Source organism: Narcine bancroftii, chromosome 6 (assembly GCF_036971445.1).
Source record: "Narcine bancroftii isolate sNarBan1 chromosome 6, sNarBan1.hap1, whole genome shotgun sequence".
NCBI lineage: Eukaryota > Metazoa > Chordata > Chondrichthyes > Torpediniformes > Narcinidae > Narcine > Narcine bancroftii.
The window spans coordinates 206,835,207-207,088,364 of NC_091474.1; the positions used below are offsets into that span (position 1 = coordinate 206,835,207).

A 253,158-nucleotide genomic window follows, 5' to 3' on the forward strand; every position below is an offset into this window, starting at 1 on the left:
GTATCTGAATTTTGTCTTGGTCTTTCTGCATGCAAGTGTGGAGTGCTTCTTTTGCTGAGTATGGAATTGAAAATGGTACTGTACTGAATCAAACTCACCCACCTGAGCTCAAGATGGTGGGGGGCGGGGAGGTGGAGGCCTTGGTTACAACGCTGAGGAACTCTTGCAGTGATGGCCAGGGGCTAGGCTGATTGACTGTAACATCCACATCCTTTTTCCTTGAATTATGTTTTTACTTTGATGCCTTTTTTTAAGCTTTTAGCCAAGATCAAATTCACACTGTCAGATGTTGACTGCCTTTTTACCTAGGACAATCACTGTCAACCCACTTCTGAAATTCACTTTGTTTGTCCATATTTGAACTGAGAAATCAAATGAAACACAACCTGGGAATTGGTAAGTACCACTGGATAGCATTGTTGAAGAGTAGACTGTCCAGTAATTAGCCAGATTGGACTTTGAATACCTGTTTGAACAGGAATTACCGGGGCAATGTTGGTTGAGATCTCAGGAGGAAGCCTAGCTGAATCATCTAGTCAACACTTGAGGCTCAACATGGTTGTGAATGATGCAACCTTTTCTTTAACGTTCTATATGTGCTGGGACCTGCCATCATTGAGGAAGGGGAATGGTTTTGAAGCTTTTTTTTCCCCCCATGAGTAGTCTAATTGTCTTCCACCATGAACAGCCATTATACAATGGTGAAACTCAAGATCCAGCAGAAAGTGAATCTAACTTTTGAAACTTTTTTTGTGCAAAGAATATTTGTTTTCCACAATTGTAGAACATTTGCCTGTTAATTTTCATACTCTGCTTTGTTTCAGCTCCCGGAGTATTCTTGATCCATTCACTCTTCATAGCCGTCTTTGGGTTAAAAACTTTTCTGACTTACCCTCACGTCCACCAACGCCAGGTTTCGGACATAAACAACAGCACCCAATCCCTTATCACTCTGCAGCTTTGTGAGCATTGCCACAACTCTTCCAGCCTTCATCTTATACATTCTTATTTGCTTTGCATTCTTTCCGATTCCAGACATGCTGAGAATTCCATCTTTAAACTCTCCCCATTTCCAGCAGTAAAACATTACGTTTGAATTTTTATTCCTCTTACATGGGATGTGAAAGTCATTGTACAAAATACTTCAAGACAAAAGAGTAACTATGGAAAAAGGGTCTCTTAAAGATCCACAAAGTTGTTTGTGTATGGAGCCACAGGAGAAGGATGAGACCTTTAATGAATATTTTTCATCCATATTTACCATAGAGAAAGACATGGAAGAGACACAGTACAGAAGAGGACATATTGAAGGCCATGAAATGCATAAAGATACATAACTCCCTGGGGTCTGATCAAGTGTACCCTCCGAAATTCTGACAGAGACATTTCATCACCACTGAGCACAGGTGAGGTGCTGGGAAACTGGTGGCTAATGTTGTGCCTTTATTTTAAAAAAGCTATAAGAATAAGCCAGGGAACTGCAGATTGGTGAGCTTAATGTTAGTAGTGGGTAAATTAATGATTGTGATTCTGAGAGACAGCATCAACTTGCATTTGGAAAGCGCTGATTTAAGGTGAGAGGAGAAAGATTTAAAAGGGACCTGAGGGGCACCTTCTTCATACAGAAGGTGATGAGTATACAGAACAAGCCACCTGAGCTTGTGGTAAAACTGGAACCATTTAAACATTAAAATGACATTTGTACAGGTATGTAGATAGTAAAGATTTAGAAATGCATTCAAATGGGTCTAGGTGGTTAAAATGGATACATTGGGCTGAAGCACCAATTTTTATAACTAATTCATGTGTGGTGGATTTGCCAGTGTCTAAAAGATTTTTAATACTTCTATTTTCATGTACAGATACCTTTTTTGTTTCTTGTGACCAAAAACAGTACAACTCCAATAAACCTGTATAGAGTTGTTCAGAAATCATGCTTCTTTAGAATCTGGTAAAATTGTTTATCTAGAGTGGAGCCAGCAATTTGGAGTGCTGGTGTATTTACTGTTTTATTATATGATTGTGTAACATTTGGGCAACACGGTTGACATAACGGTTAGTGTTATCCCCTTACACTGGCAATTTGGACTGGGATTCAAATCCCGCACTCTCTGTAAGGAGTTTGTACTCCCGGTTTCTGCGTGGTTTACCCTGGGGGTTCCAGTTTCCTCCAATCATTCAAAACATACCAGGGGTTGTAGGTTAATTGGGTGGCATGGACCAAAATGGTCTGTTACTGTGCTATATGTCTAAATTTTTTTAAAATTAAAGGATGTGGAAAAATAAACAAAGTCTAGACAGCAGACATGGTGGAATAAGACACAAAGCATTTCTCTGCTTGGAGTAAACAATTGGGATTAGGTTAAGCAGTTGTATCTGTGTAATGTTCATCAGAGAAAAAAGACAAGAAAGGACAGATGGCAGGAAAAATAGCCAGTTAACTAAAGATGGAGTGTTTTTGATTTGGAGTAAAAACAATAGTCTGACACCACCAAATTGAGGATGTTGGATCATTGTAGTTTTACTGCAATGTTTGCACTAAAGAGAATGATTTCCATTTTTTCATTTCCTGGGATTACACACACTTCTTCACTCTCCAACAGTAACAATTTACTCTATTCAGAGCCTTAAATCTTTCATCAGGGACTTAATATTGTGCATCATTTCAATATAGTACAAGGAAGCCTTGAAATATAATAATGTTAAATCAAAGTCAATTTTAATCTGAAATTACGACAAAATATTTTAATGCAAACTTTGAACTCAGTGTAAATCTATGTAATTGTATTAGATGGGAGGAATGCTAATGAGATCTTCACTGTTGGTATTCTTTCATATTCCGAAAATGTCTTTTATTTTCAGCTGCTAGCTTTCCTTTTGCATTTTAGTCCTCAGTTTCTGTAGCTCTTCTTCCAAACTTTTAATTTGTTCCAACAAAGCAACTTTATCTTGATTAGCTTTCTGATCAGCTTGAACTCTTGCTTCCTCAATCTTCCTTTCATACCACTTTTCCATGTGTGTGGAAACTGCCTCAAAAAAACACTGTGTGATTTCAAGAACTGGTGAGCTGTCCTTGATTTGTGGGTTGGGGTGGCCCATATGATGAGCAGCAGAAACTTGTTTTTGCCTGTGCCTTGAACTCAGAGATTTTTTAGTCTGAGTGCTTTTGTTTTGATTGCATCCACCAGGAGGTTGACCACTTGTTGCTTGGTCAGTTAAAACTGTATGTTCATGTGAAATCTGAAACTTTACATGCCCAGACTTGAGCAAAGGCTGCTCCAAAGGTGGAAACTCCTGGGGCGTTTTAACAGCAAGAGAGGAGTAACAGGCTCTTTCCTTCGGTCTAACCACTGGAGAAGTTGCCTGAGGCATATTTGGGGAAGAGTTGGAAACCGTCATAATATGCTGCATTGTTCCTGTAGAAAGAAAATGGTAAGTGACATGATATGAAAAATAAGACTGATATATATTTTTTTTAATTTCCAAAGCAATTCATACAAGTTTATAACACTAATATATTTTCATTGATGATTATTTACTGAAGATTGTCATTTCTGCTTGCACATCTCATTATTGTAGTGAAATACAGTAGAAGTCCAAAAATCTGGACTTTTCGAAAATTCTTAAACCTTTTTAATTTGCAGGTTTTTGTGTGCGTGCATGCATTCGCAAGTGCCCACATTTTTATCAAATGTTGACTTTATTATTTCTTTAAAACTGCTCATTTTAATAAATGAAGCATTTTGTATTTGCTGATGAATAAACAATCAAAATTTACCTGTTCATCTCTTCTTTATTCCTCCTTAAATTTCATTTGTAAAAGTACTGCCCAAGAATCTGGACCGACCCAACCCCTGAGCAGTTTGTATTTTCGGACTTCTACTGTACTTTTAATTTTAGTTTGAAAAATATTTTAACATTATTGTTCTCTCCTGGACTCCCTAAATTGTGGAGTGTTGTCATTTAAAATTCAATCATTGTTCCTTGAGCCTTGTTTATGTTCAAATGAGGAAGTATACCTCAAAGGACGTTGATCTCCACTATTCCTCCAAAAAGGCCCCTTCCTTATACAGAAGAAAAGAACATTTTTAAGCTGATGCATGAATTACACTGGAATCTTTAAAGGAAAGACAGCTGTTTTTTTTCACGGGTGAGAAATTTGTCCTTGTGCTAACAAAGGGGCCGAGATGGGGTCTGTTGGAAATCACTCTTCATCCAAATGATAATGTGGTGAATCTAGAGTACTGCAGAAATTCTGCCAGGCAATGTTTGATGGGCAAGAGTACCTATTGCACCTAGGATCATTCTGGAAGCCAGAAAGAATCAAGAACCATGTGACAGGAATTCTGCTCCGATGTACTGTAAATCCCACTGCACCCATATCTTTCCTGTCTCAGTCAATCTGTGGTATCAAACTATCCATCATTGGAATGTCCAATTTACGAATGGCTTCCATAATTAACATTTACAATTAAACTCAAATATTAGTTGGCGGAATTGAAAAGTTTAAAGTGAAGACCTAAATGGATTTTTAACTTAATTGACTGTTTCAAAAAGTTCCCGGCCATTTACCCCTTACTGAAAGTGGACATAAGAAGGGTGGAAGTTACTGTAATTCCCTTCCACACTGTGAAGGTAGCAATCCTCTTCCATTGTCCTCGGAACATGCTCCAACTTGTGAATGGGTTTCATGTTGTAAGCTAGACTTGTGCCAGGGAATTCCTCAAAACAGTTCAGCATCCCACACACCTTTTCGATTAATTTACTGAACCTGTCCTGCTACACTTAAGGATCTGTAAACATGCACTGTAAATTACCTTTGTTCTTGCACATCAATCTACATTCTCCCATTTATTCTGTGTTTCCTTGTTGCATCTCCTGGGAGCATTAAATTTAATTTTTGTCCCTAATCAGCTCCACAATTTATATTTTTAAGCAGCTAATTTTTGCTTCATTCACAGACTTCTTTTCTATGCTTCCCCTATGTTTTTAGTATAAATCACAAATACAGACACACAAGAATAAGTGAAGAATACTGAGCCCCTTGTTACCTTACTGGAAACAGGCTTCCAATCACAAAAACATTTATCAAAAATTACCTTTTGCTTCCTGCCTCTGAACCATTATCAATTCCAATTTGCAACTCATCATAGACTTTAACTTTATGACCACATGGGACCTTTGCAAAAGCCCTGCCAAAATCTGCATATGTTACATCAAACACTCTGCCCTTAGACCTTCAAAACTTTTAGTCAATTTAGTCATTACTTTCCCATGCTGCCTTTCCCAGATTAATCTGCATTTTCCTGACTAAAGCTTGTTACTATTCCGTAGTCTGGATTCCAGTAATGTATTCTTTACCAGTTAAACCAACCAGCTTGTAATTGCAATACACAAAATTGCTGGAGAAAATCCATAGGAAGCAAAGGGATATAACCGACATTTTGTTCCTGAGCCCTTTGTCAATGAATGAGCAAAAAGCAGACGTGGATCTGAATGAAAAGGTTGGGAAGTAAGTGGTTATTTGGTGGGGGGGGGGGGGTGGCAAGAGAAAAAAATCTGAGGTGATGGGGAGGGATTTATCATTCTGAAAGGAGAGAGAGATAGTGGGGAACTAAAGGTAAAGAGAGATACAGGGGAGGGGCCTAATGGAAACTGGAGAGGATGATGTTAATGCCTTCCAGTTGGAGAGTGCCCAGATAGAATATTAGGTGTAATTCCTCCAATTTACAGGTGGCTTCTGTTTGGCGGAGCATGAGGCTATGGATAGACATGGTGTGGGAATAGGGAGTGGAACTGAACTGGTTGGCCCAGTTATTGCATTGCCAAACCAAGGCCACATGAAAATTGGAGGAATCATGCCTCATGCTGGTTGGCCTGTGCTACTCTCCTTTCCTCCACCCACCTTTTTATTCAGGTGCCTGAAACATTATATGTGCCTTTCTTTCCTACTGACACTGCATGATCTGCTGACTTCTGCAGCACTTTTGTGTTTTGCATTCCAATGATAGCATTTGCAGACTTGCCTGTTTAACTGGCCTGTAATTACTTGGTTTCAACTCTTCCTACTTTCTTAAACAGTACAATGTGAGCAGTCCTTCACTCCTCTGATACCACACTAATGACCAGAGAGGATTTAGTAAAAACACAATTTCCTTCTTTCTTTTAATAGCATTTCACCTGGACCACTCAGATTAAGGTTCATTTTCATCTATTCTGTGCATCCCTTTTGGGGCTGTAACTTTGTACCTGATGGAATATCATGTTGATTGAGAAAGAATTGCCTACCTGATGCCTCATCAGAGGATTGGACTTTGGCACTTCCTGATTCATCTGACGAAGTATGGTGCAGATTAATGGAGGGCTGTTGTGATTGTTCTCCAGGTTGAGGCGTGACGGGATATGCCTGGAAACTCCTATGATCCCTGTTGATTTGCACAGTATCGATCGATGGCAGCGTCTCCCCATCTGGCCTTGTAGCTTTTGTCATCAGTTCTCCTGACAACATCAGCTCAAGATTTTGGAGCTTGGACAAACACCAAGATTTGACATCATCCACTGTTAAAGCCTACAGAGAAGTATAATTAAGCAGATAAAATGTTATACTAAATTTAAGAATAATTTGTTCAACTTGAGTGACAATTGCATAACATAAATGTGGACTGCCCTAGAATTTCTTGACTGTTTAAAAAGAAAATCACCTGTGCTCACTATTCAATTCATATTGAGTACAAGCCCTGCAATGTACAGAGGACATAAATGCGGTCATTGACAGCATGAGGCCAAGCTCCTCTCTCAGCATACAAAATGAGCTGGTTTAAACTCAGTCAAAATCTCCAAAAATAAAATTCATGATATTCAGCAGATTGATTTCCCAAGTAGGTGTTCTTCATCAAGTCTTGGGATAAAACATAACCAGTAACTACTCGTCAACAAGTTCAGGGTTGTACTTCTATGCATATCTTGAAACTTATTGTTCGGAATGGAAAATACCAGTTTCATATTGGATGATATTTTAACCATATAACAATTACAGCACGGAAATAAATAGGCTATCATGGCCCTTCTTGTCTGTGCCGAAAGACTGACCTGCATTCTGCCCATAACCCTCCACACCTTTTACATCCATATACCTATTCAAATTTTTCTTATAAGATTATATTGTACCTGCCTCCATCAGAAGTTCATTCCACACAGACCCCGCTCCCTTGTGTTGCACCTAAATTTTTGCCCCCTAACTCTCAGGATAAATCTCTCTGTCCTCAAATGGAAAAAAGTCTATCCACATCTACACTATCTATCCCCCTCAAAATGTTAAAGACCTCTATCATTTCCCCCCCCCTCCCCCATCTACACTGTAAGGAATAAAGACCTAACTTGTTTAACCTTTCTCTATAACTTAGGTGCTGAAACCCAGCGATCATTCTGGTGAATCTTCTCTGTGCTCTCTCTATTTTGTTCACATCCTTCCTATAATTTGGTGACTGAGCACAATACTCTAAATTTGGCCTCACCATACCTTGTACAATTTTAACATTATCTCCCAACTATTATACTCTATGCCACACATGTCAAACTCAGGCCCGCGGGCCAAATTTGGCCTGTGATATAATTATATTTGGCCCGCAAGATCATATCAAATATGTATTAGAGTTGGCCACCGCGCCAGTATAGCCCAAGCACAGCTAATACTACAAATCCCAGAATGCTTTGCAAATTAATTGGTGCCAGCCCGTCAGCCCGCTAATCGCCCCCACCTCCTCTCTTTACTTTCATTAGCATCTGCGACCTGTCGCCCAACTCACATGTAATAAACCCCTTACGAAAAATGGCCAAACGAAAGACAGAAAACGGGACCTTTCAAGACAGGTGGGAGGAAAACTATATGTTCATCATTTTAAAAGACAAACCTGTTTGTCATTGAAGCAAGTTGTCATTTTTTTGACTTGTTGGCTTGTGAAAAAAAATACTTTTAAAAGGAGCTTAAAGGCTATAGAGAAATATTATTTATTGAATTTGTTAATGCTTCTTCTGGAAAGAGTTTAACCAAAACTATTAATAAATATTTATTTTAATAAGAAAAAGTTTAACATTACATATGTTGAAAGAAGAGATGTTGTTGAAAATTTTCAATAAATATTTAGTTTGGCCCACGACTTAGTCCAAGTTTTTAATTTTGGCCCTCTGTGAATTTGAGTTTGACACCCCTGCTCTATGCTCTGATTTATAATGCCTTCTTCACTACCCTATCCAGCTGAGATTCCACTTTTAGGGAACTGAGTACCATTATACCTAGATCTCTCTGTTCATTCACCATGTATGTCCTATTTTGATTAGACCTACCAAAATGTAATACCTCACATTTGTCAGCATTAAACTCCATTTGCCAACTTTCAGCCCACTCTTCTAACTTGCCCAAATCTCTCTGCATCATTTGAAAACCTTCCTCACTATCCATAACCTATCTTCATATCATCTGCATACTTACTAATCTAATTTATCACCCCATCATCCAGATCATTAATGTATATTACAAACAACAATTGACCTAGTACATTTCCTTAGTAAATACTGAAGTAATAGTTCAAAATCTTCCCCATGTCTTTTGGTTCCACACATAGCTGACCACTCTGATTCTCTAAGGGACCAATTTTATCCCTCACTATCCTCTTGCTGTTAATATAACTGCAGGACCCCTTTGGATTTATATAACATTTTACAGTACGGAAGCAGGCGATATTGGCCCTTCTAGTCCGTACCGATTTATGTGAAAACTCCACTAGAAGGTTGAGATGGGATTTGATAGAGTAGATGTGAATAGGCTCTTTCCCATGAGGGTAGGGGAGATTGGTGCAAAACCTTAGGAGTAATATAAGGGGATGCTTCTTCACTCAGAGAGTGGTGGCTGAGTGGAATGATCTACTGGAAGAAGTAGTTGCGTCAGGGTCAGTTCTGTCATTTAAGAGGAGGCTCGATGAGTACATGGATGTGAGGAGATTGGAGGATTATTGGCAGGAAGTGGGTAGGTGGATCTAGTGGAGTTTCATGTAAATTAGTGTGGACTAGAAGGGCCGATATGGCCTGTTTCCATGCTGTAAAGTGTTATATGGTTTCAGATCTATAGCCCCTGAGAGGTTTTAGCAAAATCTCATGAGGCTGGTATTACATACGTATCCAACACCTATGAACGCATTAATAACTACACTGATTGATCTAAGTTTCTTTAAATGGAAATGATGACTGTAGAGTTTGATGCTTCTGAGGAATTGTACCCAGAAAGTGGGGCAAATTGAAGGTCCTCAGATAGTAAATGTCACCCTTGAATTTAAATGGAACAGACTTGCAGATACCACCCTCTTCCACATTAGATACAAGTATGTAATGAACTCCAAATAACCCTGTTTTTCAATTTTGGGGAGCATTGCTATTGGAAATCAGATGTTGTGATTCTACCTGCCGTTTGTCTCCTTCGAGTCGCTCCAGTACTGCACGTTGGTCGATACGATGTAGGCATTCCATCCGCTCTGCTGAAATCCGTTCAGATGTCAACTTTTTCAAGACTCTAATCTGAGGTTGAAATGCAAAACATGGAATAAAGCATCTGTACCTATCACTTTGCTAAATCCTACTGATTTGTTAATTCAGGAATGCTGGATAAATCTTCTTTTTTATCCGCTGTGATTGTTGAGATAGACTGAAAACTCGCCATCAATTTTGGTAACAAATATAGTATTGCCAATATGGTGCCATTCAACATTTATTGGGGCAACATGGTTAATGTAGCGGTCAGCACATTGATCGGGACCAGATTTTGAATCCTGCGCTGTCTGTCAGGAGTTTATATGTTCTCCCTTCCTGTGTGGGTTTCCTCCCACTGTTCAAAATGTACTGGGGTTGTAGATGAATTGGGTGTAATCGGGCAGCATGAGCTCTTGGGCCAAAATGGCTATATGTCAAAATTTTAAAACACAGGAAAAGACTTTTGACCAGTCAAATGAGAAAAGCTTTACAAACAAATTTTATTGAACTGAATGGGTTCTACCATTGGATCTCAATCTAATGTATTTTTATAATACCTAGTGGCCATAGTGCATTCTCTTAATCTTCGTAAATGTGAGTTCCAATTTCACTATGAATCCTGGGGATCTAAGCAGTGCATGCTAATTCTGAAGCTGTCGTCAAAGTACACAGATTGTCAAGGGCTTGATCTTATTTCACATAGGATCAGATACTAGTTTTAAACTGCAACATTACAAAAATAATGGAAATTCTCTGAACCAACAGGTTTACAGAAAACAAAATCTGGATACCAAACACCCCTCTTACCTCATGTTTATTCCTTCCTTCCAGTTCTTCAAGTTTTGTATTTAATTTTCCTTGCACAATCTCCAGTTCAGCTTTTATTTCTTCTTTTGTAGCTTCAAGACGATTTTCTAATTTGTTGATCAGTGGCTCACAACGGCAACCATTTATGGGGGCCTGAACAATGATAGTGTTATTAATGCAGCAAAAGGAAAAGAAAGGGCAGAAGGCAACTAAATAATGAGATGTTAGGATATTGCCAAAAGTTTGGTCAAGGAGGTAGATTTTAAGTAAGCACCTTGCAGCACTGGAGAGAGACCAGCAATACAATACTGTAAAGTCCTTCATCCATGGACAAGCAAAGCAATATCATGGGATTTTTTTTAAACTCAGCCCAATGACTCCATCACTGGTTCCTGATGCACTGCCATATTCCAGAAACAGAAGCAATTCAAGACTAGTGTCAAAACATCCTTCAAAATGTAGGAATATTTAACTGGCCCATGTCTGCTCAAAATGAAGTAACATTCAGAATGGCATCAACGATCTCCAATCCATTTGATGGGAGGACAAGGAATCCCAGCATAAACAGTGTAAGGAACATATACACCCTCCTCCCATCAATCAGCTCCTGCCCCACCTGAAGCAGAGTCTACAGATGCTGTCATCACCCTCACCAGCTACGTCACAACTGGAGGGAAAGGAGGAGTCACGTGATGGAGTAGTGGCCGGACGGTGAACTCCAGCCCTCTCCAGAAAAGTCGGGAAAAACAAAGGAAAACACAAAGGCACAGAAATAAAAGTTACAGAAAAGTGAGTATAAAGGTGGAAAGAAGATGGCGACAAAAAAAGAAAAATCGAAAGCAAGGGTAAGAAGAGAGGAAGAGAAGACAAAGGAGGAAAAAGGTGAAGGCCTTACCTGTCCGAAGAGGCCCGCTGCGGAGAGAGAAACCCGCTCCCTCAGGTCGGTAAATAATGGACTACAAAAATGGCTCACAGAGCCAAGTAAAAGTGCGCAACCGCGCATGAAAAAAAACACACCGACGGGAGGGGGGACCAGCTGGGGAGTCGATCTCCACAGCCGGCAACGACAGCTGCAGAACACCTGCAGCAAGAAGAGACCACAGAAGAATAGAAACAAGAAAGAAGAGGAGGAAAGGGCACCAAAGAAACAACAGATGGTCAACCCAGAGGAAGAAGAAGAGGAAGAGGAAGAGTACAGTGAAATAGAAGAAAAGAAAGGCAAGATAAAGGATATACTTGCTCTTATTAAAGGATACATGGAGTCATTTAAAGAATGGCAAACACAGGAATTTAAGGATTTAAGAAAAAGAATAAACAACACAGAAGAGAAAATAAATAAAATGGATATGACCTTAACAGAAATGGGAAAGAAAATGGACAAGATGGAAGAGCGGGCAGTAGCAGCAGAAATGGAGGTAGAAGACTTAAAAAAGAAATTGGAGAAATCTAATAAAAAAACTAAAGAAACACAAGAACTACTAGCTCAATAAATAGATACAATGGAAAACCATAACAGAAGAAATAACATAAAGATAGTGGGCCTTAAGGAAGATGAAGAAGGCAAGAATATGAGGGAGTTTATAAAAGAGTGGATCCCTAGGATGTCCAGAACTACAGCAAGAAATGGAAATAGAAAGGGCACATAGAGTATTGGCCTCTAAACCACAACCACAACAAAAACCAAGATCTATTGTAGTAAAATTCCTAAGATATACTACAAGAGAAAAGGTACTGGAGAAGACAATGGAAAAAGTAAGAGAGGGCAACAAACCACTGGAGTACAAAGGGCAAAAAATCTTCATTTATCCAGATATAAGTTTTGAACTCCTAAAGAAGAGAAAAGAGTTCAATACAGCAAAGGCGATTTTATGGAAGAAAGGGTATAAATTTATACTAAAGCATCCAGCGGTATTGAAAATATTTATTCCAGGACAACAAAACAGACTATTCTCGGATCCAGAAGAAGCACGAAAATTTGCAGAACAATTACAAAAATAGACTGAGGGAGGAAGACGGGTAATGAGAGTTAAAATGATCACGATTGATATGTATGTGGGTAAAGACAAAAATAGACTGAGGGAGGAAGACGGGTAATGAGAGTAAAAATGATCACGATTGATATGTATGCGGGTAAAGAGGTATAAGAGTGAATAGAGACAATGAGCATACATGAATGTATCTGTACTTAGAGGAAAATATAGATAGTATAGACAAGAATTAATAAGGGAAGGTAATGGAATAGAGAGAATAAGGAGGGAACTAAAAGAGTGACCTTTGTGACATATGAAAAGTGAAATCTTTTCTGGGGGAGGTGGGGTAGGGGGAAATAGCGGTCACTGCAAAATCAGTTGACGCTTGCGAGTGGATTCGCAAATCCAAATGGAGAGGGGAGATGTGGTTGTCCGACAAGGGATAAAGGACAACTCAGGAGGTGAAGGGGAGATTGGGGATAAATAAGATAGAAATAGGAGAATAAGGAAAATGTTGGATGTTGTAGGAATGTTGTCTTATAAAGAGTTGAAAATAAGAAAACAGAAATGGAAAAGGAGGAAAGGTAATGATGGAAAAACGGAAAGAGAAGATAAACAAAATATAAAAGGGCTACGCTGAACTATATGTCTTTAAATATTAATGGAATACATAACCAAATTAAAAGGAAGAAACTACTAAATTTAAATGAATAAATGTATTCCATTAGAAAAAATAACATATAGGTTAAGAAATAATATTGAAATATTCGAACAAGTATAGGAGCCTTACATTAAATACAATAGCGAAAACCTACTGGGGACAAACATTACCTAAGTTGATGGAAGGAGAAGGAAAGAAAAGAATGGACTCAGTAGAATTTCTGGTGTAATTTTGTTGAAGGACAACATTGTCTGACTGGCTTAATGCAACCTAGATTGTATACCTAAAATGGATGAGAGGGGGGGTGGGGGGGTGCTTTGGGAGGAAAGGGGGGGGGGAGAAAAAGTCACTGTATATGTGTGAAAAAGAAATAGTGTATATCATGGCTAATGTGATTTATGGTGTGAAAAATAAAAAATAAAAAAAAAAACAACTGGAGGGAAAGCAAGTTATCCTGAACTTCAAGGAGCTGAGTCAGTGCCACTTTTTTGGGAAAATTTTATTTACTTATTTGTATCATTACAAAATAAATGAATAAAACATCCATATCCAATGATACAAAAAATACTTATTCTCCCCAACCCCCTCCCACCCTTTAATATACAATAATACTAGCATATACAATCATTAATTATTATTAAAATTACTGATTAAGAGGAGTGGATATGGTAGAAAAGCTGGAGAGAAAATTATTAATAAAATCCATATATGGATTTCAAATACTATAAAAATTTTCAACTAGATTCCTTAAACTATATGTAATTATTTTCAAAGAAATACAATTTTGCATCTCATTATATCATCTTTCAATGATGTTTATTCAATATTATATCCTTTTCATAAATATCCCCAAATAAAAATATTCTTGAATCCTTTGGTATCTTTATCTTCAGAATTTGTCCTAATAATAAACTCAGTTAATTCCAAAACTTTCCACTTTTTCACAAGACCATACTGAATGCAAAGAAGTCCCTATTTCTTTCACACATTGAAAACGTTTATTTGAATAATTGGAATTGTCCATTGAACTTGTATGAAATATAATTGATGAAGAAAATTATTGAACCATTTGATAGCTAACATTTACTGTATTCGAAACAATTTCATGAAACAATTTTGACCAAATCTCCTCCTGAATTAGTATATTTAAATCTTGTTTCTTGTAATTTTATATACATGTTCATAATAAATTTCTTAACCACAAATGTATCTGTTATTTTATATCTTCAAATTGACTTTGTTTAGGGAGTCTCAAATCTGCTCCCAGTCTCTTTTTCAAATACATTTTTAATTGATAATATGCAAAAATTGTATTATTATATTTATCTTTTAATTGATCAAAAGTTTTTTTTTTAAATCCTAAAAAAACAATCTTTTATTCTCTGTATACCTTTACTATACCAATTGTCAAATAAAGAATTATTCAAAGTAAAATGAAGAAGTTGATTTTGTTTTAACCACATTTTTGGTAATTGATCATTTTTAATTCCTCTCTCAATGTGAATTCTATTCCATATTTTTAATATATGCTTTAATACTGAGAAATCTTTAGTTCCTTTAAACAACTCAAAATTTGCTCTGGAATAGTTTCACCAATTTTGTTCATTTCTATTTGAACCCATGCTGGTTTTTCACCCCTTTTGATAACAGGAGGACAAAAACATCAATTGAGCTGCTTTAAAATAATTGTTAAAGTAGTCTTAGTCCACCCTGATCAAATTTACATATTCATTTTTCTAAAACAATTCTCAACATCTTACCTTTCCAAAGAAACTCATATTATTTTATTCAAATATTGAAACAAGTATTCTGGTACATGAATGGTCAATGATTGAAACAAATATTGCATGCACTCTTGGAAAAATATTCATTTTAATATAACTCACTCAACCTATAAACATTATTGGTAAATCTTTCTATCTTTTCAAATCCTCTTCCAATTTTAACAATGGTAAATAATTTAACTTAAACAAATTATTTATATTAATTCCTAAAAATTTAATTGCTTCATTTTGCCATTTAAATTTTGTCAACCTTTTACATTGAGAATAATCCATATTCACCATGGGCATTATTTAATTTTTATCAACATTAACTTTATAACCCGATACCAACCCATATTCTTTTAATCTTTCATTCAACTTATTTAAAGGTATTTCTGGTCTCATTAAATATACTATAACATCATCAGCCAAATAAACTAATTTTATGTTCCTTATTACCTACTTCAAATCCTTTAATTTCATTCTCAGTTCTAATTACTTCTGCCAATGGCTCAATCACTAACGCAAATAAAAAGGGTGATAATGGACAACCTTGTCTAGAAGACCTTTCAAGCAAAAAGGGTTGTGAGATTTGTTTCTTCGTAATCACTTTTGTTTTTGGAATCCCCAAAGCATTAAGTGCATCAAATAAAAAATCCCATTCCATTCGATCTTTCTCTGCATCTAATGCTGCTACTGCAGGAGTCTTCTTATTTTGTGCTATATTTATAAAACTTAAAAAATTTAGCTATATTATCTGCTACTTTTCTATTTTTAATAAAACTAGTTTGGCAAAAATTCAGCTAATCTATTAGTTGACAATTTCGATACAATTTTCTAGCCTGTATTCAATAATGATATAGATCTATATGATGAAGGCTGTAACCAATCTTTTCCTTTTTTTCAGAATTACAATTATTAATGCTGTTTTGAAAGATTCTGGCAAATCATGAACTTCTTTCATTTGATTAAATACCTCCATTAATACAGATATTAATAACTCCTTAAACTCTTTATAAAATACTGGTGGAAAATCATCTTCACCTGGCACCTTATTCTGAAAAGACATTAGGGTCTCATAAAATTCTATTTCTGAAAAATTCTTGGACAGTCTTAACTTTTCATCCTCCTTTAACACTGGTAATTTAACTTGTCTCAAATAATCTCTTATTTTATTAACTTTCATCGATTCTGAATGATCAAGTTTAGCATAAAAGTCTTTAAAATTATCATTTATTTCCTGCATTTTATGTTATCTGTCCTGATAATTTCTTAGTTGCAATTGTTGTTCTAGAAATTTGTTCCTTTTTAATTGCCATGCTAAAACTTTATGAGCCCTTTTACCCAACTCATAATATTTTCATCGTGTTCTCATTATATCTCTCTCCACTATATAGGTCTGCTCAGCATTAAGTCTCAATTTCTTCAACTCTAACAATTTTCTCTTCTCCTCATCTTTAAGTACTTGAATTTCCTTCTCCAATGTCATTATTTATTTATCTAACTGAATTACTTCTTTCATATTCTTTATTTATTTTTGGTATAACTTATTATTTGACCTCTCAAATATGCCTTCATAGAATCCCGTAATACAAACTTACTTGCAACTGAATCTTTATTAGTATCTAGAAAAAAATTATCTGTTGCCTCATATACCCTTTCTTCAACAAAGTTATATTTAACCTCCATCTATAACCTACCTTTTGTTCTTCCAATATAGACAAAATTAAAGGTGAATTATCTGATAAAACCCGCGCTTGATATTCCACTCTTCATACTCTGTATTGAAATTGTACAGAAATTAAAAACATATCTATCGTGAATATGTTTTAAATCGAAAAGAATAATCTCTTTCATTTGGGTGAGTTTTTCTCCAAATCTGTTACCATTTTTGCTAACATTCTATCTCCCGATCTATCTAATCTAGGGTCCAAAGCAAAATTAAAGTCTCCTCCCAATGTAACTTCTCCCTTGGCATTTGATAAATTCATGAAGACATCATCTATATTTGGTGCATATACATTCATTAAGGTCCACTGATCTGAATAAATCTGGCAATTTACCATAACATATCTACCCACTACATCTATACTAATATCCGATATTTTAACTGGTAATTTTTTATTAAATAATATTACTGTACCTCTAGCCTTAGAATTAAAAGATGATGCTATTACTGTCCCTACCCAATCTATTGTTAATGTTTCTTTTCCATCAAATGTGTTTCCTGTAAAAAAAAACTTTTTTATATAAACTAATAATTTTTTCCATTTTATTTGATTCTGAATCCCATTAATATTAATACTAATAAAATTCAATTTATCAGCCATCTAATCTTTCATAAAGTCCAATAACTGTCCAACTTTCCACCCAACTCCTCTCACATCCAAAATACTAACTAAATATTTCATAATACAATTGTTAAATTCAGATGCATTAAAGAGAAAAAAGAAAGGAAACAAAGAAAAGGACAGAAACCTTAACCCTCCCCCCCCCCACAAAAGCGTTCATTAATAACAATATGTCTTTACACCCCTGATCTGTAGGAGTTGCGATCAAAAACCACACCTGCTCACTAGATTCCGTAGCGGCCAGGCTCATACTCCCACTTAACTCCCCCAAAATATTATACAATCTCATGCCTCAAATCTACTCAAACTTACAGTGATCAATTCATTTTTTACACAGATCTATCGGGTAAAACTGTCCTCCCTAATATTCTCTCTCCTCCTAAACTTTTTTCATTATATATCCCCAACTGCAATCTTTCTGCTTCCTCCCTCTCTTCAGATATCTATCAGTTCTCGTCTCATTTTCTCAGGCAGCAACTCTGCAAACACTTTCGCTTCATTGGGTTCCATAAAAAAATCTTTAAGACTGCTGGGTACCTTAAAACAAAAGTGTAACCTTTTTTCCATAGCACATTTTTAACAGCATTGAATTCTTTTCTTTTTTTCAACAAACCAAAACTTATATCAGAGTAAAAGAAAATTTTATTATCATTATAAATCAATGGCGATTCACTTGCTTCACAGCCAGCTCCGAGGTCTTCTCCCTCACTTCATAACGAAGCAATTTGACCAGAATTGAACGTGGCTTCTGATCCAGCTGTGGCTTAGGTCATAATGCTCGATGTGCTCTTTCAATCTCAACATCTCCTTGAAATTCAGTTACCCCCCAAAGTTTGCGGAATCCAACATTGTAAAAAATCTCTTCATATCTTGTCCTTTGTCACCTTCTTTAACGTTAAGTCTATCAATTTTTTGAGTTCATTGTTCTTTAGTTTGTATTGGAGGATTTAAACCATGCTTTTTGCCTCAGCTTTAAACCATGTTTTTTTTTTAAATTTTGCAGCCTTTGCTTCTGCACGGCTGAGAACCTGCTTGTTTTTTTAAGAATCAGCAGACATAAGCTAAATTCCACCGAGGGGCCAGAGATGCAGTTATCTGACGAAAGGACATCTGTGTACCAAGAACATTTTGTGTTTTGGTGACAGACTGTCAGAGGCCTAGCCTTGATGCATTTATTCAAAGTGATAAGCTATGAGTAAGCAATTTTTGGGTAATATAAGCCATGGTCCCGCTGCTGAAGAGAGAGACTCTCTGAGGGGTGGCAACACCTCTCAGCAAGAAGAAGAACTTCGAGAGTCCAGACAACATCCCGGTCAGGGGAGGTGGAGAAGCTGCTACTGGCGTCCTGACAACCTACTACAAGTGTGCAGTCGTTGCCTCACTTCGGCAGTTGGGACCAGTCCAAGTGTTGATAAGTATAGTTGGGAAGGGCTTGCATATTGTAGTTTGAAATCAGCTTTTGAATTTGTAATAAACATTTGTATAAACTGAACTGCTCTCGGTGTGTGTGTCTATTTTCTTTCGGTAGCTCAAACACTGTGACCAATCTAAAATGAACAAAATGAGAGGTATAAGTTTACCCAAGACATAGTTACAGCTGCTTCAGCTTGAACTTTCATTTGCTCTTGAACATGCTGAATTTCAAATTCATTACCTTTAATTTTTCATCCATCACTTCAAATTTTTGTTCCATTTGCGACAGTATTCTCTCCACCTTCTTTGTAGTACCCTTATTTTCAATTATACCCTCATTATATTTTTTAACTTCCATTGTTAACTGTAGCAAAGTTTGCTGGAAAGAATTCATAAACTACTTTACAGTGGTAGATACGTAAGACTCTTTTATTGTCTCCTCTCTTTTTTTGCCAAATGTTTAACACACATTTCTTCTTCTTCCTCCTCTTCTTGATCACTGGAGCTGGAGGCTTCTTGAGCTTTTCTTAAAAATTGCCTCCTTTTTTTGTGCTCTGTGCATGTGTGACTCCTCGCGTAGTCGCAGTGTCACTTTGGCAGACGGCCATTGTCGGGGGAGACCTTGGACAGTGATGTCCAAGGTCTGCCCAGCTCCAGGCTTATCTCCAGGATCCTTCTTCAAGTTCTTGAAAATAACAGTCGTTTTATCTTTCTTAGGTGGCATTGTATATTGTTCTGTGGGCCTTCTGATAGCTCCCTCTTCTATTTTCTTTCAATCAATTCAGGCTTCTTGACTCTTTTTATTTTAAACTTTTTTGGAGAGAGTAGAAAATTCCAGTCCAGCCCCACATCACCACGTGGCACGCCGCCCGAGTCAGTGCCACTTGTGCCCAAATTTGTAAAAATAGAAGTGAGCCCATTAAAAGTTTTACAACAAACTGCCAGGTCTTTGAATTTGTAATATTTTTCTTTGAGGTGCATGGTTATAATATGGTGTAACTATGAGGCACTGTGGCACACTGCTGCTCTCGTAGCTCTAGTGATTTGGTGCCTGCACATTCTCTTTGGTATCATGTGGGCATTAGCTTGCTCTCACATCCCAAATATGTGTTGCTTAAGTTATACGGAGAAATTGGCTAGGCTGGGTCTATTTTCTTTGGAGTGAAGGAGACTGAAAGATAGAGGTATACAGAATAAAGGGGCAACGGTAGAGTAGATACCCAGAGTCCTTTTCCCTCGGTAGGGTTATCCAAAGCTAGAGGGCATGTTTAAAGTGAGGTTTTAAGGGACCCTTGAGTCTTTCTGGCTATCCAGACTACGCGAGGAGTCGCACATGCACAGAGCACAAAAAATGGAGGCAATTTTTAAGAAAAGCTCAAGAAGCCTCCAGCTCCAGTGATCAAGAAGAGGAGGAGGAGGAAGAAGAAGAAGAAATGTGTGTTAGACATTTGGCCAAAAGACAGGAGACAATAAAAGAGTCTTATGTATCCACCACTGTAAAGTAGTTTATGGATTCTTTCCAGCAAACTTTGCTACAGTTAACAATGGAAGTTAAAAAAATATAATGAGGGTATAATTGAAAATAAGGGTACTACAAAGAAGGTGGAGAGAATGCTGTCGCAAATGGAACAAAAATTTGAAGTGATGGATGAAAAATTAAAGGTAATGAATTTGAAATTCAGCATGTTAAAGATGATGGTTCCTTTCAGTCAGTTTGTGGGGTTTATACCCCACTCCTCAGAAAGAGCAATGTGTGTGTGAATGGATTTAGATGAGCAGCGGTTGCAACAGGTCCACACCTACCCTCTCAACATCCCCTCCTAGATCCATCCTGGCTGGGGACGGTTCTGTTGCAATGAATGATCAGAACAAGCTTCGATGCAAGAGATGCCCTTTCTGCGCTTCACGACACGCGTTTGCTACATGGCCACTGACCCTACGAGATGGTTTTTCCGCCATTTGACAGGTTTTGTTTTTCATCCTGCAGTGTTTCTAGCCACCCTCTGCACCAGGCAAGCCGATTTTGTCAGCGACTACCCATGGGTTACATGGTGCCAGAAGCACTCAGACGAATGATCTGACACCAGGGAATCTGAGTAGTTGGTATCTGGAATGAGTTGCCACGGGAAGTTTGAAAAAAGAACACACAACAAAAATGCTTGTATGTAATTATGCTGGAACTCTGGGAAAGAGCAGCGAGCAACTCTGCCATGGGCACAGCTCGTTAACATGGTAGAAGGAAAAGTGGGATGCATCCAATTCTGGGAACAAATACCCCTGCAGTGACTCCCAATCTATGAAACATCACATTATGTTCAATTCTATTTATTTGTCTTCAATTTAAATAAACAAACACGACCTTTCAGCATGAGCCAAAGCACTTCACAGACTTGATCAGACACAGTTGCACCTCATTTCTCCCATTTTAGCAGCCATTGACTAGATAAGACAGACTGCCATAAAGTGAGGTTTTCATGTTACTCTCAAGGAAACGACGGCAAACAGTACAGAAATGTACATTTACCTGCATGATTTTTCCATCTTTGTTCCTATACAATGTGTAGAGCTGGTAGGCACGGAGATTATTAGGGAGGATGCCATGCTGTGTTGAGGAACAGCAGCAGTGTTTACTTCTCCTTTTCCTGGCATGTCTGTTGTCTTGCTGAGGTTGCTGGATAATCATTGGAAGGTCAGAAAGAGTGGAACTCTGCACAATAAATACACAGAGAGAAGCATTTTGTTCAAAGCCTAGAATCCATTAAATATCTAACTTGTTCAACACATTCACCCTGGAATATACACGACAATGTTAAGTTTCACTATGCACAAATTCTAAAAGAACAAAGGGACTCAATAAGAGGTGAATTTAGGTAAATCAAGAAGCAGAATTACATGTGAGAGGTAACTTATGGAGGAAATCGGCTCGGAGATCCTATGGCTGTCGTGGAAGGCTAATCCAAGTGACTCAAGTCGAATCACATTTTGAATGAATGAAAGTTTATCGTCATATGCACAAATACAATATACAGATTCCATGAAAATCCGACTTGCGGCAGCTTCCAAGTTAACTAATGATACTGACAGCAGCAATGCCGCTGGTGCAGACCTGGGAAAGTGGGGAGCGGAGACACAACGCTGCTCTGCATGGTCCCACTGCCCAGTCCTAAAGCCAATGGTGCCATACATGCTTTAAATAGCCTGGTAAAGGAGCCAACTGTTTTTTTTTTCTTAAAATCCTGCAACCACAGGGCTCTATGCCCAAGATGGCAGCATCTGTCCTGGCCAGTGCACCACAAGGGGTTGCAGACCCTGGAGGAGCAGCAGATACGCTGGGCACCAGAAATGGGAGAACACCCCCTATTGAGAAAGAGAAGCATGCGAGATGACCACAGCAGTGGATGAGCTAGGTGCTCGGTGCCTGAAGGACCCACACAGGCTGCGGGCGTTTGGCAACATACAAGTGAATGATTCACACAGGCTGCAGGCAAATGGCTGATGGGAACTAGGTATCGGAGCTGGGATTCAAGAGGGTGCTAAGAGCAAGAAGGAATCCCGAAAGGCCTCTGGCTCTGAAGGCTTCCTGATCATACCTAGAGCTCAGGTTGCCAATGGATTGATCAGTAGTCTGTGGAGCTGCTAGAGGGAATCCACAGACACTCGGTGTATCTCTTATTTTAAGGGCCATTAGACAGTGCTCATGACCATTGCCTTTCGGCAGACAGAAGTTGAAGTATCCGGCGCTGTTTGTAAGGGGTTTGTGTGTTCTGGCCATGTCTGTGTGGGTTTCCTCCCACCCTTCAAAACATTCGGGGGTTGTAGGTTAATTTGGTTTAATTGGGCTGCATGGGCTCGTGGGCTGTTACAGTGCTGCATGACTACATGTAGTATATGTACTCGTGTAATCGTTGATGCTACGTAATAGTCAACCCTTCTCCCCACCATCCCCTTCTTAGGCCAAAAATCAGGTGTTTTTGTATGACCTGTGTAAAAGTTGCACCTCACCCCTCCCCCCCCAATTTTTCAGCTCCAACCGCCCGCCCATCCAAGCTCCCGATGCCCTGACAACGGACCCATGCCCCAGTGCCAACCCATCCAAGCTCCAGCTGTGGATCTTTGCCACGGACACCCATCCATCTGAAACCCCAACGCCCAAGTCACTTGCTCCTCTGAACTCCCAACCACGGATCGTCGCCCTGGCTGCCAGCCCATCTGAATGCCCAATGCCCCAGCCGGCTGTCCATCCGAACTCCCAAGTGCAGATCCTCCGCTAACCTATCGCTAATCCGAGCTCCTGACTGTGGACTTAGCACCCGGCCATCTGAGATCCCAAGGGCAGTACTTTATGAAGTCAAAGGTTTGACTAGTATATTGGCCCAAAAATGTGGTCCTGTGGCAATACGCCATTAGGTAGGTGAACCAGCCCCACTTGTCACGCACGTGGCGGGGCACCATCGGGGGTTTCCTCCCGCACTTGGCGACCCACCTGACACCCCGGTGACATTGGGGGGTCCCCAGCATGGTTCTCAGCCAGGTCCGGGCTGGGAGTATAAGACCAGCCAGGAAGCCCACAATAAATCAGTTTTGCTCACTGAACTCAACCCGTCTGGTTGTGCGATCCTTCAGTTAGCAGTGTAGCCACTGCTACAATCGGTGACCCCAACAGGTTCAAACGTCTTTGAACCCGATATGAACGACTCTTCGATCAACGCTATAGCCATCAAGCTTCCTGATTTCTGGGTTCAGGAACTGGAGACCTGGTTCAGCCACGCAGAGGCTCAGTTTCACCTCCTCCAGATTTCATCAGATTCGACCAAGTTTTACCATGTGGTCGCTGCCCTGGACCAGGCCACCACCAAATGAGTGCTGCACCTCGTTCAGCACCCACCTGCGAAAGATAAGTACGGGCTCACTGGCTCCCTCGACCTCTCCAGGTGCCAGCGTGCCGCTCGGATGCTGTGTCTCGATGCCTTGGGGGACAGAACTCCAATCGAGTTAATGGACAAGATGCTCGCACTCATGGGTGATCACACCAACTGCCCACTCTTCGAATACATCTTCTTGACCATCTGCCCGAAGAGATTAGGCCATTGCTGTCCCAGGAGAGGTTCAGCGACACTAGGAAGGTCACTCAAAAGGCTCAGGAGCTATGGCTTGAACGATTCCCGGAGGGCTCAGCAGGTTATGAGTCATGGTTATGATCACGCTAAGCCTTCTTCTAGCGCTACGGTGGAACACCCGGCCCCTGCAGGGGCCTCAAAGAGCATATCCAGAAGCAAGCCATCCACTTCAGGCCTCTACTTTTTCCACCAGGGCTTGGGGACCCAAGGCTCGGAAGTGTCGTCAGCCTTGCTTGTTCCAGGGAAATGAGCAGGCTGGCCTCTGTTAATGGCTGTGGTGGCTGGCCAAGAACACAGCCTTCTCTACCTGTAGGATTCAGTCAGCGGCCGACGATTCCTCATCGACACCGGAGCCCAGATCAGCGTCATCCCGGCCACAGCCATCGAGTCCCGGAATCGGCCTCAAGGACCTTCCCTCCATGCAGCCAATTCGATGGAGATCCAAACGTATGGAGACAAGACCGTCCACTTCCAGATTGGCCAGCGGAAGTTTTCATGGAGTTCACCGTTTCGTCCCTCTCAACCACCATCCTGGGTGTCGACTTCCTCCTCGCCCACGGACTCCTGGTCAATATTCGAGGTAGGCGACTAGTAGATGCCCGTACCTTTCAATCCGTTCGCCTCAACGCCTCCTGCACAGAGCAGCCGCAGATGGCCACGGTCAGCACACCCAAGGATGAGTTTCAGCGTATCCTGGACGAGTTCCCATCCCTCCTCAAGCCACAGTTCTCTGCCGCCTCACCATGCCACAGGGTGTTTCATTACATCCCCGACCCAACGCCCGCCAGTCCATGCCAAGGCACGCCGGCTCCCACCGGATAAGCTCCAGATAGCTAAGAAGAATTCTTGCATCTGCAAGAGCTGGGGATCATTCAATGCTCTGGCCTCACCACTCCACCTGGTCCCAAAAGCCTCCAGCGGCTGACGCCCATGCGGAGATTATCTGACCGTTACCCGATCCCTCACATCCAGGACTTTATGGCCAACCTGCATGGTGCGAGAGTATTCTCCAAGGTCGACCTGGTGCACAGGTATTATCAAATCCCAGTGCACCCCAAGGACATAGCCAAAACGGCCATCATCACCCCCTCCAGCTTGTTCGAGTTCCTACGCATGCCATTCGGGCTCAAGAACGCCGCCCAGACCTTCCAGCGCCTTATGGACATAGTGGGCAGGGATTTGAATTTCGTGTTCATTTACCTGGACAACATCCTTGTTGCCAGCAGAGACCAGGCACAACACAAATCTCACCTGCGCACCCTCTTCTCCCAACTGGCTGACTTCGGCTTAATGATCAATCCAGCCAAATGCCAGTTCGGGAATGAGTCCATGCAGTTCCTGGGCCATACCATCACAGCCGAAGGAGCTATACCTGCCGCTACAAAGGTCGCTGTAGTCAGGGAGTTCCCACGCCTGGACAACCTCAAGGGCCTACAGGAGTTCACAGACATGGTCAATTTCTATAACCGCTTCATTCCAGGCGCTGCACACATCATGCAGCCGCTCTTCGCCCTCATCGTGGCCAAAGACAAGATGCTCGCCTGGACTCCAGAGGCCAGCAAGGCATTCGAAGCCACGAAAGATGCCCTCACGAAGGCTACCCTGCTCGTCCACCCATGCATCAATCTGCATATGGCGCTCTCCGTCTATGCCTCTACTACAGCCGCCGGAGCCATCCTGGAGCAGCAGGTGAATGGACAGTGGAAACCACTGGCATTCTTTAGCCGACTTCTTCGCCCACAGGAGCGCAAGTATAGCGCTTTCGATCGTGAGCTGCTGGGCATGTACCTGGCACTGCGCCATTTCCACTATTTTATTTCTCAGAGGGGAGGCCTTTCACCATTTTTACCAACCACAAACCCCTCACTCGGGCGCTCGCTATGGTAAGAGATCCCTGGTCAGCCCGTCAACAGCGTCACCTCACCTTCGTGTCGGAGTTCACCACCGACATTCGGCACAAAGCAGGGAAAGACAACGTGATCATCGACGCATTCCCATGACCGGCCTCAACTTCAACCAGCTCGCCCGGGACCAGAAGTTCGATGAGGAGACATGGGCCTTCAGGACTGCCATCACGAGCCTGCGGTTCCAGGACCTCCCGACTCCTCATGGTGAGGGCACCGTCCTGTGCGATGTCTCCGTGGGCACCCCGCATCCAGTGGTTCCCCAGCAGTGGCACAGGCAAGTCTTCCACCATATCCATGATCTTTCCCACCCTTCCATCAGGACCACGGTCCATAAGGTGGCAGAATGTTTTGTCTGGCATGGGCTTTGGAAGCAGATTGCGGACTGGGCCAGAACCTGCACCCATTGCCAGCTTTCCAAGGTACACAGTCACACCAGAGTGCCCGTACAAGATTTCGAACACATCCGAGAACGGTTCAGCCACATACATGTGGACATTGTTGGACCCTTACCTGTTTCCCGAGGTAACCGTTACCTTTTCAGTGGTAGACCGCACCACTCGTTGGCCTGAGGCAATCCCGATGCCAGATGCCTCCACAGACTCCTGCTCACGAGCATTCTTGAACAGTTGGGTTGCCCGGTTTGGCACCCCGAACCACCTCACCAGTGATCGGGGCGCCCAGTTCACCTCTGCGCTCTGGGCACAGCTCGCCAATAGCTGCGGATCGAGCTACATCACACCACAGCCTATCACCCACAGGCCGATGGGCTAGTCGAGAGATTGCATTGCAACTTTAAGTCGGCACTAATGGTCTGCCTCACCGGCCCTGACTGGATGGACAAGCTGCCTTGGGTGCTCCTGGGCATCTGCTCGACACCCAAAGAAGACCTACAGGCGTCATCAGCCGAGCTGGTCTACGGTTCACCGCTAGGCCTACCCGGTGAGTTCATCAACGCACCTCACAACCCCCAGCAGTCACCGCACGGTCTACTTGCCCGCCTCCGGGCCCAGTTGGACTTCTTCACAGCCCCACTGCCGCCCAGACACGGCACATGGGCCTCTTACGTCCCCAGCGAGCTGTACTCCGTAGAGTACGTTTTTAATCAGGCAGAGCCCGTCCACAGCACCTCTACAAAGACCATACGAAGGCCCGTACAAAGTCATCCAGCATTCAGGATCCACTTTCATACTGGACATCGATGGTAAGAGGGAACTATTTACGGAGGACAGGTTAAAGCCAGCCCACCTCGACCCCACCGAGCCAGTAGTTGTGGCCCAACCCAAGAAGCGAGGCCACCCGGCAAAAAAGGGCACCAGTTCTGGGGAGGGGTGTGTGGCGGTATGCCATTAGGAAGGCGAACCAGCCCCACTTGTCATGAACGTGGGGGGGCAACTGGCCAAAATGGTGCTGTTGGGGGTTTCCTCCCGATTGCGGCACCAGGCTCAGAAGCCCGTGCTTGGCGACCCACCTGACGTCCCGGTGACGTCAGTGGTCCCCCAGCAAGGTTCTCAGCCAGGTCCGGGCTGGGAGTATAAGACCAGCCAGGAAGCCTGCAATAAATCAGTTTTGCTCACTGAATTCAACCTGTCTGTTGTGCGATCCTTCAGTTAGCAGTGTAGCCGCCGCTACAGTCCAACAAATTTGATGATTACACAAGTATATATGGTAAATACAGGTAGTAAATTCTAAAGTTGGGTAATGCCAAAATTAGATTTCTGTAAATATTTTTTCCCCAATCTAGGATTCTTGTTTTGCCAGATATACGAGGACAATTTAGAATCGACCTTATCAAAAAAAGACTTAGGAACAAAAATAGGTATAGCTTGGAATATATATAAAAATTTAGGTAAGATCATCATCTTAATAGCATTAATTCGGCCTATCATGGATAGGGATAATGGTGACCAATTGGTAAGTAAACTGTCGATCAGGTCCAATAGAGGGAAAAAATTAGTCCTAAACAAATCTTTATGTTTTTTAGTAATCTTAATCCCTAAATATATAAAATGGTCTCTAGCTATTTTAAAAGGTAAACTATCATAAATAGGGACCCATCCATTAAAAGGGAATAATTCACTTTTATTTAAATTCAGTTTATATCCCGAAAAATTACTAAATTGGGCTAATAAAGATAAAACTGCAGGAATAGAATTTTCAGGATTGGAAATATATAACAATATATCATCTGCATATAGTGATACTTTATGAATATCCCTGCAACGAATAATACCAGTAATATTGGGTGCTTCTCTGATAGCAATTGCCAAAGGTTCTAAAGCTAAGTTAAATAATAAAGGGCTAAGGGGGCACCCTTGCCTGGTGCCCCGAAATAATTGAAAATATGGTGATCTTTGGGTATTAGTAAAAACCGAGGCAACTGGGGAATTATAAAGAAGTTTAATCCAAGATATAAATATCGGACTAAAATTAAATTTTTCAAGAACTGTAAATAAATAAGGCCATTCTACTCTATCGAAGGCCTTCTCAGCATCTAGTGAAATAACACATTCTGAAGACTTATGTGAAGGAGTGTAAATAATATTCATCAATCTTCTAATATTAAAGGAGGAATAACGATTTTTAATGAATCCAGTCTGGTCTTCAGAGATAATATATGGTAATATCTTCTCTAGCCTTGTCGCTAGAATTTTAGAGAAGATCTTAGAATCAACATTCAACAAAGAAATAGGTCTATAAGAAGAACATTCGGTCGGGTCTTTATTTTTTTTCAAGATTAGAGAAATCGTAGCTCTGTAAAATGATTGTGGTAGTTTACCCAATGTGATAGATTCATCAAACATCTTAATCAGCCAGGGAGAGAGAGTAGAAGAAAAAGCTTTATAAAATTCCACAGAATATCCATCGGGACCTGGTGCTTTCCCCGAGTTCAGTGAGAAAATAGTATTATTGATCTCCGAATCTGTAATGGGTTTACTTAATTCTAAGTTATCTTGAGGTAATACTTTTGGGAATTTCAAATGTTCTAAAAAATTAAACATATTACTAAGGTCTTGAGGGGATTCTGTACTATATAAGGATGTATAAAAATTTTGGAAAGATTGATTTATCTCTTCCTGGTTAACAGTCAGTTCTCCATTCTGTTTGCGAATCTCCACAATTTGGCGTCTAGCTGAAATATTCTTCAGATGATTAGCCAACAGTTTACCCGATTTCTCACTATGCACATAAAAATCAGATTTAGATCTAATTAGCTGGTTTTCAATCGAAGATGTAAGTAACAAATTATATTCCATCTGCAGTTCAATTCTTTGTTTGTAAAGTTCTTCAGTAGGATCAGTCACATATTTCTTGTCAATGTCTTTAATCTTCTCAACCAATAGATGAATCTTGTTTTTGATGCATTTCTTCAAAGCAAAGAAATAATTTGACCACGAATATAAGCCTTGAATGTATCCCACAATATTCCATAAGAAATTTCCGTAGTGTAATTTGTTGAAAAGAAAAAGTTAATTTGTTCTTTCATAAATTTAACAAAGTCTAAATCTTGCAATAATGTAACATCAAAACGCCAGTGCTTAATAGTAGAAACAGAGTCTTTGAATTTAAGAGAGAGTTGTAATGGAGAGTGATCCGAAATGGCTATAATGTCATACTTACAAGCAGTTACAAGTGAAATAAAACGTGAATCAATAAAAAAGTGATCAATTCTCGAGTATGAATGGTATACATGAGAAAAAAAGGAAAACTCTTTATCTGTCGGGTGAAGAAATCTCCAAATATCAACAGCTCCGGAGTTAGTAAGGAAAGAGTTAATATATGTAGCCGATTTATTCGGTAGGAGCTGTGAAGGTTTCGACCTATCTAGCAGGGGATTCAGACAACAGTTAGAATCCCCACCCATTATTAAATGATATTCATTTAGATTGGGTAAAATAGTAAACAAAGATCTAAAAAACTCAGGGTGATCTACATTCGGGGCATAAACATTAACCATGACAACCTTAATATTAAATAATAACCCACTAACCAATAAAAATCTGCCGTTAGGGTCTACAGTGATGTCATGTTGAACAAATGTAATAGAGGGATCAATAAAAATAGATACACCTCGAGTCTTAGAGCATGAGTTGGCATGAAATTGTGGGCCTTTCCAAGATTTAAAAAAACGCAGATTATCCTCCTTCCTCACATGAGTCTCCTGTAAAAAAATATATTTTGTGCCAATTTACTTTCATAATCCTTTTTCCCATTTCTTATTACCCGCTTTGTAACCCCTTGTTGTCTCTTAAAGTTATCCCAATCTTCCAGTTTCCCACTGCTCTTTGCAGCTTTGTACACCTGCGCCTTCAATTTTATACTCTCCTTTATTTCCTTTGTTAACCACGGTTGATTTTTCCCTCCCTTGCTGCCCTTTTTCCTGACCGGAATATATTTTTGTTGAGCATTACAAAATATTTCTTTGAAAATCTTCCACTGTTCCTCAACTGTTTCATCAATGAGCCTGTGCTCCCAGTCCACTCTGCCCAATTCCTCCCTCATCCTATGGTAGTCACCCCTGTTTAAACATAATATATTAGTTTTAGATCTAACTATTTCCCCTTCCATCTGAATGAGAAATTCAATCATACTATGATCGCTATTTCCCAGATGGTCTCTGACTATTACATTATTTACTCTACCTATCTCATTGCACAACTCTAGATCCAGGAGAGCATTTTCTCTTGTGGGTTCCTTAACATGCTGCTCAAGAAAGCTATCGCGGATGCATTCTATGAAGTCCTCTTCCAGACTCCCACAACCAACTTGATTTTCCCAATCTATGTGGAAGTTAAAGTCCCCCATGACGACTGCCGTATCATTATTACATGCCTCACTTATCTCTCTATTTATTTCCTGTGCCACTAAACTATTGTTATATCATGGGCGATAGATAACACCCACCAATAATTTTTTTCCCTTTGTTATTCTTTATCTCTACCCAAATGGACTCAACATTATGCTCTTTAGATCTTATATCATTCCTCACTACTGCCTGGAGCTCATCTTTGATTAAGAGTGCAACTCCACCTCCTTTACCATCCTGTCTATCTCTTTGCACCACCTGATACCCTTGAAAGTTTCATTCCCATTTAGGGTCACCTTGTAGCCATATTTCCTTGATGGCTACCAAATCATAGGCATGGGTACCGATTTGCACCTCAAGTTCACTAACCTTATTTCTAATACTGCGGGCATTCAGATAAAGTGCCCTTATGCTCTTTGTCCTTTTAACCATATAACCATATGACCATTTACGGAGCGGAAACAGGCCATGTTGGCCTTTCGAGTCCGCACCAGTTCACTGATTTTGTGCGCCCTCTTCAGGCATTGGTCCCGGTAGATCTTCATCAAAATTCAATTATCATGTTATAAAGTTCAATATTACACAAAATTCACTTCATTCAGACATAAAACAGAGATACATTAGCAGAAAGTTAAATGTTAATCTCTAGTGACTTCTGTAACCTTTCTTTTGATTTTTCTGCTCACTATTTTTCTTTGTAATTTTCTTAACACTATCATTTACCCGAAAACTCACTGCACCATCTGATTTTTTTACTTTCTCCTCCCAACATTACTTTTCCTATTTTACTTTTCCTTGCCATTACTTTATCTTCTTTACCCTTTTCCCTATCACTCTGGTTCCCATACCCCTGCCAAATTAGTTTAAAGCTTGCCCCACTGCTGTACCAAACATACTTGCCAAAATGTTGACACCTTTTGGATTTAGGTGCAACCCGTCCCTCTTGTAAAGATCATGCCTTCCCCAAAAGAGATCCCAATGATCCAAGAATCATTTCCCTGCCTCCCCTCTCCTCCTCAGCTCCCCACTCTTCACTCAGGAACTGATGTAGAACATAGAACAATACAAAACAGGCTCTTCGGCCCTCAATGTTGTGCTGATCCATTTATCCTTTCCTTAAAAAAAGTACTAAACCCTCCCTACCCCATAACCCTCTATTTTTTTCTTCCATCCAGTGTCTGCCTAAGATTCTCTTAAATGCCCCCAATGTTTCAGCTTCCACCACCATCCCTGGCAAGGCATTCTAGATACCCACAACTCTCTGCTTAAAAAAAACCTACCCCTGATGTCTCCCCTAAACTTCCCTCCCTTAACTTTGTACATATGTCCTCTAGTGTTTGCTGATCCTGCCCTAGGAAACAGGTGTTGTTCAAGAAAACCTGGATGCCATTTTATTTTCATCACTTTAACAGGATTGCTCAAAAATCTGGGCATGTAGAGAGACCATTCATTAACCAAATACAGCACTATTAAAAGTGAATTACATCAAGCATGATTTTAAAAAATGCTCATTTAGCAGAAACATTATCTTTATTTGAATAACTGAATTCTCAAAAATAGCTCGAGTTAATAGGGTGCACAAATTGATAAATTCCAATAGTTCACAATGTATTCTTTTTTAATTTTAGAAAATAATTTAACAAAATAAATAGAATAATACTATCAAACCTTTAATACAGTTCTAGCATAACTCCTCTACTATACTGATAAAAGCAAAAAACATCTTGTGTACTTTATCCCTCTTCCTTCTTGTGTTTATTAATTTGCACTCAGTACTCCCTTCCACCCTCCTCAGCATTCAATCAGGGTGGATCAGATCGACTACAAGCATTCTCCTTACTCTCATCCTCTATCCCTCTCATAATCTTGTAGACCTCTTTCAAGTCTCCTCTCATCCTTCTATTCTCCAAAAAGTCCCAGATCTGTTAATCTTGCCTCATAAGACTTGTTTCCCAATCCAAGCAACATCCTGGTAAATCTCTTCTGCACCCTCTCTATTGCTTCCATTGGTCATTACTGTGGGCATCATAATGAGGTGAGCAGAACTGAACGCAATACTCTAAGTGTGGTCCTACAAAGATTTGTAGAGTTGTAATGTGACCTCTCTACTCCTGAATTCAATCCCCCATTAATGAATCTCAGCATCCCATAGGCCCTCTTAACTATCCTATCAACCTGTGTGGTGATCTTGAGGGATGTTTGGATTTGCTCCCCAAGGCCCCTCTGTTCATCTGAATTGAAACTTTTTCAATGTCAGTGAGGTCTGGTCTATAAAAGAAAGCATCGAGTTCAATTTTAAGCACCGAAAGTTATTGCATAAAACATATTAATCCTTTCAATTGTACATTTTGGTTCTGCAATTTGATGCACTTTGAAAACTGAAATTCAAATTCAGAAAGTAAGCAGTGCCTGTTTCTAAAGATTTTTTTTTTAAATCTGGGAATTGGAAATTTTCAAAACCTTGATGAAAGGCTTGAGTCAGGCCCAAAACATTGGTTACCATTTACTTCCTAAAGATGTTGCATAACCTGCTGAGTTTCTCCAGTACTTTTGTGTATCCCACTACAATCCCAGCATTTGCGACTTACTTGCTTAACTCCATAATTACCTTTTTTTTCTGCTTTTTCTTTTTGTTCCACTTTCTTTTCTGTTCTGGTGTTGCCATTCTGATGAATTCATCCCCATTTCTTTTCTTCTTATGTCCTTGATCACTGCTGTGGACATCATCCACTGAAACACTTCCCTGTTACATTCCAGAAAAATAATCAATCAATTCAATTCTAGAACCACAGAACGCAGAAACAAGCCCATCTAGCCCACGCCAAACTATTTTTCTACCTAGTCCCATATCCTGCATCCAGGCCATAGCCCTTCATTCCCCTTGCATCCACCTGTCTATTAGAATTTCTCTTAAATGTTGAAATCAACTCATTCCACATTCTCTCCACCATGTCCTCTCATTCTTGTCTCACCCAAAAACACCCTATCTAGATTCCTTAAAATCCCTCTGTCAAATCTCCTCTCATTTTCTGATGCTCCAGGGAATAAAGTCTTCACCCATTCAATTTTTCTCTATAGCTCAGCTCCTAAGTCTCAGAAATAACCTTATAATTTTTCTCTGCAATTTTTCAATCTCATTGATATCCATCCTGCAGGTAGGTGACCATAACTGAATGCAATACTCAAATTTCAAATAATATCCCAACTCCTGTACTCAATACTTTGATTTATTAAGGCTATTGTGCCAAAAGCTCTCTTTACAAACCTTACCTATCTATGATGCCACATCTGTATTCCCAGATCCCTCTGTTTTACCAAAATTTGCAGTTCCTTACTGTTTACCACACAAGCTGTACCCTGGTTTGTCTTCCCAACGTGCAATAGCTCTGCATAAAATTCCACCTGATGCTTTCAGTTCATTTTTTTCTAACTGTCCACTACACCTGCAATGGATATTTCATCTTCAAATTTACTAATCCAAATTTACCACATTAAACCACCATGGACCCAGGACAATCGCTGAGACACATCACTAGTCACAGGCCTCCATCAAAGAGCCAATCTTCTACTCCCACTCTCCGGCTTCTCCTGCAAAGCCAATGTCTAATCCAATTTGCTTTCATATACTAGATGAGTGACTGAACTTTCTTGACCAACCTCCCTTGCAGGAGGCCTTATAAAGTTCATGTAGACAACATCCACTGCCTTTCCTTCATCAACTTTCCTGGTAACCTCTGAAAACTCTACAAGATCATTTAGACATGACTTACCATGCACAAAGGCATGTTAGCTATCAATCAGTTCCTGTCAATTTTTAAAAACTTTATTTATATCATATAAAGTACAAAATTATATATAAAAACCCCATATTACAATTCATTGTTTGTAAAATACATAGTAATAGTTTAGTAACCTACCCCTCCCCCCTCATCTAGCCACCCAATTACAAAGAAAAAAACCCCACCTACCCCTACCCCCACATAATAACAGAGCCTTTTACAAATTTCAGTTATTTACATACCATGGTCTGTGTCTCTTTTAAAAAAATAATTGAAGTATATTCAAACACATATGTTTTAAATATGGGTCCCACATTTTAGTTTAAAAAAAGTTATTATGTAAATTATATGTTATTTTTTTCTAAATACATGATTTCAACTCATTATGCCATCTTTGAATATTTATCTCTACATCATCTTTCCATATTACCGCAATACATTTTCTAGCCACCGCTAGAACCAAGCAAATGAATATACTTTGAAACTTAACCAATTTTAAACCCACTTTTAAGTTCATCATATATCCCATTAAAAAAGTAATGGATCAAACAATAACTGAATGTTGTACGTACATTCCAAAAATTCCCTAATCTTCATCCACAAACTTTTCACAAGACCAAACCGAATGTAAAAATGTCCCTTTCTGTATTCCACATCGAAAACATAAATCTGAGTCCCTAAAACGATATTGTTTTCATTTCTCCAATGTCAAATATAGCTGATGCAAAACATTATAGTTAAATAAACTATATCTCACATTAATCAACCTGGTTACACCTTCTTCGCACATCTTTATTCAATCTTCCTCCAAAATAAAGAGCTGTAGCTCCTTCTCCCATTTATCCTTTATTTTAAAAATACCAGGTTTATCCATCTTCTCTTGCAATAACGCATACATTTTTGATATAAAACCTCTTTTTAAACTTTCTGTAATCAACTTCTCAAATCTAGTCAAACTCAGAAGCTTGAACTCCTGTCCAAAATTTTCCTTTATCAAAGCTCGCACTTGATAGTAAGCAAATAGTGAGTTCGCTGATATCCCAAATTTATCTTGAAGTTGAAAAAAGAAGAAAAACACCCTTCTCAAAATAATCTCCCACCAATCAGTTCCCGTCTATCTAAATACAGTAAAACCCCCTGGTATCCAGAATTCAAGCAACTGGCAAAAAAAAAATCAAGGAAAATAAATTTTTAAAAAATTTAAATCAATTTAAGAATAGAGTAATAGGTAAAAAATACACAAGTTTAAAATTGTAAAAGTAAATGTTCGCTGAAGTAACACACAAACATTTGGTGAAGATGGAAGCAAATATTCAGCTAGTGGAGTGCCTTGGTCATGCTTTGCTCATAGAAGCTGTTTGAATAAAGTTGGGTGAAACTGCAATGGCATCGCCCAGGATTAAAAAAACTGGTTGATGCCACTTGGCATTGGGCTAACTCTCAAAGTGTCTCCTTATTCTTGCTTAGTAAGAGGCTTTATCTGAAAATTTGGAAGGTGGGGTTTAATTATCTATTATGTTATTGTTCGTCTTTCGGTCTGTTCCATGGAGAGGGATGAACCTGCAAGTGCAGCAATGGTAAATGTTTTCAAAGAACATGACTGAAAATAAAGTAAAATGCTTTAGGGTTATTATATTTATGCAAGTGAAGTTTGTTCAGTGCAAGTACAGTACAGAATTTTTCTCTTTTAAACTGTTTATTCTTAATGCAGGTATATTAATTATGGATCGTAAGTCTTAAGCAACTGGAAAATACACCAATCCCTATAGGTGCTGGATACCAGGGTTTTCACTGTACTTGTATATTAATGTTTTAAGAAACGTTCCATACTAAAGCATATACTTCAGATATGGCAAAGAATAAATCAATGTATTGGTTGGAAGGTGGAGTATTTTCTAGAATGCCTTTGACCCAGAACAAGTTAATACCCTTGACTCTGGGTAATAAGATCCTGGATACCTGATGCTAGAAAGTGATCAGGCTTTTCGAGGACTGTTACAAACAAAGGCACCTCATGTCATTTGAGCAGTTGAGGAACAAATATGGTTTGTCTAATAGAGCATTTTATTGCTGTTTGCAAATAAGATCTTATTTAAGGGATAATTAGGACCATCTATGACTCTACCTAGATGTAGTAATATGGAGATCTAATTTGACAGGGGAATGTGTGTAAGTTTATTTCTCGAATGTATTACATATCCCAAAGTGAAGGCCTGAAGCTGGGTTTACACAGGTCGAGGGCGAGATGGGAGTCAGACTTAGGCACAACAATTGATGAAGAGTAGTGGCAAGACCTGTGTCGGGAGAGTGAGAATGGAGTCTCAAGTTGGTGCATACAAATTCTTGCACCAGCTGTATCTCACACCACAAAAATTACAAAAATCAATGCCAGAAATTTCAGAAATGTGCTTTAGGTATGGTGTGGGGATTGGAACCTTTGTCCACTCCACATGGCTATGTATGAAGGTGAGACCCTTCTGGTGGACCTGGGGAAACAATAAAATTACAAAGGTGGATTTTCCACAAGATCTGGAGTTGTACCTTCTGGGAGATATTGGGGACGCGAATTCCCGACTGTCCAAATATCAAATTCAGTTTGTGAAGGTCACCAAGAAGTGTGTAACAGTTACATGGAAGTCCAACTCCCAATTAAATACCACACGATGGAATATGGAAATGCAGAGTTGCATTCCCTTGGAGAAAATTACTTACAATCTAAGGGGGAAACATGACACATTCATTAAAGTGTGGTAACCCTCTATGAAATACATGGGTGTGCAGATTGACTAGTTCCCCCTCCCTTCGAAATATGGACACTATAAAAATCTGTCCCAGCAGAGAAAGGAATGGAGTTAAGGAAGTGGGACATGGTGCAGGCGATGTGCATTTTTAAAGTTTTTTTCAGTCCTTTTTATTCCTTATCTTTGTTATTTAGTTAGCTAGATTGTTTTTCCTTCGGTTTCAGTGGGGGCTGTGAACCCCGCGAGAATTTGCATAATTTGTATGATTAAATGTTTGGGGGCAAGGGGGGGGGGGAATAAATACAGACTCTGTACATTATATGAATGTTGAAAAAGATGGTATTGATTGTTTGAATTGCTTTATGAGTCTATCAAAACCAAAATAAAATATTGAAAAAAACACTAACTCATGGCTCTTGAGACGATGGTTTGATCCTGACCTCGGGTGAAACTGTGTGGCGTTGGCATGTGCTCCCTGTAACTTGTTGGGTTTCCTCCCATGTGCTCCAGGTTGATTCCAAGTGCCAAAGCCATGTCGGCGGTAGGTTGCGTAGGTAGCAGTGGAATAAGGTTGAGGATGTAAGAGTGAAATGTTCATCCCATTGTTCCATAGACTACCCAGGCAGAAATCGAAATGTTGTTCGTCTAGTTTGCATTAGGCCTATCCAGACAGCGGAGAAGGAGGCAACAGGAGCAGCACAGGATCATGTGGACCCCAAGTCACTAGATGGTGCTTAGGTGTAGGTTCTGCATGTCTTTCTGGATCAACTAAACTCCAATTACTTAGCACAGATCAAGGAACAGAAATATTTTCATAGGTCGGCACGGTTAGTGCAACGCTGTTACAGGGCCAGTGTTCAGGACTTGGGTTCGAATCCCGCAGAGTCCGTATGGAGTTTGTACTTTCTCCCAAGTCTATGTAGGTCTTCCGCAGGGGCTCCAGTTTCCTCCCACCATTTGAAACTTACTGGGGTTTTAGGTTAATTGGATGTAATTGGGCTGAAATGGCCCGTTGCCATGCTGTATGTCTGAATTAAAATTTAAAAGAAATTAAAATTAAAAATAATATTCTTTGCAGTTAACCATAATAAAAATCCCAGTTGTTGAAGATATTTTCAATGGGTTACTATTTCTTTACCTTACACTGGATTAATTCATCTCGAGGCACTGACTGGGCTCTACGTTCTTCCTTTAGTTTCTCTCTTTTTTTCCTCAGGCTTCTCCCACGACAGAAACTGAGAACCTAGTAAAATAAAAGCAACTTATCTCAAGGTAAACAAGAACATTTGCAGGTGTAGGGTTCAGGTATAGTGCTAGAGATGTGCTAGAGAAACTCAGCAGGTCATGCAGCATCCATAGGAAAGCAAAAAACGGTCAACCTTTCGGGCGTGTCAAAAATCAGGCAGATTCCCGAATAAGAAAATTGGGGGGTGGGGTGATGAGATGAAGGAGCGCAGGCTAGTAGGGGATACAGGTGCGAAGATTAAGGGAGAGGGTTAACAGAAATTGGAGAAGTCGATATTGAAGGCGTCTCATTGGCGACTGCCGGGATGGAATACAAAGCGTTTCTCCAATTTACGATTTATCTAGAATTGTCACAGTCATGGTAATCGTCGCACAGGTTCAGTTACATCAACCAACATTCACAGGGGAAAACACCAGCTGTCATCTGGATTAGAATATGGCAGCCCAGCCTGAAAAGTCAATAGCCTTCGTCACCCACCCAAGCTCATGTCAACATCATCAAATCATGGCTACCCAGTTAACTTTCATGCACACACACACAAACTAAATGCATCACCACATACAGACAAAGTGCATTTATACACGTAATAACTTTCACAAACATCCAAATGCTTACATAAGTTTATTTGAAAAAGACACAAGTCCCTTTAACTGGTTAAATGGTAACTTCTGCATAACTACTTTCCAGCTAGAAAAGATAATGCAAAAAGGTAATTCTCCCCCATTTTAACCATGGCAGAATGCTTCTCAAGTGTACTTACCTACATTGATCAGAAATGAGCCCTTACCTGTGGTGCCTTGGTGAGAAGAAGGGCCACTTCAGGGCTGTTGCTCTCTCTCGCTGCCTCCAGCGGGGTCAGACCTGCCTGCAGAAAGAATTCAAGAGTCATTTCCTGATACCAGAGTCCTCAAAATGATTGGTGCTGGATTTTTCGGTGCAGTATTTTAGTGAAACAATAAGATTGAATAACTGGATTATAACAAGCCATTTATTATATCTTATGCAAAATGTGTCTGAATGCCATCGACTGAAAAAATGAAATCCAATATTTGTCATAAAATAAATACCAGTATTCAAAATGACAGAGCGATGCTGAATAAAGGTAGGAGCTCAAAAAAGTTACTGGTAGAAAATGCTTTTGTCAGTAACATGAGAGAGGACATTTTTTTCAACAACATACGAGAACCTGTATAATTGGGGTTACAAAAGTAGCCAGAGATGGGCCTTGAAGAAAACAAGGAGTAAAATTGCCATAGGAGTCGGTGAAACATGGGTAGGGGAATGGACAGGGTGTCATAGAATTGCAATGGTGTCACCAAAGATTGAAGGCATTAAAGATGAGGGGTCATCCAATGTGGAGGATGAGAACAGAAATGAAAGAGCATCTCAGCAAAAGATTAGGTATAGTGTAGTTTCATTAATCTGCAATAATCTTGAAAGAGAGTAAAGTGGGATGGAACAGAATGAGGTAGAGCAAGGAGGATAAAGTTCCAGAGAGCCAGGACAGGGTTTATCAGCACAGAAACAGGCCCTTTTGCCCATATACATTAATCCCAATTACCCACATCTTATTCGCCTTTCCAATTTAAGTGCTTCTCTACATGTTTCTTAGACATAATAATTATATCTGATTCTACAACCTCCTTTGATAGTTTGCTATCAACCGTTCTTTGTGGGGGAAAAAAAATCTTTCCTTTCAAATCCCCATTAAAACTCTTTCCTCTCACCCTTGATCTTAAAACCAGTATTGAAAGGAGAAGACATTCTAATCTTGTGAATTTCTCACAGGTCACCCTTCAGCCTCCTTCACTCCAGGAAAAACAAGCCTAGCCAGTCTCTCCCGTAACCAAAATCCTCCACACTCAGTAACATCCTGGTGAATGTTTTCAGTGCATCACATCCTTCCTGTCACGTGCCAAGAAGAACGGCCCACACAGGGCCAAGTGTGGCCCAACCTGTGCTTTGTAAAGTTGCAGTATGACATCCCAACTCCTTTATTCTAGGAGAAGACTGCCAGTCTGATTTGATGACAGTGCAGCTGTTTGTGAGAAGCCAAGCAAGTTGGCTTCAACACGTTTCCTGTATTACTACCAGAAAATAATTTCAGTCAGTCAGGATGCGAGTCCAGTCCTGTTCTGATTGGCAATGTGGCATGGAAAGGTCAGCTCAAGAATTTGGGAATGGTGCTGATACAAAGGTCTCAAAATAAATTCCACGAAAATTCCAAACCTGAAACAGTAAGATGAGATCAGAAAAGAAAAAGAAAGCACAGAACTTGAGCAGGGGAAAAAGACAAATGAATACAAACAAGTGATGGCACAGGAGCATGGGAGGGATAAGGGCAGGAGATAGAGGAATAAAAAGAGAGCTTGAATTAATTGGAAAGCAGATAGACATATTGCAGATCTGAGAAAGCTCTCAAAATGAATCTTAAGCTCAACTCTTCAACATTTATTTAGTCTATTCAAAAATAGCAGTGCTTTAGAACTAGATTTTGTACTGTAAGCATATAAATTCTATAGCAGCCAATCTCAACAGAGGGCCATATGCACCCACCCCCCCCCCCACCCCGACAGGGGCCACAACACATTTAAAGGGGGCCATGGACTGATACCATAAAAAATGTTATGTAGTCAGAAGAAGTACGTAAGAAACCAACTAAACAACTGTTTAGTCACATAAACTTTGAGGAGATTCCACAGGGGCCAGAGCCAAAAAATGGTTGAGAATGGCTGTTCTATCGGAAAACAAACCAAAACCTTTTCCTTAATTCCAGTTTACTGGCATCACTGCAGATTCCTCATTAGTTACAGCATTGATAACAACTTACATTGTTAACAATGCTTCCATCTGCACCCGCTTCTAGTAAGAGTCTGGCAATTTTCTTGTGGTTGAGGGCAGCAGCAACATGGAGTGGCGTATCTCCAGCCTACAATAAGAGATTCATTTAGACATTTTCATGGACTTTTCTTACAGTTGTAAGATTGAAATGACAAAGGTCGAATTCAGCAACTTATTTGTCCAGTTAGTTCGCCAGAACAAACATTTAGAACCATGGGTTTCAAACTGTCCCACAAACATGCATTCTGCCTTAAGTAATCCCTGTGCCAAATTTAGTGGAAAGAAAACCACTTTTAATTGTACCTAATTGAGTCGTTATGTGCACGGTTTCATATCTCCAAAGGAAATGGGCCAATGACAATTTTTCTCAAGCAAAATATTTCAGTAACAATTGGGTCTGGAGCAGTGGTTCTTTACCTTCCCTTAAGAAATCCCTTACTAATCATAGAGTACTTATGGCATAGGGATTACTTAAACGTGAGTTTTGGGGGGCGGGGGACAGTTTAAAAACCACTGATTTAGAACATAGAACAATGCAGCACAGTACTGGACCTTTGGTCCTTGATGTTGTGCCAAATCATGTATTTCTTCCTAAAAAAAAAGTACTAAACCCTCCCTAACACATAACCCTCTACTTTTCTTTCATCCATGTATCCACCTAAGAGTCGCTTAATTACCCCCAATGTTTCAGCCTCCACCATCATCTCCAGCAAGGCATTCCAGGCACCCACAACTCTGTTAAAAAAACTTAAAAAAACAACACCCCTGATGTCTCCCCTAAACTTCCCTCCCTCAACTTTGTACATATGTCCTCTGGTGTTTGCTGATTTTGCCATGGGAAACAAATGCACCCAATCTATGCCTCTCAATCTTCTGGACCTCTATCAAGTCTACTCTCATCCTTCTACACCCCAAAGAGAAAAGTCCAAGCCCTGCTAACCTTGCCTCATAAAACTTGTTTCCCAATCCAGGCAACATCCTGGTAAGTCTCCTCTGCACCCTCTCCATAGCTTCCACATCCTTCCTCTAATGCAGTGACCAGAACTGAACACAATACTCCAAGTGTGGTCTTAAAAATTTGTAGAGTTGCAACATCACCTCCTTGCTCCTGAATTCAATCCTCCTATTAATAAATCCCAGCATCCCATCGGCTCTTAAATATCCTATCAACCTTAAGGGATGTATGGATTTGAACCCCAAGGTCCCTCTGTTCATCCATACTCTTAAGTAACCGACCATTAACCGTGTACTCAGCCTTCTGGTTTGTCCTTCCAAAATGCATCACCTCACAGTTATCCGGATTGAAAACTATCTGCCACTTTTCTGTCCAACTCTGCATCCTGTCTATATCATCTTGTAACCTTCAACAATCTTCAGCTACATACACAACTCCTCCAACCTTGGTGTCATCCACAAATTTACAGACCCATCCTTTAGCTTCTTTATCCAGGTCATTTATTTAAAAAAAATCACAAAGAGCAAGGGTTCCAGATCAGATCCTAGCAGCACTCCACTAGTCACCGACCTCCACTACTACTCTCTGCTTTCTTCCTACAAGCCAATTTTTAAAAATATCCATATAGCCAAGGTTCCATTGATCCCATGCCTCATGACTTTCTGGATGAGTCTTTCATGGGGGAACTTGTCAAATGCCTTGCGAAAATCCATGTAGACCACATCTACCTCCTGTTTTGTCAGCCACAGTTCCCTATTTCTATCATCTTTACCATGTCCCACTGGGACAAACCTCTCTGGAACCCTGCACAAGTGGTCCCTAAACTTCATCCACTTTACTTCTGTATTTTCAACCGTAAACATCTGTTTCCAATTTATTATTGATAGTTTCTGACTCATCCCTTCATAATTAGCCCTTCCCCAGATAAGAACTTCCACAGATTTACTGTATTTATCCTTTTAAATAGCTATGATGAAGCTAAGGGAGCCGTGGTCACTCTCACCAAAATGGTCCACCACTGAGAGGCCTGCCAGCTGACCAGATTCATTCCCATAACCAGATCCAGTACAGCTTCTCCTCTCATTGGCTGCATACTGTGTCAGGAATCCTTGTGCACACATGACAAATTCAGCCCCATCTATCCTTCTTGCAGTCAGTAGGTGAAATCACCCATAACTACAACCCTGTATTTCCAGCCCTATTCCAAAATCTGCCTGCTTATCTGCTCCTTAGTGTCCCGAGGGCTATTTGGGGGCCTATAGACTCCCACCACAGTGATTGCTCCCTTCCTAAGTCTAACTTCCACCCACACTGACTCAATAGACACTATCTCTGCAGCGTCCTCCCTTTCTATAGCCGTAATAATATCCCTGATCAGTAATGTTACTTCACCACCTCCCCCCCACAACTTTCTACCTCCCATCTTGTTCTTTTTAAAACACCTAAATCCCAGTATCAGCCAATCCTGCCCTTCCTCCAGCCAAGTTTCAATAATGGTCACAACATTGTAGTTGCACGTACTGATCCATGCTCTAAGTCGGGGTGAGCAACCTTTTATTTAAAACTCTCAAGTATTTAAAAACCTTAAGTATTCCCTATGTTATCTGTGCTCTGTGATTAGTAAGAGATTGCTTAAGTTGGTGTGTGGGTGGAAAAAAGTTTGAAAACCACTATTTTAATCGTACCTGATTGATTCATAACTCCAAAGGAAATGGGCCAATGACAATTTTTCTCAAGCAAAATATTTCAGTAACAATTGGATCTAGAGCAGTAATTCTCAACCTTTCCTTCCCTCTCACATACACCTTAATCAATCCCTTACGAATCACAGAGCACCGACGGCATAGGGAATACTAACCTTTCCTTCCCTCTCACATACACCTTAATCAATCCCTTACGAATCACAGAGCACCGACGGCATAGGGAATACTAAGGTGGAGTGTGAGTTTTAAAAAAAAATGTTGCCCACCCTGCTCTAAGTTCATCCCCTTTATTCCTAATACTCCTGCATTAAAATGGACACATTTCAAACCCTCTAACTGGCTAACTTTATTTTTTTGTCTCCTGTCTGTCCTTCTTCACCAACTCAGAGCACATAGTATCTTTTGTCCTTCTACCTTAATCTTTGCACTCACATTCTGTTTCCCACCCCCCTGCCAAACGAGTTTAAACCCTCCCCAACAACTCTACCAAACCTGCCCGCCAGGATACTGACCCCCCCGCCCCCCTCCAGTTCAGGTGCAGCCTGTCCTTTTCGTACAGGTCAGACCTTCCCCTGAAGATAAATTTCTAAACAATAATTGTCAGTGTGGATCATGCTATGGAGGAGTGAAGTAATAAAGCAAGAAAGTTAAAAAAGGAGGTTACACTGGTTCTATTAAATGGTAGAGATGAAGGAGTAGCATCAAGTTTCATTTATCCAATGCATTGCACAGAGATGTGCTGGAGGAAGTCTTCATTATTCCGTGCTCTTAGATGTGGGGTGGTGTGTTCTCAAAGTGTGCATCTTCAACATCGATTTTGATTGATTTTGGCAACTAGAAATTATATGCCTGAAATTTCCCTGTCAAACAGACCAGAAGATTGAACTCTACAGAGCATCTGACATCCTGAATATATTTGATGAAGGGCCTAAGCACGAAACATCAGTTATGCATCTCCACCTCTGCTACATAAAGGACACTGTTTGACCTGCTAAGTTTCTCCAGCATTTTGTGTTTTTACTTCAACCACGGTGTCCAAAGAATTTTGTGTTTTATTTTTGAATATAGGACAACACAATGAAACAAGATGACGAATTTGCAGCTTTGAAGTGAAATTTTATCTGTTTTTCAAATGTGCGACATTTTTCTCATCTTGCTTCCTTTTGGAATACATGCTTTCTGATTCGCATTATTTCAATGCCAATATTGAAATGTTTAAGATTTTTGTTCCCCTCAAAAGAAATTTCCCTGTCGGAACAATGAGTTAAAGATTGTAGATATGCAAATCACCTGATGAATCAGGTTTATTTTTTTGCATTTTGGACGGTATCAGCAGGTGAATTCTGATTAACTTAGATTGAAAATTGTCTAGAAACAAAAACTATACTTCCTGACTGATTTGATATTTTAAAGCATGTGAATTTTGTACATAACACAAATGGAACATATCAATTCGTTTGACATTTTTGTTAAAATTTAAACAATATTTTCATTACGATTAAACATTTCTATTGTGTTTGCACTGCTTTTTATCCACATCTAGAATTAGCTGCTATTCTTATTCGCCAAAAGTATAATCTTATTATTCATAGTCCCCATCCTTTTAAAATCCCAGACTCGTAATAAATGACAGCAAAGAGAATAAGGGATCACTTGCACACTAACCTGGTTCTTCTCACTGACAGAACAGAAAGCACTCAGGAGGATTCTTATAATAGTCACATGATTATAACGTGTGGCAATGTGTAAACATGTGTCACCCATCTGCAAAACAGAAACACCAACTCCAAGCCAGAGTGAAGTAACCAGCATTAAGCACTGAACACTAGTAAGGCTAATTTTCCTTACAACAAACAGAAAAAATTGTGAATCTGAGATGAATAAACCATCGCTTACACTGTTCTTAATGTCAGGTCTGGACCCCGCCAGTAACAGCACACGAGAACTCTGGGAATGGCCATTCTGACAGGCCAAATGGAGAGCTATGTTACCTGCCTTGAGGGAGATGCAAAATTGAAAAATTACTAAACATTAAATTGAAGATTATTCTTTGCTTAAAATTGTAAAAGCATTTAGTTCTGGTTTCCAATATACTGTAAAACCCCCCAGCATCCAGCAGCTCGATGCCGGATAAGTGAATTTTCTGGTTGCTTGAGATTGTGTGTGGTATGATTAGCGAACTACTGATAGGGGTAACCAAATTAAAACTTTTATATTTTTTTAACTATTTAATTTACACAATTTTTTTGTCAGTTGCTTGAATTATGGATAATGGGGTTTTACTGTATTAATTTATTAATTGTAGCAAAGCGATCATTGCAAGATTCATAACAGAGGTTGAGCCTGTAACACCAGGAAAATTCCATTCCAAGGATTCTAAAATTTATCAGAACTTTAAAATATTTCTTTCAGAAAGCAAACAGGTCACATTTAAAAAGAAAAAAATACACAGAACTGTGCAGAGCAATCAGAAATAAAGAGGCAAGAAGACATCTATTTTCTTTAATCCTGTGGCTTCCATAACCCATTACATCATTTGCCTGCCCATGGCTGTTGGGAAATGTGCTGGAGTAAGCCTGGTCTCTGCTAAGTGCTACTCAATGATTGCCTGGCTAAGAATAAAATCAGTTCACTAGACTAGCAGTTTAACAGATTATTGAACACGTCTTACATACTAAACATTAATACTTTTGTCAGTAATACAAGAACTGAAGGTTCATCAAGTTTATTTGTCATTTGATTGCACAATTGCAACCCAATGAAAGAGCATTCTCTGGTTCTCAGTGTATAACATAGTCGAATACATGTATAGACATAACACACAGAGACAAATAATACATGTATACAGTACAGCTCCGATTATCCGAAATGATCAGGACTGGGCCAATTTTGGATAAAAGTTTTTTTTGGAGAACTGGTCTTTTTAAAAAAAAAAATAGCTCAGTAGAAACAGCAAATCACTTGTAACCATCTTTAAACAATAACAAACAATAAAGTTAAGCTTTTTAAGCATTAAAATAATGTTTAATTCTCACCAATAAAAATGCTGGCCACTGCCAATCACCGACACCTCTCCACCAAGGTACTGCTTGTGCCAGGAGCCCTAGGATCACATTCCTGCCCGGGAGCTGGAGGTCCGCTGCTGTCAGCCAGCTCAGGTCCGAGAAAATTTTGAATAAATGTGGATTTCTGATCTGTTTTGGATATCCTCGTTTATCCGAAATTTTTTAAATATTTCAGATAACTGAGGATATTAGAGAATCCTATTTTGGATAATCGGAGTCGTACTCTTAAAAAAAGAGTAGAGTGGTGGAGAGTTGATTTTAGCAAACATTCAACAGTCTCACTGCCCATTGGAAGGAGCCTGGTGGTTCTTCTTCAGATACTTTTGAATCTTTATCCCGACGGGAGTAACTGGAAAATGCTGCATGCTGGGTGAAAGGGATCTATCCTGATTTTTCCAGCCCTCTTAAACTCTTCAAAATGACCTCGCTGCTTGTTTTTAGGTATTTGAATGTGGCAGGACAATAAAGGCTATCTTAGATAGATCAGTGGCGTATTGTGGGGCTTGTACCATAAATTTTAAGAGGCTTTAAATTGTGCCAGCTGGCGCACATGCGGTGAGAGAAAGCTCATGCCCTGAAATTGCTCCCCTCCTCTCCCCGTTAAAACTTACACATTTTATTGAAACAAAATTTACTATAGCAGTGGCTGGCTCAATGTGGGAGCAATGACTCTCTGTTATCCATAATCCCTCATAGAGCGGTTCCAGCTGCGTGGCGTATTATGGGTAACAAAGATGGCCATTGCTCTCGCATTGAGTCGTCTCCGTGAGCTGCTGGACCTGCTGCACCTCTGCTGCTATATTGGGAGTTAGATTGGGGAGGGGGGACATGGTGGACGGCAGGAGCTCGGAGCGAGGCGGTCAGGCAAGGAGAGGACAGAAGCACTCCCACCTTCAAGTGGCATGTTACATCCTTGATGAAAGGTTAGAATAATTTTCACTACCACCCCCTTAAGCTTTCATATTTTATTTACCAACAATTGTGCGGCCTTCAGCAGCTCTGCAGTACAACACATCATAGTCTGTGTTAATAACCCCAATAGACGCTGATTTAAGGTTAGTGATTTTAGCCAATTATCATCTTAATTGGGGTTATTAACACAGACTATCAGTGTAGTATCTCAAAGCTCCTGCACAAAAATGTTTAAGTTCATAATTCATAGTACTGTCATAAATGTGGGGTCTGTAGCACATGCGACTTTGGTAACTACATTAATCTGGCCCTGAGATAGATCCAAAATTGAGTGCACATGATGAAAGCCACAGAGCTATTGTGGTGAAATACAACACAGGCTTGCCATGAGCAGTCAGTTTCATTTTGCATTCATCCACAAGGTGGCTCTAATGAAGGATTAAAAATCAGACTATACACTGAGTTTCTTCAACAGGACTAACATCATTACAGTCCAATCAAGATTAAAAGCCAGCAAATAATGCTAATCTATTGAATACTGATTAAGCTCCCAACCAAAGTATTGAGTGATCACCTTAGAGAACATTTAGTACCGTTTTTCTAAAACAACTAAAGGAACCAATCATGCAGGGAGATGAGAATTTTTGATAGTTCTTTAAAAGGATGAAATGATCAGTAAACTCCTTTGACATGTTCAAAATGATGAAATGTTTATAGGGGCTAAATCAGAAACAATTATTTCTGGCAGTAACAAAAGGGTACAGACTTAAAGTAACCAGCAAAGAAACAGCGGTAATTGAGCAAATTTGTTCAGCAAGTCATTATGATCAAGAATATCACAGGCTGAGGGACCCATACAAGCTGTGGGCTGCTGGAGACTAGCTCAGGGGAACCAGGTATCAGAACCGGGATTTCAGAGGGTGCTGAATGCAAGAAGAGCTCCTGAAGGCTTCCTGCTTGTATTGGAAGTTTGGACCTGGAGCTCGGGTTGCTGATGTATCGAACAGGAGTCCACGGCTGCAGGAGCACTGGAGGCAAGTCCACGGACCCTCATTGACTCTGAAGAGACTCTCTTTTGCTTCTCTTTGCTGGACAACACTAATGGCCTTATGACAGGCAGAAGGCAATTTTGAGCAATTTTACATGTTCTATACTATTACATGACAATAAAGGAATCAAATATACTAGCAAAAATATGGAGAAAGCATGTTCAACAGTTCTAAAAATGGTTTTCAATGGGGAAACTGCAGGGTTGCTGGACTAATTAATTTGTTCTTTCAAAATAAAAATACTGCCTTTCTCATAATAAGGTTCAATGATTAATAATGGTCTGTTATTATCTAGATTACAATTTTTACAGTAAGGTCACTTTCTGGAACATAAACATGTAGTGTAAAATTTTACTTGAGCCAAAGATTCTTCAGCTTCCTTTAAAATTTATGGGGGCAGCACAGTTGGTGCAGCAGTTAGTGCAATGCCTTTACAGCTCCAGTGATCAGAACCTGGGTTAGAATCCCACATTATCTGTAAGGAGTTTGTACTTTCTCCCTGTGTCTGCACAGGTTTTCGCCAAGGGCTCTGGTTTCCTCCCACCATTCAATACGTACTGGGGGTGTAGGTTAATTGCATGTAAATTGTGCGGCAAGGACTCATGGCAGGTTACCATGCAGTATGTCTAAATTTAGAACTTTGCATGAACCGGAATGTAAAAAGCTGCACTGTGAGGTTGTGTCTATCTGGATCAAAGCGTCTATCAAGTTAGTAATGCACTGGGAAAATTCTGCAAGATTCAGAAGTCATGAAAATTTAACTGTTAAAAGATACTTTTAATATCATTCGCTGTAAAAGATATCGGGTAGAAGTGACTTTGGGAAATGGAGTAAACAGATGTTATCTGATGAGTTGCCCATTACACATCACTTTTGAGTTTCACTTCTATGAAATGTCTGTTTTACAATCAAGCCATTAGCATTTTTAATTTAGAAAAATAAGTCATCCGAGAAAGCAAGTCTTCCTTCTAACCTGATTCTTTGCATGGACGTTTCCTCCTGCTTTAACCAAAAGTTTAACAGACAGACTGAATCCATGCCAGCAAGCTTCATGCAGAGCGGTGTTACCATCCTGAGACACAAAGACGAACAGAAAGGTTTCAGCTGAAGTCTCAAAGATACACAGTTCACATGCTGCAGGCTGGTGGCAAATACTTCTCGCAGTCAAGGTAAATCATATTTTATACTCGTTTTTAATTTGATTTTTACTTTTGGGTCTGGCATTGCTCACAAGGCAATTTATTGCCCAAGTCATTAAGACTAAATGTTTGTCTGTGTGCTGAAGATGTTTCCACAATGCCAGAATCCCATGATTTTGATCTGATGATGATATAGGCATGGTATTTGCGTCAGGTTCAATTAAATGTCTGCTCAATGTGAATCCTTAAGAACTTCACAGCAGAAGGCCTGGTGATACTAATTGCATTGGATGACCAGACAAGATTGTTGTCTCTCTGGTCGGAGATTAATTTTGTCTGGTAGTAACAAGTTGAGTTTTCGTTTATATTTACATAGATATTTTGTGGAAATGTGAATGCTTTGAGTGTAGTATCAGTCCCAAATATTGCCAATTTCGGGATTAAAATTTTCCAGTTCCTATCAACTATGCACCATATGACATTTCTTTTTCTCTTAATAACTATTGCAGTGATCCCCTTACAAGACCTTATTTAGAATGAACTACTGGTAAATTGTGCAGTTTGCATTCAGTCTTTTAGGTACAGTAGAGCACCAGCATTTACAGTTTTCCTCACCTTGTCTTGCCGGTCTAGAGAACACCCCTCAAGAATGAGTGCTGAGATGACCTCAGTGTTCCCCACCACAGCTGCCCGATGCAGAGCTGTTTGATCACTCTGTCACAGAGAATCAAAGAGAAAAAAAAGCAAGGAATAAATTATCATAGTTAAGTGGACAAGATCACAACTTTTGTATGTATTTCACAACTGGATGTTTTCCAATCTTACATCCAGGCAGCCTAACAGACAACTAAGAAAAAAGTAGAGACGTACAGGCAACGACAATACTGGAATCAAAAACCAAACTCACTCTGCTAGAAGAACTCAGCGGCTGAGCTGCCTTGGTGTGAGAAAAAAAGAACGGTTGATGTTTTGAGCAGGGGCTCTTCAACAGGTTTAAATGAAGAGAAGCAAAGTAAAGAGGACAGAGTGGGAGGAGCAAGGGGTAGAAGTTTCCCAGCACCAGCCTCTGCTGGTACACCACACCCCCTTGCAGTGCTGAGATCGGAATGACACATCAGATCGCAAGGTTTATGTGCATTCAAGGACTCTGCTTCATCTCTGTGCAAAGCCCGCAGTTGAAATAGCTGTGGATTAAAACTCACCTGAGTAACTTAACAGGCTGATTATTGAAAACTCCAACTATTCACTATCATCATTCAGTAAGGGTTTACCATTAATGTCACTTAAATTGCTTCTGAAATATTTTGTTGTGAAATACTAAAATTTAAACACTAAACATAAACTAGCCTTTACCTGGTGATAGTTGCGTTTAGCATCACATGTAGATAGATATTTACATTTTTTTGAATAACAAGTTGCTGGAAGTGGAAGATCTAAGTAGTGTGGTGATGGAGAGAGAGATTGGATTAAGTGAAAAGTGGATTGTTTTAAAGTTTTATTTGAATCTTTAAATCAGTATTTATTGTCATGAACATGCTGTGAAATTTGTTGTTTTGTGGCAGCAGTGTCAAATAAATTAGTGCAAAAATAAGAGAAAGTGAGGTCATGCCTGCAGATCAATGTCCATTTAAAAACCTGATGACAGAGGGGAAGAAGCCATTTTGGGCTGTTGAGTGTTCATCTTCAGACTCCTGTACCTCTTTCCCAGTGGCAGCAGTGTCAACAGGGCATGGCCTAGATGGCGAGGGTACTTGAGGATAGAAGCTGCTTTCTTGAGACACCTCCTCTTATAAATGTCCTTGATGGAGTGACGACTGATGCCCATGATAGCACTGGTTCACAACTCTCTGTAGTCTTTTCCTGTCCTACGCATTGGCACCTCCATACCAGATGGTGATGCAACCAGTCAGAATGCTCTCCATGGTAAACCTGCAGAAATTTGCAAGAGTCTTTGGTGACATATCAAATATCCTCAAACTCTTCACGATGTATATCCACTGGTGAGCCTTCATTGTGATTGCATTGACATGGAGACCCAGGATAGATCTTCAGAGACCTTGACACCTGGGAATTTGAAGTTCTTACCCCATCCCACTGCTGAACCCTCAATAAGGACTGGTTTGTGCTCTTCTGATTTCCCCCTTCTGAAGTCCACAATCAGTTCCTTAGTTTGCTAACACTGAGTCAAAAGTTTTTTGTTGTGACACCACTCAAAGGGTTGATATATCTCACTTCTGTACACTTCTTCATTGCCATCTGTGATTCTGCTGACGGCTGTGGTGTCATCGGCAAATTTGTGGTGTCATTGGCATTCAATTTGTACCTCGCCACAGTTACGGGTGTATAGTGAGTAGAGCAGTGGGCTAAGTACGCATCCTTAACGTGTGCTTGTGTTGATTGTCAGTGAGGAGAAGACATTTCCAATTCATACTCTCTGTGGTCTTCCAATGAGGAAGTCAAGGATTCAGCTGCAGGGACTCAGGGTTTGGAGCTTCAGTACGGATGGTGCTGAGATCTGAGCTGTAGTCAATGAAGAGTAATGTTCGTGTTGCTCTTGTCCAGGTGTTCCAGAGCTGAATAGAGAGCCAGTGATATTGCATCTGCTGTGGGAGCAATGGTGGCCATTGGCGAATTGCAGTGGGACCAGATCTTTACTTGGGTACAAATTAATCCTGGCCAAGGCCAACCTCTCAAAGCATTTTAATGCAGTTGAGTGACAGTCATTAAGGCAGCTCACTCTGCTCTTCTTGGAGACTAGTATGATTTTTGATGCCCTTTTAAAGGAGTGGGAACCTCCAACTGCAGCAACAGGTGATTGAAAAAGTCCATGAACACATTTTTTTCTTGAATATTTTATTTAAATTTTCCATACATGTATTCAAATCATATAGTCATATCAATTTCATTATACATGATGGTTTTTATTTTAAAAAAACAAAAATAATAATAATAGAAAATTTAAAAAAACACCATCTCCCTCCCCCCGATAATAATCCCAATATGGATAAAAAAGGAAGAAAGAAAGAAAGAAAAATACAATCAGTAAAGAAAGAAAAACAAAGCACACCTGTTGTCAAGGGATCACCACCTTTCACTTGATTCTAACCTTTTTCAGTTTTATTTGTTTATTTATTCCAAGGAGTTGATGAGGTTTCACAAAGTTTCAGGAAAGCCATTTATAAATTTATACTTACAATTATAAATATGGGCACCAAATTTTCAAAAATGTATCATATTTATTTCTTAAATTATATGTAATCTTCTCAAGAGGTATACAGCTATGAATTCCAAACATAAATGAGAATCCAATTTCCATGTCACTGCTATACATTTTCTTGCAACTGCTAATGCAACTTTTACAAATTTTTATGATAACAATTTAAAATCCCCACTTATTGATATATTGTCACGTGCATTTGCTAAATTAAGAAATGTTTCTTGTATGAATTTTTCATCATCTACATTAGGTGCGTAAGTGTCCAAAGTTCCCAAAAAAATTGGACAATGTACCATAACAAAGCTCCCTGCAGGGCTAATTACTATATTTTGCATTTTAACCAGAAGTGATGGAGACACTTTGGAATTAAATGAAGAAGCTGTAGCATATCCTACCCAATCTCTTTTTTAGCTTCTGATGCTCTTTTTCAATTAAATAGGTTTCTTGCTATATCTGCTTTCATTTTCTTAATAATGTGCCAATATAATTTTTCTTTTCACTAGACTGTTAAGCCCGTTAATATTAAAACTTAAAGTATTCACTGTTTTAATTATGAATATATTTTTTAATTGATTTCAAACAATACTTCCCCTTCACCTCTCTCCTTGGTATTTCAAACCTTTTATTATCTCTATCATGCTATGGCATGTCCTTCTCGTCAATCCAGGTAGGAAAAAGAGTCAGACTTTTTCCAATATATACAAAAAAACCTATTAATGTTGTTTAAATAATACACATTACCCCCACCCCCATCAATTTTACGGGTTATGGCCCAAGCCACAATACACATGTGATTCAATAGAAGTCAGTCTATATCACGTCCAACTAATTCCCCCCCCCACCCCTGAATGTTCACAGTTATTGTAAATGCACTTTTCATTTAAAAGAATACAGTAAATAGAAATCACTCTTAATTAATTAAAAGAACTTCATGTTCCTGCTTGTTGTGCCGCCCCCTGCTGAATAATCGGTAAAGTGCCAGCATATTCTTGTGCATGAACAGAGTTTGAAAAGAACTTATTTGGTCCCCCTTGCACAAAGATCTTGAGAGTCGCAGGATGACGTAAGATAAATTTATAACCTCTTTTCCACAAATTATTCTTTACCGGATTATTCTTTTCTCTTCAACAGTTCAAAACTTATATCAGGTCTTCCTCTTCCCAACTTTGAGAGCTTTATAATGAACATAAACAAATCAAAGATCCATAAGCAATCGTCTCCTTGCTACACAAGGTCTGCACTGAGGATCTGCAAAGCATGGACCATTTAGAAAGCCACCACCAGGCTTTGACCTTCAACATTGCTGTGTTCTCAAAGCCTTCTTGAAAATACATTATCCTCACCATCTGCTGGGAAATCCAGGCTAATGACACTAAAAGTGCAAAAGGATCATGTGGAGTGTTACTAACAGGCCATTTTGGTCCTCGAGCCTGTGCCACCCAATTACACCTGATTGACCTACACCCCCGGTACATTTTGAATGGTGGGAGAAAATCCAAGCAGACACGGGGGGAATGTACAAAGCTCCTTACAAATGGTGCTAGATACAAACCCCTCCCCAGTCACTGGCACTGTAAAGGCTAAACCGCTATGCCAGTCGTGCTGCCCTAAAGCAGAACTATTATCTACGTGCAATACCCAAATTTGGCAGGTCCCACAGCATTCGTAGAAGTAAATCTTAACCTACATTTCAACCTGAGTCCTTTGTCAGGTATGTTTCCTGTTTAACACGGTTATCCATATGGATTTTTTTTGTTATCTCATTGCTCAAAATCACAGTGATCCCATTTTTGGCCACTGGGGGGATCACACTTCAGCAAAAGTCCATCACCCAATTCATCAGCACTAAACACACAAGGTTTCACCCAATTTCAACCTTTATAGTGGCTAGAACATTAGGTGCCTTTATAACCCTTCAACAGAGCAAAATAAAGTTCAATCCAAACCACACCTTTGCAAGCTCTTTCAAATCATCAGGTTTTGATTCAGAGGGGAAGAAAGACGGTCCAAATAGGTCAAGAGCAAAGATTTATAAACACACAATATTCAAAATATTGGATAATCCTTGATGTCATTCAGTTTTTTGCTTTAGTTTCCTAGATTTCATGATTGGAGAGTACTGGATTTAACGGTCAACCTCTGCCCCAGATCAGACCTTTAATTAAAGATTTACTGGCATGTTTTAAGAAGAAAACTGCCTAATCCCCCAACCTAGCCACCTCATATTGAAATTATAGATTAACGTGCTATTTGTTACTGGAACAATGTAGAACTGAGAATGCTATAGTGTTATGCTACATGGCGGCATGGTCAGCACAACACTGATAGAGCACCAGCGTCCCGGGTTCGAAGCCATGATCTCTGTAAAGACTTTGTATGTTCTCCCCGTGTCTGTGTGGGTTTCCTCCAGATGCTCCAAATTTCTCCCATCCTTCAAAACATACAGGAGTTGTAGGTCGATTGGGTGTATTGGGCGGCATGAGCTCGTGGGGCGAAAGGGCCTGTTACCATGCTGTATGTGTAAATTTTAATTAGTTTATTTTGGCTCTAATCAGCACTCCAAACTTAGAGGTAGCTCATGGTTACATTTAGTAAGAACCAAACCCCCTTAATACTCCAATTCCAATTTAACAAAATCATTAGCTTGTTGCTGTCGGTGGGATCTTACTTTATTCAAAGCAGCTGTCATGTCCTACATTATTCACCCTGACAACTATTAAAGCACTCCATTGGCTGGAAAGTTCCTTAGGGATTTCCCACATTCCTGGCCCAGGGCCTCTGGACGTGTGGGAAGAACAGGAACAAGTAGCGGCAGAGACAGTGATTACGGGGACGACAGCTATACTGGAGATGACGGTGTGATCCTTGACCAATTCTTATCTCTGAAGGCAATTTTCTTTGTAAGATGGCACCAGAGAATGGTGAGTACTTAATAACATTTGAGAGGCTTGCAAAAGAAAGCTTTTCACTGTATCTATGTATAGGGGACAGTGATAACGAAATCTGACTCTCTAATTCTAAACAAGTTGCTTTGATGTGGCCCTCTGAAAGATTAAGGGTTTAAAGTAGGGGTCTCCAGAATGGTTGATGGGATCTTCCAGGGGGTCGATAAATGCTGAGGGGGGGGCATCAATAACACTGGTCGGGGGGTCAATTTAAAATACTGACTCCACACAAGCCACCTCCTCCCATCCAGAGTGGGGAGGATGGCTTACCTCCCATGACCTTCGTGTACCACTGTAACGCATACCTCTCATTGTGCATACATCAGCTGGCACTTCGAGCGTCTCCATCACATTTCTCCCTCATCACACATGTGCCAGCTGGCTGCGCATGGCCTGGCAACCCTGGAACGCTGCATTTAACAGGCAAATGCCCTTTCTGCCCCTTAATTTGTCCTCCATTTGGGAATGTAGAGCCTACACCCCCAAATGGAGGACAAATTAATGCATGGCTTGAGGAGGCACCGGATGAAAGACAGAGGGCTCAAAAGCCAGACTGTCTGGCCTAAAACCAGATGTCTGGGAATTCTTCCCAGCGTCTCCACCCCCCCCCCAACCATACAGTCCCTCCAGCCGCCCCCGCCCTCCCTCCCCCCACCCAGTGCCAGCGGAATTCCATGCTGGGAGTTGATGGTCAAAGAGGGACCATGTAATCCCTAAAGGGGTCGACAATCTAAAATGTTTGGGGACCCCCTAGTTTAAAGGCTTCACAGATTTCACATAGTTAAGCAAGCATGGTCAATAAGCAAGGTACAATGAGAAAAGGTGGTGTGAAATGTGCTTGCAGAAATGCAAGAAAATGTGTCGACTGGATGTAACCAAAAATATGAAGCTTTGTCATGAAACATCCAGTTGGCTTCCATGGCACTGTTCCAAATCCCTGGGCTGCAACCTATCAATTATCATTCGTCAATACCTCATGAATATTCATAGGATTTTGTTGTGTGCAATTTCTAACAGTACAATAGCAACCACAATTCAAATTTGTTTTAAAAATACATTTTTTATGGAAAAATATAATCATATATAATCTGGTGCAATGTCTTAATTATTAATCTTCATGGTAGAATAATGATTACCTTCACATTCAACACAGGTTTTCAGATAGTGCTCACCTTTTAAATACACATATTTAAAGTCGAGTGCAATCTTGGAAAGGGGACAAATACAACAAAAATCTCCTTGACGGAGCAATCCAGAAAAAGATTATTTTCTTTTGAAATTTAAACAAGGTTATTCATGAATAAAATTGGAGGATTTTTTTAAAATTAAAATGGTAGTTGAAGTCTCAAGCATGAACTCATGAAAGCCTTTGGAAATTAAAACTCAGACATAATAAAGATTTATAATCTCCAAATTATGGACTGTTTATTAGCCCAAATGCAGATTTTGAAGGAGCTATCTCTAGACATCTGGTGAGGTAAACTTGCTTGCTATCCAACCTTGGGAATTAAAATTAAATGGAAGCAAATTATGAAATAAAATCCAGTGTAATAAAACTTACAAAGACTGCAACCTACCTCTTGGGAACTCCCAATAGTTTGGCATCTGTAATGGAAGATTTAAACCGTGTTTCTTACTTTTGCAGTCTTTGCTTCTGCAAGGCTGAGAACTTGCCAGTTTTTTTTTAAGAATTATTAGTAGACACATCTGGTTTACACTATGAGGCCCAGGATGCATATTTAGTAGACACATCTAAATTCCACCATGGGGCCCAGGATACAGTTGAATAGGAAGTTATCTAATTTACACTTATGAGGCCCAGAGATGCAGTGATGCAGTTTTCTTTTGTTGGTCACAGACTGTCAGGAGACTTTGAATATAATTAAACCATTTGTTCAAAGAGATAAGATCTGAAGTAAACACCTTTTGGGTAATATAAGCCATGGTCCCACTGCTGAAGAGAGACTCTCCAAGAGGTGGCAACATCTCTCAGCAAGAAGAACTTCAAGAGTCCAGCTAATGTCCCGGTCGAGGGAGATAGAGAAGCTGGTACCGGCGCCCCGACAACCTACTACAAGTGTGCAGACGTTGCCTCGCTTCGGCAGTTGGGACCAGTCCAGGCATTGATAAGTATTATTGGGAAGGGCTTGCATATTGTAATGTGAATTCAGCTAGCTATTTAGTAATAAAGACTTGTATAAACTGAACTGCTCTCGGTGTGTGTGTGTCTATTTCCTTTCGGTAGCCCAAACACTGTGACCAATCTAAAACGATCAAAATGAGAGGAATAAAAAACCTTGGGAATTAAAATTAAATAGCAGTAAATTAAAAAATAAAATCCAATGTAATAAAACTTCCAAAGACTCCCAATAGTTTGGCATCGGGCTCACTAACTGTAGTGCGTGTCGAAAGAACCAAAGACTTGTTGATCCAATCCAAGGCTTTTATTAACTAAAAAACTGTAGCATATCACAAGTAGGTCGACCAGTCCCGAATGACCTGGTCTGGCTAGGAGCAATCCTTTAAGACCTGCCAGTAGGTGTGGCTACACTCTCAGCCAATCACAGTCATCCTCCACTACAATCTGTACATATACACATTGGTGAAAGAATCTGTAATATCACATTCACCCCTTCTTTGAGAACTGACCCCAGGGTGGATGGAGGTTAGGGGCTGTACCGTTCAGGGGGCCTGATCATCCTGCGTAACCGCCGTGGCGCCGGGATTGGGGTCGCTGGAGTCGTGTCGCCGGCAGGCCCGTAGGGTGCGGCCACTGCTTCGCTCAATTCCCCAATGGCATTGTCGACAGTCTGGCCTGAGCTGGTGGGGTGGTGCTGGTCCCTCTGTTCAAGGACATGACCAAGGGGAGAAGGAATAGGGGGAGGTTGGGTTAAAGGCACTGCTGCGCCTGATCCGGCTTGGGCTAGGTCCCTTACCGAGACTGTGTCCTCCCGTCCGTCCGGGTACTCAACATAGGCATAATGCGGGTTCGCATGGAGCAGAGTCACTCGGTCAACCACGGGGTCGTTCTTAGAGTACCGGACGTGGCGTTGTAAAAGAACTGGACTGGGAACCGTGAGCCATGCCGGTATGGTCGTACCCGACTCAGATTTCCTCAGGAAAGAGAACATCCTTTCATGGGGGGTGGCATTGGTCGCCATGCATTGGAGGGAGCGGATGGAGTGTAGGGTACTAGTGAGCACATCCTGCCAGCAAGAGGTGGGGAGACCTTTGGACCGGAGGGTGAGCGTAACCGTTTTCCAGACGGTGGCATTCTCTCTTTCAACTTGAGCATTAAAGCATGGGTTATAGCTGGTGGTGACCTCAACAATGAAGACTCTGTTTACATCTGGTACCGCACGGATGGCAGTCTCTTCAATCTGAGGCGCCTGCAAGCTCACACCAAGACACAAGAGCAACTTGTCCGTGAACTACTCTTTGCAGACGATGCCGCTTTAGTTGCCCATTCAGAGCCAGCTCTTCAGCGCTTGACGTCCTGTTTTGCGGAAACTGCCAAAATGTTTGGCCTGGAAGTCAGCCTGAAGAAAACTGAGGTCCTCCATCAGCCAGCTCCCCACCATGACTACCAGCCCCCCCACACAAAACTCAAAACAGTCAACCAGTTTACCTATCTCGGCTGCACCATTTCATCGGATGCAAGGATGGACAACGAGATAGACAACAGACTCGCCAAGGCAAATAGCACCTTTGGAAGTCTACACAAAAGAGTCTGGAAAAACAACCAACTGAAAAACCTCACAAAGATTAGCGTATACAGAGCCATTGTCATACCCACACTCCTGTTCATGGGTCCTCTATCGGCATCACCTACAGCTCCTAGAACGCTTCCACCAGCGTTGTCTCCGCTCCATCCTCAACATTCATTGGAGCGACTTCATCCCTAACATCGAAGTACTCGAGATGGCAGAGGCCGACAGCATCGAATCCACGCTGCTGAAGATCCAACTGCACTGGGTAGGTCACGTCTCCAGAATGGAGGACCATCGCCTTCCCAAGATCGTGTTATATGGCGAGCTCTCCACTGGCCACCATGACAGAGGTGCACCAAAGAAGAGGTACAAGGACTGCCTAAAGAAATCTCTTGATGCCTGCCACATTGACCACCGCCAGTGGGCTGATATCGCCTCAAACCGTGCATCTTGGCGCCTCACATTTCAGCAGGCAGCAACCTCCTTTGAAGAAGACCACAGAGCCCACCTCACTGACAAAAGACAAAGGAGGAAAAACCCAACACCCAACCCCAACCAACCAATTTTCCCTTGCAACCGCTGCATCCGTGTCTGCCTGTCCTGCATCGGACTTGTCAGCCACAAACGAGCCTGCAGCTGACGTGGACATTACCCCTCCATTAATCTTCGTCCGCGAAGCCAAGCCAAAGAAAAGAAAATAGCTAGTGGTCCTGCTTGAAGAATACCACGCTCCAGAAGGTACTGCCGCAGCTCTGCGCTCATAAACGAGGACCCCCTGTCACTGTGGATGTAATGGAGTACCCAAAGATACTGTGCAGGGCCTCTATAATGTCCAACCAGGGCACAGTGAACAGGAAGTGGGAGTACTCGTCGATGGAGGTAAGGATGTAGGTGTTACAGTTGGTCAATGGTAGGGGCCCTTTGAAGTCTACACTGAGAAGCTCAAAGTGGCGGGTGGCTTTCATGACGTGGGTGTTCTCCGGATGGAAGAAGTGGGGCTTTCCCTCAGCACACACTGGGCAGGCTCGGGTCATGGAGCGAATCTCCTTGACAGTGTAAGGCAGGTTGCGAGCTTTGACAATGTGCGAGAACCTAGTGACCCCTGGATTACAGAGCTCTTTGTGGAGTTTCTGCAGCCTGTCCAGTTGTATGTTGGTGCAAGTCCCCCTGGAGAGCATATCTGGCGGGTCATTGAGTTTACCTGGCCGATACAGTATGTCATAATTAAAGGTGGAGAGCTTGATTCTCCACCTTGCGATTTTGTCATTCTTGATCTTACCTCGCTGGGTATTGCTAAACATGAAGGAGACCGTACGTTGGTCAGTCAGCACCGTAAAGCGCCTGTCAGTGAGGTAGTGTCTCCAACGACATACTGCTTCGACTATGGCCTGGGCCTCCTTCTTGACAGAGGAATGTCGGCTCTCAAGACCCTGGAGGGTTCTGGAGAAGGCTACCGGCCAGCCAGCCTGGTTCAAAGTGGCTGCCAGTGCAAAGTCAGACACATCGATTTTGACTTGGAACGGAATGGACTTGTCGATGGCATGCAGCGTTGCTGCAGCGATGTCTGATTTGATGCGGTCGAAGGCCGCTCTGGCTTCGATTGATAGGGGGAAGGAGGTGGTCTTGATGAGTGGCCATGCCTTGTTGGCATAGAGTGGAACCCATTGGACATAGTAAGAGAAAAAAACCCAGGCAGCATCTGAGTGCCTTCTGGGTGTGTGTGGGGGGGGGGGGGGGGGGGGCAAGTCCATGAGGGGACGCATGCGGTCAGGGTCCAGCATGACCACTCCGTTCTCCACCACACAACCCAGAATTACGAGCCGAGTGGTCCAGAACAAACACTTGTCAAAATTGTAGGTGAAGTTCAGCTGAGTTGCGTCTGAAAAAATTTCTCAAGGTTGGCATCATGATCCTCCGTGTCATGGCCGCAGATGGTGACATTGTCCAGATACGGGAAAGTAGCAGTCAGCCTGTTCTGGTCCACCATCCGGTCCATTTCCCACTGGAAGACCACGACGCCATTTGTGAACCCAAAGGGTACCCTGAGGAATTGATAAGCCACCCATTCGCTTCAAATGGTGAAAGGTTGGTCTTCTCGGAGGATCGGGAGCTGATGATAGGCCGAACGCAAGTCAATGGTGGAAAATACACGTATTGAGCCTTGGTTTGGATCAACAATTCTTTGGTTCTTTCGACGTGCACTACAATTTTATTAACTAAAAGACTGGAGCATATCACAAGGTCAACCAGTCCAGAATTACCTGGTCTGGCTAGGAGCAATCCTTTAAGTCCTGCCAGTAGGTGTGGCTACACTCTCAGCCAATCACAGTCATCCTACGCTACCATCTGTACATATGTACATATACACATTGGTGATAGAATCTGTACTATCACACTAGCTGATGACTCCAGGCCTCCCGACCACTTGCTGGGGCCTTCATTTCTACTCTCCCTATTCCTCTCACAATGGTCCTGGGTTCATGTGGACTCTTTAAACTCACCCAGTTCTGTCAGCATGCTCCATCAAAACTGACCTGGTTCAGCTGATTGAATGGCAGGTAGGCACGATGGGCTGAATGGCCTATTTCTGTTAAAATGTCTTATGCTTCCCATGGTCCCTAAATATTTATCAGGGCTTTGCTTCACATGCAAACAATGAGAGGTGGAGGGACCCAGCAGGTCAGGCAGCTTCCATAGAAAACACAGAAAACAGGCCATTTGGCCTTCTAGTCTGTGCTAAAACATCATTCCTTTAGTCTCACTGACCTGCACCCATTCCAAAAGCCTCCAGACCATTTATATCCATGCATCTATCCAATTTATTCTTAAAACTTAAGAGTGAGCCCGCATTCAGATCCGTGGAAGAAACAGGGAGTCAATATTTCAAGTGAGGACCTTTTTACAATTTCAGGTACTGGTAATCCCCAACCCCATTTTGATCCACTTCCCACCTGCTTCTTATCAATCCCATTTCTGTCTAATCATCCCTGCCCCTCCCATCATTCTCTTCATCTCCCAGTCTCTCCACCACTCCAACCTTCTTTTGTCCAGTATCATTTTAGACACTCTCCACCCATCCTCTCTACTCCAATTTTGTGTTTGATATCTTCCCTTCCCATACGTGTCTCAAATGAGCCTCAACCCAAAACTGTCCATTTCCCCTCATCGATGCTGCCCGATCTGCTAAGTCCTTCCAGGTTCTCTTTTGTTGCTCAAGATTACAGAACTTGTAACTCTTGCATGTTTCTTGGTTTCCTGTGCACCCTTTATGTTGACTGGGTTTGCCATTAAATTTATTATGCTGCTGTATAACATCTAAAAAAAAAAGTGAATTAAAAGTGTGTGGAATAACATCTGATAGTCCGTAAAATTTGTTAGTCTGGCATCATTAACCAAGCATGCTGGCTGAAGAGAATTGTACTGCAAATGAAATATGCCATATAATTGTAAAACTTCTCATTATAGTCTTCACAACTTTTAAGAAAGGCATTGGTCACATCCCATATGGCAGATACAAGACTGGAATATCACAACTTTTAATTACTTTTCAAAGGCAAACCAGGTGCTTTAAAAATCATGCACTGGAAAAACCTAGAATATAAATGATCCTATGACAATTTATGATACAACACAATTATTTCCAGAGAGTCCATCTATTTCTATCTAAAACATTCTTGACTGTGAGGCACATGTGGAATTGAGGATTATACACAAGGAAAACTGAGGAGTAGAGTTTGGTCACTTACATCATCCTGGATGTCCAGATCACAACTTGCCTTCAGCAGAACTCGTACAACATCAATGTGGCCCTTGTAGGCAGCCAGATGCAATGCAGTCCGTCCACGCTGGAACAAAACCGTGCAGACAATGCTGAGAAACATTTAACAATGCGAAGCATCCCTTGATCATCTGATCTGGAGGGTCTCCTTCAAATACAACTATTCCTGTACAATCATCACTTTCTCTTGTTGACATGTCTGTCCATGGTCCAATGCACTGCTGGACTGAGACCACCCACAAATTGAAGGAACAACACCTTATCTTCTGTTTGGGAACCTTCCAACCAGATGGCATTATCATTGTCTTCTCCGATTTCGTTCAACTCCCCCTTCCACCACCATCTTATTTATCATTTTTTAACTTTTTTTTAATTTTTCACACTATAAACCATATAGATCAAGATACATACATTTTCCTTCTTAAATATATACAGTGTCATTTTCTCCCCCCTTCCCTCCCTACCTCCCCTCCCATTTATTTAAAGTTCAGAAAATAAGATACATTATACCCGTCAAACAATGTTGTCACTCAATAAAAATAAACAAGAAATTCCACTGAGTCAGTTCTTTTCATTCTCTTCTCCTTCTGTCATTTTAGGTGGTAGATGTCCACGGTAGGTTTTCTCTATTATGTTTCATGTATGGCTCCCATATTTGTTCAAATATTGTAATGTTATTTCTTAAATTATACGTTATTTTTTCTAATGGAATACATTTATTCATTTCTATATACCATTGTTGTATTTTCAGGTTATCTTCTAATTTCCAGGCTGACATAATACATTTTTTTGCTACAGCTAGGGCTATCCTAACAAATCTTTTTTGTGCTCCATCCAAATCGAGTCCAAATTCTTTGTTTTTTATATTACTTAGGAGGAAGATCTCTGGGTTTTTTGGTATATTGCTTTTTGTGATTTTATTTAATATCTGGTTTAGATCTTCCCAAAATTTTTTCACTTTCTCACATGTCCAAATTGCATGAATTGTTGTTCCCATTTCCTTTTTACAGCGAAAACATCTGTCAGATACTGTTGGGTCCCATTTATTTAACTTTTGAGGTGTAATGTACAGCCTGTGTATCCAGTTATATTGTATCATACGTAACCTCGTATTTATTGTATTTCTCATAGTTCCTGAGCATAACTTCTCCCATGTTTCATTCTTTATCTTTATGTTTAGATCTTGTTCCCATTTTTTAGTTCTACCATTTTTTTCCTCATTCTCCTTTTCTTGCAGTTTAATATACATGTTTGTTACAAAAATTTTGATTATCATTGTGTCTGTAATCACATATTCAAAATTACTTCCCTCTGGTAACCTCAGACTGCTTCCCAATTTGTCCTTCAAGTAGGATTTCAGTTGGTAGTATGCCAACACTGTATCGTGAGTTATATTATATTTATCCTTCATTTGTTCAAAGGATAATAATTTATTTCCCGAAAAACAATTTTCTATTCTTTTGATCCCTTTTTTCTCCCAATCTCTAAAGGAAAGGCTATCTATTGTAAAAGGGATTAGCTGATTTTGCGTCAGTATTAGTTTTGGTAGTTGGTAATTTGTTTTATTCCTTTCTACATGAATCTTCTTCCAATGATGATGTAATACTGGAGAATTCCTACGTTGTACCAATATCTTATTTATCATTGTTTGCTTTGAAGAAAGACTACTTCTAAGGATAATAGTAAAAGGCCAAATGAAGGTTTGCAGTGCATTCTGTGCCTGTTCTGCATCTGTGAAGAAGTCTTCACTCTGCCCCCATTACTCCATGCCATCACAAAATTGTTACAGCAATGTCTCCTTTCAAAAGCTTTTTCTCCCAAAATATCCACTGGTTGGAGATTTCAAGCAATGATTGGTAATACATGATCTCTGGCAAGCAACTCAACAGATCTGCGATATTTCCCACATCACTTCTTCTATTTAATCTAAACACTGATTATCATAGTCTCCTTTCATAACTAATGCCTCGTTCATAGAAATTTCAGAAATTTCTATGAACCTCTTCCTAAATTTCTCAGTTCTTTTTTTATATATAGGAATGGATTTATTCCAACATAAAATGGATAGCACCTAAAAGAAGCTTCTTTCAAAGCTCTATAGTTTCAGAAAATGAATTTCAGTTAATACTTACAGAACATGGCTGAGATTCAGCATTCGGCAACCCTGCTAATCAATTATGCTTTATTTTTGGAATGTTACCTGTAAACATGCATTTTATAAACAGCATCTTTCTTGGCATATTATAGAGTCTAAACGAAAGGTGCCAGAAGTTATGTAATCAATAGGCCCTTTCAAATTTCCTTGTAAAATGGAGTGAACCGGGAAATTTACTAGGTGGAACACCCAGGTACAGGGCTATTTGAAAGGGCCAAATTGGGCAAGCCCGGTCAAAATCTACCCGGGTCCCAGACCTACCTCAGAGGTGGTCACGTAACCCAGTAAAATGTACCCGGGTGTCCTTCTCTGCCTATTTGAAAGGGAAAATGGCTGACCCAGTTACTCTGGAACTTTAAACAGAAAGAACAAGGAACAGGGGATCCCCCTTAAATTGGCAGGTTGCTGATTTAACAGATTGCAGGAGACACCCACAACCCAGTAATTTCACTCACGTCCCAGGAGAGCTACCCAGACGCTGAATTTTGCAAGTGCCTAATGTGTGTTGTGAAATATGAAAGTCTGCAGATGTTGTGGTTGCAGTAAAAACACAGAAACGTTGGAGGAACTCAGCTGGTCTCACAGTGTCCATAGGAGGTAAAGATATATTACCGATGTCTCGGGCCAGAGCCCTTCTTCAAAAGCAAAAAGCAGGCAGGTGTCTGAATAAAGCCTGGGGAAAGAAAGGGGGAAGAATTGTGGGGGGGGGGGGGGGGGTGAGTCCAGCCCAACAAAGAGGTGCTAATTGGATATGATAAAAGGAAAGGTGAGAATTGATTTTGGCTCTGTGAAAGGAGACAGGGAAAAGAGAAGAGGGACAGAACAAGAGGAAAGGAGACAGAGGGACGAAGACGGTGGTGGAAGGGGGAGTTTAATGAAACCAGAGAAGATGATGATAATGCCATCTGGATGGAAGGTGCCCAAACAGAAGATAAGGTGTTCCTTCAATTTGTGAGTGGTCTCAGTCCAGCAGTGCATTGGACCATGGACAGACATGTCAACAAGAGAATGGGGTTGGGAATTGAAATGAGTTGCCACTGGGAGATCGATGCTATTACAGTGGACAGAGGTGAGGTGAGAAATGTTGCTGCACTTGGAAGGACTGCTTGCGGCCCCGAATGGTGGTGAGGGAAGAGGTGTGGGCACGTGGACCATCTCCTGTGATCACAGGGGTAGGTCCCAAGGGGACGATTGGTGGGGAGAGAGGAGTGGACGAGGGAGTCATGGATGGAGCGGACCCTGGAGAAGGTGGAGAGGGGAATACGTGTCTTGTGGTAGGATCTACATCGAAAAGACTGGGCGCAGTCTGTGAGTTTGCTTTGTTCAGCACATCGGCTCTGCGTTGCAATAGTGCAGATCTTCCAGAAGCCACCCATTTCAATTCCCCCCCATTCCTTTTCTGACATGTCTGTCGACTCTCCTTCAAGAAACCCCATAACCCCTTTCCAGTTCTACTATCCACTACCATCCCTCTTGATGTATTCCCATTTGCAAGTATGCTTTCTTCCCACTTTCAAGTCTACTTTCATAATCCCTAGATGCACTTTTTAAATTCCATTATCTTTTTTTTGTTTATATTGTTATCTTCCACTTCAAAAATCTCAAACGATTTAATTTTAACCATTCTGCTGATGGTCACCTGTTCTATTAGTCCCTTTTTATCCAGAGCATTGCAACAAGCACATTATTTATGGTGCTCTGTCAACCTTTCTTGAACTCCTGAAATTTCCTGAGACTGCCACTGTAGATCACTTCAGACAACTTCCACAATAATGTCGTGCTTTGGTTCAATTTTTCTTTACGGGAAGAGAGAAACAGCAGTTCCACTTCCTGTCTGAATTTCATGCGCTGCTTTAAGGGTATGAGCCACTTCCTGTCTGGAACACGTTGGGTCTGTGGGAGTGACGTCAACATGCTGCGGAGTCCCTGCCTGTTCATCTCAGGAAGTGGTGACATTACCTAGGCAACTCGTGTTGCCAAACGCTGTCCTCTCTTGAGAAGGGAAGGGGTGTCCTGCGCTATCTTGTGCCAATCGACTGGGGTGGTGATTTGGTCTGTCTAACTGTATTATGACTCGGCCCGCTATAATTTGATGTATACTGCATCGAATCAGACCAATGACAATAGGTCCATTCACTCTTCTGCAGATCAACCCACTGCCCCTCTCTTCAGCTGTTTCCCAATGTTAAGCTAAAAATACTCTTCTGGAGAAACTCAGCAGATCAAGCAGTATCAGTGAGAGAAAAGGAATGATCCACATTGTGGGCTGGAGCACTTAAATCAGGATCACGTGCTCCCTTCAATATTTCTATGAAACTGGCCTCATTACTGACCTTACGGGAGTAATCTCCACAGGCTGTCGCCCTTGGAGGAATGGCATACCTCTTGAATTGTCCTTGAGATTATGGTTAAAAAAATGGTGGCACTGCTGGATCTGATGTAATGGTAGCGTTGCTGCTGGTGGAAACAGCACTCCCAAGGGTCCAACCACCAAGTCCGACTGTCACCAGCTCCATGCAGGCTTTAAACAGTCTGTTAAAGGGGCCAATGTTCTTTTTTGAAAATCCCACAACCCCTGGGTCTGGCCCAAGATGGAAGTGCCTGTGATTGGCGGCAGCCACAAGGGGTTGCAAAGAATCAGAGGACTGGCACAGGATGCCAAAAAATGGGGAGAACACCCTTTGTTAGAGAAAGAGAAGATGATCCATGGAACGGGGTCCAAGGCTGAAGACACACAACCTGTTGGCGACTCAAGACTAGGAAACTGCGCAGGCTGCAGGTGACTAGGATTCACACCACTCTGCAGTTTGCGGGAAACAGGCTTGAGACTGGCTGAAGGGGGACCAGGGATTGGAACTGGGACCCAGAGGGTGATAAGGGCACTAAAGATCATATCAGAGGTTTGGGCTGGACTCTGTGTCTGCGGGGTCTGCGAGAGCACTGGGGGCAAATCCACGGACACTTGGTGACTCTGAGGGAACTCTCTTTTGCTTCTCTTTCTCTAATTGTAAGAGGCGTTTCAGGCAGCCGAAAGCAAATTCCATGCAATAATCCACTGTTTTTATTACATAACAATAAAGGAGCTTTAATCCTCCTTAATCCTTAAACCTGAACCCTTAGTTTGCAAGTCTATAGTTCTTTGCTAAGTCCCAACCTATCAAATACTTTTACAATCCTATAAACGGTTCATTCCTCAACCTTCCTTTTTGAGAGAAAAAAGGTCCAAACTTTTTCTCATCAGCCATAATCTCTTGTCTTAAACTTCATACGACTGATACTGTATCCATGGTTTTATCTACAATTGTCTTCATGGCTTTGCTCCCTCCCACATCTGCATCCTGCATTATCACGTTAATCTTCCCACCTCTGCACCTTCCCTCTTTTTTCCTTCTTTGGTTGGACAGTCTTCATTCATCTCCGCACAAAACTCCAGCACTCTTCTCCGAGGGCCATTCTACCCTGTAACCTTTCTTCAAGAGCATCCTCAAAATCAATTTTGTCAGCCACAGTCGCCACCTCTAACCCTTCTCACTTTGCTGTTTTCTGGTACAACCATCCCTTAATGTACCATCGCACAACTTATGAGCTCTTTTTACTAAAATGCCATCAAGCTCATAGTATTTCCTTGGTAAAAAATGTACAGTTCATCATGGGAGATACTTGGGCTGATTTTTTTGATGTTTGGAATTTCTTTGATAGAAAATATTTAACTTTAGACAGCAACCAGAGATTTCACATCAAAACTAATCCGCAAAGCCTTTTCAACTTTTCCTTTTAATGAAATATTTTCCAGGAATATGAGTTTTTCTGTAACTGGAAATACACCTTCATTGTTAATTTTTTTGCCTCAATGAAACTTCAGGATATTTCTTTACAATGCATCTTCTAGGTCCAAGGAGAACAGACTGTAGATTCTGTGGCTCCAATGAAGACACCCTTATGGTGTTGCCTCCCTGGTACCAGGATATGGGACGTCTCATATCAGGTCCCAAACATTCTGAGATGAGAAGACGAAGAGTCAGAAGTCTGGTACCAATGTCATATGATAAGTCAGAAGATCCTGAAGGGGAAACACAGGGAACTAGGGAGGAAGCTGAGAAACAGGATCTCCATTGTTTAATTATTAATTTAGATAAAAATAGCGAGATCAGGCAGATAAATGTGTGGCTGTGAAACTGGTGCAGGGCATCAGATTCTTGGATCACTGGAATCTCTTTTGGGGAAAGTACGACCTAATCAAAAAGGATGAGTTACACCTGAACTCAAAGGGGACCAAATTCCTGGCGGGCAGGTTGAATATCGCTGTTCGGGAGGGTTTAAACTAATTTGGCAGGGGGATGGGATTCAGAGTGCTCGGGCTGAAGAAGGGGGAAACAGCAGTAAAGTGAAGATAGGTGCAGCAAGGATGACAGGCTGGTGACGAGACAAGATAATAGCCAGAGTGATGACAGAGACATGGTACATTTATAAATGGGTCTAAAGGAATTATACAAAATGAAAAAATTGTTACTGATGTTAAATCCAAAGTAAAAAAGCAAAAGAGAGGGCATGCAAGGCAGCAAATATAAGTGGGAAGATAGAGGACTGGAACATTTTTTTAAACTGGAGAAGACAACTAAGAAGGTGATTAGGAGGAAAAGATGAATTATGAAAGGAGGTTAGCAAAGAGGATGCCAAAAGCTTTTTTAAATATATAAAGAGAAAAAGAGTGACCAAAGTAGACATAGGACTGATAGAAAATGAAGCTAGACAAATTGTAATGGTAGACAAGGAGATGGCAGAGGAACTGAATAAATATTTTGGATTAGTCTTCACTGTGGAAGGCATACCAGACCCTCATGGCTCTCTCAGAAGAGAAGTGAATGTGGTCAAGATCATGAGAGAGAAGGGACTTGAGAAGCTAAATAGTCTAAGGGTAGTTAAGTCTCTTGGACCAGATGGAATGCACCCTCAGGGACTGAATTAGGTAGCTGAGAGATTGTGAAGCCATTGGTAATGATCTTACAGGAATCAATGGAGCTTGGCATGGTTCCGGTGGACTGGAGGATCACGAATGTCACTCCACTGTTTAAGAAGGGAGCGAGGCAGCAGAAGGAAATTATAGACTTATTAGCCTGACGTTGGTGGTTGGGAAGCTTTTGTCTCAATTGTCAAGGATGAGTTAACGAAATTCCTGGAGAGGCATGAAAAGATAGGCCCAAGACAACATGGTTTCCTGAAAGAAAAATCATGCCTGATAAACCTATTGCAATTTTTTGAAGAGACCAGAAGTGGGATAAACAGAAGATGCAGTGGATGTTGTGTATTTTGATTTTCAAAAAAGCCTTTGACAAGGTGCCACACACAAGGCTGTTAAACAAGATGAGAGTTCATGGAATTACAGGAAGGATACTAGCATGGCTAGAGTATTCGCTGGTCAACAGGAAACAGAGTAGGAATAAAGGGATCTTATTTTGGTTGGCTATCGGTTACCAGTGGTGTTCCACAGGGTTCGGTGATGGATTATGGAATCGATAACTTTGTGTCTAAATTTGCAGATGATACCAAACTAGGTGGTAGGGGAGGTGGTGTTAAGGATACCGAAAGGCGATTAGGAGAATGGACAAAGAGGTGGCAGATAAAATACATTATTGGAAGATGTACCGTCATGCACTTTGGTAGAAGAAATAGACAGGTAGATTTTTATTTGGATGGGGAGAAAATTCAAAATTCCGAGATGCAAAAGGACTTGGGAGTCCTCGTGCAGGATACCCTAAAGATTAACCTCCAGGTTGAGTCAGTGGTGAAGAAGGCGAATACAATATTGGCTTTCATTTCTAGAAGGATAGCAAACAAGAGCAAGGTTGTAATGATGAGACTCTATAAAGCACTGGTGAGACCTCACTTGGAGTACTGTGTACAGTTTTGGGCTCCGTATTTGAGGAAAAACATGCTATTGGAGAGGGTTCAGAGAAGATTTACTAGAATGATACCAGGAATGAAAGGGTTAGCATATGAGGAGTGATTGTCGGCTCTTGCACTGGACTTGTTGGAGTACAGAAGGATGAGGGGGACCTCATAGAGGCATTTTGAATGCTGAAGGACCTGGATGGAGTAGATGTGGCAATGATGTTTCCCATTATAGGGGATTCTACGACAAGAGGGCATAATTTCAGGATAAAGGGCGTCAATTTAAAACAGAGATGCAGAAAATTTTATTTCGTCATTGGGTTGTGAGTCTGTGCAACTTGCTGCCACAGGCAGCTGTGGAAGTGAGATCATTGGGTTTATTTAATTGATAGGTATTTAATTAGTCGGAGCATCAAGGGTTATGGGGGAAAGCCAGGGAGTGGGGCTGAATGGGTGGATGGATCAGCTCATGATAAGAATGGCAGAACAGACTCGAAGGGCCAATAGGCCTACTTCTGCCCCTACAGCTTGTGATCTTGGAGGGATTTTTTAAATATTCAAATGGGCGTTCCAGTGCTATACGATTCTCAAAAGGAGAACACTAAGGCCAGATATTTTCACTGTATGCGAATATGGACATGTATTTCCCCTTCAAAAGTTCAAATCAGTGGCAGGATTATTTACCTCCTAGAGATTATACATGTCCCCGAGCCAACGCTGTTGCTTTGGGTTGGAGCAGAATCAGTGCCAAAGGCTGCAAGCAGGAATCACTCAATAGTTTTACTAGGCAAGGTATTTCCCACCCACATTGAACACCACACCATTTATTTCAGGGAACGACAATGCTAATAAAAGGCATTCATTACCAACTTTAAACCAGAGTTGACAATACTTGTGCAATTACTTTCCCGTGTGATATTGCGCATAATCCTCACCTTCAACTCACTAAATGTGGTGCATTATTTTAAAAACAGAAACACTATTTACTGAGAAGCACTTAACATCTGTTTATTCTGCATTTCCCAGTCATTACAAAAATTCATTGGTTCATCACTTTGAGGAAGTGCAGTTCCTGTGGCTGTGAGCAGATTTTATGTCAAAAGAGTTGATTGTTGACTTCAGAAGTGCCCTGGGGGACCACACTACACTGACCATTGACAGGCCGACCATTGAAGTCGTCAAGAGTATCAAGTTCCTTATGGTGCGCTTGGCGAAGAATCTCACCTGGCCCCTTAACCCCAGCTCCATAGCCAAGAAAGCCCAGCAGTGCCTCGACTTCCTGTGAAGGCTGAGGAAAGTTCATCTCCCACCCTTCATCCTCTTGACATTCTACAGAGGATGTATTGAGAGCATCCTGTGCAACTGCATCACTGCCTGGTTTGGAAGCTGTACCTCCTCGGACAACAAGACCCTGCAGATCATAGTGAAGTCAGCAGAAAAGATCATTGAGGGTTCTCTTCCTACCTTGAAGGACAACTGCAACACTTGATTCAGGCAAAAGGCAATAAACATTGTGAAGGACTCCACACACCCCTCTTCCTTCTGCCATCTGGTAGGAGGTACTGCAGTACTTGAGCCCTTACATCAAGATTGGGCAACAGTTTTTTTTCGCCCAAGTCATCAGGCTCCTGAATTCCCAGAACATATGTGGATATGATGCTGTGGACTTTTACTGTATACGTCTTAATATTTTAATATCTCAAAGTGTTTAACTTCTAACTTATATTTTTGTAAATATGCTCCGTGGTCCTGGAGAAACGCCATCTCATCTTTACTGTGCGAGTATGAACGATAAAGGTGATTTGACTTGTAACGCTGTGTGGTCACTGAATATCAACAAACAGAAGCACTCACTTTCACTTATGACTACCTCTGAAAGTAGCCCTGACCAATTCCTGCCTTCTTCTGATTACAGAGCACATCATCTTCCAGATTTACTTCTTTTCCTTTGCAAATCCTTTGATCCAAATCTACTGCAATCTTATACACTTTTGATAACCAACTGCCCCATTCTCATCTGTGCGAGACAGACCAGGCTGTTCTGTTTCAGTGACACTGAGATTTACCTAAATATGCCAGTGTGCTTCCTGTTGGCTCCAGACCTCTGTTAAACCCTTGATCATTAGTTCCCTGTTGCACAGCTACCCAAAACTAGAGGGTGTACTGATCAAGGATAGCTCTCCTGCTATAAAAATTTTGATTAAAAAAAACATAAAAAACATTTTAAAAAATACTTAATTTTAGATACACAGCAGGGTAACAGGTCATTTCGGCACACGAGCCCATGCTGCCCAATTAACCTACATCCCTCTGGTACATTTTGAATGGTGGGAGGAAACCGGAGACCCCAGAGGAAACCCACAGACACAGGGAGAACGTACAAGCTCTTAACAGACAGTGTGGGATTCAAACACTCGTCCCAATCGCTGGTACTGTAAAGGTGCTTCACTAACCGCTGCACCAAACTTGCTGGCCATAGAACTGCCATTGTGAGAAGGCCAGTGATTTTCTCCATTCTGAGTTTGCTTTGTGCAGGTGGAAATGATTGGCCTCCTTGAAATGTTTCAATGCATTTTGGCAATCAATTCCACAATACTGCTGGAAGTGACCCAACTCTCACCCAAAGAATCAGCAATGTCTGAGCCACCTTAAGCCAAGCCCCATGATTCACTGGAGGTGAATTCACGGACACTCGGTGACTCTGGGGAGGAGAACTCTCTTTTGCTTCTCCTTCTCTGACTGTAAGAGGTTCTTCAAGCAATTTCTGCCAATAGCGAATCTGTCTGCCTGACGGCATACTAAAGCAAATTACATGACAATAAAGAAATCTTGAATGGCCAAATCAATTCCCACAAAGGAGAACCCCACAAGAATCAGTGTGTAAATGTTTCTATATTTTTCATATTTACTGCATTCATTAGTAGAAGACAACATCCTTGTATTCTAGATAAATACAACCATAATGAAGTACATCAATTCTGCAACTTTTGAGGCAATAAATCTAATAAAAACCACAACTCCAGTTAGCCCATTTGAAGCTTTTCATTTCCAGCTGGTCATCAGAATACAAAAAACAAGAATAGCCATCCCCCCTTCTGCTCCGTCACTCCCGCATCCCCCCTTCTGCTCCGTCACTCCCATGTTCCCCCTTCAGCTCCATCACTCCTGCATTCCCCCTTCTGCTGTTTCTTTCAATCTTTTTTATTGGCTTTTATAATAAATACAGTACAATGAAGGAAAGGGAATGAAACTAAAACTACAATATTGTGTGTGTATAAATATTAAAATAATAAAAATTCAAACTGTATAAACTGGGGCCCTCCCTCCACTGTACTGGATGAAAACAGAAAAGATGTTAAAAAAATGTTACTTTATTAATGTTAATTTTACATGCACCATTAGAAGTCAATGAGTTGTATGTGGTGGAAATGTTCGAGAATCGGAGGATCGAGTCAAGTAGAGAGAGAGAGCAGACAGCTGCAGGACCACAAGGTTATGATAGTAGGGGATCTTAATTTTCCACATATTGACTGGGACTCCCATACTGTAAAAGGGCTGGATGGCTTAGAGTTTGTCAAATGTGTTCAGGAAAGTTTTCTAAATCAATATATAGAGGCAAAGATGGGCAAAGTAAGTGGAGGACCTTCAAAGGTGAAATTTTGAGAAAACTAAGTTTATATGTTCTTGTCAGGATTAAAGGCAAGGTTAGCAAGCAAAGGCAACCTTAGTTTTTGAGGGATATTGGGATCAGGTTCAGAAGAAGAGAGATGTATAGCAGGTATAGGCAACATGGAGCAAATGAGGCACTTGAAGCGCATAAAAAAATGCAAGAAAAACCTCAAGAATGAAATCAGGAAGGTAAAAAAAAGACAAGGTTGCTTTGGCTGATAATGTGAAGGAAAATCCGCAAGGTTCCTACAGGTATATTAAGAGCAAAAGTATAGTAAGGGACAAAATTGGTCCCCTTGAAAACCAGAGTGGTCAGCTTTGTAAGGCGCCAAAAGAGATGGGAGAGGTTTTAAATTTTTTTCCCATCAGTATGCACTCAGGAACAGGCACCGAGATGTGGGAAGTAGGCAATGAGGTCATGGAACTGTACAGATCAAAGAGGAGGAAATGTTTGCTGCCTTAAAGCAAATGAGGATGGATAAATCTCCAGGGCCTGACAAGATATTCCCTCAAATCTTGAGGGAGGCTAGTGTAAAGATTGCAGGGGTTCTGGCAGAAATATTTAAAATATCCCGAGCCGTGGGTGTGGAGCCGGAGAATTGGAGGGCAGCTCACGTTGTTCCATTGTTTAAAAAAAGGCTCCAAAGGTAACCATGGAAATTATAGGCCGGTGAATCTGACGTCAATAGTAGGTAAATTATTGGAAGGTGTTCTAAGAGATTGGATGTACAATTATTTGGATAGCCAGAAAATGATTGAGGTAGTCAAGATGCCTATGAGAGAGGTTGGTCTTGCTTAACCAATCTAATAGATTTTTGCGAGGAGGTTACCAGGAAAGTTGATGATGGAAAGGCTGTGGATGTTGTCTACATAGACTTTAGTAAGGCCTTTGACAAGGTCCCACATGGAAGGTTAGTCAGGAAGGTTCAGACACTAGGGTTGTGAACAGATGTTTTCACATATTGACCTTCATAAATCAAAGTATTGACTTTCGGAGCTGGGATGTTATGGTAAAGTTATACAAGACATTGGTGAGGCCAAATTTAGAGTCTTGTGAGCAGTTTTGGTCACCTAACTGCAGAAAAGATATCAATAAAATAGAAACAGTGCCAAGAAGATTTAATTGGATGTTGCCTGCACTTCAGGAACTGAGTTGCAGGGAAAGGTTAAACACGTTAGGAGTTTATTCCCTAAAGCATAGAAGAATGAGGGGAGATTTGATAGAGGTATTAAAATTATGAGGGGATAGACAGAGTAAATGTAGATGGGCTTTTTCCACTGAGGGCAGGTGAGATACGAACCAGAGTACATGGAATAAGAGTGAAAGGGGAAATGTTTAGGGGGAATATGAGGGGGAACTTATTCCCATAGAGAGTGGTAGAGTGTGGAATGAGCTGCCAACTGAAGTGGCTCGATTTTAACATTTTAAGAGGAATTTGGACAGGAACATGGATGGGCTATGGACTGGGTGGAGGTCAGTGGGATGAGGTAAAGACTAGAAGGGCCAAAGGGGCCTGTTTCTGTATGTAGTGTTCTATCATTCTATGGTAGCAGGTACCTACAGTCCATTATCACCTGCAGTTTCCCTTATTAGGCCAGCCATTGTTCTGACTTGGAAAGATATGGCTAAAACACTTTTTATTCTTGAATTTAACTACCCAATAGAACAAAAAACATGTCTTCAGCACCCTGATCTGCGTGGGTTTTCTCAGAGTGCCTCAGCTTGCACCCTCCCTCCAAAATGTATGTGATTGGTAAGTTAATTAGGTGTAATTGGGTGGCACGGGTTTCATGAGGCAGCAAGGGCCTTCTATTGTACTATATTGACAAAAATGTTTAAAAAATATACAAATATACATCAAAGTGGTGGCTCACCATCAGCTTTTCAAGAGAAATTAAGGATGGGCATTTAAGGCCAGGTCTGCCATACCCTTGACACAAATTTTTTTAAAAAGTCTCTCGCTTATGAAGTTGTGAAAGATTATAGGGATAAAGGAGAGGGAGTTTCAAACAATTGTAAGAGTCTTGGAATTTAACCAGGCACCAACTTAGTTATTTAGCAAGCATAGGATTGATGGATGAATGGAGCTTCATGAGAGAGTAAGCAATCAGTAGGGTTTTGACGGCAACTGGATACACATCTTGTTTTAGTGATATACATATAAATAGTTAGCTCATAATTTAATGGACATGGTCTGTTGGCATCATAGTTTAGCAAAAGAATTTTAGCAAAAATAATTTGTATTGATCCTCTGGTCTTCAGGCAAACTTCCATCAACTTTGAGAATACATGAGGATAACAAAAAAAAGATGAGCCAAAAGGACTGGTAGGGTTTCATTCACAAAATGAGTTGCCATCCACCAGTGTATCTTGAAACACCAAATGATGACCCTGCCCTGGAGCATCGGGAAAAAGGTCTTGACAACACCAGTGAACAGAAACTCTTTCATAAGCACTTGGACATGAGCCACGATTCTGATTCAGGTATTTCATTTTTTTTTAAACTTCTGGTGTCCAAGCAACACAGAAAAGTCTTGAATGAATTCAGATTTTTTTTCAAAATGAAGCATTGAAGGTTGCTGCTTTTTTAGACTGAGCCGTTGCCTTCATCACAGCCACGAGAGAAAGGCAGCCCGAAATGAAACAGTTTCAAGGCCGCACTCGCTGACTTTTCTTCCTTTAAAATGATTCAATTATCCTTTTAGCCAAACACAAGTGCTGCATATTTTTAAATTTTATTTATTTTTTATGAAAATGACCATACATTATTCATACTTTGGTGAGTAGTGAATGGAATTCTGATCCCTGCCTGCTGGGTTGTGATGCTTCTGGCACCAAACAACCACAACTATTGTATATTTAATTTAGCAAAACAACATGGAATGTCAGCAGATTGATGTTGCACAAAATTACCTCTGGGCCACGTATGATCCCTGACAACTTTTAAGGATTCCAATATTTTGTGGAGTGCCTTAAAGGAAGAAAGAGAGAGAGAGAGAGAGAGAGAGAGAGAGAGAGAGAGCCCTTGATATTTTGGAACAGAATTACAGAGCTTTGGCAGGGTTCCAAGTGAGAAAGCTATTTTCGGTTCAACAGCCCAGGCTATCCTGAGGATTGGAGGGGGGGGGTAAGTTTATAGGACTGATCAAGATTGCAAAGACAGGGAGGGGAGGGGCTGTGGATGGATTGAAAAGCAAGGCATTGCTCAACTGGGAGTCAGTTATTTTGCACCTTCTATTGCAGGCAAATTTAAGCCCCCAATATGCTTCTTGCAGTAACAATTTAAATGTCAATGCTTTTTTCTCACATTTCAGTGGCAGTCAGATGAATTCTCCAGCGCACACACACACAGGCCAAGATTGTGCTTCAGAGGCGCACAAAAATATTCTCAAGTAGTTGACTGGATCCAGTTTCAGCTTTTTAGTTACAAAGCTAATAACTAGCACTCAAGTCTTCGGATTTTAACAAATAAACAAGACCCGGTAAGCCTTCTTGGAAAACTATGATTTGGTAGCCATCACGGAAACATGGCTACAAGGTGACCCTTAATGGGAATTAAACTTTCAAGGGTATCAGGTAGACAGGATGGTAAGGGAGGTGGAGTTGCACTCTTAATCAAAGATGAGCTCCAGGCAGTAGTGAGGGATGATATAAGATCTAAAGAGCATAATGTTGAGTTCATTTGGGTAGAGATAAAGAATAACAAAGGGAAAAAATTATTGGTCGGTGTTATCTATCGCCCACCAAATAACAATAGTTTAGTGGCACAGGAAATAAATAGAGAGATAAGTGAGGCATGTAATAATGATACGGCAGTCGTCATGGGGGACCTTAACTTCCACATAGATTGGGAAAATCAAGTTGGTCATGGGAGTATGGAAGAGGACTTCATAGAATGCATCCGCGATAACTTTCTTGACCAGCATGTTAAGGAACCCACAAGAGAAAATGCTCTCCTGGATCTAGTGTTGTGCAATGAGATAGGTAGAGTAAATGATGTAATAGTCAGAGACCATCTGGGAAATAGCGATCATGGTATGATTGAATTTCTCATTCAGATGGAAGGGGAAATAGTTAGATCTAAAACTAATATATTATGTTTAAACAGGGGTGACTACCACAGGATGAGGGAGGAATTGGGCAGAGTGGACTGGGAGCACAGGCTAATTGATGAAACAGTTGAGGAACAGTGGAAGATTTTCAAAGAAATATTTTGTAATGCTCAACAAAAATATATTCTGGTCAGGAAAAAGGGCAGCAAGGGAGGGAAAAATCAACCATGGTTAACAAAGGAAATAAAGGAGAGTATAAAATTGAAGGTGCAGGTGTACAAAGCTGCAAAGAGCAGTGGGAAACTGGAAGATTGGGAAAACTTTAAGAGACAACAAGGGGTTACAAAGCAGGTAATAAGAAATGGGAAAAAGGATTATGAAAGTAAATTGGCACAAAATATAAAAACAGAAAGCAAAAATTTTTATAAATATATAAAACGGAAGAGGGTGGCCAGAGTTAACATAGGACCCTTGGAGGATGAGAAAAGAAAACTGGTAGCAAAAAATGAGGAAATGGCTGAGGCATTAAACAAATATTTTGTGTCAGTCTTCACGGTGGAAGACATGTCCAGCATGCCCAAGTGTGGAGTTAAGGATGTGAATGTTGGGGAGGGCCTTGATAAAATAGTTGTTACAAAGGAAGTAGTGATGGAGAAACTAATGGGACTAAAGCCAGACAAATCACTTGGTCCTGATGATATGCATCCAAGGGTTCTGAAGGAAATGGCAGAAGTTATAGTTGATGCATTGGTGGTCATATACCAAAATTCCTTGGATTCTGGGCAGGTCCTGGCAGACTGGAAGTCAGCAAATGTCACGCCACTTTTTAAGAAGGGATGTAGGCAGAAGACTGGAAATTATCGGCCAATTAGCTTGACATCTGTGGTTGGAAAAATGCTTGAAGCCGTCATTAAAGATGAAATAGTGAAACTTTTGGAACGTAAGAGTTCAATCAGGCAGACGCAGCATGGTTTTAGAAAGGGAAGATCTTGTTTGACAAACTTGTTAGGATTCTTTGAGGATATAATGGGTGCGGTGGATAGAGGGGAACAGGTTGATGTTGTATATTTGGATTTCCAGAAAGCGTTTGATAAGGTGCCACACAAGAGACTTATCGTTAAGTTACAGGAAAGTGGAGTCCGGGGAAGTATATTGACATGGATCGAAAATTGGTTGTCTGACAGAAGGCAGAGAGTTGGGATAAATGGGAGTTTTTCAGGTTGGCAGAGAGTGATACGTGGGGTGCCGCAGTTGTTCGGCCCACAACTGTTCATCATTTACATTGATGACTTGGAGGAGGGGACAAAATGTGGTGTAGCCAAGTTTGCGGATTACACCAAATTGAGTGGAAGAGCAAATTGTAATGAGGATGTGGAGAGTCTGCAGAGGGATATAGTTAAGCTGGATGAGTGGGCAAAGGTCTCGCAGATGGAGTACAATTTTAGTAAGTGTGAGGTTATCCACTTTGGCAAGAAAAATAAAAGTGCTGAATATTATTTAAAGGGTGAAAAACTACAGCATGCTGTTGTGCAGAGGGACTTGGGAGTGCTTGTGCATGAATCGAAAAAGCTAGGTTGCAGGTGCAGCAGGTTATTAAGAAGGCAAATGGAATGTTGGCCTTCATCGCTAGAGGAATTGAATTCAGGAGTAGGGAGGTAATGTTGCAACTGTATAAGGTACTGGTGAGACCTCACCTGGAGTACTGTGTCCAATTCTGGTCTCCATATTTGAGGAAGGATATACTGGCTTTGGAGATGGTCCAGAGGAGGTTTACAAGGTTGATCCCTGGGTTGAAGGGGTTGACTTATGATGAAAGATTAAATCGTCTAGCAGTGTATTCACTCGTGTTCAAAAGAATGAGAGGAGATCTTATAGAAACATATAGGATTATGAAGGGTATGGATAGGATAGATGTAGGAAGGTTTTTTGAGCTGGCCGGGGAAACTAAAATGAGAAGACACAGTCTCAAGATTCGGGGGAGAAGATTTAGGACAGAGATGAGGAAAAATAGTTTTTTCCAGAGAGTAGTGAATGTTTGGAATTCTCTAACCAGGGAAATGGTTGAGGCTGCCTCATTAAACATATTTAAAATTCGGTTAGATAAATTTTTACATGATAGAGGAATTAGGGGATATGGGGAGAAGGCAGGTAAGTGGAGTTAGGTCATAAATTAGATCAGCCATGATCGTATTGAATGGCGGAGCAGGCTCGATGGGCCATTTTTGGCCTACTCCTGTTCCTACTTCCTATGTTCCTATTTAACACAGGTTGACAGGTAAGAGATGGATATAGGTGGGAGGGTAGAAGAGGAAAAAAAGCTAAAAATGGCTTTTCCTTAGAGGGTGGGCAAGAACATGGCACACGTGTACAACATGGATAAATGTGAGGTTATCCACTTCAATACAAATAAAATCAGAAACGATACTTTTCAAATGGTCAGCAAATGTTGTTGCATGTAGGAACCTTTCAGACCGAAAGCTTGGGAAAGAAGAATAAGGATATCTTGCTGTCATTATTTCAGACATGGGTGAGGTGGTCCCTGGAATATTATACACAATTGTGACATTTGAAAAACATTTAGACAGGTAAATGGAGTGGAAAGGGTTATAGGGATATGGGTGAATGGGCAAATGGGACCAGCATAGATAAGTTAGGTTGAAGGGCCTTTAATTTTGTTCACTTTTCTGAAAAAGAAATACTTGCTGTTGAGGGAGTGAAAATTTCCCACACTATAACTGGATAATTATAGAGCAAAGACTTCTCCCACTGACCTGGCCAATTCTTATCATCAAACGTGATCATCAACTCATGATATCACTCTGATATTTGTGGAACACTCTGAACAAACTTTGTAATAGACTGTAAAGTGCTTCAACACATATTGATATATACAACTTCAGGTTGTAAACATTGAACGCAAGTTTAAGAAATAACAGCTGTCAGGCTCTTGAACTTCACTTGGCCTGAACTCCAGCCATTCGTATTGAATGGCGGAGCAGGCTCGCTGGGCCATTTTTGGCCTACTCCTGTTCCTACTTCCTATGTTCCTACTTGATGAAAAGAAATAATAAATAAAGCTCTGAACCATCAATAAATATTAACCATTCAGACTTGCTTTAAAAACACTGCATGAGGCCTTAAATGTGTGCGTGTGAGCATGGCAATGTGGGGCAGAAGTGATGCTTTAGTGCAGTAACTCTCAACCTTTTTCTTTCCACTCACATTGCACTTTAAGTATTCCCTATGCCAAAGGTGCTCTGTGATTAGTAAGGGATTGATTAAGGTGGAAAGAAAATGTTTGAAAATCACTGTTTTAATCATATCTCATTGACTCGTCATGTGCATGGTTTCATAACTCCAAAGAAAATGGGCCAATGACAATTTTTTTCAAGCAAAATATTTCAGTAGCAATTGGGTCTCGAGCAGTGATTCTCAACCTTCCCTTCCCACTCACAGACCACCTTACGCAATCCCTTACTAATCACAGAGCACCGATGGCAAAGGTATTACTTAAAGTGGCAATTGGAAAGAAAAAGGTTGAGAACTATTGTTTTAGTGGTAAATTTGAACAAGTTAACCTCACTTCTGAATGTGCTCATGAGGTTATTAATACCTAAAGTTGAACTTTTTTTTATATAGACCATGAGTTACCGCAAATATTCATGTATAATGTGAAAAAAAATCCCCCTTTTGCCCCTCAAAAATAGGGGGAGGGGGGGTCATATTATACACGAGAGTAAAATTTAAAAAAATTTCTGCAGGCGAGCGGGCAAGCGGTATTCGGCAGCACGACTTGGGCAGCTGGCCGGGCAGTAGTTAGCAGCGCGACTCAGGCGGGCAAGTGGTAGTTGGCAGCGTGACTCAGGTGGGCGAGTGGTAGTTAGCAGCGCGACTCAGGCGGGCAAGTGGTAGTTGGCAGCGTGACTCAGGTGGGCGAGTGGTAGTTAGCAGCGCGACTCAGGCGGGCGAGTGGTAGTTGGCAGCGTGACTCAGGTGGGCGAGTGGTAGTTAGCAGCGCGACTCAGGCGGGCGAGTGGTAGCTGGCAGCGTGACTCAGGTGGGCGGGCGTGTGAGCAGAGACATGCCAGCGTGACTCAGGCGGGTGAGGGGTGGGGGGTTGTATTATATACGAGGGTAAAAATTTTCCCCCTTTTTCTCCTCAAAAATGGGGGGGGGGGTGTCGCTTTATACATGGGTCGCATTATATATAAATATTTATGGTAATACATCTGTTTCTTCAATTACCACACAAGTAGGTAATAAAGTCTTAAAGGTGTATGGTATAGAATGGTTGCCTTCACTGGACAGGCATTAAGTATAAAAGTAAGGAAGTCACATTTCTATTATTCAAAAATTTGGTTCTGTCGTACTTGTGGGAAATTCTAGTCGCCACACTGCGGGAAGTATCTGGAGACTTTGAAAAGGGTACAGAAGAAATTTACTGAAGATGTTGCATGTATTAGAGGGTCTGAGCTACAAGGAGAGGTTGGGCAACATTGGGTTATTTTCTTTGATAGGGTAGACAATCTTCTTCCCAGGATAAAAATGTCACACACAACACGACATGCATTCTGATAAAGAAATGTTTTACACAGAGACTGGTCAGTGTCTGGAGCAGTGGTGGAAGCAGATTCAACAACAGTATTTAAGAGGCTTCTTGCTAGACAAGGAAATAAATGGGTATGTATTCATGGGCAAACAGCAGAGTTTTACTTTAACCTAAATGAGCAGTACAGTTGGTGCAACACCTTTACAGCGCCAGCGATTGGGATTCGAATCTCGCGTTGAGGAGTTTGTACGTTCTTCCCATGTCTGCATTGATTTTCCTCTGGTTCCCTCCCACTGTTAGGAACATACTGAGGGTATAGGTTAATTGGGTGTAAATTGGCTGACAGGGACTTGTAGGCCGAAAGGGCCTTTTACCATGCTGTATGTCTAAATTTAAAATTTAAACCTGAGCATCATATTCAGCCCAGACACAAGAGCCAATGGGTCTGTTTCTGTGGTCTTTTTGTGAACTTTAAAATCAAGAAGCACTCCGAAAGTGAATCAAAGATAAAAAAAAGGAAAATTGCATTCTAGTTTTAGCAAGTGAAATGCAGGTTCAAATCCAGTAGGTTCCAACCATTCTGAGAATAATCTGTTCAAAGTCGGTGCTGCATCAGGGATCAACTTAAGCTACTTAATTTAGAAGGAATGGGTATGTAATTAAATTTGAACATCTAAGTTAGAGAATGGAGAAAAAGAAACAGGCAAAAACACACAGACGTTTGATGTTGTTACCTTAGTGACGGCTATTTTGGCCCCCTTGTTGATGAGCTGCACAACATTCTCTGTTTGGCCTTTGTGTGCAGCTATGAGAAGCCGTTCTGAAAGCTGAGCAACTGCCTCCCTCTGGCTCATGAATTAGTAAAGAGGGTGCTCAGGGCAACCAACACACAGGTTCCAGTCGTGAAGGGAAATGCAGAGCTGCGATTCTTGCAACACCGAACTCGTGATTTTCTTTAGGATATACTGAGACCTTCAAATTGGCTGTCCTTTGCTGCAGGTGGTTCTGTAACATGGATAAACGCGATGTCTTCAAAAACGTTCAATCTAACTCGTTCTATATGTTACAGCATCGGTTCTGCATCAGCGTCCATCATCTTTTAAACCTGTGAAATGGAATATGGAAGAGTTCATGAATTGTCAGAGCAGAGATGATATCTACTGAAGAAAAGGGGAGGTGGGGGCATTATTTATCAACTCCATGACAAGAACACACTGACTGGACAATGTTTATTCCATATGACATGCCAACAGCACACTGCGAATTCTTGGTTATTTCCAGGGGCAAGCGTACTTTAAAAAGTAAACTGTTGGTGGCTTAAAAATCAAGTCTTTAGTCAACTGAACCACATTTAAGCAATGCTCGATCGCATGACAATCAAAAAAAAATTACAACACGCTATTCATTAAAATGAAATGTGACAATGATTTAGCTGATTCACCTGCATCCAAGGAAAAAGTTCCATTCATTGCTTTCTCTGCCACCATTTCCAATATTTAAAAATGAAAGTCCCTCAAACTATTCCAGGGACTTTGTCTCCACCACCTGTGGAGAACATTTTGATCGTTCCATGCATGCCTATTTTCACTATTTTAAACTTCATGTCATTTGGAAATTAGATCACTTTTTCACTGCCTCGAAGATCTGGGGATTTTCTCGTGGAAAGTAAAGGGAAAGGAGAGGAGTGAGGGGAATGGGGAAATGAGAAAACCTTAGCTCTGTGAACTGGCAAAAGCATACTTCCAAGACACTGTGTCAGCCACAAACAATTTATAAGTGTCATGAATTTCGCTTCATCTGCAAACTGGCCTTCAATTTCTGAGGAAGAAAAAGGTAGCCTCACAAGGTGTAGTCACAGTCTTTGATATAAAATTACACAAGGTCAGGTACAGTACAGGTTGTAAGTTTTTCCCAGTTATACTTTCTATGAAACTAAATATCGTGGTAAATATTCAGTGCTTTTTTTGTGTCAACAATTGACAGGTATTTAATATGAACACAAATTCCTAAGGTGTCCTATCACATTTCTTAATTGCATTTATCATTAATTTTTTGATCATAGTTCAAACAAATATATCAGACAAGGATGACTATACAATATTGCTTGGCCTGCAAACATCCAACTTTCTGTTTATCATACATGAATCCAAGGAAACAATCGTGACAACAACTTTGTTTCTGAAAGAAAGCATCCAAGAAAAATATCGTGTACCTTTGACTTCGCCTGGAACAATTCATTTGAGTTGAGGCCTAATGATCTGCTCTTCCTTTCTTAAATATGAAAGTTCATCACCCAACAGGGCATTTCTCCTTCTTGTTTGTTTTATTTTTGCAACAACATTTATCACCTTTTAGTTTCTCATTTCCAAATATGTAATCCTGCAGTCTTATTCCTCCCTGTTCTTTCCCTGTGCCAAAATCAAAATATAATTGCTACATTAATACATTCTTTCTGAGAACTTCAATCCACGCAATAGAAGTCCTATTTACTTTCATTCGCCCTTTCTCCTTCAATCTGCAGCATTTTAAAATCCGTTGGGCACCATTTCAACTCTATTCATGCTACTCATTGACGTAACACCACCTCATGGACATTTTACAACCTTTGTAGTATTCTGCACAATTCTCTTTGCCCTTGATTTAATCACACTCTCCAGATTAAGAATAAATTTAAACCATGAATTACAGGAATATTGTGTCCAACAAGACCAATTAAAATATTCATATATCAAATTTGTTTTGCTTCACTCACTAACAAGCCAGTCAGTCATCCCAATATACTTTGTAGTGAAAAGCCAATTCGATACAAAATGGCAGAATTTTATTTAGAACCATTAACACAGGCCAGAAAATTTGACATTTTTACCTTTGCTAAATTTAGGTTATATGAACTGTAAAGATGCTTTTATTTTTAAAATATTTTTATTCATATCTAAAATATAAACACTTGAACAATACAATTATATAATGTGCATACATTTAAAAATATAAAAAAAAGGTTTCAAATATGAATATATTTCAAAGGACTAATGCACATTGGAAACAGTGTCGAAAATATAACATCAAACAAAAGGAAAACCCCAACACAACCCAAAAGAGAAATAAAGGAAAGAAAGGAAAAATAAAGTAAAAGTTCTTTTTGAATGAATTACAAATTTCTTTTTTTCTAAATAAAAGATATTCAATTGTCTTTCCTTCTCTTCTCATTCTGAAAGAATTTTTAATCATAAGTTGTATTATTCACTGTTGAGCAAAGCCATTACCTGATATATTATCCAGTTTAAAAAAAGCAAAAATGAAGCCAAAACTAATTTTAAAAATGGGAAAAAAGGATCCTCCCTGTAGCTCAAAACCCTGACCACTAAGGTAGGTTAGGAACTGATACGTGGAAATCAAGAGACATCAACCTGGAACTCGACAGCATAGCACCAAAACACTTTGACTACCCTAACTCTTTAGATTAGGGTAAGAGCCCATCATTGGGCCTCACGTCTTTTGAAAGTGCATTTTTGAATTACGAAATTGTTTTTAATGAGTAATGAGGCATTGCAGAGATGTTGGAGACAGTGTTTATCTTATTGGTCTAATAGTACAGAAATAAAAACACAATGCTGGAGAAATTCAGCAGGTCAAATAGCGTTCCACGAGGTCAATAAAGATGGGCTACACTCCCAGCTGTACACTCCCCACATTCAATAAATAAAGAGAATGTGCACATCTCCAAAGGAATAAACTTGCCACAAGATCTAATTTAGCAAAAACATTAGCAGAGGTTCTATATGTGTATCTGCCCATTCTATTTCATGCTAACCTGTAAGCACCAATTCCTTTACCAACCAGCTTTGAAAATATTGACTCTTTTGCATTCTGGGTCAAGGAATTCCAAAGATTCTTCCCCACCTCAGTGTTAAAAAGGCACCCCTATGGCCTGGACTCTCCCATGAGTGGAAACATTAGTCATAGAGCCAGAGTTATTTATTCTTGTCTCTAAGTGGTCTCGCTCATGCCTCCTACATTTATACCCAATCCCCTCACAATAAAAGCCTGCATTCCATCAGTCTTTCCAATAACCTGCTGCTCCTGGTAGTTTTATGTGATTCATGCTCAAAGGCCCCAGTTCTCTTAGTGCTACAGTCTTTCTTCATTTAAATCAGAATCTTGTTTATTATTATTCTTTCCGATGTGAACCACCACATTTTCCCACATTATATAGTAAAATCCCCATTATCTGGCATTCAATCAACTGGAAACTCAAATAACCAGCAAAAAAAAACAAAACCAAGGAAATAAATAGATTAACAGTTTGTAAAAATAAATAAGAATCAATAAAATTAAAAGTTTTAAATTGTAAAAGTATCCCATCCACATCTGATATAGTCAAATTTAAATCCAGTTCCATTTTTGATTTTAACTAACGAAGTCTGATTGAAATATAACTATTTCTTATAAAAAATAGATATTAAGCCTTTATAAGAAGACATTAAGCTTCAACATTCAACATTCATTGGAGCGTGATGCCAGACACGGTTCTATTTATGTCACTTAATACTACATTTAGAATGTAACATGCATGAAATTTTTTAACTTTTGTCTACAGTAAGGCAGACAGAGTAGCCACTTTGTCTAGGGTCCCTCAGAGAAACCTACATCTCCAGGTGTTCATAGTCAGTCTCCCCTCCAAGTACTGACCAGTCCTGAGCCTGCTTAGCTTCTGAGATCAGACAATTACAGACGTATTCAGGCTATTCTTTGGCTTGGCTTCGCGGACGAAGATTAATGGAGGGGTAATGTCCACGTCAGCTGCAGGCTCGTTTGTGGCTGACAAGTCCGAGGCGGGACAGGTAGACACGGATTCAACAGTTGCAAGGGAAAATTGGTTGGTTGGAGTTGGGTGTTGGGTTTTCCTCCTTTGTCTTTTGACAGTGAGGTGGGGTCTGCGGTCTTCTTCAAAGGAGGTTGCTGCCCGCCGAACTGACAGGCACCAAGATGCACGGTTTGAGGCGATATCAGCCCACTGGCAGTGGTCAATGTGGCAGGCACAAAGAAATTTCTTTAGGCAGTCCTTGTACCTCTTCTTTGGTGCACCTCTGTCTCGGTGGCCAGTGGAGAGCTCGCCATATAACACGATCTTGGGAAGGCGATGGTCCTCCATTCTGGAGATGTGACCTACCCAGCGCAGTTGGATCTTCAGCAGCGTGGATTCGATGCTGTCGGCCTCTGCCATCTCGAGTACTTCGATGTTGGAGATGAAGTTGCTCCAATGAATGTTGAGGATGGAGTGGATACAACGCTGGTGGAAGCGTTCTAGGAGCCGTAGGTGATGCCGGTAAAGGACCCATGATTCGGAGCCGAACAGGAGTGTGGGTATGACAACGGCTCTGTATACACTAATCTTTGTGAGGTTTTTCAGTTGGTTGTTTTTCCAGACTCTTTTGTGTAGTCTTCCAAAGGTGCTATTTGCCTTGCCGAATCTGTTATCTATCTCGTTGTCGATCTTTGCATCCGATGAAATGGTCCAACTGAGATAGGTAAACTGGTTGACCGTTTTGAGTTTTGTGTGCCCGATGGAGATGTGGGGGGGCTGGTAGTCATGGTGGGGAGCTGGCTGATGGAGGACCTCAGTTTTCTTCAGGCTGACTTCCAGGCCAAACATTTTGGCAGTTTCCGCAAAACAGGACGACAAGCGTTGAAGAGCTGGCTCTGAATGGGCAACTAAAGCGGCATCGTCTGTAAAGAGTAGTTCACGGACAAGTTGCTCTTGTGTCTTGGTGTGAGCTTGCAGGCGCCTCAGATTGAAGAGACTGCCATCCGTGCGGTACCGGATGTAAACAGCGTCTTCATTGTTGAGGTCTTTCATGGCTTGTTTCAGCATCTTGCTGAAGAAGATTGAAAAGTGGGTTGGTGCAAGAATGCAGCCTTGCTTCACGCCATTGTTAATGGAGAAGGGCTATTAATTACTCATTAAAAAAACTCATCTACAACATTTGATTCAGACTCTCTTGGAAAATTAAAAACTTGTGATTTAACAAAATGCCAGACTTGCAAATATCTAAAGAATTGAGATTTGGACAAATTTAGCAGTAATCTGTTCAAATGAGTCAAGTAAAGTGGATTGGAACACAATTCTTAAGTTGGTTAATAGCTCTTTATTTTGTGCTCGACATTTGTCTAAGGCTAAATTGTCTTGCTTTTATTCCAATACGATTCCCTGGAGTGACAAATGTAAGAGTGGAAAAGCGTCATCTATTCACATGTTCTGGATTTGTCCTAAGTCTAGAAAAATACTGGAGTGAGCTGAAAAATTCTCAATATAGATTTAACACCGAACCCTTTGGTGGCCCTCTTCAGTAAAATGGGAGAGATGATTCTTCTTTATCTCTGGTTCAGAGTCACGCTATTTCTGTTGCCTCTTTTGGCAAGGTGTGCGATTTTACCTAAATGGAAGGATGCTGCTCCACTGACTCATGATCAGTGGTTGCGTGACATTTTGTACTGTTTGAATATGGAAAAGATTCATTATTCAATTAATAATTCAGATATAAGATTCCAGACGTTATGGGGGTTATTTATGACTCACTATCTTACTTTATAATTTTACTCCAATGTAATCAAATTGTCTGACTTGTATCTTTTCCAATTTCTTCATTTTATTTTTTTTTAACCTTCATTTTTCTTTTAATACCAATCATACATGGCAACACGATTAGATAAAAGTTTTTCTCCTTTACTATTTTCTTTTTTCCTTTCTTTTTTACATTATTACTGTTTCTTTTCTAAAAAGGTACATACTATTAAGAATATGAATTATGGATATGATTTACAATTTATGTTAGTATTAGACGGAATGTCTTAGTTTGTGTAACTGTTATTGAATTGTACCTTTTATGTTTGTATAAATTCTTCATTAAAATCAAAAATATCTTAAAAAGAAAACAATTATAAAAGTAAATGTTCTCTGAAGCAACACACAACCCCTTAGGAACAAACATTCAGCCAGTGGAGCGCCCTGCCTGAAGCAGCTGTTTGAATAAAGTTGTGTTTGAATATAATGACGGCGTCTTAGATGAAGAGCCGCTAGAGTGATTCTCCCAAAGTATCTCTTTATCCCTGCCTAGTAAGAATCAATACCTTTATTAGTATTGGGTATATTAGTAAGGCTTTATCTGTAAACTTGGGGGAGGGGGTGGGTTAACTATGGCCGCACAGTTAGCATGGCAGTTAGCGCAATGCTGTTATAGCAGCAGCAACCAGCATTTGAATTTAAATTTTGTAAGTTACCGAAATTGCTTGATTAAAGTGAACTTTACAAAAAGACTGCAATACTGATTTTTTTTCAAATTATTTTACATTTTGCACAGTCTTTTGTCTTTTAAATAGTGAATTCTTAATGCAGGTGTATTAGTTAGGCATTGTAAGACCAAGTCACAGTGCATACCTGGCATCCACGATCCCCATAGGTGCCGGATAATGGATATTTTACTATATTCCATTTGACTGAATTAACTGATTAGTGCCTCCCTTCATGGCTTGCCTTTCCCTCGCTCTTGCTAGAATCAGAATTTATTGTTATCAATATGTCATGAAATTTGTTGCTTTTCGGCAGCGTTATTGTGCATTGCCGGAGCAAAATTGCTATGAATTATATTTCCATAAATACAGCATTAAAAAAAAAATGAAATAGTAGAAAAGAAATGGAAAAAAAGTGAGGTCATGTCTGTGGTTCATTTAGAAATCTCATGTCAGTGGGGAAGAAGCTGTCCTTGTGCTGCTGGGTGTTCATCTTCAGGCTCCTGCACCTCTTTCTTGTTGGCAGCAGTGTGAAGAGGGCAGGGCCTGGCTGTTGAGGGACAGGGCAGCCAAACTTGTACATTTCGATGGGTTGGTAGACCACGACCCTTCAGAACTAATGGATGAAATGCTGTTCCTGGCAGCTGGCAAAAGGCCCAATATGTTCTTTTTAGAACTAATGCCAGATATTAGGCTCTTGTTTTCCCAAGGGTTTATTTGAAGACCCAAGGGCTGTAGCGGTGGAGGCAGACATTCTATGGCTGGCTAAAAAGTACAACAAGGAAAGACGTCTGCACAACCAACTCCTCCGATATTGACCCCATATCACACTCTAGTGCTCTTAGCACATCACTCCTTACAAGCAGGCAATGCCCCAAGACAAACAAGCAGCCTGTGACCCCCTCCCCTGTCTTGGTGTTCTTACCACAGGTATTGAGGAGTAAATGACCGTTAGTGCCTTTCACACTGCCAATTTGCGGAAAACATCCAGGCCAACCGACAGTGGTTGGCAAGAAACCTGCAAGCCTACTATATGTATGGGTCCAGTTGTCCCAACGAAAATTTCCAGTGGTCACGGGTTCAGAAGTTAGTGTATTTCCACACACCAGTTTTGACACACACCATCCTACCTCGGACCTGCAACTACGATCAGTTAACGGTTCCAACATTCTGGCACCAGGAAGATGAATGTCAAGTTTGAGAATCATCTACACTTCTTGATGATTTATTATAGCTGCAGTATCCCAACCTTTGCTTGGTACAGATTTTCTTCGGGCTCATTCATTCCACGTCGACTTAAAAGGGCGTCGGTTAGAGATGGAACTACTTTTCAGACTATTCCTCTGGCAGACGTCTATACCCCTGCTCTGCGCCTTCAAACATTAAGTAAACCAGTAGATGAATTCTCCAAACCGTTGGAAGATTTCCCTGAGATTACTACTCCACAATTTTCTGCCTCCACTGCAAAGTTACTCACTCCATTTGTACTAAGGGCCCTCCTATCCATGCCAAAGCGTGTCGCTTGCCTCCAGAGAAGCTGTGCTAAGCTAAGGAGGAGTTTGCAAAGATGGAGGAACTTGGCATAATTCGTAGGTCCAACAGTCCCTGGGCATCTCCATTACATATGGTCACGAAACACAATGGAGCTTGGTGACCTTGCGGTGATTACAGGTGGCTTAACGATGCCACCATTCCGGATCAATATCCGATACCTCATATTCAGGATTTTTTGGCTAATTTGCATGGAGTGAAGACCTTCTCCAAAATAGACTTGGTGTGAAGCTATCACCAAGTACCAGTAGAGCCAGAAGTCATTCGCAAAACAGCAATAATTACCCCGTTTAGGTTGTTTGAATTTTTACAAATGCCGTTCGGATTCAAAAATGCTGCACAATAATTTCAACGGGTCATGAATGCTTTAGGATGTGGTATGACCAATGTCTTCATACCACGACAACATTTTAGTGGCCAGTGGGACTAAGGAAGAGCATTTGGAACATCTATGTACATTTTTTTATTCATCTTCTAAAGTTTGGACTGACCATTAATCTGGATAAATGTGTTTTTGGACACGAAATGATTGATTTCTTGGGGTATAGGGTCACTCCAGACGGCTCGATTACTTCCACGCCTGGCGCTCCCTGCACCGTGGAGAGTCTGCCGCCGCCGTCAACACTGGAAATCAAGAACAGTAGAGCCCCCAGAAAGAGGTTCAATGTTGGAAACTTGCAGTCAGACGAAGTGAGAGGAAACTTCCAGGCAAACCTCCAAGCAAAGCTCGAGGATGCAAACTGCCTCACAGACACATCTCCTGAAACCCTCTGGGATCAGCTGAAGACGGCCATACTGCAATCCACTGAAGAGGTACTGGGCTTCTTCTCCAGAAAAAACAAGGACTGGTTTGACAAAAACAACCAGGAAATCCAGGAGCTGCTGGCAAAGAAACGATCTGCCCACCAGGCTCACCTTGCAAAGACTTCCTGGCCAAAGAAAAAATGAGCCTTCCGTCTCGCATGCAGCGATCTTCAGAGCAAATTCCGTGAGATCCAAAATGAGTGGTGGACTAGCCTCGCCAAACGAACCCAGCTTAGTGCCGACATTGGCGACTTCAGGGGATTTTATGAGAACTAAAGGCAGTGTACGGCCCCTCACCCCAAGTCCAAAGCCCTCTGCGCAGCTCAGACAGTGAAGTCCTCCTCAGCGAAAAGATCTCCATCCTCAACCGATGGTCAGAACACTTCCAATCCCTTTTCAGTGCCGACTGCTCAGTCCAAGAATCCGCCCTGCTCCAGCTCCCTCAACAGCCCTTGAGTCTAGAGCTGGATGAGGTCCTTTCCCGGGAAGAAACATATAAGGCAATTAAACAACTGAAAAGTAGCAAAGCAGCAGGTATGGATGGAATCCCCCCCAGAGGTCTGGAAGGTTGGCGGCAAAACTCTGCATACCAAACTGCATGACTTTTTCATGCTCTGCTGGGACCAAGGAAAGCTGCCTCAGGACCTTCATGATGCCATCATCATCACCCTGTACAAAAGCAAAGGCGAGAAATCAGACTGCTCAAACTACAGGGGAATCACGCTGCTCTCCATTGCAGGCAAAATCTTCGCTAGGATTCTCCTTAATAGACTAATACCTAGTGTCGACGAAAATGTCCTCCCAGAATCACAGTGTGGCTTTCGCGCAAACAGAGGAACTACTGACATGGTCTTTACCCTCAGACAGCTCCAAGAAAAGTGCAGAGAACAAAACAAAAGACTCTACATCACCTTTGTTGACCTCACCAAAGCCTTCGACACCGTGAGCAGGAAAGGGCTTTGGCAAATACTAGAGCGCTCCAGATGCCCCCCCCAAGTTCCTCAACCTGGTTATCCAACTGGACGAAAACCAACAAGGTCGGGTCAGATACATCAATGAGCTCTCTGAACCCTTCTCCATTGACAACGCCGTGAAGCAAGGCTGCGTCCTCGCACCAACCCTCTTTACTATCTTCTTCAACTTGATGCTGAAACAACCCATGAAAGACCTCAACAATGAAGACGCTGTTTACATCCGGTACCGCACAGCTGGCAGTCTCTTCAATCTGAGGCGCCTCCAAGCTCACACCAAGACACAAGAGAAACTTGTCCGTGAACTACTCTTTGCAGATGATGCCGCTTTAGTTGCCCATTCAGAGCCAGCTCTCCAGCGCATGACGTCCTGTTTTGCAGAAACTGCCAAAATGTTTGACCTGGAAGTTAGCCTGAAGAAAACTAAGGTCCTCCATCAGCCAGCTCCCCACAATGACTACCAGCTCCCCCACATCTCCATCGGGCACACAGAACTCAAAACGGTCAACCAGTTTACCTATCTCGGCTGCACCATTTCATCTGATGCAAGGATCGACAACGAGATAGACAACAGACTCACCAAGGCAAATAGCGCCTTTGGAAGACTACACAAGAGAGTCTGGAAAAGCAACCACCTGAAGAAACACACAAAGATCAGCATGTACAGAGCCGTTGTCATACCCACGCTCCTGTTCGGCTCCGAATCATGGGTCCTCTACCGGCATCACCTACGGCTCCTAGAACGCTTCCATCAGCGCTGTCTCCGCTCCATTCAACATTCATTGGAGTGACTTCATCACCAACATCGAAGTACTCGAGCTGGCAGAGTCCACAAGCATCGAATCCACGCTTCTGAAGATCCAACTGCGCTGGGTGGGTCACATCTCCAGAATGGAGGACCATCGCCTTCCCAAGATCGTATTATATGGTGAGCTCTCCACTGGCCACCGAGACAGAGCTGCATCAAAGAAGAGGTACAAGGACTTCTTAAATAAATCTCCTGGTGCCTGCCACATTCACCACTGCCAGTGGGCTGATATTGCCTCCAACCGTGCATCTTGGCGCCTCACAGTTCGGCGGGCAGCAACCTCCTTCAAAGAAGACTGCAGAGCCCACCTCACTGACAAAAGAGGAAAAACCCAACACCAACCAACCAATTTTCCCTTGCAACCACTGCAACCATGCCTGCCTGTCCCGCATCGGACTTATCAGTCACCAACGAGCCTGCAGCAGACGTGGAAATACCCCTCCATAAATCTTCATCCACGAAGCCAAGCCAAAGAAAAAAGAAGGATCACTCCAGAAGGCATGACTCCATTGCCATCCAAAGTTGACGCCATTACCACATACTCAAGACCTGCTATGGTTAAAAGCCTGCAGAAATTCTTGGGAATGGTAAATTTTTACCATCAGTTTCTTTCAAGAGCAGCTCATATCATGGTCTATTTCGATTTACTGTCCAAAACACCAGAACCATCTATTGGACTGAAGGGGGAAACAATGCCTTCTTGAAGACGAAAGATTTGCTGACTCATGCCACTATGCTCAGCTACCCACTTTTAAATGTGACCAACACCCTTTCTACAGACTTTTCCAGAATGGCTGTAGGAGGTACACATCATCAATATGTCAACAGGCAATGGAAACCGTTAACATTTTTCAGCCACCATCTTTGTGAAGTAGAGAAGAAATACAGTGCTTTTCATAACGAGTTTTTGGCCAGTTACTTGTCTATTCGAACCTTCTGTTATTTTTTTTTGAGGACAGATTTTATTATGTACACTGCCTACAAGCCCTTAACATTTGCATTTTCCAAGGTCACACAGCCCTGGTCAGCTCGATAACAACAGCAATTATCATTCATTTCAGAATTTTCCACAAAAATACTATATATTTCCGGAAAAGACAATGTAATAGCTGATGTACTTTCCTGCTCTGCTCCACTTGAGGTTTCATCTGTAGATCAAGGTATTGACTACACGGCTTTGGTCGCGGCACAAGAACATGACAATGAGATGAATGTTTATTGGACTGCAATCATGAACCTGTAATTGAAAGATGCCCAGTTTGGAGTTAATGGCAAACTACTCCTCTGTGATATATCAATGGGACACCCATGCCCAGTAGTTCTGGCATCATGGAAACGTCGAGTATTCAACCCTGTGCATGATCTTTTACATCCATCGATTAGATCAACTATTCTTATGGTTTTGGACAGGTTCATGTGGCACGGTCTTAAAAAAGACATTACACAAATGGTGAGGTCCTGCACTGCCTGCCAGAAAGCTATAGTTAAGTGACATACTAAGGTACCACTGCAGTCCTTCCCAGCAGTTACTCAGCATTTTGCTCATGTCCACGTGGACATCGTTGGTCCACTTCCTGGTTCAAGAGGATATCATTATCTCTTTACAGTAATAGATATATTTATATGGTGGCCCGAGGCTTTGCCTATGCTTGTGCTCAGGATTCCTCAGCTCCTGGGTGTCTCATTTTGGTTTACCAGTGCATGGTACTTCAGATAGAGGACCACAATTTACTTCCTGCCTTTGGACAGCCTTGTCTCGCTTGCTCAGTACAACAATTCATCATACGAATGCTTATTATCCCCAGGCCAATAGAATGGTCGAAAGATTTTATTGACGTCTCAAGTCAGCCTTGATGGCTCAGTTAGAGAGCCCAAACTGGGCTGATGAGCTGCCCTGGGTATTACTGGGCATTAGAACAACTCCAAAGGAGGCTCTCCTAGCTTCATCTGCAGAGCTCATGTATGGCACACCGTTAGTGGTTTCAGGGGAGTTTGTCTCCTACCATTCCAACTCCATTGATGATCCTAAGAAACTGTTGAGCAGGCTAAGGGAGACCGTAGGAAAATTGACCCCATCGTCACATGAAGAACTCTCTTCTTTTGCACCTGAAGACCTCAAAAACTGCAAATATGTCTTCATCTGAAGGGGAACACTTGGTCAACCTTTACAGAATCCCTACGAAGGACCTTATAAGATACTCAGACAAACTAGGTTGATCTATATTTTGGATATTGGTGGGAAGCCACAGTCTGTCACAGAGGTCGACAACCTAAAAGACAGACAAACCTTTCTTCCGGTTCTTTTGGGTCGGGGGGGGGGGGGGGGATATGTAGCAGCATTAGGCAGCACAACTCCCAGGAGGCATCAAATCAGCTATGTGACGTCAGTGCATGATGACATCAGCGTATGATAAACGCTTTATTCTGGCTTTTAAAAGGCTGCATGGGTGATGAAGAGTAAATCCATTTGATTCACTCTAGAAATGTCTTGTATGGTTATTTTGTCATGTCCACAGCAATTCCAGTGGCCACAGCTTAACTCTCATACATGCATCAACTGAACTCCAATATGCACAGGAATCAAGATGCCCGCACCCAGCCTATGGACCCCGGAATGGCGACTAACAAGATAAGCATGTACATTTTGGTTCTTACATGCCCCGTATTCTTGTTACGGTTTGTCAAATTCAACAAAAATCTACGATAAAAATAAAATTTGATTAAAAAGTTTGCTTTAATACTTTAATACTTTAATACTTCAGAATTCCACGCACTTGCTTTTCATTTCGAGATATGACTGATCATTCAGTCCCAATTACGGATGGAAGTTGGGGACTACCTGTATATCTTTTGGTTCCTTCTATCCACTCTAGTTAATAACTCCTCAATAAACGCTAATAGACATGTTGGACATGATAGGAACTGGTATCTCCACAAAAGGTGACAAATATCCAAACATCGGATATACAGTAAAACTCATCATCTGGAATTCAAGTAACAGGCAGCCTCCAGCAAGTGGCAAAAAAAATTGCAGAAAATAAATAGATAAAAAATATGGAAGCTTAGAATTGGTGCACTTCACTGTTAGTTTGCAAATCATGCAACCTCAAGCAACTGGAAAATGGACTTATCCAGTATCTACAATACCCATTTCATTCATTGTCACTGAAACATTGTGTTCATCGTGTAGAGTAGAACTTGAAAGGTAGCCAAGACATTACAAGAATTTTGGTGCGACTAAACCACACAAATAGTTAACCTATTTCAGTTTGAAAAGTTATGTAATTTACTGACAGATTATGGTTAGTCAGCGAAAGGATTTCAAACCGCAGACATTAAACACTTAGAGTGATAGGATATAGTGATGTCCTTAATCACCCGTGTAAATTCAGTAACAAGTATGAGATTGCTTTGTGGTGGAACCTTTGGATGTAAATCATTATCTCACTGTCAAACTTAAAAGATTAATGAATTATTATACAAAATGGTGCGATTATTCTTTTCCCAGAAGAGATCAGTGAACATGGGCTCCCAGTAGGAATCAGAGATGATTATAATTTCAAATCTCAAGGTTCCTTTTCAAGTTCTCCAACTTTTGCCTGCCGTAAGGCAGACACAGAGTTGGCATTAATATTTCCTGGTATTCCCTGCAGTACAAAAGAGAGTTCCTTCAGGGTCACTGAGTGTCCGTGGGTTCTCCTCCAGGACTCCCACAGCCTCTGCAGCTGCACACACTCCTGTTTGACTTATCAGCAACCCGAGCACCAGATCCAAACCTCCAACACAATCAAGAAGCCTTCAGTGCTGGAAGCCCTTCTTGCCCTCAGCACCCTCTCGAATCCCAGCTCCAACACCTGGTTCCCATGAGCCAATATCCAGCTTCTGCAGATCTCCCAACCGCAAGTCACCAACTGACTGTGTGGTTCCCTCAGATACTGAATCCCCGCTGGTCCATTGTTGTGGTTACCTTACCTTTCAGGTCCTTCAGCTGCTGAGCCCTTTGCTGGTCCACAGTTGAGGTCATCATCCCGTAGAGTCATCTCCTCTACTTATTGTCATGTACACAACCACTCTTTTCCTTTGTTTGCCCTGCATTGGCACTCCAAGAAGCGTCACTCTTCTAGCACCAAGAACAAAGCAAGAAAAAGAAGCAAAAGAGAGTCCCTTCAGAGACACCCTCATGAGCCACAATCTCCAGAAACTCTGTGCTCCCAGTTTCTGCAGCTGACATGAAAATAAATCTTCAGGAGGTGTTTGGTCCAGATGGTTTTTCCTCAAGCATAACCATTCTTATCTGGGCCTAAGGTTCCTTTATTGTCACGTACAAAGACACAGATCATTTGTTTACTTGTGTTTGCCTGTGCACACACACAAAAGATCGGAAACTGACAACCTATCTCGCAGTTCAATGTAGATGGCAAGATCCTGTTCAAGACCACCACTAGTTTTTAAAAAATTTTCACACTGTGAACCATATCAATCAAAATACATACAAACATTTCCCTCTTAAATATACACAGTGACATTTTCTCTCCTTTTTCCCCCCCTACCTTCCCTCCCCCCTTCTGCAGCAACCATACCACTCTGTGATACAGCCGGCCCGAAAACTTTCAATAGAAGGTTGACATAATGGTCGCCAGTAGGCTTGCCCACTCTAGTCTTCTCAGGAAGACCAGTCGCATCTTCCTGACAAGTGAGGAGATGTTGAGTGCCCACGATAGGTCACTAGTTAAGTGAACTCCAAGGAACTTGGTGCTTACTAAGAGTTGTTGATGTGTAGTGGATGGTGGTCATTCCTAGTTCTCCTAAAGTCCACAATCATCTCCTTGGTCTTGTCCACATTGAAACTCAGGTTGTTACTCTTGCACCATTCATGAGTTTTTCCACCTCTTCTCTGTAGAGCAACACATTGTTGTTGTGGCCTCTGATTGTGCAATGATCCAATCCAATCCAAGCAACATCCTGGTAAATCATCTATGCACCCTCTCATTCAGGAATTGCCCACTCAAGAAGCACAGGAACCCAAAGGCAGAGTTGGTCACCCTTCCAGAGGTTTTCTACAAAGCAGTGTCCAATCTGCATTTGGTTTCTCCAGGAAGAGGCCTCCTGCAGGTTGCTTACATGGGATTCCACCTCCTACTCCCCATTCCTCTCCTATCACAACATCCACCCATCTTCTCAGGCACCAACACAATAAAGACCATTTTCACTCACATGCTCCATTGCTAGATTTCTTTAAAAAAAAAATCAAACTGAGAAACCATATTCAAAATAAAGAAAAACCACATGATAGACATTTAAAATCCAAACAGTTCACAAAGAGGCCACTCAGCCCTTCAAGATTGCATTGGGTCTTCCAGTCAGGCCCATAATTCCCATTCTTTCCCCATGATCCTGCAAATTATTTATTCATCGAAAACTTCTGAATTCCATGTTCAAAGCCATTGCCTGACATTCATTTACCACTCTTTTATAATCATAACTTGCTGTATGAAAACAATTTCCTCACTTGGATCTGCCAATCATTTCAAACCTGTATCTTCTGATTACCCTATCTAAATGGGTCATGATTTCCGATATCCCTATCAAATGGGTAGGTACTTCAAAATCTGACTTAAAGTCAACATTTAGTACAAACATGGTCACACTCAATCATCTGTGGTTTCTTTCATTGTCTATTCCAATATTATTTCTTTCACCAGGCAGCTTACAAGGAAATTGTCCAAATCAGTCCAAACTTGACAGTGGCTTAAACCTGAAAGATCATTTAGAAAGGGAATGTGCTGTTCCTAATATGGCCTGCAAACCTGACACTCAGTCTTGGATCACTTCTTTTCTGTTTGCCTATAAGCTTCTGAGTAAAGAAATGTTCAAACACAAAGGTTTACATACAGGCCAGTACCATTAATATAATGGGTTCTAAGAAGTTCTTTCATGAGTTTGAAAGAAATATACCTTGAATTTACTTTGGAAAACTGTCATAAATTAAGATTTGAATGAAAAAGATTGACATTCATATCAAGTCCTGATCCCAGCATGGTTTTACAGCCAATGAACTACATTCTTAGTGGAGTTACTGTTTAATGTAGGGAAAGGTAAAGAGAGCATGTGCAGGGCAAGGGCCACAAACAAACAACAGGATGATCATCAGATTATTTATTTTAGAGATTTTGATTGCATGATAAATATTGATCCAGATACCAGCAGAATTTCTGTTTTTTTAATCCAATGGCTATGAATTATTTTACATATCTGGCACAATAATGGGATGAAGAGGATAAAAGGCTGTTTCTTAGGTTCTTTTTTCTTGACTTTTGAACAAATGAAAGAGAAATATAGAAAACCAAATAAAACTATTTTTTTCATACTATCAGCTTAAATCATATTTTTAAAAAAGAAATTAGGTGCATATTTTAGACTTCCGGAACAGAGTCCATTTGAATATTTAATTCATACATTTATTGAGAAACTTATTACTAATATGTATGCATAATTATGAGGCACAATGCAGAAAAAGGAAGTATTTAAGTAAAAATTTATGGGAAAAAGATTTAAATATACAAATTCATGACAAGGCCTGGCCAAGATTGTGCCAGAAGAGTGTAACTAATATAATTAGTGTTAGATAGCAAATGGTATGATATAATTTTTTTTTACACCAACTATACTACACTCCATACAAATCACATGGACTCAATTCAAATTTTTCTGACAAATGTTTCACATGTAACAAAGAAACAGGAACCTTATTTCATGCAGTTTGGTTTTGTGAAAAAATGGGAAAATTTTGGGAAGATTTGAATACATTATTGGGAGAAATTATGAAGATACGGATACCAAAAGATCCCAGAATATTTTTGCTTGGTGATTTATATGGATGCTGATACTAAATTGAAATTAGACAAATATCAATGAAAATCTTTGAGTGTAGCAATAGTGGTGGTACGGAAATATATGGCAGTAACACGTAAGTCAGATAATTTTATAAAGTTGGATAGATGGCACATGGAAATTCAAAATTATATACCATCGCCTTTGTTGACCTCACCAAAGCCTTCGACACCGTAAGCAGGAAAGGGCTTTGGCAAATACTAGAGCGCATCGGATGCCGCCCAAAGTTCCTCAACATGGTTATCCAACAGGACGAAAACCAACAAGGTCGGGTCAGATACAGCAATGAGCTCTCTGAACCTTTCTCCATTAACAATGGCGTGAAGCAAGGCTGCGTTCTCGCACCAACCCTCTTTTCAATCTTCTTCAGCATGATGCTGAACCAAGCCATGAAAGACCTCAACAATGAAGACGCTATTTACATCCGGTACCGCACGGATGGCAGTCTCTTCAATCTGAGGCGTCTGCAAGCTCACACCAAGACACAAGAGCAACTTGTCCGTGAACTACTCTTTACAGACGATGCCGCTTTAGTTGCCCATTCAGAGCCAGCTCTTCAACGCTTGTCGTCCTGATTTGCGGAAACTGCCAAAATGTTTGGCCTGGAAGTTAGCCTGAAGAAAACTGAGGTCCTCCATCAGCCAGCTCCCCACCATGACTACCATCCCCCCCACATCTCCATCGGGCACACAAAACTCAAAACGGTCAACCAGTTTACCTATCTCGGCTGCACCATTTCATCAGATGCAAGGATCGACAATGAGATAGACAACAGACTCGCCAAGGCAAATAGCGCCTTTGGAAGACTACACAAGAGTCTGGAAAAACAACCAACTGAAAAACCTCACAAAGATTAGCGTATACAGAGCCGTTGTCATACCCACACTCCTGTTCGGCTCCAAATCATGGGTCCTCTACCGGCATCACCTACGGCTCCTAGAATGCTTCCACCAGCGTTGTCTCCGCTCCATCCTCAACATTCATTGGAGCGACTTCATCCCTAACATCGAAGTACTCGAGATGGCAGAGGCCGATACATCGAATCCACGTTGCTGAAGATCCAACTGCGCTGGGTAGGTCACGTCTCCAGATTGGAGGACCATCGCCTTCCCAAGATCGTGTTATATGGTGAGCTCTCCACTGGCCACCGAGACAGAGGTGCACCAAAGAAGAGGTACAAGGACTGCCTAAAGAAATCTCTTGGTGCCTGCCACATTGACCACTGCCAGTGGGCTGATATCGCCTCAAACCGTGCATCTTGGCGCCTCACAGTTTGGCGGGCAGCAACCTCCTTTGAAGAAGACCGCAGAGCCCACCTCATTGACAAAAGACAAAGGAGGAAAAACCCAACACCCAACCCCAACCAACCAATTTTCCCCTGCAACCGCTGCAATCATGTCTGCCTGTCCCGCATCGGACTTGTCAGCCACAAACGAGCCTGCAGCTGACGTGGACATTTACCCCCTCCATAAATCTTCGTCCGCGAAGCCAAGCCAAAGATTGTTATATGATGAAGAATTTATATGTACATACTGATGCAAATTAAAATTTTCCAAAAAAATTTTTTTAGCATTTAAATTATATAGTTTTGTTTTTCATTTTCCTGCTAAAAATGTCAAAATTTCCCTAGATTACAATCTGTTGTAATACAATGCCTACATACTTTACCCAACTTAATTAAGACCATTTCTCAACTTGCTTTCTTTGTGTCATCAACACACCTCAATCTTATGTTCAATGCTTTAATCCAAGCCATTTATCTCAACTGTAATGCATTCAATGGAACAATTTGCAATTTTTTAAAAAGTGCTGCATATTTTTCCTTTCAATGCAGTAACTGAGAATGAAGAAGTTATGTTTCTCAGTAAAGCAAGGACCCAAATGGTTTATTAATGCAGAGAATTAGATCACCATGTTCACTTTTCAGGGGAGAGCATCATCACATTCCTGTGCCTTGACATCATCACCTAAATGTCTGCTTTAAAACAACAACAAATAAAATTATAAAGGGGTGTACCCAGAGGGATCTCATCACTAATTCTCACCAGCGTTTATATCCCTCCCAATGCCGATTACAAACAGGGACATGCGAAGCTGCATGATGTGGTCAGTAAACAAGAGACTGCCCAGCTCAACACATCACATATCTTAGTCCGCAACTTTAAACAAGTCTGCATCAAGAAAACCCTGCCAAACTACCACCAGCATGTAACCTGCTGCACCAGAGGTCACAGTATACCCAATCACTGCTATACCAAGTTAAGGAAGGCCTTCTGCTCTTCACCAAGACCGCATTTTGGCAATTTGGATCACCTGACTTCATACAGATAGAGTCAAAAAAGAGAGGCTACAGAGATCAGGACAGCTGGAAGGTGGTCTTAGGGTTGTGTGATATTGAAGGATGAAACTGAGTATCTGAATTAGGGTAGCACAATTGGTGTACCGGTTAGCACAACGCCTTTACAGCACTGCCTTTACAGCACCAGCAATTGGGATCGGGGTTCAAATCCACCTGTCTGCCAGGAGTTTGTATATTCTCCCTGAGTCTGCATGTGTTTTCCCCAGGGGCTCCTTTTTTTCTCCCACCATTCAAGGGTGTAGGTTAATTGGGTGTAAAATGGGCAGCACAGAATTGTGGACCTAAATGGCCTATTAATGTGCTGTATGTCTAAATTAAAAAAATTATATGTGGATGGGTGCATCTCCACCAAATCATTCAGGTTTTCCCCAAAATGAAGCCCTGGATGAACAATGAATCCGGAACCTGTTGAGAACCAGATTACCGGAAATTTATGTCCAAAAGGTCCAGATTAATACAGAAGGAACAGATATAACCTGCAAAAAGCTAACTCCCAGCCAAATGAAATAGAAACAAGGAGCCGACAGCTGTGGCCAGGCCTAAATGCCATAACCTGCTACAAAAACCAAATCCAGAGAAGTAACAGACGGTAAAACTTCACTCCCTGAGAAACTCAGTGCCTTCTACGCCCAATTTGACAACAGTAACAGTCAAGAACTACCCCTCTGCACCCCGCATCCCCTGATAATCCCATCCTGTCTGTATCTGAGAATATGCCTTCTGCCTTCAGGAGAGTGAATCCAAGGAAAGCATCAGGCCTGGACGGAGTATCAAGTATTAAAAATCCATGCTGACCAACTTACCAATGTATTCAGATTTATTGTCAGAGTACATTCATGACATTACATTCCACCCTGAGATTCTTTTTTCTTTGGGCGATGCAGAATTACCAGTCACCGATAATGCAAAATAAACTGTTCACAATATATATGTGTAAACAAATAAAGAACTGAAAACAGATAATGAATGTAAACAAACTGACTGTACAATACAGAGAGCTTTTTAAAAAAATCAATAGACAAGTAAGAGTCCTTAAATGAGTCCCTGATTGAGTTTGTTATTGAGGAGTCTGATGGTGGAGGGGTAGCAGCTGTTCCTGAACCTGGTGAGTACAAGTCATGTGGCCCCTATACTTCTTTCCCGATGGCAGCAGTGAGAACAGAGCGTGTGCTGGGTGACGTGGATCCTTGATGATTGCTGCTACTCTCTTGATGGCAACGTTCCCTGTCGATTTCTCAATAGTGGGGAAGGTTTTGCCTGTGATGTCCTGGGTTGTGTCCACTACCTTTTTCAGGGATTTACGCTCAGGGTAATGGTGTCCCCATACCAGACCATGATGTAGCTGGTCAGAACACGTTCCACCACATATCTGTAGAAATTTACCAGGGTTTGTGGTGTCAGAGATGTCTTCAGTATCTCACTCCAGCAGGGTGTGGTACCCATCCTTTTGAACAGACGTCAATCTGTAGTAACCTGCCTTAATGACTTGCATCAACAGTGTTGAAGTATTTTTAAAAGGCTGGTTTTGAAGCATAACAGCTGCTGTCTGAGCGGTGACAAAGAAACATTCCAGTTTGCCTATTGTCACAACAGTTCTAAACAAATGCCATCTCACTGGCTCTACACAAAACCTTGGAACATCTGGATAGTAAAGATACATTCATCAGGATGCTTTTTATCAACTACAGTTTGGCATGTAACAACATCATCCTCTCAAAACTGATCAGCAAACTCCAAGACCTGGGACTCAACAGCCCACTGTGTAATTGGATCATGGATTTCCACACCTTCAGACCACAATCAGTGAGGATTGGTAAGAACCTCTCCTCCACAATCTCCATCAGTTCCGGAGCACATCAGGGCTGCATTCTTAGCCCCCTGCTCTACTCACTTTACAACTACGACTCTGTGGCTCCATACAATAATAACACCATCTACAAATTTGCCAATTATAGTAGGTTGTATAAAGAAAGTGATGAGCCAGCGTACAGGATCGAGATTGAAAATTTGGCCGTATAGTGCACCAATAACAACCTTGCACTCAATGTCTCCAAAACTAAGGAACTGATTGTTGACTTCAGGAAGGGAAACCCAGAGGAGTCACGTGACGGAGTAGTGACCGGTAGGAGAATACCAGCCCTCTCCAGAAAAGAGGAAATAAAGTGAAGAAAATGCAAAGCTTAAGAAACACAAAACACAACAAATAAAAGATAAAGGTGTGGAGAAAAGAAAGAATATGGCACCTAAGAAAGAAAAACCAAAAACAACGGGAAAAAAAAAGGAAAGACACTGGAGAGAAAGAAGAAGGCCTTACTTGCATGAAGAAGCAGGGACCCGCCATGGACAGAGGAGCCCGCTCCCCGAGGTTAGTGGAGACCCCGCAGGGTCGCCACCTCCCGACCGCGGGACTGCAAAAATGGCTCACTGAGCCAAACAGAAGTGCGCAATGTGCACAACAAGGAAAAGGAAAACACCGACGGGAGGGGGGCCCAGCTGAGGAGTGAACTTACACAGCACGGCCAGCTGAGAGATAGCCAACAGCAGGGCTCTCAGCTGGAAGAAGAGGAAAGCAATGGGAAAGGGAGCGATAAGAACGGAAAACAGCAACAGGAAGCCCAACAGATAACTAGCCCAGAAGAAGAGGACCAACATCAAGAAGCTATGAAAAAAAACACCCAACAAACTGAAGCAAGCAGCTCAACAAGAAAGTCAGAAGAGACACAGATACAAGGAAGAGAAGTAGAAGACACAAACCCAAGAGCAGACACAGAAGAAGAGGATGAAGAAGAACAGGAATAGAAGGTAAAATGAATGGACAGTACATAGATAAAAAAAATTTCAAGAACAAATGAAAGCATTAAAAGAATGGTTGACACTAGAATTTAGTGAAACGAAAAGAAAAATGAAAAGTACAGAAGAAAAAGTGAGTAGAATAGAGCTGGTCATGACAGAAATAGGGAAAAGATTAGAAAATGTGGAAGAACGAGAAATGGCTGTAGAAATGGAAGTGAATGACGTAAGAAGAAAATTGGAAGAAAGTGACAAAAAAGTTAAAGTCACAAGAGTTGTTAGCTCAGAAGATTGATATAATGGAAAACTATAGTATGCGAAACAACAGAAAGATAGTGGGCCTAAAGGAAGATGATGAAGGCACAAATATGAAAGAATTTACAAAAGAATGGATCCCAAAAGTCCTGGGAATGCCAGAAATACAGGAAGGAATGGAAATAGAAATGGCACACAGAACATTAGTCCCAAAACCACCGTCACAACAAACACCAAGATCCGTTTTAGTACAATTTCTGAGACATACGACAAGAGAAAATATATTGGAGAAGGCAAGGAATAAAATTAGAGAAGACATAAAAAACCATTGGAGTACAAGGGTCAATTTTTTTTTTACCCAGTCATAAGTTCTGAACTCATAAAAAAGAGGAAGGAGTTTAAGACAGCAAAATCGATCCTATGGAAAAAAGGCTATAAATTTATGTTAAGATATCCAGAGGTGCTTAAAATAGTTATCCTGGGGGAGCAAAACAGACTGTTCTCAGATCCGGAGAAAGCATGAGAATTTGCAGAATGCCTGCACGACAGAAAGAGAGATGAAGAGATTTAAGAAGAATGAAGGACGACAACAAACTACATATAAAGATGTAAAAATAATGTATAAGTAAGAACTAAAGAAGGGAAGAAAAGGGAAGTAAGGGAGAGGGGGAAAAAAGGAGGGGGAGAAAAAGAAGAGGGTGAGCTTTGTTTTAATGTGAAGATAAAAGTCTTTTCTGGAGGGGTTTGGGTGGGAGAGAATAAAAGTCACTGCAAAAATCAGTTGACACTTGCGAATGGGTTCGCAATCCGAATGGAGAAGGGAGTTGTGGTTGCCTGGCAAGGGACAAGGGGCAACTCAGAGGGGGGCGGGGGGGGGGGGACAGTTTAGATGTGGGAGTGGTTGAAGTATTTTATGTTTTAGAAGTGTTGTCATACATTGAGTTCAAAAAAGGAAAACAGATGAAAATGGTTAAAAGGGGAAAGGTGGTGGTGAGGAAGTGGAAATGAGATGTAAACAGAGTATGAGATGGCCATGTTGAACTATATGACTATAAATATTAATGGAATACATAACCAAATCAAAAGGAAGAGGCTATTAAATTTACTGAAAAAAGAAAAAATAGATATAGCATTCATGCAGAAAACGCATCTAACTGAAGTGGAACATAATAAATTAAGGAGAGACTGGTTAGGACACGTAGCGGCAGCATCATATAATTCAAAAGCCATAGGTGTAGCTATATTAATCAATAAAAATGTACCAATCAAAATAGAGGAGGAAATAATAGATCCAGCAGGGAGGTATGTAATGATAAAGTGTCAGATATATTCAGAATTCTGGAATTTGGTCAATATATATGCAACTAATGAAGAGGATCAAAAGTTTATGCAAGATACTTTTTTTTTGAAGATTGTCGATATGCAGGGGAATATATTGATAGGAGGGGATTTTAACCTTAATTTGGACCCAAAGGTGGATAAAACTGGACAAAAGACTAGTAAAAAGAATAAAGTGGCCAAATTTATGGTTAAATCAATGCAGGAAATGCAACTTTTGCATATATGGAGGAGGCAACAACCAAAGGAGAAGGAATACTTATATTATTCGAGTACACATAAAACATACTTGAGGATTGACCTGTTCCTGTTGTCAGCCCATATCCAAGGGAGAGTTAGGAAAACAGAATGTAAAGCTCGATTGTTATCGGATCACTCACCCCTGTTAGTAGCAATAGAGCTGGAGGACATCCCATCAAGAACATATAGATGGAAATTAAACTCCATGCTATTTAAAAGACAGGAATTTAGAAAATTTATTAAGCGCCAAATTAAAATGTACTTTGAAATAAATACAGAATCAGTGAAAGACAAATTTATATTATGGGATGCAATGAAAGCCTTCATCAGAGGTCAGATAATAAGTTATGTAACTAAGATGAAAAAGGACTACAATCGGGAAATAGAACAGCTGGAAATGCAAATAGTAAGTACAGAAAAAGAACTAGCAACAAGGGAAGATACAACAAAAAGAAGAGAAATGGCGGACAAAAAAATAAAATATGAAACATTTTAAACGTGTAAGGTGGAGAAGAACAATGAAAATAAAGCAAAGGTGTTATGAGCTAGGAGAAAAAAAACGCACAAAATATTAGCCTGGCAACTTAAAACAGGACAAGCTAAAAGAACTGTATTGGCATCAAGGATAAAGGACAAACAAATTAATATAACCCAATAGAGATCAATGAAAACTTTAAGGAATTCTATGAACAATTATACTGAAGGGATAAGAGAACGAAGGGAAAGAAGACAAAATAGAAGAGTTTTTAGCTAAAATTGAAATACCGAAATTGCAAGAAGAGGAATAAAACAAATTGATAAAACCATTTGAAATAAAGGAAGTACAGGATATATTAAAAAAGCTGCCGAACAATAAAATGCCTGGAGAGGATAGATTCCCAATAGAATTCTATAAAACATTTAAAGAGTTATTAATTCCTCCTCTCCTGGAACTAATGAACCAGATAGAAGAAACACAAAACTTGCCAGATTCATGTAAAACACCAATAATTACAGTAATACCAAAGATGGGGAAAGATCCACTAACACCAGCATCATATAAACCAATATCTCTACTTAATTCAGATTATAAGATAATAGCAAAAGTATTAGCAAACAGATTGGCCGATTATGTACAAAAATAGTAAAACTAGATCAAACTGGATTTATTAAGAAAAGATGAACAATGGACAATGTCTGTAAGTTCATTAACTTAATCCATGAAGTACAAGGAAATAAGATACCAACAGTGGCTGTTGCTTTAGACGCAGAAAAATCCTTTGGCAGGGTAGAATGGAATTATTTATTCAAAGTATTACAGAGGTTCAACCTACCAGAAAAATATATTAATTGGATTAAAGCATTATATAAGGGACCATTGGCGAAGGTGACAGTAAATGGATATATATCGAACCAATTTAAATTAAGTAGGTCAACAAGGCAGGGATGTCCACTATCTCCCTCACTGTTCACTTTAGCAACAGAACCATTGGCAGAACTGATAAGAACAGAAAATAAAATAAAAGGGATAAAAATAAAGGAGAAGGAATATAAAATCAGTTTATTTGCAGATGACATCATATGTACTAACAGAACCAGAAATATCAATAAAAGAGCTATATAAGAAATTGAAGGAACATGGAGAAATATCGGGGTACAAGATCAATGCAAATAAAAGTGAAGCGATGCCAATGAATAATGCGGATTACACAGAGTTTAAAAAAGAATCACTATTTAAATGGCAAACACAAGCAATCCGATACCTAGGTATTAGATTAGATAATAATTTAGGCCACCTGTACAAATTAAATTATCAGCCATTAATGAAGAAATTACAGGATGATTAGAACATTGGAAAGAATTGCCACTAACACTGATAGGAAGGGTAAATTACATTAAAATGAATATCTTCCCAAGGATACAATACCTATTTCAATCGTTACCAATTCCCTTAACAGAGAAATTCTTCATTGAACTAAAGAGAATAATAAGGAAATTCTTATCAAAAAGGGGGAAACCGAGGTTAGCACTAGGTAAATTAACAGAATGGTACAAACAAGGTGGTTTGCAGCTACCAAACTTTAAAAATTATTATAGAGCAGCACAATTAAGGTATCTATCAGATTTTTATCAGACAAGGGAAAAACCAGATTGGACCAAGATAGAGCTAGATAAAATAGGGGGAGAGGGTACCAGTACATGTACTTTATAAGTGGGATGAAAAACTGGTGCAATATAGTTCACCAGTACTGCACCATTTACTCAACATATGGAAAAAGATTCACGTAGAAAGGAAAAAAACAAATTACCAACTACCAAAATTACTATTAATGCAAAATCAACTAATCCCTTTCACAATAGATAACCTTTCCTTTAGAGAATGGGAAAGAAAAGGAATTAAAAGAATAGAAAATTGTTTTTTGGGAAATAATTTATCATTTGAACAAATGAAGTACAAATATGGAATAACTCACGGTACAATGTTTGCATACCACCAGCTGAAAACCTACTTAAAGTACAAATTGGTAAGCAGACTGAGATTACCAGAAGGAAGCAGCTTTGAATATGTGATTACAGAAGCAATGATATAAAAAGATTTATAACAAACATGTACATGAAGCTGCAAGAGAAAGAAAATGATGAAATAAGCAATAAACCCAAACAAAAGTGGGAAAAAGATTTAAACATAAAGATAAAAATGAAATATGGCAAAAGTTATGCTCTGGAACTATGAGAAATATAATAAATACGAGGTTACGCATGATACAATATAATTGGTTACACAGGCTATACACCACACCTCAAAAGTTAAATAAATGCGATCCAACAGTAACAGACAGAAGTTTTCGCTGTAAGAAGGAAACAGGGACAACAGTACATGCCATGTGAGAAAGTGAAAAAGTTTTGGGAAGATCTAAATGAGGTATTAAATAAAATCACAAAAAGCAACATACCAAAAAGTCCAGAGATCTTTCTTCTAAGTGATATAAGAAGTAAAGAATTAGGCCTCAAATTGGATGAAGCGCAAAAAAGATTTATTATCATTGCCTTAGCTGTAGCAAAAAAATGTATAATGTCAACTTGGAAATCAGAAGAGAGCCTGAGAGTACAGCAATGGTACATAGAAATGAATAAATGTATTCCATTGGAAAAAATAACATATAATTTAAAAAATAAAGTCACATTATTTGAACAAATTTGGGAACTGATCATGGAACACAACAGAGAGGGCTTGCCTCGGACCTCCACCCCCTAAAATGATAAAATGAGAAGACAAAATGACCTGATCCAGTGTGTAAATGTAGATGACACAATTTTTTATTTATTTTCATTGTGTGATGACATTGTTTAATGGGTTTATTATATTGTATATGTTGAATGTTTAATGGGTTTGCAGGGGGGGTGAAGGAGGGAGGGAAGGGAGGGGGGACAAAAGGGGAAAAAATGCCACTGTGTATATTTAAGAGGGAAATGCTTGTGTCTATTTTGATTAATATGGTTCATAGTGTAAAAAATTTAATAAAAATTTTTAAAAAAGGAATGGAAACCCAGAGATATACAATCCAGTGATCATGGGGGTGGGGGGGGGGGAATCAGATGTGGAGAGGGTGAGCAAACACAAGTTCCTGGGATTCACTATCTCAGATGATCTTTCCTGGCCCCAACACACTAATGGCATCATGAAGAAAGCACGTTAACGCCTCTACTTCCTCAGGAGTTTGCAGAGGTTTGGTATGACACCAGAAACCCTGGCAAATTCCCACAGATGTGTGGAGGGAAGTGTGCTGACCAGCTGCATCATGATCTGGTATGGGAACGTTAATACCCCTGTAAAAGGTAGTGGATACAATCCAGGACATTGCAGGCAAAACCCTGCCCATTATTGAGTACATCTACAGAAAACGCTGATGTTGGAGAGGAGTAGCAATCATCAAGGATCCAATTCACACTACACACCCTCTGTTCTCGCTGCTGCCATCAGGAAAGAGGTATTGGTGCCACAAGACTTGCAGAACCAGGTTCAGGAACAGCTACTCCCCCTCCACCATCAGACTCCTCAACAATAAACTCAATCAGGGTCTCATTTAAGGACTCTTGTCTCCTTTGTTGATTTTTTAATTCTCTTGACTTGCACATTTTGTTTACATTCGTTATCTGTTTACAGTTCTTTATTTGTTTACATGTGTACGCTGTATACAGGTTTTTTTCCACTACCAATATGTGGTCATTCTGCCTCGCCCACAGAAAAAACATCAGGGTCATATGTTTTTTTTTAGGTTTTTTTTTAAATTTTTTATTTTTCACACCATAAATCACATTAGCCATGATGTACACTTTTTCTTTTTCACACATATACAGTGACTTTTTCTCCCCCCCCCCCCCCCGCCCTCCTCCCAAGCCACCCCCCCACCCCCCCCTCATCCATTTTAGGTATACAATCTAGGTTGCATTAAACCCGTCAGACAATGTTGTCATTCAACAAAAATACACCAGAAATTCTACTGAGTCCATTCTTTTCTTTCCTTCTCCTTCCATCAACTTAGGTAATGTTTGTTCCCGGTAGGTTTTCGCTATTATATTTAATGTAAGGCTCCCATACTTGTTCGAATATTTCAATATTATTTCTTAAACTATATGTTATTTTTTCTAATGGAATACATTTATTCATTTCTATATACCATTGTTGTATTTTCAAATTATCTTCCAATTTCCAGGTTGACATAATACATTTTTTTGCTACGGCTAGGGCTATCTTAACAAATCTTTTTTGTGCATCCTCCAAATCAATTCCAAATTCTTTGTTTTTTATGTTACTTAGGAGAAAGATCTCTGGATTCTTTGGTATATTGTTTTCTGTTATTTTATTTAATATCTGATTGAGATCTTCCCAAAATTTTTCTACTCTCTCACATGTCCAGATTGCATGAATTGTTGTTCCCATTTCTTTTTTACATCGAAAACATCTATCAGATACTGTTGGGTCCCATTTATTTAACTTTTGCGGTGTAATGTATAGTCTGTGTAACCAATTATATTGTATCGTACGTAGCCTCGTATTTATTGTATTTCTCATCGTTCCAGAACATAATTTCTCCCATGTTTCCTTTTTTATCTTTATATTTAAATCTTGTTCCCATTTTTGTTTAGTTTCACCATTTGTTTCCTCATTCTCCTTTTCTTGCAGTTTAATATACATATTTGTTATAAATCTTTTGATTAATATTGTATCTGTAATCACATATTCAAGGTTACTTCCCTCTGGTAAACTCAAATTGCTTCCTAATTTATCTTTCAAGTAGGATCTCAGTTGGTAATATGCCAGCGCTGTATCTCCAGTTATATTGTACTTATCTCTCATTTGTTCAAAGGATAAGAATCTACTTCCTGAAAAACAATTTTCTATTCTTTTAATCCCTTTTTTTTCCCATTCTCTAAAGGAAAGGTTATCTATTGTAAAAGGGAGTAACTTATTTTGCGTCAATATTAGTTTTGGTAATTGATCATTTGTTTTATTTCTTTCTACATGAATCTTCTTCCAAATATTGAGAAGATGATGTAATACTGGAGAAGTTCTATGTTGTACCAATTTTTCGTCCCATTTATATAATATGTGTTCAGGTATCTTTTCCCCTATTTTATCTAATTCTAATCTCGTCCAGTCTGGTTTTTCCCTTGTTTGATAAAAATCTGATAGGTATATTAATTGTGCAGCTCTATAATAATTTTTGAAGTTTGGCAATTGTAAGCCTCCTTGTTTATACCATTCTGTTAATTTATCTAGTGCTATCCTCGGTTTCCCCCCTCTCCATAAAAATTTCCTTATTATTTTCTTTCACTCTTTGAAGAATTTTTCTGTCAGTTGTATTGGCAATGCCTGAAATAAGTATAATATCCTTGGAAAAATGTTCATTTTAATACAGTTTATCCTTCCTATCAGTGTTAGTGGTAGATCTTTCCAATGCTCTAAATCGTCCTGTAATTTTTTCATTAGTGGATTGTAATTGAGTTTATATAATTGGCCTAGATTTTTGTTTATTTGTACACCTAGGTATCTTATTGCCTGCATTTGCCATCTGAATGGAGATTCCCCCTTAAATTTTGAGAAATCCGCATTATTCATAGGCATTGCTTCACTTTTATTTACGTTTATCTTGTAACCCGACACTTCTCCATATTCCTTCAATTTCTTATATAATTCTTTTATTGATAGTTCTGGTTCTGTTAAGTACACTATAACATCATCCGCAAATAAACTGATTTTATATTCCCTGTCTTTTATTTTTGTTCCTTTTATATTATTATCTATTCTTATCAATTCTGCTAGTGGTTCTATAGCTAGCGCAAACAATAAAGGTGATAGTGGGCATCCCTGCCGCGTTGACCTGCTTAAGTTAAATTGCTTTGATACATGTCCATTTACTGTCACTTTCGCTAACGGTCCCTTATATAATGCTTTAATCCAATTAATACACTTCTCCGGTAAACTGAATTTTTGCAATACTTTGAACAAATAATTCCATTCTACTCTGTCGAAGGCCTTCTCTGTGTCTAAAGCAACTGCTACTGTAGGTGCTTTATTTCCTTCTACTGCATGAATTAAGTTAATAAATTTACAAATATTGTCTGTTGTGCGTCTTTTTTTGATAAATCCAGTTTGGTCTAAATTTACCATTTTCGGTACCTGTTCTGCTAATCTGTTTGCTAATAGTTTAGCTATTATCTTATAATCTGTGTTTAGCAAAGATATTGGTCTATATGACGCTGGTGAGAGTGGATCTTTCCCTTGTTTTAGTATTACTGTAATTATTGCTGTTTTACATGAATCTGGTAAGTTTTGTGTCTCATCAATCTGGTTGATTACATCCAGGAGGGGCGGTATTAATAAGTCTTTAAATGTTTTGTAGAATTCTATTGGAAATCCATCCTCTCCTGGTGTCTTATTATTTGGTAATTTTTTTATTATCTCTTGTATTTCTACTGTTCCAAATGGTTCTGTTAATTTATTTTGTTCCTCTATTTGTAGTTTTGGTAGTTCAATTTTAGTCAAAAATTCATCTATTTTCCCTTCTTTCCCTTCGTTTTCAGTTCGGTATAATTGTTCATAGAATTCTCTAAAGTTTTCCTTAATTTCTTTTGGATTATATGTAATTTGTTTGTCTTTTTTCCTTGATGCCAATACCATTTTCTTAGTTTGCTCTGTCTTAAGCTGCCATGCTAGGATTTTGTGCGTTTTTTCACCTAGTTCATAATATTTCTGTTTTGTCTTCATTATATTCTTCTCAACCTTATATGTTTGTAATGTTTCATATTTTATTTTTTTATCCGCCAATTCTCTTCTTTTAGTTGTATCTTCCTTCATTGCTAATTTTTTTTCTATGTTTACTATTTCCCTTTCCAACTGCTCTGCTTCCTGATTATAGTCCTTCTTCATCTTGGTTACATAACTTATTATTTGCCCTCTAATGAATGCTTTCATTGCGTCCCATAGTATAAACTTATCTTCCACTGATTCCGTATTTACTTCAAAATACATTTTTAATTGTTTTTCAATAAATTCTCTAAAATCCTGTCTTTTAAGTAGCATGGGGTTTAATCTCCATCTATACATTCTTGGAGGGATGTCCTCTAGCTTTACTGTCAATATTAAGGGTGAATGGTCCGATAGCATTCTCGCTTTATATTCTGTTTTTCTTACTCTATCCTGCATACTAGCTGATAACAAAAATAGGTCTATTCTTGAGTATGTTTTATGTCTAGCCGAGTAGTATGAGTATTCCTTTTCTTTTGGGTTTTGTTTCCTCCATATATCCAAAAGTTTCATTTCTTGCATTGATTTAATTATAAATTTGGTTACTTTGTTCTTCCTGTTAATTTTTTTCCCCGTTTTATCCATATTTGGATCCAAATTCAGGTTGAAATCCCCTCCTATTAGTATGTTCCCTTGCGTATTAGCTACCTTCAAAAAGATATCTTGCATAAACTTTTGATCTTCTTCGTTAGGTGAATATACATTAAGTAGATTTCAAAACTCCGAATATATCTGACATTTTATCATAACATATCTCCCTGCTGGATCTATTATTTCCTCTTCTATTTTAAATGGCACATTTTTACTAATTAATATAGCCACTCCTCTTGCTTTTGAATTATACGATGCTGCTGTTACATGTCCTACCCAATCTCTCTTTAATTTCTTGTGCTCCAATTCAGTTAAGTGTGTTTCTTGGACAAATGCTATATCAATTTTTTTCCTTTTTCAGTAAATTTAGTAGTTTCTTCCTTTTAATTTGGTTATGTATTCCATTAATATTTAAAGTCATATAGTTCAGCGTAGCCATTTTATATTTTGTTTATCTTCTCTTTCTGTTTTTCCATCATTACCTTTCCTCCTTTTCCATTTCTGTTTTCTTATTTTCAACTCTTTATAAGACAACATTCCTACAACATCCAACATTTTCCTTATTCTCCTATTTATATCTTCTTTATCCCCAATCTCCCCTTCCCCTCCTGAGTTGTCCTTTATCCCTTGTCGGACAACCACATCTCCCCTCTCCATCTGGGTTTGCGAATCCACTCGCAAGCGTCAACTGATTTTGCAGTGACCGCTATTTCCTCCCACCCAGCCCCCCCCAGAAAAGATTTCACTTTTCATATGTCACAAAGGTCACTCTTTTAATTCCCTCCTTATTCTCTCTATTCCATTACCTTCCCTTATTAATTCTTGTCTATACTATCTATATTTTCCTCTAAGTACAGGTACATTCACGTATGCACATTGTCTCTATTCACTCTTATACCTCTTTACCCGCATACATACCAATCGTGATCATTTTTACTCTCATTACCCGTCTTCATCCCTCAGTCTATTTTTGTCTTTGCCCACATACGTATCAATCGTGATCATTTTTACTCTCATTACCCGTCTTCATCCCTCAGTCTATTTTTGTAATTGTTCTGAAAATTTTCGTGCTTCTTCTGGATCCGAGAATAGTCTGTTTTGTTGTCCTGGAATAAATATTTTCAATACCGCTGGATGCTTTAGTATAAATTTATACCCTTTCTTCCATAAAATCGCCTTTGCTGTATTGAACTCTTTTCTCTTCTTTAGGAGTTCAAAACTTATATCTGGATAAATGAAGATTTTTTGCCCTTTATACTCCAGTGGTTTGTTGCCCTCTCTTACTTTTTCCATTGTCTTCTCCAGTACCTTTTCTCTTGTAGTATATCTTAGGAATTTTACTAAAATAGATCTTGGTTTTTGTTGTGGTTGTGGTTTAGAGGCCAATGCTCTATGTGCCCTTTCTATTTCCATTTCTTGCTGTAGTTCTGGACATCCTAGGGTCTTAGGGATCCAATCTTTTATAAACTCCCTCATATTCTTGCCTTCTTCATCTTCCTTAAGGCCCACTATCTTTATGTTATTTCTTCTGTTATAATTTTCCATTATATCTATTTTTTGATCTCGGCTGCACCATTTCATCAGATGCAAGGATCGACAATGAGATAGACAACAGACTCGCCAAGGCAAATAGCGCCTTTGGAAGACTACACAAAAGAGTCTGGAAAAACAACCAACTGAAAAACCTCACAAAGATAAGCGTATACAGAGCCGTTGTCATACCCACACTCCTGTTCGGCTCCGAATCATGGGTCCTCTACCGGCACCACCTACGGCTCCTAGAACGCTTCCACCAGCGTTGTCTCCGCTCCATCCTCAACATCCATTGGAGCGCTCACACCCCTAACGTCGAGGTACTCGAGATGGCAGAGGTCGACAGCATCGAGTCCACGCTGCTGAAGATCCAGCTGCGCTGGATGGGTCACGTCTCCAGAATGGAGGACCATCGCCTTCCCAAGATCGTATTATATGGCGAGCTCTCCACTGGCCACCGTGACAGAGGTGCACCAAAGAAAAGGTACAAGGACTGCCTAAAGAAATCTCTTGGTGCCTGCCACATTGACCACCGCCAGTGGGCTGATAACGCCTCAAACCGTGCATCTTGGCGCCTCACAGTTTGGCGGGCAGCAGCCTCCTTTGAAGAAGACCGCAGAGCCCACCTCACTGACAAAAGGCAAAGGAGGAAAAACCCAACACCCAACCCCAACCAACCAATTTTCCCTTGCAACCGCTGCAATCGTGTCTGCCTGTCCCGCATCGGACTGGTCAGCCACAAACGAGCCTGCAGCTGACGTGGACTTTTTACCCCCTCCATAAATCTTCGTCCGCGAAGCCAAGCCAAAGAAAAAAGTTCTTGTGCCTCTTTACTTTTTTTATTAGATTCCTCCAATTTCTTTTTTAAGTCTTCTACCTCCATTTCTGCTGCTACTGCCCGCTCTTCCATCTTGTCCATTTTCTTTCCCATTTCTGTTAAGGTCATATCTATTTTATTCACTTTCTCTTCTGTGTTGTTTATTCTTCTTCTTAAATCATTAAATTCCTGTGTTTGCCATTCTTTAAATGACTCCATGTATCCTCTAACAAGAGAAAGTATATCCTTTACCTTGCCTTTCCCTTCTTCTATTTCACTGTACTCTTCCTCTTCTTCTTCCTCTGGGTTGGCCATCTGTTGTTTCTTTGTTGCCCTTTTCTCTTCTTTCTTGTTTTCATTGTCTTCTGTGGTCTCTTCTTGCTGCAGGTGTTCTGCAGCTGTCGTTGCCGGCTGTGGAGATCGACTCCCCAGCTGGTCCCCCCTCCCGTCGGTGTGTTTTTTTTCATGCGCATGCGCGGTTGCGCACTTTTACTCGGCTCTGCGAGCCATTTTTGTAGTCCTATTTCTACCGACCTGAGGAAGCGGGCTTCTCTCTCCACAGCGCGCCTCTTCGGACAGGTAAGGCCTTCTCCTTCTTCCTCCGTTGTCTTCTCTTCCTCTCTTCTTACCGTTGCTTTCGATTTTTCTTTTTTTGTCGCCATCTTCTTTCCACCTTTATACTCACTTTTCTTTAACTTTTATTTCTGTGCCTTTGTATTTTCTCTTGTTTTTCCCGACTTTTCTGGAGAGGGCTGGAGTTCACCGTCCGGCCACTACTCCATCACGTGACTCCTCCCAGGGTCAATTGTGATGTCATGTCTGCACTCTGATAATAAATCTAAAACCTGAAACCATCTTCATAAAACCCTATGATGTTGTAGGAGGCCACTTGGCCCATCAAATCTATATTGGGTCTCAGAATATTCACAGAAGTCTGATTTCCCCACTTATTTTCCTAGAACACATTTTATTTCATAAACAAAATATACCTATCCTATCGTTTAGCCTTGAAATGGATGTAAATGAAATATAGGCATCACAAAGCTACATACAGAAGGTTCAAGATCAACTTTAATTTGGAAATACACCAAATGGGCAGGCACACTGCTTACCTTGGATACCTGCTCCCATAATCTTCACCACAATCAAGAGGCCCTCAGTTCACGGAGAGCTCTCTCGAACACCAATAACGTCATTGCATTTCCCACTCATATTGGTCTAGCACATTCTCTTTCAGAAAGTTCCCTGAAGCAAAAAAGTAATGTAAATGTTCATATTACTTGATTCAATTAACATAAAATATCATCCTGCACCACTTCAATAAACTCAGGGACTCATTCAAGGATTACTGGATTTGTATACATCTGCATATGCAGAATTTGTTTGCAGTCCTTTTCTTCCTTTGAGTAGAGTTTACAGTTACTGGTAATTCGAAATTCTGCTTGGCCCACAGAAAAAGAATCTCGGGGTTTTCAGTAAAGTCATGTGTGTAATCGGATGATAAACTTGAACTTTGCACTTTAATATATTATGCACACAGGAGTGTATGGTTTTATCTCTACTTGGAGATATTCTTTTTTAATCAAATACATCATCCTCAAAACAATAACTATTAGTTCCACAAAACATTGAGTTAAGAGCTGAACTTTCACAGAAATGTGACCTTCTTCCCCACAAGCTTTACAATATTTTTAATACATAGATCTTAAGAAATATCTGCAGCAGTTGGTTATGTGGCTCTGCAATTTATTAATTTTTTTTTAGACAGACAGCACGGTAACAGGCCCTTTCGGTCCAGGAGCTCATACCCCCCAATTACACCCAAATGACCTCCAACCCGAGAAAACAATAGGGAAATTTAAAAACTTTTAGTAATATGAATGAAAGGAAAATAGAGGGTGATGGATGTGAGGCAGGGAAGGATTAGATTACTGTGGATTAGGTTTATATAGCCAGTCAATGTCGTGGGTCAAAGGGATGTTCTGTGTTCAATCTCTTGATTTTCTTATTTCAAAAAAATCTATTGAGCTAAACCTTGAAAACACTCAAGAGCTCATCAACTAATTATTGTTTTGTGATATATACAAATGACTTAGATTAAAAAATAGATGCATAGTTTAGTAAGTTTGCCGATGGCACAAAGATTGGTGAAGTTGTGACAGATGTAGCAAAACATAAAATAAAGTAAGGTTTTGCATTTTGGTAGGTCAAACACAAAGGGAAAGTATACGGTTCATGGCAGGATCCTCAAGTGCACTGATGTGCAGAGATCAGGAGGTCCATATAAATAGCTCCCTGAAAGTGGCGATACAAGCGGATAGATTGGTAAAGAAGGCGTATGGCATTTTCTGCTATCCCTTCTTTCCCTCATGTCTCCACCCCTTCCCTCTCTATTCACCTTGCCAACCCTCTTCCCCATTTGCTGATTTGCCCTCCCTCCTTTTTCCACCTATTACCTTCTGCTTTTGCAACCATGCTCCTCCCTCCCCACCTTTTTATTAGAACACCTGCCGACACTTTTCTAGTGCTTGATGAAGGACTCAAGCCCGAAACATCAGTTGCGCATCTTTATCTTGCCTATATAAAGTACACTGTTTGGCCTGCTGAGTTTCTTCAGTATTGTGTTTTAACCAGGTGCTGAGTATCTGCTCTGGCGATGCATTGCCAGGCCTCTACTGCAGCCATATTCAGCTCAATGGTCAAACCAAAATGTGTACAAATAACCTTGAATAAAATCTGCAATGTGCACTTTAATCACATGTGAATTGTTTGATTACAAATTTAAAACTGTGGAGAACATGGGCAAATAAAAGGAAAAAGTGCCTTTGTCCCAGACATTATAGAGGGCACTGTAGGTGTCCATGTTGTCTTGTTATTCCAAGGAGTTAGCACCTACTGTCGACCTGTTTCATCGGTCTGAGAATTGGAGTTGGTCACTGGTGGCTTAGTAGGCTGGAGTTGATGTGAACCATGACCAACCTCTCAAAGCATCTCATGATGGTGGATGTCAAAGCCACCAGCCGATAGTAATTTAGGCCTATCATTACATTGGCACCACGATAGGAGGAGTCTTCTTGAGCCAGGTGGGTACTTCTGCCTGTTGCAGAGATGATTGATGTATGTGAACACAGCCCCTAGTTGGTCTGCAGGCACAGAGGACCCATCAGGGGCACCAATTGGGCAGTCACTTTCTACAGGTTCATTCTTTGAAAGGCCAATCTGGCATTTTCAGTGGTGACCATAGATTTTCAAGTTAGGAAAGGGGAAACCAATGCAGACAAAGAGAGAACATACAAACTCCTTACAGACAGTGCTGGATTCAAACCTGGGTCACTGGCACTGTAAAGGTGTTGTGCTAAAAGCTATGCTAACCATTATGCCCAGTTTTGCTCTGTAACTCACGATGGCATGCATGTGCTGCCATGAGCACCTGGTGTCCAGGAGGTTTGCCTGGGACTCGTGTCTTTTGGTACTGCCTCTTAACATCTCTAATGGCCTTACATAGGTCATATTTGGCTTTCATGCATAGGGCTGGGTCACCTGTCTTGTACACCTCATTCCTGGCCTTCACCAGTGAGTGCATCTTGAAATTCACCCACAGTTTCCAGCTGGAGGGCATGCTGATTCTTCTCTTTGGCATGCAGTCTTCTATACGCTTGCTGATCAAGTCAGTGATGGCAGTGGGTTGGTTGTGGATCCTTAAATATGGACCAGTCTACTGACTCAATGCAGACATGTAGGATGCTGTCCAGCGATCCAGGACCTTTACTACTCGCGTTTCAGCTTCTGCTTGTAGGCAGGTTAGTGGCCAGTCTGCACGTGGAGTACAGTGTGCAATTCTGGTCACCCCACTACAGGAAAAATGTGGAGGCTTTGGAAAGGGCATAGTGAGACTTACCAGGACTAGAAGACATGAGCAAGAAGGATAGGTTGGACAAACTTGGGTTGTTTTGTCTGGCACATCGGCAGCTGAGCGGAGACATGATAGAATTTTATAAGATTATGTGAGGCAGACTGGGGGGGGTGGGGGGGGGTAGCGTAGACATGTATTTTGAGTCAGTTTTGTTTTGCACTGTTAATAAGGGGTAATTCTGCCTGGCCTGCAGGAAAAAAGAATTTCAGCATTGTATGTGATGTCACATATGTAGTCTGACAATAAATCAGAAATTCAAATCTGACCTGTATTTAACCCTTTGCTAATATCACAAAAACTTTAGTTGCCAGGTCCCTGCCATTTGTGGGAGCTTGCAATGCAGAAATTTCACTGTCATTTATCCTTCATTACCATAATTAACACTTTAAAAGTGTTGCAATAGTTGTAATGTACATTGGAGGAGCCTATCAAGCATGATCAAGGGTAGACCTTTTTTCCTTTGGCTTCTCCAGTACTATACAGTATTTTATTAAATTCTCAAGATTCACTGAAAACAGAAACCTGCTCAAGTGTTGTTTAAAAATTATGGGCCTTTTCCTTTCAAGAATAACTTCTGGGTCGCAAAAGAAGGGCCTCAAGCCTGATTGGTTTAAAGGGCACAAACTGCTTGCTTTCATTCTCCCTCCAACAAGACAGTTAATGAAACCATGGAAACAGGCAAATTTCATGAGAGAAGTGAATTGCTCCAACACTAATGAGGGTATTTTGATTTAATGGTCCCCAGAATGCTAATCTGTCTGATAATTGGCTTGCTAATGTTTTGTGAAACTGCAAAGAAAAATGCATGGCAAGAAAATCAAGTAAAACATTTCTGTCGGAACATTTAAATGGAAGCCACTGAACTCCAGCAAGTGGTAACTTTGTACTTCACAAGTTTTGGACCTCTTCAGGACATTTTGAAGATGCCAGTCTCAGTTTTACCCATTTGAAAATGTTAACTGCATTAACGGTATCCCATTTTATTCAAAATATGCAAGTATTTTCCACATCAAAATATTCCCTGCCATGTCATGGGATTGACAATCACCAGAAAACATAACAGCACAGCAGAGGTCTTTCAGCCCACGATGTTGAGCTAACCTATATACACTTCTGAACGGTCTAAACCTTCCCTACCTCACATCCTTAACCCTCTTATTTTTTTAAATTACATCCACGTGCCTGTCTATTAAATGTCCCTATTGTTCCGACCTCTACCACCAACCCTGTCAATGCATTCCAGGCATCAACCATCCTGTGTAAAAAGAAAATGTGCCCATGACATCTCCCCAAAATTTCCCTTCCCTCACCTCAGATGTCCTTTGGTATGTGCTATGGTCGCCCTGGGAAAATAGTGCTGAGTGTCCACCCTATCTATAGCCCCTTTCATACTGGCACCTTGTCCCAGTAATTGACAGCCAATCTACCAGTCAAGAGTCCAGTGTGAAAGTTCTTTAATCAGCATGTAGGCGTCATCAGACGCCAGGTATGATACCACCTAGGTAGGTAATATCATCCCCGGCGTCTGATGACACCTGCATGCTGATTAGCCCAGTGTGAAAGGGACATAGGGTATCCTGGGATAAAGTAATGACACGCTGATTACATTTTTGCATGAGTGCAGGAACATGAAGAAAAAAGATTAAAAAGGTATAAACTTTGCCGACCTATATAAACCTTTATAAATGTTTCAAGGAACATGGGAAAGTTCCAGCAGGAGATAGAGATGACAGATCTGTCCTCCCAAAATTCCATGCAGTAGAGAAACTCCTCCATTAGTGCTCCATGCATACAGGCTGTTCCCTGCCACATGGAATTCTGTGGGGGGGGGGGGTGGGGGGCAAGTCCGCCATCGCTCTTTCCCACAGTCTTTATAAATTGTGTGCTATTGCCACTAGGACTTTTCCACGGTGTTTATAAATGTGCGGCTACATTTTCCCATGGTCTTTTATAAATTTGTAAAGATTTATACAGGCCAGCAAAACAATGGGCTGAAGGGCTCACACTATGCTGTACATAATGATGAATGTTATAATTTAGCATGATTAATTTTGTTTAAATACAAGATCATAATATATTGATCAGGATTTAGGGCAGATCCACCATCGCTTGTTGCTTCACTCAAGCATCACCAGTGGAAGATAGAAACCCCCATCCCTGGGGATGCCTTATAATGAGTGTGAAAGGACACAGAGAATTGGTTAATAGTGGTCCAGTGTGAAAGGCAAAAATGGTTCCTTAACCAGTTCACTGAATGGCCAATCTACTGGTTAGCCCGTGTGAAAAGGGCTTATGCTTCCCATAATCTTGTAGACCTCTATTAAATCATCCCTTATCCTTCATTAATCTAATGCCTAATTAGCCATGTTCTCCAATCAAGGCAATACCCTGGTTATTTTCCTTTGCATCCTCTGCACCCTCTTCATAGCTTCCACACCCTTCCTGAACACAATATTCCAAGTGTGCTCTAACCAGAGTTTTTGTAGAGCTACAACTAGATCTTGAACTCAATTCCACGACTAATGCAGGCCAGCAAACTATATGCCTTCTTATCAACCCTATCAATCTACGCAACAACCTTGAGAGACCAAGCCATTTCATGTCAGGTTTCCGCCTGGAGTCCGGTTACTAGTGCGGATGGAAAACTTGCCTTTCAGACAGCCGTCCTAAAACGCTCCAGCGTCACATTTATATGGCGAGGCACCTCGTAGCGCTCTCCGGATCCAATGGAGATAGGCTGACTAGTGCCATAGCGCCATGCATCATAAATACACAGCAGAGCAATGGCCATCTTCCCTACCCATAATTCTCCACACTGCTGGAATTGCTCTATGGTCCCTCCATTTTTCCACTTTATTAAGAATCCTGTCATTAACTAGATACTGCACATTCAAGTTTGATCTTCCAAAACACATCACTTCACATTTATCAGACTTGAACTCCATCTGCCACTTCTCTGCTGAACTCTGTATGGATTGAGATCAAACAGCAATCAGTCATCAAAAGATGCAATTAAGATCAGTCAAAAGGAACATCAAAGTTACAGATGTAAAAAGTAAAATGACAAGCATCGTCGGAGAAAAAATATTAATGATTAAAAAACTCGTTTCCTGGGATTTCACTGAAAGGAGGATCCTGTTCAATGCTAGAATTTCAAAGAGGGAGGGGAACCAAATTACAAACCCAGTGGGAGGAAGAGAGAGGTAAACAAGAATCTAACGAGAATAGTAGTTATCATTCACTGAACAAATAAAGTTCAAGTTTCTCAACTGACTGTACACATCCAACAAGACAAATCAGTGTTTCTCTGGACTGCAGTGCATACTCATTCATACACAGCACATAATAATCGCATACGGACATAAAGATATATTTTAAAATAAATATTTTCAAATTATTTACTTGGATTACAGGATATTGTTCGTTATTCTTACAGCCTGCGGGAAGAAGATAATTCCCAGCCTGATTTTGATGGTCCTGTTCCTCGTCCTTGATGGTCGTGGGTTAAAGATGTTTTATGGTGGGTGGAAAGGGTTCTCTACAATTCTTTCAGACCTATTTAAGCAATGCTCCTAGTAAATTCCCCCAATAGAGGAAAGGGGGACCCGAGTGACCTTCTCGGCCATTTTGATGACGCTCTGTATTGATTTCTGGTCCAATGCTTTGCGGCCACCATACCACACAATGATGCAGCCAGACAGGACACTCTCAATTATGCTCCTGTGAAAAATGATCATGATGGAGGCCGGTTGTCTTGCCCTCCTCTGCCTCCTTGCGAAGTGTCAATGCCTGACTAATGAGGGGGTGTTGTGGTCCCAGAACAGATTATCTGTTAGATGCATACCAAGGAACTTTCTGATGTCCACTCTCTCAGTGATGTGTAATGGAGAATATGGTCAACCTTCATCCTCCTAAAGTCCACAATCATCTCCTTTGTCTTGTCCACATTGAGACTCAGATTGCTGTTCTTGCGCCCAACCTCCTCTCTGTAAGCCAACTCAACATTGTTGCCGATGAGGTCAACTACTGTGGTATCATCCCCAAACTTGACGATTTGGTTGGAATGGAATCTGGCAGTGTAGTGTGAGTCAACAGTTGTGAAGAGTAGTGGGCTGAGCATGCAACCCTGAGATGCTTGGCGTAATGGGAAAGGAGATTTTGCTACCAACCTGTATAGACTGCCTGCCTTTCAGTCAAGAAGTCCAAAATCCAGTTGCAGAGAAGGGTGTCAAGTCCCATCAAAGACAGTTTATCCACCAGTCTGAGGTATGATAATGTTGAACGCTGAGCTGAAGTCAATGAACCACAGCCTGGCAGATGAGGCATCATGCACTAGATGGGCAAGGATAGAGTGGACGGTCAAGGCTATAGCATTGTCTGTGGACAAGTTTGGACGGTAGGCAGATTGGAACAAGTCCAATGTCAGTGGAAGGTGCACTTTGATGCTTTGCATCACCAGCTGCGCAAACTACTTCATGATAATAGGTCAGTGCCACTGGGCATTAGGAGACACATAGTCCAGTTACTATCAGTCTCTGAAGCACCAAGATGATTGTGGCTGCCTTGAATCCTGGAGGGTCAGAAGAATGTTGGAGTTCGAGAAGATTTCCATTAGGAACTCTGCCAGCTGGGCTGCACCATCCTTCAGCACCCAACTAGATGTGTTGTCTTGTCCCATTGCTTTGCGTGGGTTCACCCAGAATAGGCTTCTCCTCTCCTCAGATGCAGCTATGCAGAGTGCCTGTTCTTCAGTGGGTGTCACATCGTTTTTCCTCAACAAAACATGTACCAAAGATTTTCAACCTGTCAGGTCTACCTGAGGTGACCATGTAGCAGAGGCATGCTTTCCTTACTGATACAAACTGTGCGCGAGTACCTTCCTGCACCACTTTCTCAAGCTGTATATTCCAGATTCCGACCATCAGAGTGGTAAAATAATCCTCTTACCCACTCCTGCCCCACTCTAACCTTCCCTGTTCATTACCTTAAACCATTGTACTCTGTTTTAGAGGTCACCAAATCAAGGAAAAGAATTCTCACATCTCCCCTAGGTCCCTCAATTTTGTATATCTTCCCTGCCCCACCTTAAAAAAAAACCCTGCTTATCTGATCTCTCCTTATAACTGAAACATTTCATCTCAGCCATTATCCTGGGAAATTTTCTCCACAATCACACCATTCTCAGTGTGGAGATCAGAGCTACACAATACTTTAGTTAACCAGAATTTTATAAATTTGACCTTCCTGCTCTTATGTTATATATCCTGGTTTATAATGGGCAGCAAACCATGTGCCTTCTTCATCATCTTTAGGGGCCTATTAAGATGTTGTCTGGATTAGATGATACTAACTGTAAGAAGGGAGTGGATGAACTTGCCCTCTTTTGGTGGAGTAAAAGCCATAAGGAGGTAACAGACATTTCATAAAATGAAGGGAGGCATAAATTGTAGTTGTTTCCCAGGGTGGAAATTTCAAACACTGGACGTTATAGCTTTAAGGTGTGGCGAGGGGGTGGAACAGCTTACCTGTGCGAGGTAAGCTTGGAACACAGTACCAGGCAAGGTGATGGGAAAACAGACAATACAGCGATGCTTAAGAGGCATTTGGACAAGCACATGAACATAGAGGAAATAGATCACATACAGGCAGATAAGATTAGTTTAACGAGACATCATGGTTGGCCTGTTCTTGTGCTTTACTGCACTGGGTTCCTTAATTGAAACCTTGGGCCCTTGTTCCTCATTACCTAAATCTCCCTCTAAAGTGCATTCCAGGCCAAACTCGCTTGTAACGTGCACTTAAAAGATGCAAAACACTCTCCTATTATAATCCAATTTCTCTGAAAATCCCTGGCAATTCACATAAGCAGTTTCACAACTTGAAGGGGTGGCAAACTGCTATTGATAGCATGCGACAACATTGGGAAGAAAAGTTAAAATTGGGCTGTAACAGCTCTTTCGTTAATCTGCATTCTAAAATTATATATAACCAATTTATCTCTGAAGATTAAGTGGCTTTCTGAAACCAGAATGCCACTTCCTTTGCAAAACTAATTTTGGTATAAATTCGTAGCCTGAAGAGAAGAATAAGCTTGATTATATATTCTTGGCAGAGGACCCAAACTCTTGAATCTACAACCATTCAATGTATTCAATGTAGCGAGGAAACCACGGTGCACCAATAACCAAAATTATGTTGGTGGTAAGCTTTAGTCTACATTTGGTTCCTAGAAGTAAAATTAAAAAGAAAACAGTGAAATAATTAAGTCTGCAGATTTTGTGATAACAGTAAATAGACAAATGTGTTGGAGAAATTCAGCAGGACCCACAGCGTACTTTAACGAAGGGCTCAGGTGCAAAATGTTAGTTATATATCTTCATTGAGATTATCTCCTTTGGACCCTGCAAGACCTGCTGAGTTTCTCCAGCACTTTAATTCACAAGAAGAAAACCAACACCCATTGTGCATGGAAAAATATTCTGCACCACTTGGTTAACAGAGCGAGAAATTGGCAGCTGGCCATTCAGAAAATAAAAACAGGTTTTCATCAAAATACCACACAACTCTCAGCAAGAATATCAGAATATTGCACAAAATCTGCAGGGCAGCACCACCAGGCAATCCTTAGGCCGTGTTTCATGACCAATTTTGGGATCATGACTCGGCAACTAAGATCACTGGCCAATTTCCTTTTGCTACTCCCTGACTGATACAGCTGCTCAGGAAGACCCAATATTATTTGTTTGGCTTCCACAGGACATCCATCCCCTGTATCTGCCTTAAGACTCACCCATTTTGGATTATAAACTCCAGTCTCTCCCTGGTACCACATCCATTCAAACAGGCATTTGGAATAGCAGAAATTAAACAGGGATATAATTCAATATCTTGCAATACAAAATTAAAGGGCTGACTCAGCCCAGAGGTTGGGCAACCGATTCTTGTGCTAATATTCATAGGAATGGCAGTGATGAATTTCAGTGGAGGATAGATGCAATTGAGGTGTTCAAAGAGAACTTGATTCGAAGGTGTTAGGAAAGAATATGCACAGCTCTGGGTAGTGTGCAAGAGACCGACACTATCTCTATCACGTGGATTTGGTACACATTTAATGGGCCAAATGGCCTTCCCCCCCATCCTATAACCATTATGTGATTCTGTAAGCTTTGTGAAGTTATTGCTGAGAGATGTGGCCCAATTCTCATCAGCACAGGTCTTCCACACGGATGTATAAAAATGTTTAACTGAAATCAAAACTTAATGAAGTTAAAAATACTAACACTTCCCCTTGTTTCTCTCAATCACTCACCCTGCAGCAGACAAATCAATTACAGGTCGTTGGAGCAGAGGGAGCCTCCAGAATTTTACATTGGACTCTTATATAACCATATAACCATTTACAGAGCGGAAACAGGCCATGTCGGCCTTTCGAGTCTGCACCGGATGTCCATCTTTAGAGATTGGTTGGTTAGAAATTGCATGAATTCCCAGTGACTTTGAGACCTCATCATATGCAAAGTAACTGCTGATATTTCTTCCAAAAATCCAAGCCATTATCTGTAGAGGTGTATTGGAACATTCAGCCCAATTATACAGCTGTGCACGTTATGGTTTTGACAGCACTGTCAAACTTATTTATTGTCTTATTAAAAAGGTAGTCCTCACAAAAGAGCCTTGCCTTGCTGATCTTTTGTTTCCCACATTCAATTCAATTTACAATGAAATTTATTTATTGTGTTATTAAAAAGGTAGTCCTCACAAAAGAGCCTTGCCTTGCTGATCTTTTGTTTCCCACATTAGATTCAATTTACAATGAATTGCATGTCACTTGCAATAACTTTGAACAGCTCAAGTATTTTTCCACAAATGCAGCTTTCTTGAAACCCTCATACAATAAGGAGGTGTAACAACTCAAGTATTTTGTTCTGGCCTATGAAAATCCCATCGCTGTCATAGTAATGGATGGGAAATTGTTTGGCAGTGAAAGCAAACAGAAAACTTGGCATCACCCAGAGATATTGTTGTGTGGTTGTCAGTGAAATTCACGTAAATATCTAGATCATGGGAATTATTTTGCCCCTAGCAGGGTTTCATGGAACATGAACATTTCTTCTCATAAATATTGCGGTGTCTGGGCTATTTTGTGTTACTGCAGTACTTACACTGGAAAATAAGAGTTAAATCAACAGAACATCTTTTTCTGAAGGGAGCAAGCTTTGTCAATCGTGAGCAGTTAGACAGGGTGCTAATACAGAGGTACATCAAAGTTATAAACTTAAACAGGAAAGTCTGAAGATACTGTGATCGAGTGCAATACATAAACATGCTTGAGAACCTCAGCAGTTAAAGCAGCATCTCCAGGAAGCAAAGGGCCTGAGCCCTTGGTCAAGGTATGAGCAGGCATCTGAATAAAAAGTGGAGGGTGGAAGGAAAGGGCAGGGGAAGGAGCTCAGGCCAACCAACAAATCTTAGGTGGATAAGGGTGGGAGGGCAGAAGAGTGGGAAAAAAAGCTGAAAAGTGATGGGGAGAGAGGGGGCAGCTATTTGAATGGAGAGGGAAGGATGTGGGGAGCCAGAGGAAAAGTGAAAGAGAGTGGTGGGGGGGCATGAGAAATCAGATAAATCTATGTTAAAGCCATCTGGTTGGCAAGATGTATTTTCCCTGGCACTCTCCAACCAGATGGCATTAACATCGATTTTTCCAGTTCCCAATAGACCCCTCCCTGTTTCTTTCTCTTTCACTATTTCTCGGTTTCATCTCATCCAGCTCCCACCCAATTCCCTCTCCATTCAGAGAGTGGCCCTAATCACTTAGCTTTTTTCCACTTCATCCCTCTCACCCTTACCCATCTATGACCTCTTGCCAAATGGCCTGAGTTCCCCCCCCCCCCCACCATTTCATTCAGGTGCCTGTCTGCCTTCTTCATGGACCTTTACAAAGGGCTCAGACCAAAATGTTGTTTACATCCATTTGCTTCCTATAGACCCTGCATGCCCTGCTGAGTTTCTCCAGCACTTTTGTGGATTGCACCAAGTTATAGATGCGATGCCAGAACACAGAGAACGATAATAACCATGAAAATAAAATAGCTGCACTCTAAAAAATATGGTTAGAAAGGCTGAGGCACATTTCAGTTGCACTGTCACGTTTGAGTACGGACTTCATACAACAGCAGTTTGCCTGATCAGCAACAATGATGAGTCGGCTTACAGAGATGACATCGGGCAGCTTGTAAAATGGTACGAGAAGAACAACCTGAGCCTCAAAGCAGGCAAGACAAAGGAGGTGATTGTGCACTTCAGGAGGACGAAGGTCGACCATTCTCCCTCACACATCAATGGCTCTGTTGTGGAGAGAATGAGAGAACAAAGTTCCTTGCTGTGCACAAAAATGATGACCTGTCCTGGACCCACAACACCTCCTCATTAGTCATGAAGGCGCAGCATTGCCTATACTTCCTAAGGAAGTTGAGGAGGGCAAGGCTACCAGCCCATATTTTTCTTTTTTAATTTTTTTTTTTCAAAATATATACATAGTAACATTTTAAATTTACAATATATTAAACATTTTCTTACGAACACAACAAACGAAACAAAAGCAGTCTTGCACTCTCTTCCCACTCCACACAGACAGATCTGTTCACCATCATAGCTTACGTATATTTTAACTATATAGAGTTCAGTTGGGGAAACTACATTTTTGTATATATAATAGTTTTATACCCCTTTTTTTGTTCCTTTTTATTACTGATTCTGGGCCCCTATGTGATCCAGGTATGGCTGCCAGACCTTTACAAAAGTGTCATATTTATTCTTTTTTTCCCCCATAGGTATACGGCTGTTCATTTCGGCAGTCCATCATGCTATAAGTAGAGGGGAGTCAGACTTCCAAGTGATCATGATATTTTTTTTTCACTATTGCCAGTGCTATTGTTATAAATGAGATTTGATATTTGGTCAATTTGTTGCTTATTTCCATAAAATTACCTGGTCCATATAGCTCCGGGTCACCCGTGAAGGCCACTCCTGTATTCGTGCTTAATTTTCCTGCGATTTCTTGCCAAACTAGCCTCACTTTGATGCATGACCACGTTCCTGTCTCAGCCCCACATCTGAAACACAACTCTGAAATTTTGGCTTTTGATCTGTGTAATTTTTGTGGGGTAAGATATAATTGGTGTAAAAAATTATACTGAACTAGTCCATATCTTGCATTTATAATTGGTGTGATGCTGTCCTTGCACCAACCTGACCAGCTTCTTTCTGAAAACACCCAAGTCCTACTCCCATCTTTCCCTTGACCTCTGCAACCCTCGCTCTGGAGTGCAGAGTACATTTGTGTTATAAATGTGGGTGTATTCCCTTTCCAGACTGTTCATTCAGTTACACTAATTTCAGGTGGGGTCAGCGTTAGTCCCCATCTTTCACCGGCCCATATCTTGACAACCTTTTACAGGAGGCATAATTGACAGTGCCCTATCTGGCTGCATCATTGTGTGGTATGGTAGCTGCAAAGCATCAGGCTGGAAGTCACAGAAGATCATCAAAACGGCTGAAAAGATCACTTTTGGTTCATATTCCAGGCTTCCCATTTTAAGTCTGGAATAGTAACCTGAGCTCATTCTGCCATTTAATTTTGTACCTGTATTCTAAGATATTGAATTATATTCCCATTTATTTTCTGCAATTCCAAATGCCTTCGCAGTTTGCCCAACAAAGACTTGCCTGTTTGAGTGGATGTGGCACTAGGGAGAGACTGGAGGCTATAATGCGAAATTATCGAGTCTTAAGGCAGAGAAAGGGGATGGATGTCCTGTGGAAGCCAAACAAATAATATTGGGTCTGCAATGAGCAGCTACAGTAGCCTTCCTAATGTTGGGGACATTTTTTCTCCTTTATTTGCCCTTGTGCTCCACAGTTTTAAGTTTGTAATCAAACAATTCACATATAATTAAAGTCCACATTCCAGATTTCATTTAAGGTTATTTTTATACATTGACCTGTAGAAATTACAGCACTTTTTAGACATTTCAGAACACCACAATATTTGGGACACTGGGTTTCAAAGGTGTTTGTGAGTACTCAGGTATGTTTAATTGCTTCAGTGCTTCTAAACTTTTGATCATCTTTGGAGTCTGTCGTTGTCATTTTTCAACATGAAGATCAGAGCTGTGTCAATGAAAGTCAAAGAAGCCATGATGAGGCTGAAAAACAAGAACAATAAGAAGCATTGCCCAAACTTGAGGATTACCAAAACCAACAGTTTGGAACATCATTAAGGTTTGGGTGGTGTTTCTTATAGTGGCTTTTTTGACTTTCATTGGTCCTCAGGTTGAAAAATGGCAACTACAAACTCCAAAGGTGATCAAATGCTTAGAAGCAAGCCTAGCTCTCTTACACTTGCACCAATGAAGCAATTAAACATACTTACAAACACCTTTGAAGTCAAAGGTCCCAAGCTATATGATGCCCTATAATGAGGGGACTATGTATAAAAAGTGCTGTAATTTCTACATGTCAAATCAAAATGTATACAAATAACCTTGAATAAAATCTGGAATGTGCACTTTAATAACATGTGAATTGTTTGATTACAAACTTAAAACTATGGAGCACATGGGCAAATAAAAAAAAGTCTTTGTCCCAAACATAATGGAGGCCACTGTTTATCAGTTTGGGAGTAGCAAAAAGAAAATGACCCAATGATCTTAGTTGCTGAGTCATAATCCCAAGATTGGTTACGAATCATGGCATCGGAATTGCCTACTGGTGCTGTCCTACAGATTCTGATATTCTTCTTGCTAAGAACTGAGTGAATTTTGATAAAAACCTGTTACTTTTTCCACATGATCAGCAGCCAATTTCTTGCTCTGTTAACCATGTGATGCAGAATTGGTTTTGGTGCTCAATGGGTGTTGATTTTCTTTTTATAAATTAAAGTGTTGGGTAGCACAGTTGGCATGGGGGTCAGTGCAACACTTTTACAGCACCAGTGATCAGGACCAGAGTTCGAATGCTGCGCAGTCTGTAAAGTGTTTATACGTGTGTCTGCATGGGTTTTCCCCAGGGGCTCTCATTTTCTCCCACCATTCGAAACGTTCTGGGGTGTAGGTTAATTGAGCGTAAATTGGGCAGCACGGACTCTTGTGCCAAAATACCTGTTTTGTATGTATAAATTTATTTTAAAGAAACCCAGCGGATCCTGCAGGGTCCATAGGAGATATAACCACAAAGATGGATAACCAACATTTTGACTTTCAAAGATTGAACCGGGTTCCAAGCTATTTTACAAATTACTGGCTTAAAACCATGTGATGCAAACAACAATGGAAAGACTGGCAATTAAACTGTGCCTGGTGATGGCTGAATGTTGACCAGAAGACATCTTCAAATGCCACGTGATCCTTAACATACATTTGAAGAGAGAGAACAGGTATCCCACTGCAAAGATGGCATCTCCAATAACACGCACTCCCCATTGATACTGCAACATGCCCAAAACCCGCAAACCAACAATCCTTAGCAATAACTTAAATCTAGCAACTAAACCAGTGTTCTTTTGAGATTAAAAGTTTTAGTGCTATATCAAATGGCATATTTATTCAGTCAGATGTTTTGGACTATTATAATACACTTCATTGAAATAAAGTAATGACTCTTCACAAAAGTAAAGAACTTTCTGGGTTTCGTAAACATGTGACTTCATTTGAGAAAACGGTGGCTTTCAGTCCGAAGAAAACAGGTTTATTTTATTTTTGATGCAGCTGGCTTTCCGCTCAAGTAGCAATAAAATCTCCAATGCTGTGATTGGCTCCATTACACAAACCACCCTCTGCGTTATCTTATTATGCACCAGCTTTGATCACGGCTCCTCCCTTCCACACGAGCTGCCTGGAACAAGGTTGTCTGTCTTTTGTTGCTAACCTTCCCCTCCCTCAATAAACCAAAAGAGCCAGCTCACAAAGGTTCACTCTCACCCATTTCCAAACTGACGCAAGTCTAAAAATGTTCCAATAACTAGCACGGTGATATCTCCTATATTATTAAATTTCCCCAAGAGATTTAAACATCCGAATGGTTGGACATTTAACATTCTAAAATTGGAATACAATACACTTTAACTTTATAGGCTTATGTGCATAGCAAGAGATTTTCAGCATCTCACTGAAATGAGTTGTGACACCAGTTTGAATTCGTAGCACTACATTGTTCATTCCGCTTCACTGGTCTTTGTGCTAAAATTGCACCCTGAAAAATAGGCACTTAACTCTAATTTCTGATTTGATGCAAGAAAAATGCTTGAACATAGTTTATTAATGGAACACTAGAAGTGACTACTATCGATCAGTAGATCTTAGAAAAATGCAGTAATGCCTAAACGATAATGATAAACGATAAACGCCTAAACGATAAAGAGTGTGTGTGTGCATGGTTTGTTTTGACAATAAAAGCCTCTGGAAAAGCAGCCAATTTATTTTTAATTTGGTAACACTCAAGACTCCTGCCTAAGCAGGAGGTCAAGAATTGCTTATCAAAGGAGGAGGGGCTGTGAAGAAAGCCTTTATGATTTTCTGAACAGACTAGCAATCATCAATTTAACATGACGAGAAAAGGATAAAGTACAGCGAGTACTTACAGTTACAGCTTCCCCAGCAGAGCAGCACATCCTCACGTCCAGGATTTTTCTGCAGCAAACTGCAAGGAAGGGACCTACAAACCAAAGGCCTCAACCTAAAAATGTCCCATTCATAGCCGACAAGCACAATGCACTGGGATAACTGTCACATCAATTTACATATCAATTGTAGCTTCATCAGAGTCCAGCACAATGAAGATCAAAAGCTGCCTAAACAGCTTTAACCAACTAAAAGTCTATTTAAGGATATTTTCTAACATCTGTTACTCACCAAGCATAAACACGCGTGATGTTTAGTTGAAATTTGATCTCACACTCGCTTGCAATATCTGACACTCATTATTTAACCCCCTCCCCCCCCAAAAAAGTTCGAACGAGAGTTAGAAAACAATCTGAACAATTAAAAGGGCTGGGTAAGTGCATGAATTGAGGACTCGTCCCCTCATGTCAGAACCAAGTGCAGTCTGCAGAGAAGTAAATCTTTTATTCAGTTGTCTTATCAGATTTCCTTTCATCTTGTGGGCATCACATTTCAGACACTGAAGCCACTTTAGTTTTCAAGCTGTTTGGTTTTTCACAGATGTTATCTGATTTTCTGAGGCATTGATTGTGTTTCCTATTTCTAGTATCTGCGATTTATTTAATTTAATTGAGACATACAGCACAGTAATGGGCCTTCTGGCCCACAAGCCCACGTCGCCCAATTACACCTGATTGACCTACAACCCACGTATGTTTTAAAGGGCAGGAGGAAACCGGAGCACCTGGAGGAAATGCAGACACGGGAAGAACATACAAGCACCTTACAAACAGTGCGGGATTCAAACCCATGACTGATTGGTGGTGCTGTAATAGCACTGCACTAACCGCTACACTATCTGTAGCAGCCCACGTAAACAAATGAATAACTGCAAAAGAAAGTGAGATTGCATCTGTGGTTCATTGCCATTCAGAAATCTGATGGCAGAGGGGAAGAAGCTGTTTTAGGAACATTGGGAGTTCATCCTGATGGCAACACTAAGAAGTGGGCATGGCCTGGGTGGGGAGGCTGCTTTCTTGAGACACCATCTCTTGTAGATGTCCTTAATGGATTGAAGACTTATGCCCAAGATGGCACTGGCCAAGTTCACAACTCTCTGTAGTCTTTTCCTGTCCTGTGCATTGGTACCTCCATACCAGACGGTGATGCAACCAGTTGGAAAGCTCTCCACGGTACACCTGTATAAATTTGCAAGTCTTTATTGACATTCCACATCCTCTCAAATTCATTTTTTGTGATTGCATTAACACGGAGGCACCAGGATAGATCTTCAGAGATGTTGACACCCAGAAATCTGTTGACCCTTTCTACTGCTGACTCTTTGATGAGGACAGGTTTGTGTTCTCCTGATTTCCCCCTCTTGAAGACCATAATTAATTCTTGAGTTTTGCTAACATTGGGTAAAAAGTTGTTGTGACTCCACTCAGCTAGATAATCTATCTCACACCTGTTCGCTTCTGTCAACATCCGTGGTGCCATGGGCAAATTTGTAGATGGTATTTGAATTGTGTCTAGCCATACAGTCCTGGGAGTAGAGAGAGTAAAGCAGTGAGCTAAGCAGGCAACCTTGAGGTGCACTTGCGTTGATTGTCAGTGAAGAGACGACATTGCTACCAATCTGCACTGACTGTGGTCTTTCATTGAGGAAGTCAAGGATCCAGTTACAGAAGGAAATGCAGAGGCCCAGGTATTGAGCTGTAATTGATGAAAAGCAGCCTGATGTATATGAAACTGTTGTCTTGGTAATTCCAGCTGAGTGGAGAGGCAATAACATTGCATCTACTGTGGAATGATTGTGGCAGTAGGTGAACTGCAGTGGGTCCTGGTCTTTACTTAGGTATGTGTTAATTCATTGGCACCAAGTAGAGCCAGCCAATCTCCAGAAAACAGGAGGTCTGAAATATTATGTCCCTGAATTAGGTATTGTATAAGGATGACTATAAAGTAGGGAGGGAATCTGCAGGGAGAGAATGGTGCTAAAAGGTGTTGGGGGTGGGGGAGGGGGTGGAAATAATTATTTTCAGGTTGAAAGATCAAGCTCAGATTTGGGTGGGGAGATAGTTATTGGCAAATGTCAGGCAAGTGATTAGAATGAAGGCTGTGGGCTGTGGAGGCCCAAGAAGAGTAGTCAGAAAGAGAAAACCTGATTGGCATTACCAGAACTGGAGTCGACTGCCTACAACACTGAAGCAAACCCTGGAAACCTGCTCTGCACACTGCTCCATGCCATATCACATTTGCAGACACCTTCGTTCATTAGCCAGGCAGGAATACAGAGAACATGAAAAGCCAGTGGCAGACGTTCCCAGACCATGGAAAATAGTTCAAGTTTATTCTCATCTGTCTCTGGAACAGGTGCACAAGCACACACCCACAAAAAAAATCACATAATGATCACATAAATAGTTCAGTTAGTTTTGTTTAATTATTTATGGCTTGGCTTGACTTCGCGGACGAAGATTTATGGAGGGGGTAAAAAGACCACGTCAGCTGCAGGCTCGTTTGTGGCTGACAAGTCCGATGCGGGACAGGCAGACACGGTTGCAGCGGAAAATTGGTTGGTTGGGGTTGGGTGTTGGGTTTTTCCTCCTTTGCCTTTTGTCAGTGAGGTGGGCTCTGCGGTCTTCTTCAAAGGAGGTTGCTGCCCGCCAAACTGTGAGGCGCCAAGATGCACGGTTGGAGGCGTTATCAGCCCACTGGCGGTGGTCAATGTGGCAGGCCCAAGAGATTTCTTTAGGCAGTCCTTGTACCTTTTCTTTGGTGCACCTCTGTCACGGTGGCCAGTGGAGAGCTTGCCATATAACACGATCTTGGGAAGGCGATGGTCCTCCATCCTGGAGACGTGACCCATCCAGTGCAGCTGGATCTTCAGCAGCGTGGACTCGATGCTGTCGACCTCTGCCATCTCGAGTACTTCGACGTTAGGGATGAAAGCACTCCAATGGATGTTGAGGATGGAGCGGAGACAACGCTGGTGGAAGCGTTCTAGGAGCCGTAGGTGGTGCCGGTAGAGGACCCATGATTCGGAGCCGAACAGGAGTGTGGGTATGACAACGGCTCTGTATACGCTTATCTTTGTGAGGTTTTTCAGTTGGTTGTTTTTCCAGACTCTTTTGTGTAGTCTTCCAAAGGCGCTATTTGCCTTGGCAAGTCTGTTGTCTATCTCATTGTCGATCCTTGCATCTGATGAAATGGTGCAGCCGAGATAGGTAAACTGGTTGACCGTTTTGAATTTTGTGTGCCCGATGGAGATGTGGGGGGGCTGGTAGTCATGGTGGGGAGCTGGCTGATGAAGGACCTCAGTTTTCTTCAGGCTGACTTCCAGGCCAAACATTTTGGCAGTTTCCGCAAAGCAGGACGTCAAGCGCTGAAGAGCTGGCTCTGAATGGGCAACTAAAGCGGCATCGTCTGCAAAGAGTAGTTCACGGACAAGTTTCTCTTGTGTCTTGGTGTGAGCTTGCAGGCTTGCAGGGGAATCACGTTGCTCTCCATTGCAGGCAAAATCTTCGCTAGGATTCTACTAAATAGAATAATACCTAGTGTCGCCGAGAATATTCTCCCAGAATCACAGTGCGGCTTTCGCGCAAACAGAGGAACTACTGACATGGTCTTTGCCCTCAGACAGCTCCAAGAAAAGTGCAGAGAACAAAACAAAGGACTCTACATCACCTTTGTTGACCTCACCAAAGCCTTCGACACCGTGAGCAGGAAAGGGCTTTGGCAAATACTAGAGCGCATCGGATGTCCCCCAGAGTTCCTCAACATGATTATCCAACTGCACGAAAACCAACAAGGTCGGGTCAGATACAGCAATGAGCTCTCTGAACCCTTCTCCATTAACAATGGCGTGAAGCAAGGCTGTGTTCTCGCACCAACCCTCTTTTCAATCTTCTTCAGCATGATGCTGAACCAAGCCATGAAAGACCCCAACAATGAAGACGCTGTTTACATCCGGTACCGCACGGATGGCAGTCTCTTCAATCTGAGGCGCCTTAATTATTTATATAGCACATTTAAAACAACTCATGTTGACCAAAGTGCTGTACAGATCAAAAAGGCGTCACAACTCGGAAACTATTTAAAGTACAGAATAAAACAAATACGAGGTAACAATCAGGTGCATGAGGAGGACTCCAGTCCCTAGTGAATAAAAGTACATCTTCAATCTGGATATATACAAGTTGATGGAAAGAATGTGTTCCACAGTTTGGGGGCTGCAATTGTGAAGGCACAATCACCTCTGAGTTTACGATTTGAGCACAGAACAGCCAAGTGCCCCAAGTTAGCTGACCTGAGGGGTCTTGAAGTGAAATAAGGATGGAACTAACCTATTAAGGGCTTTATAGACAAACAGGAGAACTTTAAAATCAATTCTGAGCAGTTTCATCAGTTTTCACAACATGTCAGGGGGAGTTGGTGTGAGGCATCTGATAATCTCTGGTCCATGACCACACAGAGTAGAGCAGGAACATTCAGGATGGCATTGAGAATCAAGTCCATGTGCCTGGAACACACTGAACTGTACCCGTAATGAAAGCAGAACAACGGAACGTACACAGGCTTGAAAACACAAACCCTCAAATTCAAGGACATTCAAGCTTCTTCCCTGCTGTGATCAGCATCTTGAACGGACCTCTCATTAGTCAAATACAATGCCTTGCACTGTTTTAAGTCTATTTTTCTCTTTAATACTAAATCCTACACCTTTGAATTTATTCTTGCACTACTTGTAATTGAACTGCTTGGATATCATGAAAAACACAGATTTTCACTGCATCTCTGTAATTGAAACAAAAACCAATTCAGTTCATCTCTCAAACTAATCATCTGCTCAGAGTCCTTTACCTTGATGCTCAGAAACTGTGGCAGTGTCCAGGTCTCTGTAGGAACTTTTTTTTTTAAAAAGTGCTTTTAATCCATTATAACTCAACAGAGTAAATCTACCTGAAATCTGGGTGAGCTGAGATCCAATTTAACTCCAGTCTTTGTGTGCTAATCCACATTGCCTGCCTTCCTCTGTGGCCTCCACATTATGGGCCTTGGATTTCTGCTCTTCAGCAGACGTCATTACAAAGGATAATGAATTTTATCAAAATGATCATTAATAATATTAAACCATGTGTAAAGATAGATGCAAATAATAAAATCTTTGTCCTCCTGTATAGATGCTTCAATGTTCTCTTCCCCTTTTTCTCCTACTTTTTAACAATCATTTGCTGTTGTAATGGCCCGCTCACGGAGATGCGGACCAGCGCACAAAATGGCCGATGAATGCAGCGACCGCGCGGACCTGGGGGTGACATGGGCCGTCGTCCTAGGTAACCTCTTGCACGGCAGGAAGACAATAAACTGGGGTGGGGACATCGGCCAATTTCCTAGGCCAGGACTCTGATGATGTGGGGCCCTGACATTAGTGCCTGGGGCCTATATAAACACAACAGCCAGTGCAATAAACTGGTCTCAACTTCAAGGCTTTGGTGTGTGTGTTCTTCTCCACACTTGCCTGGAGTGATCGCTACATTGGTGAACCCAACAGGTCCAACCAGCAGTTGTACCCAAATATGATGGCCCAGGCGGAGCCAGTGACCATCCACGTAGTGTCACTCGGGCTCCCAACATTTTGGGTGTTGCAGCCAGGTATGACCGAGGCTCAGTTCCAGCTTCAACATATCGCTGCTACCAACACTCGCTACTTCTACATCATGAGTGCACTCGATCAAGACACAGCTGCAAGAGTAGTAGATTTCCTACAGTAGCCTCCAGAGCAAGGCAAATATGAATCCCTCAAAGAGCTGTTAACCTGCACTTTCAGGCATTTCCGGCACGAGCGCACTGCCCGATTGCAGCACATGGACAGATTGGGGGACAGGACCACGTTGGCCCTAATGAGCGAGATGCTCACTTTGACTGGGGGCCACAAGCTTTGCCTGCTCTTTGAGCAGATCTTTCTGGAGCAGTTGCCTGAGGATATCTGACTCTTGCTCACCAACAAGGAGTTCAGCGACCTTGGAGGGTTGCGGCCCGGGCAGACTTGCTCTGGAGAGCAAAGGACACGAGCGCGATTGTAAACCACATAAGCAAGCTCCACGAACAGCTGAATGCAAGACCAAGACCAGCGGAGAGGCAAGTTAATGCCCCGGGACCATTCTGCTATCATCAACAATGGGGTGCAGAGGCCCATCAATGCTGCCCACCCTTCAGGATTCCGGGAAACTCCATGGCCAACAATCGTTGATGGCTGCAGTGGTTGGCCCACATGATAGCCTCCTCCATGTCGGGGACTACTTGTTGGGCAGGCGTTTCCTGGTCAACACTGGTGCAAGATAAGCATCCTACTACCCCTTCGCAGGCCTCGACACCCACAACAGCAAGTAGGGTCCAGCAACAAGGGCAGCTAATGGCTCCTCCATCCAGACTTTTGGTATCTGCACCGCCCACCTTCAGTTCAGCAATAGCCTGTTTACATGGGCCTTTACCCTCATAGCAGTGGAGCAACCCCTCCTTGGGGCTGACTTCCTTCGTGACCGGTGCCTGCTTGTCAATATCAAGGGAAGGCACTTGTTGCACACCAGAAATTTTCAGACTCTGCCTCTGGAGAAAGCCAAAATACACCCCCCCACCAACTCTATAACACTTTCAGATAATAAATTCGCCCACATCCTGTCAGAAATCTTTTCAATAGTGGTGCCACAGTTCTCCATAGCTGAGCCAAAGTTCAGGATAAGGCACCTCATTCTGACCGAGTGCCCCCCACTCCACGCCAGACAATGCTGGCTCCCTCCCGAAAATCTCAGCCGAGAGAAGGAGTAGTTTAAGAAAATGGAGGAGCTAGAGGTTGTCCAGTGTCCAACAGTCTCTGGGCCTCACCCCCCTCCACATGGTGCCAAAAACAACCAAGGAAGTGGCAACTACCACTGCCTGGACGAGGCCACCATGCCTGACAGATATCCCATGCCCCTCATCCAAGATTTCTCCACCAACCTGCACAGGGCATGGGTGTTTTCCAAGGTGGACCTCATCTGGGGGTACAACCAAATCCCAATTCACCCCCAGGATGTCCTCAAGACCATGATTATAACTCTCTTTGGCCTGTTCAAATTCCTCTGCATGCCCTTCAGTCTGAAAAACGCAGCACACACATTCCAGTGGCTGATGGACGTAGTGGGCCAAGACCTCCCTTTTGAGTTCATTGATTTGGACGATATCCTCATCACCAGCCGCAGCTGCAAAGACCACGCAGCCCACCTGAGGCAACTGTGCACCTGGCTGAGTGAGTTCAGGCTGACAATTAACCCTGCAAAGTGCCAATTCAGCCCAGACACTATTAATTTCCTGGGGCACAAAATAAACTCCACCCTGAAAAGGTCGAGGCGGTCCAGTAACTTCGCCAAGCCATCTACAGGCTTTCACCAGTGTGATAAACTTATACCACAGATTCATACTGGCAGTGGCCCGCATCATGTGCCCCCTCTTCTCGCTGATGGCGGTCAAGTCAAAGGACATTACCTGGGACAATGGGTCTTCAAGGCCGTTCCAGAATGCCAATGACGCGCTGGCCAACGCCACCTTCCTGGTACACCCCAGACAAGAGTTACCTACTGCTTGCCTTCCATAAGGTATTGGACCCATGGTCAGCCCGACAACAGAGACACTTGTCCTACATATCCGAATTTACCATGGACATACAACACATCGTGGGAGGAAAAGCAATGTGGTAGCCGATGCAGTGTTGTGCCCTGCAATTGAGTCAGTTCATGCCCTGTCCTGGAGGTTGACTACATGGTCCTCGCCAAAGCGCAGCAGGACAACCCTGAGATCCTCGCATAAAGGTCAGCCATCTCAGGTCTTAAGGTGGAAGATGTCCCCATCGGCCAAGGTAACCTGACACTTCTGTGTGACATCTCCACCAGCAGCCCCCACCCCATTGTCCCAGTCGCACAGAGGCACCAGGTTTTCGAGGCCATACACAACCAAGCTACGGTCAAGATGGTGGCTAGCAGGGGACGTTCCGTGATGTCGTGAGGAGCAGCTCGCACCCCAATGACTCCTGTGGAATCAATTTTAAAAAGTGCCTATCAAAGAAAAGATTCTTACAAAAATTACTTTAAAGCTAATATGAAGTGTTTAATAGAACGAAGATGCCACCTAAAAAAGAGAAGATGCCCAAGTTAATTCCTACTAAAAAGTCTGACAGGAAGAAGAAGAAAGTTGGGCCTACCTTAGTGACAAAGCAGGCCACTGAAGTTCTCTCTGGATCTGCCGGTGAGGACCCGGGAGAGGGACCTTTCTTTGGGACCTTTTTCGCGGTGGCCTGTAAAGATGGCGTTGGAGGAAAAACTAAAACTGCATCACGCATGTGCGAGAAGTCGGACATGTGTGGTGCAGAAGAAAAAAAGTTGGAAAAAATGCAAGGTCTCTTAAAGGGGCAGTCCAGTGTTTCAAATCTGAATATAAAGGGGATACATCTCCAGTGGAAGAAGCGTTAAAAGAATACGAGAGTTCAGAAGAAATTTCAAGTTTAAAAGAAAAGCAGACAAGAGGCAAGAAAAAGACTTTTCAGAAGGAAATTAATAAGATTGAAGTTCATCTATTTTTGACTCAAATAAAAATTCATTTGTCTTTGGAAAATAATTTTAAATTGTCCGAAGAATTGAAGCAAGGTAAAACAGATTTGACAGTTAAAGTGATGAATAACATTTCACAAAGAGCGGATAAGTTGGAAAGTAAGCTCAAGATGTTCAAGAGGAGGTGCAATGCATTGAAGAGAGATCTAATATTTCTGAAGATATGATGACTAGTTTGATTTTAATGAATGAAAAAACTGTTGGAGAAGGTTGATATACTGGTGTGACAGATTATATCAAATTTTATATTGTGCATAGATAAGTTTTTGAAAGAGTTAGAATGGGGGTTTTAGTGTAGGGCACAAAAAAAAACACAAACACTTCACAAAACAAATCTCACATAAAATGCAGGAGCTCTTCTCAAACCAGACACTCCTGGTCCAGTGCCTTTGTAAAGACAATGGAAACTGCTTTGCTAAAGGACTTCACAAGTAGGTGTTAATTGGACATGGTGTGGAGTAATGGATTATTGTTTTGAAAGCAAAAGATGAACAGTTCAGCAATCCGTCTAGATGCAGTTTGCTGTTCTAAGAAGGTCATATGGTTTTGCAAGGTGAGGGGGGGTAGAGAGAGAAAACTGGTTTCTGCAGCATGGCAAGCTGGCAGCTGGTTTAAAACCCCATTTTTAAGATGGGTTGCGAGTTCGGAGTTCAGCCTGTTGAAACAACCCATGTGGTCCATGCAAGAGGAAATGGCTGGCTAGGAGTGAAACACCTGAAATAAGGGAAACAAAAGGAACTCTGTGGTGACCTGGAAAACCCTGATGGGGCAAGTTTCTTTGGCAAGACACTGAAGTTTTTTTGGCTGATCGGAGGGAATCCGTTTGTATGTGTCCAACAATCAACGAATCTCTCTCTGAAATCAATGAGAACCTTCCTGAGTGAAAACCAATTACTTCTAAACATCAGAGCTTAATGAAAATTCATCAATGTTAAATTCTGTGCACAGTATAAGAATTGCCTGATACTGGTGAACTTGGAACTGGTAGAAGTGAGATTGGACTGTGAATCAAATAACTTTTCTGAACTTGTACACATTACATACACGTGCCCTTTGAATTAGAAGGGGGTGAAGTAGGTTAAGTTAAGGTAATAGTAATATGTTAAAGTTTGATCCTGTTTTGATGTTTAAAGAAAATTAAAAACTACTTTAGTTTAAGTAACCTTTTGTCTTGGTGAATATCTATTTCTGCTGGGTTTTGGGGTCTTCTGGGCCTGTAACAATGGAAGATTATAGTAGAAGAAATAATGTTAAAATAGTGGGATTGTCCTAAGGTAAAGAAGGAGAAGATGTGATTCTTTTTTTCAAGAATCGATCCCAAAGATATTTGGAAAAGAACATTCTGAAGACAAATTTTTAATTCAGAGCTCATAGAGCTCTGAGACTAAAGCTGGGACCAAGCCAGAGACCCCAATCTATCCTCGTTAGATTTTTGAACTAACAGGATAGAGAGAAACTTCTAGGTTTGGCGATGAGGAGAGCTAAAGAATATGGACCTTTGAACTATGAAGGGGATACGTTTTTTTTAAATCCTGATTTGAGTCAAGCTTTATTAAAGAAAAGAAGAGAATTTAATCCAGTTAAGAAAGTCTTATATGATAAAGGTTATAGATTGGCGTTGCATTACTTGGAAAATATTTGTACCATGCCAACAGAATGTGTTTTTTTTAAATTATGTTCAAGCTGAAGAATATGTTCAGGGGTTGTCTAAAATTCAAATAACGGAAGGTACTGATTTGTTGCAAAAAAGGGGTTTTACCTCCCTTTTTTCTTCTCTCTGATAAATGAAGAATTCTTATATTAGATGGAATTGTTAGTTAAATAAAAGTTTTATTTTCCTCCTGTGGGGGTCGGGGAATGTGTTGAGTTGATTTCTGATAGGTGCATGTGTTTTCGTGCCTTAGCCATGACTCGTAAAATGGAAGGTTGGTTCTTCCAGCACTTGAATGGAATTTTTGTTCTTTTTTTTAAAAAACCCTTTTCTTACTTTTTCTTTAGTAATTAAGTATATTGTATTCAGCTTCATTAATCTTAATGCTTTTGCATTGTGGATGATAGCTCTCAGGACCAAGTTATCTTGTGGGAATTCTTCCTGGATAGGAGTGATAAAAATGGATTTTATAAATAAGGAAAATGAATAAAGCAATCAAGATTATGAGTTTTATTATTAATGGGAGAATAAAAAGAAAGAAAATTTTGTCTTGTATTCAAAATTTGGGGTAGATATTGGGTTTTTTTTATAAAAGAGACTCATTTAACTGAAAAAGAACATTTAAAATTAAAAAGAAATTGGGTAGATCAAGTAGTTTCCTCGTCATTTAATTCTTTAGAAAAAATATTTATTATTTAGAAAAATTTGCCAGTTAAAGTTCAAAATGTGATTACAGACCTTTTCAAATATTTTCAGAGGAATCGACTTTATTAAATATATATGCACCGAATATAGATGAAAAATTGATACAAGATGCTTTTTTGAATTTGGTGGAGGTTTATGAAAATATTTTAGTAGGAGGTGATTTCAATTTTTGTTTGGCTCCTTTATAAGATAGATCATCTAGAACAATACTCAAATCTAAGGCAGCTAAAGCTATGTTATATTTAATGAAGGATTAAATTTAATCGATATATGGAGGAAACATCCAAGAGATAGATTATTCCTTTTATTCTAATAGATTTGACATGTATTCTAGAATGGATTTTTTAAAAACATTCTGCTCAACAGAAGTCAAGGGCTTTGAACATTGATTATAAAGCAAGAATAATATTTGATCATTCTCCATTGTTGATGGAATTGGGATTTACTGAAAAACAGCAGTCAGTATATAGGTGGAGAACAAGTTCTTTGTTATTAAAAAGGAAAGATTTTTGTGTTTTTGTAAGACAACATATTGAATTATTTTGTGAGAAAAATTTACATTCAATAAAAGTTTATTATTTGGGATGCGTTCAAAGCTTATTTATGAGGATAGATTAAAAGTTTTGCTTCAAAAATTAAAAAAGGACTATATGAAAGATAGATAAATTAGAAAAAGAAATAACAGTACTGGAAAAAGGTATTCAAAAATCACCATCAGAGGATAAATATAGATGTTTAATTAATAAGAAATTACAATATAATACAATGTCGACATAGAACAAAGAAAATGATATGATCTAAACAGAAATATTATGAATTAGGACAAAGATATCAAAGTTTTAGCTTGTAACTAAACTCAGAACAGATTTTGAAACAATTAATGCAATACAATGCAATAATAAAGTGACATTTAAACGACAAGAAATAAATGAAAGTTTTAGGGAATTTTGTGAAAAATTATATAGATCAGATTCGTTACAGGATGAAATGATTATAGATGATTATTTGTCACAAATAACTACAGAGATTAACCAAGATAGATAAAGACAATTTAGATAGACTTTTACTGAACAAGAAGTTTATGAAGCACTTTCTTTCTTTGGCTTGGCTTCGCGGACGAAGATTTAAGGAGGGGGTAAAAGTCCACGTCAGCTGCAGGCTCGTTTGTGACTGACAAGTCCGATGCGGGACAGGCAGACACGGTTGCAGCGGCTGCAGGGGAAAATTGGTTGGTTGGGGTTGGGTGTTGGGTTTTTCCTCCTTTGCCTTTTGTCAGTGAGGTGGGCTCTGCGGTCTTCTTCAAAGGAGGTTGCTGCCCGCCAAACTGTCAGGCGCCAAGATGCACGGTTTGAGGCGATATCAGCCCACTGGCGGTGGTCAATGTGGCAGGCACCGAGAGATTTCTTTAGGCAGTCCTTGTACCTTTTCTTTGGTGCACCTCTGTCACGGTGGCCAGTGGAGAGCTCACCATATAACACGATCTTGGGAAGGCGAAGGTCCTCCATTCTGGAGACGTGACCCATCCAGCGCAGCTGGATCTTCAGCAGCGTGGACTCGATGCTGTCGACCTCTGCCATCTCGAGTACTTCGACGTTAGGGATGAAAGCGCTCCAATGGATGTTGAGGATGGAGCGGAGACAACGCTGGTGGAAGCGTTCTAGGAGCCGTAGGTGATGCCGATAGAGGACCCATGATTCGGAGCCGAACAGGAGTGTGGATATGACAACGGCTCTGTATACGCTTATCTTTGTGAGGTTTTTCAGTTGGTTGTTTTTCCAGACTCTTTTGTGTAGTCTTCCAAAGGCGCTATTTGCCTTGGCGAGTCTGTTGTCTATCTCATTGTCAATCCTTGCATCTGATGAAATGGTGCAGCTGAGATAGGTAAACTGGTTGACCGTTTTGAGTTTTGTGTGCCCGATGGAGATGTGGGGGGGCTGGTAGTCATGGTGGGGAGCTGGCTGATGGAGGACCTCAGTTTACTTCAGGCTGACTTCCAGGCCAAACATTTTGGCAGTTTCCGCAAAGCAGGACGTCAAGCGCTGAAGAGCTGGCTCTGAATGGGCAACTAAAGCGACATCGTCTGCAAAGAGTAGTTCACGGACAAGTTTCTCTTGTGTCTTGGTGTGAGCTTGCAGGCGCCTCAGATTGAAGAGACTGCCATCCGTGCGGTACCGGATGTAAACAGCTCCTTCATTGTTGGGGTCTTTCATGGCTTGGTTCAGCATCATGCTGAAGAAGATTGAAAAGAGGGTTGGTGCGAGAACACAGCCTTGCTTCACACCATTGTTAATGGAGATGGGTTCAGAGAGCTCATTGCTGTATCTGACCCGACCTTGTTGGTTTCCAACGCACCCCTACAGCCGACAAGGTTGTCATCCTGGGCGACTTCAACGCTCGTGTCGGCAAAGACTCAGAAACCTGGCCAGGAATCCTGGGCAAGCATGGCGTCGGCAAGTGCAACGACAATGGGCGCCTCCTGTTGGAGCTCTGCGCAGAACAGCAGCTTGTCATTACAAACACCCTTTTTCAGCAGAGGGACAGCCTTAAGACCACCTGGATGCATCCCCGATCCAAACACTGGCACCTCCTGGACTACATCCTGGTGCGAGAAAGTGACAAACGAGATGTGCTCCACACCAGGGTCATGCCTAGCGCGGAATGCCACACTGACCACCGGCTGGTTCGCTGCAAGCTCAACCTTCACTTCAAGCCAAAGCCCAGGAACAGTAAAGCCCCCAGAAAGAGGTTCAATGTTGGAAACCTGCAGTCAGACGAAGCGAGAGGAAACTTCCAGGCAAACCTCAAAGCAAAGCTCGACGATGCAACCCGCCTCACGAACCCGTCCCCTGAAACCCTCTGGGATCAGTTGAAGACTACCATACTGCAATCCACTGAAGAAGTACTGGGCTTCTCCTCCAGGAAAAACAAGGACTGGTTTGACGAAAACAGCCAGGAAATCCAGGAGCTGCTGGCAAAGAAGCGAGCTGCCCACCAGGCTCACCTTACAAAGCCGTCCTGTCCAGAGAAGAAACAAGCCTTCCGTCGTGCATGCAGCCATCTTCAGCGCAAACTCCGGGAGATCCAAAATGAGTGGTGGACTAGCCTCGCCAAACGAACCCAGCTCAGCGCGGACATTGGCGACTTCAGGGGTTTCTACGAGGCTCTAAAGGCTGTGTACGGCCCCTCACCCCAAGTCCAAAGCCCGCTGCGCAGCTCAGACGGCAAAGTCCTCCTCAGCGACAAGATCTCCATCCTCAACCGATGGTCAGAACACTTCCAATCTCTTTTCAGTGCCAACCGCTCAGTCCAAGATTCCGCCCTGCTCCAGCTCCCTCAACAGCCCCTAATGCTAGAGCTGGATGAGGTCCTCACCCTGGATGAGACATATAAGGCAATCGAACAACTGAAAAGTGGCAAAGCAGCAGGTATGGATGGAATCCCCCCAGAGGTCTGGAAGGCTGGCGGCAAAACTCTGCATGCCAAACTGCATGAGTTTTTCAAGCTTTGTTGGGACCAAGGAAAACTGCCTCAGGATCTTCGTGATGCCACCATCATCACCCTGTACAAAAACAAAGGCGAGAAATCAGACTGCTCAAACTACAGGGGAATCACGTTGCTTTCCATTGCAGGCAAAATCTTCGCTAGGATTCTCCTAAATAGAATAATACCTAGTGTCGCCGAGAATATTCTCCCAGAATCACAGTGCGGCTTTCGCGCAAACAGAGGAACTACTGACATGGTCTTTGCCCTCAGACAGCTCCAAGAAAAGTGCAGAGAACAAAACAAAGGACTCTATATCACCTTTGTTGACCTCACCAAAGCCTTCGACACCGTGAGCAGGAAAGGGCTTTGGCAAATACTAGAGCGCATCGGATGTCCCCCAAAGTTCCTCAACATGAAGCACTTAATTTTTTACAAAATAGCTAAGTCTCCTGGAGAAGATGGATTTCTAGTTGAATTTTATAAAGAATTTAAAGATTTAATAAACCTTTATTTATGCAGGTAGTAGAACAAGCTTTTAGATTGCAAATTCTTCCAGACACTTTTTCCACAGCAATAATTACAGTTTTTCCTAAAAAGGATAAAGACCCATTAAAACCAGCTTCATATAGACCTATTTCATTGTTAAATGTTGATTATAAAATTATAGCAAAAGTATTAGCAAATAGAATTAATGATTGTCTTCCTGAATTAATAAATATGGATCAAATGGATTTTGTCAAAGATAGACAAATTTCTGAAAATATAGTAAGGTTATTAAGTATAATTCATTTAGCACAAAAAGTATTTAAGTGTAGCAGTAGCATTGGATGCAGAAAAAGCTTTTGATGGGTTAAAATGTGATTTTTTATTTAAGATTTTAAGTTTGGTTTTGTAACTCATTTTGTAAATTGGATTAGAGCTCTTTATAAAAATCCTAAAACTAAGGTAATAACTAATGGACAGATATCTCAAACATTTAATTTGACTCTATCAAGTAGGTAGGGATGTTCCCTTATCTCCAGGTCTGTTTGCTTTGGCTATAGAACTTCTTACACAAATTATTCGTATGGATTAGCAATTGCAAGGGTTTGTAGTAAATCAAACTGAACATAAGATTAGTTTATTTGCAGATGATGTGTTAGTATATTTAACTCAATCACAATCATCATTACCTAGACTTTATAAACAGTTGGTAGACCAATTGTATGAGCCCTGGTCAAAAGGACATCAAAACAGAAAGCACTTCAGCAGCAGGAAGTATTGAAGTTGGTTAAATATTTAATTTAAAAATACAGTCTAAAGTACTTTAAGGCACAATTGATCTCGATCCTGTCCCCAATATGTATCCTCAGCATTCACTCCCACTGACTGGTTAACAACTCCCATCAATTAATGCAGTATCAATCAAAAGAATGCTAAAGTCATTTACTTCTGACCAGTGTGAATAATGGCAGCCTACAAAATAGACTGCTTTTGCATCCATCCATCCATCACGTGGTGAGATCGTTACAGCTCAATCACGCAGTAAAAGTCCTGAAATAGGACTGCTCAGGGATTGGGTCAGTCTGGATTTTTGGATTTTCCAGATTCTTGGGCAACATTTTTAAACTCAAATTTAAGGAGAATAAAAAGAGGCCAACATGTAAATTTTAATTGTACTTTGTGAAAAAACGTTTTGTTAATAGACTAAGTACAAAAAAAAATTATTCATTCATTTCCATGACTTCTGTGCATCTGTGGCAGTTACGCACGTACGTACACAAAAGCTCGGTAAATTTTAAAAGTTTGAGAGTTTTCACGAAGTCCAGATTCTTGGGTGATCCAGATTTCTGGCATCTAGTGTTTTGGACTTCTACTGCTCACATAAAAACACTGGAAAAACTCAGCAAGTCATACAATATACTACAAGAACATGTGGCAAAGATAAAGGTACATAAACAACGTTTTGGGCCCAAGCCCTTCAAAGAATGAGCAAAAACCAGGAAGGTGTCTTAATAAAATGGTGGTTGGGGGGGGGGGGGGGGGTGGGATTTGATAACTGGATGAAGGAGGCGGAGAGCTGGAGGAAGAGAAGAAGACAGGTGAGCGGCCTAACTGAAACCAGAGAAGTCGATGTTAATGCCATCTGGTTACAGAATGCCCACACGTAACATTAGATGATGCTGCTCCAATTTACTGGTGGCCTTGGTTTGCCAATGCATGAGGCCATGGATAGACATGAGCAGGAGCAGGGATGGAATTTAAATGGACAGCCACTGGGAGGTCCCTGTCATTGCTGCAGGCAGAGCAAAGGTGGTCAACGAAGCGATCTTCCAGTCTGCATCCAGTCTCGCAGATCGAGAGAAGACCACAATGGGAGCACCTGATACAGTAGACATCCACACAGATTCACAAGTGAAGTCTTGCTTCACTTGGAGGGACTGTCTGGGGCCCCCAAAGTGTGGTGAGGGAGAAGGTGTGAGCACGTGTAGTCACAGGAGTAGGTACCAAGAAGGCAATTAGTGGGAAGAGATGAGTGGACAAGGGAGTCATGGAGAAAGTGGTTCCTGCAGAAGGGGGAGATGGGAACATGTTGTAGTTGATGAAAATTGCGGAGGATGATACTTTGGAAGTGGAGGCTGGTGAGGTGGTAGGTGAGAACAAGGGGAATCCTATTCTTGTTGAGTGTGGGGCGAAGTGGTCCAGGGCAGATGGCAAGGGGTGGAGTTGATGGTGGTAGAGGGGAAACCATGTTTTTTGAAGGAGGAGAATACCTTGGATGATCTGGAATGGAAGACCACATCCCAGGAGCAGATGCAACTGAGGAATTGAGAGAAAGGAACAGAATCTTTTCAGGGGACAGGGTGTGAAGAGGTTTAGTCGAAGTAATTTTTGGAGTTGGTGGGTTTTATAGAAAATGTCTGTACAAAGTTTGTCTCCCTAAATGGAGACATACATCAAGAAAGGGGCGATTGTTGTCAGAGATGGACCAAGTGAATTTGAGGTCAGGGTGAAAGTTGGCAATAAAGTGGATTAAGTTGACGAGCTCATCACGGGTGTATGAGTCATCGATGTAGCGGAGGAAAAGTTGAGGGGCCTTGCATCTGTAGGCTTGCAGTATGGATTGGTCCAAGCTAACAAAAAGGCAGGCATAGCCATGGCCAATGCAGGAGTCCATGGCAATGGATCTTTAACCTTGTTGCATAAAGATCGCTGCACGACTTACCAAGTTTCCCCAGCATTTTTATGTAAACTACAATCACCGCATCTGAAGACTTTGTTAACTGCAGATGCCTGTGAACATTTTAAATATCAGCTCAGAAGAACCTCCCTTCTGCCCTTCACAAAAACACAGCTTCTTCAGGATCTAATCATGGGATTTTAGGTTCACCTCAACTTCAGTAGTGCACGTACTTCAGCAGATGTGTAGAAGAGGTAAGCCACATCATAATAATTAGGAGTACAATAGAGCGGCAGGAAGGACGGTTGACCCCATGAAAAATAATGTTCAGCAGTTATAAGAATGAATGAACAGGTGCTGAAAAACAAACAAAACTAAAAAAAAAAAAATACTGGAAACACTCAGCAGGTCAGGCACCTCCACATAGAGAGAAAAACAGGAAATATTAGAATGTTAATAGTGTTTTGTTAGAACAAGTATATTTTACTTTTATAATTCTGGTTTTTTAAACATTTGCTTTATTTAGAAACCTGCACATTAAATCCTCAAAAAATACAACTCTCATTAAACATGAAATGTTGCCATCGCTTCATTGCATCCCAATTATTGGACTGTTTTCTCCTGTCTAAACATGACAAATTGCAATTCCAAAGATTTTTGTCCAAGTGCCACTGTGAGCATCTGGGCTAAGACACGTAATAAATCAGTGGTGAGCGTATCAGCATGACATTTAAGTAATAAGCTGTGTGTCTTAAACAGTGCAATATCTGCAATCCAAGAAAAACACCATGTCAAAACAAGGAGTAACGTTGTCTGGTACTGATTTAATTAAAGGGACAGTGCACTTAAAACACTGACACTCAGATTCCACGACTTTAATATTTCAATGGCTGTGATTAATGAAGACATTCAAATAATTATTAAATGGATCCATTTAAGTTGCTAAACATTCAAAATTGATCATCTGACATCAGCCCTTGCTGGATATTCTTGGGGTTTGGTTTATTACCCCTTTGGTTGAGATCCTTTAAGTAAGAGAAAGTCTAACTCAGCGTTTCCATTTCCGATCCCTGCCGAGTTTCATTTATTCTCCAAATTTAAAATCATTGTTCGTCCAAAAAAAAGTGAAGCCTCAATTAAAGAAACTGAAAATGTTAGAAACACTCAGCAAGTCAAACAGCATCGACATACAGAGAAAGTTTCAGATCAAGATGCCGTGATGTGCGTGGTTGCACCCTGACAAGGTTAGGATCACTCCTGGCCCCTTGCACCCACAAGTCTCATGGAGGTTTGACTGTTGGTGCCAAGCTGTCTGGTTCTTAAACAGTATTGTGTTATTTTAGGAGATCACAGACTCTCAAACAAATTTCCCTTTCAGTGCAAGTGGAGAGTTTGTGACCAACGTGAATTTGCAGCAAGGCATAAAATTGCAGCTTCAAATATCACAATAAGGATCATGTTCAGAAGTGGACTGGGTTTTATAAGTTTCCAATATCCTGATGTTTAATGAAAATTTAAAAATCCTTTCAAAGATTTTATTGCAAGACCTAAATATCCTGGATATTACACAACCCATGTTTCAGCAAAACTGCCCTCAGCAATAAGCATAAAGAATATTTGATTAATGTTTTATTTCCTTAACTTGGCAAATTTAATGCCATTTTTGCAATATGCCTCACGTTGCAAAGCACTCAGGATCCTTTTTTACTTGGCTCGGTACCACATTAATCCACACAGGAGGAAGGTACGTCTTCCTCTCAGGAACAAGCCAGTAACCCTAAAAGATTTCCTCCAAAAAAACATTCCTTGCAAAACAAAGGAACACAAATTCACACATACTCATCCACAGCTCAGCATAATCTGTATCCCAAAATTCCAAGAGCAATTGAAATAATTTAGTCTAATTGCAGATTGTCTTGGCATTTTCTAGTTCATTAAGTATATTCACTTCTACTGATTTGCATAATGAGAATATTTAAAATACCACTTACACCAAGTGACAAAATGTTCAAAACCAACCAGAAATCATTAATATAGAACAAAATGTGCACATAATTAAATAAGCATTACTACAGGAGTGACTGCCACAAACCACAATTAGTCAATCAACAAAGAGCTAAGAATACATTATTTCTTGCAAACAAAGCTGTTGATGAATTATAACTGTGCAAGTACCGCAATACAATGGATACCAATACTTATCATTTATTTTCAACTTCTTTATAATCATACAATACCCAATTTAAATCTATTTGTCAACAGTTGTAAATAAAAATCAGGATATTAAGTGGTGAGGTAATGAACACAAAACCACTGCACGCAAGGAACAGAGTGTCTCACCTTTATCATTCATAACAGAGTGAATGCCACATCAGGTTTGATCCCTCCTGATATTGAACATCAATTTAAAATTGAACTCTAATTTAATTTTTTAAAAAAAAAGAATCCATCAGAAACAATCTTATTATCCATCCCTTAGTTTTAGGATGGATTTATGAAGGTGAGACACTAAAAGGTGAGCAGAAAGGTAACTCTGGGGAGGTGAACAACAAGACATGAAGTTAACTAACATAGCTTGGAATATCATTGCCTTGTTGAGAGATCACAATAGAAAAATGAAAATCTGTACCTTTTGGACATCAATTTTTCCTCCCAATATACAATAATGGACAAAGTTGTGATTTATATTCATTTTGTAACATTTCACCTCCATATCTGAGAGCCTTCAATTTTGGATAAGTGTCAAGAGTCATGACACATCAAAACAGTTAACAGACACTTCAGCTCAACTCATTTATGCTGACCAAAATGCTTCTCAACGACAATGCCATTTACCTGCATTTGGTCCATATTCTTTCATACACGTAACTAGACAAATGCTTTTTAAACACGGCTATTGTACCTGCCGCAACCATTTCCTCTCACAGTTTGTTCCATATATCCACACCCTCCATGAAAAAAATGCCATCATATCCCCTTTAAATATCCTCCCCTCACTTAAACCACATCCTCAGATTCCTTTATTCTTGGGGGAAAAAAAAAGTCTATCTATCCTTTGTCCCTCATAACTTTAGAAGCCTCTGTAAGGTCATTCCTCAGCCTCCCACAATCCAGTTGAGAATAATCCTAGTCTATCTAATCTCTCTGACTGAAGGCTTCCATTCTGGGCAACATTCCCGTGAATTTCTTTTACATTCTTGCTGGCACTATCATATCCTTGCTACTGTGTGATGACCAGAACGACACACAATATTCCAAATGTGGCCTAATCAATATTACTGCAACATGACATTTCAACTCTTGAACTCAATAACCCTGCCAATGAAGATAAGCAAGCTAAATGCCTTCCTCACCATCTAACCATTTTCATTGCCATTTTCAGGGAACTATGAACTTGCACTTCAAGGTCCCTGTGTACATCAACACTTCCAAGGCTCTGATGGAAACATGTCCGACCCAAAATGCATGACCTCACCCTTGTTTGTATTAAATTCTATGACCGGGCTGCCCAATTTTACAAATGATCCATGTTCCTCTCTGTCCTTGGGCAATCATCTTTGCTATCTTCATCTCCACTGACTTTTGTGTTGTCAGCAAACTTATAAGAACACTGACATCTTCATCTGTCAATTATATACATAATACCTGTGGTACACCACTGGTTCCAGTCAGAAAAAGAAGCCTCCACCGCTAACTTCTGATCCTTTCACCCAGCCAATTTTGGATCCAGTTTGGCAAACCACAATGGATCCCATTCACTCTAACTTTCCAGTTCAAACAACAGTGCAGTTTAACCATTATTTCTGAAAAATCTAATTTCTCATCTGAACCTTGATGTTTGAGTTAGAATATTGTGGCACCATTTGTCAAGCTGTCAGCTTGAACAAATCTTGTAATAAATCTCCATTATACTAAGTATGAAAATGCTTTTCACAGACTACACTAACTTTCAAACCTGCCCCTCACTGACCTCTTATCAAAGTGCAGCTTTAATTTGGGTGAAGACACAGACTGCATGTTCACTGTAATCCTTTAGTTGCACAGCATTAAAACTATCAAACAAACAATAAATTATGATTTTCATTAAACTTAGGGTAATTTCTTAAATTACAATAGGATTGTCAACATTAGAATCAAACACTTCGACAATAAATGAATCGGTTTTCTCTTTATGGATTGGTAATTATTTTTTATTCAAATCCAATTCTATAACTAAGCATTTCACCTTAAAATTAAAATATTTCTTTCAATTAGCTTTCCAATCTTATAAAAATAACTGGTTTGTTTCCTTTTCACCTTTTTTACTTGCGAAACACCTCTGAGTGACTGCCCCTCCTTTTTAAAAAGGAAATACATGTCAATGAGCTTATTTACATCTTGCTTTCACTTCCATTTGGAAAGCAGGAATCAGGCCAATTAATTTCATCCTGGTCTGGATGTGTTACAGGTCCTCCATTAACTCGGTCAGTCTACACTCCTCACTGCCTCAGGCATGCAACCAACGCAATAAAGGATCAGACTTGGTCATAGTCTCTTCTCCTCTCGCATCTTCTGCCTGAGAGGCAAGAGACATTCCAACAGATTCAAGGAGAGCATCTTTTCTGTTGTAAAAAGACTCTTGAATGGTTGCTCCTCCTTAAAAGATGATCTCTTGATCTCACAGACCTGTCGCATTACTCTCCTTGGATTGCTTTAATTGTACTCTACAACTCTATATTCTGCACTTTTTTTGGGTCAACTGGTGTACTTGTGGATGGGCAGATTGGCTTGGCTGGCACGCAAAACCACATTTTCACTATTTCAGTACATGTGACAATAACAATAATAATAAATACCAACTGTGCTCTGTTTCAATGTCACTCATTCTATACAAATGGTAAGGCATCTAATAGTAAACCTGTAGAGAATGTTTTTAAAAGTTCTATCAAAATTATCCTTGCACATTTTTATATCTAGGAAAATGTCTCTAAGTCAAAACAAGCTTATTCCTGTTTCAATGAATAAGCAATTTTTGAGCATTTGGAGACGAAAAAGGTATTAAGAAAATTATGATGGAAAAATTTAATGTATCCAACAATACTTTATTTTGTTACGATCAAGTTAAAGCTTATTTATCTGGCAAAATAGGTCCTACTTCGACATTACCTAATCAAAGTGAATTAGAATTACTGATTTGTAATACTACTGTAATTAAATGTATTTCAGTAATATATGATTTATTTCAAACTAAGGCCTGCATAAATCATGATTAAGATGGGAAATAGATTTAAATACACAAATAAATGAAGAGAACTGGATGGGGTTTATGCAAGAACAATATGACTAAACATAAATGTAAAAAATAGATTAGTTCAATATAATTATTTTCATCAATTATATTTGACTACACAAAACTGAATAGATTAAATCCTGCCATATCAGATATATGCTTTAGGTGTTGATCTGAGATTGAAACTTTTTTTTTTGCATTCAACTTGGCAATGTCCTAAAGTTAGACAATCTTGGTGAGGGGTAGGTAATTTTTTTGGAATGAATTACGGGGGTCAAATTCCCACAGGACCCAATGTTATTAAGGGTAGAAGGACAAATTAAAAAATCTATCAAATTGAATTTGTGTTAATTGCTTTAGCGGTTTCTAGGAAATGTATAGCAATATCATGGAAATCAGAAATAGATTTAGATATGGAAAGATGGCATGCAGAACTTCAGTTTTATACCATTAGAGAATATTACTTAAAATCTGAGAGATAAATATCATGTCTTTTGGAAAATATGGCACCACATTTACAAGCTTTGGTTTACATGTTTGATAGGCTCTCAGAAGACCTTACTTCTTGGTAACCTCTCCAATAGACTTTATTGTATGAATGTTTTACTTTTTTTGGCATCCTCCAGTTTTTCTTGCTTCCTCTCTTTTTTTCTTTTACAGGGGTGGGGGGGGATGGGTGGTGGGATGATATATAAACCATGCATAATTTTTTGAAACAATTTCTAGAATTGAATGTAATGTAACTATTATTGTGGATTTAAAATTTATAAAGTATTCAAAAAAATGATCCTTGCTCATTTCTACCTCTCTCCCACACTTCCACCACTCCAACAACCTCACTGCTCCCCTCACTCCCTCAACAAGGGTATACATCAGTGACATGCATTCCAGGACAAATACAAGCTCAATTGTGTTTTGACAGCATTGGGTATAATCTCCTAGGGATTGTTCCTTCATCTGCACACAAAATAGAATAAAGACATTTTAATGGAAGGACAATATGGAGAAGATAAACATGTGGATTTTTTTTTTGCCAGGATTTGTCATGCAGCAAACTCCCACCCCCTGTTGAAGTATTCAAAATTAAGCCAGATTTCCTATTGATAGAAAACAGTATAAATTAGAGGAAGGAAGCATTTGATTGAATGGAAACTTTCAGGCAAGTGTAACTTATCCTGGTTATCTGCTACCTTACCAATAGAGTCACATTCTGTAAGCAACAACCATCAGGAGAATAATTATTATCTCCTCCTTCACCTTTACATTTTTTATTATTTAAATTTACAACATCTAGGCATGGTTGTTAATCAAAAGCCTTTCAAGCAGGTTTTTCTTTGTTCATCTGGTTGAAAATGTATGGGGCAATACCATGGTGCCAAATTTTCATCACAAATATAAAAAAAAGGTTAGTGGAGATCACTGGCGTCTCTCTTTCTACCATGACAGACATCTTCAACATACAATACATGCGAGAAAGCAAATAACATTGTGAAGACTTCTCACATCTGTCATAAACTTTTCTCCCTCTGCCATCTGGAAGGAGGTACCGCAGCATTCAGGTCCACAAGTCCAGATTGTGCAACAGTTTCCCCCCCCCCCCACCCCCCCAAGCCATCAGGCTCCCAGTTCCTAGGTTATATGTGTACCAGTATATCATGGATTTTTATTGTATCATGACTAATATTTAACTCCTATTTACGTACATCTGCTCTATGATCCTGGAGAAATGCTATCTCATCTTTACTGTGCATTGCATTAGTAGTTATGATATGAATGACAAATGAAGGCGACTTGACTTGAAGCCAAGACATCAGCATTCTGTAACCTGAATCTCACTGGAAGAGAGAATAATAAATAAAGGTTCAAGCATTTTAGATGAAAATATTTTATCCGAGACACAAAAGCCTAAAAGCTTCAATTGCAGCTCGAAGCTTATTTATCATGACTGTACCCAATTGTGATGAAAGGGTGTTATCCTGAAATAGGAAAGTTGCTTCCCTTCTACAGATGTTGCTTGGCCTGCCGACAATTTCCAGCATTTTCTGATTTCCTCATGAGAGTTAAAAATAGTGAAGTACTCCTTCTAAATATAATTAAGGGTTAGGGGGCAAAACTTTAGAAGTAACACTCAGAGAGTGATGGCTGAGTGGAATGACCTTCCAGAAGAGGTAGTTGCAGCAGGGTCAATTCTGTCATTTAAGAGGAGATTGAATGAGAGGGGGTTGGAGGGTTATGGGCAGGGAGCAGGTAGGTGGAACTAGTGGAGTTTCACTTAAATCAGTGCAGACTAGAAGGGCCGATTTGGCCTGTTTCTGTACTGTAATTGTTAAAGGTTATATAATTTTTAATGATAATCAAAAGGCAAAAAACTGACACCTAAGGATGGGTGCATTTGCACAATGCCCCTTTGAAGTCCACGCAAAGCTGTAACAAATTGAGCAATGGCAGATGAAACTTAATCCTGAAATTGTCTGGTGATGTATTTTAGAAGGATTAATAAGAGTAGGCTATACATAAGAAATAACTGGATCTTAGGAAGTGCTGAGAAACAGATCCTTTGATGTACAAGTTTAGGATCCCTGAAGGCAGTAGGAGCGGTAGGTAAGCAGCTTAAAAAATGTACATGATACTTGCCTATATTTCCAGGATGTTGAATACAATGCAGATTATGACACACTTTATGAAACATTAGTTATATCACCGCTGAAATAACGTGAACACATTCGCATTCCAGGACAGATGTGACTGCACTGAGGGATGCAGAGATTTACCAAGATGTTGCCGAGAATGGAATACTTCAGTTAGGAAATAACACTGGAAAAGCTGGGATTTGTTTTCCTGAGAGAGGAAATGATTGAGGAGCATCTAAGTGAGGAAGAAAATTATGAGTGCTGTAGATAACGGAAACAACGTAACCTTTCCTCCCAGCAGAGGTATTGGAGACCAGAGGCCATTGGTTTAATGAAAGGGTAGGAAATTTAGAGGGAAGCAGAGGATGAATTTTTTTTCCAAGCAGAGGGAAACTCAAATGCCTGATAGGATGGAGTCAGATACATTCTAATGGCATTTAGAAGAGCACCTGAAACACCATATCTCTTGGTTGTTCGCCAGACAGTTACATAAATAGGCACGTCAGCACCTCTACTTCCTCAAGAGTTTGTGGAGGCTTGGTACCACATCAGAAACCCTGGCAAATTTCTATAGATTTGTGGTGAAAAGAGTGCCAACTGGCTATATCATGGTCTGGTATGGGGACAACAATACCCGAGTAGAAAGCCCTGCAAAAGGTAGTGAACACAGTCCAAGACATCACAGGCAAAACCCTCCCCACCATAGAGAACATCCAGAGGAAATGCTGCCATCAGAGAGCAGCAGCAATCATCAAGGATCTACATCACCCAGCATACACACTGTTCTCACTACCACCAATCAGGAAAGAGGTATAGGTGCCACAAGACTCGCACCACCAGAACAGCTGGTATCCCTCCTCAACAACAATCTCAAGGACTCATTTAAGGTCTCTTACTTCGGCATTTTATTGATTTTTTTTCTCTGTCTCGCAGTTAGTTTACTTTTCTTCATTTGTTTGCATGCATATGTATCTTATAGAGTACAGTTTTTTTTTTGCATTACGAGTAAGTGATATGTATTTCTGCTTGGCCTTCATGAAAAAAATCTCAGGGTTGTATGTGATATATGTACACTGACAATAAATCGGAACTTTAAATTTAGAAATGGGTGCTTGATGACTGGTATGGACACTGTGGACTGAAGCTGGGGATCCTATGGAATTTACTTGCTCACCATCTTGTCTCATCTTGTACCCATGTAGAGGAGGAACATATTATTAACACACACTATACAGCCTCTCCTTGATAAATTCTAATTATAAGAACCTTGCAAAATCAGTCTTCAGTGCCAGTCCAAAAGGCCTTTCTCCTACTCCAATTGTTATCAGCAACATGCCACATCCCTAGTCAGGAGAGAGAGGAATCCAAATCATCCAAACAACTTGACTGATGATTAATGAACTACCTGCCAAGACAAAAATTCATATCTGCTTCGAAGATGACCTGATCAGCTGAGCTGGGGACCATGGCCACACCTGGATCTAGTGAAAATGGGAGGAGTTGAAGGAGAAGTTAAGTGCAAGGATTAATTTTGCAAAGAGCAAGGTGTTTCCAGAAGGGAACTTCATGGCTTAGAAGCGGAGAACCTGGCAGTCTTCCTGAAGGGAAATGGGTGTACAAGGAGATTGCACATCCATGGTGAAGATAAGGCAGAATTGGAATCCTTCATAGAGGTGGAGAGTGCAAGTGGGTCTCACGTGCAAGTGAGAAGGTACCAGACTAGGGGACCAAAATGCTGTTGAAGTACCAGAAGCTAAGTTTGGTGGAGCAGGAGCTGGCAAGAACAATGGGTCTGAAACAGAAGTTCTGTTTATGAAGTTGGGTGGGAGATTGAAAAAGACAATGTGGGGTTGGGGAATATCAGGATAGAGGCAGGGCCAGATTAAGCTAGTGAGGGGTCAGTAGCATATGTTATAAATGCATCCTAGTTTTAAAAAATACACAAATATTAAAACACCTTTTTTTTTTTTAAACGTGCATAGTAATTAATTTTTTACATTTGCTACACAGCCAGAAAATATTACAAACATTAATTAGTGCTAAAATAACCCAAATTAAAGGTGATAATAGGCTAAAAATCACTAACCTTAACATCTAGTCATTCATAAAAGTTGAAGGCAGTGTAATACTATAGTAAAAGAGCAAGTGTAGAATCACTGAATCAGAATTGATATCTTGCAAGCATTTAGTGCGGGGCCTTTAGCACATGCTACTTTTGCTACTGTTAATCTGGTACTGGATAGAGGCAACAACAAGGATATCAACAAAGTAAAGGTGCATGTTAGTCTAAGGAATGATACTTGATGATGGTTACTGGGGAAGAGATGTAATCGGCATGAATGAGGACTAGTCAAATACTTCATTCAAAAAAAAATCTGGCATACTTGGAAATGATATATGGTGTCAACAGATATAATTATACTTACTTTGTAGTGGCACAGATCATTACTACTTCACATACCAAATGTTTCTGTGGTTTGCAAAGAGGTGAGTGCTGCTTCAGGCAATAAGTTGACAATTGTTCCATTGTTGTGGGAGCCTGTTTATCCAGCTAATAACCACTTTTTGTGGAATGTTTCCAGAATTTTTTTTAAATCAAGAAGATGTTAACATTTCCAGTAATGAGACAAAAGTTGCCCCATCCAGAGGAGATGACCTCAAACATTTTCAACTTTTTTTCTGTTCTTCCTTCAGATTTGCTGCACTAACCACCTACATTCATCTTTTGTGCATCTGAACAGATGCTATTCAGACCATGTTGCGGTCAATTGAAATTAACTTCAGAAGTAGAATTTAATGCTCATTTAGTGTACATTTAGTGTGCATTTAACAGATGAATGCGAAGATGAATTTCTGCCCCATGACTCCAAGGGCGAGCAGAGTTGTCCCTAACTTAACTTGCCAAAAGTACACAATTCTTCAGTGCACAGGTGCATTTCTACAGGTTGCCCATTTGAGATGATCCTGCAGATACAGAGATGAAGACTCAATGGACCCAGTGGGATGGTACCCTGAGCAAACGGTCCGGGTCATCGGGCTGAATGTCTCAGTGCCAGTGTTTCATCTGTTATTCTTATGTCTGTGTTCTTAGGCAACACATGGATGAAGGAAAAGGTTCTTTACTTTAAAGTTGATATAAACAGCACATGAGGCATGCCATGAGGCTGCAAGCCTCCATTACAGATCTTACATGCTAACTTTTGCTGTGTCAGCCCCCTGCTGGCAGCCAAGGAACAGGAACTATAATCAAGGCCTTGCTAGTGGCCATGCAAACATGATCATTATCTTTACATATCCCTTTCTTAAAACAAAAGTAGCTTACTTTCAACTAACATGTTTTCTTTGTATAACACCGCAATTTTAACTTTAACATCAGGAACTTGCATTTTCATTATTATCAACATTGTTAACATTTTTTAAACTTGTTTTGTGTGTTCACATTTACATACACCAAAACTTGTAGAGCAAATAAGATAGCACTACTTCATTCTATAACAGGAGTCTTTAAATTTTCTCAAAAAGTCTCTTAGGAACATTCACACGTCTTGACGATCTCCAGATTGATTGTCCTTGAATCGGAGTTGTTGCCTCAGATGATGTCTTCTCAGATGTGCATTGTTTGTTCAAAAGTATCCATCTTTCCATCTATTGTGTCTATTCACATTTGAAGATCTTGACGATTTCTTCGAGGAACACCACTTCATCTGTCTGAATGGTGTATGAACTTGCTTGGACTTCACTAAAGACAGTTCCCTTCTGAGTCCATAAGTTTGTTTTTGTCTTTTAGCCTCCTTGGTCACCAGTGTAGAGGTGGAGCTCCTGCTCCACCAAACTTAGCTTCTGGTACTTCAACAGCATTTTGGCTCCCTAGTCTGGTACCTTCTCACTTGCATGTGAGACCCACTTGCACTCTCCACCTCTATGAAGGATTCCAATTCTGCCTTATCTTCACCATGGATGTGCAATCTCCTTGCACACCCATTTCCCTTCAGGAAGACTGCCAGGTTCTCCGCTTCTGGAAGGTTTTATTGTTCCTCTGTCAAAGTAATACTTTTGCTTTTCTTTCTGTTGTTCTTTGAACTTCCTCACTTTCTCCCCCTCTTTTGTTTTTAGGAGGTTCTCCAGAATGAGTAGGTTTGATCTTAGCCTACATCCCATAATGAGTTGTGCTGGTGACTTTGCACACTCGAGCGGCATTGTGCAGTATCTGGATACGGGGACTAATGGTCTGTGACTACAAGACAGTCCTTCCCTTGGCATTCGAATAGGTCAGCGCCTACCTTCTGGTAAGGTCTGTATGGTGCTGGGTGTTGCTTTAGTGGTTCTGCAGGATGACTTGCTTGATATTTCTGGCATATTGTACAGTTTGACACTTCATTTGTTATATCATTGTTGATTTTTTTTGTCAGTACATCACCTCTCATGCTCTTTTCTAACACTTTTCAATTCGAGATGTCCTCCATGGATCCTTTTTAGCATCTCTTTTCTCAGTCTCTTTGGGATAAGGATTTTACTTCCTTTGTAGATGATGTCTTCAACCATTGATAGTTCCACCCTACAGTTCCAGTACTCTGCAATATCAGGTGAGCAGCCCTATGTTATGTTGGGCCATCCATCCAAGACGTTTTATCTCAGTTGTCTCAGTGTTTCATCTTTATTTGTCTCCGACTTTGAGCTCCATTTTTGCATCTGACATGGGCAGTGCACTTGCGATCATCTCCATGAAGGCATTCACGTCTTCTTCCATTTTAGTGTTTGCGGGCTCTCTCGTGTCAACAGCTCTAGACAATGTGTCTGCTGTGTACATTAGCTTACCCAGAGTGTTCACCACATTCAGTGTATAACATTGCAGCCTAATCATCATTCTTTGTATTCTCAGTGGACATTCATTTGTTGGCTTTTGGAACAATGCAATCAAGGGCTTATGGTCAGTCTCTACACTGATTACACAAACTGATGAAATCTTTCGCAGGCGTATGTGATGCTGAGCAGCTCCTTTTCAATTTGAGCGTATCATGTCTCAGCATCTGTCACTAAGTGTGATGCATACGCAATGGGTTGTCAGTCATCATATTTTTGCAGAAGAACTGCACCGAGCCCACTATGTGATGCATCTGATGATATCTTGATGGGTCTCGCTGGGTTGTAAAACCTCATAACTGGTTCCTCTGTGAGAAGTTTCTTTAGTTCCCTCCATGACTTTTCATGCCCATGATTCCACTCCCATTCAATGTTCTTTTCTGTTCGTCTCCTCAATGGAGCCATCTTTTCTGAGAGGTTGGATATGGATTTACCCATACAGTCGACCATTCCATTAAACCTCTGTATGTCTTTTTTGCATTGTGGCCTTGGCACGTTCCCAATGGCGGACACCTTTCTGGATCTGGTCTGATGCCCTCACTACCAATAACATCCTACAAATGTTAGTTCTGTCACCCTGAGCTGGCATTTCTCTTCTAACAATATTAATATCTGGGGAGAATTTATAAGATTTAGAGTAAGTCACATAAATTCACACATTTTAAAGCAGATCTTATTTGAAAGACTGAAGAATTCACATTGCAGGATCTCTGGAGAATGTAAGCATCTTTCACACGTAATTGAAATGACATCATAAAATGCTTGACCATTGTCTTGCTGGAGTCATGCTGTCTATCAGTACCCTTTCTGCAAAGTGCTCATAGAAAGGTCAATTCTGGATTGTTTATCTAACAACAGATGGGAGCAGAAGAAAGAACTGTTGTTTGCTGGAGAAGGTGGGGGTTTTGCAAGGCATGAGTCACATGCTCTCTTTGGACTTTCAGTTGGAAAAGAGAGAGAGTTAACAGCTGAGTCAGTGTGTGGGACACTGAAAAATAACTGAAAAGTGCAATCCAGGGAAAACTGTTCGAAACTGATGAAAGCAAGTTCCAGAGCAGTACATGGCTGGAAGTGCTATCTGTCTGAAGTTTCTCTTGAAATAGAGGAAGGAATGGAACTCTGTGGTAGCTTGAAGAAAGAGGTTACCGTCTAGAAGACCCTGATGGGGCAAGTTTCATCAGCGACACCCTGAGGTGACTAGTTGTGGTACCTCAGTTGTGGAAATCCTGGAGCCACAAATATCTCTCTCTCTGCAAACCCTACAAGAACCTTCCTGTGCAGTAAATATTTACCTTTCAAGCACCAAAGCTGGTGAAATTTATACATGTTAAATTCTGTGCACAGTATGGTGATTGCCTGCAACCAGAGAACTTGGAAGAAGGAGAAATGAGATTGAACTGTGAACCAAAGGATTTTTCTTGAATTTACACATACCTTACATACACGTGCGCTTAGAATTAGAAGGGGTTTAATTTGGGTTAGTTAAATATAGAGTTAAGTTAATGTTTGATTCTATTTTCATGTTTGAAGTTGATTAAAAATAACTTTTGTTTTGACAGCCACTTGTCTTGGTGAATGTCTTTTGGTGCTGGGTTTTGGGGTCCTTTGGGCTCGTAACATTCTCTATTCAGCTTTAGATTTATTTTCCTTGTTGCTTCCAACACTTTCCTTAGTCTCTCATCAAGCTCCATTCTCGTGGTTCCCCATACTATGACATTATCCATTGAGGTATCGACTCTGTCCAGGTGCTCATAGACCATATGGATAGTTTGGTGAAACACTTCAGGAGCTGAGGCAATTCCGAATGGTAACCTTGGGAATCTGTATCTGCCAAATGCACAATCTTGAACTTGCTTCATACAATTTTGACTGCCAAAATCCTGATGATACATCGAACTTGCTGAAAAGCTTTACATTTGCAAACTGTGTTCGCTCTTTATTGCTCGGTTTAGAGCTCTTGGATCCAGGCAAATTCCAAGCTTTCCATTCATTTTGTCCACAACGAGTGAACTCACCCACTCTGTTGGCTCATCTATCTTCTGAATCATGTTCAGGCTTTCTATCCTGTCCAACTCTGCTTTTAGTTGCTTTTGAAGCGTAAATGGAATTTTTCTGCATGGATATATTATCGATGGCACACATATATCCACTCTGGTCATGTGTTCTCCTGGAAGGCAGCCTTGACCCTCAAATAGGTCATTATACTCTTCCATGAGTTCATCATAGACGGTCTCTCCTTCATTTTCCACAATGAGGACTCTTTTTAACCAGGTTCAATTTCTCATAGGCTGTTAAACCTAGTATGGCCTGTACATCCTTTGCTACCATGATGAATGCTAGCATGTGCTCTTTGTCCTTGTGTTTCACTTTGACCATGCATTCTCCTTGCACTGGTATATTGGTACCTGAATAACCTGTTACCTTCACTTTTGTTCCATATATCTTTGGTCTGGGTCTAATTTTCTTAAAATCAGTCTCTGATATTACATTAATTTGGGCTCCAGTATCCAATTTAACTGAAATGTATATGTCATTCACTTTTAATTTCAACATCCAGTCTCTGTTTTCTTTCTTGTTTTCAGTCACAACATTTACATAGAAATTCATCTACTGCATGAACCTTGATTTGTTGCACTTGGTTCCTACAGCAACAGGCTTAATGGTTGCTTTTGTTGCACATATAGCATGTTTTACCATATGCTGGACACTTTTTTGGTAGGTGTTGTGCACCAACCGCATCAACGACATGGCTTTTGATTGTCCCTTTCATTTATGTTCACTGCCCACGCCTCTCTTTCCACTTTAGCTTGCTGTTTATTAAACAGTTTATATCTGTTCTTGCTCACTGCATCCACATTGCAGCTAGTTTCACTGAAATGCTCTTTTGCCTGTGTTTCTACAGTTTCTATAGCCCTACAGAGAGCTTTGGCTTTTTCCAAGTCTAGATTTTGCTCTCTTAGCAGTCTTTACCTTAGACTATTCTCTGGAATACCACACACAAGTCCGTCTTTTATCAGCAAATTGGTCAGACCACAAATTCACACATTTTGCTTCTGTTTCTCAATTTAGTCACATACTGATCAATACTTTCTTCTGGTTTCTGTACACATGTGAAAAATCTGTGCCTCTCAAATGTCACATTATGTTTAGGTATGCAGTATGCCTCAAAATGTTCCATTATTTTTTCCAATTTCATTTTGTATCCTTCAGCAGCAAATGTGAAGTTATTATACACCTCCAGGGCTTATTCACCCATGACATGTAAGAAAACTGACATTTTCACTTCATGACTTTTCTCGTCAGCTCCAACTGCCTCTAAATACAATCCAAAATTCTGTTTAAATCTGTCCAATTTTGAGCCACATTACCTATCAGCTGAAGTTTCGCTGGTGGGTATAATCCTTCCATTTTTTAAACTTTGTTATCTTCTCTTCACTGATCAGTTGCTGACTTTAGATGTTCCATTTAAAGTATTTCCTTCGTCCCACTTCTGACAGCATGTTTCATTTTGTATTCGTATGGGCGAGTTCTTAAGCAACACATGAAGGAAAATGTTCTTTACTTTAAAGATGATATAAACAGCACATGAGGCAGCAAGCCTCCATTACAGATCTTACATATTGCTCCATGCTCTGTGGCAGCCTCCTGCTGGCAGCCTCCTGCTGGCAGCCTCCTGCTGGCAGCCTCCTGCTGGCAGCCTCCTGCTGGCAGCCTCCTGCTGGCAGCCTCCTGCTGGCAGCCTCCTGCTGGCAGCCTCCTGCTGGCAGCCTCCTGCTGGCAGCCTCCTGCTGGCAGCCTCCTGCTGGCAGCCTCCTGCTGGCAGCCTCCTGCTGGCAGCCAAGTCTAATCACAGGAACTATAATCAAGGCCTTGCTAGTGGCCATGCAAACATGATCATTATCATTATGACCATTGCTGACAAACAAGCACCAGGACTTGGACCGGCTGCCAGTGAGAAGAGCCCTCCCAGTCAGATCCTTCCTGTGCGCACGCCATCTTTGAGATGAGTGCGATGCAGAGGAGTCACCCACCTCTTTGTTGAATGCATATTCACTGAGAGTGTGTGGAGAAGGAAGCAAGGCCTAGTCACAATCCATCCCCAGCACCAGCATGATAGAGGACGCTCTGATCGATGGGCTATTCCTGGGGATGTACACAAGAGTCAGATATCCAGAACTGCTGGAAGACCATCAATTCAGTGAGGGATGTAGCTTGGGCTGCCCAAAACCTGTTGGTCTTTCAGCACTTGGAGAGGCCGATGTGGGAATGCTGTCGAATGGCACATTCCAGGCTGCAGGAATAAGTGCTGAGAGACACACTGAAGGGTTGTACAGCCAACACGAGGGCACCTTGGAAAAGGACCACAGTTTAAACTGGCATGAAGGGGCTGAGACCAAAGCAAAGCTCCTCAAACAGAGGGGAGGTAAAGATAAGGTGCCAATTTCTGAAAATGCTGACTGATACAATTATGCCTGACAGGTGCCAGACATTTCCTAGCTTCCTGCACCAGCAAAGGATTAACATCATAGCTGGAGAGGAAAGAAACAGATTGGTTGACAAAGGATAAAGCAGATTGGTTGACAAAGGAGAGCTCAATCCTAAATATTCAGTCAGCTCAAGTTATCGCAGATAACCTTAAACTCTGCTGCCTGGACACTCGTAATATTTTGTGGACGCACAACGGGAAATACACAGCATGGAAACATTTATTCTCTCAGAGATTTACATAATGGGACCTGGCCCTTCTCTCCACCTCATCTTAAACAAGTCCCACTTGCTTGCATTTGGCGTGTATTTCTCTAAACACTTCCTATCATCAAAATGGAGAGTGCAGAAAAGATTGATGAGAATGTTACCACGAGTGGTGGACAAGCAGAGGCTGGATAGATAAATAGCCATAGTCTTTATTCCAGGGTAGGAAAAACTGTAACGGGAGGGTATAGATTTAAGGTGAGAGGGGAAAGATTTAAAAGGGACATCCAGGGTACTTTCCTTACACAGAGGGTGGTGTGAATATCTTTTAAACATGACTGTTGTCTTTACCTCCGCCATTTCTGTAGCAGGAACAATGGTAACATTTAAAAGAGTTCAGACATTTATTATCAACTGATTGTACAAGTACAACCCGACGAAACAGCGTTCTCTGGTCCTCAGTGCAAAACATGCAGACATACAACCCGACGTCACACACATACAGACAAACAATACATATGCAGGACAATTATTCATCTAGACAAAAATAAGTAAATAAATAGATGTTATTCCATAAATATGAGAATCTTGGATAATTAGTGGAAGCAGTTCCTTTGTTGTTTACCATTCTCACTGCCTGTGGGAAGAAGCTGTCCCTCAGCCTGGTGTAACTGCCTCTGATACTCTTATATCTCTTTCCCGTTGGGAGCAGCTGGAAGATGCTGTGTGCAAGGTGAAAGGGACCCTCACTGATTTTGTGCACCTTCTTCAGACAACAATCCCAGTAGATTACCTTGAAGGGGGGAGGGGGAAGACTCCAGTGATCCTCTCTGTCACTCTTACGGTCCTGTAGATTGAACTCAGATCCATTTTTCTACAGCAACTGTTCCACAGCGTGATGCAGCGGGCCAGGATGCTCTCGATAGACCTCCTATGGAAGGTTGACATAATGGTAGCCGGTAGCTTTGTCCACTTCAGTCTTCTCAGGAAGGGCAGTCTCGCACCTTCCTGACAAGTGAGATGCCGAGTCTCCATGATAGGTCATTGGTTAAGTGAACTCCAAGGAACTTGGTGCTCTCCACACTCTACTACAGAGCTGTTGATGGGTAGTAGAGGGTGGTTGTTCCTGATATCTACAATCATCTCCTTTGTTTTTTTTCCCATGTTGAGACTCCGGTTGTTACTCTTGCACCATTTCACTTGATTTTCCACCTCTTCTCTATAGTGTGACATATCTGCAATAAATGCAGTGTCATCTGCAAATGTGATGACACTGTTGGAAGTGGATCTAGTGAGGCAGTCGTGGATCAGTAGCGTGAACAGGAGCGGGCTGAGATCTCAGCCCTGAGGTGTGCCTGTGCTCACCATGATGCTGAGCCCTGGCGCACCTCATTAGGAAAGTTTAGAGGAATATGGGTAAAGTGCTAGCTTGTACGGCATAGACAAGTTTTGCAAAATTTTTCATGTTGCAGAACTCCATGGCTTCATCTGTGTACTTTTCAAAATGACTTTTAAACAGAATAACTGGACTCACCTCTGCTACTTCCTCTCTTCATGCGGGAAGATATAGGCAGAAAATGGGATCTTAGTAGTTTTGGCCAAAAAAAAACTAAACAGATCCCTTTACAATATGGTCAGTCGATATGAACAGCATCTTTCAGCTGCTCCCATCGGGAAAGAGATACAGGAGTATCAGAGCCAGCACCACTAGGCTGAGAAATGTCTCTTCTCATGGGCAGTGAGAATGTTGAATGACCAAAGGAACTACTCATACTAGCCATCAAAGACTCTCATATTTACAAAACAATATTTATTTATGTGGTAGAACAGAGGGATCTAGGAATACAGATATATAATTTCCTGAAATTGGTGTCACAGGTAGATAAAGTTGTAAAGAAAGCTTTAAGCATATTGGCCTTCATAAATTAAAGTACTGAGTATAGGAATTGGGATGTTATGGTAAAGTTGTTCAAGACATTGGTGAGGCCAAATTTGGAGTATTGTATGCACCTGTAGTCACCTAACTACAAGAAAGAATAGGATTGAAAGAGTGCAGATAAGATTTACTAGGACGTTACCTGGACCTCACGAACTAAGCTACAGGGCAAGTTTAAACAGGTAAGGACTTTATTCCTTGGAGTCTAGAACAATGAGGGGAAGATTTGAGAGACATTACTATAACTATTAGGGGTCTTGATGGATTAAGTATTGGTAGACTTTTACCACGGAGGGTTGGTGAGATACAAACCAAAGGATGTGGGTTAAAGGTGAAAAGTTGAGAGGGAACATTAGGGAGAACACACAGAGAGGGGTGGGGACACACACAAAAGCCCACTAAATTTTAAAAGTTTGAGAATTTTGGAAAAATTTTATTTAAATTTTTTTTTAAAGCCAAACATGCAATCAACAAGAAAAAAATAGAACATTTCAAATACAGAAGAGCTAGTGATCTATGATACATGATGACTATAATCCCCCATCCCACCCATCCCCCACCCTCCCAAAGAAAAGAGAGAATTAATAAAGAAAGAAAAAATCCCAAGGGAAAAAAGAAAGAGGATTTGTGTGGGGGGGGAGAAAAAAAAATGGGTCGCAACTCCAGCTTCAAATTCCATGACTTACCTGGATTGAGGAGAAGTTGACACAGGGCTCGAGGGCGAGGGGGGCACAGTTGAAGATGTGCACCCACATTTGTAAATATGGCTGCCACATTTTTAAAAACATGCCGTACTTATCTCTTAGGTTATAGGCAATCTTCTCAGGGAAACTCAACTATGCATTTCCACATTCCAATAACCTATATATACACCTATATGGAAATCAGACTTCCAAATAACCACTATACATTTCCTGGACACTACCAATGCGATCTTGACAAATTCTTACGCCCACAGTAAAAACAGCTCTGGGTTCTGTGAAAATTGAATTCTTATAATTTGCTCTCAGAGATTTCCTAGATCCACCCAGCAGGGCCTCACCTTGGGACAAAACCAGGTTGAATTTAAAAAGATTTCCATTTCCTTGCTCATCTAAAAGAATTGATCAGAAATATCTGATTTTAATTTATTTAATTTTTGCAGTGTGAGATATAACTGGTGTAAAATTATATTGCACCAGTCTGTGTCTTACATTTATTATGTTTGTCATTCTGTCTAGACATAAATCAGACCAACTTTGTTTTTTTAATATTTTGTTTGTTTTATTCAAAAATTTGAGTGAAATTTAAAATATAGAATAGATTAAACTTTTTATATATAGTTATTTTATACCCTTTTTTGTTCCTTTTTATTACTGATTCTGGGCCCCTGTGTGGTCCAGCTATGGCTGCTAGACCTTTACAAAAGTGTCATATTTATTTTAAGTTGTATGTGATTTTTCCAATAGGTATACAGCTGTTCATTTCCACAGTCCATCCTGCTATAAGTAGAGGGGAGTCAAACTTCCAAGTGATTGCGATATATTTTTTCACTACTACCAGTGCTATTGTTATAAATGAGATTTGATATTCAGTCAATTTGTCACTTATTTCCATGAAATTACCTAATAGATATAGCTCTGGGTCGGCCGTGACACTCCTGTTATCCTGCGATTTCTTGCCAAAATGGTCTCACTTTCACACACGACCACATGGCATGTAAAAAGGTTCCTGACTCAATCACACATATGAAACATTTCTCTGAAGTTTTGCCTTTTGATCTGTGTAACTTTAGTAGGGTAAGATATAATTGATGTAAAAAAATCATACTGAACCAATCCGTTTCTTGCATTTATAATTGGTGTCATGCTTTCCTTGCAATCTGACCAGGGTGGCGGCTCACAAATAGGCAGGCGAACCGGCCCCGCTTATAAGCCATGCAGCGGGGCAGCCAGCCAAAATGGCACCATCGGGGGTTTCCCTTCCTTCCAGTACGGGGCTCAGAAGCCACATGATGCCCAGGTGACGTCAGCACCCTCCAGCGCGATTCTCAGCCAGGTCCGCGCTGTGAGTACAAGTGCAGCCCAGCAGCCTGCAATAAACTAGTCTGCTCACTGAGCTCAACCCGTCTGGTTGTGTGTGTTCATTCAGGAGTAGTGTAGCTGCCGCTACAATTGGTGACCCCGACTGGTTCAAACGTCTTTGAACCCATCATGAGCGAACCTGGGATCAGCGCGATAGTCGTGAAACTCCCTGAATTCTGGTTTCAGAATTCAGGGAGACCTGGTTCGGCAACGGGGAGGCTCAGTTTCACCTCCGCCACATTTCGTCTGACACAACCAAATTCTACCATGTGGTCGCTGCCCGGGATCAGGCCACAGCCAGACGCCTGCTGCACCTCGTTCAGCACCCACCCGCTGAAGACAAATACGAGACCATCAAGTGAGAGCTTACCGGATCCCTCGGACTATCCAGGCACCAGCGTGCTGCTCGGATGCTGCAACTCGACGCCCTGTGGGGACAGGTCCCCAATAGAGCTGATAGACAAGATGCTCGGGCTCATGGGTGATCACACCAATTGCCCACTCTTCAAGCGCATTTTCCTCGACCATATGCCTGGGGACATCTGGCCGCTGCTGGTCCAGAGCTTCACCAACCACAAACCCCTCACCCAGGCGGTCACGATGGCAAAGGATCCCTGGTCGGCCCACCAGCAGCGTCACCTGTCCTTCGTGTCAGAATTTACCACCGACATTCAGCACAAGGCGGGGAAGGACAATGTGGTTCCCGATGTACTCTCGTGACCGGCCATCTGCGCCCTGACGCCCGGCCTCGACTTCAACCAGCTCACCTGGCACTAGAAGTCTGATGAGGAGACGAGGGCCTTCAAGACCGCCATCACAGGCCTGCGGTTCTGAATCCTCCTGACTCCGAGTGGTGAAGGCACCATCCTGTGCGATATCTCCATGGGCAACCCGCAGCCAGTGGTTCCCCAGCAGTGGTGCAGGCAGGTCTTCCATCACATCCACGACCTTTCACATCCGTCCATCAGGTCCACGGTCTGAATGGTGGCAGAAAGGTTCATATGGCATGGGCTGCGGAAGCAGATCACGGGCCGAGCCAGAACATGCAACCATTGCCGGGCATCCAAGGTGCACAGGCACACCAGGGCGCCCGTACAGGAGTTTGAGCATGTCTGGGAACGGCTCAGCCACATTCACGTGGACATCGTCGGGACCTTACCCATTTCCTGGGGCAACCGTTACCTGTTTACGATGGTGGACCGCACCACTTGCTGGCCCGAGGGGATCCCAATGCCAGACACCTCCACCAACTCCTGCTCCCGAGCACTGTTGCATGGTTGGGTCGTCCGGTTCGGCGTCCTGGGTCATCTCACCAGCGATCGGGGCACCCAGTTCACATCTGCGCTCTGGGCACAGCTCGCCAACAGGTTGAGGATCCAGCTACACCGCACTACAGCCTACCACCTGCAGGCCAATGGACTGGGCGAATGTCTGCACCGCCACCTTAAGTCGGCACTCATGGCCCGCCTCACCGGTCCTGACTGGGCGGACAAACTGCTTTTGGTGCTCCACTCCCAAGGAAGATCTGCAGGCGTCATCAGCTGAGCTGGTCTACAGTGCGCCACTGGCACTAGCTGGTGAATTCATCAATACACCTCGCAATCCCTAGCAGTCGCCACACGAACTACTTCCTCACCTCAGGGCACGCTTGGACTCGTTCGAACCCCCACTGCCGCCCAGGCATGGCACCCGCCTGTCTCACGTTCCCGGTGAACTGCTTTCCGCGGAGTACATTTTCGTTCGGCGGGGCCCGACCGCAGCACCTCTGCAGCGACTGTCCAAGGGGTTGTACAGCGTTCCAGCTCTACATTCTTGCTGGATATTGGCAGGAGGCGGGAGCTGTTTAACATGGACAGGCTGAAGCCACCGCACCTCAATCCCACCGAGCCCATGGTCATAGCCCAGCCCAAGAAGCGAAGCCGACCGGCGAAAAAGGACATTGGCACCGGATCTGGGGGGCTGTGTGGTGGCTCACCACTAGGCAGGCAAACTGGCCCCGCTTGTAAATCACGCGGCGGGGCAGCCGGCCAAAATGGCGCCATCGGTGGTTTCCCTTCCTTCCAGCATGGGGCTCAGAAGCCAGCAGTGGGGGACCACGTGACGCCCGGGTGATGTCAGTGCCCTCCAGCACGGTTCTCAACCAGGTCCGGGCTGGGAGTACAAGTGCAGCCCAGCAGCCTGCAATAAACGAGTCTGCTCACTGAGCTCAACCTGTCTGGTTGTGTGTGTTATTGCAGGAGCACTGTAGCTACTGCTACACCAGCTTTTTTCTGAAATCACCACATCCAAGTCTGACTCCCGTCTTTCCCTCGATCTCTGCAACACTCGCACTTTTGCTATAAATTTTGGTATATTCTCCATCCAAACCATTTGTTCAATTTCACTCATTTCAGGTGGGGTCAATGTTGGTCCCCATCATTATCTTAAAAACAAACTAAACTGGATACAACAGAAGGTCCCATTGGTCACTCTGTATTTGTGTTTTAATTGTTCAAAGGACATAAGAGTTCCTTCTGTGTAATAGTCCTTAATATATCTTATACCCTTGTCATACCACAAATTTAATATTCTATTGCCCATGTTCATATGCAATAACACATTTTTAAACAATGGTACCTTTATTGATATCCCTACTTTTTTCCTATACATTCATTAATTTCTTGGCACATTCTAATCATATGTATTACAATGGGGTTATCTGTTTTTTTTTCTTTTAGTGATTTGACACTCCATTTATAGAAAAAGTGCTTTTCTTCTCACCTCCTCCATTGAGTACATTCCCATCTGAACCCAAGGCGTGGGTTGTCTTCAGAGAAGAAGACTGCGAGAAATCTAGCCTGTGCAGCTTGGAAATATTTTTTGAAATCTGGAAGTCTAAGTCCTCCCAGGACATAGTCCCATGTTTTTCCAATGCAATTCTTGGTACCTTATCATTCCATAGGAACTATCTAATATGGTTGTTTAGTCGCTTTAAAAAGTTTTTTTTAGGTAATGGAATAGGCAGCGATTGAAAAATGTATTGCAGTCTTGGCATCACTTGCATTTTGGCACAGTTAATTCTACCCACCAAAGTAATTGGTAAGTCTCTCCATTTCTGTAGGTCTCTTTCTATCTTTCCAAGAAGAGGAACAGAATTTATTTTGTACAAATTTTGCAAGTTATTGTCAGTTGCTATTCCAAGATATTTTATTCCATGCATCTATCATTTAAATGTACTTCCGTTCTGGTATCTTTTATATTCAAAATTTGTTAATGGTATTTTCTCACGTATATCAATATTTATTTTGTAGCCAGATAGTCTTTCATATTTTCTATAGCATTAATTGTAATTTGTCCAAAGATTTAGCTGGTTCTGATACATACAATAGCACATCATCGGCGAATAGTCTGATTGTGTTTTTCTTTCCCGATTTTGAAGTCCTTTATATCCAGATCCCTTCTTATTATCTCCGCCAGCGGTTCAATCTCTAAAATAAAAAGTGCTAGGGACAGGGCATCCCCGTCTGCTCTATCTACTCAAGGAGAACACCACCAACATCTGATTATTTATTATTTTAGCTTGTGGTTTATGGCATGAAGTTTTTATTCAATTTATAAATGCTCTGCCTATACCAAATTTTTCCAGTGTTTTAAATAAAAAGGGCTGTTCCAAATGGTCAAATGCTCTTTCTGCATCTAGGAAGACTGTAATATTTGGATTTCTTTCAGATTTAACCATTTGCATTATATTAAATAATCTGTCTAGACTATTTGAGGAATGCCTTCCTTTAACAAATCCTGCTTGGTACCTGTGTATCAGTTTTGGCAAGTACTGCCCCAACCTATTAGCCAATGCTTTCACTAGTATCTTATAAATCAGCATTTCACAGGGATATTGGTGTGTATAACGGTTTTTTGAGCGTCCCTATTCTTTTTTGGTAACACTGGTTGAGAATTGCTTCAGGAGGGTCTATGTTTCCACAGCTTGGTCCAAGAGATTCATTAAAAGGGACATTAATAATTCTTTGAATTGTCTATAAAACTTAAGTGGAAATCTATCCTCTCCCAGTGATTTATTAGCCTGTAGGATGCCCAGGTCCTTTTTGATTTCTTCCCTTGTGAAGAGAGTATCTAATTCTATCCTTTCTCTCTCTTCCAGCCTTGGAAGGTCGACATTTAGCAAAGATTTTTCCATTTTGTTCTCATCTCCTAGTAATTTTGATTTGTATAGTTTTGTGTAATATTGTCTTGAAGTGTCATTCATTTATTTTTGCTTATATACTTAAGAGTGTCATTTTTATAGCATTTGTCATTCTTGATGACTCCAGTTTTAATCTGCCAAGTTAAAACTTTGTGTCTGTTCACCCTACTCATAGTATTGTTTAGTTTTTAATATAAGTTTGTATTGTATCTTAGCTTTTTATTCTCCAGAAATCGGTATTCTTCTTGTAGCCCTGTTCTTTGTTTTTATTTTCTAATTTATTTAATATCCTTCTCCAAATTGTACCATTACATACTTACCTGCAAGGTCTATAACCACATCTTGTACTCTAAATGGAAGATTTCTCTGTACAAAAAAATTGCTACTCCTCTTGGTTTTGAGTTAAACAAGGAAGCTATGACCTGACCAACCCAGTCTCTTTTCAATTTTTGATGTTCTTTTTCAATTAAATGAGTTTCTTGGAGGAAAGCCAGATCAGCTCCTATTTTTTTTTAATGTGTCAGTATTTTCTTTCTTTTCACTGCACCATTCAAGCCATTAACATTAAAACTAATAAATTTAACTGATTTACTCATTTCCTCAGGTTCATCAAGTAAAATTCTTCCCCCCCCCCCACCCCCCTGTAGATCCATCAATCCTTTTCCTCTGGGGATAAACACCGTCTCCAACAATCCCAATTAAACAAAGAAGTAACAAAGGAGAAGTAAAAATAGCGCATCTTTAAGATATAAAAAATTCCTCCATTATAGTGCTTATAATAGAATTTACAACAAGACTCATTCCCCCCCACCCCCCCATTTTATGGGATGTGGCAAAAAACACACACACGATGTGAAAGAAATCAGGATCCCCACCATCCCTACCCCCCCGCAATATTCCCAAAATAATAATAATTCATTCTTTGAATACAAAAGAAAGACATAAAAAGAAAAATAAAACAGTCCTTAAAGTAATTACAACATGTCAGTCTAAGTTCTGGCAGTTTGTTCACAAAGTCTGTTGAATGTTTAAGATCCCAAAAAATCATTTTTTCATCACCCAGCACTGTGATCTTCAAAGCTGCTGGTTGGTGCAGCATGAAGTTGTATCTTTTCTGCCAAAGGGATCTTTTTAATGGATTGAATTCCTGTCTGTCTTTTCTATCTGGGTAAATCAGTACTTTGCTCGCTCGGTTTCAAGCTGTCCTCTTCTTACTTTAGCTCCCTTTGCCGCTGTGCTCAATATTTCTCCCCCCCCCCCCCCCCATCTTGTTATTTTAAGCATTTAATCAATACAGAGTGTGGCTTCTGGTCTGATGTTGAGTATGGCATGAGGGACCTATGTGCCCTCTCGATTTCGATAGGTGTTCCAACACTTTCCTCGCCCAAAACCTTGGGTAACCATTCTGGAAGAAGCGGATAGGTTCCACTCCCTCTATGATTTTAATATTATTCCTTCTGGAAGGGAATAAAAAGTTTATCTGATTGTTTTTCTAAGGGATGTTTTTGTTCTCTTGATGAATTATAAAGGAAACTTGGTATTAATGGAAATTCTGTATTTATGTATTATTAATTATGATTTTTTGTATAACAGATATGTGGTTGATATATGATTTTAATATTTGAATTTAGTTTTAAAGTGGATTTCATTTGTTAAATACATGAATTATGTTTGATTTAAATATATGTTTAAGGGTATTATTTTAGTATTGATTTTTTTTGTTGTTAAGTTTTATCCTTTTTTTCGTAAGTGGGGTTTTTTCTATTTTATTTACAACATTGTTAATTAATTCTTCACTTTATTTTGGGGGGAGGGTTGGATTAATTTTAAATTAGATGATTAATGTTGTGTTATAATTATTGGGGGGGTTAATTTGTGTAGTTTAATGATGTAGTATTCTAATTTTTATTATCTTATTTTTTATTATTTCTTTAAATGTAATTTTTATTTTATTCATGTCATAAAATTTTAAATAAAGTTTAAAAAAAACTTTATTCCTTCTGCTGAAGTTTTCCAATATATCAAATTTTATTTCTTTCTGTAGGCCATCCATCTATTTCGTTCTCTATTTTTTTCCATTCTATCCATTACATCCTCCATTTTCTCCTCCACGTCCTTTACTCTTTCATTCAGGCTTTCCAATAGCTCCTTCCAGATTGGTCATGACAGTTAAAATATTATTGTTTATTTGTATGCTTTTCTTTCTTATCAAAAGTCTTAATTACATCCTCCATGGTATATTTAACTTTCCTTTGTCTTTTTGCCCTTACTAAATAATGTAACAGTCACTTGTTCATCCATGCTGGTATAGTTCTCTTCACTGTTGGTGCTTCCATTATTGGATTCCTCTTCTTCCTCCTCCTGGTGTCACTGCCATCGTTCTCCTCGTTCTCCTAGCAGTACCAGCAAAGTCAGCACTTTCAGCCGAATCACGCACGCGCCTGCCTAAGCGCATACGCTTAAGCTCCTTTTCGGAGGTGTCTCCTTGTCCCAACAACGGAGACACGCCACGCTCACCTCACCAGGTGAGCCACTTACACGGGAGGGGTGGCCCCCAAGGCTCAGCTCCAGACTTTGAGTAGGCCTCTGTTCCCAACTGCCATCTCCCTTCAGCTTGCTGGACCTCAGAGGGCGTTGCTGCAAGTTTGTTTTTCTTTGGTGACATTCTGATAAGAGTTTAAGTATATTTTTTCTTCCAAAGTAGGTTGCTAGACATTTGATCTTCTTTCTCTTTTTTATTGATTTTCCAAGAGAGTCAGGTCTCTGCCTCCTATCTCTACCACATCATATGGCAGCCCCCCACCACCTCCACCCCACCAGCATCCAGATTTTTGGACTTCTACTGTATGGTGTGTGTGTGTGTGTGTGTGTGTGTGTGTGTGTGTGTGTGTGTGTGTGTGTGTGCGCGCGCGCGCGCGCGCATATATTCTCTGCTTGAATGTGTGTCATGTCTGGCTGTATATCTGCACGTTTTTCACAGAGGACTGGAGAACGTGGAGGAAAAACCCAACACCCAACCCCAACCAACCAATTTTCCCCTGCAACCGCTGCAACCGTGTCTGCCTGTCCCACATCGGACTTGTCAGCCACAAACGAGCCTGCAGCTGACGTGGACATTTACCCCCTCCATAAATCTTTGTCCGCAAAGCCAAGCCAAGAAGAAATTTGTGCAATTGGATCATAATAAATTTGACTTTTTAAAGAATCCATCTTGTCTATAATACTCGTCTGAGACTTACCCTGCAGAAGTAAACTTTGCCCAATAATTACGCTACAAATTAGTTCTGTACAGCCATTGCACCGGAATAGAGGATGACCCTAGCAAAGCCAGGTTTAGGCTCAACCACAGAAAAGGATATCAGCTGTCTTGAGATACAAGATGCCTTGCAGCTGAATCTTTCAATTAGCTCAGATTCAAACACTTGAGATTCATCCAATTAATATGAAGACAGAAAACAAGCAAAAATGGAACTGGAAAACCAAGTTCCATCTCATGATGATTTCAATGAAGGCCCAGTATCAGTTATCACAATCTTTTTTAAAAATAAAATTACCACAATATTCACTAGAAATAAAAACATCAGAATAGTGAACTCAAACTTGTGTTAAAAGCACACAAGACAACTAGACAGTCCACTATTCTTTCAGGTCAAAAACTTTCCATTCAATCCAATTCAATACAGTGAATATCTCATCTGGCAGAAAGCACCCATATAAAAACAGGAATGGGCAGAGATATTGTGGTTTAGAAAGGGAAAAGAGAAGTTGTTTCAAGGATCAGGATAACTGGTTCCAAAGCAAACACTGTGAAATGGGGAGAGAATGGTGATCTGCTGGTGAAGGTACCAGAAGCACTACCAAAAACAAATTGGATAGGCAATTGAGGGAAAATAATATGCATGCCATAGGGAGAAAGGGAATGACTGGATTGTCCCAAAAAGAGTTATAACATAGAAGGATCATGGGTGAAACAGCCTCCTGTGTTGATTCATTAAAAAGGCTAAGGGGAGCTGTTAAGCTTGAAAAATGGAAACAGGCAACCTTAGTTAAGTACATTAATCATCAAAAACTCCACTCAGAGAAAACAGGATTCAAAAACTGCAAACATTATTAATCGGGTAGCTGCCTCAATGAAGATGATGTCACAAACTGAGGAGCAGAGGTTTGGACAAGGAATGACTATAATAGCTTTAATCTTCCCTGTGTTTAGATAGATTTTGTTCATCTGTGACAGAATCTTAGAAAAACGTGGTGACAGTTTGGAGCTAATGGATTAATCAAAGGTGCTGGTGAGGAGAAGTAGAATGTCATCACATTGCACCCAAAATCTGATGCCATGTTTTCAGATGATATTGCCAAGAAAGATGAAAAATATGACCACATAGTTAAAAGCATAGAGGGAAAAGAAAACCACAGAAATATCATTAAAGATTTATCACCAGAATAAAGAACAGATAAGAGCAGTCCCCTTTAGATAGACAGCAGACGAGAATCACCAGAACCAATTGGTCCTGTCAACACAAGAGATGGCAAATCTTGCTAAAAAGTCCTGAGCAAAAACTTTCATCAACTACTTCTCTCCATGTACATTGCATGACCTGCTGAGTCCCTCCAGTTTATCATTGTTTGCTCATCAATTCCACCGTCTGCAGTTCTTGTCCCTCTCCAGTTGGAAACACAGACCATCAGTCCTGGCCCGAGCTGTTTTTTTTTCTATAGCAGTGATGTAGAGCAGGGGTGTCAAACTCAAATTCACGGAGGGCCAAAATTAAAAACTTGGACTAAGTCGTGGGCCAAACTAAATATTTATTGAAAATTTTCCACAACATCTGCATGTTTTCTCTTCTTTCAATATATGTAATGTTAAACTTTTTCTTATTAAAATAAATGTTTAATAATAGTTTTGGTTAAACTCTTTCCAGAAGAAGCATTAACAAATGAGAAATAAAATAATCAATAAATAATATTTCTCTATAGCCTTTAAGCTCCTTTTAAATGTATTTTTTTCACAAGCCAACAAGTCAAAAAAATAACAACTTGCTTCAATGACAAACAGGTTTGTCTTTTAAAATGATGAACATATAGTCTGCCTCCCACCTGTCTTGAAAGGTCCTGTTTTCTGTCTTTCGTTTGGCCATTTTTCGTAAGGGGTTTATTACATGTGAGTTCGGCGACAGGTCGCAGGTGCTAATGAAAGTAAAGAGAGGAGGTGGGGGCGATTGACGGGCTGACGGGCCGGCGCCAATGCATTTGCAAAGCATTCTAGGATTTGTAGTATTAGCTGTGCATGCGCTATACTGGCGCGGCAGCCAGCGGGCCAGCTCTAATACATATTTGATATGATCTTGCAGGCCAAATATAATTATATCACGGGCCAAATTTGGCCCGCGGGCCTGAGTATGACATGTGTGATGTAGAGAATGGGAGGAGCTCCATTTGATAGCATCATGAATTTGAGATACTCAACAGATTCATGGGATTTTAAGAAACATGCTAGAGATGTCCCATTGAAAGTACATTATGTACACATTGTTAAAATATTATGAAAATAAAATCATTTTTGTTGCTCAATTTCTTGAAATAAATGGTTTATTAAATTTAACCCAATGTTTATTTCATTTTTTTGCATTCATCAGGATAAAGGCTGTCAAAATGATGACAATAGATACCTTCAAGTTTCAAGTATCCATTATCAACAACCACCACTCCCAAATCAGATAACAAATGCCAGAGGGAGAGATCAAGCTTTCAATGTCCTCTTTAATTTCAGAAGAGAACCCACCACTGAATTAGTGCAACATTTTTTTTTTTTAAACTGTCCGCATTTGCAATCTTGGGGTTTCTCAGGTCTCTTGGTTTCATACCATGCAATCCTTTACAAAGAATTAGAGATGATCAAAATACGAAAGTATTTTCAGAGTGATTGATCCTGAAGTGGCTCCACCTTTTAAAACTGGTTTGCAACCGTTTTCTTACCACCCATATACCACTTTAAGTAAACCCAATGCCATCTGTGCTCCGTGATTAGTAAGGGATTGCTTAAGGTGGGATGTGAGTGGAAATTAAAAAGGTTGAAAAACACTGCTCTGGACCCAATTTTCACTGAAATATTTTGCTTGAGAATAATTGTCTTTGGCCCATTTCCTTTGGAGTTATGATCCGTGCACATAACAAGATAATTAGGTATGATTAAAACAGTGGTTATCAAACATTTTCTTTCCACCACATACCTCTTTAAGAAATCCCTTACTAATCACAGAGCATAGGGATTACTTAAAGTGGTATGTGAGTGGAAAGAAAAAGGTTAAGAACCGCTGTTTTAAAGATTATAAAGGGGCTGTGGAGAGCTAACTGTTCTATCTATCGCTGATAATTAAGTGTCTTGTAAGAACAGGACATAGAGGGCACTTTCTTTGCTTTCAATAGACAAGATCCTAATCTACTGGAACCTAACTGAGCGAGCACCCACTTTCAATCAATTTAAGGTGAGAAATTCTTTTTTCACTGTACCATCATTTTATGTTCAGGCAGGAGGTACAGTACCCTGAAGTTTGGCACCTCTAGATTTAAAAAAAAACAGCTCCTCCTCTCCTCCCCAAACAGCCATCAAGCTCTTGGCATTATCCTCAACGCCAAACACTACTACCGATTCAGCAATTTTTCTGTACCATTTAATTCCAACTGTGAACATCACTTATTGTTTTTTTCCTCTTCTTTCTATATCTTTTTTTTGCCTTGTTATTACGCATTGGGCATTTTATGCAACTAAAATGCTGCAGAAAAACACCTGTTGTATCTGAATATTGTACTTGTGTATATAACAACAGGCTTCATTTCTACCATGTAGTTTCAGGTTTGTATCCCATCAATCCTTTTAAACCTGTCCCCTTACACAAATACAGAATGGAGTGTCTTAGGGTTGAAGGGGGGTGGGGGGTGCGGGGGATGAACAGTACTAAAATAATGATTTAAACTTTTCTAAAAATGAACATAAAGAGTCACATAAATAACTTTTAACGATTGCATTTCTTGCAGTTTTTTTCAGTAATATAGAACCTCCAATCAATTATTAACAGCTATATTAAAAAAAATATAAGAATATTATTTCAGATGGCATCCCACATTATGGGCTGGGGGGGGGGGGGGGGGGGTGGGTGGAAGGAGATTGCATTCCCAGAAAACCATTGGTCCTGTGATGCCATTGGTCCTGTGATGCCATTGGTCCTGTGATGCCATTGGTCCTGTGATGCCATTGGTCCTGTGATGCCATTGGTCCTGTGATGCCATTGGTCCTGTGATGCCATTGGTCCTGTGATGCCATTGGTCCTGTGATGCCATTGGTCCTGTGATGCCATTGGTCCTGTGATGCCATTGGTCCTGTGATGCCATTGGTCCTGTGATGCCATTGGTCCTGTGATGCCATTGGTCCTGTGATGCCATTGGTCCTGTGATGCCATTGGTCCTGTGATGCCATTGGTCCTGTGATGCCATTGGTCCTGTGATGCCATTGGTCCTGTGATGCCATTGGTCCTGTGATGCCATTGGTCCTGTGATGCCATTGGTCCTGTGATGCCATTGGTCCTGTGATGCCATTGGTCCTGTGATGCCATTGGTCCTGTGATGCCATTGGTCCTGTGATGCCATTGGTCCTGTGATGCCATTGGTCCTGTGATGCCATTGGTCCTGTGATGCCATTGGTCCTGTGATGCCATTGGTCCTGTGATGCCATTGGTCCTGTGATGCCATTGGTCCTGTGATGCCATTGGTCCTGTGATGCCATTGGTCCTGTGATGCCATTGGTCCTGTGATGCCATTGGTCCTGTGATGCCATTGGTCCTGTGATGCCATTGGTCCTGTGATGCCATTGGTCCTGTGATGCCATTGGTCCTGTGATGCCATTGGTCCTGTGATGCCATTGGTCCTGTGATGCCATTGGTCCTGTGATGCCATTGGTCCTGTGATGCCATTGGTCCTGTGATGCCATTGGTCCTGTGATGCCATTGGTCCTGTGATGCCATTGGTCCTGTGATGCCATTGGTCCTGTGATGCCATTGGTCCTGTGATGCCATTGGTCCTGTGATGCCATTGGTCCTGTGATGCCATTGGTCCTGTGATGCCATTGGTCCTGTGATGCCATTGGTCCTGTGATGCCATTGGTCCTGTGATGCCATTGGTCCTGTGATGCCATTGGTCCTGTGATGCCATTGGTCCTGTGATGCCATTGGTCCTGTGATGCCATTGGTCCTGTGATGCCATTGGTCCTGTGATGCCATTGGTCCTGTGATGCCATTGGTCCTGTGATGCCATTGGTCCTGTGATGCCATTGGTCCTGTGATGCCATTGGTCCTGTGATGCCATTGGTCCTGTGATGCGCATGCATCAAGAGATTTTTTAAAATGACAAATTCCATGAGAGTGAATTTTTATTCCATATACAGTTTTTTTGGTAATTTTTGTTACATGAACTTCTGAAATGGGGAAGGGGGCTCCTCATTTATCCAAAGATACTATTTAATCTTTGGATAAATAAGGTCAAGTTACCATGGTGTTACTGTTGCATTGCTTCAATCCATGTGTGGATAATTGTACCTGTTTTATAATACACATTCTAACAACAAATACGATCACTTTACCCAAGTTATAACCAAAAGAAATTTTCACTTTACAATGTCATGGAAAGGAAATTCAATTAAAACAATGCTTAAGAATTTTCACAAGCAAAACTCATCTGCAGTAAATCATGGCTTTGAGAAATCTTAATATAGCTGTAAATTCCTAACCTGCTTTCAAGTCCAATCAAAATGTGAAGGACTGACAGTCTAAGATCCCTTCTGGCGAATAGAAGCCTCTCAAGCATTTGTATGCATCCCAGGTGGCCACTAGAATGGGCCAACAGTAGAAATGTATAGAACTGATCACATTGTGAAAGAAATGGACTGAATGTATCATACATTGTTTTAATATTTTATACACATTTTGAAACAAAAAAATCTAAGCACAATTGGTGCTAAATAATGTTCACAGATCAACAGATCCAATTTCTCACTTTTACGACAGTATTTTCCTCAAAAAGAATGTACGTCAAGACAGGTGGAGATGAGGGAGATTGCCATGGCTTCCTTCTACTTGTAGGAATCACGAGAAGACTGCCGTAGCGTTCCACACTCTCCTAATTGGAAGTGACATCACCAATTCTGGGCTGGATTCCTGGGATCCTTCACCTAATACCATGGACAAGGGCTGCATTATTTACACAGCAGGCCCACCTTCTGAGACTAGCCTAGAACAGAATTAATGAAAGAAAGCCAAGAGAGTTCTCTTCCCTCCAAAAATTAAATCTACATACTCCAGATCACAGTTCACAAGCTAATCACACAGTCAAGAACCTCACTCCTCCCTACAAACTGAACTACGATCTGATATAAAGAAACCCCAATTTTTAGAAAAATTAGAGATTTCCCACAGAGCATGAAGCTTTTGTGCTGTAATTTATAATGAATAATCTTACTTCAAACAAGGCTTCATCATAAGACTTTTCCCAGTGTCTAGCCACCTCTAAACTTTTAAAACCGTTTACAATTCTTCTTTATATTAAAAAATACACATATTGAGTTGTTTTCCAGACTAACCAGATAAGTGGAAGATCCGAGTTATCGTACAAGACCATATATAGATAATAAAATTTTCAACACAACTTACTCAATTTAACTCATGAAGCAAAGTTCTGCTTTTAACAGGAATGTGGTACAGTATTTAAAATGGTTATTACATTTCGCTTCAATTAGCTATCAGTAGTTTGAACCAAATTAGTACCACTGAACAATTCCAAATCACTTTCTAGAATCTATGAACATAATTTCATCTTTGGATAAATGAGGTCGTTACCATGTTGCATTGTTTCAATCCATGTAATAATTGCGCTAAAGTACAAATAAAGTTCAAGCAAGATGTAGCTTTACCGAGGTAAAACGCCGTGGTGAAGAGAGAAAAAAAACACCGTGTAATTTCGATATTTAAATCAAAGTTGCCAACACTGTTGCAAACAATAACATTGTTTTTGTTTGTTGGTCATTTCAAATAAACCAACTAAAGAGCATAGCCAAACTACCGTAAAAACGTGAAGGCCGTCCCAAATCATTAGTACACGGAGCAAATCCCATAACCTGGGAACCCAGCACACGAGAGCACCGACCTTGGCCGCCTGCCCATCACCGCTGGCCGCCGCGCTCGCCAAGCTGGTCTGGGACGCGTCCAGGGGATCGGTGGCGGAAAGCCCCCGGGGACCAGCGAGCCACGGAACGCTCTCTCCTACCCCCCCCCCCCCACTCTCTCTCTCTCTCTTTCTTCCCCCTCTCTCTCTCTCTTCCCCCCTCCTCTCTCTCTTCCCCCCCCCTCTCTCTTCCCCCCCCCTCTCTCTTCCCCCCCCCTCTCTCTTCCCCCCCCCTCTCTCTTCCCCCCCCCTCTCTCTTCCCCCCCCCTCTCTCTTCCCCCCCCCCTCTCTCTTCCCCCCCCCCTCTCTCTTCCCCCCCCCTCTCTCTTCCCCCCCCCTCTCTCTTCCCCCCCCCTCTCTCTTCCCCCCCCCCTCTCTCTTCCCCCCCCTCTCTCTTCCCCCCCCTCTCTCTTTCCCCCCCCTCTCTCTTTCCCCCCCCTCTCTCTTTCCCCCCCCTCTCTCTTTCCCCCCCCTCTCTCTTCCCCCCCCCTCTCTCTTCCCCCCCCCTCTCTCTTCCCCCCCCCTCTCTCTTCCCCCCCCTCTCTCTTCCCCCCCCTCTCTCTTCCCCCCCCTCTCTCTTCCCCCCCCTCTCTCTTCCCCCCCCCTCTCTCTTCCCCCCCTCTCTCTTCCCCCCCTCTCTCTCCCCCCCCCTCTCTCTTCCCCCCCCTCTCTCTTCCCCCCCTCTCTCTTCCCCCCCTCTCTCTTCCCCCCCTCTCTCTTCCCCTCTCTCTCTTCCCCCCCTCTCTCTCTCTTCCCCCCCTCTCTCTCTCTTCCCCCCTCTCTCTCTCTTCCCCCCCTCTCTCTCTCTCTTCCCCCCCTCTCTCTCTTCCCCCCTCTCTCTCTCTTCCCCCCCTCTCTCTCTCTTCCCCCCCTCTCTCTCTCTTCCCCCCCTCTCTCTCTCTTCCCCCCCTCTCTCTCTCTTCCCCCCCTCTCTCTCTCTTCCCCCCCTCTCTCTCTCTTCCCCCCCTCTCTCTCTCTTCCCCCCCTCTCTCTCTCTTCCCCCTCTCCCTCTCTCCTCCCCCCCCCCCCCTGCAGCGCAACCAGCTCGGGCTCACTGTCGCTCTCCTCAGCTCGAATTGTTGGCGACCTCCGCCGAAAGTGTCACCGAGACCCGCCTCTGCCCTCCCGCAAAATTAAAAGAAACCCCTCCAAGAAAGAGAAGCACTCAGCAAATGAAACACACCCAGCAGCGAGGGCCAACCCCACCTGGAAACAACGACCACGCAGCCCGCTGAGATAAAGGCTCTACAAAAAAAAGGGGGGGGGGGGGCGACAATTCACCTGAAATAAACGACGCTCCTTATTTCTTGCTCGCTCAAAGAATATCCCCGGTTCGCGAAGTTCAGTTTCCTACTCTTCGCTTTCTCACTACGCAGATGAAACCCCGCACTTTGCACAATACTCGCGTAAACCACCCGCCTCACTTGCAGTGGCAGCCCGAAGCGACTCCTGGGGGACACTGTTTGACACTGCAACACAGCCCCCCACCCCACCCCCGCCTGCCTCGGAGCGACCCCCGAGGAGAGATACATCATACACTGCAACTGTTTGAGGCAGCGCCACTGTCTCAAAGCAACCCCTGAGGACAAAGGCATACACTGAAACACAGTGCCACTGTCCTAGGGCATCCACTGGGGGTTGAACATACACTGCGACACTGTCGCTGTCTCAGAATAATTCATGGGGAACACAAATGGAGAGAAATGTTCATAAGACTGCAAGGCATTAAATAAGGAAGATAATTAAAAGCTGGTTTAATGATTTCCCTCTGTACTGTTCACGTCAGTACACAAAAGGGCTGGAGAAGCTCCCCAGGTCTTGCAGCATCCATGGAAAGCAAAAGACAGTCAACATTTTAGGCCTCAGCCCTTCTTCAGGTATGCCAAATAACAGACAGATACCTAAATTAGAAGTTTGGAAGTAAGGGGGAGGAAGGGCGAAAGAGCTCAGGCTAACAGGCAATAGGTGGATACAGGTGGGAGGTGGAAGAAAGGAATTATTTGCTGTATTTGACTTTGGGTTGTCTTTGGTGGATAGTACACAACATCTGACAATAAAGTTGAACTGGAACTCAATAGTCTAACATCGTTTATATAGAATTATTAGAAAAATAAATGAGGATTAATTTTAAGTTGAAGAGGCAGATTTGATTTGGAATGAACTGATTGAGTTATTCAAAGAGGTGACTCTTTTTGTAGATGAAAATAGATCTGTTGATGCAGTCAAGATTGGCTCAATCCGGATTTTGGAGAGGTTCCAAGTGGGAAGCTAGTCCAAAAGATAACAGCCCTTGGATTCTAGGGATATTTGGCCAATTGTGTCTGAAAATGGTGATGTATGGCAGAGAGTGACTGATGAGAATTGTTTTTATAATTGGAAGTCTGTGACCACTAAAGTGCTGCAGGGACTGGTGATAGACATGAATATGGGAGGTCCAATGAGGAAATTCATGAAGAGTGGGAAAAGCAATGACATACCAAATGTAATGGTGTAATATCAGAGTATTGGCTGAGATTGTAGTATACATTTGTCCTTTCTCTACAAGGCTAAATCACATGAAGAGCTCCTTTGAGATATACCAGAATATCTAGAATACTCTATACTCGTTCTTGACGATGGTCACAATTATAGTGGTTCTGAGATTTCTTGGCACATTCTTCACTTCTGAGATTGAGGAGAATTCGTCTCAGGAAGATTTCTCTGCTGTTTTAATACTTCAACAGGCATTGTGTTCACTCCTGAGAACATTTTAAACTCCTGCCAGGCCAGGAGAGCATCAAAGCTGTTGCATATAGTTTTCTTTTGGATTAAAACAAGTTTGTTGATATTAATAGGCATAGTGGTTAGTGTGTCTTTACAGTGCCAGCCATCGCAACCAGATGGGTGTTTGAGTCCCGCACCATCTGTAAGGAGTTTGTACATTCTCTCTGTGTCTGCACGAGTTTTCTCTGGAGGCTCAGGTTTCGTCCCACCATTCAAAACGTACCTGGGGTGTATGTTAATGGAGTGTAAATTGGGCGGCACAGACTTGTGGGTTAAAATGGCCTGTTACTGTGTCTAAATTTGTCTAAATTTAACATTTAAAAATTTCAGTTGAATATTTCTTTAAAGTATTCCTTCCAGTGTACACTGCTGGCCATGACATCATTAATAACATCTTCTGTTTCTGCTTCCCTGTGGGATGAGACTTGGATGTTTAGGCTATATATGGTCTTAACAACTTCCAAGACATACAAGAGCAGTGAAGTCATGTTGAAAATACCATCACAAATGCTGAGAAATTATTCTGCATTGTTACTGTTTCTCTTCAGCTCCATCAGCATAAAGATTTACTTGAAGTAAATTACAATGGATAAAATAATTCCAATCATGAAATTTTACCTGATATTTCATTTTTATGTTGTCCTTGTGACACCAATGAGATTTCAGTATCTGGGATAGACAAGATGACTACTTTTGGAGCATTGTGGGGAAACTTGGGCAACATTGTTCAGTGTTTCCTGTCAAGCACTCCCAGGATAATATGGTGGCCTGCAATTAAAGTACTATACACACCAAATTCCTCAGGCTATCTTACCTTGTCAACATTTCCAATAACAAAACCAAACTATTCTTTTCCCCACTCTATCTTTGACTCTCAGTGGGATCTATGCCCACGCCGATTGCAATTTTCAATCCTACCCCTTACCATTGCTGCCAACTTCCCTACCCAATATCTGGATCCACACCTTTCTCCAGATACTTTTGCCAGAAATAGGCAGGCCTGATCTCCCCTCCACCTCGCTCCACAATCCAGCCTGATCTCCCCAATCTCCTTCCAAAATGCCAGCCAGATCTCCTGAAGTAGAAATGTCTTTCATCCCTTCCCTCCACACCACCCTCTTTCTTCAATCAGCATTGTCTCTGGGTTCCTTTCCTCCCACTTCCTCTCCAAACACCAGCACCTCGAATGGCCACAGAATGGCCATTGTGCTCCTTCCTGCCCTCAGATACAGGAAAATAAGACTGATTATAACTGGAGCCACAGTGCCAGGTATTTTGGACTGGATGAAGACATTGAACTGGTCATAGCAATGATATTTTTCCAATAATTTGAAGTTTTTGGTGTAGATAGTTGTAACATCATGAAGTGCAAGATGTTGTAGTTTCATGTCTGCTCTAAGGTATTAATTTTCAAATCTTTTTTCCCTCATTTGACAAACAGTTGAATTTATGTGTTGTTATTTGTGTAGATAACATTATAAGATGGCAGTGCTGCTGGAGCCACTGTAAAGGCAGCGCTGCCACCGCGCGGGGTCTTGCCACCCAGTCAACTGCCATCGGCTCTGCATGGGCTTTTAATGGCCCATTGAGGGAGTCAACTATGGTTTTTAATTTGAGATTCCATGACCTCAGTGTCTGCGCCCAAGATGGAGGCACCTATTAATTGGCAGCAGCCACAAGGGGCTGCAGACTTCTGGGAAGTGGAGGACTGGAGCAGGGCATCAGAAAACGGGAAGACCAACCCCCATCTGAGACAACCCACGGGACAGTGACCACAGAGGTGGACCAACGAGGGGGCTCTATGGCGGGCTGCTGGCGACTCAAGGCAAGGAACCCACAGAAGCTGTAGACTGCTGTCGGGAGACTCTTGCAGAGCTGCAGACTGCTGGAGACTGGCTTGAATTGGCTGGAGGGGGACCAGGTATCATAACCAGGATGTGAGGAGATGCCAAGGGTGCCAAAAGTCCTGACTGTGTTGGAGGTTCCAATCTGGAGCTTGGGTTGTCAATGGTTTGGACTGGACTCTGGGTGGCTGCAGAAACTGTAGAAGCACTGGAGGTGAATCTACAGACACCCGGTAATTCTGTGGGGGAGAGATTCTCTTTTGCTTCTCTTTCTCTCACTCTATGAAATGTAAGAGGTGGGCGAATCTGTCTGCCTTGCAGCAGGCAAAAGGGAATCTCATGAAATAGGACACTTTTTATTAATTTGACAATAAATTGAATCTTGAATCGAAGATAGCGATGAATTTCATCATCAAAGTTTGCTTTGCCAAGAGTTGAGTCCGGAGATATGATAAAATAATCCATGTTTTCCAGGGTGTTAACATTAAAGCTTTGTCGTTGGAGCTCAGCAGGAGAGGTTGGTGGAGCAACTGTCTTGTGAACCTTTACCAACCACAGAATGGTCATTGCACTCCTTCCTTGGAGCCCCACAAATTATTTTCTCTGAGCGTTAGGCAAGTCAAAGTAAGGCCTGAAAGGCATCAACCAATTCTCACACAGCATCATCCCTCTGAGAAATTAAAAACGATCGATGACACAAGAGACTGAAGATGCAAAAAAAAAACCCCAACCTGCTGGAAGAACCCATCACCCGTCCCTGGTTCACCAGTCCCCTACTGGCCCCAGTGTCACCCCTCCCACCCTGCCCTCATTATACTGGCTCTCTCCCCTCTGCACTCTCAGCCTTGATTATGGGTACAGTCGGCTGTTTTTCTCTCTCACAGATTCTGCTTGACCCGCTAAGATTTTTTCTGAATTAATACCTGATACTTGATCCCTTCGTACCTTTAACAGAAGCAGAGGCTGGTGAAGGGCTGGCCTCCCCTGCTCCGTGAATTTGTGGGGAGGTACGATCATTGGAGATATTCAAAGTAGATGCATTTTTGAAACTTCAAGGAATTGAAGATGACCTGCACAGAGGAGATGATGCCTGGGGCAAATGGATCATTTTGAAGGGGGAGACGAAGGACCAAGTGGCCGGACTCCTGCTCTTAGGTTCTAAAGCTTCCAAAAGCAAGGGACAGGGTTGAGAGGTGGTAACACAAGACAGTGCCACCCACTCTAAAAAAAATGAACCAAGATGCAACAGGTTGCACACATTCATTAACACTTGATCCCCCAAACAGTTTGCCATATAAGTCGGTGTTACGAAGTGACGCAATTCGTCTTTAAAATAGAACGAATCCCAAAATAGTTGCTCCAAGCGGCGGATACAAGCAGCTGCCGGACTGGCAAGGCCTGCTGGCGTGGAGTCACTCTCCGTCTCCTTGTCTGTCACCGGATGTTTTCTGGGGGGGGTTGAAAGTCCGTCATGGTTTCTCACTATCAGGTGACGGTGAAACAACAACTGGGGCGCTCTGATGATCCAGCGTCGGTTGCCAGAGCTGCGGGAAGATGAGCGAGTGCGCCGGGGAGGCAGACGGCAGCGAGTGCGGCTCCATCGGGCTGGAGTTCGCTTACGGAGGTGAAGCCGGGTGTGCTGGCGACGAGGGGGCTCTGGGGAACGGGATAGCGCCCGACGAAGGTACGGAGGAAGCAATCGTTCGACTGTCCGGGTGTAGAACAGTCTGGGACTGTTAATGCTGTGCCGGGAATGATATCATTTAATCTGCACCGCGGGACGGCTGGTTATTTCCCTGATAGAAACATTTCTCACCTTTTAAGTGAAACAGGACAGTCTGCAGACGCTGTGATTTGTCGATGTCGTCTCCCGAGATGGAAGGGAAAGTGTTACCAGAGATGGTCCAAGTGAATCTGAGTTGGGTGAAAGTTAGCAGTAAACTGGATAAAATTGACCAGCTCATCATGGGGACATGAGGCAATGTAGTGGAGGAGCCCGATCTGTTTTTTATCAAAAGACTTTACTCAATAAATTATTTACCACTGTCCCCACCCTTGCTTTATACCCACACCTTCCCGTCACGATGTGTTACATTCTTTTCCATTGACATCATTACCACCTTGTCTCTTCTCCCCACTCTGTCGTTTGGAGGGACTTCCCCCTCGGTCTCCGGCCCTCACAGCCCACTAATGGAAGTTAGTGCGTCCCTCGGCACATACTCCAGCAGCCAGTCGGCAGCATTGCTGCGTCAACATGTCCATTCGCTGAAAGAACAATTGGTCTCGGGCAGACCAGTTGGTGGTCTTTTTAGCAGTTCTGGATGTCTGTCTCTGTGTGTATTCCCCGGAACAGTCCGTAGATCTGTCATACTGCTGCTGCTGGGGATGAACCGTGACGAGGACATCCTCCTCCAAACACTTTTAACCAATGCGCATTCCTGTGTCGGCTTGTTTACTCCACATAGCCAACAAAAACCAGACACAACTGGGGCCCATGCTGGGTACCTTTGACTTGGAGAAAATGGGACGAGAGTCAAAGGAGAAATTATTGAAGGTGAGAATAAGTTTCTGTCAGGTGATTATAGAAAGGGATTGTTTGGGTCTGTGGTTGAGAAAGAAACCAGGGTTTTTGGTATGGGGGATGAAGGCATATAGAGATTGGATGTCCTGAGTGAAAAAAGAGTTTTTTTGGGGTTCAGGGAACTAGAAGTTGTTGAAGTGATGAAAGACAGTATCACGATGTAGGTAGGAAGGGGCTGGATGAGGAAAGACAAAACAGAGTTGAGATAAGATGATATCAGTTCAATGGGGCAGGAGCATGTGGAAACAATGGATCTCCTGGGAAAATTGTGATTGTGGATCAATTGAGTAGGAGCTGTCGAGGCTGTGGGAAGGAGATGACCACAAATAGTAAGGTCAGAGATGGTGTGTGAGATGGGAGGTGGTCTGATGCTTTTGGGTGGGGTCCCGTTCAAGGGGTAACTAGGAGGAGGTTTCTGAGAGCTGTCATCTGGCCTTGTAAAGTTGGAGCTCTGTGCATCAGGTGACAATAGCACTAACCTTATCTGCGGGATGACAGTGATGTTGAGATTGGTGCAGAGAAAGTGAAGGGCAGTACATTCTGAGGGGGTAAGATTAGTAAGATGAGTGAAATGGGGAAGTCAAGATAGTTGCTGTCCTGATGGCAATTGGAAAATATAAAGTTCCAGAACAAGATGTCCAAAAGGAGAAAGAAGCCTTAAGGCAGAAGGGATTTTCGGTGGAAGAAGGTGGCACGGAGATGACGGAAGAAAAGTTTGGCATCATAATGTGTATGAGTTAGGGGTGAAGGGAGACAACGGTGAGGCCTTTACTGAGGACAGAGCATTCTGTTTCAGAGAGGGGAAGGTAAAAATCTGACAGTTGTTAGAGGGGGGTCAGTAGGGTGGAAGGTGTCAGGAGGAGGAGGGTCGGGGAGGTCAGAGGAGGAAATGGAAGGTTGGGAAGTCAGAGGAGGGAGGTGGGGGATCGGGAGAAGGAGGTGGAGTGGAGGGTTGGGGATTGGGGGAAGTGGAGGGTTGGGGGAGTAAGAAGGGGAGGTGGAGGGTTGGGGTGGTCAGAGGAGAGTTGGGGGTAGATGAGAGGTTCAGAGAGCTGGAGTGAAGAAAGGGGAAATTCAAGGGGGAGATGGGAGTGAGTAGGAAATTCACTGTAAACTACCTTCCCATCATTGGCTCTTTCCTCATGAACAACCATTGCTTATGTCTGAGCCCAAAGGCATGTGCGGCCAGATTTTATTGGTTATAGCAGCGAAGAGTAGATGTGACCAAATATGACATGGATCTGCCTTCCTGTTCACTCTTTCATCATAATGGGAATGGAAATTCATTCCCAATAATGGAAATCTGGAATCCAGTTATAATCAGATCAAATGAGCCCACATGGAAACCAAGTTTAAATCCATTGCTTTCTCCTGATGAAACAAGAAATATAAGAAGGTCAAAGCAGGAGCAAGACCCTGAGACTGCTCAGCCATTGAATTAGATCATGGTTGATCTAATCTGACCCTCAAAGGACATAGCCACTCTTCCTTGTACTGGTGCTCCCCTACTACTTATGATGGTCCAACTTACGATTTTTCAAAGTTACGATGGTTTGAATCAGTACTTTCAATTTTGAATTCCAATCTGCTCCCATGCTTGTGATGTACGGTGCATTACTCTCTCGCGATGTTGGGCAACTGCAGCATCGTGCGAGAGAATCATACAGCTTTCTTCATGCCCAGCATGCTTTCAGCTATGTACGTTAATGCTTTTTTTCAGTGTGGAATAAAGATACTCAAAATGTAATTATTAAAATTTTTCAGGCGCAGTATTCCTTTTTCGACTTAAGATTTTTTGACTTACGATGTGCTTGCCGGAGCGTAATCAGTTTTCGGTCTCAGTCTTGAACATGACTGCATTCTCCACGGCTCGTTGGGCTAGAGAATTCTAAAGATTTACAATTTGCTGATTGGCTCATTTTTGAATTAACACCACATTTTGGGTTAACACCTCCAGAATAAAATAGGACCCTCTGCTTCTTTAAGATGGCTGACTCTGCTGGTCGAGCATCACTCTGGACATTGATGTCATTATCAATGCATGTGTGTTCCCAAGTATTGATGGAAAGGCAGATTTGAGCCTGTCATTATCACTGGAATTGTGGACAGATCTGACATTCCAGATTTGAACTTTATGTTGGGTAGCAGAAGTTCCTGGTGATTGGCTGCTTTTAACACGGCACGGTTAGTGTAGTGGTTAGTGTAATGCTGTTACAGCACCAGCAAATGGGGTTCAAATCCTGCGTTGTCAGTAAGGAGTTCATATGTTCTCCCAGTGTCTGCACGGGTTTCCTCTGGGTGCTCCTGTTTCCTCCTACCCTTCAAAACGTAGTGGGGGGGTTGTAGATTAATTGGGTGTAATTGGGCTGCATGGGCATGTGGGCTAAACTGGCGTGTTATCGTGTTGTATATCTAAATTTTAAATTAAAATTTTAAAAAATTAACATGTGGTAGCTGCAATCTTCACTGCTTAACAGCCCCAAGAAGAATGCATGGCACAGCCCCAGCCATGATACATGACTTTCTTCAACCTCATCAACAGGGAGGAACATGGACTATTTTCTTCAAGTTTGGCAGCACACAGAAATTTGTCCCCATCTTATATTTGCTTCCTGATGGTACACATGTCAGTGAAGACTGATGTCCAACATTCTTCATGGTTTGACACTTTTTTCAGTCTTTCACATTTTACCTCCAACAAACTTCCCATTAGTGTGCAACTGATCTGCATACCTTGAGGAAGGGCTCAGGGCTGAAATATTGGTAACTTATCTTTACCTCCTATGGATGCTGCAAGACTGGCTGAGTTCCTCCAGCATTTTAGTGTTTTGTTCACTTAAACTCCAGCAGCTGGTATGCAGTATGAACGTGATACCCTCATTTGCCAAGGCTGAGTTGCAAGCCACTGATGCATTCTAGAGCATATACCTTGCACTCAAAATTTGCTAAACAGAAGTCTTTCATCAATCTGCCTCTGATATACATCACTGCCTGTTGCCAAAAAAGTTTCATGATGAAACGTGGACCATTTCCCGTATCTCTAAAATCACTTCTAATTGAAGGTGAAGTTCATCAATATCTTCAACATGCTAATTTAGTTTTTGGTTGATTGATAAACCGGGTTCAAATCCAACACTGTCTATAAAGAGTTTGCACGTTCTCCCTGTGTCTGTGTAGATTTCCTCCAGGTACTCTGTTTCTACTCCCCTCCCACCCCACCACATTCCAAAGGCATATGGGGTTAGTAGATTAAATAGTCACATGGGTGTATTTGGGCAGTGTGGCTCATGGGCTGGAAGGGCCTGCTACCATGCTGTCTCTCTAAAGTTTAGAAAAAGGATGCTTGAAGATCAAGGGTTCAGGCTTGATACAAATCTCATGGTGTACCAAGCAGATGTGAGTCCCTGCCCTTCAGTATGCTTTTGGGACCTAGAGTTCCTACAGCAGGAGTCTCATGGCACTATTTATGCTCCTTTGGCCCCAGTGGGCAAAATCATTCATGTGCCCAACTCCCCAAACAGACACAGTATTCCCAGCTTCATCAAAGGGAGAGGTTACCATGTGAAAAGAAGAAAAGATTCAAGGATGTGCCAAAGCCTCCTCAGAAAAATGGCAACATCTCCACTGATTTTTCTTTAGCATTAGGCCTTGAGCACTCAACATGGAGAAGGGGCAAATGGCAGGCTATTGAGAATTTCCAAGCCATGCATCAAGAACATTTACAGGTCCTCTGCAAGGAGAAGAAGCAGTGCTTTTCACAATCAACCCATCAAAAGCCCTCTCTTCTGTCTGTGAAAGAGTCGGCATTTCCCACGGTGGTTACTTCAATCACCTCAGAACCAACAAATTATATTGGAAGTGAACCATCGATAATTGCCTAAGGGAAAGGATCCTTTCTTAAATGTGGAGACCCAAAATTTACACCATATTTCAGTTGTAGTCTAATTAATGCTGTATTAAGCTGTATCAACATTTTTATACTCCATAAAACTTTTAACAAAGGCCTATGTTTTATTTAGCTTCCTAATTACCAGACACTGTTGCGTGATAGCTTTTTTTATTACAGGTACAAGGACCCTTGATATTGCTATATTTTGTAGTCTCGTTCTGTTCTCATGGGTCACCTCACCCAAGTAATTAATGTAAATTGTAAATACAGTAGTTGAGGCTGTAGTACTTAATCCCTGTGTCATGCCACTTTTTTTTGGGCCTTAGGGCACTGTGGTTTAGTTGAATGGATTTGGAATGGTTGAGTTCAAATGAGCTCAACTAAAAATGGTTGAGTTCAACTAAAAATGCTGTTTAGTTAACTGATGCAGCTTGGTTGAACATTGAGCACTAGAAGCCCACCTGATGTTGTTAAGCTATGAAACATTTTGGATTATTTGTGAATAATAACACTGGACAGCACATTTTTTAATCAGATTTGTTTCCTGAAAAAAAAACTGGGAACTATGATAAACAACATGAAGTTGAACACAAAATTAATTTCAGATTTGCTGTAACACATAGGAAGTTGGAGAAATATTAAGTTAACTTTTATTAAATTTAGCATATTGATTCGCATAATGATGCTGACACATTGGGTTAGTTCAAATGACCTAAAAATGTTCTCCTGCTGATTTCTGTTTGTACTCTGCTTCTGATGCCTCTTGTGCCAGTGTCCGACAATAATTGGCCAGCATTGATGGATTCCAGTTGCCTTCATTCCGCTTTTCCATGGTCACAATGTCCTGGTGAAACCTTTCACCATATTTATCACTGGCTCCACCAAGATCAACAGGGAAGAAGTCAAAGTGTGAATGCAGAAAATGAATTTTCAATGACATGCTGCACCTCATGGTTTTGTATGCTTGAAGTAGACTTACAACCTATTTTTGTCATTTCCTGTAATATTTTATCTAAAAAAAAATGGTGTGAGATGGGAAGATTTTAAGGTGATTTTCATGATCAGCAGCTCAAAATCCATAAAAAATACATCCAGAATTGTCCAGGAAGCAAAATCTTTGTTGTCCAGTGTAATTGTTGCTTTAAGGCTGTTGCTGTTATTTCCTTCAGGACTGCCTCATGTTATAATTGCTCTCTAAGCTACAATAATGTTTCATAATGAGCCCTTGAACAAAGAGGAAATCCTTGTTTTGTGATGTTTGTGCCTTGTGTACATTTGTTTGCAGTTTCTACAAATGGACTTTGTTGAACGTTAGGTATCAACAGAACAATGAATATTCCACAGAAGAGAAACGTCAACCAGATCATAATATTTTGTAAAGTCCATCTGCATTAATTTCACATCCACACAGCAACCAATGTGGGTATATGGCACCTTAGCATAATGGAAAAAAACAAAGCACTTCACAGGAGTGCCAAAAAGTGGCAGAAAGGCAGATGCTTTATGTGTCTTAATTTCACACAAGCACTTAGCAGCCTTTGTTATGAGATGGCAGGTCAAGAGCAGATGCCCTGGCTAATTTTTCCCTGTCTAGCTTAGGGGTCAGCTATAGAGCTCAATTTTCAGTCTAGCTGAGATCAGCTAACTGAGAACCAACCAGGAATCAAACCTCAACCATTCTTTTTAAAATTTTTAAATTTTTCACACTATGAACCATACAGACCAAAATACACACAAACATTTCCCTCTTGAATATACACAGTCATTCTTTTCCCCCCTCCCTTCTCTTCCTCCTTCACCCCCCCTCCTCACCCACTCAACGTTCAACATATATGATGCATTAAACCTATTAAACAATGTCATCACACAATGAAAATAAACAAGAAATTTGTGTCATCTACTTTTACATACTGGGTCAGTTCATTTTGTCTTCTTCTCCTTCTGTCATTTTAGGCGGTGGAGGTCCGCGGTAGGACCTCTCTGTTGTGTTCCATGTACGGTTCCCAAATTTGTTCGAATACTGTGATGTTTTGAACAAATGAAGTACAAATATGGTATAACTCACAGTACAATGTTTGCATACCACCAACTGAAAACCTCCTTGAAGGACAAATTGGGAAGCAGGCTGAGGTTACCAGAAGGAAGCAATTTCTGGGAATTATAGCCCAGTGAGTCTTACATCAGTGGTGGGCAAACTACTGGAGAGGATTCTTTATGAGCATTTAGAGAACTACTACCTTCTCAGGGATGGTCGGCCTGTCTTTGTGAGGGAAAGGTCGTGGCTCACAAGCCTTATTGTTTTTTTTAGGTGATAACAAAATAAATTGATGAAGGTAGAATAGTAGATGTGTTGTATATGGATTTTAATGAGGCATTTGACAAGGTTCCCCATGGGGAAGTTTTAGGGAAGGAATTCCAGAGCTTAGGACCCGGTTAGTTAAAAGCATGGTGGCTGATGGAGTAATGAAATGCATGCATACTCAAAGCCAGAAATCACTTGAGCACAGATGTCAGGAGAGCATTGTAGGGCTGGAGCAAGTTCCAGATATGGAAAGCTAAAGCAATGGAGGGATTTAAACAAAAAATTCAAATTGGGGCTATCAGGTGGGTGTGCAACAAAACCATGAGCGATGAGGCAAAAACAAACTGAAATGAGGATTCAATGGGTCAGGCAACATCTGTGGAGGCAAAGGGATAGTTGACATTTTGGGTCAAGTCCTTGCATCAAGACTTGTATTCAGAGTGAAGCAGCTGAATCTTGGATGATGACAATTTTATGGAGATGAGAGACCAATCAAGACACCTTTCAAATAATTAACCAATTTCAGCTCTTGGTGAAATAGCACATGGTTTTCTATGGGTAGCTGGAGTGAAATGTAGAAGTCACAGCTTTCTAATGATGCCACCAGAATAGAAGATTGCAACTAAATCTGCACTTCTAATTTCACCAGTTTATGCCAGAATAGGATCCTTACAAATCTCTAATTTCTAACTGAAAATTTCTCCGATCACAACTAAAGATAACTTTTAGCAGAATGCTTCATTGTGTGGTCTACTGTAGAACCCTACTCATTTAAAGTCCTCATGTGGCCATGCTTTTGCATTGAGAATAATTGAGGGTAAGGGACACTCCAAATAGGTAGCAACTTCCAGTGATCAGAGATATTAGCAAAGAAGAGGTTGCAATCCAGATTGCTATGTTAGTCAAGAATCCTTGCTATAAGAAAAATTGTGTGAGAAAATCCATGTTCTCGTAAGGAAATGTAGCAAACTAGAGTTGCATGCTCAGCATGTGGATGCCTTATTCTTCTACTGACAGTTTTCTTTTCACAAAGTTTCAGATGCTTTGTGGAAAGTGGTACATGTCTAGGGGGAATTGTTAGTTCAGGGGAAAAAAAGGAATAAAAGTGCTTCTGATTGCCCAGTCTCCCCTTCTTCCATGTATGGAATAATTTTTACCTTTCTGTCTTTTAGTTATGCATTTCAGTGATGACTGCTGTGTGGAGGTGAAACCCAGAATCTTGCTGATGGGATTGAGAAGAAGTGGCAAGTCTTCTATTCAGAAAGTGGTCTTCCACAAAATGTCACCTAATGAGACGCTCTTCTTAGAGAGCACCAACAAAATCTGCCGTGACGATATCTCCAATAGCTCTTTTGTCAATTTTCAAATCTGGGATTTTCCTGGGCAGATTGACTTTTTTGACCCCACATTTGACTATGAGATGATTTTCCGAGGGACAGGAGCCTTGATATTTGTGATTGATTCACAGGTAAGATATTGTGCACCATATTTAAATATTAAATATAATCTTGTGATGTTTAAATGTGTGCCTAGAATTGTCAGGCCCAAAAAAAAAATCACATTAAACTGTTACTGTACTGCAAACCCTATGTTTGCATACCAGATGCTGGGAAATTCAAGAATTAAGACTTTTCCTTTGTGGTTTTGCCAGGTCATCTGGAATTGGGGAGGTCATGGGGGAAGGAGACTTAGGGTTGAGGGAGCAAAGAAGATCCACTGATGGAGGGTCAGTCTGTAGTGGGTTTTGATGGACCAGAGTGGGGATTTCAGTGACATCTACCCAGTTGGTGCTTGGAAGGGTGGAACATCAGTGGCCAGGATTAGTTAAGGCAGACTTGATGCACAGATTGGCAGACCAGTGTGTTTAGGATGGAATAATTAAAAGGTTGCTGATGCAGAATCTGGACCCAAAATGTCGACTTGTCACATTCCCTCTGCAGATACTGCCTGATCTGCTGAGCTTCTCCAACAGTTTGATTCTTTTGCTCCAGATTCCAGCATCTGCTGCCTCCTACGTCTTCATTCATGAAACTAATAGGTAGTAGAGATTGTGACAGGTTCAAAAACTTGGAAGTGGTGAGGTGATTGTTTATTTTTTGGTGGGAGATGTGGGGGAACTGTGAAGGATATTTTGAGGGGAAGAAAATTACATTTCTGAGTTAATTTCCCAGTCCTGGTTTAAGATCTATTCAATGAATTTCCATTAAAGTCACATGGAACCATGCTTCACAGGCAGATTTGATACTTGCTTTTGCCTAAATAGCCTATGGATAGTCTAGATCATTTACGTATCATTGAACATCCTCTGAGTGGTATCAATTGTGGAGGGGGAGGACGTGGACCTGTCCTCGGGCCTGCGCAAAGGAGCTTTTAGGTGGAGTGCAGTGTGCGCAGTACTGGCCCCACCCTGTATCAATTGTATGCCACAGCATGTGTCCAGAAGATAGAATCCATTATTTTTTTCAGGCACATGGATTGCAAAAATTGCAGTCTTTGATCATATGGTGATATCCTGATAGTCATTCGGGTTTTATTTTTCATTGAAATTGAATCACAAAATGTACAGAAACATTGTACTGTACTACCAAATCTATTTTCTGGACAATGATACACATTTTATCCAATATCTTAAGAGCTATGGGAAATTTAATTAGGTATTGAACATTTAAATAATTAATCTTTCGTCATGATTATCCGTTTCTAAATCAGATTAGATTGTTGAGATAATTGTGAACCATAATATGGGCTTTTTATGGAAAATGAGAGTGTACCCTTTTAAATATACAGTAAAAACCCTGTTGTTCCAGAATTCAAGCAACCAGCAAAAAAAATTGTGGAAAATAAATAGGTAAAAGATATGGAAGTTTAAAATTGTCGCGCCTCGCTATATTATTTGCCAATCACAGACAACCAGGAAATTCACTTATCCGGCATCTACCAATCCTCATAGGTGCCGGATGTAAGGGGTTTTATTGTATGTGATCAATTGACAAATATGTTCATACTGTGTTTTCTATGTATAGTCATCATTAATACTTTTTCCTTTAAAAATGCTGAATATATTAGATTTTATATTTTCCAATTACATTACTAATTTTACATTCCATAAAAGCTTGCTTCCTTGAAAATATTTTCTGCACAATTTAATGTCCAATTTATATTACAGCCAAAGTGAAATTATTTGAGATAATAACCACCCTCAGAGTTCCTCAACCATCACTCTACTTGCGTTTGAGAGAGAAACCATGCAATAAACATTCAAATAAATTGTAAACTTAGCAATAAATATCTGGACTCACCAGGGTTCCTGAAATAACAAAACCAATAGTCTCAACCTCAGATATGTTATCCGAAATGCATGTTCCTGATGTCAGACAGAAGCCCACAAATGTTCTCCTGGCATAATCTTTTATCCCAAGGAATGAAAGTCTGAGAGAAAAGAGATACCAAGGAATTAGTATATTGTCAGAAAGAACAACGAGTAACATTTCTTTTGAGGAATTTAAATGTTTGAACATTTTATTTGTCATTGACAGTGACAACAAGGAAATTAAGCTAGAAAGCAAACTGGCCACAGATAACTATTGAAATTAATGTCAGAATTTAACTGGAGAAGTGACTTGGAGATCGTTGGCATTGCATTGTTCTAGTTGTTACACCCCTTATCCCAGACTAATTTCCTGCTCAATGGCTAATCAATAAAATTTACAAAGAAGTGAAAAGTAAGATGAGAAAATAAAGAGAATATTGGTTTCCAGTAGTAATTCTTTTTTAACCTTCAGTACATATTGTGAAATAATTTTTTTAATGAAATTTAGGATGATTACATGGAGGCTTTGGCCAGACTGCATCTCACGGTGTCCAGAGCATACAAAGTAAACAAAGAGATAAATTTTGAAGTTTTCATTCATAAAGTAGATGGTTTATCTGATGACCACAAAATAGAAACACAAAGAGATATCCATCAACGAGCAAATGATGATCTTGCAGATGCAGGTCTGGAAAAAATTCATCTCAGGTGAGACTCTCTTGAAACTATATTTACTGGTATACAATACTGAACGCTGCTTTCCTACAATAAAGATGTAATAAGACTAAATATATCTCAGGCAATTATGCTGATTAATCTACTATTTCAAACTCTACAGCATTTTGTCAATCCTCCATTTTATTTTCTTTGGAACTCTCTGCCCAAAGAAATTGTAAAGACTGTCTCTTTAAATATATTAAAAGAGTTAAATAGATTATTGCAAAGCAAGTGAATTATGGGGAAAAGTCAGGTAGATGGATCTGAGTCCATGGCCAGATGAGCCATGATCTTATCAAATGGCAGAGCAGGCTCAATGGGTCAGATGGCCTACTCCTGCTCCTATTTCTAATGTTAAAAACAACAGCTTATCATTGCCAAATATTCAGTGATTACATCAAGTTCAAATAAAAGAATGTCTTTTAAATTTGACATTTGCTATAATTATTATAACTTAATTCTGGTGCTCTAACAAGAGGAACCTATTGATCCAAAACTGCATTTGTTGGTAAAACCCAAGTAGCATAATTATCTCAGCAAACACTTATGACAGGAGAGAGAGCCATGTGTGAATGAATGGAATCAACTGCTAGTAATTAAATGTGACTGGAAATTGAACCTGTCCATGACCTTTTGTCACCTCTAGCCTCCCTTCAGACTATTCACAATAATATTATGGACCTAGAGGACCACAAAACCCAGCAGCAATACAAATTCACCAAGACAGATGGTTACTTAAAGAAAAGTCATTTTTAATTTTCTTTAAACATAAAACCAGGATCAAACTTTAACTTTCAACTTAACCTAACAACCTCCTTCTAATTCTAAGCACGTGTGTATGTAATGTGTATAAGTTCAGAAAAATTATTTGATTCACAGTCCAATCTCATTTCTCACTCCTCCAAGTTCACTGGTATTAGGCAATTCTTATGCTGTGCACATATTTTAACATTTATGAATTTTCACCAAGCTCTGGTGTTTAAAGGCAATTCGTTACTACTCAGGAAGGTTCTTGTCGGTTTCAGAGAGAGATTCGTTGCTCATTGGATGCACACAAACTGATTTACTTCCATCAGTCACTTCAGTGTCTTGCCGAAGAAACTTGCCCCATCAGGGTTTTCCAAGTGAAAACCTCTTCTTCTGCAGGTCACCACAAAGTTCCTTTTGTTTACCTTATTTCAGGTGAAACACTCTAGCCAGCCATTTCCTCTTATATGGACCACAAGGGGTTTCAACAGGCTGAACTTAGAACTCACAACCCGTCTTCAAAATGGGGTTTCAACAAACTGCCAGCTTGCCATGACTGCAGAAACCAGTTCATTCTCTCTCTCTTAGAGAAAGTCTGTTTGGTCTCTTCTCTTTCTCTGCTTACAAAACCACATGACCTTCTTAGAAGGGCAAACTTCAACCAGGCAAATTGGAACACAAAACCCAAAATTCTGAGCCCCTTCATCTGTTGCTTTCAAAACAATAATCTATTACTCCACAGCAGGTCCAATTAACACTTACTTGAGAAGTCTCTTGAGCTTCAGTTCTTCCATTTGCATCTCCTTATTGAAAACCTCTTGCAAAGCTGTTTTTATTGTCTTTACAAAGGCACTGGGCCTGGAGTGTCTGGTTTGAGCCAAGCTCTTGGATTTTAAATGAGATCTGTTTTGTGAAGTGTTTCTGTTTGTTTGTGACCAACACTGCTCCTACAATCTATCTCCTTCAAAAACATATCTATATACAATATAAAATATGATATAATCTGTTACAACATCACCATGTCTTTTGCAAACTTGCTAACCCACCTTTCCACTTCCTCATCCATGTCATTTATAAAAATCTCCAAGAGGAGGGGGTCCCAGAAATGACCTCCATAGAACACCACTGGTCAATGACCACCATACAAAATACGAACCATCAACAACCTCCCTCTGCTTTCTCTGGGCAAGCTAATTCTGTATCCACAAAGGAAGACTTCCTTGGATTCCATGCCTCCTTACATTCTGAATGTGCCTTGCATGGGAAACCTTATGAAATTTTAATTTTAAATTTAACTATTTAAAATACAGACATACAGCATAGTTACAGGCCATTTTGGCCCATGAGCTGCACCACCTAATTTACACTCCATTAACCTACACCCCCAGTACGTCTTGAATGGTGGGAGAAAATTGGAGCCCCTGGAGAAAACGAATGCAGACAGAGGGAGAATGTACAGTCACCTGTGACAGAGTAGATAGAAATGTTTCTGGGAGATTGGAAAAGGTTTGTTAGGGTAGGTCATATGCAAACACTTTAAAACAGATCTTATTTGAAATGCTGGAGCTCTGATATTACTGGAGACATAGTGGCTTCTCACACCTTTTTGCAAGAACTTTGAAGAGTCACTAAATGGGTTCTTGTTTACCCAAAAGCAACAGATGAAAAAGAATGTTTGCTCCTATTGTCTACAGGAGAGTTTTGCTGTTGTAAGAGGGTCATGTGGTTTGGCAAGCAGAGAAAATCAAACAGGCTTTGTCTCAGTCTCTGTATGTGTGCGAGAGAGAGAGAGAGAGAGAAGCAGAGATCAGTATCAGCCAGCAGAAGTTGCTGGAACTGAAACAGTACAAGCCAGCAAGCTTTTGGAGGACAGCCTGGTTGAAACCCTCATTGTTCATGCAAAAGAAGAGGACTGGCTATCTAATGTTTCTCTTGGAATAAGAGAAACAGAAAGGAACTCTGTGATGACCTGAAAGAAAGAGGTTATCATCTGGAGAACCTGATGGGGCGAGTTTTGTCAGCAAGACACTGAGATGACTGATGGAAGTACATTAGTTGTGGATGTCCTGGAACAACACATCTCTCTCTGAAAACCAACAAGAACCTTCCTGAGTGGTAACCATTTACCTTTCAAGCACCAAAGCCTGGTGAACTTTATACATGTTAAATTCTGTGCACAGTATAAGAATTGCTTTCAACCAATGAACTTGGAGGAATGAGAAGTGAGATTGGACTGTGAACCAAAGAACTTTTATGAACTTACACACACATTAAATACACGTGCACTTAGAATTAGAAGGGGGTTAAGTTAGGTAAAGTAAGTTAATAGTGATAATTTAAAGTGTAATTCTGTTTACATGCTTAAAGATCATTAAAATCAACTTTTGTTTAAGTAACTATTTGTCTTGGTTAATATCTACTGCTGCTGGATTTTGGGGGTCCTTTGACTCGTAACACACCTTACAGACTGTGCAGGATTTGAGCCCTTTTCCAATCCCGATCACCAACTGTGCTGCCCTTACTGCCTTACTGAAATCCATGTACACTACATCGAACCTCTTTGCTACAGCCTCAAAGAATTCAGTCAGGCTCATGAGACATGAATTTGACTGAACAAAGCCATGCTCATCAGATTATGCCTCTCTAAATGCTTGTAAATTCTGTCTCTCAGGATCTTCTCCAACATCTTGCCCACCATGGAAGTAAGATTTACCCATCTGTAATTCCCTTGGTTATCTCTTCTCCCTTTCTTGAACATGGGAACAACATTTGCAACCCTCCAATCCTGTTGTACGTCTCCCTTCCTGAGTGATGATGCAAAGACCATCACCAGTGGTTCAGCAATCTCCTCCCTCAATTCCCATAGTTTCCTTGTGTAAACCTCACCTGGTTCTGGACACTTATCTAACCACGCTTTTTCAAAAGTTCCACCACTTCTTTCTGAATGACAACATGCTCAAGCATTTCAGTCTGCTTTAAGTCATCCTCACAATTACCAAGGAACTCTTCTTTGGTGAATACAGAAGCAAAATACTTATTAAGGACCTCTGCTACCTTCTCTGACTCAATGAACATAGAACCATAGAACTCCTTCCTTTGGCTTGGCTTCACGGATGAAGATTTATGGAGGGGTAATGTCCACGTCAGCTGCAGGCTCATTTGTGGCTGACAAGTCCGATGCGGGACAGGCAGACACGGTTGCAGCGGTTGCAAGGGAAAATTGGTTGGTTGGGGTTGGGTGATGGGTTTTTCCTCCTTTGCCTTTTGTCAGTGAGGTGGGCTCTGCGGTCTTCTTCAAAAGAGGTTGCTGCCCGCCGAACTGTGAGGCGCCAAGATGCACGGTTTGATATCAGCCCACTGGCGGTGGTCCACAGCACAGAAATAGGCCTTTCATCCATTTTAGTCTATGCTGAATTATTATTCTGCCTAGTCCCACTGACCTGCAGCCTGAACATAGTCCTCCATACCCCCACAATCCATGTACCTATCCAAATTATTAAAAATTAAAGTTGAGCCTGCATTCACTTCAGCTGGAAGCTCATTCCTCACTGCCACCACTCTGTGTGAAGAAGTTCCTTGAATGTTCCCTCTAAGCCTTTCCCCTTTCACCCTTAACCCATGTCCTCTGTTTTGTATCTCACCTACCCTCAGTGGAAAAAGTCTACCTATGTTTACTCTCACAATTTTAAATATCTCTATCAAATCTCCCCTCATTGTTCTATGCTCCAGGGAATAAAGTCCTAACCTGTTCAAACTTTCCCTGTAATTCAGTTCCTGAAGTCCAGGCAACATCCTAGTAAATCTTCTTTGCATTCTTTCAATCTTTTTGATATGTTTCCTGTAGTTAGATGACCAAAACTGCACACAATACTTCAAATCTGGCTTCACCAATATCTTGTACAATTTTACCATATTGTCCTAACTCCTATACTTTGATTTATGAAGTCAATATGCCAAAAGGTATTTTTACAACCCTATCTACCTGTAATGACACTTTCAGGGAATTATATATCTGTATTCCCAGATCCTCTGTTAACTCCCATTTATCATGTATGTCCCTTCTTGGTTTGTCCTTCCAAAATGCAACACATCACACTTGTCTGCATTAAATTCCATCTGCCATTTTTCAGCCCATTTTTCCAGCTGGTTTAGATACCTCTGAAAGCTTTGAAAGTCACCCTCACTGTCCACAACACCTCCAATCACTATGTCAACTGCAATTTTGCTAATCTAATTTACCACACTTTCATTATATCACTGATACAAATGACAAATAACAATTATCCCAACATTGGTCCCTGAGGCAAATCACTAGTCACAAGCCTCTAGTCAGAGATGCAATCATCCACTGCCACTTTCTAGCTTCTCCCATGTAGCCAATATTGAATTCAATTGACTACCTCCCCATCTGAACCTTTCTGACTAACCACCCATGTGGGACCTTGTTAAAGGCCCTACTGAAGTTCATGTTGACAACATCTACAGTCTTTCCTCAACGTTCCAGGTAACTTCCTTGAAAAACTTTGTAAAATTGGTTAAACATGACCAACCACACACAAAGCTATGTTAACTCTCCTTAATCATTTCCTGGCTATTACTAACATCAGGCTCACCAGCCTACTATTATTTTGGGTTACATTTGAAGCCATTTTTAAACAATGGAACATGAGCTACCTTCCAATCCTCCAACAACCTCATCTGTAGCTACAGCCTTTTTAAATATTTCTGCCAGGGCCCTTGCAATTTCTACACTAGCCTCCCTCAAGGTCTGAGGGAATATTTTGTCAGGCCACGGGGATTTATCCACCCTTATTTACTTTAAGACAGGAAGCACTTCCTCCTCCTCTTTAATCTGTATAGGCTCCATGACCTCACTGCTTGTTTTCCTTACTTCCTTAGACTCTGCACCAGTTTCTTGAGTAAATAGATGCAAAAAAAAACTCATTCAAGTTCTCCCATACAGAGCCGTCCACTCTGATCTTCAAGGGGACCAATTTTGTCCTTTACTATCCTTTTGCTCTTAATATACCTGTAAAAGCAGAAGATTTTTCTTCACATTGTCAGCCAAAACAATCTCATGTTTTCTGTTAGCCTTCCTGATTTCTTTCTTGCACTTTTAAATACTGCTGAAGTATTTGTTCCATGTTGCCAATACTTGCTGGATATCTCTCTTCTTCCAAACCAGATCCCCAATATCCCTCAAAAACCAAGGTTCCCCATGCTTGTTTACTTTGTCTTTAATCCACACAGGAACATAAATTGTATTCTCAAAATTTCACCTTTGAAGGTTTTCCACTCACCTAGCACATCCTTTCCAGAAAACAACTTCTTCCAATCCATGCATTCTAGATCTTTTCTCATTGCCTCAAAATTAGCCTTTCTCCAGTTTAGAGTCTCAACCTGAGGACCAGATTTATCTTTCTCAACAATTAATTTGAAATTAATAGCATTATGATCACTGGACCCAAAATATTCCCTTACATATACTTCTGTCACCTGTTCTGCCACCTTCCCTAATAGGAGATGCAGTCTTTCTATTTGGTGCCTCTTATATTGATTTAGAAAACTTTCCTGAACATATTTGACAAACTCCAAGCCATCCAGCCCTTTTACAGTTTGGGAGTCCCAGGCAATATGTGGAAAGGTAAAATCTCCTGCTATGACAACTTAATTTCTTGCAACTGTCTGCTTTCTCTCTACAGATTTGCTGCTCCAATTCTAGCTGATTATTAGGCAGTCTATAATACAATCTCATGAGTGTAGTCATATATTTCCCATTCCTCAGTTCCACCCATATGGCCTCAGTCTACGAGCCCTTTTGTCTGTCCTGTCTGAGCACAGCTGCGATATTTTCTCTGATGAGCAATGCCACTCCTCTCCATTTTATTACCCCCATTCTATTGTGTCTGAAACAAAGAAAGCCTGAACTTTGAGCTGCCAGAATTCACTGATAGCCACAATGTCATAACTCCATGCAACAATCCACGCTCTAAGATCGTCTGCCTTTCCTACAATACTTCTGGTGCATCTGAGAAAATTGCCATCACATACAATCCTTTGACTTCTGATGTTACATGCAATCTTCACTTCATCTTTTTCCCCCTCCACTCCCCTCTCTATTCTGGTTTGGTGGTTCCCATTCCACTGCAAATATAATTTAAATCCCTCAGAGCAGCACTAGCAAACCTTCCCACAAGGTTATTATTCCCCCTCCAGTTCAGGTGCAAACTGTCCCATCAAAACAGATTCAACCTCCTGGAAGAAAATCCAGTGATCCAGAAACATGAAACCCTCCCTCCTGTACCATCTTTTTAGCCTCGTCTTAAGCTGCATAATCCTCCTATTTTTAACCTCACGAGCAGGTGGCTTGGGTAGCAACCTGAGATCACAACCCTGGAGGTCCTGTCCTTCAACTAAATGCCAAACTCCCTGAAATCTTCTTGCAGAACCTCTTCACCTTTCCTATCCACATCGTTGATTTAGGTGAGGATAGGACTCATCAGGGGTGATGGTGAAAACAATCTTTTGTTCATCACATACTTGTAGAATGTCTTGGGTTTTTCTTAATCTTGCTCACCAAGGTTTTCTCATGGCTCTTTCTAGCTCTTCTAAGTCCTTTCTTCAGGTCTTTTCTGGCAATCTTGAAATTTTCAGGAGCTCAGTCAGTTCCTATCTTCTCAAACTTGTCATAAGCTTTTCTTTTCTTCTTAACTAGATATCCTACATCTCTTGTACACCATGGTTCTTTGCCTGCTTCAATATAACATACTTGTGCAGAGGGCCATGCAAATATTCCCTGAGAACATCAGTTTCTAATTTATGCACCCAAGCTTCCACCACCCCACCCCCATCCCCAATTACAGTAAATGATATCCCAAATTGTCTACTCCTATCCTTTTCCAGTGTTATGGTAAAGAGGGTGTTGTGATAATTTTCTCTAAAATGTTCACCCACTGAGAGGTCTGACACCTGACCTAGTTGTTTCCCAAAACCAAATCAAGAAGAGCTAATGATCCAGAAATCTGAAACCCTGTCTCCTGCACCATTTTCTCAGCCACATATTAATCTGCCATACTATCCTATTCTTACCCTTCCTGGCATGTGGCACCAGAAGCAATTTTGAGATTACAACCCTTGATGTCCTGCCTTTCAACTTTGTACCTAGCTCCCTATTTTCTCTTTTCAAGAACTCATCTCTTTTCTTAACTAAGAAAACAAAGATTTCTGGTTATTTACCTCCCCCTTTCAGAATGCTGTGGACCTGCTTTGAAATGTCCCTGACCCTGGAACCTGGGAGGTAACAAACCATCCGAGTGTCTTTTTTGTGACTATGGAACCTCATCAGTTCTTCCGACTATTGAATCCCCTCATCACTACTGTGTTCCTTTTCTCTCTTTTTTCCTTATGAGCCACAGGGCAAGCTTAGTACCTGAGACCCAGTCACTGCAACTTTCTCCTGATAGGTTGTTCCCCACCACCCCTAATGGTATCTAAATTACACTTATTTTTGAGGGAAATGGCCACAAGGGTGCTTTGCATGACCTACCTGCCTTTTCCTTTCCCTCTCCTGACAATCACCCAGCTACCTGCCTTCTACAACTTACAGGTGACCACCTGCCTCTAGCTTCTATCTATGATTACCTCATTCTCCTGAACAAGCTGAAGAGTATCTAACTGCAGCTCCAGTTCCTGACAGTCTGTGTGAAGCTACAGCTTGATGCATCTCATGAAGATGTAGTTCTCAGGGAGATTGAATGTCTCCCAGAATTCCCACATCTCACACTTGCCTGGTTTTTAAGCTAACTATCCTTCCCTGACACCAATGGAGAGTTAAAAAAAACCTTACTAGACACTTACCCTAGCTTCTGCTCACCGATACCTCTCGAGTCAAAGCCTCTAGATCCCACTCTTACACTAGTCCACTCTAACAATGGCCAGTCTACTTGAGCTGCCCTTCTGTTTATTGGCTGCTGGTGTTCCTGACCCCGACCTCTGTTTAAATCTGTAGAAGATCTACAAGTCCAAGCTCCTGCTATCTCTCTGCTATTTATATCATTGCAAACAGAGCACCCAATACTCACCTCAGCTTGAATCTTCTACTGATCTCTGATGTCTACCCCCAACTGAGACTACCCCCAAATTGGAGGAACAGCACCTAATATTTCATCTGTGCACTCTCCAACCGGATGGCATTAATATAGATTCTGATTTCCATAAAACCCTTTCCCCAAGTTACTCTCTTTCCCTATCTCTCAGTTTCCTTCCCTCTCTGCCTGTCCCTTCTCAGCTTTTTTACTCTTTTACCATCCCACCTGTATCCATATACAACCTATTACCTGTTTGCCTGTGCTCCTCCTCACCTGCCCTTTCCTCCCTCCTCTTCTCCCCTTACCTTTTTTATTCTGGCACCTGTTTATGCTCAAACCTTGACAAAGAGCTCAAGTTCAAAATGTTGGTTACCCTTTAATTCTTATAGATGCTGTGTGACCTGCTGAGTTTTTCCAGCACTTTTGTGTATGGCCATTTTCCTCCCAAAAGTATATAATCCGTTCACACAGGAATACCAGTTCACCAAACATGTCTCTGTGATCCTGAACCAGCAAGATCCACTAGAGCCAGGGTAATATGAGAATTATTCCCTACAACATGTGGAACAAAATCACAAATCAATTTTAAGCTCTGCATGCTTATAAATATGAGTACACGAACCATAACAAAACTGTAAGACATGGTTCTATTAAATGTTAAAAGGGAAATGAATTTTCCACCTGATGTTGAACAGTATATCCACTCTGTTCTGCATGCCTGAAATGAAAAAAATTATGGAAATGATTTGTAAGTTAACTTTAAGAAACTAGCATGTTCTCCACAATCCCCAACTGCAGGATCTAATATTACAACTTTGTAATGGAGTGAGGGAAATATAGAAATCTGTGGGATGATACTATTTTAGATTAACAATGGGCTGTGATGTCTTTAGAGTTAAGTACAGTGGAAGGAATTATTCTCACAATAAATTGCAAGATTCTCATTGAATTCCTTCTGTTCATAATAGTGTGTTTTTTTTTTTAAATTAGTTCTGTGTAAAAGACTAACTCTCTCTGGTCATTGAAAAGTTCTTTTTTTCCTCCCCCACAGTTTCTATTTGACAAGTATTTATGACCATTCAATATTTGAAGCATTTAGCAAAGTGGTTCAAAAACTGATTCCTCAGCTTCCAACCTTAGAGAATCTATTAAACATCTTTATCTCAGTAAGTGCTATTTCTTACGTATTGCTGCTATTATACTAACAAGAACACTTTGATGTATTCCCAAAGTATATGAGAAAATTCCTTTATATTTGAGTTAACAAAGAAACCTGCAGCTATCTTGTTGAAAACCTCCCAATAAAGGCCGTCACCTCCTTCCACATCCAGTCTGAGATGATTATATGAGATTAGATGCTAGAAATGTAAAATAAATGCAGAAACTGGTGAAAATACTTAGCAGGTAAAGTTGCATCTGTGGGAGAAGAAACAAGGTTAATGTTTTGGATTGAAGACCCTTTGTCAGAATTGGGGAGAAGAAAAAAAACCGTGGATATGTTAAAACTGGAGATAAGGTAACAAAGTTATTTGGTCAATGAATGAATGGGAGCAGTTAGAGACTGAGAATATATACTAGGAGTTATGAAATGCAAAGCAGGAAGGCAGGCAGATCATGCCCTCCACTTCCAGAGGAAAAAAAGTTCAAAGTTAAAAACAATAAGCCAATAAGAAGGACAACAGATGCAGTTGTAGAATTACATATTGAATCCAGAAAGCTGCAATGTGCTAGATAGAAGAGGAGATGCAGTTCTTCTAGGTTGCATTGGGCCTCATTGTATCATACAGGCAGTCCTCAGGTAAAATCAAGTTCTGTTCCCTAGGTCTGTTGAAATGGAATATATATTTGGGAGATCATTGGTAAAATTAGAGTAGGTTACATACATACACACACTTTAAAACAGATCTTACTTGAAATACTGAAGAATTCATATTCAGTGACTTTACAGAAACTATGGAGAATGCTATGCGCATTTCACAAGTAGCTGCTAATTGAAATGATGTCATCATGGACTTTCTAGCAGTTTGGAAGATGAAGAGAGTGAGAGACTGAAGAGTCATAGCTGAAGCAAGCAGGAAGCTTGTTGGAATTGAAACAGAAAACTCCAGGGCGGCAGATGGCTGGAAGTGCTAGCTGTCTGATGTTTCTCTTGGAATAAGAGGAACACAAAGGAACTCTGTGATAGCCTGAAAGAAAGAGGTTGTCATCTGGAGAACCCTGATGGGGCAAGTTTCATCAGCAAGTCATTGAGGTGACTAATGGTGGTACCTCAGTTGTGGAAATCATGGAACAACAAATCTCTCTCTGCAAACCCTATGAGAACCTTCCTGAGCGGTAAACATTTACCTTTTGAGCACCAAAGCCTGGTGAACTGATACATGTTAAATTCTGTGCACAGTATAAGAATTGCCTACAACCAGTGAACTTGGAAGAATGAGAAGTGAGATTGAACTGTAAACCAAAGTACTTTTCTTAAATTTACCCACACATCATGCACGTGTGCTTAGAATTAGAAGGGGGTTTGATTCTGTTTTCATGTTTAAAGATAATTAAAAACAACTTTTGTTTAAGTAACTACTTGTCTGGTGAATATCTATTGCTGCTGGGTTTTGGGATCCTTTGGGCTCGTAACACTGTCTTTAACCCACATTTGTATTTAAGTCGGAACCAGTAAATAAGATCCTTATTTAGCATCAGTTAGTCAAATGTTTATCTTAGTATATATTTAACCTTAGTATCCATATAAAACACTTCCCAATACACTACAACATTTTAAACATAATAATACATTACATGATAATGCAGTACATATTAATAATAAGACAGGTAATAATACTTTTAATTGCACTTTAAGGCCGAGCAGTGGCCATTTTGCAGGTCCGAACTGTGGCCATTTTTCAGGGCAATGTGATGGTGCACGCTGCTTCTTCTCCCACCCACCCCCCCTCCCTCCACCAGGCCACTGATCCCCTTGCCCACCCTCTGCTTTGCCCAGGCCACGTGTAGCATAGCCTGACGATCGAAGGGGCAGTAAGCCAATGGAAAGCGAGCTCCACGTGAACCGGAAGTAAACATCATTCTCCTTCTGGCCAGCTTGTCAGTTTGTAAATATGGCTTGTTCATAAATCAAACGTTTTCAACCTGGGAACTGCTTGTACAGCAGGCAACAGACCAATAGATGATAGTAGAAGAACTGAAATGGCAAGCATTGGCATGCAATGGAGTGCTGTAAAAAAAAAACTGTAGTAAGATAATATGGTGCAATAATTTATTATTTCTGAATGCTTGGCTTGAAAGTTGAAACTGCTGAGTTTAAATATTTTACAAAAATAATTATCCACTTAAAATAAATTTGGCTTCTTTAGTAGATGGATAACACCTGATGGATTATCTGGGCTTGATGTGTGGAAGGTTAATCTGATTTTTTTTATAATTCCTGTTTAATAAGGTCATTTCATGATTAATTATCACTGCAGTTAATGATCTAAGTAGATAGAGTTCGTGTTTTTGTTATCTGTTCATGGATATTTATAATTCTAAAAATTCCTGTAAATATTTTTTTTAAGACTTAGAGCATTTTGGCCCATGATTCCGTACTGCCCAATTTACACCCAATTAACCTACCCTCCTGGTATGTTTCGAATGGTGGAATGAAACTGGATCCCCTGGAGAAAACCCATGCAGACACAGGGAGAACATGCTAACTGCCATGCCAACTGTGCCGCCCCATTAGGAATATTGTTTTAGCTCCTTTTTAAATGTTATGAGGCATTTACCAATTATTAAAAATATACATGAGCTAACATCTGTAAAATTCACAGGGATATTGTGGAGTTTTGATTGTAGTCAACTGATGTTTTCATTGTTGAAACATATTTATCAATTCTGCCTCATCCACATTATAAAGATGTTTAATCCTAGCCTTCTTCAATTAAAATTTGCTAGATCATTATTTCGGTCACAATCCATATAAATGTGACACTGTGGTCGGTGTGTGGTGCAGCAAGCAAAGGGAAAAAAAGCACACAGCCGTGAGTGAGTTTTTACCAACCAACTAACTTTACTGGAACTTTCCAAGAGCTTATCAGCATGACTCCCATGATCCTTTGCAGCTCCCCTTCCAGGACCATTGTGGTGTCAGCCCAGGGCGAGCCTTCATCTCTGTGACCTGGTTAGCTTGCAGATAGTGAAGCCTGCTACAACACCTTATCATAAATGCTTGGTTACAAGGATCAGCACATATTAAAAGGAGTAAAGATGGATGATAGCTGCCAAAGGTCCTCGGGCTCAATTTGTATGAAAGAAAACTTAGAGAATTATATATATTTTATTGGTCGTCCTTTGTTGTGCAGTTTATCTGTGGACACAAATGTGACTTTGCAGTCTAAGTCTGGAAGTGCAAAGTCTAGCACAATGGGAGCACTGGAAGACCATTGTTGTAATAACTATGGTGGCTGCTCCGCGACGCCGTTCATGGACTTCCACCAGTTTTTGGCATTGCCTGTCTTCGAAACTGGTGTAGGCTTCATCGCACAGGGCTCACCAAAGGGACCTGTCAGCAGCCGCAGCTTCTAGTTCTCTTGGCAGGATGCCACAGTTGCATAGGGTTTCCTTCACAGCACCTTAATAGAGCTTGCATGGATGACTTTGAGGTCTCCTTCAGGTCTTCAGTTCACTATAGAGCAGCTGGCGAGGCAATATGGTGGTCGTCTGTTCTAATGATGTATCCCACCCCTTGCATCTGAGCTTTGATAATCAGGGACTCTATTCTGGGGAACTTTGTGTGACCCAAGACCTCCAGATCGGAGACACAGTCTTGCCAACTGGTGCCAAGGATGGAACGGAGGGCACACATGTGGAATTTCTCCAGTTGTTTGATGTGACAACGGTACAGAGTCCAGGTCTCACATCCATATAGGAGAGAAGGGATGACCATAGCTCTGTGGACTTTCAGTTTTGTGGAGTTGCAGATATTGTGTTGATTGAGCACTCTACTATGTAGCCTCCTCAGAGTGTGGCTGGTCTTGCTGATCCTGGAGTCAATTTCTTTGTCCAAAGGCCCAAGATTCGAGATGATGCTCCCCAAGTATTTGAAGCTGTTTACATTTGCCAGCTGAGTATCGTCAACAATGATTTTTGATTCTATGGTGTTGGTGTTTGGCACAGACTGATGGAGTACTTCAGTCTTGTTCAGACTGATGGTCAGGCCAAAGAGTGTAGCAGTGTCTGAGCACTATTTTTGTGCGCCAAGAGTTGACAGTCATCAGCAAAAAGAGTTTCTTGAATGACTGCATAGAGGCACTTCGTCCATGCATTGAAGCGGTGAAGGTCAAAGAGAGACCTATCCAATCAGTACCTGGTGTACACTCCCTCTTCCAGACCTTGGACGTGCTCGTGACAACATGCAAGTGAAGAACAGATTGAACAAGACTGGTACGCAGCCCTGCTTCACCCCATTAGAAATGGCAAATGCAGCTGATGTGTCACCACTGCAGAGGTCTTGTCCTGTCCTTCTGTCATGGAGCAGCTGAATCATTTTTACGAATTTCCTGGTCATCCATAATGACTCAGGATGATCCAGAGAGCCTCCTCGTTTACAGTGTCAAATGCCTTTGTCAGGTCAATAAAGACATTGTAAAGAGGCTTGTTCTGCTCAATGCACTTCTCCTGAACTTGTCTCAAGGCAAATATTATGTCCATTGTGCTCCTTTCTGGCAGAAAGCCGCACTGCACCTCCGGGAGATTCCTTTCCGAATCAGTGACAAGTTTGTTCAGGAGGATGCAGGCGAAAATCTTGCTTGTGATGGACAGCAGTGAGGTACCCCTGTTGTTTCTGCAGTTTGATTTGCTTCCCTTATTTTTATTGAGAGTCATGATGAGGGCATTTTGGAAGTCATCATGCATCTCCTCTGTCATCCAGATGTCTTCCAGGATGTCTGGGAAAGCCCGTAATGTATTTGAGACCGATTAATAGAGCTTTGTAGGTCTAGGCAGGAATGCCATCTGCCCTGTTGATTTTTTTGAATTCATCTGTGAGGTCGCTTTATTGGTCACATCAGTAGGTCTAGGTCATCCAGGTCTGGGTGCTGAGGGATGTGCTGTAAGACATCAGGATCAACTTTGGATGGCCTATTGAGTAGGTGGGAAAAGTATTCAGCACAGCAGTTTTCAGTCCTTCCTGGTGTTTGATCAGGCTCGACCCATCTGATGACAGCAAGGGGGAACATCCTGATTTAGAAGGATGATAAACTGACTTTATGGTGGTGAAAAACTCTCTGGTAGCATGCATGTCTGCATAGCTTTCCACCTGCTTAGCTTTTCTCTACCACCACTTGTCCCTCATTTCTTGCAGTTCTGCCTGTACTGCAGATGTTTAAACTTGTCTTTCTTCGAGACAGATTGTTCTTGGCCCGAAGGGCTTCTGAAATGTTCTTGTGTCTTTCATCAAACCAATCTTGATGCACCTGGGTTTTCATTTTGAGTATAGTTGTTACAGTTTGCTTGACAACATCTTTGAACTGTTTCCACTTTTCAGAATGGGTTCCTACAAGCGGTGTATTGCTGGAGAGTTTTTCATTAAAAGTACATCTTGAAAATGTTGGGCCTGACCTGGATCTTGCTGTCTTCCGATGCTGAATGACACTCTGACAGTCTTTTGATTGTTTACAATCCAAGGGGGTTATATGCAGGTTGAGGACTGACTCAAACAACCTGTGATCTGTCCGACACTCAGAACCCACATGGCCTGTCCCGGGTGAATGCTGGTGTGCTTTGACATAGTCAAGTGTTTGGACCAAGGATGCATCCAAGTTTTGTACTTGTTTGCAAGTCTGAACATCGTGTTTGTGATGCACAGGTTGTGTTTGGCTCACTTATTCAAAAACAGCAGGACATTACTGTTTGATTTTGCCACTCCATGTCTCTCAAGGACTCCGTCCCAGTTTTCACGATCTATCCCCACCCTAGCACTGAAGTCGCCCAAGATGACGAGTCTGTCGCTGGCAGGGGTTGTCTGAATAATCTGGTCCAGGTCTTCATAGAAACTTTCCTTGTCTTCATCTGAACTCATGAGACACTGACAATAGTGATATGACAGGACTTAATGAGAGGGAAATGGAACTTCATGATACATTCATTGATTCCAGTGGGTAGGGTAGTGATGTTCTTCAGAAGAGCCTTTTTGATTGCAAAACCTACTCCATAGATCCTGTTGTCAGTCTGTGGTTTTCCTTTCCAAAAGAACATATCTCTGCTTCCCATAATGAACCCTTGTCTGCAAGCCTGGTCTCACTGAGTGCAGTGATGTCAATGCGACAATGGTGAAGTTCAGCCACTATGAGTGCTGTTCATCTTTCAGGCCTTTCCACCTTGTCTCCCCACCTTGCCTCTATCCAGCCAGGTGCGGCCATTCCAGGCTCCAAAAATGTGATTTATTTTTCTTGTATGACGACTGTTCAAGAGATGATCTGCCAGTTGCAGTTAGCCAGCCAGATGCTGTTCTGGGGCAGGCAATGTTTGGGATTCCTTTTCTAATCCCCTCCCTCATGTGAGGGTGTGCAGTGCTGCCCTAAAAAGGACTGCCCAGTCATCCAGGATACTGCCGGACATCTCTGCTGCCCCAGGTACAGATGAATGGCCACTGGTTCAAAGGGCGCCTATGTGCAGGTTTGTGATTACAACTGCCAGTGGTCATCTCCATCTGTTGCTTTGTCACTCCCCCATTACTGGAGAACTTGATGAGTTGGGTTAACTGAGATGAATTACACAACAGAAACTTGTAAGTGGAACAGGGGCAATCCTACTCTCTCAGCAGAAGAGACCTTGATCCAGTGGCACAGACAACCGTTACAGCTGGAGACCTCTCTTGCTGCATTGGATGATCAGGGTGTCTAAATGTCTTGTCATGCTCTTAGCAATCCACAACACCTGCTGGGCCTGCCTTCTTGACTGATGGACCATTAATCGGTCTCTTCCATTCAATCCGCCAGGGCCAGACTTCACACGCTGGGATAGACAGATCCCCCACCTCACCAATGGTCGAAGACCTATTAGCTACCCTGACCTGGTTTAGCCCGTCTGCCGAGATGGTTTACCAGGATGTAGCTGCTGCGCGTGCTACAGCTTCTTGGAGTCATAGGTGAGAACTGAGCGTCAGGTGGGGACCAAAGGTGGATGAGGAGCTTTCCGAAAAGGGCAGGACAGCCCCCCCTAGGTGCTACCCCTTCCCTAGACACCCCATACACCCCAGAGAATTAAAGACAGAACAAATCATAAAATGAGTTTAAAGTCTCAGTTTATCTCATTAAAACCACCCAACAGATATCTCTTGATGATACCTTAACATGAAAAATTTAAATTTATTCTTAAGTTTTAAAAAACATTTTAAAATTTAGACTTGCAGCACAGTGACAGGCTCTTTCAGCCCACGAGCCCATGCTACCCAAATTTAGCCAATGACTTACAGCCCCCATACATTTTGAAGGGTGGGAGAAAACTGGAGCTCCCGGCGAAAACTCACACAGACATGGGGAGAACATACAAACTCCTTACAGACGGTGCTGGATTCAAACCTGGTCACTGGCACTGGTCACGTTGCAGTAACTGCTACACTAACCATGCAGCCCCAATTTAGTTGAAGTTAAAAACGTTTAATAACATAATGGTGATGTTACAGTACTGGCAAACACACAAGACTTTGATCACTTCAAAATCCATCTTTTCCTCTGGGGGAAAAGCTAGTATCAGACATGAGGCCATGAACTTATTACCTTTGCTCTTGAGATATTGGAATTTGTTTTGTATTGAAACCCCCACACAAATGTTAATTTTTAATTGCCTTCTTGAAAGAAGCAGCAAACCATTTAGTTAAAGGGCAATTTGGGATGATCAAATATTGCCTTAAATCCAAAAATATTATATTGTGGACCCACATAATTATGGATTAATGCTTTAACTAGAAACTTTGAGTGATGATGTAATGCCAGGAGCCTTTTATGTAATTGCTCCCTAGTTTGTTCTAATTTGGAGATAGTCGTTCACTTTTGTGTTTCTTTGTCCTGCTGCCTCATCCAAATTTGTATCAGTAAAACAATAAATCTCTGTGCAAGGACAAAAAAAAAAGCAGTTCGGCTAACATGCAGTTCGGCAGGAGAAACATTATAATATATTATGTCAACGACTTTTCTTCAGAAGTCACCATGAGCAGTTTTTGCTCGTTAATCCATTTGACAAGCCACAACTGACTCTCTTGATTATGTACATGCTTTCTAACAGGGCTCAAAGATTAACAATCTGTAGTGCCAATCTTGACTGATTACAAAAAATATAAAATCATTGGGATCAATAGAATTATACCTACTGACTGAACAACTTGCAAAATTGTCTTAATTGTTTCAGATAAACAATACGTGTTCAAGGGTCGTTTCATGCAAATACATGGATATTTTGCATGTTCAAATTCTGAAAAAGAAGCAGAAAATAATTATATTATTTCAAAGCAGATTCATTTAATGCAATACAAGTGCTGATTTAATTTGTTTTCAGATTGTGAAGTATTTGGCTTCATACCAACCTTGTTAAACTGCAAATTATATAAATGCTCTCCTTTGATATTGCTAGGTGATGGCAAAATATTTAGGATTCACGTACGGCAGAAATATTGAAAGTTATGGTTAGCACCATAATCAAAGAATCACTCAAATTTTTTGATGTCTTGTATTCATTTTTGGAACACAGGGATTTCTGGTAAGATCATCCTTTAATACCATCCACAATGATCTGAGAACAGAGTGGTTTGCTGGGCAATTTCATCAGGAATTTAATAGTCAACCATCTTGTCCTGGGTTTTTTCTTTCTTTGGCTTGGCTTCGCGGACGAAGATTTATGGAGGGGGTAAAAAGTCCACGTCAGCTGCAGGCTCGTTTGTGGCTGACAAGTCCGATGCGGGACAGGCAGACACGATTCCTGGGTTTACACATAAAGGAAAGACTGGTAAAAATGGTAGGTCTTGTTCCCTGAAAGAAAACGGTAAACCTCTATGTTTCAACAAAAAAATTCTACTATTACCTTTGTATACCAGTATTTAATTAATTACTTTGCCTAGTTTAAAGTTTTTAAGGTGCCACAGTGGCATTTGAACTTGTTTCTCCAGATCAATAGTGCAGATGCCAAGAATATTAATCCAGGTACTCTATTTAACTAAAGACAATGAAATTAATAAAGGATCTAAAATGAATTATTTATTTGCTTGAGTCTACTTTTAAGTTTTATACTCACATTATGCACTCTTAGATGCACCAATTATACACACATTTAATGTTTGTACTCTATTTATAATATATCACCATAAATTTGTATTAACTGTCTTTACATTTGCTGATATTTTGTTCATTGCAGAATTCAGGAATTGAAAAGGCCTTTCTCTTCGATGTAGTCAGCAAAATCTACATTGCAACAGACAGTATGCCAGTAGACATGCAAACTTATGAACTCTGCTGTGACATGATAGATGTGGTTATTGACATTTCCTGCATTTATGGGTTAGTATTGAGTGACCTTGTTGCAAAAAGAATGCAAAAAAAATGGTGTAACATTGTTTCCCAATCTCAGGGTCTCGTTTCATATTGCCTACTTTCAACACGATAAATAAAAATGCCCGGATGATAATAATGTGCATATTTGATATTTATGTAATACTACACATATAAGGTTAAAAGGCAAAACAATAAAATTTACGCTATGGAAAATAGTTTATTGATAAGTACCAACTTCAATGTCAGTTTCTGCATCCAAAACAAAAAAAGATGCTTTAAGTCTGAAATAATACATGCACGTAATAGTACAAAAGATGTGTCATAACACAAGTATTATGCCAGCTGCTGAGAAAGTTGACAAGGAGTGAATAATATGGCCGGGTTTGGCATCACAAAGTGACAGAAAAAGCTGCATAGATCAGGGGAACAGCACATCATGGCAGGAAGATGCTTGTAAGGACAAGATAACCGTATCCAAATGCATGAAATTTTAGGAGCCCTGTGAACATCCATACACTCATCCAATATAAAAGTTACATTAACCAAAATAAGGTCCTTAATCTGATTTTTGAGCAATGCACGTATTTTTAAGACTTTATATAAAATTTTGAATATAGAGCAATGCACTTCTGATTATGACATTTGAGTGCACTGTAGAGCTCGTCGAAAGAACCAAAGACTTGTTGATCCAAACCAAGGCTTTTATTAGCAAAAGACCGGAGCTCTTCACAGGTGGCCGACCAGTCCGGAATGATCCGACCTGGCTAGGGACACAACCCTTTAAGGCCCAAACAATAGGTGTGGCTTAGCTCTCAGCCAATCGCTGTAAGCACACTCTAGATACAGTAACTATATACACTATGTACATTGGTGATAGATCTGTACTATCACATGAACATAAGAATTACACCATAATTAGAAGAAAATCCTGTGACCACACCAAGGGATTATTTAATATCAATGATATGTGCTGATACTCTTAAAATTGATTAACATGAAATTTGTGTGTGGAATCATGTTTTTCAAGCATTCTGCAAATTGAATTTTTACTGTTCACATTCCCTTTTTTTTGATTTCTGGGTTTTTAAGATCTCTGCAATGTATTCTCATTTTCACAGCTTGCCCATTCTCTGTGTCATAATGATTCTGTGATTTCTTAAATGGAAGTCCTCTTCTCAACTTCTCTGTGGAAATTTTTCTTAAATGAAAAATTTAAAGAGATACATGTGCCTTGTCTTGATGACCATCAGATTTTTTTTAAAACTTGGCTGGGTTTAGAACATCCAGTACTCCACCCCCAGATTCTCAGTCAAAAGCTCTTGTCAACACCAGAAATCTTAATTCAATTTCACGCAAAGTAACAGTGTACTGCTAGAAATGCCAAGGAAATCATTATTTGTGTTCTTTTCCAGGCTTCGAGAATTTGGTGGAGGAAATACATATGACAAAGAATCTGTGGCAATAATAAAACTAAATAACACAACTGTTCTGTATCTCAAAGAAGTGACAAAATTTCTTGGTCTAGTTTGTTTTCTTAGGGAAGAAAGTTTTGAGCGCAAAGGTAATTGTTGTCCATTTTAATCTTACAATTGATTGTCAATCGCTTATCTACCAAATTATATATGAAATTAGTGCAAAAGAATCTTTGTGCAGATATTTCAATTTCTTAACCACTATTCTTGCAATATAGGATATTCACATTACCATTAAAAATGCAAATAAATGCCAACTTTGCTCAGTTTCCCTAACAGAAGATTCAAGATTATTTTATCATGTTTTCATGTATTAAAAGAGAAAATGTAATATTATAAGAAATTTCCTTTAGTCTGCCATAAGACAGACCAAGAACTGCCATTACTATTGTACTCAAGGGTCCTCAGGAGCCCTTCTTGCCCTCAACACCCTCACGAATCCCAGTTCCCATGAGCCAGTCTCCAGCAGTCCACAGCTTGTGTAGGTCTTTTGACTGCAAGTCACCAACAGGCCGAAGCCTTGTGTGGGTGCTTCAGCTACTGAGCCCCTCACTGGTCCAATGTCATGGTCACCGATCTTTAGAGTAATCTCCTTTGCTTCTCCTTCTCCACGGGGTGGGTTTGGGGGCTGTTCTCCCCGTTTCTGGTGCCCTGTGCTAGTCCATTGCTCCTCTCATGGCCTCTGCCAAGCACAGATGCTGCCATCTTGGGCGCAGACCAGGTGGTCGCAGGATTTTAAATAAAAACACCATAATAAAAACAACACAAAAACAGGATTTTAAATAATGGCACATTCAAGATTAGCATTAGCACTTACCATTTGTGTGAACATTTCTGCAGAATTCCTTGCTTTAAGGTAATCATTCAAAAAAAGACACGTTGACTTTGTGGCTAAAGGACAATACTGTGAATGCTGGAAGTCACAAATAAAAACAGGAAATCTTGGAAAAATTCAGCATTACAGAGAGCACCTGTGCAAAGTTAAGCAGAGTAAATGGCCCAGAATGTTTTGAGAGTTGCTAGCACTTGAGTGCTTGTCGTTCGTGGAAATTTTCAAGCTCCAACTTTATTTGTAAACCAGATTTAACTTAGTGGGCAAATTCCAACAATTAATTACATAATTGCAATCTGAATGACCCCTAATCCCAAAAATACCTTCATTAAAAATAAAGTGGTGAAAATTTCTTCAGGTGTACTGTGGGAAGTATACCAGCTGGTTGCATCACAGCCTGACTTGGGAATTCAAGTGCCCAGAAACTCAGAAGGCTGGAAGGTAGCAAATGTCGAATGATTCATCACGGGCTCTGACCTCACATGAGGTGCTGCCTGAAGAAGGAAGCCAACATCATAAACATTACCCTGGTCACAACAACTTCTCATTGCTAACTTGGGAAAGAAGATACAAAAACCTGAAAAGCAGCACTTCTAGGTTCAAGAACAGTTTCTTTCTCACAACTTGAACCTCCCCTTGATACACTAATTATAGACTTTGTCAGCACAAATGGACTGTACTATTGCAAGTCACTTTGATTACACGGGATCACTGTGAATACTATATTTATTTATCTTCTATATTTATTGTGTCTCTTAATGAATTCAATTAGTTTACCAATTTAGTTTTTCTTTACAAGGGCCTGTTCAGCTGCAGCAAGTAGGAATTTCAGTACATTGTATAATGTGTATGACAATAAATCATTATCATTACCCTACATTAAGTACCATCTGTGGTGAGAGAAACAGAGTTAATATTTCAGAACCTACAAGTATTTTTTTTTAACTGATTGCTTCTCAAGAGTTTGATGGTCAGCAAACATTCTCTTTTTGGCACTTACTGGATATTTGTCCTTACCTTTTTTTTTGCACTGCAGGTTTGATTGACTACAATTTTCATTGTTTCCGCAAAGCCATTCATGAGATTTTTGAGGTACGCACAACTATGATGAGATGTCGCAAGCAGCATAGAGGCCTGCAGAGAAATAAATTGGTAACCCCCAATGGCACACCCAGGATTTTGTCATAACAATTTCCATGTACGTGATGTTTCTAGTAGCATATTCAGTATTTTAAAGTTGCTAAACCATGATGCCAATGCACTGAAATAAGTGAAGATAATCTCAGGATATTAACTCCAATAGAGAAAGCAAGCACTTCGTAATATATTTTTCTTTAGCAAATGCTAAAATCAGTATTTAACATATTTAACCACATGTATTCGTTACAAATATATTTCTAACAGCCAATTAATTGGATGGATTTTATTTTTTGCTGAACTACTGAATTTGTAGAAATTTACTGGGAAACAAATAAATCCAGTTCAATATTCTGCTCCTTTTCTAATGTCATACTTTGGATCGATAGTTTCACATAATATGAAGTTCAGTTTCTTTGTTCACTGTTCACGATTCACTGGTTTATTTTTCTCCATTCCACTTTTCTGTTTCTTTCTAAAGTACTTCTTGATACATCAGACTTATGAGTCTCTGGGCAGGAAATCTTTTTTTAATGAGACCTTGCACAGTTTTATTGGGTTGTCAGCCATGAAACGGCACCATCAAAAGTACTACAACATTTCAACCAACATTACAGAAAATGACTCCTGACTTTATGCAAGCATGGTAGAATAATGTTGAATGCATTATCATATGACAGGAGAAAAGTATTTTGCATAGATGCAACTCAAACAATATGGAAACTAGTCTGCCAAGTGCATGCCCAAAGCATAAATGATTAGAATTACATCTGCAAGATTTCTCATCCACATTTTTTTACGTGCTTGAGCTCAGCTTCTCATTTTCCAAATGTTGTACAATTTAAACTGATTCAAAGGTCTTCAAAAGTCGCAGCCTCCCTTGTTCCTCTTGTTCAGATTTTTTTAAAGAGATACAACATGGTATCAGGCACTTCTGACCCATGAACTTGTGCTGCCCCAAATCTATCCAGGTGACCATTGAACCTACTAACCCTGTACATCTTTAAAATGTGGGAAGAAACTGGAAATGGGGTTATCCAGAGAAAACACATGCAGACACATGGAGGACATAAAAATTCTTTACAGGCAATGCTGGATTTGAACTCGGGTCGCTACCACTGTAATAGTGTTGTCCTAACCACTACGATACCTGTACCATCCAATACTAACAGCGCTACTAACATGATGGTGGAAAAATGTAAAAGCTCATTTCAATTTTTTTATTCATCATCCTTTGTTTCCCTGCATGATGATATTCCTTTTCTGATCATTTTTTCATTCTTTAACATTTTGATTTCACAACTTTTTTTAATCTATTTTGGTTGCTTTGTGAATAAGTAGGTGCTTTCAAATTGCAGCACTTGGGTAGTCCAGCTGGGACCTGAGTGTGATTACTGGGTTGCACCTTTCAAATCACAGCTAGACCTACTTGATAAGTCGCCAACCCGACAACTTAAGGGGGATCCTGCCCCCGCAATGACGTGGTCAGTGACACATCATGGGAAGTATTGCCTGTCAGTTGCCCAACCCCCCCCCCCACCCCCCTGTCAGTCGCCCCCAGCAACATGCCTTTGCCATGAACGGGTGGGAGTAATTGCTGCTGTGACGAGCCGCTCGGTTCGTGGCGACAGCTCAATGGCAGAGCGGTTCCAGTGGTGTGGGGGGATTATGGGTAATGAAGATGGCCATTGCTCCCGCATTGAGCCATCACTGCAAATTGAAGCAGCGTTTGCAGCAGCAGCCCCCTCCACTGTCCCTCTGTAGAATTACATCTGCAAGAGTTCTCATCCACATTTTTTTACGTGCTTGAGCTCAGCTTCTCATTTTCCAAATGTTGTACAATTCAAACTGATTCAAAGGTCTTCAAAGTTGCAGCCTCCCTTGTTCCTCTTGTTCAGATTTTTTTTTAAAGAGATACAACATGGTATCAGGCACTTCTGACCCATGAACTTGTGCTGCCCCAAATCTATCCAGGTGCGCCCATTCCCCCCCCCCCCCCCACATTGCGGCAGCGGCACTTCAGCCAGGAGTTTCCCTGCGATGCCTGCACGCATGTGCTGATGTCACCAGAGTAACCGGGTTGGCCATTTACCCTTTCAAACCACAGGAGTAGGATGCCCGGATAAGTTTTGCTGGGTTCCCTGACCACCTCTGAGGTACATCAGGGACCCAGATGGATCCTTTCAAATTGCCATGTACCTGGGTGGCTAACTGCAAATTGCCTGGTTAACCCCATTTTACATGGCAGTTTGAAAGGGCCTAGTGTTAATCTCTGTTTCACACACATGGCTCTTGTCAGTAAGATTTCCTGGTGCATTGCAATGTTGCTTTTTAGTCTTTCAGGTTTGCTCTCTTTTATTGAATGTTTCTCTCTTGGTATTCTCACTTCATGCTTGTTTCATCTTTTCAAATAAAACAAGAGAGATGTTTTTGGTGAAGTTTTGAATTCTCTCTCACTAATCACAATTGTTAAATCTGAGACTGCAAGATTTAATTAATCAAAGATAATAAGGAATATGGAGCAAAGTTATATTTCTGGAGTAAGATCACAGATAGGCCAAGATGTAATTTACAGACAAATCTTAGTTCTGGAATAACCAACAATCTTGAATTTGGGTTGGATGGTGGAAAATATGCTGTTGTCATTCATTATAAAACTGACAAATGTCAAACCTAAATCTTTGAAGATATATCTCTATTGTCATCTGTAAAGTTTATGTTGTAAAATTAAGTACAGTCATACTGTGCAACTTGTTTTTTTGGAGGTGGATTCAAAATGATACATCTAGCATGTAACTGCCATGACTACAGGCATCACTCATTATTCAAGATACTATGATTGTCATGTAATAAAACAGAAAATATATCACATGAAAATCAATCAGAGTCAGAATTTGTTGTCATGAACATGTGATGAAATTTGTTGTTTGGGGCAGCATTACAGATGCAAATATTGGTATAAATTATATATTTTTTAAAAAAATTATTGTAAAGAAGAGAAAGTGAGATAGTGTTTATGGTTCCTTGTCAATTCAGAAATCTGATAGCAGAGGGGAAGAAGCTGTTTTTATACCATTGGGTGTTTGTCTTCCATCAGGATGGTAGCAGTGTGAAGAGAGCAAAGTCTGGGTGGTGAGGGTCCTTGAGGATAGGACATCTTTTTGTAGATGTCTTTGAATGGAGTTAAAACTGATGCTCATGATGGCGCTGGCCAAGTTCACAACTCTCTTAGTGTTTTTCTATCCTGTGCATTGGCACTTCCATACCAGACAGTGATGCCACCAAACTGAATGGTCTCCATGGTACATTTGTAGAAATTTTCAAGAGTCTTTGGTGACAAATCAAATCACGAAGTATAGCTGCTGGTAAGCCTTCTTCATGATTCATCGACATGGAGGCCCCAGGACAGATATTCAGAGATGTTGACACACAGGTATTTGAAGTTCTCAACCATTTCCATTGCTCACCCATCTTTGAGAACTGGTTCGTGTTCTTCTGATGTTCCCCTCCTGAAGTCCATAGTTTTGCTTACATTAAGTGATACCACTCAACTAGCTGACCTATCTCCCTTCAGTACACTTCCTTAATGCTGTATGTGATTCTGCCGAGAACCGTGGTGCAATTGGAAAATTTGCAGTGGCATTTGAATTGACCTAGCTGCATAAAAAAATGGTGCCTTATAATGGCAACCTTTTGTGTGCAGTTCAGAACTACTATAATTCTAACCCACAGCCACAGAAACCAGTAAGCCACACTGTACTGAGGATATTGGTAGATCTTTCGATTGTCGGGAACAGCAAACTCTGGTAGACCCCAGGAGATTCAAAGAGCCAGTGCATGGATGATTTAAAGACACAACCACATGGATACAGGGGGGTGGTTTACAGTTCAAACTAAGACACCGAGCCCTGAAGTCTCCACTCCTACCATCCCTCTGGCCAGCATACAATCTTTGAAAAATAAATTGCATGAACTCAGAGCCAGATTGCAGCAGAAGAGGGATATCAGCGATTGCTGTGTGATGTGTTTCACTGAGACCTGGCTGAGTACACAGCACTAAAACATGAGGGCTTCACTTTCCACTGTGTGAACCAGACACGGGCATCAGGAAAAACTAGAGGTGATGTTTGTCTCACCATTAACTCATCATGCTGTACAAACATGATGGTTATGTTCCAGTTCTGCTCCCCGACCTAGAATATCAGGCGACCAATTGTCGACCATTCTATCTGTCATCCTCCTGAGGGCGAGGTTCACGGTGTTCAAGACCCAGTGATCCAGATCTCTACAGGAAGTCCAGATATGACCATGGTCCAGGGGAACATGGTTAACGTAGCAATTAGAGCAATGTTGTTGCAGCGCCAGCGGTTGGGACCAAGGTTCAAATTCTACACTGTCTATAAGGAGTTTGTACGTTCTCACCGTGTCTACATGGGTTGTCCCTGGGAGGTTCTGGTTTTCTCCCATGGTTCAGAATGTATTAGGCATTGTAGGTTAATTGGGTATCATTAGGCGGCAGGGGCTCATGGGCTGAATACCATGCAGTCTGTATAAAAAAATTTTAAAAAACCCTATACAGGTCTCTCTCAGCAACAAAGAGGCAATTGCAAAGGAAGCTAGAGATCGATACTTCTAGCTGTGGCAGGCATTGAAGGCCACTACATTTGACAAGGCAAGACCAAACACCATAAATGACTTTGATGCCTCACTACCCAATGAGCTGAACACCTTTATGCTTGCTTGGAAAAGGAAAACTCAATGGTACTGATGGGAATTCCGCAGAAGTTGACAACCCTGTGATATCTGTCTCTGATGCCAATACATCCTTCAAGAGGGTGAACCCCAACAAGGCATCAGGCCCTATAGCGTTACTGGCAGGGTACTGAAAATCTGCGCCAAACAACTAGCCGGAGTGTTCACTGATATTCTGAATCTCTCATTGCTGCAGTTGTAGGTTCCCACCTGATTCAAAACGGCATCAATCATACTGGTGCCCAAGAAGAGTAGAGTGAGCTGCCTTAATAACTAATGCCCTGCAGCACTCACATCTACTGTGATGAAATGGTTAGAGAGGTTGGTCATGGCCAGAATTAACATACCTATGTAAAGATCTAGAACCATTGCAATGCGCCTACCACCACAATCGCTCCACAGAAGATGCAATCTCACTGGCTCTCCACTCAGCCCTGGATCACTGAGACAACAGCAACATGTACATCAAGTTACTTTTCAGAATCAGAATTTACTGTCATAAACAAGTCACAAAATTCATAGTTTTGTGGCAACTTCACAGTGCATTCATATAAATCGCCTTACAAAAATAAATAAAAATAGTACACAAAAATTCAAAGTAAGGCAGTGTCCTTTGTTCATTGATTATTCAGGAATCTGATGGCAGCGGGGAAGTAGCTGTACTTGTGCCTCTGAGTGCTCATCTTTGGGTTCCTGTACCTTTGCCCTGGGTACTGGAGGTCCTTGAGAATAGAGGCTGCTTTCTTAAGACACTACCTCTTGTCGATGACATTGATGGAATGAAAAATGGTGCCCGTGATGTTGCTGGCCAAGTTAACAACTCTCTGGAGAATTTTCTTGTCCTGTGCATTGGCACCTTCATACCATACAGTGATGCAACCAGCCAGAATGCTCTCCATGGTACACCTGTAGAAATTTTCAAGAGTCTTCGGTGACATACCGAATCTCCTCAAACACCTCACAAAGTATAGCCGCTGGCGAACTTTGTTTGTGATTGCATTTACATGCTGGCTCCAGAACAAATTCTCAGAGATATTGACAACTAGTAATTTGCTGTTCTTGACCCTCTCCACCTCTGAGCCCTTAATGAGGACTGGTTTGTGTTCTCCTGACTTCCTCCTGAAGTCCACAATCATCTCCTTGGCTTTGCTAACATTGAGTGCAAAGTTGTTGCTGTGACACCACTCAGTGACCTGATCTACCTCCCTCCTTTACTCTTCCTCATTGCCGTTTGTGATTCTGTCAAAAGAGCACTGCTCCAGTACCTCTGTAAACAAAATATCAATGAATTCTCAATGAATGAGGAAGATGTGATTGTAGATTTGAGAGAACATTCTTCTCCCAACCAGTTTTAGAATTTAAGTCGGAATACTGTCTACTCCCCAATTTTCCATTTGGCACACAGGCATTAGTGAATCTGCAATGGTGGCAAGGCCAGACTGCAAGTTGAGGGAATGATTGGCAGATACTCTCTATTGTCCCTGTAACTCCAACGTGCGTGAACGAGAACACCATGTGTGGTAAACTACTGTAATGTACAATTATCTGGTCAAGCATACCTATTGACTGGTTGTACAGGCTCCTGTATAAAGGTGATTGTTCCACAGCCTCCTGCAACTCAGTGCAGGACAACCAAACTGCAGGGGTATACTATGTTCTCAAGTGAATTAAAGCCTATTGGTTTCTCCACAAGTCTCCTAAGTGATTGATGGAGCATGAATTTAATTCCATTGAATGAAATTTCTACAATGGAGCAGATTCTCAAATCAGAAAAGTTGGAAATTGACCCTCAATCGCCTAAGGCATCTACCACCCTTGAACTCTGGCTGTGCTGTTTTGAAGCATTTCTGCTGGCCTCCTCTACCACTGTGTGATCAGAAACCAACAAACTGCAAGTATTGCACTCCCGGGTCAGCACCCTGATGTACTCCATGATCAGGGACGTCACAACATATCAGGAGGCCATGAACATCCTCAAAGGACAGTACCTGTGTGAAATCAGTGTTGTATATGCTAGACACCTTCTAGTGACTCAAAAACAACAACTTGGTGAGTCAAAAGCCAAATATCTTCAGGCCTTGTGAGCACTCAGCAGGGCCTGTGAATGCAAAGTTGTGTTCATAATCGAGTATAGAGGACCTGATCAAGGACACCTACGTCGTGGGGATCAGGTTGAATGACATATTTCAGAGATTTTTGGAGCAAGGGGAACTCAGTCAGAGAGCAGCAGGTACGCTGGAGGAGGTTTTCCAGAACATGGAGGCCTACTCAACCAACAACATGGCCAACTAATGGTTACCCTGGTCTCAGCCATCCTGGAATGTGGCACCACCCCACTGCTCCACTAAGGATCAGACTACTCTGCGAAAGCCTCCTGACGCTCTCGACTGGCTCTGGAAATGACCCAAACACACCTGCGGTGTTCCAGAAATCCCCAAAGTGCTACTTCTGCAGCCTGAGCAAGCATCAGAGGAAATGCTGCCCACTGAAGGATTCAATCTCCTCCAGCTGTGGAAAGAAGGGCCACTACACCAAAGTATGCAGGTCCAAAAATCCCTTCTTAGCAGCGCCGTGTGCCGATCATCTTCTGCAACACCATCACCATCACCTGGGACCAGCAGCGCTATGTGTGATCCATATGATGCTGCCATTTTCCGGATCTGGCAACACCACGCACAGGCCCTGGGGGCCACCACCTTGTATGATACAGTCTTCTACTGCAGCAATGTGTAATGATCCAACTCTAGCCTCCCTCACCCTCAACCAGGAGTCTGTGCCAACTCACCAAGTCAATGATGGACTTCAAGGTAAATTGCCCGTGATGAGTTGCTTATTTGATAGCGGGAGCATGGAGAGTTTTATACATCTGGACACAGTGCAGCACCTCTCCCTCACAAACTGCCAGTGAACCAGAAGGTCTCCTTGGCATCCAAGTCGTATGCAGCTGATGTTCAGGGTTTTGTATTGTCTTTAACAGTGCAGGGTACTGTATATGACACCTCTAGATTGATGGTAATGTCGCAGCTCTGCGCTGTTGTACTGCTGGGGCTTGATTTTTAATGTCACCTTAAAAGCATGACGATGCCGTTTGGTGGGCCCTATCCACCCATCACCATTCATAACCAGCAAATTGATAGCCAACCACCTGCCGTACATGCACACCAACCAAACCACTCACCATGCACAACTTGCAGGCTCTCCACATTTGTCCTCCCCTCTGTCGCTATTTCCCAACCTCAACCCCAACTGCAAACCCATCCCCACTAAAGCAGACAGTACAGCACCAGGGTCAGGGGCTTCATCTGGGCAGAGGTACAGCATTTATTTAAGGGGTTACTGAAGGCATCTATAGCCCTTGGAGAGCACAGGTAGCGATAGTTTGGAACAGGGAAAAAAGAATGGTCAATGACTAGTCAGACCGTCAATAGATACACTCAATTGGATGCATATCCCCTTCCATGAATTGCTGACATGGTCAACCAAATTGCCCAGGATCAGGTCTTTTTGACCATTGACCCAAAATCGGTGTATCATCAGCTACCATCCGCCCAGAGGACTACCAGTATATGGTAAGTTGATGGCTGCTTCTACCACTTCCTGTAGGTCCCCTTTGGTGTCACAAACGGCATCTCAGTCTTCCAGCAGGAGATGGACCGTATGGTGGACCAGTACGAGTTGTGGGCCACTTTTCTATATCTTGATAACATCACCATCTGCAGCCAGGACCTGCAGGACCATGATGCCAATCTCCAGAGATTGCTTGAGATAGCCAAACACCTTAATCTGACATACAACAAGGCAAAGTGTGTATTCTGCACAACTCACTTGGCCATCCTTGGCTGTGTCATGGAGAATGGCGTAATTGGTCTGGACACAAACTGCATGCAACCATTCTTGGACCTTCTCCTTCCACACAGCCTCAAGGCCCTGAAGAGGTGCCTTGGGCTTTTCTCCTGTTATGCTCAGTGAGTCCCCAATTATCCAGACCAAACCCACTCTCTTATCAAATTTACATCCTTCCCTCTGGCAAGGAGACTCGTGCAGCCTTCAACTGCATCAAAAATATTGCCAAAGCCACAATGCATGCTGTGGATGAATTGACCCCTTTTCAGGCGGAAAGCGATGCATCAGACTTCACCTTGGCAGCCACCCTTAATCAGGCTGCCAGGCCTGTTGCTTTTTTATCACGTACCCTGCAGGGCGCTGAGATCTGACACTCCTCAGTCAAAAAAAGAGACAGAAATAGAGTGATGCAGGACAGAGGAACCCCAGGAAAAAAAAATGCGATTGAGTGTCCTGGGATAGAGGGAAAATAGGGAGGTAGATCAACAGACCTTGAATCATGCAAGACTTGGGTTAGAGGAGAAGATCAGAGAGGGAGATACATGGGATGGAGTGGGACTCAGGATATGGATAGAGTGATTTTTGGAACAAGAAAGAGAGAGAGACCTAGGATAGATAGGGGAAGGGATATTTCTAGAGACCCCAACCAGGTGGGGAGGATAGAAGAATATCATAGTGAGAAAAAGAGACAAATCCAGGTTGAAGGGAGACCTGGTCTAGATAGATGCAAGAGACACAGGAAAGAAAATGAGACATGAAAAAGGAACAATGAGAGTTCTGACCTGAGGGTTTGGGTGGAGGAAGAAAGAATGACCAGGAAAGCAAGAGGAAGGAACAAAATGAAATAGAGTTCCAAGAGGCAATCCTCACAGGGATAAAGAATGACTAAGAGGGAGAGAAAATGTGGAGAGATGGGACAAACTCAAGGTATATACAGAAAGAGAGATGGCATTTTAGAGAGAAACAAGGGAGAGACCTGACTCATTTTGGGGATTAAGACAATTCTTTCCTCACTGGAATTAACCTACCAGACCTCAGTTCATAATTAGTGAGTGGAACCTTGGATACTTTGTCATATTATTAAATTAGACAAAAGGCAAAGGAGGAAAAACCCAACACCCAACCCCAACCAACCAATTTTCCCCTGCAACCGTGTCTGCCTGTCCCGCATTGGACTTGTCAGCCACAAACGAGCCTGCAGCTCGTTTACCCCCTCCATAAATCTTCGTCCGCGAAGCCAAGCCAAAGAGAAGAGAGATATGTTTTATTGTACCAGTTATACACTGAAATACAGTGATAAGCAATAATCTTGTTAATGTCTTAACTATCACTCTATTTCTGTGGAGCTCTGGGAAATTCATATATTTCTTTCATCTTGGTTTAGTGCTTGGCATTTTAAGAAGCCCTATACAAATGTGTATCAGCTCAATTTCATGGACTGGGCAACTTCCTTGCCTCATTCATGTCATGAGTAGGTACACAAATTGGATGTGACATATATAAGAGAGAGGATATAGGAAATGGCAGGCATTTTGTCAGCTCCAGCACCTAAAAAATCAACACTGCACCACAACTGTGGTGTCATGAACTGCAGCTCTGCCTTCAACACTGTCAACAACTGAGGGAGGAGTAACGTGATGGAGTAGTGGCCGGACAGGGAACTCCAGCCCTCTCCAGAAAAGTCGGGAAAAACAAAGGAAAACACAAAGGCACAGAAATAAAAGTTAAAGAAAAGTGAGTATAAAGGTGGAAAGAAGATGGCGACAAAAAAAGAAAAATCGAAAGCAACGGTAAGAAGAGAGGAAGAGAAGACAACGGAGGAAGAAGGTGAAGGCCTTACCTGTTCGAAGAGGCACGCTGCGGAGAGAGAAACCCGCTCCCTCAGGTCGGTAAATAATGGACTACAAAAATGGCTCGCTGAGCCGAGTAAAAGTGCACAACCGCGCATGAAAAAAAACACACCGACGGGAGGGGGGACCAGCTGGGGAGTCGATCTCCACAGCCGACAACGACAGCTGCAGAACACCTGCAGCAAGAAGAGACCACAGAAGCCAATAGAAACAAGAAAGAAGAGAAGGAAAGGGCAACAAAGAAACAACAGATGGCCAACCCAGAGGAAGAGGAAGAGGAAGAGTACAGTGAAATAGAAGAAGAAAAGAAAGGCAAGATAAAGGAGGTACTTTCTCTTATTAAGGGATACATGGGGTCATTTAAAGAATGGCAAACACAGGAATTTAATGATTTAAGAAAAAGAATAAACAACAAGAAGAGAAAATGAATAAAATAGATATGACCTTAACAGAAATGGGAAAAAAAATGGACAAGATGGAAGAGTGGGCAGTAGCAACAGAAATGGAGGAAGAAGACTTAAAAAAGAAATTGGAGGAATCCAATAAAAAAACTAAAGAGACACAAGAACTACTAGCTCAAAAAATAGATATAATGGAAAATTATAACAGAAGAAATAACATAAAGATAGTGGGCCTTAAGGAAGATGAAGAAGGCAAGAATATGAGGGAGTTTATAAAAGAGTGGATCCCTAAGACCCTAGGATGTCCAGAACTACAGCAAGAAATGGAAATAGAAAGGGCACATAGAGCATTGGCCTCTAAACCACAACCACAACAAAAACCAAGATCTATTGTAGTAAAATTCCTAAGATATACTACAAGAGAAAAGGTACTGGAGAAGACAATGGAAAAAGTAAGAGAGGGCAACAAACCACTGGAGTATAAAGGGCAAAAAATCTTCATTTATCCAGATATAAGTTTTGAACTCCTAAAGAAGAGAAAAGAGTTCAATACAGCAAAGGCGATTTTATGGAAGAAAGGGTATAAATTTATACTAAAGCATCCAGCGGTATTGAAAATATTTATTCCAGGACAACAAAACAGACTATTCTCGGATCCAGAAGAAGCACGAAAATTTGCAGAACAATTACAAAAATAGACTGAGGGATGAAGACGGGTAATGAGAGTAAAAATGATCACGATTGATACGTATGTGGGTAAAGACAAAAATAGACTGAGGGATGAAGACGGGTAATGAGAGTAAAAATGATCTCGATTGATATGTATGCAGGTAAAGAGGTATAAGAGTGAATAGAGACAATGTGCATACGTGAATGTATCTGTACTTAGAGGAAAATATAGATAGTATAGACAAGAATTAATAAGGGAAGGTAATGGAATAGAGAGAATAAGGAGGGAATTAAAAGAGTGACCTTTGTTACATATGAAAAGTGAAATCTTTTCTGGGGGGGGCTGGGTGGGGGGAAATAGCAGTCACTACAAAATCAGTTGACGCTTGCGAGTGGATTCGCAAACCCAAATGGAGAGGGGAGATGTGGTTGTCCGACAAGGGATAAAGGACAACTCAGGAGGGGAAGGGGAGATTGGGGATAAAGAAGATATAAATAGGAGAATAAGGAAAATGTTGGATGTTGTAGGAATGTTGTCTTATAAAGAGTTGAAAATAAGAAAACAGAAATGGAAAAGGAGGAAAGGTAATGATGGAAAAACGGAAAGAGAAGATAAACAAAATATAAAATGGCTACGCTGAACTATATGACTTTAAATATTAATGGAATACATAACCAAATTAAAAGGAAGAAACTACTAAATTTACTGAAAAAGGAAAAAATTGATATAGCATTTGTCCAAGAAACACACTTAACTGAATTGGAGCACAAGAAATTAAAGAGAGATTGGGTAGGACATGTAACAGCAGCATCGTATAATTCAAAAGCAAGAGGAGTGGCTATATTAATTAGCAAAAATGTGCCATTTAAAATAGAAGAGGAAATAATAGATCCAGCAGGGAGATATGTTATGATAAAATGTCACATATGTTCGGAGTTTTGGAATCTACTTAATATATATTCACCTAACGAAGAAGATCAAAAGTTTATGCAAGATATCTTTTTGAAGGTAGCTAATACGCAAGGGAACATACTAATAGGAGGGGATTTCAACCTGAATTTGGATCCAAATATGGATAAAACGGGGAAAAAAAGTAACAGGAAGAACAATGTAACCAAATTTATAATTAAATCAATGCAAGAAATGAAACTTTTGGATATATGGAGGAAACAAAACCCAAAAGAAAAGGAATACTCATACTACTCGACTAGACATAAAACATACTCAAGAATAGACCTATTTTTGTTATCAGCTAGTATGCAGGATAGAGTAAGAAAAACAGAATATAAAGCAAGAATGCTATCGGACCATTCACCCTTAATATTGACAGTAAAGCTAGAGGACATCCCTCCAAGAATGTATAGATGGAGATTAAACCCCATGCTACTTAAAAGACAGGATTTTAGAGAATTTATTGAAAAACAATTAAAAATGTATTTTGAAGTAAATACGGAATCAGTGGAAGATAAGTTTATACTATGGGACGCAATGAAAGCATTCATTAGAGGGCAAATAATAAGTTATGTAACCAAGATGAAGAAGGACTATAATCAGGAAGCAGAGCAGTTGGAAAGGGAAATAGTAAACATAGAAAAAAAATTAGCAATGAAGGAAGATACAACTAAAAGAAGAGAATTGGCGGATAAAAAAATAAAATATGAAACATTACAAACATATAAGGTAGAGAAGAATATAATGAAGACAAAACAGAAATATTATGAACTAGGTGAAAAAACGCACACAATCCTAGCATGGCAGCTTAAGACAGAGCAAACTAAGAAAATGGTACTGGCAACAAGGAAAAAAGACAAACAAATTACATATAATCCAAAAGAAATTAAGGAAAACTTTAGAGAATTCTATGAACAATTATACCGAACTGAAAACGAAGGGAAAGAAGGGAAAATAGATGAATTTTTGACTAAAATTGAACTACCAAAACTACAAATAGAGGAACAAAATAAATTAACAGAAACATTTGGAACAGTAGAAATACAAGAGATAATTAAAAAATTACCAAATAATAAGACACCAGGAGAGGATGGATTTCCAATAGAATTCTACAAAACATTTAAAGACTTATTAATACCGCCCCTCCTGGATGTAATCAACCAGATTGATGAGACACAAAACTTACCAGATTCATGTAAAACAGCAATAATTACAGTAATACTAAAACAAGGGAAAGATCCACTCTCACCAGCATCATATAGACCAATATCTTTGCTAAACACAGATTATAAGATAATAGCTAAACTATTAGCAAACAGATTAGCAAAACAGGTACCGAAAATGGTAAATTTAGACCAAACTGGATTTATCAAAAAAAGACGCACAACAGACAATATTTGTAAATTTATTAACTTAATTCATGCAGTAGAAGGAAATAAAGCACCTACAGTAGCAGTTGCTTTAGACGCAGAGAAGGCCTTCGACAGAGTAGAATGGAATTATTTGTTCAAAGTATTGCAAAAATTCAGTTTACCGGAGAAGTATATTAATTGGATTAAAGCATTATATAAGGGACCGTTAGCGAAAGTGACAGTAAATGGACATGTATCAAAGCAATTTAACTTAACCAGGTCAACGCGGCAGGGATGCCCACTATCACCTTTATTGTTTGCGCTAGCTATTAAACCACTAGCAGAATTGATAAGAATAGATAATAATATAAAAGGAATAAAAATAAAAGACAGGGAATATAAAATCAGTCTATTTGCGGATGATGTTATAGTGTACTTAACAGAACCAGAACTATCAATAAAAGAATTATATAAGAAATTGAAGGAATATGGAGAAGTGTCGGGTTACAAGATAAACGTAAATAAAAGTGAAGCAATGCCTATGAATAATGCAGATTTCTCAAAATTTAAGAAGGAATCTCCATTCAGATGGCAAATGCAGGCAATAAGAGACCTAGGGGTAATCTAGGCCAATTATATAAACTCAATTACAATCCACTAATGAAAAAATTACAGGACGATTTAGAGCATTGGAAAGATCTACCACTAACACTGATAGGAAGGATAAACTGTATTAAAATGAACATTTTTCCAAGGATACTATACTTATTTCAGGCATTGCCAATACAACTGACAGAAAAATTCTTCAAAGAGTTAAAGAAAATAATAAGGAAATTTCTATGGAGAGGGGGGAAACCGAGGATAGCACTAGATAAATTAACAGAATGGTATAAACAAGGAGGCTTACAATTGCCAAACTTCAAAAATTATTATAGAGCCGCACAATTAAGATACCTATCAGATTTTTATCAAACAAGGGAAAAACCAGACTGGACGAGATTAGAATTAGATAAAATAGGGGAAAAGATACCTGAACACATATTATATAAATGGGATGAAAAATTGGTACAACATAGAACTTCTCCAGTATTACATCATCTCCTCAATATTTGGAAGAAGATTCATGTAGAAAGAAATAAAACAAATTATCAATTACCAAAACTAATATTGACGCAAAATAAGCTACTCCCTTTTACAATAGACAACCTTTCCTTTAGAAAATGGGAAAAAAAAGGGATTAAAAGAATAGAAAATTGTTTTTCAGGAAGTAGATTCTTATCCTTTGAACAAATGAGAGATAAGTACAATATAACTGGAGATACAGCGCTGGCATATTACCAACTGAGATCCTACTTGAAAGATAAATTAGGAAGCAATTTGAGTTTACCAGAGGGAAGTAACCTTGAATATGTGATTACAGATACAATGTTAATCAAAAGATTTATAACAAATATGTATATTAAACTGCAAGAAAAGGAGAATGAGGAAACAAATGGTGAAACTAAACAAAAATGGGAACAAGATTTAAATATAAAGATAAAAAAAGGAAACATGGGAGAAATTATGTTCTGGAACGATGAGAAATACAATAAATACGAGGCTACGTATGATACAATATAATTGGTTACACAGACTATACATTACACCGCAAAAGTTAAATAAATGGGACCCAACAGTATCTGATAGATGTTTTCGATGTAAAAAAGAAATGGGAACAACAATTCATGCAATCTGGACATGTGAGAGAGTAGAAAAATTTTGGGATGATCTCAATCAGATATTAAATAAAATAACAGAAAACAATATACCAAAGAATCCAGAGATCTTTCTCCTAAGCAACATAAAAAACAAAGAATTTGGAATTGATTTGGAGGATGCACAAAAAAGATTTGTTAAGATAGCCCTAGCCGTAGCAAAAAAATGTATTATGTCAACCTGGAAATTGGAAGATAATCTGAAAATACAACAATGGTATAAAGAAATGAATAAATGTATTCCATTAGAAAAAATAACATATAGTTTAAGAAATAATATTGAAATATTCGAACAAGTATGGGAGCCTTACATTAAATACAATAGCGAAAACCTACCGGGGACAAACATTACCTAAGTTGATGGAAGGAGAAGGAAAGAAAAGAAAGGACTCAGTAGAATTTCTGGTGTATTTTTGTTGAATGACAACATTGACTGACTGGCTTAATGCAACCTAGATTGTATACCTAAAATGGATGAGGGGGGGTGGGTTGGGGGTGGCTTGGGAGGAGGGAGAAAAAGTCACTGTATATGTGTGAAAAAGAAAAAGTGTATATCATGGCTAATGTGATTTATGGTGTGAAAAATAAAAAAATTTAAAAAAAAACACTGTCAACAACTGTCAGAAATAAAACTTCTCACACATGAGTCTCTTTAAAACTGATGACACGACAAGCTTTATTTACAAGTCTGCAGAGTTGGACTCAACTGGCTTCTCACCAGTTAAGCCCCGATACATACAGTGCATTGATTTTTATACCCTTGTTGTTTGCCCTTCCCCTTCTTATTAATACTGTTTTAATTGGTTAGTATTGCAAAAGCATTCTAAGTACAACTGCATTTTTAATTATCACGTTCGTTACGTACGCTGCGAACTCTACATACACTAAATTCTGTTTCTCACCCTTCTTATCAATCTTTTGTCTCCTGCATGTCTCTCACTATGACCATGAAAAGATATGTTTAAAAAAAAACATATCCAGCTGAACTTTTTGTCCTTGGCTGCTAGTAAGCTCCCTGTCCGTTCTGGCTTCCCTTTTTATGATTAATCATCACATTTTAACTTAAGCCATTTTAACCTAAATTCTCTATCTATAACAATCAACCCCTTTCTCTCTTTAAAATGTGTGTATTATATATATATGAATGGGGATTTTAACTCGGGGAAGAGAAACGTCTCATGATAAATTAATTTTGTGCTGAAGTATAATTCTAACGGGGTCTCCCAGTTCCCCTGGTTGCATAGCCTGTTGGACCATGGAAATCACCAGGCTGCGTAGACAGGGAATAATACAGGGCAAAACAAGTAGGAGGAATAAAATACCTCCGATGACCCACAATAAGGTACGCCACCAGGTTCCTCCAAACCATTTGTCCATCCAATTTAATTTTGCAAAAGGATGCCAGGTTTGAACCGGTACATGGGACAAAGTACGAATATTATCAGCGATTTTTCGAATGGCTTGGCCATTATCATCAATCTGTAAGCAGCAGTTAGTCAAATTAAGCTTTCTTCCCCAAGTGCGGTCCTGAAACAGGACCGCTGTGTCTCTGCATTTCTTACATTTCACACCTGATAAAGACATAGGCAAACTAAGAAAAATCAAAGAACATAACAATAACATTGTGAATCAAGTCTTTCTGCGAAATCGCAAGGTAAGAGGTTTTTCTCCAGGAACACAAGTCCAATCTGAGTTCGTATCAGGGTCCTGAGGCGCCTCTACAGGTCCCTTAAATCTGGATGCGTGTGTCCACCCCTTCTCTCTTGTTCGTGCTGCAGCCTCTGTAGTTAAGAGAACTTGGTATGGACCTTCCCACTGGGGCTGGAGTTTTTCAGTTTTCCAGGTCTTGATGAGAATCCAGTCTCCTGGTTCCACTTTGTGTAAAGAAAAGTCTAGAGGCGTTGTTTGTGCCAATAGTCCTCTCTTTCGTAAATCTGTAAGAGAGCGTGACAGTGCCTGTAAATAGTTCCTAACAAATATATCCCCTTCCCCCAAGGTGGGACACCCCTCAACTGTACTCCAGAAGGGAAGCCCAAACATCATTTCATAAGGGGACAACCCTACATCTTTTCGTGGGGCAGTACAAATTCTCAATAAAGCCAGGGGCAGACACTTTATCCAAGGCATTTTAGTTTCCACCATTAATTTTGTCAATTGCATTTTTAGGGTTCCATTCATACGTTCAACCCTCCCTGAGCTTTGTGGATGCCAAGGGGTATGCAATTTCCAAGAGACCTGTAATGCATTACAAATCAATTGCTGGATTTTTGAACAAAAATGTGGACCCCTGTCTGAGTCTATAGAATCCATTATACCATATCTGGGGATTATCTGCTCTAGGAGGAGGCGAGCTACTGTAGAGGCTGTAGCATTTACTGTTGGGAAGGCTTCCACCCATCGGGTAAAGTGATCTATTACCACCAACAGATACTTCCATCTTTGGACTTGAGGTAACTCTGTGAAGTCGATCTGGATACTTTGAAAAGGGCGTATGGCTAATGGTTGACCTCCCATGGTCCCTGTCCTCATTACCTTCTTATTAATTTTTGTGCATAGGTGACAATTCTGCACCTCCTGTTGGGCCAAGGTGTAGATTCCCTTACACACATATTCTCGAAGCACTGTGTCACATAAGGCTTGGGTGCCCCAGTGGCTCTGATGATGCAGGTGTTTTAAAATATTGCGAGTTATTTCTTTATTTAGAACCATTCTTCCATCTGGTGTCTTCAATGTTCCATCAGGCAGCTGGCTTGCGCCCAGCTGAGCCATGTCCTTTTCTTCCTTAGCAGTGAAAATGGGAGCCTTCTTTATGCCTTGTCTTATTGGGATTAAGGTCAGCAAACGGACTTCTTGTTGCATGGCTGCCCTTTTAGCTTCTTCATCAGCCAGTCTGTTTCCAATTGCTGTTGGGGTATCTCCCCTCTGATGGCCTGGTATATAGACCACTGCTATTTCCTGGGGTAATGTCAAGGCTTCTAAAGTCAGAGTAATCATCTGTTCGTGTGCCAATTCCTTTCCTCTTGATGTAATTAGACCACGCTCCTTCCAGATCTTACCAAAGGTATGCACTACCCCGTATGCGTATTTGGAATCAGTGTAAATCATTCCAGTTTTCTCTGCCAGTATTCTGAGGGCTCTCTGCAAGGCATATAGTTCACAGGACTGTGCTGACCAGCTTCCGAGTAGTCTCGTGGATTCTACTACTTTCCAAGTATTTCCTTCTATTATAGCATACCCACTTCTTCTCATTCCGTCAACACATCTGGCGGAGCCGTCAATGTAGAATTCATATCCTTCTCCCAGAGGAGTATTGCAAAGGTCTTCTCGGGTCTTGGTCTGAAGATCCGTCAACTCGACACAGTCGTGCTCCACCTCTCTCTCTGTTTCACTGCCGTATAAAAACTGAGCTGGGTTGCAGCTATTAATCTTTGCAAACTGTAGATCTTCTCCGACCATTAAAATGGTTTCATACTTTAATATGCGAGAATCAGTCAGCCATCGATGGGCAGTTTGTGTTAATAAAACACTCACAGAATGGGAGGTGTACACAGTCATCTTTCCTCCAAAAGTAAGTTTACGTGCTTCCTCTACCAACAGAGCAGCAGCCGCTACTCCCTGGATACACGTCGGCCATCCGCGAGACACTGGGTCCATCATTTTGGAAAGGAAAGCCACTGGGTGTCGCTGACCGCCTTTTTCCTGTGTTAAAACTCCCACAGCTGTTCCTTGGTTATGAGTGACAAATAGCTGGAAGGGCTGTTTTAAAGAGGGCAGAGTGAGTACCGGGGCTCGTGTCAGGCGATGCTTCAAGTCCTCAAACCATCCCTCCTCCTCCTGGGTCCATTTCAATGGATATTCATTTTCATTTGTCAGCTTTTCATACATAAACTTCACCAACGCTGAGTAGTCCTCTATCCATAACCTACAGTAACCTAAGAGTCCCAGGAATTGTCTTATTTCCTTCTTATTACGGGGTAACGGCATTCTAGTGATTCCCGCAATCCATTCAGGGGTAATCCGTTTCTGTCCTTTACTTATCTGGTGTCCCAGATATACCACAGTTCTCTCAACGAACTGTAACTTGTTCCTGGACACCTGTAGACCCTTTTTCCCCAGATAATTCAAGAGTCTAATTGTATCTCCCCTCATTTCTTGTTCCTTGGGTCCTGATAATAGTAAATCGTCCACATACTGCATTAGTTGGGAATCATCAGATTGTGGATAGTCCGCCAAGATTTGTTCTAGCATTTGTCCAAACAGGTTCGGAGATTCAGTGAACCCTTGGGGCAATACAGTCCACCGAAGCTGTCTCCGTCTACCTGTCCATGGATTTTCCCATTCAAACGCGAACATATCTCTACTTTCCTCTTCTAATGGACACATCCAGAAGGCATCCTTCAAGTCGATAACACTAAACCACTCATGGTCTGGGGGAATCCGACTCATAATAGTATAGGGATTAGGCACCACTGGGTGGCGGGTCTGAACAATAGCATTCAAACTTCTTAGATCCTGAACTAGGTGATAGGATCCATCTGACTTTTTCACTGGGAGTATAGGGGTGTTATAAGGTGACATGCATTCTTCTAATAGTCCGTCTCGTATTAGAGTCTCAATTACCGGCTGTAGCCCTTTTCTCCCTTCCAAAGAAATAGGATACTGACGTTTCCTTACCGGCTGATGACCTGGTATTAATGTGACATGTAAAGGTGGGATGCCCAGACCTCCTCGATTTCCCTCCTTATACCAGACTCTCTCGTCAATCTGCCGTTCATCCCCTTCCTTTAGAGCACAGAGGTGGACTCGCACTTCTCCGTCCACAGGGAGAGCACCCAAACCTAGGAGAGCCTGTAAGTCCCTTCCTAGGAGGTTAAATCCAGCCGACGGTAACAACAAGAGGTCTTGTACCCCTTCTCTTTCTTCCAGTTTCACTGTTACTTGGGGAATTATTGATACCATTCTGGGAGCCCCTTCTATCCCAGAAATTTTCAAATTACTTTTTACAGTTTCAGTCCCAATTGGCACAGTTATTACACTACTTCGTTCCGCTCCTGTGTCCACCATAAACACCACCTCTTCTCCCTTGGGACCAATTTTTAGTTTTACCAGGGGTTCCCTCTTATACTTGGTCCCCAACATTTGGAACCCCTGACCCCCCTAATCTTCTTCCATAAGTTCGAGGGCACGCAATTCCCTCTTGTATCGGGGGCATTCCCTCTTAAAGTGTCCTTCCTCATTGCAGTAATAGCACTTAACGAACTTCCGGGGTCTTCCCTCTCTTGGATATCTTGGATTGTTTAGAGGAAGGTTTTGTTTTCTTTCCCCTCTGGATTCGGCATTCATCTGTCGGATAGTCTGTACCATAACCTTTGTCGCCCTCTTTTGATCTTCTTCTTCTCTCTGCACATATACTTTTTGCGCCTTGTTTAACAGGTCGCTTAGGGGTTTTTCGCTCCAGTCCTCCTCCTTTTCTAGTTTCTTTCTAATGTCCTGCCATGATTTGGAAACAAATTCAATTCGAATAAGCTGTTCACCCATTGGTGTACTAGGGTCCACGCCCGCATACTGTTGGACATTCTTTCTCACCCTCTCCAAGAAATCAGTAGGGGACTCGTCTTTCCCCTGGTGGTTCCCAAATGCCTTGGTGAAATTGTGACCCTTTGGCACAGCCTCCCGTATCCCTTTAATTGTCCACTCTCTATATTGTCTCATACTTGCCAATCCCTCGGGTGTTCATTTGTCCCACCTGGGTTCATTTAAGGGATATTTTTGTTCATGGGGTCTGGGGTCCCCAGGTTGTTCATATTCCCACATGAGGAGGGCAGCCCGTCGAATCATCTGCCTCTCCTGGGGTGAGAATAATGTTCCCATTATTGCCTGCATCTCTTCCCACGTATATGTGTTTGGTCCCAGGAATTGGTCAAGCTGTTCGGCCAGTCCTATAGGATCTTCCAATAACTTTTTCATTTCTTTCTTAAATCCCCGCACCTCTGTACTAGTTAGGGGAACATTCACATATCCCGTTCCCCCTCCCGGTCCTCCCATAGGAACTTCCCTCAGGGGATTTAGGCTTACTGAAAACTTTGATGGTCCTGGACCAGTCTGGGATCTTGTCCAGGGTCGGTTTACCGGTGGAAGTTTAGGGTCCGACTCCCTTAATTCATTCTTTTTTTCCCGGCCCCTTTTGGGGCAATCAGATTCATCACCTTTCCCCTCCGGTAATGAGCTTTCCTCGGGCGCAGTAGGCACCGGGGGAATATAAGGAGGGGGAAGGTTGTCCAGAGGTTCCCACTTCTTTTCTCCCGCTACCCTCAATTTAAAACATTTTGTTAAGGATCCTGGCCAGGGAACCCAACAAAATGCATATGCTGACTCTTCTTGATTCACCTTTGGTCTCGAATTTACATATATGTTTAATGCTTGTCTAACCCAATCCTCATCAGATCCAAATTTCGGCCACCAGACCGAGGAACCTTTAATAGGTTGTTTCGACCAAAGGAGACAATATTGAACCATCTTTTTCTTGTTTTTGTCTCGATATCTTTTACTATCCCAATTTTCAAACATTCTCCCCAAAGGGCTGTCAAGGGGAACTCCCAGGAATTGTCCTGAATTTTCAGACGAGCCCTTAGATTTTGATCCTCCCATTTTCCCACCTAGATCCGTTTATCGTTGCTGAGGACCCTCTCGTTCTGGACCCTACTCCCTTCTTCTCAGACGCCTCGTCGGAGGTACTGTCCCTCCTTCGGTTACCGCTGAGGTTTCCCTGGGGTCGACCCCTCTCTTCTCGGCACTTCGTCGGAGGTGCTGTCCCTCCTTCGGTTACCGCCGAGGTTTCCCTGAGGTCTATCCTAGAGTCCCAGGACAGGGTCCTCACGCCATGACAAAAGCTCTATACCTGATCTATTACGTTAGGTTTTTTTTTATCCAAACAGGTGTATCCCGTTACACCTGTTACCCAATCCCCACACCACAATCGTAAGTCGTCACTTACCGGTGTCTTCTCGGGGATTGAACTGTCACCCTTCTCCTCTCCGTCTTGTCGTGTCACCTTGTCCGGATACCACTCGCTCAAGCCGCCCGAAGCGACG

At 41.1% G+C, this 253,158-nt stretch overlaps 2 protein-coding genes across 12 annotated transcripts; one reads left to right on the forward strand and one right to left on the reverse strand.

Annotated features, from left to right (window-relative positions):
• Nucleotides 1-2,496: 2,496 nt before the first annotated feature.
• Nucleotides 2,497-197,273, reverse strand: ankrd6b (ankyrin repeat domain 6b). Of its 9 annotated transcripts, none has more exons than XM_069887329.1 (17): nt 196,705-197,273; nt 120,343-120,475; nt 84,442-84,812; nt 63,361-63,459; nt 50,358-50,456; nt 49,577-49,675; nt 45,474-45,572; nt 45,243-45,341; nt 40,909-41,007; nt 38,866-38,943; nt 37,971-38,075; nt 32,921-33,055; nt 21,009-21,191; nt 10,327-10,479; nt 9,454-9,567; nt 6,289-6,568; nt 2,497-3,416 (listed from the first exon to the last, which is right to left on the reverse strand). In XM_069887329.1, exons 3-17 carry the CDS (start codon nt 84,559-84,561, stop codon nt 2,866-2,868), a joined length of 2,313 nt encoding a protein of 770 aa, XP_069743430.1. In that variant the 5' UTR covers nt 84,562-84,812; nt 120,343-120,475; nt 196,705-197,273; the 3' UTR covers nt 2,497-2,865. The 9 variants fall into 9 exon arrangements, with proteins under 9 accessions (XP_069743430.1, XP_069743427.1, XP_069743428.1 ...); XM_069887326.1 differs by lacking the exon at nt 196,705-197,273 and adding an exon at nt 191,563-191,693; XM_069887327.1 differs by lacking the exon at nt 196,705-197,273 and adding an exon at nt 190,264-190,350.
• LOC138736994 (ras-related GTP-binding protein D) lies at nt 196,185-233,354 on the forward strand. 3 transcript variants are annotated; one of them, XM_069887336.1, is made up of 7 exons: nt 196,185-196,512; nt 204,833-205,128; nt 207,479-207,678; nt 217,573-217,687; nt 226,917-227,059; nt 228,466-228,614; nt 230,394-233,354. In XM_069887336.1, exons 1-7 carry the CDS (start codon nt 196,443-196,445, stop codon nt 230,543-230,545), a joined length of 1,125 nt encoding a protein of 374 aa, XP_069743437.1. In that variant the 5' UTR covers nt 196,185-196,442; the 3' UTR covers nt 230,546-233,354. The 3 variants fall into 3 exon arrangements, with proteins under 3 accessions (XP_069743437.1, XP_069743436.1, XP_069743438.1); XM_069887335.1 differs by having other exon boundaries at nt 196,186-196,572; XM_069887337.1 differs by lacking the exon at nt 196,185-196,512 and adding an exon at nt 196,580-197,442.
• Nucleotides 233,355-253,158: the final 19,804 nt, after the last annotated feature.

Coding starts and splice junctions, on each gene's coding strand:
- ankrd6b (XM_069887332.1), bottom strand. CDS start 84,561: ATGAGCCAGAGGGAGGCAGTTGCTCAGCTTTCAGAACGGCTTCTCATA. Junction 38,944..40,908: donor ATGGAAGCATTGTTAACAAT/GTAAGTTGTTAT, acceptor TTCTTTCTGCAG/GCAGGTCTGACCCCGCTGGA. Junction 33,056..37,970: donor ATGAATTAATCCAGTGTAAG/GTAAAGAAATAG, acceptor GGAATGTAACAG/GGAAGTGTTTCAGTGGATGA.
- LOC138736994 (XM_069887335.1), top strand. CDS start 196,443: ATGAGCGAGTGCGCCGGGGAGGCAGACGGCAGCGAGTGCGGCTCCATC. Junction 207,679..217,572: donor CTGGAAAAAATTCATCTCAG/GTGAGACTCTCT, acceptor CCTCCCCCACAG/TTTCTATTTGACAAGTATTT. Junction 217,688..226,916: donor TATTAAACATCTTTATCTCA/GTAAGTGCTATT, acceptor TGTTCATTGCAG/AATTCAGGAATTGAAAAGGC.